This window comes from Dama dama, chromosome 27 (genome assembly GCF_033118175.1).
Source record: "Dama dama isolate Ldn47 chromosome 27, ASM3311817v1, whole genome shotgun sequence".
NCBI lineage: Eukaryota > Metazoa > Chordata > Mammalia > Artiodactyla > Cervidae > Dama > Dama dama.
Genome location: NC_083707.1, coordinates 14,359,222 through 14,647,579, shown reverse-complemented (window position 1 = coordinate 14,647,579; position 288,358 = coordinate 14,359,222). Strand labels below are relative to the sequence as shown.

The 288,358-nt window shown below is 37.3% G+C and overlaps 1 protein-coding gene across 2 annotated transcripts; it reads right to left on the bottom strand.

The window, feature by feature from the left end:
• Positions 1–64,366: 64,366 nt before the first annotated feature.
• Positions 64,367–207,245, bottom strand: SYT4 (synaptotagmin 4). 2 transcript variants are annotated; one of them, XM_061131332.1, is made up of 4 exons: positions 206,976–207,245; positions 203,323–204,137; positions 201,514–201,634; positions 64,367–64,488 (listed from the first exon to the last, which is right to left on the bottom strand). In XM_061131332.1, exons 1-4 carry the CDS (start codon positions 207,007–207,009, stop codon positions 64,403–64,405), a joined length of 1,056 nt encoding a protein of 351 aa, XP_060987315.1. In that variant the 5' UTR covers positions 207,010–207,245; the 3' UTR covers positions 64,367–64,402. The 2 variants fall into 2 exon arrangements, with proteins under 2 accessions (XP_060987315.1, XP_060987314.1); XM_061131331.1 differs by lacking the exon at positions 64,367–64,488 and adding an exon at positions 197,195–199,856.
• Between the last annotated feature and the right edge of the window lie 81,113 nt (positions 207,246–288,358).

Genomic DNA, 288,358 nt, shown 5'->3' with positions numbered 1-288,358 from the left:
ATGAACTGAAAAATATGATTTATAACCTTGACTTTGAAAAAACACTAGTTTTAATCTGTTTTCCACTAAACCTTTTTCTCTTATGCTATGGCCTACAACAGTTTAATAAAGTATGCCTTTATAAACAAAGATGAAACATTTATCACTTTCTCTCTACCTCATCCTACCTGATGCCTTTGTCTCTCTGCTATACTATGATTTCATCAATGTTACTACTATATTATTATATTTATTATTTTTTTAATCGCTATCTCTTACAGTGTGTAATCAGGCCACCAAAAAATGTAATGGTGACTAGGTGACTTGAAGCAATTGATCAAAAATGTAGTTCTATATGCCATCAATAATTGCAGTAGTGTGATTCTAGGTATGCGGAAAAACAATAAGAGGTATATCTCTTGAATTCTAATAGGTTAGAAGACAGACAATCCAGGGAATCTTCTATCATCAATCAATGGTCCTAATCTGGAAATTAACACCTGGAGTGGCATATCAATGAAATTTTGCCTTATCTGGGAGGAACCTCCCAGTTCTGTGCGACAAAAATTGGTCATGAAATATCTTCCAAATATTGGTCACATTTCCTACAATTGGGAGGGACTGAGAAATGGAGTATCTCCTGCCATATCAATAAACAAGGATATCACAGCTGTCAGTGATTCTGGCCCTCCAGATGTGACTTGTTGAGCCTGGAGTGTTCTCAGGAAAACCAATACTGATGATCTTGCACCTATCAGGCTGCCACTGCTCCCTACGGTGAGCAATGAACTAAGGATGTGAAGAAATCAAATCAGGTTGCTGACTCCGGTTAGCTGAGATGCATATGAAAGGAATTGTTTTAGTAAGCCCAAACTCTTGCATCTTCCAATATATAGAAATGAGCTAAATTCCTGAACTTGAGATATCTAGTTTTCCTTAATTAATAATAATCTTTTGATATTCAGACTACCTGCACTTTCTATATAACCTGACTCCTTTCCCCCACTTCTCAGAACAATGCTTTAAGAGTTACTTGAGATACTATCTCCAGAGTTTAAGTCCTAAAAATTCCTACCAAATAAAACGGAACTCTCAGTTTTTAGGCTGTGACTATTTTTGTTAAGTTGACCGAAGATTCTCTAACAAAATGAGTTCAAGGTCAAATAGTTCTATAAAAGTTTTCAATGTAACATCTTTGTTCAGACCACTGTCTCCTTTCACTCTGACTTCTTTTTATTATGTGGCAGCTTGGATGGAAAGGGAGTTTAAGGAAGAATGGATCCATCTATATGCATGGCTGAGTCCCTTTGTTGTCCATCCAAAAACTATCACAACATTGTTAATTGGCTATACTCAAATATAAAATGAAAATTTAAGAAAACAAAAACACAAGAGTATTCAGCACAGATTTAGTGATTTTTAATTATTAAATAATGAATGGACATAAGCCAGAATATTGGTAGTCAAAGCAACTTGAAAAATCAGAGTTACCCTGGACCCATAGAACTCAACAAAATAGATTATGTTAGCATATATCAACAATGAATGTCCCATTCAGGAGGAGGTTGGTTTATCATGAATGTTGAGAAAACAGCAAGTTTATTTCAATTATTTTCAGGAATGATCTAATTCATAATCTATTTTGAAGCTAAAAATGAGATATTGTAGAATTTTGTGCAAGACCAGTGCAGTCCTGATAGATATACCCCACATTCTTAGCTTGATATCATTAAATTTTCAGTTCTATTAACTCCCTTGGACTGATTCAATGCCCCAAAAGTAAGACAGCCATTATGAAGATGATATGCTGTTCATATCCAGCTTTTTTGATAAAGACTTCACACAGTAAATCGAATGAGGGATTTATAATAAGGCAGTTTAGTTACAAGAAAAAAAACTTATCATAGTCATAAATGATTTGAGTAATTCCAGTTACAGGAATAGTAATGTCATTATAAGCTAATAAATTGTCATTCTGATGATTTTGCCTTTCTCTCTGGATGGATTTCCTACACCTTCAGAAAGAGAGCACAAAATCTATGTAGTCTTTTCCTGAGAGTTATCTTTGTTACCATTTTTATCTTTCTGTTCAACTTACTTCTACTAACAAAATGATAGTATTCATTTTGTCTTAAGCAGAGTGTAAGCCAGTCATATCTACATTAGCTCACAGAACAATTATGAGAAATAGTGTCATCACCTCATTTTCACAGATGAGAAAATGTTAGCAATTTATGCTAATTCATTCATTCCAATGGCCAGTAAGTACTTTGGACATTCACTTATCCAAATATTGATAATCTTCTATGGATTAGGCATAATCTAGTTTCTTGGGAGACTTCAGTGACCAAAGCATGGTCTATGTTCTAACAAAGGGGGATGGATGTAGCTGTATAATAGATAAGAACATAATATATGCTATGAGAAAAATAGAAGAGAGTGAATATAATCAGGATTTCTTTTTGTGCTCACAATAAGCCTGATTGAGAAGAGACATCTGAATCCAAAGTAAAGCCTTGAAGAAGGTAATGAGTTTAAATCTCAGGAGGAGAGTGTTTCAAGAAAGGGCAAATCAAATACAAACAGGCCAAGATGGATTTGCTCCAGAAACAGCAAGGAGCTTCGTATGGTTGAAATTAGAAGAATCAGGGAGAATGGTAATAAACAGAAAGAAATGAAGTCAGAAGGGCAATAAGTGTTATTCTTAAGGCCATTATAGGCCTGTGTCAATATATTAGCTTTTACTTTGAGTAAAATAGGGAGTTACTGGAGGGTTTTCAACAGAGTGACATAATCTAGACTATTTTTAAAAGATCACTCTGTCTGCTGTGCTGAAGATAGACTGGAAAGTAGCGTAAGAGTGCAATCAGGGATAGCTCTTGGAAACCAGAGTAGTAATCTAGCTTGGTGATTCTGATGGCTAATATCAAATGGTTGTAGTAGAAGCAGTGAGAAATCAGTAGATTTTGGATATACTTAATGAATAAAGCCAACAGGATTTCCTGAGGCACATGTTGTCTTAAGAGGAGATTCAAAATTTTAGGCATGAGCACCTGAAAAATGGGATTGCCATAGAATTGGAAAAAGTCTATAGAAGGAAACAAACAAACAAACAAAAATGTGGAAAGAATCAGATATCAGTTTGGACTGGGGAATTTAGGATGTCTAATAGACATTCAAATGGAAAATTTGAGTAGAAAGTTAAATATACAAGTCTGGAATTCAGGAAAGAAGTTTGAGATGAAGGCAGTATCATGTAAATTTAGAGCAGTATCATATAATGACACTGAAGGCCATGACTCTGAAGGGAAGCACTAAAGCAGGGAATGTGGACAGAGACAATAAGAAGACTGAGTGCTGAGTCTTGGTGGCACTTAGATATCCAGGAGGAGAGGAAGAGCCAGGCCAAGAATCAGAGAAGTTGTTATAGAGATTAGAGAAAAACCACAAGAGTATAGCGTCCTGAGTGCCAAGTGAAAATCTGAGAGTAGTAGACATACCAAATACTGCTAGTAGATATAATGGATACAATTAAAATTGACTAGAGAATTAAAATGACCTTGACAAAAGCAATTTCAATGGAGTGATGGAATTGAAAACCTGATTAGAGTTGATTGAAGAAAGTAGCAAAGAGGGAAGCAGAAGTAGTGGCACAAACATTTTGAGTAGTTTACAGCAAAGGCTGAGAAAATAGGGCAGGAACTGGTGGAAGAAGTAGAATCAAAAAAGATTTTTCTTTATATTTATTTGATTTATGCAATAATAATACTTCATTTTATTATGCAAGAAATAACAGCATGCTTTTATGATGGGACATTCTCTGTAAAAGAGAAAATATGTTTGTGCAAGATCCTTAAGCATGATATGGAGATGTAATCTATATTACATATACATTACTTTCTATTCTACTGAACAGAAAGTACAGTACTGGTTTTATATAGGAGCATAAAAAGTTCATAAAAGTAATAAAGTTAGTATGGGTGCAGAATGGTAGGTAGCTTTGGAAGTATCTTCTGAATGGAAGTCTTTGGAAATTTAATCTCAGTTTTCATAGCTCAGAATCTGCCTGCAATGCAGGAGACCCCGGATTGATTCCTGGGTTGGGAAGATCTCCTGGAGACAAGATAGACTTCCTAATCCAGTATTCTTGGGCTTCCCTTGAGGCTCAGCTAGTAAAGAATCCTCTTGTAATGCAGGAAACCTGTGTTTGATCCCTGGGTTGGGAAGATCCCCTGGAGAAGGGAAAGGCTACCCACTCCAGTAGTCTGGCCTGGAGAATTCCACGGACTGTATAGTCCATGAAGTCACAAAGAGTCGGACATGACTGAGAGAATTTCACTTTCAGTTTTTCTAAGTAAGGTAGCAAAAAAAAAAAAAAAAAAAAAAAAAAAGGTAATTAGGGAGACTGTGAAGATAGTAGAAGTTGCTAGTTTTAGAGGAGTGAGTGAGTAATCTCTGTCCTAAATGAGCTTGCCAGACATCATTCAAAGCACATTTGAGATACATGGTAATAATATATTAAAGTGAGACTAGTCACCATGGTTGTTCAGCTGTCCCCAAGCAGCTTCAGAACAAAATTTTGGACTTAATCTGAGTGAGTGCTTAGCTTATTACCTCAAATATGAGAGGTCTAAGGAATCTGAAGTTATGTGATAATGGAATATAATTTAAGTAAGAGTAAAGAAGAGGATCCCAAAGTCATTCATGCACTCTTTTAATAAACAAGTATTTTGAACATTTGTTGTAAAACAAGCAATATGCCCGGTTCTGTGTGAAGCACAGTGATTAAGGCAAACATGGTTTCTGCCATCACAGAGCCTTTTTCTCCCACGTGGGGATATAGATAAAAAATGTTGTTTTTCAGTTGCCAAGTCATGTCCTACCCTTTGCAACCTTATGGACTGCAGCATGCTAGATTTCCCTGTCCCTTAACATCTCCCACAGATTTCCCAAGTTCATGTCCATTGAATTGGTAATGTCATCAAACAATCGCATCCTCTGTCACCCTCTACTCCTTCTGTCTTCAATCTTTCACAGCAACAGAGTCTTTCCAAAGAGTCAGCTGTTCACATCAGGTGGCCAAAATATTGGAGTTTCAGCTTTAGCATCAGAAAAAAAATAGCACAATTTTTAAGGCTGAATTTGATAAACATTATTAAGGGAACAAGACACACATTGATGTTGACAATTTATCTGTATGCTACACATGCTTGTGTTTGCATTTATGTGTTGGGCATTTAATTTATATAATGTGGTAAAAGAAGACCTTCCCGAGAAGGTGATGTGCAAGCAAACTGAGACCTAAAGGAGAAAGGGAACTTACTATGTGAAAACTGGAAGGGAGATATTTAAGGAAGACAATAGCAAATTGGCAAAAGTCGAAAGTCAAATAGGAGCTTCATCAGTCATATCTAAGGAAGATTGCTGTATCTGAAGCACAGAAAACAAAAGGGTGATATGGTATGAGTCAGGAAAGGAAATTTGATGACAGCATGAAAGCAGGGTTTGATTTCTGATTTGATTTTGTATGAATTTCCTTTCTATTCTACCATATTTGGCATTCCAGAATTGCTAAAGAATTAATTCTTCAATTTCAGTTTACAAAGCTTTGCCTTTCTTCAGGAATTATACTATAATACTTATTATATCTGGTAGTAATGCCCTCCCTTCTCCAAATCTCATATTTTCTCTTCATAACTACTCTGTAGACCTTTGCTTCATGATTTGTTCACTAAAATAGTTGAATATACTAATCTATGCTAATGTATGTGAAAGTGAAAAAGTAAAAGTGTTAGTCACTTAGTCATGTCTGATTCTGTGTGACGGTAGCCCATCAGCATCCTCTGTTCATAGAATTCAGGGAAGACTACTGAAGTGGGTAGCCATTCCCTTCCCTAGGGGATCTTCCCAACCCAGGGACTGAACCTGGGTCTCCTGCATTGCAGGCAGAGTCATTAATGTCTGAGCCACCAGGGAAGCCCATGCTAGTTTATAGAGGATTCCTAATGACTCTGGGCTTTACCTCTCCCCTGAGCATTTGTATTTGAACAGAAGAAAGCAAGCTTTAGTTCTAGCACTGTGAACTAGTTTAACAGCTCATGGTTTAGAAACACCAATGGGGTGGAATGGAGACCTCCTCTTGCCTGAGACTGAGGTAGACTCTTCCAGCCAAGAGCAATTATTTTTCATGGGGTGGTATCTTTTCCATGAGGGTCTCCAGCATGCACTATTGTCTGAAATTTAGTAAGCAACTCCCTTCCCAACAAAAGGATGGGGCACTCAGGCATGAACAGAAACTGATGTGTAAAGGTAAACATTTCTTAGCAAGCTATTGAGCAGAGGGGTGGGAATTTTGGTTTGGGGCTTTCCATCACTCCCTGTTACTACACAGGAGCAGGAGGACAAGGGTCCAGGAAAATTAGTCAACACAGACTAGGCAGTCCACATATATAATAAGAAATACCTTCCTTCCCTTGACACTTCAAAATCACTAGTGGTGCCTTTCCTTGGGAGAAATTACTAGGTGTCCTTTGGAATACAGGGAGGGCCCCAGGCCCTGTCAGTCTCCAGTCCTCTTAGCCATCATTGGTTTGGGAGCCCTGAATCAACTTTAGGACTGGGGGCAGTCCCACTTTTAGTGACTCTCTTGTTTGTATATTGGAGGGCCATTCATCTTTCCAGTGGCCCTCTTAGCCACACCTAAAAAAGATTATTTCTTGGCAACACAGTGACTCTGATGCAGGCTTCCTGGATCCTATCCTCACCATGGGTCTTCACAAGGGAAGGTAAACCTGAGGTGGTACAGATGTTAGGGATGCCACCAGTAACTGTTTTTTGCTATTATCTCTGAATCCTTTGTGCCTGTTCAATCTTATCTCTATTGTTAATAATCCAAAGGCCAAGTTTATGAGTTGATTTATGGAGGTCTGGATTCTCCATCTGCCCAGATGGGGCATCAGGGGTAAATGATCCAGAAATCTGCCCCTCCCCACTCAGAATTGGGAGAGGTAGAAGTTCCCAGTTGTGGACCTCAGGGAGACGGGCTCATAAGGGAATCATCAAAATCATCAGGCTTCTGTGAGGGATGAAGGCACTTAAAATGATGTGAGTCAGGCACTCCCATTGGAGTTCTTTAGACCTGGATTTTGGAATAGAGTTATGAACATTCAGATGTACAGGACTTCCCATCATTTACCTTTCCTTTTACAAAACAGGCCCAGCTGCAAGATGGTACTGTAATTCAAGACCCATTTTCTGGCCAGATCTGTTGGTTCCGTAGTTTGTTTTGGGACTGTGCGTGTGTATGTGCTACGTCACTTCAGTTGTGTCTGACTCTATATGATCCATGGATGGTAGCCCGCCAGGATCATCTGTCAATGGGATTCTCCAGGCAAGAATATTGGAGTGGGTTTCCATGCCCTCCTCCAGGGGATTAAACCCATGTCTCTTGCATTGGCAGGAAGTCCTTAACCACTAGCACCACCTGGTAAAACTGTATTGGGGCCATGTAGAATTGCAAAAGAAAATTAATTTCCTTTTTTTCCTTAAACCATCAGGTCTAAATTTTCCCCAATTAGTTTACATGCATCCTAGTGTGGAGTCCTTCATGATGATTGTAGTTACCTCCATTTGTTTAATTAGAAGGTCTTAACTAGATAGGGGTCTGATGGATCCTGGCCAAATGTTAGTTATTTGTCCTGGTATTTTTCACTGTCAACAATAAACACCCCAAATCTGCCTGGTCAGTGAGCCTGAGGAAGCTCCTTGGGTTAGTCAAGGGAAGGAACAAGAGCCAATGGGAGAAAAAAAAAAAAAACAACAACCAGAATCCTAGGGCCTAAATTCTTCAGAGAGGGTGGGGAGGAACATATGTCTTGAGCAAACTAAGTGGAATAGCTTTATCACTGACACAAAAGAGAAACAAATAGAGCCAAAAGGTAGAGCTGCAGCACCGCAAGGCCGTGATAGCAATACAAGCTAAAAACTCCCCTCAGGATATGGTCCTTGTGATATTGAGGAAGGCTATCTCCCTGGAGAAGGAAATGCCAACTCACTCCCTTCTTCTTGCCTTGGAAATCCCATGGACAGAAGAGCATGATGGGCTACAGTCCATGGGGTCACAAGAGTTGGACACGACTTAGTGACTAAACCACCACAACCACCTCTCCGCAGAAGTAAAAGAGGCAATATCCAAACTGCTGACAAAGCTGGGGTAGAGACTCGAAGATCAATAGATTGTCCAAGAAGTTAGGAGAAAAGGAGTATATAACAGGGGGGACAGGAAGAGAGATGCATAATCATGACAATTCCTGGACCAGAGATATATAAGCCCACTGAAAATGGTGCTCAAATACTTCCTCCATTCAAGGGGTCATCAAGTTCACTGGCCACCCCTACAAGGGAAGTACTGGCTCACAGCTTCCTCTCAGGAATGTCTGGGATCCTCACAAGATGTGACCTTTAACAGAGAGCATGACTCCTGGCAGGGTTTCACAGTCGACAAGGGGATTAAAAATATCGAGGATGACCGAGTGGGATTAGGACAGTTCACAGTTGTGATACTTCCTGAGGTTGGAAAGGACTGTGACTCTATTGAAGGAAGTGTTCATCTACAACATCCATTCAAGGATACAAGACATCATAAGTCCCAAGTGCACTCAGACAGGGCCAGGCTGAAAATCTAAAAAAGGATTCAAAGCTCCCCAGAGTGGGCCCCTAAAACAGTCCCCACACCCCAAAACCAGACAAGGATTAAGAACAAGTAAGTAGGGGGATTTGGGCTCAAGGAGCCACAGAGGGGAAACTCACCTGATCAAATTGGCAATTACTCACCCCAAGGGCTTAATTTGGATGTCCAGAGGTTGTCTTGGTGTATCTTCTTGAGTCCAAAGAGACCAAGAAATAGGAGAATGAAAAAGATTCACAGGAGAAAATACTTGGCCTCAAGGGCCTCCTTCAAAGCCAGACAATTGGTCTCTATCAGATCTTGCAAGGACTGTTAAGTTCATTTCAGTTCAGTCTCTCAGTCATTTGTGACTCTTTGCAGTCCCCTGGACTGAAGCATGCCAGGCTTCCCTGTCCATCACCAACACTCGGAGCTTGCTCAAACTCATGTCCACTGAGTCGGTGATGCCATACAACCATCTCATCCTCTGCTGTCCCCTTCTTCTCTTGCATGCAATATATTTCCAGCATCAGGATCTTTTCCACTTCTTTCCATCAGATGGTTCAAGTATTGAATCTTCAGCTTCTGCATCAGTCCCTTCAATGAAATTCCAGACTGATTTCCTTTAGGATTGACTAGTTTGATCTTTTTGCAGTTCAAGGGACTCTCAAAAGTCTTCTCCAACACCACAGTTGCATGAAACATTCACTTGGTGTATCCGATTTTCTTGAGGCGATCTCTAGTCTTTCCCATTCTATTGCTTTCTCTATTTCTTTACATTGATCACTGAAAAAGGCTTTCTTATGTTTCCTTGCTGTTCTTTGGAACCCTGCATTCAGATGGGTATATCCTTCCTTTTCTCCTTTGTCTTTGACTTCTCTTCTTTTCTAAGCTATTTGTAATCCCTCATCAGACAACGTTTCTACCTTGCTGTATTTCTTTCTTTTGTGTATGGATTTGATCACCACATTCTGTACAATGTTACAAACCTCCATCCATAGTTCTCCAGGCACTCAATGAGGTCTAGTACATTGAATCTATTAGCCACTTCCACTGTACAATCATAGTCAGCAAAACAGTCTGAAATGCAGTACTTTGATGCATTCTCAAGAATGACAGAATGATCTCTGTTCATTTCCAGGGCAAACCATTCAATATCACAGTAATCCAAGTCTATGCCCCAAACAGTAATACTGAAAAAGCTGATGTTGAACGGTTCTATGAAGACCTACAAGACCTTCTAGAACTAGCAGCCAAAAAAGATGTCCTCTTCATTATAGGGGATTGGAATGCAAAATGTAGAAAGTCAAGAAATACCTGGAGTAACAGGTAAATTTGGCCTTGGAGTACAGAATGACATGGGGCAAAGGCTAATAGAGTTTTGCCAAGAGAACACACTGGTTATAGCAAACATCCTCTTCCAACAACACAAGAGATGACTCTACACATGGACATCACCACATGGTCAATACAGAAATCAGATTGATTATATTCTTTGCAGTCAAAGATGGAGAAAGTATATACAGTCAGCAAAACAATACTGGGAGCTGACTGTGGCTCAGATCATGAACTCCTTATTGTCCAATTCAGACTTAAATTGAAGAAAGTAGGGAAAACAACTAAACCATTCAGGTATGACCTAAATCAAATCCCTTATGATTATACAGTGGAAGTGAGAAATAGATTTAGGGGACTAAATCTGCCAGAGTGCCTGGTGATCTATGGATGGAGGTTTGTGACACTGTACAGGAAGCAGTGATCAAGATCATCTCCAAGAAAAAGAAACACAAAAAGGCAAAATGGTTGTCTGAGGAGGCCTTACAAATAGCTGAGAAAAGAAGAGAAACAAAAAGCAAAGGAGAAAAGAAAAGATACAACCATGAATGCAAAGTTCCAAAGGATAGCAAGGAGAGATAAGAAAGCCTTCCTCAGTGATCAATGCAAAGAAATAGAGGAAAACAATAGAATAAGAAAGACTGGAGATCTCTTCAAGAAAATTAGAGATATCAAGGGAACATTTCATGCAAAGATGGGCACGATATGGGATGGAAATAGTATGGACCTAACAGAAGGAGAACATATTAAGAAGAGGTGGCAAAAATACACTGAAAAACTATGTAAAAAAGATCTTCATGACCCAGATAATCATGATGGTGTGATCACTCCCCTAGAGCCAGACATCCTGGAATGCAAGTCACGTGGGCCTTATGAAGCATCACTATGAACAAAGCTAATGGAGGTTATGGAATTCTAGTTGAGCTATTTCAAATCCTGAAAGATGATGCTAGGAAAGTGTTGCACTCAACATGAAAGCAAATTTGCAAAACTAAGCAATGGACAGAGGGCTGGAAAAGATCAGCTATCAATTCAATCCCAAAGAAAGACAATGCCAAATAATGTTAAAACTACCGCACAGTTGCACTCATCTCACATGCTAGCAAAGTAATGCTCAAAATTATCCAAGCCTGGCTTCAATAGTATGTGAACCGTGAGATTCCAGATGTTCAGGCTGGATTTAGAAAAGGCATAGGAACCAGAGATCAAATGGCCAGTATTTGTTGAATCTTTGAAAAGACAAGAGAGTTCCAGAAAAACATCTACTTCTGCTTTATTGACTGTTCCAAATCCTTTGACTGTGGGATCACAACAAACTGTGGAAAATTCTTAAAGACATTGGGATATCAAAACATGTATACTATCAAGGGTGAAACAGATCACCAGCCCAGGTTGGATGCATGAGACAAGTGTTCAGGGCTGGTGCGCTGGGAAAACCCAGAGGTATGGGGTGGGGAGGGAGGTGAGAGGGGGATTGGGATGGGGAATACATGTAAATTCATGGCTGATTCATGTCAATGTATGGCATAAACCACTACAATATTGTAAAGTAATGAGTCTCCAACTAATAAAAATAAATGGAAAAAAAAGAGAGAGAGAGAGAGAGAGATGGGGATACCAGACCACCTGACCTGCCTCCTGGGAAATCTGTATGCAGGGCAAGAAGCTGATTATGACCCTGATTATCAAGACCCTGATTATTGGAAAGAATAAAGGCAGGAGGAGAAGGGAATGACAGAGGATAAGATTGTTGGATTGCATCACTGACTCAATGGAAATGAGTTTGAATAAGCTCCGGGAGTTGGTGATGGATAGGGAGGCCTGGCGTGCTGCAGTCCATGGAGCCGCAAAGAGTCAGACATGACTGAGCGACTGAATTGCACTGTATAATCATAAGCGCTATGATTTAGGCCATTCCCAAGTGGGCTGATGGTTTTCCCTACTTTCTTCCACTTAAATCTGATTTTGCCAATAAGGAGCTCATGATCTGAGCCACAGTCAGCTCCTGGTCTTCTTTTTGCTGACCTTATATATCTTCTCCATCTTCAGCTGCAAAGAATATAATCAATCTGATTTAAGTATTGACAATCTGCTGATATTCATGTGTAGAGTCATCTCTTGTGTTGTTGAAAGAGGACGTTTGCTGTGACCAGTGCATTCTCTTGGTGAAACTCTGTTAGCCTTTGCTATGCTTCATTTTGTACTCCAGGGCCAAACTTGCATGTTATCCCAGGTATCTGTTGACTTCCTACTTTTGTGTTCCAGTCCCCTATGATGAAACCATGTGAAATCGCTCAGTCGTGTCTGACTCTTTGTGACCCCATGGCCTGTAACCTACTGGGATCCTCTGTCCATGGGATTTTACAGGCAAGAGTACTGGAGTCGGTTGTCATTTCCTTCTCCAGGGGATCTTCCCAACCCAGAGACTGAACCTGGGTCTCCCACATTGCAGGAAGATGCTTTACCATCTGAGCCATCAGGGAAGCCTCTATGATGAGAAGAACAACTTTTTTCAATGTTAGAAGGCCTTGTAGGTCATCATAGATATGTTCAACTTCAGCTTCTTTGGCATTATTGTTTGGGGCAGAGACTTGGATTACTGTGATATTGAATGGTCTGCTTGGAAATGAACAGAGATCCTTCTGTCACTTTTGAGATTGCACCTAAAGTACTTCATTTTATTATCTTTTGTTGACTATGAGGGCTATTTCATTTCTTCTATGGGATACTTGCCCCAAGTAGTAGATATAATGATCATCTGAATTAAATTTGTCCATTTTAGTTCACTGATTCCTAAAATGCCAGTGTTCACTCTTGCCATCTCCTGTTTGACCACTTGCAATTTACCTTAATACATGAACCTTACATCCCTGTGCAATATTGTTCCTTACAGCATCAGACTTTACTTCCATTACCAGTTGCTTCCAAAACTGGGCACTGTTTTCTCATTCCATGTGATCAGTTTGCTTAGTTTGCTGTGATTGTGGTTTTCATTCTTTCGGCCCTCTGATGGATAAAGATAAGAGGTTTGTGAATCTTCCTGATGGTAGGGACTGGCTGTGGGGGAATCTGTGTCTTGCTCTGATGGATGGGGCAATGCTCAGTAAATCTTTAATCCAATTTTCTGTTGGGACTGTGTTCCCTTCCTGTTATTTGTCCTTAGAAAAAACTATGGTAGGGGTAATGGCAATAAAGGTGACCTCCTTCAAAAGGACTTATGCTAGCATTCTGTGGCTCCCGGGGCTGTTGTATTCAGTGCCCCTGGCCCCACAACAAGCAACTGTCCATGAATGTCTCTGCTGGGGGCCCCTGAAGACTCACAGGCAGGTTGGTTCCTTCTCTTGTCAGGTCACTGCTCCTTTCTCCCAGGCCCTGGTGCACCACCACCTAAGGGACTACTAGTGGCTCAGATGGTAATGAATCTGCCTGCAAAACAGGAGACCAAGGTTGATCCCTGGGTTGGGAAGATCCCTGGAGAGAGGAATGAAAACCCCCTCCATTATTCTTTCCTGGAGAATTCCATTGAAAGAGGAGCCTGGCAGGCTACAGCCCATGGTGCTGTGAAGACTTGGACATGAGTGCGTGACTAACACTTTTTTCAGAGGACCACCTATATCTACATAGGTCTGGAGAAGTCTCAGCCACCAGAGCCATAGCGCTAAAGATGGATCAAGATTATGCATGCCCTTTGAGGCCTCACTTTGAACACCAGAAGATGTAGTAAGAGAAAAGGATGGTGAAGTGTGACAGGGTAGTCTTGTCCCATGCCCCAGGCAAGACCCTGGGTCAGGCTGCCAAGTGTGAGTTCTTGGCTTCTTGCAGGAAAGAAATCAAGAGTGAACTACAGTAAATTGAAGGAAAATTTGTTCAGGTAAATACAGAGAGTATAGGCCATCTCACTAGGTGAGAGACCCTGAAATATGGAGTGATTAGTTTTCATTGACTGTGTTATTTCCTAGACGACTGAGTTTGAGTATTATTCTAATATTTTGGGGAAAGACTACAGATTTCCAGGAATTGAGTCACTGCCCACATTTTGGCTTTTATGGCTCCTTGAAACTGTCATGGAGCCTGTGGGTGTGTAGTTTAGCCTGCCAATGTATGCCATGAATGTAATAATGAGACTTCTTGTATACTTCTTGTATACTTGGAAATCAAGTTTGCTCTGCTATGTCATTCTTTTAAAGATTGAATCCTGTCCCCTCCCTGTCTAATTTTGTAACTTAAAAAGGAACACAAAGTCTTCAGGGTTTGTAATTTTCTATCTAGTATCAAATCTTATTCAGAGCAAGCTATTTGAGATTATATCTAGTTTCTATCTGTATTCACTTGCCAAGTGAAGTGACCTGGTTTTCTATGCTCACATGTTTGCCTTCATTTGCCTTCTGTTCATAATAAGTATGAACTGTGTTCCCTACTGTGTTCCCCCTTTGCCTGGCAAAGTATTAAAGCCACTATTTCCTTCTCCTGTATAGCTCTGTCTCTGCATTTCTGTTTGGCACTGGTGTGCAGAGAGCCAAGATGAAGGTTTTAATAAACAATATGAAGGTTTTAAGAAACAATAATTTGGACTAAATATACAGTATACAAATGAGAACTGGATATTTATATTGTTGGTTATTTTACCAAAAGTTCAGCCTCTCTGTTGGTGAGAGGTGCTGAATCAAGTCTTGCAGCTATAGATTTGGGTGAAGTAGAAGAGGATAGCTTTGCTAAGTAAAAGGGTCCACAAGAGGCTAATGTCCTCAAAACTGTGTGTCCCAACCTGGGATGATTTGTGAGGAGTCTTATAGTCAAGGGAAGGGCTTGCTGATTAGTATCAGGGTACCTCCAGGGTCTCCGTTCCTTCAATCTAGAGCCCCTCATGTCAGGAGTGTCTCATGATGGGTGAACTGTGTGGCCTTCTCTCTGGAATGAAGACTGTTTCATTACATTGTTAACATCTCCCATTTGGTGGGAGTTTTAGTTCTGAAGAAGAACTCAAAGATATCGTTATATATGACCTTTGAAAGGGAACCAGGACCCTGTCTAAGCCTGCACAATGGTTTCTCACTGCTCCTCCCTTGTCTCTATATCTCTTCTCTGATTAGTAACTGTTTGAACTTACCCTTTGGAACTCAGAGGAGGTCATGAATGTTCAATGACGCTTATTTCCTACAAACAAGAGATTGGGGGCATAGAAAGTCTTTTGGGCTCAAGAGCCCCACAGGGTTCTGTGTGGTTTCAATATCAAATTAGAATTATATACAATAAGATTTAAAATTTTAAGCAAATATGATGAAATTTAAAAGACACAGTGAAACAAATTATCTTAGGTTATTTTCACAAAAGTGTTTGAGAAATGCAGACTTCTCTGAAAAACCTCCTCAGAGAATCTTGAATTCCATGAATAGTAGGATATTTGGTATTTAAACAGAGGAAGTTGTGATCCTATGTCACAGTGAATACAGCTTACTTCAGTACAGTTCAGTCTTTCAGTTGTGTCCGACTCTTTGCGACCCCATGAATCACAGCACGCCAGGCCTCCCTATCCATCACCAACTCCCTGAGCTTACTCAAACTCATGCCCATATAGTCGGTGATGCCATCCAGCCATCTCATCCTCTGTCGTCCCCTTCTCCTCCTGCTCCCAATCCCTCCCAGCATCAGGGTCTCTTCCAATGAGTCAACACTTCACATGAGGCAGCCAAAGTACTGGAGTTTCAGCTTCAGCACCAGTCCTTCCAATGAACACCTGGGATTTATCTCCTTTAGGATGGACTGTTAGGATCTCCTTGCAGTCCAAGGGACTTTCAAGAGTCTTCTCCAACACCACAGTTCAAAAGCATCTATTTTTCGGTGATCAGCTTTCTTCACAGTCCAACTCTCACATCCATATATGACCACTGGAAAAACCATAGCCTTGACCAGATGAAGCTTTGTTGACAAAGTAATGTCTCTGCTTTTTAATATGCTGTCTAGGTTGGTCATAACTTTCCTACCAAGGAGTAAGCGTCTTTTAATTTCATGGCTGCAGTCACCCTCCGCAGTGATTTTGGAGCCCAAAAAAATAAAGTCTGACATTGTTTCCACTGTCTCCCCATCTATTTCCCATGAGGTGATGGGACCAAATGCCGTGATCTTAGTTTTCTGAATATTCAGCTTTAAGCCAACTTTTTCACTCTCCTCTTTCACTTTCATCAAGAGGCTTTTTAGTTCCTCTTCACCTCTGCAATAAGGGTGGTGTCATCTGCATATTTGAGGTTATTGATATTTCTCCCGGCGATCTTGATTCCAGCTTGTGCTTCTTCCAGCCCAGCGTTTCTCATGATGTACTCTGCATATAAGTTAAATAAGCAGGGTGACAATATAGAGCCTTGACATACTCCTTTTCCTATTTGGAACCAGTCTGTTGTTCCATGTCCAGTTCTAACTGTTGCTTCCTGACCTGCATACAGGTTTCTCAAGAGGCAGGTCAGGTGGTCTGGTATTCCCATCTCTTTCAGAATTTTCCACAGTTTATTGTGACCCACACAGTCGAAGGCTTTGGTGTAGTCAATAAAGCAGAAATAGGTGTTTTTCTGGGACTCTCTTGCTTTTGCTGTGATCCAGCGGATATTGGCAATTTGATCTCTGGTTCCTCTGCCTTTTGTAAAACCAGCTTGAACATCTGGAAGTTCTCGGTTCACGTATTGCTGAAGCCTGGCTTGGAGAATTTTGGGAATTACTTTACTAGGGTGTGAGATGAGTGCAATTGTGTGGTAGTTTGAGCATTCTTTGGCATTGTTTAAGGGAGGTTCATTTAATTGCCTCTCAAAATTCCTTACACTCTGCTTCTTCCTTATAATAATAATTGACTTCAAAGATATTATAAATGTTTTTGCATTTGTCTTAATTCCTCTTGAACTGAAATTCATCGAAGTCTTGAACTGACATTTTAATTTTTTTTTTTTTTTTTTTTTTTTGAAAAGACAAAAAGATTGTTTTGCAAATAGCATTTAAATGTTTGGTGATTTTTTTTGCTTTATTTGTTGTATGTGTGTATGTGTGTGTGTGCATGTGTGTGTTTGCCAATTGGATTGTATACAATGGTTATCTCTAATGATTAATTCTTATTTTAAAATGTCATACATGTGATTTTGGTAATAAAGTGTTGAACGGTAGGCCTTGGGTCAAAATGTTTCTTATCATTTACATAATTATTTTACTATGGAAAAATCAAACTGTACTTAACACAACGTCTAATACTTAGAGATACTCCTTTTTAAAAATTAAATTAAAATGAATTTATCCATATTAGACACCTTTATAGGAAATTTAATTTATTAAAAAATTTTGGGAGTGATCTTTTCACATGGAAGAGTAGAAACAATACTTTCAATATCTTTTTCATAGGTATCTTCTGTGGATTTATGCATGCTAAACCTGTTACTGAGTCCAACTTCACTCTGCTCACCACATGATAGGTCAATAAATCCAAAGATGAGGCATTAAGACAAAGAATGTACCTTATTTCGGGAGCCAGCTGACTGAGAAGATGGCAGTCTAGCACCTCAGAATAACAATCATGTCAGGGTCTAGATGCCAGGTTCTTTTTCAGAGTCAGAGAGAAAGAAGCAAAGAGATACTAAAGTCAAAAGGCAGTACAGAGAGGGAGAGGCAGTGGGGAAGTCAAGTGAAAGTAAAGTCAAGTCTTCAGTCTTGCAAAACATCTCCAAGGCAAGTCCAGCCTTTGGAAGGAGCGAGCAGGGTCAGATTATCTCTCTATGAGCTGAACAAAGGAACTTTAGTTTACAGTCAGGTAGAGACCTGTGAGACAAGCTATTAAGTGTAATTGCAACAAAAGCAACAAAAATCAAATCAAAGAAACAGTTTCCAACATGGAGTCAGAATTGACTTCTCCCTGCCATAGACCCATTGGTTATTGACTTTGATAATGTTGTCAATTAATAAGGAGAACAATTACTTCTTTGGGAAGATCACTGGTAGCAGATAATACCCCTAAACTTATCAATGATAAAGGAAACCTGAAATTTCATAATTGATGTAGACTTGAAAGAAAAATAATTCTAAACTGAATATAGGGGAGAAAATAAAACCGAACAAATTCTCTAAGTATTTCGAACTATTCCAAACCTTCCATTAGTAGGAGGACAAACAAATTTGAACAGGGACTGAAAAATACCTATTTCCTATATAAATTGCTAAACAAATAGAGTTGATAAGTGTATTTTCCTCTAGTTCTGTGATTTTCTAAACGCACTGATATGGAAATGGGAATCAGAATTCTTGTTCATGGAGCCAAAGAACGAACTTTGCAAACGTGCAGACACTCATGGTCGCAAGCAAACAGGATTTATTTGCGAGAAAGGGAAAATACAAAGCTCTCAGCATAGGTGTTGAGATGGGTGAAGTGACCCAAAAGGTGGGGACGTACAGCAGTTTTTATCCTTACTAGTTTTGATTTGTACATTTTTCACTGGTTCTTACTTTTAGCATATGTCATTTCTAACCAATCAGCTTAAAGGTCACAATGTTTAACTTGACATCTTTATGGCTTGTTTTGATCCTGGGATTCTTAGTTTTCTTAAACATTAAGTCGCCATACCTGGTGGCTCAGACAGTAAAGCATCTGCCTACAACACAGGAGATCCTGGATTCGATCCCTGGGTCGGGAAGATCTTCTGAAGAAAATGGCAATCCACTCCAGTATTCTTGACTGGAAAATCCCATGGACTGAGGAGCCCGGTAGGCTACATACAGTCCATAGGGTTGCAAAGAGTTGGATGTGACTGAGCAACTTCACTCACAAGTCGCCATACCAGGACCTTTTCTCATAATCCCAGCCATTTTATAATGGACTAGATGTACAGGCTAAAGATTAATGATCACCAGTTGTTTTTTCCCACAGGCATATGGAGCAGAAATTAATTGCTATGCTTTCCTGGATCTGAGTGCTGATAATTTATCAGACCAAGGGCAGAGAGCCAGAAGTTTGGGACAAAGAGTATAGTTTCAGATTAATGGAGTGGGATGTTTATTGAAACAGGCCAAGGTCTCAGAGTTCATACACTAACTGCCTAATGATTTTTACCTTAATATGAATTTCTCTTGAGTGAGCCAGACTGACTTTTAATTAGGTGACTTGAGCGGGTGAAAAGGAAATTATTTGGGACTTTCACCTTCCTCTAGTAGAATACCAGTGGAAAGTCATTAACCAATATCCCCATTGGAGAAGTCAGGAAATTAAATGATAAAAAAATTGAATTGAAAGTAGTAAATTCTCTGTACTTTAAAACTTTTTCCTCTAAATCTATTTTATTTATAGCCAGAAAAATGTAAGAATTAACCTATCTGTTGGTACAAAATGTCCAGTTAGCTTAATCTCAGATGATGGATGTTCCTCATGGAGTCATCATCATATTCTCATTTCTTCCTCTTGAAGGAACCATTTATAATGTATTCACATATATTGACTTATTCAAGCCATTAGACACCAGAAGCTAGACAGTAAAGTTAGGTGTTTGAAATGCCAGACCTTATAAAGCTTAAACAATGATGAAAATAATACACAGTATAATGAATTTATGTTTTTTTAGATAATATATTGTAGAATTTTCCAACAAGATAAAGGATTCAGAACTTTTGCCTAGAGATTTCTTCCCTCTGTAACTTATAGGGTGATTATGCAAAGTTATCAACATTACAGGAACTTCCCTGGTGGTTTAGTGGTTAAGAATCCTTGTAATGCAAGGTATGCAGAGTTGATCCCTCATTGCTGAACTAAGATCCCACATGTCATGGAGCAACTAAACTCCTGTGCCACAACTACTGACCTTGCATGAGGTCCCGTGGGCCACAACTAAGACTGGACACAGCCAAATAAATAAATATTTTTTAAAAAAAGAAGAAAATTCCATAATCAAGATATTTAGAAAATTAATTTGTTAACAGAAGACCAAGAAAAGGTTTTAGCAAACTGCTTTATATGTTTACAAAGTGTTATTTTCTCTTCAAAAACAGCTCTTTGAGGAAACACTGCTTAACAACATACAGACTGCCTATACTTAAAGCCTACTAATTCATATCAATTAATAAAGATATCTTGTTGAATTTTGCAATATTTTAATGAGAGCATTTTATCCATTTTAGCAAACTCAGTTACATACTAATTTAAGCAAATATCCTGGTGTATTTGCAGCAAGGTATATAAGAGAGTTATGTGTAGGATAACAGCTTATATATACAGCAGGATTTTGAATTAAAATTGCATGATGAGTAAAATAAGTAAGAGGATCTTACTTAATGAGTCTGAGAACAGGAGGTATTTAGACTGAGAGAGTAAAACGTTAACTGATGAGGTATAATCAGAAGAGCTCACAGTCTAGGCAAGCAGCCAGCCATGAGGGGTTCAAACGCCATGTTTTCCTCTACCAAAAATAATTCTTCATGTGGTTTCAATGCCAATGTGTTTCTAGACAGAGAATGCTCTGGCAGAATCTACTTGGAATTTTTCAACTGATTATTTGAAGTGGCTCTTTGAGTAAAGCAGCTTTTAAAACATATTTTCTGATTTAACTGAGGAAGAAAACTTTCTCTCAAGTAAAATTTTCCTTCAGTGTATTATGATAAAAAGAAGATTGGGTGGGAAGAATTACACATGGCCACCTCATGCAAAGAGTTGACTCACTGTAAAAGACCCTGATGCTGGGAGGGATTGGGGGCAGAAGGAGAAGGGGGTGACAGAGGATGAGATGGCTGGATGGCATCACCGACTCGATGGGCATGAGTTTGAGTAAACTCTGGGAGCTGGTGATGGACAGGGAGGCCTGGCGTGCTACCATTCATGGGGTCACAGAGAGTCGAACACGACTGAGCAACTGAACTGAACTGTACTGAGAGGTTTGGCTCTGGCAATATTTTGATCCTTTGCATCTTAATTTCCTCATCTACAAGATGAAGATGGTGAACAAAATTATATCTATATCTACTGATATAGCTGGGCTTCCTTGATGGCACTGTGGTAAAGAATCTTCCTGCCAGTGCAGGAGACATAATTTCAATCCCTGGGTTAGGAAGATCCCCTGTAGAAGGAAATGACAATTCATTCCAGTAGTCTTGCCTGGCTAATCTCATGGATGGAAGAGTCTAACAGGCTACAGTTCATGGGGTAGCCTGGAAAAAAGTCAGAAAAAGAGTCAGACACAACTTAATGACTAAATAACAACAAATTGATGTACCTGACATCCTTTACAAAACTATCCATAACATTTTAAAATAATTCTGCAATAAAAAGTTTAAAGACTGTGAAGTAAGTGAATGACCAAATAAGTGCGCAATGTATCAATTATATTTTCCAGAACACACTTTTTCATATGAAGGTAGATACCCACTAGTGGGTCCTGAAATTAACTTAATGTATTCCATCATAATTTATCAGAAAAAAACATAACATAATGGATAATACAAGAGTGCATGGCAAGAAGTAAGGACAAATATTGTTTCTTGAAACTTTTTGTAGCCTACATACCATATAGGTATGTGTGCACTGTGTATAGAGTAAAATATATTTCACATTCCCCATAGGTATCAATAATATCAGTGAGTTACAAAAATAAATTATTAGCCAATGTAACTTCATACTATTCTACGAGGTTCTAGTAAGTAATTCCAGATATACAAGCTGGAATTCGAACAGGCAGAAGAACCAGAGATCAAAATGACAACAGTCACTGGATCATGCAGAAAGCAAGGGAATTCCAGAAAACCTCTCTTTCTGCTTCACAGACTACATTAAAGTTTTGACTGTGTGCCTCACAACAAACTGTGGAAAGTTCTTAAAGAGACGGGGGTACCACACTTCGCTAGTCTCCTGAGAAACTTGTATGTGGGTCAAGAAAAGACAGAACTGGATATGAAATAATGGAAAGGTTCAAAATGGGGAAAGGTGTATGACAGGGCTGTATGTTGTCACTCTGCTTATTTAACTTCTATGCAGAGTACATCATGAGAAAAGATGTGCTGGATGAATCACAAGCTCAAATCAAGATTACCAGAAGAAATATCAATAACCTCATATATGCAGATGATATCTCTCTAATGGCAGAAAATGAACAGGAACTAAAGAACCTCTTGATGAGGGTAAAAGAGGAGAGCAAAAAAGCTGGTTAAAAACTCATCACTAAAAGAGCTAAGATCATGGCATCCAGTCCAATCACTTCACGGCAAATAGAAAGGGAAAATGTGGAAGCAGTGACAGATTTTATTTTCCTGGGCTCCAAAATCAGTGCAGATGGTAACTGCAGTCATGAAATTAAAAGATACTTGCTCCTTGGAAGGAAAATTATGACAAACCTAGTGCATGAATGATCAGTCATGTCCAAATGTTTGTGACCCCATGGACTGTAGCCCACCAGACTCCTCTGCCCATTAGACTTTCCTGTCAAGAATACTAGAGTAGGTTGCCATTTCCTCTGCCAGGGGATCTTCCCTATCCAGGGATCAAACCTGTGTCTCTTGCATCTCCTGCATTAACAGGCAGATTGCTTATCACTGCACCACTTGGAAAGAAGTATATTAAAAAGCAAAGCCATCACTTTGCTGACAACAGTTCGTATAGTCAAAGCGATGGTTTTTCCAGTGGTCATGTATGGATGTGATAGTTGGACTCTAAAGAAGGCTGAACATCAAAGAATTTATTATTATTATCATTATTATTATTATTATTATTGAATTGTGGCATTAGAGAAGACTCTTGAGAGTTCCTTGGACTGCATGAGTATCAAATCAGTCATCTCCTAAAGGAAATCAATCCTGAATATTCATTGGAAGGACTGATGCTGATGCGGAAGCTCCAATAATTTGGCCACCTGAGGGCAAGAACCAACTCATTAGAAATGACCCTGATGCTGGGAAAGATTGAAAACAAAAGAAGAAAATGGCAGAGGATATTTTTAGATAGCATCACCAACTCAATGGGAATGAATCTGAGCAACGTCTGAGAGATAGTGGAGGATAGAGGAGTGTGGTGTGCTGCATTCCATGGGGTCACAAAGAATCAGACATGTCTTAGTGACTGAACAACAACAGCAGCAAGCAATTTATTTCTCAGTGGCTAATTTAATTACACAACATGAACCACAAATTATACTCTAAATGGAAAAAATACTTTTGGATATTTCTCTGGAATAAATTTGTCCAAATTTAGGTGTACTTCAATAAAAATTGCATTGAAGTGAAAATAAGAAGGCGCTTGACATAATAAGAATGTAAAGGAGCTAAAGGATCCTTCTTGGCTTGCTCTGGTTTAACATTTGGTATTGGTAGGAACAATCATTTACTGAAGGTCCTTTATAATTTCTGTGACTTCCTCATCTTTAAAATAAAGAAATAATCTCTGAAGTTTCTATTAGTTATGAAATTACATGATTACATGAGTTTTTATCCTCAGTTTCTCACAGCTAAAATTATCCATCACTTATGCTTTCTCTAATTCATATTATTTAAAAGCCTGTTAATTTGCATTATTCTGTTTTCTTGGTTACTCCTTTGAACTTTTTACATTATTTTCAAATCTATAATTTTAAAACATTTCTAGTGTTTCTGTCTTCATATAAATTTCCCTTATTAGCAGACAACGAAGTCTCCCAATCAGAGCAAAACACTTGTGGAAAAATTGGTACAAAATAGGGATCGGGATGGGGAATACATGTAAATCCATGGCTGATTCATGTCAATGTATGACAAAAACCACTACAATATTGTAAAGATATTAGCCTCCAACTAATAAAAATAAATGAAAAAAAAAAAATAGGTCGTCTCTTCCTTTATTTTGTGTGTATGTCTATGTTTGTGTGTATTTATGAAGACTCTGTCTTTGACCAACTGTAGTCATGTTTTTCTAAGTCCTCTTTTCAGCTAGGCCTTGACCTTGGACCCAGTCCTTGCTAGGTTTACAGCCCAGTTATAATAAGAATCCTGTTAAATCATTGTAGAGAAATTCTCCTACCCTTGACATCTGTCACCCTGACCTGCCTTCAGTAAGAATCCTTTAAATCTGTTTAGCAAGAATTCTCCTACCCTAGATGTCTCTTCTTAATCATTTTTTTTTAATCCACCAATGCTTCTTCCCATTTTCCCCTCTCTTGCCTGCAAAATTCCACTTTTTTCTTTCTTTCTTTTTTTTAAGTCTCTTAATTTTTAATTGAAGGATAATTGCTTTACAGTATTGTATTGGTTTCTACCAAACATCAACGTGAATCAACCATAGGTTTACCTATGTTCCTTCCCACTTGAACATCCCTCCCACTCAAATTCCATTTTTTCTTATATTTAGAATTAAGTCCAGCTCTATAATGAGATCTCTTTATCCCGAGTTCCTGAGTAAAATATGTTTTTACCATTTTACATTCTGGCTCTGGGTCCTTTTAACCGTGTACATGATTTAGAAAATGTTCGGAGCAGGAAGGCTCAGTCAGATTTAACAAATCTGTAAAAGGCATTAGATGAAAAATGCAAAGAAATAGAATCAAAAAACACCAAGAAATAGAATCTAACACAGTAAAAGAAAATCTGTTTACACATTGATAGTGTTTACCTCCTCTCTTTCCATTAACAAAGGAAAAAAGAAAATGAAAGTATTACTTTTTTTTTTCCTGAAAGTATTACTTAATTTGACAGTTTAGGGCAAATTGTTGAATTGCAAATCAACATTCCTTATAGACAGCTTTAGGAGTTAGAATATTTCAGATATGCAAACTGAAAACGATATGTTTATTAAGTGGATGTTGAGACTTTGGAAAATGTTTTTCATGAATTTTAAAATAGCGCTATCCTCTATCTCTTAGCCTTTAACCAGTTTATTTCCAAGTAGAACACAGCAAAGACCTGGCCTCATAATGAATGACTGACTTAGTCAATCAGACTACACTGAAAGGTAGTTGAGACTCACGAAAAATTAAAACAACATGAACAGACCCACTCCACCTCACTGAAAGCAAACAGATATGCACTTATGTGACAAAGAGTCTCAACATCCATTAGAGTTAAGTATTTAGGCTAAAATCTTGAAAATGCCTTTTGACATTTTACCTTTCATATGTTCCATCCAGTCACCATGAATTTTTGTTTTTACCTTCACAATATCATTCAAATATGTCTACATTCTTTCTCATATTACTCTTGTTCAGAATCTTACGTTTGTCTTAAAAATCTCTTACAATATATTCAAAACTGATTTCTTTGTAGCTATTTTCTTGCCCTTGCATTAGAACATCTGCAATGATACAATTATCATTTGAAAAAATATCATGCATAAGCCATCAACTATTACAATAAAAAATATAGTTATTAACACAATGTAATAACATACATGGTCTTTCATGTTGCACATCATACATTTTCAACTCTAATTTTTACCACTGTCCAAACAGCTACTCTGTCTTGTCAGACATACTATTTTCCATTTATGAGCATGCCTTTATACCATGGCATAGTATGGCCTTCACCTTCCCCTCCATTTTGATATCATGCCAACAAAGACTTTCCTTGGCCAATTTTTAGTCAGGCTCCTCTGAACCCCCTCTAAACTAGGCCTTGACTTTTAGGGTGCCACATTTTTCTGTGTATTGCCCAGTTTTAGCAAGAATTTTGCAAAGTCAGTTTAGAGAGAATTCCCCACAATTAAAATCTGACCACCCTTGATATCTGATCAAATTCATCATTCACCACCATCATCCTTCAGGTTACCTGCCTTCAACAAGAATGCTATTAAGTCTGTTTAACCAGAATCCTCCCTATCCTCTTAGCATTTTTTTCCATCCAACTTTGCTCCTTTACTGTACATTCCCAATTGCCCTTTCTGTATTTGAAACTGAACCCAATACTATACTGAACTCTCTCTCCTATTACACTAGTTCCTGAATATAATCTATTTTACTGCTTTAATTACTGTCCACCTCTCCTTCTCTTTAACAATGTTGATAATGATCCATGTTTCCACTTGACTCCAGAGTGCTAACCAGTACACCATGGAGTCAATGTTATAATTTTCAGTCAAAATATTTAAACTCTTCATCTACTAGGTGCCAGTATGTGGGGGGAAAAAAATAGGTCTCTCTCGTGGCTCAGATGGTAAAGAATCTGCCTGCGATGTGGGAAACCTGGGTTACATCCATGGGATGGGACGATTCCCTGGAGGAGAGCATGGCAACCCACTCCAGTACCCTTGCCTGGAGAAAACCTATGGACAGAGGAGCCGGGTGGGTTACATACAGTGTATGGAGTTGGACATAACTGAGTGACTATGCACATATGAAAATAATGTGTATGATTATGGGTTAAGCTAATTACTATAAATTTAGGAAAGAATTTTGAAGGCTGAGGAAAGATATATAATAAAACTTAAGCAAAGACACATAATTATTTTAAGAACTGATATATTACCTTTGATTCTAGACTTAATCACAGGACCAGTGTCAGAAGTGAATCAATCAAAGATTTACCCTATCACACTCATTTATATATTTTAAAAAGCTAGTATATATTTCGGAGAAGGCAATGGCACCCCACTCCAGTACTCTTGCCTGGAAAATCCCATGGATGGAGGATCCTGGTAGGCTGCAGTCCATGGGGTCGCCAAGAGTCGGACATGGCTGAGCGACTTCACTTTCACTTTTCACTTTTATGCACTGGAGAAGGAAATGGCAACCCACTCCAGTGTTCTTGCCTGGAGAATCCCAGGGATGGGGTCGCACAGAGTCGGGAAAGACTGAAGTGACTTAGCAGTATATATTTAGATGATAGAATGTGTGCTTTATTGAAAACCTGCTGATTATTGCATAATTGATAAAAGCCCTCCAATTCTCAAGCCCTCTGACATACCACTGAGACAGTACCAAAGAAGAGAGAGCCAGCTCAGCTTTTTCCCAGAACTTAAAAAATAATTAGAAAGACTGTTCAGTGAAAATTTATTTTGCATTTTCCCTGATAGCTCGGTTGTTAAAGAATCCACCTGCAATGCAGGAGACCCAGATCTGATTTCTGGATGGAGAAGAGCCCCTGGAGAAGGGATAGGCTACCCACTCCAGTATCTTGGGTTTCCCTTATGGCTCAGTTGGTAAATAATCCACCTGCAATGCGGGAGGTCTGGGTTTTACCCCTGGGTTGGGAAGATCCCCTGGAGAAGGAAAAGGCTACCCACTTCAATATTCTGGCCTGGAGAATTCCATAGACTGTATAGTCCATGGGGTCACAAAAAGTCAGACATGACAGCGACTTTCACTCACACATTTTGCATTTTACCAAGTGGATATCTGATAGAACATTGAGGAGCCATTTTCCTTTGCAAAGATAACATGATAAACAATTTTTTTAAATCTCCCCTAAATGCTCATTAAGCTAATAGTTAGAGATAAGCAATCTGCTAAATATCTATTAATTTTTACTGAAGTGTAGGTTTCATATATTTTATGATGTTCAACTTTACATTCTCAGACTTTTGAGAGTCTATTTATTTTGTTGAAGAGTCATTCTGTGAGAAACACAATAAACAGCTTCTCCTCTCTTTTCATAGATTTCAATTGTATTGGAGAAGGAAATGGCAACCCACTCCAGTATTCTTGACTGGAGAATCCCAGGGAAAAAGGAGCCTGGTGAGCTACAGTCCATGGGGTCGCAAAGAGTTGGACCCGACTGAGCGACTAACACATACACACACACACACAACTGTATTGACTTTGTAATATCAAATCATTGGTTTCAGTAATCTAACAAAATGAAGCTCTATGTCTCCTTTCTAAATTTAAGTTTTTAAAAAGAAAAAAGTGAAGTCACTCAGTTGTGTCTGACTCTTACTGGAGTGGGTTGCCATTTCCTTCTCCAGGAGATCTTCCCAACCCAGGGATTGAACCCGGGTCTCCCGCATTGTAGGCAGACACTTTACAATCTAAGCCACCAGGGAAGTCCAAAGTTTTTAAAAATGTAATTAATTATCTATTTGGCTACTTCAGCTCTTAGTTTTGGCATGTAGGACCTTTACTATGGCTCACAGACTTTGCAGTTGTGGTGTGTGGGCTTCTCCCTATCTGTTTTACATAGATTCCAGAGTAGTTCTGGCCCTTGGACTTAGTTCACCCCACAGCATGTGAAATCCTAGCTTCCAAACCAGGGATTGACCCTGCATTCTCTGCATTGGAAGGTAGATTCTTAACTATTGAAACATCAGGGAAGTCCCAGAAAATAAACATGTTTATGCAAATAAGTATACAATATTGAGAAATAAGCAAGAATCAATAGATCTCAAGTAAAAAGATTTACCCTAGCAAATACCCATGGAAATCACACTTTTGCTTAGTAAGAGAATATCCATGAACAATTTGACTTAAGAGTATGTGAAAGCCTCCACCCCAAAACTGCCTCCCAGAAATCCCTAATATCAAGTTTAAATATTTGTGTGTGTGTGTGTGTGTGTGTGTATATATATATGTATATTTGTGGTTTTGTTTTTAGTGTTTTTTGCTTCTTTGTTTCTTTCTTTTTTTTTTTTTTTTTTTTTTGGCTGTGTCTTCTCATATGATAGAAGAGTCTTAGTTCCATGAGCAGGGATCAAACCCGTGCACCCTGCAATGGAAGTGCAGAGTCTTAACAGATAAGGACTCAACAAACCAGTATGTTTTCCTAATACATTGTTCTCCTAATTTATGTTAAGGAAACTATATATTTACTTGGAAACCTGTCTTTCTTCAAGATTCATGTCAATCGTTTTATGGCCTGGGATGACTCACCTTGTGCCAATGTTATCTCAAAATGCATGTTGTGGATGAGGGGCCTGGTGCCACTCTGAGTTTTGAGACATTTCATTTCTCTAATTAACAACGTGCTGATAGGTATATAACATAATTCTAAAGGCTAACAGTGGGGGGCACTCTTTTTTCCCCCTTCTGATGACTATGTCAGAAGTTTTGTCTATCTCTTTTATACTTTAATAAAACCTTATCACACAAAAGCTCTGAGCGATCAAGCCTCGTCACTGGCCACAGATTGAATTCATTTCCTCCAGAGGCCAACAATCCCAGCATCTTTCATGGCTCAGCAACAACCTTTCAACACCTTCTACCAGGAACACAAGAGATGACTCTACACATGGACATCACCAAATGGTCAATATTGAAATCAGATTGATTACATTCTTTGCAGCTGAAGATGGGGAAGCACTATATAGTCAGCAAAAACAAGACTGGGAGCTGATTGTGGCTCTGATCATGAAGTCCTTATTGCAAAATTCAGAATTAAATTGAAGAAAGTAGGGAAATCCACTAAATCATTCAGATGTGACCTAAATCAAATCCTTTTTACAGTTATACAGTGGAAGTGACAAATAGATTAAAGGGATTAGCTCTGAGCACAGTGCCTGAAGAAGTATGGACACATGTTAATAGAATTGTGCAGGAGGCAGCAATCAAATCCATTCCCAAGGAGAACAAAATGCAAAGGCAAATGGTTGTCTGAGAAAGCCTTACAAGTAGCTGACAAAAGAAAAGTGAAAGGCAAAGGAAACAATGAAAGATATACCCACCTGAATGCAGAGTTTCAAAGAATAGCAAGAAACACTTCCTAAGTGATCAATGCAAAGAAATAGAGGAAAACAGTAGAATGGGAAAGACTAGATATCTCTTCAAGAAAATTAGAGACACCAAAGGAACATTTCATGCAAGATGGGCACAAAAAAGGACAGAAATGGTATGAACCTAACAGAAGCAGGAGATTTTAAGAGAAGCTGGCAAGGCTACACAAAAGAATTCTACAGAAAAAGATCTTAATGACCCAGAAAGCCACAGTGGTGTGATCACTCACCTAGAGCCAGACATGCTGGAGCATGAAGTAAGGTGGGCCTTAGGAAGTATGAACAAAGCCAGTGAGGTTGGTGGAATTTGAGATACGCTATTTCAAATCCTAAAATATGATGCTGGGAAAGTGTTGTAGTCAATATACCAACAAATTTGGAAGACTCAGCAGGGGCCACAGGACTGGAAAAAAAATCAGTTTTCACTCCAATTGCAAAGAAATGCAGCACCAAAGAGTATTCAAACTATTGCACAATTGCAGTCATCTCACATGCTAGCAAAACAATGCTCAAAATTCTCCAAGCCAGGCTTCATCAGTACATGAGCCAAGAACTTCCAGATGTTCAAACTGGATTTAGAAAAGACATAGGAACCAGAGATCAAGTTGCCAATATCTGTTGGATCATAGATAAAAACAAGAGAATTCCAGAAAAGTATCAATTTCTGCTTCATTGACTATGCTAAAACCTTTGACTGTGTGAATCACAGAAAAAATAGTGGAAAATTCTTCAAGAGATGGGAATACCAGAACAGCTTACCTGCCTCCTGAGAAATCTGTATGCAGGTCAAGAAGCAACATACAGAACCTGATATGGAATAACTGGCCAGTTCCAAATTGGGAAAGGAGTATGTCAAGGTTATATATTGTCACCCTGGTTATTTAACTCATATGCAGAGTGCATTATGTGAAATATCAGGTTGGATGAAGTACAAGCTGGAATCGAGATTTCAGGGAGAAATACCAATAACCTCAGATATGCAGATGATACCACTGTTATGGCAGAAAACAAGGAGAAACTAAAGAGCATCTTGATGAAGGTGAGAGAGAAGAGTGATAGGTGACTTAAAAGTCAATATTCAAATGACTCAGATTATGGTATACAGTCCCATCATTTCATGGCAAATAGATGGGGAAACAATGGAAACAGTGAAAGACTTTGTTTTGGAGGGGGCTCCAAAATCATTTCTGGTAACTGCAGATATTAAATTAAAAGATTCTTGCTCCTTGGAAGAAAAGCTATGACAAAACTAGACAGCATATTAAAAATCAGAGACATTACTTTGCCAACAAAGGTCCATATTGTCAAAGCAATGGTTTTTCCATTAGTCCACATACAGATGTGATGCACCATAAAAAGGTTGAGCACCAAAGAATTAAAGCTTTTGAAATGTTATGTAGGGGAAGAGTCCTGACAGTTTCTTGGACTGCAAGAAGATCAAACCTTCAATCCTAAAGGAAATCAGTCCTGAATATTCATTGGAAGGACTGATGCTGAAGCTGAAGCTCCAATACTTTGGCCACCTGATGTGAAGAGACAACTCATCAGAAAAGACCCTGATGTTGGGAAAGTTTGAAGGCAGGAGGTGAAGGAGATGAAAGCTGATGAAATGGTTGGATGGCATCACTAACTCAATGGGCATGAGTTTGAACAAGCTCCAGGACGTGGTAAGGACAGGGAAACCTGGTGTGCTGCCACTTATGGGATCTCAGAGAGTCATACATGACAGAGCAACTGAACAACAAAGTTACATTGTATGTATGCACAACTTCTTTATTCATCTCTGTCAATAGACATTTAGGTTGCTTCCATTTCTTGGCTATTGTAAACTGCCCTTCAATGAACATTGGGGTGTATGCATTCTTTCGGATGATGTTTTTCTCTGGATATATGCCCAAGAGTGTGATTTCATGGTCATATGGTAGCCCTATATTTAGATTTTTAGAGAACTTGCATAGTGTTCTCCATAGTGACTTAACCAATTTTCATTCCCACCAACAGTATAGGAGTGTTCCCTTCTCGCCACACCTTCTCCAGCATTACTTGCTTGCAGATTACTTTGAAGCTAGCCATTTTGACTTGTGTGAGGTGATATCTCATTGTAGTTTTTGATTTGTATTTCTCTAATAATTAGCAACAAAATTGCCAACAAAGCTCCGTCTAGTCAAGGCTATGGTTTTTCCAGTAGTCATCTATAGATGTTGAGAGTTGGCCTATAAAAAAAGCTGAGTGCCGAAGAGTTGATGCTTTTGAACTGTGGTGTTGGAGAAGACTCTTGAGAGTCCCTTGGACTGCAAGGAGATACAACCAGTCCATCCTAAAGGAAATCAGTCCTGACTGTTCATTGGAAGGAATTATATTGAAGGTGAAACTCCAATACTTTGGCCACCTGATGTGAAGAGCTGACTCATTGGAAAAGATCCTGATGCTGGGAAAGATTGAGGGCAGGAGGAGAAGGGGACAACAGAGGATGAGATGGTTAGATGGTATCACCAACTCAATGGACATGAGTTTTAGTAAGCTCTGGGAGTTGGTGATGGACAGGGAGGCCTGGCATGCTGCAGTCCATGAGTCACAAAGAGTCGGACATGAGTGAGTGACTGAACTGAACTGAATAATTAGCAACATGCCTCTTGGCCACCAGGATGCAGGGTTAGTATTAAAGTCTTATGTCCATTTTTTGATTGGGTTGTTTGTTCTGATGATATTAAGCCTCTTGAGCTGTTTGTAAATTTTGGAGACTAATCCCTTTTCTGTGGGTTTTCTTTTCATTATATTTTATTTCCATTGCTATGCAAAAGTTTCTGAAATTGATTAGATATCATGTATTTATTTTTGTTTCAGTTTCCATTATTTTGGGAGATGAATCGGAAGTGATACAAAAAAATAAACTCAAAATGAATTAAAAATCTAAATGTGGGATAGGCCACTATAAAACTCCTAGAGGAAAGTGTAGGCAGAACACTCTCTGAAATAAATTGCAGCAGTATCATTTTTGATTCACCTCCCAAAACAACGCAAAATAAAAAATGGGCAGAAGATGTAAATAGACGTCTCTACATCCTGGTGGCCAAGAGGCACGTTTTCTATCCTGTTACACTGATCTATGTGTCTGTGTGTTTGTTTTTGTTTTTGTTTTTGTTTTGCTGGTACCTCCCTGTTTTGATAACAGTAGCTTTGTAATATAGTCTGAAGTCAGGGATCCCGGTTACTCTGGCTCCATTTTTCTCTCTCAATATTGTTTTAGCTATTCACATTCTTTTCTGTCTCCATATAAATTTCAATAATTTTTTTGTTCTTTTTCTGTGAAAATGCCATTGGTAATTTGATAGGAATTTCATTGAATCTGTAGATTGCCTTGGGTAGAATAGTCCTTCTTGACAATATTGATTCTTCCAATGAATGAATATGGTTTATCTTTCCATCAGGGTGTGTCACCTTCAATTTCTTTCACCAGCATCTTATAGGTTTCAAGGTACAGGTCTTTTGTCTCCTTAAGTAGGTATATTCCTAGATATTTTGTTCTTTCTGATGCAATGTTAAATGAAATTATTTCTTGAATTTCTCCTTCTAAACTTTTATTTCTAGTATATAGAAATGGAATAGGTGTCAGCATGTTAACTTTGCAACCTCCAACTTTACCAAATTCATTGATGAGCTCTAGTGGTTTTCTGGTAGTAAATTTAGGTCCTCTATGTATAGTATTGTGACATCTGCAAACAGTGACAGTTTAAGTTTTTTCCCAATTTGGATTAATTGTATTTCTTTTTCTTCTCTGATAGCTAGTGTTTCAGAAACTATGTTGAATAAAATAGTTATTCAATAAACTATGTTGAATAACAATGGCAATAGTAGACATCTTTGTCTTATTCCTGATCTTAGAGGAAGTGCTTTTAGCTTTTCACTACTGAGTATGATGCTAGCTGTAGTCTTGTCATATATGGCCTTTATTATGCTCAGGTATGCTCCCTCTATATTCACTTTCTGGAGAAGTTTCTACTACAAATGAGTCCCAATTTTGTCAAAAGTTTCTTCTCCATCTATTTAGATGATCACGTGACTTTTACTCTACAGTTTTTTTTATGTGTCCTAACACACTGATTGATTTATAGATCTTGAAAAATCCTCATATCCCTGGGATAAATCCCATTTGACCATGGTATATAATGCTTTTAGTGTATTGTTGAATTCAGATTGATGGCATTTTATTGAGGAATCTACATCTATGTTCATCAGTGATGTTGACCTGTAATTTTCTTTCTTGTAGTTTCTTAGTTGTTTTTTTGTTGTTGTTGTTGTTTTTGTTTTTTGTTTTTTGTTTTTTATCAGAGTGATGGTGGCTTCGTAGATTGAGTTTGGGGGTTTTCTTTCCACTGAAATTTTTTGGAGGAGTTTCAGAAGGATAGATGTTAGCTCTTCTCTAAGTGTTTGATAAAACCCACCTGTGACAATATCAGGTCCTGGCCTTTTGTTCATTGGGAGTTTTCAAATCACTATTTCAATTCCAGTACTTGTGATCGTGCTTCCTATTTTTTCCTGGTTCGGTTGGTGAGATTGTACCTTTCTAAGAATTTGTCCTTTTGTCCTCAAGTTGCCCATTTTATATTGGTGTACAGTTGCTTGTAGCAGTCACTTACGACCCTTTGTATTTCTGTGATGTCTATTGTAACTTCTAGCTTTTCATTTCTGATTTTATCAATTTGCGTTCTCTTCTTTTTTTTTCCTGACGAGTTTCACTAAAGGTTTATCAATTATGTTTGTCTTTTCAAAGAACTTTTAGTTTCAATGATCTTCAGGGGGTTTTTTGTTTGTTTGTTTCCTCTGTTTCATTTATTTCTCCTCTTTTCTTTAGAATTTTCCTTCTACTAACTTTAGGTTTTGTTTGTTCTTCTTTCTCTAATTGTTCTAGGTGTAAGGTTAAGTTGTTTATTCAAGATTTTTCTTATTTCCTGAGGTAAGATTTTACGGCTCTGAACTTTCCTGTTACAACTACTCTTCTTTCATCACATAGGTTTCGAATCAATGTGCTTTCACTTTCAATTGTCTTTAGTTTTTGTTTTTGTTTTTAATTTCTTCTTTGAATTCTTCAGTGATTATTGGTTGTTTAGTAATATATTGCTTAGCATACATATGCATTTGTGGTTTTGTATATTTTTTCTTGTAGCTTATTTCCAATCTGACAGCATTGTGATTAGAAAAGATGCTTCATATGATTTCAATTTTCTTAAGTTCACAAAGGCTCACCTTGTGATCCAGCTTGTGGTCAGTCCTGGAGAATGTTTCAAATGCACTTGTGAAGAATATGTATTCTGCTGCTTTTGAACAGAATGCTCTATAAATATCAATTAAGACTATTTGAACTAATGTACCATTTAAGGCCAATGTTTCCTTATTGATTTTATGTCTGAATGATGTCTCCATTGATGGAAGTGAGGTGTTAAATCCCCCACTCTTTCTGTGTTACTATTGATTTCTCCCTTTATGGCTATTAGCAATTGCCTTATATATTGAGGTGCTCCTATGTGGATGCATATATATTTACAATCTTTATATCTTCCTATTGGTCATTATGCTATGTCCTTTTTTGTCTTATTTTGCAATCTCTTCTTGTTTTAATCTCTTCTGTCTGATATGAGTATTGCTACTCCAGCTTTCTTTTGATTTCCATTTGCATGGACTACCTTCTTTCATCCTCTCATATATTAATTTTGAACTCTATCTTTCATTGTATTTTATTATTTATTTTCTCATGATATTTTAGGACTGTTTAACATCCATCTACAAATTGAAAGATACCAACTACTTTTAATAATTAATTACTTTTGTGTATATTCTTGAAGACAATCTTCAGGACAATATTAAGTAGCTATGCTGATAGTGCTCATATTTGATTTTTTTTCCTTGACCTTAATAAGAATAACATTGACTTTTCACAGTAAGATATTGGTGTTAGCAGTGTAATATATTTACCTGTTTCATTATGCTAGGATGTACTCATTCAGTTCTGCTTTCTTATAACTTTTAATAAAGAATGAAAAGTCTTTGTACTATTTCAAAGACTTTTTCAGTATAACAGACTTTTTTATTCTAAGAACCATTATTATGGTGATGCTTAATAATTAATTTTTAAATTAAGTAATTATTATTTATTATGTCTCTGTAAATAAATCAAATTTTATTTCCTGGATTAAAATTATTTGGTTATAGTGTTCTATTTTTTTAATTTATTAAAATATACTAAACTATTTAAGTTTTTCAAATTATTGCCTATAAGTAATTGTATACTGCTGTCCTTTCTGGATTATCTTTATCAGAATTAGACATAAATCATGTGCTTTGATTATGAAATAGGAGATTTTTATTTATTTTGTATGCTCTGAAACAGCTTATACAGAATTGGAGCTATATGGTCTTTAAATAGCTGGTATAATATTTTGTGAAACAAGCTAGACCTGTTGCCTTTTTAACTAAAATAGTTCTTTGAAAACTTTCCTCTCCTTATTTTGTGTATATTTGTCTAGGGTCTCTAACTCTACTATGAACAATTTTAGGAAATTGTATCTTGAACTTAGAGACCTAGGTTTTCTTTTCCATATTATTCTGAAAGAGTTACACATGCTTAATTTTATGAAGTTTTAAATTTCTATTGTATTGAAAATTGTTTCTTCATTATAATTTTTTTTTTGTTTTCTGTCTCTGTTTTTATTTGCTTAAATTACCTACTAGCTTGTCTATTTCTGTTGATGTTGAATTCTTTCCTGTCTTACTGTTACTCTCTGCTTACTAATACCCATGAAAGACACTCATAAATTTTCCTAAATAAAGTATCTTTTAAATTTTACTGAACACCTCAAGGAATTTTTATAAGAAATCGAATTCAATTTTTGTATGTTGCAGCTATCTGCATGATGGAAATCTACAGATATGAAAATTAGTTCTTTAGTTAAAAGTTTATCTAAAATGATGAGTAAAATTCTTTTCAAGTCAACTTTGTGACCATTGTAAAAAAGGTCAGATATAAATAGTGATAGGACAAAGGAACTTACTTACAAAGCAGAAAAAGACTCACCTTAGAAAACAAAATAATGTTGGCTTGGGAGAAGGGATAGTTAGAGAGATTTGGGTGCTCATGTACACACTGCTTATTTAAAATTAATAACCAAAGAGGACTTAATATATAGGACATGGAACTCTGCTTAATGTTATGTGGCAGCCTGGATGGGAGGGGAGTATGAGAGAAAAGAGATGCATGTATATGCATGGCTGAGTCCTTTCACTGTTCGCCTGAAACTATCACAACATTCTTACTTGGCTATCAGTTCAGTTCAGTTCAGTCACTCAGTCATGTCCGACTCTGCAACCCCATGGACTGCAGCATGTCAGACTTCCCTGTCCATCACAAATTTCCAGAGTTTGCTCAAACTCATGTTCATCAAGTCGGTGATGCCATCCAACCATCTCATCCTCTGTCGTCCCCTTCTTGTGCCTTCAATCTTTCCCAGCATCAGGGTCTTTATCAATGATTCAGTTCTTCACATCAGTCCTTCCAATGAATATTCAGGACTGATTTCACTTAGGATGGACTGCTTGGATCTCCTTGCAGTCCAAAGGACTCTCAAGAGTCTTCTCCAATACCACAGTTCAAAAGCATCAATTCTTTGGTGCTCAGCTTTCTTTATAGCTTTCTTTATATTCTCACATCCATAGATGACTACTGGAAAAACCATGGCTTTGATTAGACGGACTTTTGTTGGCAAAGTAATGACTGCTTTTTTATATGCTGTCTAGGTTGGTCATAGCTTTTCTTCCAAGGAGAAAGCAACTTTTAAGTTCAAGGCTGCAATCAACCTCTGCAGTGATTTTGGAGCCCCCCAAAATAAAGTCTCTCACTGTTTCTGTCATTTCCCCATCTATTTGCCATGAAGTCATGGGACTGGATGCCATAATCTTAATTTTCTGACTGGCAAGTTTTAAGCCAACATTTTCACTCTCCTCTTTCACTTTCATCAAAAGGCTTTTTAGTTCTTTGCTTTCTGCCATAAGGGTGGTGTCATCTGCATATCTGAGGTTATTGATATTTCTCCCAGCAACCTTGATTCCAGCTTGTTTTTCATCCAGCTTGGCATTTCACATGATGTACATTGCATATACATTAAATAAACACGGTGACAATATACAGACTTGATGTACTCCTTTCCTGATTTGGAACCAGTCTGTTGTTCCATATACAGTTTTAACTTGCTTCTTGACCTGCATACAGATTTCTCAGGAGGCAGGTAAGATGGTCTGGTATTCCCATCTCTTTAAGAATTTTCTATAGCTTGTTGTTACCCACTCAGTCAAAAGCTCTGGCATAGACAATAAAGTCAAAAGGTGTAGTCAACACTTGACTATACCTCAATACAAAATTTAAAAAAAAAAATTCTAAAAAAGAAATAGGTATAAGAGATTTGTCATAGTCCATGTGGATAACTGCTTCTCCTTATGTCAGTTTGTCTTTTACTGTCTTTATGAATACATAAAAATGCAGAGTGCATACAAGTACAGAAGACTTTTAAAGATCAGAGTAGTTGAGCCATCCATTATAGTCTCACTAAATTTAATTAGGGATGAAAACAAAGAATATTTGTTAAATGCAACCTTGGTCTTTTTGATTTCTAAAACTTTTAGTGGATATTAACAAACAATATTTATTTTTACCCTATAGAAATGGGCACTATAAAGCTGCAGACAGCACCAGATAATACCTGATGGATTTTATACTAAACACACTTTTCCTTTATCAGTGGCCATAGCTTTAATATATTTTATGCAAATGTAGTGCTTGCTCAAAGTTTATAAAATATTCATTAAATGTATATAGTATATAATGATCAATTTCATTCTCCGTGTTCATGTAAAAGTAATGGTGATGGATTAAATGCAATCATTTTCTTTAAAAAGTAAATCTATTCACTTGAACTCTTGTTTTGCATGCACATATTTAACTTATATGCAGAGTACATCATGGGAAATGGTGCACTGGATGAAGCACAAGCTGAAATCGAAATTGCCATGAGAAATATCAATAACCTCAGACACACAGATGACACCACACTTATGCAGAAAGTGAAGAACTAAAGAACCTCTTGATGAAAGTGAAAGAGGAGAGTGAAAACGTTGGCTTAAAACTCAACATTCAGAAAACTAAGATCATGGCATCTGGTCAGATCACTTCATGGCAAACAGATGGGGAAACAGTGGAAACAGTGAAAGACTTTTATTTTCGGGCTCCAAAATCACTGCATATGGTGACTGCAACCTTGAAATTAAAAGGCATTTGCTCTTTGAAAGAAAAACTATGACCAACCTAGACAGCATATAAAAAAGCAGAGACATTAATTACTTTGCAAAAAAAAAAAAATCCATCTCTGGTCAAAGCTATGGTTTTTCCAGTAGTCATGTATGGATGTGAGAGTTGGACTATAAAGAAAGCTGAGGGCCGAGGAATTGATGTTTTTGAACTGTGGTGGTGGAGAAGATGCTTAAGAGTCCCTTGGACTGCAAGAAGATACAACCAGTCCATCTAAAGGAAATCAGTCCTGAATATTCATTGGAAGGACTGATGCTGAAGCTGAAATCCAATTCTATGCCTGCCTGATGCGAAAAACTGACTCATTTGAAAAGACCCTGATGTTGGGAAATATTGAAGGCATAAGAAGGGGACAAGAGAGGATGAGATGGTTGGATGGCATCACCGACTCAGTGGACACGAGTTTGGGCAAGCTCTGGGAGATGGTGATGGAAATGAAAGCCTGGTGTGCCGCAGTCTATGGGGTTGCAAAAAATTGGACATGGCTGAGTGACTGAATTAAACTGAACTGAACTGAACTGCTATATATAAACTTTGATCTCTCCATCGATACGCAGATGAGATCACCCTTATGGCACAAAGTGAAGAGGAACTAAAAAGCCTCCTGATGAAAGTGAAAGAAGAGAGTGAAAAAGCTGGCTTAAAGCTCAACGTTCAAAAAAATGATGTTCATGACATCTGACCCCATCACTTCATGGAAAAGAGATGGGAAAGCAGTTAATAGTGACAGACTTTTCTTTCTTGGGCTCCAAAATCACTGCGGATGGTGACTGAAGCCATGAGATTAACAGATGCCAGCCCCTTGGAAGCAAAGCTATGACCAACCTAGACAGCAGAGACATTATTTTGCCGACAAAGGTCTATCTTGTCATAGCTACATTTTTTTTTTCAGTTTACATTGCCACCAACAGTGTAAGAGTGTTCTCTTTTCTCCACACCGCTTCCAGCATTTGTTGTTTGTAGACTTTTTGATGAGGGCCATTCTGGCCAGTGTGAGGTGATATCTCATTTTAGTTTTGATTTGCATTTCTCTAATAATGAGTGATGCTGAGCATATTTTCATGTTTTTGTTAGCCATCTGTATGTCTTCTTTGGAGAAATGTCTATTTAGGTCTTTTTCCCACTTTTTGATTAGACTGTTTGTTTTTCTGTTATTGAGTTGTATGAGCTATTTGTATATTTTGGAAATTAATATTTTATCAGTTGTTTCAATTGCTCATTCTTAGGGTCGTCTTTTCACATTGCTTATGGTTTCCTTTGCTGTGCTAAAATTTTTTAATTTAATCAGGTCCCACTTGTTTACTTTAGGAGGTGGGTCGTAGAGGATCTTGCTTTGATTTATGTCATTGAGTGTTCTGCCTATATTTTCCTCTAAGAGTTTTATAGCTTCTGGTCTTACAGTTAGGTGTTTCATCCACTTTGAGTTTATCTTTGTGTATGGTGTTAGGAAGTGTTCTAATTTCATTGTTTTACATGTAGCTGTCCAGTTTTCCCAGCATCATTTATTGAACAGAGCAGATTATATATATATAATAATGCATGGATATATATATATATATATATATATATATATATATATATATATGCATGGCTGACTCTTTTTCTTGGGGATAGTCTTGCTCCCTGTCTCCTATACAATGTCATGAACCTCCATCCATAGTTCATCAGGAACTCTGTCTATCAGATCAAGTCCCTTAAATCTATTTCTCACTTCCACTGTATAACCATAAAGGATTTGATTTAGGTCATACCTGAATGGTCTAGTGGTTTTCTCCACTGTCTTCAACTTAAGCCTGAATTTGGCAATAAGGAGTTCATGATCTGAGCCACAGTCAGCTCCCAGTCCTGTTTTTGCTGACTGTATAGAGCTTCTCTATCTTTGGCTGCAAAGAATATTATCAATCTGATTTTGGTGTTGGCCATCTAGTGATGTCCATGTGTAGAGTCTTCTCTTGTGTTGTTGGAAAAGTGTGTTTACTATGACCAGTGCATTCTCTTGGCAAAACTCTATTATCCTTTGCCCTGCTTCATTCTGTACTCCAAGGCCAAATTTGCCTGTTACTCCAGGTATTTCTTGACTTCCTACTTTTGCATTCCAGTCCCCTATAATGAAACGGACATCTTTTTTGTGTGTGTTTTAGTTATAAAAGGTCTTGTAGGTCTTCATAGAATTATTCAACTTCCGTTTCTTAGGCATTACGGGTTGGGGCATAGACTTGGATTACCATGATACTGAATGGTTTGCCTTGGAAATGAACAGAGATCATTCTGATGTGTTTGAGATTGCATGCAAGTACTGCATTTCAGACTCTTTTGTTGACTATGATGGCTACTTCATTTCTTCTAAGGGATTCCTGCCCACAGTACTAGAAGTAATGGTCATCTGAGTTAAATTCACCCTTTCCAGTCCATCTTAGTTTGCTGATTCCTAGAATGTTGACATTCACTCTTGCCATCTCCTGTTTGACCACTTCCAATTTGCCTCAATTCATGGACCTAACATTACAGGTTCCTATACAATATTGCTCTTTACAGCATCAGACCTTGCTTCTATCACCAGTCACATCCAAAGCTGGGTGTTGTTTTTGCTTTGACTCTGTCGCTTCATTCTTTCTGGAGTTATTTCTCCACTGATATCCAGTAGTATATTGGGCATCTACTGACCTGAGGAGTTCATCTTTCAGAGTCCTGTCTTTATGCCTTTTCATACTGTTCATGGGGTTCTCAAGGCAAGAATACTGAAGCAGTTTGCCATTCCCTTCTCCAGTGGGCCACATTTTGTCAGGCCTCTCCACCATGACCTGTCCATCTTGGGTGGCCCCACACAGCTTGGCTTAGTTTCATTGAGTTAGACAAGGCTGTGGTCCTTGTGATTAGATTGGTTAGTTTTCTGTGATTGTAGTTTCAGTCTGTCTGCCCTCTGGTGCCCTCTCTCAGAGCCTACCATCTTACTGGGGTTTCTCTTACCTTGGATGTGGGGTATCTCCTCTCAAACACTCGCCTTAAATCTTACTATATTTCTATTTCTTTATTTTTAAATTTTAATGTATATTGGAGTACAATTGATTAACAATGTTGTGTTAGTTTTAGGTGTACAGCAAAGTGATTTGGTTATAGATATGCATGTATCTATTATTTTTCTTTTTTTTTTTTTATTTAGGTTTTTACAGAATATTGAGCAGCATTCCATATGCTATGCAGTAGCTCCTTGTTAGTTATCTATTTTAATATAGTGGAAGGCACATGTCAATCCAATCTCCCTCTCTATCCCTCACCCTATTTTTCCTCCCTGGGAAGCAAAAGTTTGTTCTCTAAGTCTGTGAGTCTGTTGCTGTTTTGTGAATATATGCATTTATATAATTTGGGGGGGTTCCTTAAATAAGGAACATCATATGATATTTGTCTTTTTCTATCTGAATTACTTCATTTAATATAATCTCCAAGTCCATGCATGTTGCTGCAAATGGCATCATTTCATATTTTTTAAGGGTTGAATAATATTCCATTGTATATATCTACCATGTCCTCTTTATCCATTCATGTGTTGATAGACATTTGGGTTGCTTCCATACCTTGGCTATTGTAAACATCACTGTAATGAAGATTGGAGTGCATGTATCCTTTCAAACCAGTTTTTCTTTGGATGCATGCCAGGAGTGGAATTGTTGGATCATAATGTAGCTTTTTTTTAGTTTCTTAAGAAGACTGTATACTGTTCCCCATAAGGGCTGGTCCAGTTTACATCCCTACCAGTAGTGTAGAAGGGATTTCTTCCACATCTTATCCAGAATTTATTGTTGGCAGATATTTTGATGATGGCAGTTCAGACTAGTGTGAGGTGATCATTCACTGCAGTTTTGATTTGCATTTCTCCAATAATTAGTGATATTGAACATCTTTTTAAGTGCCTCTTGTCCAGCCATATGTATTCTTTGGAGAAATGTCTGTTTAGGTCTTCCACACATTTTTTTATTGTGTTATTTATTTTTAATATTGAGAAACATGAACTGTTTGTAAATTTTGGACATTGATATCTTGTTAGTTGTGTTATTTTTTCTCCCATTCTATTGCATTGGGTTTTGTTTCTGTGTTTGTTTGTTTAGTTTTGTTTATGGTTTTCTTTGCTTTGCAAAAACTTTTTAATTTAATTAGACACTATTTGTTTAGTCTTGTTTTTATTTCCACTACTATAGGAGACAGCTTGGACAAGAGTTGCTTTGATTTATGTCAAAGAGTGGTCTGCCTGTTTTCTTCTTTGAGTTTTGCAGTATCTGGCTTCACTTTCAGGTCTTTAATCCATTATGAGTTGGTTTTTGTGCATGGTGTTAAAGAATATTCTTATTTAATTTTTCACATGTCCAGTTTTTCCATAACAATTTATTGAAGAGACTGTATTCCCGTTATTGCATAGTCTTACCTCATTTGTCATGGATTAATTGACCATAGGCACATGAGTTTATTTCTGAACTGTCTATCCTATTTTATTGATCCATATGTCTGTTTTTGTGCCAGTACCATATAGTTTTGATGACTGTAGCTTTGTAGTATAGTCTGAAGTAAGGGACTCTGATTCTTCTGGCTCCATTTTTCTGTTTCAAGATTGTTTAGATATTTGGGTTCTTTTGTGTTTCCATACAAACTGTAATTTTTTTTTTTTTTTAATTCTAGTTCTCTGAAAAGTGTCACAGGTGATTTGATAGGGACTGCATTGGATCTGTTGATCTGTTGTTTGCCTTGGGTAGCATCATCATTTTGACAATATTGATTCTTCCAGTACAAGAATATATTGTACCTTTCCATCTATTTCTGTCATGTTTTGTTTCTTTCTTCAGTGCCTTACAGTTTTCAGAGTAAATATTTCTTTTCTTCTTAGGTAGGTTTATTCCTAGGCATTTTATTCTTTTTGGTACAATGATAAATGGGATTGTATCTTTAATTTCTCTTTCTAATCTTTTGTTTTTAACATATAAAAATGCAATACAAGAGACTTTTGTGTATTAATTTTGTATCTTACAATGATACCAACTTCATTGATGATTTCTAGCAATTTTATGGTAGTCTCCTTAGGATTTTCTATGTAGAGCACCATGCCATCTGCACACAATCACAGTTTTTCTTCTTCTTTTCCAATTTAAATTATTTTTTTTTCCTTCAATTGCCATGGCTAGGACTTTGAAACCTATATTGGATAAAAGCAATGAGAGTGGATATATTTGTGTTGCTTTTGATATAGGAGGGATTTTTTTGTTTTTTGTTTTTTGGTTTTTTTTTTTCAGTTTTTCACCCTTGAGTATGATGCTATCTGTAAATTTGACATATATAGCCTGATTGGGTTTCCCTGGTAGCTCAGCTGGTAAAGAATCCACCTGCAGTGCAGGAGACCCCAGTTGGATTCCTGGGTCAGGAAGATCCCCTGGAGAAGGAATAGGCTGCCCACTCCATAATTCTAGGGCTTTCCTGGTGCCTCAGATGATAAAGAAACCACCTGCAATGCAGTACACCTTGCATTAGACTTCTGTTTGTTGGGTGTCCTAAGCCTTAGTTTAACTATCAGTACTTTTAATTGATCTGTTCATATTTTCTATTCCTTCTTGGTTCAGTCTTGGAAGGTTGTTCCTATTCAGAAATTCATTTTTCCGTCTATGTTTTCCATTTTGGGGGTGTATAGTTGTTGTAATAGTCTAATGATCCTTTGTATTTCTGCAATGTCTGTTGTAACTTCTTTTTCATTTATAATTTCATTGATTTTAGTCCTCTCCCTTTTTTCCCCCCTTGATATGTTTGGCTAAAGGTATCTCAATCTTGTTTAATTATTAAATGATTGAAATTTGACTTTACTTCTTCTAACATAGAGGCTTGCCTGGTGGCTTAGATGGTAAAGAATCCACCTGTAATGCAGAATAACCAGGTTAAACCCGTGGGTTGGAAAGAATAACTGGATAAATGAATGACTACCCATCCAGCGTTCTTGCCTGGAGAATTCCAAGAGCAGAGGAACCTGGAGAGCTACAGTCCATGCGGTCGCAAAGAGTCGCAACTAACACTTTTCTAAACTCCTTTAGGAGCTGCTAAAGCATCCAGTCACCATTACAGACACCCTGTTTCATTGTAGGGGGAAGTTCGGCACATCCAGGGCGTTTTTTTCTCACTTCCTTAGTCACTTACAGACAGAGTTAATCACACCCATGTCTACAAAGCCACTCCTCTTTATTAGCGCTTTTATGATGTTTATTACTGTGATTTATTTACATTGTAGTTCACCTCACTAAAAATTGATGACCCTACTTTACTCATCATTATCTCTTATAATTTAGCACACTATGTGGCAAGTGCTAGATGATTAAAATAGTTTTGTTAAATGAGGGAATAAATTGCACTGAGTGACTGTCTACTGTCACTATGGAGGAAATCAACATTTGAAACTGTATTATTTACCATGTATACCCTAATAAAAAGAAAAATCAGGCAGGAAAAAAAACTGTAATTTAGTTGATAACCTCTGAGTAAATTCACATTTGGCATGTTCGTACTCAGCATGAAATTTAATACCTTTATAAACAAGATAATAACACAATGGCTTGTGACAGAAAGTACACTGGAAACATCAAAACCAAAAGATAAACAAAAGAGCTAATTTTGTAAGTGGGAGGCAGAGTTCCATTTCCACAGTACAGACATCTATATCAGGTTGATTCCTTATAAGTATATTCAGTTAACCTCACCATAGGTGTTAATGCCTCTGGTTGTGGAAGGATTCAGTTTTTTCTTAAAAACTAATTAAGGTTGACATATTTGAAAAGAGGAATCTTACGTGTGACCTAGATAAGCTGCATTTATTTATTTATTCATTTAAGATGGATTCATTCATTAAATATGGATTTGCTCATTTACAGAATAATTTATTCAAACATGCTATGGTTTTTAAGAAAGTCAAAGGAATACACAATGTATTCTAAGAATTCAAAGTGATTATATCCTCATATGCAAGAAAGACACCTGCAGACCAATATCTGGAGTAAGCCAGGATGTGTCAGTAATTGAATATATGAATGAGCAGAGCGTGACAGGAACATGGGGAATGAGAGACTGATTCCAAACAGGAAAACAAGGTGAGATGCCAGGAAAGGACAGTAACTCAGTCTAAATTTAAAGTAGTAATTCAAATTCAAAACCAGATTATTAAAAAAAAAAAAAAAAAACCTCAGAGCATAGTCCAAAAGTTGGATTATAGTTGAATTGCAGAGAATTTTAAATCATTGCATACAGTATGGATTTCTTTTCTCATCTGTCTAACCACTGGCAAAGCACAGTGTCCAATCTGAAGTGGAACAGTGAAAAATATAAGCTTCTGATAAGAAGAGAATCATCTCTAACTGAAGCTAATTTACTTCTATTAAATTTTTGTGATTTTTCTCAAATTCTAGTGATATGAAACTAATTGAAATATTTATTATTTTGAGGTCACTAATTTAACACTTAGCATTCTCAACTCATTGAAAGAAGACCCTGATGCTGGGAAAGATTGAAGGCAGGAGGAGAAGGAATGACAGAGGATGAGATGATTAGATGGCATCACTGAATTAGTCAATGTGAGTTTGAGCAAACTCTGGAGGATGATGAAAGACAGGTAAGTCTGGCTTGCTGCAGTCCATGGGGTCACAAAAGAGGTGGACACAACTGAGTGACTGAACAATTCTCAACTCCTCTCTATAGCTTGTCAGTATTGAAGAGAAAAATTATGGTACCAAGGAAATTCTCCCACATGGTGAAGAACTCCATGTCAGGCTTCTCAGCCTGGGAATCTGCCAAAGGAACTAGGAATGCTCAGGGAATATGATTTTGAAAGTCAGTGGGATTTGATTACAGGACTTACACAGGGTTGAGGGAAACAGAAACTCTACTCTTGGAGGGCACAAAGAAAATCTTGTGTGCACCAGGACCGGGAATAAAGAAGTGACCTCACAGGAGACTGAACCAGACCTACCTGATAGTGTTAGAGGGCCTCCTGCAGAGCTGTGGGTCAGCAGGGACAGGGGCACTAGCAGCAGCAGACCTGGGAGTTGCCACTTGACATGAGCCCTCTTGGAAGTTGCCATTAACCCTACCATAGAGCCTGTAGAGTCAAGGACTAGGTCATTTTAAGCCAAGCAACTAACAGGGAGGGAGCACAGGCACACCCATCAACAGACAATCAGATTTAAGTTTTACTGAACACAGCCCTGCCCACCAGAGCAAGAGCCAGTTTTTCAAACCACCAGTCTGTCCCATCAGGAAGCTTACACAAGCTTCTTTGCCTCATCCACCAGAAGTCAGGCAGAAGAAGCACGGAGAACTACCATCTTGCAGCCACTTGAATGAAAACCACATCAAGGAAAGTTAACCAAAATGGAAAGGCAGAGGAGTATGTCCCAGATGAAGAGACAAGATAAAACCCCAGGGAAAAAACTAAATGAAAAGTAGATAGGCAGCCTTTGAGAAAAAGAATTCAGGATAATGATAATGAAGATGATCCAGGGTCTCAGGGGAAAAAAAAGTTGGAGAAGATGAAAGAAATGTTCACCAAACACCTAGAAGAACTAAAGAACAAAGAGATAAACAATATACTAGAAGGAATCAGTACCAGAATAACCTAGGCAGAATCATGGATAGCTATGTGACTTGGAGGACAGAATGGTGGAAATCAATACCCCAGAACAGCATATAGAAAGAACAGTGAAAAACAAAATAAAGACAGCCTAAGAGACTTCTAGGACAACATTAAATGCACCAACATTCACATTATAGGGGTGCCAGAAGGAGAGAGAAAGAACCAGATAAAATATTTGAAGAGATAATAGCTGAAAACTTCCCTAATATGGGAAGTAAAATGGCCAATCAAGTCCAGGAAGTGTGGAGAGTCCCAAGCAGGATAAACTCAAGGAGGAACACACTGAGACACATAGTAATTAATCGACAAAAAAGTAAAAACAAAGATAAAATATTAAAAGCAACAAGGAAAAAAAGACAAATAACAAAAAACGAACTCCCATAAGTTTGTTAGCTGAATTCTCAACAGAAATTCTACAAGTGAGAAGAGAATGGCATGGTATATTTAAAGTGATGAAAGGGCAGTATCTATAACCAAGAGTGCTCTTTACCAAGCAAGACTGTTCTTCAGATTTGAAGAAGAAATCAAAAGGTTTACAGAAAAGCAAAAGTTAAGAAAATTCAGCATCACCATACCATCTTTACAACAAATACCAAAGGAATTTCTCTAGGTAGGAAACACAAAAGAAAGAAAAGATCTACAAAAAACAAACCCTGAATATTTAAGAAAATGATAATAGGATATTAATATTGAAAATTACCTTTCTTGTAAATGGATAACTGCACCAGTGAAAAGACAGAGACTGGATGGGTGGATGAAAATTTGTCCAGGTATATGCACTTCTACTTACCACATCACTCTATTTCAAACCCACAAAATGCATGTAATTATTTTATATTGTAAGGTTAATCATGTTTCCATTATGGCATGAAATTTTAAGTATCTTTTAGTTAAGTATCTTTTAAGAGTCTTTTCCAACACCACAGTTCAAAAGTGTCAATTCTTCAGTGCTCAGCTTTCTTTAGAGTCCAACTCTCACATCCATACATGACTACTGGAAAAACCATAGCCTTGACTAGATGGACCTTTGTTGGCAAAGTAATGTCTCTGTTTTTTAATATGCTGTCTAGGTTGATCATAACTTTTCTTACAAGGAGCAAGCATATTTTAATTTAATGGCTGCAGTCACCATCTGCAGTGATTTTGGAGCCCCAAAAAGTAAAGTCTGTCACTGTTTCCCCATCTATTTGCCATGAAGTGATGGGACTGGATGCCATGATCTTAGTTTTTTGAATATTGAGCTTTAAGCCAGCTTTTTCACTCTCCTTTTTTACTTCATCAAGATGCTCTTCAGTTCCTCTTTGCTTTCTGCCATAAGGATGGTGTCCTTTGCATATCTGTGGTTATTGATATTTCTCCTGGCAATCTTAATTCCAGCTTGTGCTCATCCAGCCCAAAATTTCGCATGATGTACTCTGCATATAGCTTAAAGAAGCAGGGTGACAATATACAGCCTTGATGTACTCCTTTCCCAATTTGTAACCAGTCTGTTGTTCCATGTCCAGTTCTAACTGTTACTTCCTGACCTGGATACAAATTTCTCAGTAGGCAGGTAAGGTAAGGAGCTAAATGTTAGACACATTAAAGAGTAAGAAAAAGTCTTTTTTTGAGATTTGTAGGTATTGATGTATTTTGACTCAAAGTACACACTTTAAGCCTCTTAAAGCATGAAAAATATTAGTGAAGTATTACTGAGTTTGCAGAAGAAAAATGAGGATGCATAAGAGAACAGATTAATATATTCATCAAGCCTTCAGTTCCATGCAGTCTCAGATAGGAATGAGGTTGGCTAAGAACTGAAGCAGAAATATCAGTATAAATCTGTTATATGCTTAAAATAGAGAGTAAGAGTCTTCCAACCTAAAACCCATCTGGGCCATTTTTTTTTTTTTTTAACAGACAGGAGTACTGGGAAACTTAAATTTTCAAATAAGAAAAGGTCCTGTTGAAAATGACACATCTAAGTCATTCTTAGCCATGAACAAGTTTAACCAAAACTGTCTTATGATGATTCTACAACTAATAAAATAAAGTTTCATAGCTGCAGGAGTGTTGCGTATTTGTTCCAACAAAATTTGCAACTTAGTTAGGGACCTCCATAAGCGGTGCTGCTGTTTACTTGAATCCCTTCAGTGACAGGCAACAAACTCAGTCTTCAGCATGAGCCTAAGGTGCTGGTGATAGCTCAGTTAGAGACCTAGAACCAAAAGACATGATGCAATTCTTAGCACTGACATTTATTATAAGGATGAAGCACTAAGCTTTAAAGTTTTCATATATATATATATATATAAAGCGTGCACCATGGACTATAAAAATATAGCTGGATTTTGTATAATATAAAATATAAAACAAATATATGGTATATAGTTCTTTCATTATTTGTTTTTCATTTTGAAGGCAATAAAATACTGAGGTAAAATTGGTTTCCTTGTAATTTCTTCCCATTTTCTTTGGTTTTACTGCCTACAACAGCAGGGAACAAATAAATCATTTTGAAAAATAAATGTTCACATATTCTGGAGTAGTTATTTGTCTTTTGGAGGCAAGTACCTTAAGTTACTGCCAGTGTTCCTCTTGAGAAACACACTTTCTATTATACCTGTATGCGTATCTTATCCATTTTCGCACAGTTGCTTTTATAATGGTGGGCTAAAAATTAGCATAATACTTCCAGTATCACTGAATACTTCTTGGTACAATGAGTTGACTCAGAATCCCGATTCTATGATTTTATATCGGTATCTATAACTTAATTAACTGTGTACTCGTTAAAATAATTTTTATAAATGCATGTTCATTCAAATCCTTCTGTCACTAATTATTTTGTGTTGTTCTTGTTCAGTTGTTAAGTCAGGTCCTACTCTTTGTGACCCCATGGATTGTAGCACTCCAGGCTCCTCTTTCCTCCACTGTCTCCTGGAGTTTGCACAAATTCATGTCCATTGAGTGGATGATGCTATCTAACCATCACATCCTCTGCCATCCCTTCTCATTTGGCCTTCAATCTTTCCCAGCATCAGGGTCTTTTCCAATGAGTAGGCACATCACATCATGTAGCCAAAGTATTGAAACTTCAGCTTCAGCAACAATCCTTCCAATGAATATTCAGAATTTATTTACTTTAGCATTGACTGGTTTGATCTCCTTGCTGTCCAAGGGACTCTCAAGAATCTTCTCCAGCACCACAACTTGAAAGCATCAATTTTTTGTGCTCAACCTTCTGTATGAGCCAACTTTCACATCCATGTGTGACTACTGGAAAAACCATAGCTTCAGCTAGACTGAACTTTGTGGGTAAAGCAATGTCTCTGCTTTTTAATATGCTGTCTAGGTTTGTCATAGTTTTCATTCCAAGGAGCAAGTATCTTTTAATTTCATGGCTGTGTCCACTGTCCACAGCAATTTTGGAACCCCCCAAAATACAATCTATCACTGCTTCCATTTTTTCTCCTTTTATTGGTTATCAAGTGATGGGACCAGAAGCTACAACCTTAGTTTTTTGAATGTTCAGTTTCAAGCCAGTTTTTTTTGTTTTTATGTTTTTTTGTTTTGTTTTGTTTTTACTTTTTCCTTTCACCCTCAACAAGAGGCTTTTAGTTTCTCTCCATTGTCTGTGATTAGAGTGGTATCATCTGCATATCTGAGGTTGTTGATATTTCTCCTGGCAATCTTGATTACAGCTTGTGATTCATCCACCTGGCATTTTGCATGATGTATTCTAGATATAAGTTAAATAAGCAGGTGACAATATACAGCCTTGTCTTACCCCTTTCTCAACTTTGTACCATGTCAGTACCATGTCTGGTTCTAACCATTGCTTCTTGACCTGCATACAAGCTTCTTAGGACACTGATAAGGTGGTATGTTACTCCCACCTCTAAGAATTTTCCACAGTCTGTTGTATTCCACACAATCAAAGCTTTACCATAGTTACTGAAACAGAAGTAGTTGTTTTTCTGGAATTCCCTTGTGGATTTCTCCACAATCCAATGTATGTTGGCAATTTGATCTCTGGTTCCCCTGCCTCTTCAAAACCCGGCTTGTACATCTGTAAGTTCTTGATTCCTGCACTACTGAAGCCTAACTTCAGCAGGATTTTGATGATAACCTGACTAGCATGTGAGCTGAGCACAATTGTATGGTAGTTTGAATACTGTTTGACATTGTCCTTCTTTGCTATGGGAATGAAAACAGACCTTTTCCAATCCTGTAGCCAGTGATCACCTATTGAGTGAAACACTTTAAAAGCATCACATTTTAGGATTTTAAATAGCTCATCTAGAATTCTGTCACTTCAACCAGCTTTGATCATAGTAATTCTTCCTAAGACCCACTTTACATCACACTCCAGGATGTTTGGCTCTAGGTGAGTGACAAGACCATAATGATTTTTCTTACCACCTCTTCTCAATCTGCTCTTCCCCTTAGGAAGGTTTTTATCATTTATTTTGTGACAGTTACTTATTTCAGTAAATTGATGGTCAAAATCTTAAAGTTGGAGATTATTCCTTTGAAACCTTAAAGATACCTGGCCTAGTGCTGAGTCTGTATATGCATTCAAATTAAACTGTATTTGAAACTTCAACAGACTACATACTAGCTAATTCACAGCATCCTCCTATAATTATTTGAGTATTCTTTTTGCATAAATAAAAACAGTTGAATTACAGGAAAGAAAAGAAGAGGGGAGGGGACTGGCAAAATCACCAGTCTCCAATGCAGTTAACCTATGTTTAAATAAGCCTTCACTGTGACTATTCTATGTCCATATGTAATTCACTCAATGTATTTACATTGCATTATGTGAAGGCTTGGAAAAGGCTGGCCTTTCTTTAAGAAATGGATACACCTCAATCAATACTTGCCAATATGTTAGCAATTTATTGTTCCCTTTAGCAAATCCACTTTGCAAAGGGCCCCTTAATAGCATCCCAGTCTCCCAGTACATTTAATTGTTTCCAATAATTTGATTTAAAGGTCAAGGGAAATGAAGACAAGTGAAACTTAAAGCTAAAAGGCATGGAATCATTCCTAATTGAAGATCAATCAGAAAAACATTGCACATCTGGCAATGAGGATCTAAGTTAGAAGCAAGCTAAGGTTTAACTTGCAAAGGTTGTGAGCTCTGAAGGAGGCACTGATTACATTGAGTGGACCTGCCCAGGCCTCATCCATCTTCACCACTGAACAGGGCTGTTCCTCCAAAGCTATACTGAACTGTGTCTTAGGCATCTAATCTGCTCTTCTGTGTCCACAAAAAGCAGTTTCTTTTGTTTTATCCTCTGTGAATACATTATGTGACTTAAAGCCTTCCTTCTCATATTTTATCTTTCCTTTTATTTTCCTCTCAACATCTTAATGCTCCAAATTATGAGCATTGTCCATCTTTTAAAGCTATTTAGGAAGCTATTTAAATGCTCTGATAGCAAAAATTCTGACGTTTTTATTAGATCAGGGAGACAGTTGAATGTCTTTTTGTCACACCCCTTTTATTTGGAGATGGGGTTCCATAGAAGAAGGTGTGATTAGGTCAGCTATAAAATATCCAAGAAAAAACCCCAGCTGTTTGTTTGCATCTGCAGTGGTAAGAAAAGCAGTTAGGATTTCTTCTTCCATGGTACCTCCGATTGCTGTTACAGCTGACAGAAGTTATAGCTTTCTGAGATAAAAGAAAATGAAAGTGAAAATCACTCAGTCGTGACTGACTCTTTGCGACCCCATGGACCATACAGTCCATGGAATTCTCCAGGTCATAATACTGAAGTGGGTAGCCTTTCTCTTCTCCAGGGGATCTTCCCAACCCAGGGATCAAACCCAGGTCTCCCACATTGCAAGCGGATTCTTTACCAGCTGAGTTACAAGGGACGCCCAAGAATAATGAAGTGGGTAGCCTATTCCTTCTCCAGGGGATCTTCCCAACCCAGGAATTGAACCCGGGTCTTCTGCATGGCAGGTGGATTCTTTACCAACTGAGCTACCAGGGAAGCCAGCAGGTTGAATTGATTGTGGCCGAACTGATTCAATTCAGGTTGCACTGATTGTGATTTTGAGATTAATAACTTCCCTCACCTCAGGAAGTTCAACTGGACAGAATTTTGCAATTATGAATGCTTTAATCTAATCTGGAAATTGGGCCTATTAGAGCAAGAAGTCTTCACTCCAAACTGTTTGTATAAAAATACAGCTTGTCACGGCCAGCTAGTGACACACTGCTGTAAGGGAAGATTTAGTCCTAAAAATGTTTCCATTTTCAATTGAGCAATTGACTTTTGCAAAATGACCCAAATCTACATGGTGTCCTCTCAGCTTCTGAACTTTAAAAATGGAAAGAAATCAGTTCTATGTGCAAACACGCCTCATGGAGTTCTCCTTCACTGTCATTTTTCTTTCTAAATAGAACTATTAGCTCATTATATAATGAATGAAAATTATACTTGTGCACACTTTATAGTTTCTGATAAGCCCCAAAAAGCCAGAATAAAAATTAAAACTTAAACAGAAACTTAAATTTTGAAGAGAAACTGGGAATCAACAACAGTAGATATGGCCAAAGTAAACTGATAATCATTTTGAAGAATGTCCACTTCATACTTTATATCAGTATATGCTACAGGCAAAAGATCTTGTTTCTCAGTTGCTAAGCCATGTCCAACTCTTTGTAACCCCATGGATTGCAGCTTGCCAGGCTTCCCTGTCCCTCACTATCTGCCGGAGTTCACCCAAATTCATGGGTATTGAATCGGTGATGCCATCCAATCATCTCATCCTCTTCTCTTTTTGTCTTCAATGTTTCCCAGCATCAGGGTCCTTTCCAATCTTCTAAGTGAGAATCTCTTAGACTTTGCGGAAACAAAAAATGTTGGGTACATGAACATTGAAAGAAACTAAAGGAAAATCAGTCCAGACATAGAACTTGAAAATAGAGATAATATTATGCTCACTTGGATCTTAGCCAGATGCTGCATTTACTCTTTCATTTAATCTTCACTTAAGTGTACATGAGGTAAAGATTAATATTGCCATTTGTCAATGAGGAAGCTGAGGCCTTTAGACATTTAGTAACACACCCAGTATCACCATGACAGGAACAGGATTGAAAACCTCATCTCAATTCTTTCAGTTATGTCTTGGGACTCATTCATTTTTTCATAATGAGAAGTTCATTGACAGAGAAACCTGGCAAGCTGCAGTCCATGGGATTGCAGAGTCAGACATGACTGAGTGACTTTCATTCACATATTAAAAAAAGCAAATGAAGATTGAACATTTTCTGAAGTTCTCTGCTTTGTGCTATGGCATTATAGGGGTATATTTCTGTAGGAGGAGAAGGATATGACAACCCACTCCTGTATTCTTGCCTGGAAAATCCCGTGGACAGAGGAGCCTGTCAGAAATTCCAGATAATTGCTTTCAAGTTTTAGTTGGTCAAAGATGTCAGTGTTAAGATTGAGAAACAATGCAAAAGAAGAATGTCCACACAATCACCAAGTACATGGAGACTCGGGATGGTCAAATTATATTCCATTCTGTCATATTGCATTACTTTTTATCTTGTTGATAGAAACAAAATGATAATGAATTTAGAAAGGCTTATAGACCAGGATGAAGGGTGCCAATTCCATTTGGTCCCTCACAAATTCTCCATCCTTTGCCCCCCGTTCCAGCACATGGCATCGTTATTTAGTGTAGAAACTTGTGAGAGTTTTCCCGAGACCTAATATATAAAATTTGGCTTCCTTTTTCATAGATTATGTGACCATAGTTGTATGGGTTAATGACTAGACTTTCTATCCTGTTCCACTGATCTATATTTCTGTGCAATGAAGGCAAGAATATACAAGGGAGAAAAGACAGTCTCTTCAATAAGTGGTATTGGGAAAACTGGACAGCTACATGTGAACGCATGAAATTAGAACATACCCTAACACCATACACAAAAGGAAACTCAAAATGGATTAAAGACCTAAGTGTAAGTCTAGAAACTATAAAATTCTAAGAGGAAAACATAGGCAGAACACTCTTTGACATAAATCACAGCAACATCTTTTTTAATCCACCACCTAGAGTAATGAAAATTAAAAATACAATAATAATAAAAATAAATAGGAGCTCATTAAACATAAATGCTTTTTTACAGCAAGGGGAACCATAAATTAAAAAAAAGAGGCAATTCTCAGAATTAGAGAAAATATTAGTAAATGAAGCAACTGACAGAGATTAATCCCTAAATTATAAAAATAGTTCATGCAATTCAATATAAAACAACAACAACAAATGGGTAATAGACATTTCTCCATCCTCTGAATGTCTTATACAGATCACCAAAATTCACATGAGAATATACTCAACATCACTAATCATTAGAGAAATGCAAATCAAAACTATAATGAGGTATCATCTAAACTAGGCTCAAAGGCCATCATCAAAAAGTCCACAAGCAATAAAAGTTGGAAAGGTGTGGTGAAAAGGGAACACTTCTACATCATTGCTGGGGATATAAATTGGTACACTTACTGTGGAGAAGAGTATGGAAATTCTATATAAAACTAAAAATAAAGATACCATATGATCGAACAATCCCACTCCTGGCCATACATCTGGAGAAAACCATAATTTGAAAAGATACATGCACTCTAAATTTCATTGCAGCACTATTTACAGTAGTCAAGACATGGAAGCAACCCAAATGTCCATTAACAGAGGAATGGATAAAGAAGATGTGTATATACATATATACAGTGAAATACTACTTAGACATAAAAGGGACAAAGTAATCTCATTTTCGGCAACATGGATGGACATAGATATTGTCATACTGAGTGAAGTAAGTCAGACAGAGAAAGACAAATATCATGTGATGTTATTTATATATGAATATGTGAAATCTAAAAAATGGGGTACAAATAAGCTTATTTACAAAACAGAAGTAGTTTCAGATATAGAAAGCAAACTTATGGTTATCTAGGTATAAGAGGGAGGGATAAATTGGGAGGCTGGGATCGGCATATACACTCTATTGCATATAGAGTAGATAACCAATCCACTGCATAGCACAGGGAATTCTACTTAATACTCAGTAATGATCTATATGGGAAAAAAAAACAAAAAAGAGTGAATATTTGTATATGAATAACTAATTCACTTTGCTGTACCCCTGAAACTAATACAACATTAAATCAACTATAGTCCAATTAAAAAAAAAAAAAAACAGAAACACGTTCTCCAGTTCAAGATGACAGAGTAGAAGTTTGTGTGTTCATCTGCAAAAACACCAAAACCACAAGTGACTGTTGAATAACCATTGACAGGAGGATGCTGGAAATCAGCAAAAAAGATACCCTATGTCCAGCGACAAAGAAGCCACAGTAAGATGGTAGGAGGGGTACAGTCATGATAAAATCAAATCCCATACCAACTGGGTGAGTGACCCACAAACCGGAGAACAATAGTATGAAAGAAGATCTCCCACTGCTGTGACGGTTTGGAGCCCCATGTCATGCTTCCCCAGGGATTCAATAAAGGGACTGGGAATTCTCAGGGAATCTGACACTGAAGGCCAGCAGGATTTAATTATGGGACTTCCACAGGACTGGGGAAAGCAGAGACTCCACTCTTGGAAAACGCAAACAAAATCCTGTATACACCAAGATCCAGGGGAAAGGAGCAGTAACACCACAGAGGCCTGAAGCAGACATACCTGCTAGTGTTGGAGGGTCTCCTGTGGAGGCAAGTGTCAGCAGGGGCTCATCACAGGAACGGGGGCACTCACAGGAGCAGTCCTGGAAGATGCCCTTTGGTCTTGGAGGTCATCAATAACCCTACCAGAGAGTCCATGGTGCCCACGGCCTGGTTGTCTCAGTCCAAACAACTGAGGGGGGAAACAAACAAAATGGGGGAAGCACAACCCCAACAATCAGCAGGTAATTTGACTAAAGCTTTATTGAGCAAGGCCTTGCCCACCAGAGCAAGATCCACTTTTTGTACCTGTCCTTCCCATCAGGAAGCTTACACAAGCTTCTTAGCCTCATCCACCAGAAGATAGACAGGAGAAACAAGAAGAACCATGATCCCATAGCAGTTAAAACAAAAATCACATTGCAGAAAAGTAATCAGGATGAAAAAGCAGTGTTATGTTCCAGATGAAAGGACAAGATAAAATCCAAAAAAAAAAAAAAAAAGACCATATAAATGGAGATAGGCATCCTTCAAGAAAGAGAATTCAGAATAATGATAGTGAAGATGATCCAGGGTCTCAGAAACAGAATGGAGAAAATGCAAGAAATGTTTACCAAAGACATAAAAAAAAAAAAAAAAAAAACAGCTAAAGAATAAACAAACAAAGATTAACAGTTCCCTAGAAGGAATCAATAGCAGAATAATTGATGCAGAAGAACAAATAAGTGACCTGGAAGGCACAATGGTGGAAATCACTGCTATAGAACAGAATATAGACAAAAGAATGAAAAAAAAAAAAAAAATGAAGACAACCTAGGAGACCTCTGGAATAAGATTAAATGTACCAACATTTGCATTATAGGGGTCCCAAAAGAAGAGAGAGAAAAAAAAAGACCAGAGAAAATATTTGAAGAAATAATAGATTAAAGCTTCCTTAACATGGGAAAGGAAATAGTTAACCAAGTCCAGGAACCACAAACAGTCCCATGCAGAATAAACCCAAGGAGGAATGCAGCAAGACACATAGTAATCAAACTGACAAAGATTAAACACAAATATAAAAATATTAAAAAAAAAGGGAAAATAACAAATAACTACAAGGGAACTCCCATAAGATTATCAGCTGATTTCTCAATAGAAACCCTACAAGCCAAAAGGGAATGACATGATATATTTAAAGTGATGAAAGGGAAGAAACTACAATCAAGAATCCTCTACCCAGCAAGACTCTTATTCAGATTTGATGGAGAAATCAATAGCTTTCCAGACAAACAAAAGTTAAGAGAATCCATCACCACCAAACCAACCTTACAACAAATACTAAAGGAACTCCTCTAAGTACAAAACACAAAAGGAAAAGATCTATATTAAATAAATCCAAACAATTAAGAAAATAGTAATAGAATCATACATATTGATAATTACTTTAACTGTAAATGGATTAAATGCAACAATCAAAAGACATAGACTGGCAGTGCAGATGAAAATATGTGCATATATGCACTTTTACTTACCAAATCACTCAACTCCCTAAATTGTATGTAAGGTTTATCATATTCCCATTATGTCTTGCAATTGTAATTATCTTTTATTTATTTACTTATTTATTTTGTCTTTCTGTTGACTGTGAAAACTGATGTGCTGTGCTGTGCATCATGGCTCAGTCATGTCTGAGTCTTTGCCCCTGTAGCCCACCAGGCTCCTCTGTCCATGGGGATTCTCCAGGCTAGAGTACTGGAGAGGTTAGCCTTTCCCTTCCCCAGGGGATCTTCCCAACACAGAATCAAACCTAGGTCTCCGTCATAACAGATGGATTCTTTACCATCTGAGCCATCAAGGAAGCCCAGGAATACTGGGGCGTATTCTATCCCATCTCCAGGGTATCTTCCTGACTCAGGAATCAAGCCAGGGTCTCCTGCATTGCAGGTGGATTCTTTACCAGCTGAACTACCAGGGAAGCAACATATTTTGTAGTGATTATTCTGGTGTTGCAACACACTCTGGTATTCTTGCCTGCAAAATCCCATGGATGAAATCCCACGGCTACAGTCCATTGGGTTGTAAAGAGTCGGACGCAGTTGAGTGGCTGAGCACACACACACACAACTATTTTTCACTCACTACCATTGTATTATGATTGTCAACAGAAAATAATAGAATCTATATCACTGAACCTACTATTTAATAGAAAAAAAATTGCAATCACTTTTTTTTAATCCAGATGCAAATCAGAATTACCTTGGAATTCTTTGAAAAATATAAATGCCTCAGTATGACAATTTTTCTCCAGAGCTCCAGATGTGTTTCTAATGAGTTGCAGTGTTTAAAAACAACTAGACTACATGACGAGCTTTCACTTTTACCTAGTTTGTTTTGCCTTTTCTGTTTCATATTCAGTACTTTCATTTCATTTAGTTTATGTTTTCTAATTTCTCCATCTTGTCTTTTTTTGAAACGTTCTTTTTCAAGCCTTTATTAAGCATAGTAGAAAAGCTTTGGTATACATACACATATATAAATGTATTATATATATTTTAGAAAATTTATGGACTTTTTCCTAGCCAGAAAATTTGTGACATTTTAATTCCACTTATTTTACTTAGTATGAATAGAATGGTAGATTTCTAACAAAAATAAATAATTAAATACACAACAAGCAACAAAGTTTTGCTGTATAGTACACGGTACTATATCTTCTAATGACCTATAATGAAAAATAATCTATGTTTATATGTATAACTGAATCACCCTGCTGTACACCTGAAAAACTGTAAGTTAGCTATAATTCAACAAAATATGTATATATTAAAACAAAGAATAAATGAAACAAAAGTTTGGCTTACATTCAGATACAGTTCATAAAACGTGAAAAACATGTCTCATGAATTTCCTGTTTCACACCAGTTAATTACACTATTCAATGACCATATTCCAAACAACGTACTTCTGGCTTTATGGGCATTCTCAACAAGAATATATAAGATTGTTTGTAGCAAAGCAACATTTCTGGTCTAAGTATACGCATTAATAGTCCCATTGGTACCTTTAAAAGCATCCAAGGCGTGCTGCGAGGGTCGCAAAGAGTCAGAGACGACTGAGCGACTGAACTGAACTGAACTGAACTGAATTGAACTGAAGGTAAAAGAGACTGATTAAAAAAATAATAATAAAACTGTTCAGAGGGAGGAGTTCTGAAAAAAACTCTAAATCTTATTTAGACCAAGTTTACATCTTTATCTCCTGACAAAATGGGAACATTCCTGAATTTAGTTTTATTCCTGGACTTTGTGGTTCAAAACTCTCTAGAAAACTCTGTGGATCTCTTTGCATTTGTATTTACTGAGACTCATGACCTTTCCCAGACGTGGCCTCTTTGAGTTTTACATAGCCTGTGTCCTTCAGCATGCTGGTACTGATGTGGCCCACTGCTTTTCTGATTCCCCTCTCAAAATTCCAGGAGATCAAGCTTCCCTTGATCTTCATTTGTAACAAAGAGAAAATATATTTCATTAAGATACACAATTCCAGTGTTTAAAACTTAGTTGCATTACTTGGAGCCACTAATAATTTTTTGTCTCAAGAGTTGTAGTGAATTAAATCGATTTTTAAAAATGAATATGATCTTAACCATGTGAACAGAGTGGCAAAATATGTAAGAATACAAATTAAGTGGGTGTCAAGGAGGGCTTCAGCAATGGCTCAGTGGTAATGAATCTGCCTACAATGCAGGAAGCACAGGTTCGGTTTCTGGGCCAGGAAGATCCTCTGGGGAAGGAAATGGCAACCATTCCATTATTCTTACCTGGGAAATCCCACAGACACGGGAGTCTTGTGGGCTATAGTCCATGGGGTCACAAAAGAGTTGGACATGATTGAGCAGCTAAAACAGCAACAACAGGTGTCAAGGACCATAATTCATGCTGTTCTTTCGTTTAGAACACTGCCCCAAAATCTCACCCTTAAAAGCCCCATTCATGCCATCCATCCCGACAGAATTCCCTTGGCCCATGCTGACATACAACCATGTTATTCATCATCCGTGACACTCATTTCACAATTATTCATCCACTTTTCTGTAGTTTCTGATATGTTGTTAGCTGAAAAATCTATGTGAAATGTTTAATATACTTGTTCATCTGTTTCCTCTAAATATCCTGACTAGAATATTTGGTCCTTTAGCATATGAATCACGTCTAGCCCTCTTCTATAGTACAGATAGCTTTAATATTACTTGTTAGTTGATTATTTTGATGAGGATTCTTTGAATATATCTGCTTATTTTGTAGGTGTAAAAATCCCATTTCTGAAAGTACTGCATCTTTTTTAATATTCTCCTCTCCTTCATCTCACTTTCTTAGGGAAAAATTAAAATTGGGGCAAAAGCTCCACATTTAGGAGAAAAGTACAGATCTTAAATTCTTGAAACATCCGTTTAGTCTGTACCTGACTTGAACTGAAACATGACTGAAAGGTCTAAATTCTTTAGGGAAGGTTAGAAGAAATCTGTGGGAAAGAAGCATTGTCCTATGACTATTGACAATGACATACTGAAGGAACTCATTTCATTTGAAAATACAATCGTCATGACAATTGCCTGCAATATTTGCAATTACCATTTGAGGAAAAGTCCTTAGAATCTTAGGATCATAAAAATACACCTGTGAGCGGCAAATTCAAGCCCTAAAGAGAAGTTGAAGTTTAACAGAAATAATGCTAACTCTTCAACCTAAAACAAAATTAAGTATCTATTTAAAATTATTTTTCAGGAAATAAGACTGAAAACAAATCTCAAGAGTTTAGTTGACAAATTCTACAGTATGATTCCTCTAAAACTCAGCATTAGTTTACACTAACAAAAATACCATCTCTATCACACTTTCCTGTGTTTTATACCTATCAGGTCGCAGCTGGAGTACACTCTTAAGTTCTGAATGAAATATGTAAAAGGATTATTCATACATTAAGGTAAATCTGAACCAGGATGACCAGGATGATACGAAGACTAGAAATCAAGTTACATGGTTAAGAATTATAAGAAATGATAATTATCAATAAAAGAGAAAATTTTAAAAAAGAAGATAGAGTTTTTTTAACATTTGAAGCACTAATGTCTGGACAAAGCACTGTTTATGTTGTAAAAGCAGTTGTAATCAGTGTATATTAAGAGAAGATTCAGCCAAAGAGAGAGATAGCTGACAAATTGAACTATGTACACAATGGGACCAGATGACTTCAGGTGTAGGACCCCCACTTAGGGTGCTATTCAAGCAAATATTGAGGAAACAGCTAATAATCCTACAAGGGATTCTAATTCTGCCCATAAGGAGGACACTGAGTTTGTTTCTCCTCATCTTGAGATATAGATGCAACAATAAAAGGCTAAGAAAGTGGACTTCAGTTCCAAAATAAAACTTAAGGTTATCATTAAATTAGTCAATGCTTTTGAGGCATTCTAATTCTTTTTAATTTGTTTAAAGATGTTTGTGGATGTCTGCACACAATATAGAGCTAACATGCAGTATCAGAGCAAAAACAATATGCTCTTCCTATGGTGTGTTTGGCTTCATTACTCAGTAGCTATATCTCAGATTTTGGCTACAGAGATAATAGACCGAGATAATTGTCAAGGAGGCTTTTAAAATGTAATGGTGTGGGATTGATGCCTATGTTTCTTTCCTTTTTTACATGCTGTGCTAAGCACATGCCATTAAGGTCAGGGAGAGAAAATAAACTTTATTCTTTGAAACCACAAGCAACACTAATTATTGTATAGCTCCTGAGAATGATGAGAGAAACCTATCATTTCACACATTTGTTTTTATTTTAGATGTTTATTTAATAAGTGTCACCCAACTTCTATTTTCCTTCATGAAGATGTCCCAGATATGATAAGGATTCAGTAAGACAAAAGCTGTTTTCAGCCTTATTGTCTCTTTTGTATTAACAAAGCCTCATTAAGACAGATAGCACAGGCCAACTTCTTTCTATGATCAACCAAAGATAAATATTCTGTGCCTTACCAGCTGAAAAGGAAATTCTTTATTTTTATCAGAGACTATGGTTGCTTAGCTTGAAACAAAAATCAATGGCTCCATTTTTATTTATTTATTTTTTATTAAAGCTGAACAAAACTCCAATGGCTCTCCAGTTATTTCCCTCCTACATAAATCTGACTTAAACAGCAAATGGCTAACAAACTGTATACACATGGAAATATAAATTCTATATAAACTATCAGAGATTTTAATGAGACTGTAAAATTAAATTTTCTTATTATAATCTTTTCAGATAAGTCATAAAAAGCTTAAATCCCAAGCTTATACCCAAATATTTACCTAATATAATGTGTTTTATCATCTCATGCTATGCTTCTCCCCAGACCTCATCGCATTTCATACTTTATAGACTCCTCATATGCTACATTCCATACCCCTTAGTTCACAGTAATCACCTATGTTTTTAGTTTTTATATTTTTATACCAATCATTTGAGAATCATATATTGCATTGTCACAGCATTTAACTTTTGACATGGGCCATCCTATTTCTTTGAATAGATTGAAATACCTATAAGAATGGAAACCATGTTTTGCACTGAGAGGTGTTCTTTGAGTGAGCAAATGGCAATAAAAAACAATGAACACATTTACAAGAGTTTATATATTGTGGTAGGGAGAGTCTTGGCTTCCCTCCCCCCACCCTCCACCAGTTCTGTTGTTTTTATTGTAGAAATAAAGCACATTGAACTAAACACTGGAGAGCTACCGCTTCCTTGTTTTGTGTTACTTCTATCCTCCATTTGAAAAAACATCCAGTCAAGATCAATCTTCATCCAGTCTGTGAGACCAAAAGAACCATTTTAGAGTCAAGATCAGCAATTGCAGCCCTGTTTCCATGTCTGCCCTGTTGCTGGACATAGTACGTCACGTTCTCTCTCTTCTCCTATGCAGACTGCCAGTAGCCATCAACCTGTAGAATTCTTCCTTCTGCTTCCACCTACCAACTTATTGCTCTGCTGCCAGCAGGCTGGGGTTGTGCCTGAATCCTAACCGCTGCATTTGCCATTCATTCTACAGCTGCACTATTGGGAGGAGGGGAGTTTAGAAGGGCACTGACCCCGAAAATTCTCAATACTTCTCACTCATCATCAGGAAGGGGGAAGAAGGAAAGTTTTTTCTCTGGGTATTTTTGTTTGTTTGTTTGCTTGCTTGCTTGCTTTGGCTCCTGAAAAGGCTGGCAAAGAACAGTAATAGTGAAAGCAGTTAGAATATTTCTTTAAAAACAATTTTAAAAATGCAAAACATTATGGAATTTAAAACACCACATTTTTGTTAATGTAGAAAGAATTGTCACCAGAGTTAGGCAGCCACCCCAAAACAGCATGGAAAAGGGAAATTGGTATAAAGGAAATAAAATACCACACAAAAATCCAAAACAAAACTGAAAACATTTCAAATTAAACCTGGAAGACTAGGAGATTCCAACAGCGGATTTCTGTCCACTACTGAAACATTTCAAAATCCAAGCTTCAAAGGTGCCTAAATGTATCTTAAATGAAATTTTGTTTTGTTTTGCTTTTTAAGAAAAAAGAAAGATGGGCATCTAGGTTGCTTCCATATCCTGGCAATTATAAACAGTGCTGCGATGAACATTGGGGTGCACGTGTCTCTTTCAGATCTGGTTTCCTCGGTGTGTATTCCCAGGAGTGGGATTGCTGGGTCATATGGCAGTTCTATTTCCAGTTTTTTAAGGAATCTCCACACTGTTCTCCATAGTGGCTGTATTAGTTTGCATTCCCACCAACAGTGTAATAGGGTTCCATGGCTGATTCATGTCAATGTATGGCAAAAACCACTACAATATTGTAAAGTAATTAGCTTCCAACCAATAAAAATAAATGGAAAAAATAAAAAGAAAGAAAGAAAGCAGTACCTGGTTATAAATCCTGCAATATATTACATTAAAAAAATCTTACTACAACAAAAACAAATTTTAAAAGAAATTAAACAAACAAACAAACAAAAAGAGTAGCAGCAAAGGTTACCTGTCTGAGCGCCTACATTTTCTTAGGAGGGGATCGTGTCTCACCAGCCATATAGCCTATAAACCTCCTCAAAAAGAGTGAGTGAGCCAGGAGTGAGCATCAGATGGCCAAAGTATTGGAGCTTCAGCTTCAGCATCAGTCCTTCTAATGAATATTCAGGACTGATTTCCTTTAGGATTGACTGGTTTGATCTCCTTGTAGTCCAAGAGACTTTCAAGAGTATTCTTCAACACCACAGTTCAAAAGCATCAATTCTTTGGCCCTCAACTTTCGTTATGATGCATTTCTCATATCCATACATGACTACTGGAAAAACCATAGCTTTGATTAGATAGACCTTTGTCAGCAAAGTGATGTCTCTGCTTTTAAATATGCTAAGTTTGTCATAGCCTTTCTTCCAAGGAACAAGCATCTTTGAATTTTGTGACTTCAGTCACTATCCACAGGGATTTTGGAGCCCAAGAAAACCAAGTCTGTCACTCTTTTCATTTTTTTCCCCACTTGCCTTGAAGAGATAGGACTGGATGCCATGATTTTAGGTTTGTTGAATGTTGAGTTGTAAGCCAGCTTTTTTTTTTTTTTTTTCCATTTATTTTTATTAGTTGGAGGCTAATTACTTTACAATATTGTAGTGGTTTTTGCCATACATTGACATGAATCAGCCATGGATTTACATGTGTTCCCCATCCCGATCCCCCCTCCCACCTTTCTCCCCATCCCATCCCTCTGGGTCTTCCCAGTGCACCAGCCCCGAGCACTTGTCTCATGTATCCTACCTGGACTGGCAATCTGTTTTCAAAAGGCTATTTAGTTACTCTTTGCTTCCTACCATTTGAGGTTATTGATATTTCTTCTAGAAACCTTCATTCCAGTTTGTGGGCCATCCAGCATGGCATTTCACACAATGTGCCCTACCTATAAGTTAAATAGCAAGGTGACAATATACAGTCTTGACGTACTCCTTTCAGAATTTTGAATCAGTCTGTTGTTCCATGTCCAGTTCTAACTGCTGCATCTTGATCTGCCTACAGATTTCTCAGGAGACAGGTAAGGAGGTCTGATATTCCCATCTCTAAGAATTTTCCACAGCTTGTTCTGATCCACATACTCAAAAGCTTTAGCATAGTCAATGAAGCAGAAGTAGATATTTTTCAGGAAATCTCTTGATTTTTCTATGATTCAGCAGTTGTTGGCAATTTGACATCTGGTTACTCTGCCTTTTCTAAATCCAGCTTGTACATCTGAAAGTTCTTGGTTGGCATGCTGTTTAAGCCTAGCTTGAAGGATTTTGAGCATTACATTGGTAGCACGTGAAATGAGTGCAATTTTGCAATAGTTTGAACATTCATTGGTATTGTCCTTTGGTGTTGGAAAGGATACTGACCTTATGCAGCCCTGGAGTCATTGCTGTGTTTTTCAAATTTACTGGCAGATAGACTACAGCACTTTAACAGAATCATCTTTTAGGATTTGAAAGAGCTCAACTGGAATTCCATCACTGCCCTTGGCTTTGTTTGGAGTAATGCTTCCTAAGGCCCACTTGACTGCACACTCCAGGATGTCTTCCTCTAGGTGAGTGACCACAGCATCTGGGCGATCTGCGTCATTAAGACCTTTTTTGTATAGTTCTTCTGTGTATTCTTTCCACCTCTTCTTAACTTCTTCTGCTTCTGTTAGGTACTTGCCATTTCTGTCCTTTATGGTGCCCATATTTGCATCAATTGCTCCCTTGGTTTCTCTAATTTGCTTAAAGATATCACTAGCCTTTCCCATCTGAATTAAATTCACCCATTTTAATCCATTTTTGTTCACTGATTCCTAAAAAGTTCATGCTTGCAATCTCCTGTTTGGCCATCTCTTATTTGTCCAATTTATCTTGATTCATGGATTTAACATTCCAGGTTTCAATGTGATATTGTTCTTTACAGCATCAGAACTTACCTTCAACACCAGATACATCCAAAACTGTATGTTATTTCTGGTTTGGCTCAGCCTCTTTGTTCTTTCTGGAGCTATTTCTCCACTGTTTCCCAGTAGCATATTGGACACCTACCCACCTAGGGGACTTATCTTTCAGTGTCATTTTTTTTTTTTTTTCCTTTTCATACTGTCAATGGACTTATCAGGGCAAGAATGTTGAAGTGGTTTACCATTTTCTTCTCCTGTGCACCACGTTTTGTCAGAACTGTCCACCATGACCCATCGATCTTGGATAACCTTGCATGGCATGGCTCATATCCAGGGACATATAACAAGGGGGAAAAAATTCATGGTCTAAAGGTACTGAAATCATACAGAGTCTATCCTCTTATCACTGTGGAATTACATTAGAAATCAATATCAAAAGATATTTGAAAATAATCCACATATTTTCAAGTTTAATATGACATTTACCAAGATAGATCTTTGACTTAGCCATTGAACACCTCAAGAAGGCTAAAAGACTGAAAAACACAGAATTATTGTAGAGAAGAAAACATTTAAGTGAGAAATTAATATCAAAGATATTTTTTAAATCCCATGTATTTGGAAATTAAATGTCCACTTTTAAATGACAAATGTATCTAAGAAGCCATAATAAGGAAAGTAAGTTCTAATGAGATGGATGAAACTGGAGTCCATTATACAGAGTGAAGTAAGCCAGAAAGATAAAGACCAATACAGTATACTAATGCATATATATGGAATTTAAAAAGATGGTAACAACAACCCTATATGCAAAACAGAAAAAGAGACACAGATGTACAGAACAGACTTTGGGACTCTGTGGGAGAAGGTGAGGGTGGGATGTTCTGAGAGAATAACATTGAGAAAAGTATATTATCAACGGTGAAACAGATCACCAGCCCAGGTTGGATGCATGAGACAAGTGCTCGGTGCTGGTGCACTGGGAAGACCCAGAGGGATGGGATGGGGAGGGAGGTGGGAGGGGGGATTGGGATGGGGAACACATGTAAATCCATGGCTGATTCATGTCAACATATGGCAAAAACCAATACAATATTGTAAAGAAATTAGCCTCCAACTAATAAAAATAAATGAAAAAAAAAAAAAAAAAAAAAGAAAGAAAGAAAGTTAAAAAAAAAGAAAGAAAAAGAAAATATCTGTAACAAAGTAAAAATGAAAGAGAATTTGTCAGAATGTGTTGCATGCAGCTGAAGCTGCTCAATGCAACTAAATACAATGTGGAACCTTCAAAAAGGTATGAAAACAAATAATGGACACTAGCATACAATTCTGTGAAATTTGAACAAAATCTGTATTTTAGTTAATGATACTGTATCAAGTTATTTTCCTGTTTTGGGGCTGTTTTGCCTTTACAACATAGTGTTTGTCTACATTTTTATAGTTGGATTGGAAGTTTCAAGCCTCATTCAATTTTTTTTCTAATTAGTAAAATAATAAACATTTTAGCTTTCAGCAATAATACTAGATGCCAGAATAAATGGAAGAATATCAAAGTTTTGATTGAATATAAATTAGAAATCTAGCTGACTCATTGGAAAAGACCCTGATGCTGGGCAAGATTGAGGGCAGGAGGAGAAGGGGACAACAGAGGATAAGATGGTTGGATGGCATCACCGACTCAATGGACGTGGGTTTGGGTAGACTCCCGGAGTTGGTGATGGACAGGGAGGCCCGGGCGTGCTGCGGTTCATGGGGTCGCAGAGAGTCGAACACGACTGAGCGACTGAACCGAAATTAGAAATCTAGGATTCTATACATACTTAGTCAAACAAGTAGAACAAAAATGTTATATTTTTTAACCAAGCAAAACTTCATAAGCTTTCTAAAATATATGTTTTATTGTATTACTATATATATATATATATGTATGTATGTATTAAAAAACTTTTCAACTACACTTGATAAAGCCTTGAAAAAGAACAACAAAAAAAGAGATGAAACTGGAAAACAAAAAATAAATGAATTGAGAGAACTGAATATGAAGTAGAAAAAGTGAAACAAGCTAGATTAAAAAAAAATCATATAGTCCAGTTGTTTTTCAACTTAATTGCTCAGTAGAATCACATCTGGAACTCTGAGGAATAAAACATTACCTTGGGCTTTTGCATTTTTCAAAAATCTCCAAGATAATTCTAATGTGCATCTGGATTTTAAAAAGTGATTGCAAGTTTTCTTTTTTTTAATTTTAGTATTTTTAAGTTATGAAAGTATGATAAGACAATTGCAGGAGACTTGGAAAATATAGAGTAAGCTTACATATAGTTCCACTATATGTAAAATATATAATATGTGTAAAAATATATTACAATCATTTTTTTCGAGTAGATAATTATTTTAGTTGGAGTTTCAGTATAAAACTCACAAGAATTAATAGAATGACTATATAGAGAAGCAGAAGGATCCAGTAGACCTGAAAAGTACTATGAACCAATTCAGCATAAAAAGATTTATATGATTTTCACACAACAGTAGTATATAAATTCTATTCAAGTTCCCATAGACTATAAATTAGGAGAAATTGGAAAATATCCAGTGACATAATACAGGATGCAAACATGTCATGGTCTAAAAGTATTGAAATCATACAAAGTCTGTTCTCTTATCACTGTGCAATTATGTTAGAAATTAATATCTAAAGATATTTGAAAACACCCACATTTTTTCAAATGCAGGGGGCTATTGCAGAGAAGAATGCATTTAAATGAGAAATTGATATCTAAATGAGAAATTAATTTTAAAGATACTTTAAACAAATCCATCTCATAGAACTGATTCAAATGAATTCTTTATAACAGCTAAGTAATATTTCATGGTGTATATGTACCACAGCTTCTTTATCCATTCATCTGCTGATGGGCATCTAGAAAATAAATGGAAAAAAAAAAAAAACATATATTTGGAAGTAAATGTCCACTTTTAACTGATGGCTATATCTAAGAAGTCATAGCAAGGAAAATTAGAAAATATTTGTAATAGAATAAAAATGAAAAAATAATTTACCAGAATTTGTTGTATGCAGCTAAAGCTGCTCAATGCAATCAAACAAAATGTAGAGACTTGAGTAAGGTAAGAAAAATTTTAAAATGGACACTAGCAAAAAATTTTGGGAAATTTGAACAAAATCTGTACTTTAGTTGATAATACTGTATCATTTGTCAATTTCCTGTTTGTTTGGTTTTTTACAACGCATTTCTCTGTATTCTCAAAGTTGAATTAGAAGTTTCAAGCCTCATTCAGTTTTTTTTTAAATGACTAAAAATAAATTTTCTAGACTTTTAGCAGTAATACTAGATGACAAAATATATGAAAATAAATCTAAGATTTTACTAAATAGAAATAGAAACCTAGCATTATATTCATACTACGTCAAACAAGTGGAATCAAAATGTCATAATTTTTTGAACTAAGCAAAAATTCATAAACTTTCTAAAATAGACATATATGTATTATGTATACAAAAGCTTTTATACTGTGCTTGAGAAACAGTAGCAAAAACAAGAGACAGATAATTGGAAAACATAAACTAAATGAAATGGGAGTGCTGAATATGAAGTAGAAAACCTGAAATAAACTAGATCATCATAGAGTCCAGTTGTTTTTAAACATGGCTGTTCATTAGAAAGATATCTGGAGTTTTGGAGAAAAATAGCAACACCTGGGCATTTGTATTTTTCAAAAAATTCCAAGAAAATTCTACTATGTTTCTATATTTTACAAGTTTTTCTATTAAATAGTAATTTTAGTGATGCTAAATTATATTATTTTCTGTTGACCAATCATGTTATAGTGGTATTAAGTGAATAATAGCTACATAATTACAATAGTATTGATTCAAGCCAGGCTTCAGGATTACATGAACCAAGAACTTCCAGATGTACAAGCTGGACTTAGAAAAGGCAGAGGAAACAGATCAAATTGCCAACGTCTATTGGATCATAGAAAAAGCAAGGGAAATTAAAAAAAAAAAAAGAACTCCTTTCGCTTCATTGACTACACCAAAGCCTTTGACTGTGTGCATCACAGCAAACTGTGGAAAATTCTTAAAGAGATGGGAATATCACACCCCTTTAGCTGTCTCCTGAGAAACCTTTTTGCAAAACAAGAAGCAACAGTTAGAAACAGACATGGAAAAATGGATTGGTTCAAAATTAGGAAAGAAGTGCATCAAGGCTGTATATTGTCACCCTGCTTATTTAACTTATATGCAGAGTACAACATGAGAATTTCCAGGCTGGATGACTCCCAGCTGAAATCAAGATTGTCAGGAGAAATATCAATAACCTTAGATATGCAGATCACACCACCCTAATGGCAGAAAGTGAAAAGGAACTAAAGAACTTCTTGATGAAGGTGAAAGAGGACAGTGAAAAAGCTGGCTTAAAACTCAACATTTTAAAAACAAAGATCAAGGCATCTGGTCTCATCACTTCATGGCAAGAAAACGGGGGAAAAAAGGAAACAGTGACAGATTTTATTTTGTTGAGCTCCAAAATCACTGTGGAAGGTGACGGCAGCCACAAAATTCAAAGATACTTGCTCCTTGGAAGAAAAGCTATGACAAACCTAGATAGTGTATTGAAAAACAGAGACATCATTTTCCTGACAAATGTCCATATAGTCAAAGCTATGGTTTTTCCAGTAGTCATGCACGGATGTGAGAGTTGAACCATGAAGAAAGCTGAGTGCTGAAGAATTGATGTTTTTGAATTGTGGTGCTAGAGAAGACTTGAGAGTCCCTTGGACTCAAACTAGTCAATCCTAACGGACATCTTCCCTGAATATTCTTTGAAAGGACGATGCTGAAGCTCCAATATTTTGGCCGCTGGATGGGAAGAGCCAGCCTTTTCGAAAAGACCCTGATGCTGGGAAAAATTGAGGACAAGAGGAGAAGAGGGGGGCAGAGGATGAGATTTGTGGCTTAACAATAACAATTACAATAGTAACAGATGTTTGTCAATTTCACAATCAATAGCCAGACCAAAAAAAAAAAAAAAAAGATTATTACAACTGCAAGTCATAATGGAAACAAGATTAACCTAACAATATGAAATAATTGCATGCAATTTAGGGGGTTAAGTAGAGTGGTAACTAGAAGTGTACACATGCACATGTTACCACTATCTATGTCCTTTTGTTGATGCACTTAATCCATTTTCAGTTAAGGTGATTATTGATATGTATGATCTTATTATCATTTTCTGAATTGTTTTGGATTTATTTTGTGTAGGTCTTTTCCTTCTCTTGTGTTTCTTGCCTAGAGAAGTACCTTAGTATTTGTTGTAAAGCTGATTTAGTGGTGCTAAATTCTCTTTTGTTTGGAAAGCTATTGGTTTCTCCATCAAATCTGAATGAGAGTTTTTCTGGGTAGAGTATTCTTGGTTGTAGGTCCTTCCCTTTCATCACTTTAAATATATCCTGCCATTCCCTTCAGTTTGTAGAATTTCTGTTGAGGAATCGGTTAATAATATTATGGTAGTTCACTTGTATGTTATTTGTTGTTTTCCATTGTGTTTCCAGTTCAATTACTATGTCTCAGTTTGTTTCCTCCTCGGATTTATACTGCCCAAGACTCTCTGCAGTTCCTGGACTTGGTTGACTATTTCCTTTCCAACATTAGGGAAGTTTTCAGCTATTGTTTCTTCAAATAGTTTCTCTGGTGCTTTCTTCTCTTTCTGGAACCCCTATAATGCTAACATTGGTGCATTCCATGTGGTTCCTAAGGTCTCTTAGGCTGTCTTTTTTTTTTTCATTCTTTTTTCTATTTTCTGTCTGCAGCAGTGATTTCCACCATTCTGTCCTCCAGGTCATGTATCCATTTTTCTGCCTTAATTATTCTGCTATTGACTCCCTCCAGTGTTCTGTTCTCTGTTTGTTCTTTAGTTCTTCCAAGTGTGTGGTAAACATTTCTTGCACCTTCTCAATCTTTACCTCCATTTTTTTCCCCCCATGTTCCTGGATCATCTTTACTATCATTATTATCTGAATTATTGTTTTCTGGAAGGTTGCATATCTCCACTTTATTTGGTTGTTTTGGGGAGTGTTATCTTATCCCTTCATCTGGGACAAAACAATCTGCTTTTTCATCCTAATTAACTTTCTACAATGTGATTTTTGGTTCAACTACAGTGGGATTGTGCTTCTTCTTGCTTCATCTGTCTGCTCTCTGGTAGATGAGACTAAGAGGCTTGTATAACCTCCCTTTTGTAAGGGGCTGGTGGTGTGAAAAACTGGGTCTTGGAAACCTATATGCAGGTTAGGAAGCAACAGTTAGAGCTGGACATGGAACAATAGACTGGTTCCAAATAGGAAAAGGAGTATGTCAAGACTGTATATTGTCATGCTGCTTATTTAACCTATATGTAGAGTACATCATGAGAAACGCTGGGCTGGAAGAAGCACAAACTGGAATCAAGATTGCTGGGAGAAATATCAATAACCTCAGATATGCAGACGGCACCACTCTTATGGCAGGAAGTGAAGAGGAACTAAAAAGCCTCTTGATTAAAAATGAAGCAGGAGAGTGAAAAAGTTGGCTTAAAGCTCAACATTCAGATAAACTAAGATCATGGCATCTGGTCCCATCACTTCATGGCAAATAGATGGGGAAACAGTGGAAACAGTGTCAGACTTTATTTGGGGGGGGGGGGGCTCCAAAAATCACTGCAGATGGTAATTGTAGCCATGAAATTAAAAGATGCTTACTCCTTGGAAGGAAAGTTGTGACAAACCTAGACAACATATTAAAAAGCAGAGACATTGCTTTGCCAACCAAGCTCCATCTAGTCAAGGCTGTGGTTTTTCCACTGGTCATGTATGGATGTGAGAGTTGGACTGTGAAAATGGCTGATCACTGAAAAATTGATGCTTTTGAACTGTGGTATTGGAGAAGACTCTTGAGAGTCCCTTGGACTGCAAGGAGATCCAACCAGTCCATCCTAAAAGAGATCAGTCCTGGGTGTTCATTGGAAGGACTGATGTTGAAGCTGAAACTCCAATACTTTGGCCACCTCATGTGAAGAGTTGACTCATTGGAAAAGATCCTGATGCTGGAAGGGATTGGGGGCAGGAGGAGAAGGGGATGATGGAGGATGAGATGGCAGGATGGCCTCACTGACTACATGGACATAAGTTTGAGTAAACTCCGGGAGTTGGTGATGGACAGGGAGGCCTGGCAGGCTGTGATTCATGGGGTCACAAAGAGTCAGACATAAATGAGCGACTGAACTGACTGACTGCCTGCCCTGGTGGGCAGTGTGCATTAAAACTTTAATCCAACTTTCCACTGATGGGTGGGGTTGGGCTCCCTCCCTGTTTGTTGTTTGGCCTGAGGTAACCCAAAGTTGGGGCCTTCAGGCACTATGGTGCTAAGGGGACTTCTCCCCCGTCCCAAGTGGCTCAGATGGTAAGGAATCTGCCTGCAACGTGGGAGGCCCAGGTTTGATCCCTGGTCAGGAAGATTGCCTGGAGGAGGGCATGGCAGCCCACTCCAGTGTTCTTGCCTGGAGAATCCCCATGGACAGAGGAGCCTTGCGGGGTACAGTCCATGGGGTCGCCAAAAGTTGGACACGACTGAGGGCCTAAGCACAGGGGGATTTACCCCAAGAAACTCCTCCCAGGGCTTCGGCTGCCAGCGCCCCATTTCTGAGGTGAGCCACTGCCAAAACACTTCCACAGAAGAGCCGCTAACGCCAGCATGTGGGTCTGGTCCAGTCTCCTCTGGGGTTACATCTCCTTTCCCATGGGTGTTCATGTGCACAAGATTTTGTGTGTGCCCACCAAGATTGGGGTCTCTGTTTCCTCCAGTCCATTGCTAGTCCTGTAATCAAGTCATACTAGTCTTCAATGTCAGATTCCCTGAGAATTCCCAGTCCATTTTTCAAATCCCCAGTAAGAGGAACTTGATATCAGGCTCAGAACCTTCACAACAGTGGGAGGACATCTGATATTATTGCTCTCAGTCTATGTGTCATCCACCAGTGAATATGAATATGATTTTATCATTATTGCATACCTACTATCATCTCACTGACTCATTTCAAAGACTACTTCTTTGCCTTTGGGTGTGGGGTATCCTTTTTGGGTGGATTTCAGCGTCCTCCTGTCAACAGTTCATTGTAATTTTGGTGCTCTCACAGGAGGAGATGAGCACACCTTCTCTAGTCCACCATCTTGAACCAGAAACCTCTATAGGTTTTTCTATTAAATGCTAGTTTTAGTGATATAGAATTCTATTCTTTTCTATTGACCAATTATGATATAATGGTATTAAAATGAATAATACTTATATAAGCACATACATTCAATACAATAGCATTGTACATACATACATACAATAGTAAAAGATGTTTGCCAGTTTTCACAATTAATAGAAAATATAAGATAATTAAAATTCCAAACCATAATGGAAACATGATTAACCTAATAATATAAAGTAATTGTATACAGTTTAGGGGGTTATTTAGAGTGATGTGTGCATATATGGGCATGTTTTCATCCACCCAACCAGTCTATGTCTTTTGTTTGGTTCATTTAATCAATTACAAATAAAGTATTTATCAATATGTATGATCCTATTACCGTTTTCTTAATGGTTTTTGATTCATTTTTGTAAGTTATTCCTTCTTGTGTTTCCTGCCTAGAGAATTGCTTTTAGCATTTGTTGTAAAGTTGGTTTTGTGGTACTGAATTCCCTTAACTTTTGCTTCTCTTCAAAGCTTTTGATTTTTCTGTCAAATCTGAATGAGAGTTTTGCTGGTTAGAGTATTCTTGATTTATGTTCTTCCCTTTCATCACTTTAAATATAATGTGCCATTCCCTTTTGGCTTGTAGAATTTCTGTTGAAAAATCAGTTGATAACCTTATGCCAGTTCCCTTGTATGATGTCTTTTTCCCCTGGTTGCTTTTAATATTTTATCTTTGTCTTATTTTTTGTCAGTTTGATTACTAAGTGCATTGGTGTGTTCCTCCTTTCATCTATCTTCCCTGTGACTCTCTGAATTTTGTAGACTTGGTTGACTATTTCTTTCCCCGTGCTATAGAAGCTTTCAGCTATTATCTCTTAGAATATTTTCTTGAGTCCTTTCTCTCTTCTCTTTTTGGGTCTCCTATATTGTGAATCTTGGTGCATTTACTGTTGTCCCAGAGGTCTCTTATGCTGTCTTCATTTTTTTTTTTTTCTATATTCTATTTTGCAGCAGTGATTTTCATCATCCTGTCTTCCAAGTCACTTATTCATTCTGTTCTTCTGCCTCAGTTATTCTGCTACTGATTCATTTCAATTAAGTGTTCATCTCTGTTTGTTTGTTCTTTAGTTATTCTGTGTCTTTCATAGACATTTATTATATGATCACCATGCTTTTCCCAAGATCCTGGATCATCTTCTCTATCATTATTCTCATTTTTTTTTTTTCTGGAAGGTTGCCTATCTCTAGTTAATTTAGTTGTTTTTCTGTCGTTGTTGTTGTTGTTTTCTTGTAGTTTCATCTGGAAGATAGATCTCTGCTTTTTCATTTTGATTCACTATCTTTGGTTGTGACTTTTGCTCTGGAGGCTAAGAGATTATAGTAGGTTTAATTATTTACAACAACTCCATGTATTAAGTACTCTATTAGGCCCACTTCACAATGAGGTTATTGAGATCAAGGAATGTTTAGCAACTTGCCTGCTGTTTCACAGATATTAAAATCCATGGTCCTCATCCACTATACAATATTGCTTCTTTCATCTAGCCAATATTTCCCATTTTATACATATTTATTGTGCATATAACAGTTTATTTGTATTCGTCTCCTGATAGCCAAAAAGATAAACAAAAACAGAACCTGAGGAAGAGTAAAGGCCACCTTAGAGTGAACTTAAAACTTATAATCAATTATTAAATCATTATAATACAAATGGTCTTGTTTCATCAACGACTAATTATAGTGTCAAACATGCTGCCAGGAACCAAGGTTTGCATGCACGAGGTCTTCCCAGCTTGATTGCCAGAAATTAGTCTATTCAAATTGTTCCCAAGTTTCTGTAGGTTCAAGAACAAGCTTCTGATGTCTGCATGTTTTTCTGCTTCCTATTGTCATTATGAACCTCTTAAAATTACTTGAAACTTGACACAACTATCCTTCAGTTATCACTTCTCTGCCATCAATTCCTTAATCCATTTCATAGGCCTAGAATTACTAGAGCATTCTATTAATCTGACAACACTTGGTAAAATCTTGCTAAGGAAAGAAGTCACAGTATAAAGAAGTATTCATGTTAATTAAAATGACAGTAGTATTTGGACTTTGCCAGGCTGGAATATTTCTATCCAGTAGTCTATTTCATGCAAACCTAGCTTACACCTACCTGAAAGAATCAGGATCCATCATGCACTGTAACCCGGGCCCAATTTACATAATGTCTCAGAAAGAAGACAATGTTTCTTCTTTACCCTTGTGCAAGGCGCACCTTCCACTTTCAAATGTCCTTTAATAGAATCAGTTCCTTCTGCTGCTGATAAACAGTTAAAAAAAAAAAAAAAACACTTCTATGGATTACTGCATCAGTGTAGAATCTTCATTAAGACATAATGAACTATTCTCTTGTATCCAGTATATTATAATTTAGTCAGCTGTGTAATATATAATATCATTTTTCAATTCAACTATTTTTTCTGACTCTTCTCCCAGGACTTTCTGCAAGCTGAAGGGAATGGGTTGGATGAACAGAGACGTCAACCCTTTCCTGATCAAGCAAATAAAAAATTTATTGCTCAAGCACAGACAAGAAAGAGATGGAAAACTCAAAAAAGATAATTAAAGAATATTTAATAAAGACTATTTATAATGTTGAGCAGTACTAAGGGAGGACAAGAAGAAATGGTAAATCTAATAATAGCAAGGTAGCAGTTTTAAGTGGAGATTGCTATTATGGACCAAGTGAGAACCATAGATAGGAGATGCTCACCCAGCAGAGGATAGAAACTCAGCCATGGCTGCAGAATCACCCATCAACAAGGGAGAGAACTGAAGGAATAAAGATACCAAGTTATGCTTTTCTCCCTCCTTCTTATCTCTTCCTAGTACACTACCTGACTGAACCAACCAGAAGTAAAGTGATAAAGGATCTAGTCGACAAGGTGTAAGGAGCCCAGATAACTATGGTTGTTATTATTGTGTTTCTTATTATCATGTTCTTTATCAGATTTCACAAAGGGACCTTAGATCTAACACCATGTTCTTGGAAAAGTACAAAAAGAGAGAGTCTAATTGAAGTGGATGTGGTAGTTAAAACAGAAAATTTCAGCTAAGACACTGGTTGAAATTGGGCATGGATTTGAGTTCAAATCATCCTGGAAATCTCATGAGTCTTAAACTATAGTAAGAAAATTAGGTGTCTTGAGAAAAAGATTTTACTTGAATTAAGTAAATAATATGCATTTGTCTGAAGCGATGAACAATTAAAATATTCAGAAAAAACTAATTAAAAGCGGGACATTTTTACTCAATATTCAAACAGCAATGTGATATTTTTGTGAAAATTGATAGATTAATGGGCTAAAACAGTATGCAAAGCAAGAGAAGCATCATATTATTTAATATCTAACACATTATTTAGGAAATAATCAACTTATCACTTAATCTTATAACATTCTAAAAGATTTTGAAATAAATTAAGATTTCAAAGTAAACAATAATAAAATACAGAGAAAAATGCAAGTGACCATTTAACATGCTTATTCTTAATAATTCACTTTAACTCAGGGTACTTGTGAAATAGGGCTGAGTTTCAAAAATTGCTTCTTGCTATTTCAATTTTGTTTTTGGCTCATAGCATTAGAAATAAGCAACCTGTATGAGCTATGACCAAAGAGGGGAAAGGTATAAAATATACTAAGACATCCAAAACATTAGATTCCTTTTATCTGAGCCTTTCAAGAAAACTAAATCATTTGTAGTTGAGTTTTCAGAAACATTTCAGCCATCAAATTTTCCTCCAAATGAAGTGACCAAATATAGACCTTGACAAAGTCAAGTTCCTTTGGATATATGACCTACTGCCATCATTTGACTGAAAAAAAAAATTTTTTTTCTTACTTTTTCCAGTGAAGCTTTCTTAAACTCCTTAAAACTTCAGTTTGGAATGAATATTACATATTCATTTGAAACGAATTTCTTATTGATATAAAACAAACAAAAAAACTGAACCACTATGTTCAAGGTTCTGAATCAGTTACCAATGTTATGAAAACAAATAATAGCTAAACATCTAAAAATTCTTTCCACAAATGATCTTAAGATCCTGGGAGAGTTTTTAATCTCTGAGACCTTTTCCAGATAATCACTGACATCTACTTGGGTATCTGGAGTAATAGAGTGAACATAGCTTCCAAACAATCCTTTTTTTCAGTTCAGCTTTAGAAACAGTCCCATGGCACCTTAAATAGATAACAAAAACCTACTGAGTTCTCACAGCTATACACTTATAAGCCCCCTTTCCACAGCAAAGCCCCCTAAAACTTCTCTTTTGTAAAGTTTTCTAACCTTACTAAAATGATCTCTTAGTGTTTATCAATATTTTACATCTATCAGGCAACAATACCTCAACACTGTGCCCACACTATACTTTCAATGCACCAGTAAAGGTAATTTTCATCATGATATAGGAAATTTTATTTAATCTACAAATGTTTGGGCATGATCTTGGCCTACCTTCTCAACTCATAAAACTTAATTATAATAGTTTATAATAGTAATCATAAGCTATTACTTTTCAATTCTGTGTATATGTTGTCTTTACCTATTAGGCAAGTTCTCAATTTGATCTACATGGTCTTCTATGTTCTGGCATTTTATATACTTACTCTTCACATAGAGCTAAATTAGTATTATATATATATATATATATTTAAATATATCTTTTTTGACTTTTCAAAAGCATAAAATCTATATCTCATCAGAAAAATATGGTGAAACAAACAAATTATGACTAGTCAACAAAATACACAGGAAAATTAGAGGTACTGAAGACTTGAAATTCATTTTTTAGTAATATTTAATCTCAAAACTTTCTTTCTCTTTTGTACTATGGAGTCTTTCTTTTAAATTTTCTTATGTTGAAATTTTACCCATCATTTCAATGGTGAATGTGTCTATAGGAGAAAATGTTCCAATTATACTAAACATTTTTCAAATGATTTCATGACCATATCATTATCTGATTCCATCAAAAATTTGTTTCATGAATGTACTAATCTTGTGGCTACAAAGCTTACTATCAGATTCCATTTGGTAATAGGAATTATTACTTCCTTGTGAACAACCAATTAGTTTCTTCTACAATGTCTGTAGAATGAATAAAAATTCCTTAGCCTACTCTGGGATCTCCCATAACCTGAATACAATTTTTCAGTATATCTCTTCATAACTTAGCTTACACACCTGTAGAGAAGAAGAGGAAGGGAGAAGGAACAAGAGTAAAACATGAAAACTAAAAATACTACTCTATGATAATATCCAAACCCACCATGCACATTCTCACTCTTGTATTTTATTTTATTTTATTTTATTTTATTTTTAATCTGACTAGTCATCCTCATTCTTCATCATTTAAAACCATTACCTTTCTTCAGAGTTTGGATCAAAATGTTTCTTCTTCATGAAAATTCTCAAAAACATCAAATTGATCAAATGATATTTATGCCTGGGAATATAAAGGAGGAAAGATGTAACCTTAATTCTGGTATAACTTGGTGTTCATTTTCATGTGTATTTGTCTTATTTTAGATGGAAAATTTTCTGAGGGGCAAAATAGCTCGTACTGTTTTTTAAACCTTATAAAGCACAGAATATAGTTGCTTAATACACACATGAAGGTGAAAGTGAAAGTCACTCAGTCATGTCTGACTCCATTGAAGCTGAAACTCCAATTCTTTGGCCACCTAATGAGAACTGACTCATTTGAAAAGACCCTGATGCTGGGGTAAGATCGAAGGTGGGAGGAAAAGGGGACAATAGAGGATGAGATGGTTGAATGACATCAGCAATTCAATGGACATGAGTTTGAACAAACTCTGGGAGTTGGTAATGGACAGGGAGGCCTGGTGTGCTGCAGTCCATGGTGTTGCAAAGAGTCGAACACAAGTGAGCAACTGAACTGAACTGAACTATAAAGTCCATGGAAATCCCCAGGCCAGAATACTAGGGTGGGTAGCCTATTCCTTCTCCAGGGGATCTCCCCAAGCCTGGAATTGAAGCCTGGTCTCCTGCATTGCAGGTGGATTCCTTACCAACTGAGCGATGAGGGAAGCCACCACATACATAAACCATAACAATAAATAAAATTCCCCAAATCTGTATTAAAAATAGGGGTCAGCAAAGTCTTCTGACAAAGGCCAGAGAGTAAATATCTACAACTTTGAAGAACCAGATGGTCTCTGTAAAAATCTGCTGTGGAATATGAAAGCAACAATATATAATTCATAAGTTAATGGGCATAATTATAATACAGTAAGACTTTCCAGATAATCATGATGGTGTTATCACTCAACTAGAGTCAGACATCCTGGAATGTGAGGTCAAGTAGGCCTTAGGAAGCATCACTATGAACAAAGGTAGTGGAGGTGATGGAATTCCAGTTGAACTATTTCAAATCCTAAAAGATGATGCTATGAAAGTGCTGCACTCAATATGCCAGCATATTTGGAAAACTCAGCAGTGGCCACAGGACTGAAAAAGTTCAGTTTATATTCCAATACTTATGAAAGACAATGCCAAAGAATGTTCAAACTATCGCACAATTGCACTCATTTCACACACTAGTAAAGTAATTCTCAAAATTCTCCAAGCCAGGCTTAAACAATACATGAACTGTGAACTTCCAGATGTACAAACTGGTTTTAGAAAAGGCAGAGGAACCAGAGATCAAATTACCAACAACTGCTGGATCATCAAAAAAGCAAGAGAGTTCCAGAAAAACATCTATTTCTGCTTTATTGACTAGGCCAAAGCCTTTGACTCTGTGGATCACAATAAACTGTGGAAAATTCTGAAAGAGATGGGAATACCAGACCACCGGACCTGCCTCTTGAGAAACCTATGTGCAGGTCAGGAAGCAACAGTTAGAACTGGACATGGAACAGACTGGTTCCAAATAGGGAAAGGAGTACGTCAAGGCTATATATTGTCATCCTGCTTATTTAACTTATATGCAGAGTACATCATGAGAAATGCTGGGCTGGATGAAGCACAAACTGGAATAAAGATTGCCAGGAGAAGTATCAGTAACCTCAGATATGCAGATAACACCACTCTTACAGCAGAAAGTAAAGAAGAACTAAAGAGCCTCTTGATGAAAGTGAAAAAGGAGAGTGAAAAAGTTAGCTTAAAGCTCAACATTCAGAAAACTAAGATCATGGCATCTGGTTCCATCACTTCGCAATAAATAGATGGGGAAACAGTTTAAACAGTGGCTGACTTTATTTTTTTGGGCTCCAAAGTCACTGCAGATGGTGACTGCAGCCATGAAATTAAAAGACACTTGCTCCTTGGAAGGAAAGTTATGACCAATCTAGATAGCATATTAAAAAGCAGAGACATTACTTGGTCAACAAAGGTTCATCTAGTCAAAGCTATGGTTTTTCCAGTGGTCATGTATGGATGTGAGAGTTGTACTATAAAGTGGTGTTGGAGAAGACTCTTGAGAGTCCCTTGGACAGCAAGGAGATCCAACCAGTCCATCCTAGAGGAGATCAGTCCTGGGTGTTCATTCGAAGGACTGATGTTGAAGCTGAAACTCCAATACTTTGGCCACCTGGTGTGAAGAGCTGACTCATTTGAAAAGATCCTGAAGCTGGGAAGGATTGAGGGCAGTCGGAGAAGGGGACAATGGAGGATGGGATGGTTGGATGGCATCACTGACACAATGGACATGGGTTTGGGTGGACTCCAGGAATTGGTAATGGACAGGGAGCCCTGGCGTGCTGCGTTTCATGGGGTCACAAAGAGTCAGAAATGACTGAGCAACTAAACTGACTGACTGAACTGACTGAGCATGGAAGAATTGATGCTTTTGAACTGTGGTGTTGGAGAAGACTCTTGAGAGTCCCTTGGACTGCAAGGAGATCCAACCAGTCCATCCTAAATGAAATCAGTCCTGGGTGTTCATTGGAAGGTGTGATGTTGAAGCTGAAACTTCAATACTTTGGCCACCTGATGCAAAGAGCTGACTCACTGGAAAAGACCCTGATGCTTGGAAAGATTGAAGGGAGGAGGAGAAAGGGACGACAGAGGATGAGATAATCAGATGGCATCACTGACTCAATGGACATGAGTTTGGGTAAACTCCAGGAGTTGGTGATGGACAGGGAGGCCTGGCGTGCTGCTATCCATGGGGTCACAACAAGTCAGACATGACTGAGCGGCTTAGACTGAACTGAACTGAAAAGAGGCAACTGACCCAATCTGGCCCTCCAGTTGTAGTTTGCTGATCTATTTTCCACAAGATTCTTCTTGATTTAAGTGGAATTTCCCTGAAGCAGAGACTGAGACAAGAATCTGGACTCATGAATAAAACCTAAAATTGAGGAATAAAGTAGGATAGGGAAAAAGAATGTGACCTCAGGAAAGTCTAGCCTTACCTCATCTTGTGTGGAGAAGAGTGCCTCTGGAGCAGAATCCTGCAAAGTTTTTTTTTTTTTTTTCCTCTTAGGCAGAGGAATAGGTTTTTGTACAAGTTATCTACCAGCATTTGTGTGATCTTGTCCCTGGCCACCCTGGCCTTCAGCTCCACCTTGCTCAGTCCAGCCCCACCACTGTGGTTTGATGAGGCAACTGTGTTCCTGAGAGGTTGCACTTACACTTGCTGGTCCCTCTGTGGGAGCCAATCTTCCCCAAACACCAGATAATTAAATGTTCACATCATCCAGTGCTCAAAGCTCATACTACTCAAAGTACACCTAAATACTCTCCCTTGTTGACCATAGCCTACTTTATTTCTCTTCATAGTACATTTCTTTACTTGATTTAGTACATATTTATTTACTGTTTCATTCCCACTAAAATGTAAACACCACAAGAGCAGAAAGTTTGACTGTACTTTGTTGCTGCATCCTGAATGTAGAAGATGCTTAGGCTTATCCTAATTGCTCAAAGAACATTTGTAAAAACTAAATAAACTTAAAACTGTGTGTAGAGTTTTATCCAGAAAAAAATAATCTTGAGCATTTATCCTCAGAAAATGACTTTTTAAAACAGTACATGTGTAAATACATATATTGATATTGGCATTGTATATCATGACTTGTGTATGCTCAGTCATGTCTGACTCTTTGTCACCCCATGGTTTGTAGCCTGTCAGGCTTTTCTGTCCACGGACTTTTCCAGGCAAGAATACTAGAGTGGGTTGCTGTTTCCTTCTCCGGGGGATCTTCCTGACCCAGGGATCGAACCTGAGTCTGTTACACCTGCTGCATTGTCAGGTGAATTCGTTATCACTTGTGCCACCATTGTATATCATATATCCTATTTTATACTTTAAGTTTACTCATTGGTACCTCCAATGATGAAATAATCACTAACTAAACAAATTATTTATTGAAACTGAAAGCTGACTCTCCAAGATGTACTTTAGAGTAGAAAGTTCAGTTCAGCCTCTCTGTTGTGTCCGACTCTTTGCAGCCCCACGGACAGCAGCACACCAGGCCTCCCTGTCCATCACCAACTCCCAGAGCTTACTAAAACTTATGTCCATCGAGTCGGTGATGCCATCCGACCATCTCATCCTCTGTCATCCCCTTCTCCTCCCGCCTTCAATCTTTCCCAGCATCAGGGTCTTTTCCAACAAGTCAGTTCTTTGCATCAGGTGGCCAGAGTATTGGGGTTTCAGGTTCAGCATCAGTCTTTCCAATCAATATTCACAACTGATTTCCTTTAGGATGGACTGGCTGGAACTCCTTGCAGTCCAAGGGATTCTCAAGAGTTTTCTCCAACATCACAGTTCAAAAGCATCAATTCTTCAGCACTCAGCTTTCTTGATAGTCCAACTCTCACATCCATATATGACTATTGGAAAAACCATACCTTTGACGAGAGGGACCTTTGTCAGCAAAGTAATCTCTCTGCTTTTTTAATGTGTTGTCTCGGTTTGTCATAGTTTTTCTTCCAAGGAGCAAACGCCGTTTAATTTCATGGCTGCAGCCACCATCTGCAGTGATTTTGGAGCCCCAGAAAATAGTCCATCACTGTTTCCTTATCTATTTTCCATGAAGAGATGGGACCAGACACCATGATCTTGGTTTTCTGAATGTTGAGCTTTAAGCCAACTTTTTCATTTTACTCTTTCATTTTCATCAAATGGCTCTTTAGTTCTTCTTCACTTTCTTCCATAAGGGTGGTGTCATCTGCATATCTGAGGTTATTGATATTTCTCCTGGCAATCTTGATTCCAGCTTGTGCTTCTTCCAGCCCAGCATTTCTCATGATGTATTCTGCATATAAGTTAAATAAGCAGGGTGACAATATACAGCCTTGACGTACTCCTTTCCTGAGGAGTAGAAAAGACACTTGAAAATGGAGCATGTCTAATACTTCCATATAATTTTCACACATACATATAGGTACACACACACACGAAGAGAGGAATATCTGAAAATTTGTTTAGCAAAATAGTTATTACATCTGTGTGATTCATTTTGCATTAGTTTTGCTTTTTCTATATTTGTTTTTCTTTTTGATTTGATCTTATTCATGACTATATATATGTATAATATATATGCCATAAACTAAAAATATAAATTCATTTTGTTTATTTAACTTGTACTCTTTACACGAAGCCTATTGCACTTTAAATCAGTTTCAAGCAATTTAACAATTGACTGCTTTTCCATTGTCACATATGCCTTTTTGATGTTTTGTGTAAAATAAAGCAAAGCTATATAATGTCATCTAATTTGCATAAAATTGGACTTTCTCTGGGATTAAATAGTGAAAACTTGGATATTCATTAGAGCAATGAATAAAACCAACCATGAAAATTTATTAACTATCACCTTTTTATTGAAGAAGACTCATCATTCACCTTAGCCTTTACAAAGTGCCTGACAAAAGAACATAGTGATGTGATGGCTTTATAGAAATATTTTTAAAATCATATATGTGATAAGCAGCTTCAATAGATATTAGCATTATTTTTAGCTTTTTATCTCTCCCAGACAAAGATCATATTACAAAGCATAATTTAGACTCACTAAATTTTAATACAAATTTTCAGGAGAAGTTTTTAAAATTATTGGTCTATTTTTATCAACTTTAACAAGGGACAGAACAAAGGTAATAGAAATGCTGTAGCATAAATAGCTAAATGTGAGAATGAGTTAAAAGCAGATGTCTATATGAGCTCATTTATATAGTAAATCCAAAAACAAACAAACAAATTTGTTGAACTTTAACAGCTTTTTGGTCACCATAGTAAACTTTCCGAATCTTACTTAGCAGTGACAGATAATCATAGTATTTCACAGTAAATGTGAACTTATAGTTGAAGATCAGAATGAAAGTTACTACAAGCAACGGTGGTTAAATTGGCAAATTACTGTCCACTATAAATAGAGTAACTTTGGAAAATTGTTGAGCCATAAAATTTTCATCACTAAGACAACTGATACTAAAAAAGGATGCTGTGCTAACTAGCAAAAGGAGGCTGAGTAGAGCTTAATCCTGTTTGCTGGTTCATAACAAATCATGTAGTGCTTAACTTATCCTACATCAAAATACAACTCCACAAATGTCAGACAGTATCTTTAACCATAGATTAATATTCTTCCAAACTTCTGTCATTACTTTTGTTCTCATTCTTGTTTCAGCTATAATAATCACATCCTCTTATTATTATGTCATATTTAAGGCCCCTTTAAAGAAAATGCTGTGTATTAGGCTTTAGTACATCTAAGTCAATTATATTTATAACTTATGTATGTTGTTGGCAAATTTATTTTTTCTTCTTACATAATTGAGCAGATTCCATTAAAAATGCTAAGCAGTTCAGCCCTTTTCTTTGGTAGCATGTTTATGAATTCTGTGATTAGTTCTACTTGGGGAGTCTTTAAATTGTGTTCTGAAGAAAACGTATTCAATCCAGCCATAGACCACTTTTCCTCTTTTGGCAGCATCTCAATGTCACACACACACCATAACATGTGAATGCTATAAATTATTCATAAATTCACCCAAGAAAATTTCACTATATAGATATAGATTTATACATATATATATGTATCAAATCTGTGATTTGCAATAATCTATATATGCATATATATATATATATATATATATATATGAAGTACAACAATATACTGTACAAAAACAGAGGAAGGAATATGCAAGGGTTTTTAAGAGACAGAAAAAGAAGTCAACTTGGATGGATTGGGCAGGATAAGAAATCACCAAGAGGGAGAGCTAAGGTAGAAATTTATGGCTAAAGAATGGAGGCTACTAACATCAGATGAAGAAACTTTTATTCTTTTCAGTGGTTTGTTAAGATAAATTGATGACTGATTTTGTTGATAATACACTTAATTATTTACACAAATTTACTCTGGTGTAGATATTCCTAAAGATTGTCTGTGGTGAAGCTGAAGTCCTGTAGATCAGTTTGAAGAGTATTTTATGCTATTCTTTTATGAAATAATGAAAGTCAAGGAGACAAATGTTAGAGTAGACCAAGCCTCAGGTTTTGAGTCAGCCAGAAGAGGACTCAAAAACAACCACAGGGGAGTCATTTGCCTTCTCAAAGTCTTCATTTCTTCATCTGTAAAATAGGAAAACCAATAGCTGCTTTATTACATTGTCATGGTTATTAAATAGGCTTTCCTGGTAGCTCAGCTGGTAAAGAATCTGCCTGCAATGCAGGAGACCCCGGTTCAATTCCTGGGTCAGGAAAATCTGCTGAAGAAGTGTTAGGCTACCCACTCCAGTATTTTTGAGCTTCCCTGGTGGCTCAGCTGGTAAAGAATCTACCTGCAATGTGGAAGATCTGGGTTCAATCCCTGGGTTGAGAAAATCCTCTGGAAAAGGGAACAACTATCCACTCCAGTCTTCTAGTATTCTGACCTGGAGAATTCAATGGACTGTGACTCCATGCAAAGAGTCAGCTACGACTGGGAAACTTTCACCTCAATTGTTAAATAAGATTGCTAACATGAAGTTGTAAGCACACATTGTTCTTTAGTTAGAAAATACAACTGTTTGAACACACCAATGAAATCATAACTAAATCTAGACAGAGAGGCCAAGAAAAATATTGAGAACATTTAAAGACAAGAACATAAGAAAATTCAACTTCAAAGGCAATCAATCTTTCAACAATTGGATTTCTCTTATAGGTTTAGTGGCCTATAATATCTTTGGGAGTCCTTGAGATACAGCTAAACCTTCTCATTTCAATTTCTGTGAGAAGGATTCTAAGGAAGGAAAGACTGACCATCTCCTTTACATAGGCCTCAAGTTGTTCTACATGATTTTTTCTCTTCAAATTTATTTACCACAGTTTAATTTCCCTAGGATAAAAATATTTGAGACTTGAAAGTACACACACACACACACACACACACACACACACACACACACAATTTTCCTAAAAGATGATGCTGTTAAAGCACTGTAGTTAACATGTCAGCAAATTTGGAAAGCTCACCAGTGGCCACAGAACTGGAAAAGGCCAGATTTCATTCCAATCCCCAGAAACGGAAATGCCAATGAATGTTCAAACTACCATACAACTATGCTCATTAAACATGCTAATAAGGTTATGTTCAAAATCCTTCAAAATAAGCTTCAACAACATGTGAACTGAGAACATAGAGATATACAAGCTGGATTTAGATAAGGCAGAGGAACCAGATATCAAATTGCCAGCATTCATTGGCTCAGAGGGAAAGTAAGAGAATTTCATAAAAATATCTAGTTCTGCTTCATTGACTACTCTAAAGCTTTTGACTATGTGGATCACAACAAAGTGTAAACAGTGACACGGTTTACTTTCTTTGTCTCCAAAATCACTGCGGACTGTGACTGCAGCCATGAGATTAAAAGACATTCGCTCCTTGGAAGAAAAAGTATAACAAACCTAAACAGCATATTGAAAAGCAAAGACATCACTTTTCTGACAATGGGTATCATTATGAATATAAATTTTTTGGAACATTTTGAATACCAAATAAATATCATTTATTTTTTTCCCTTTAGTAAGCAAGAAAGCAATTATTCACTTATTATATGCTCTCCTTTGCTTATTTTTGATCCAAGCTTCAGAAAGCATTAAAAAAAAACCTCGCTTTATGTGTCATAGTACTGCGTTGGAGAAGACTCTTCAGAGTCCCTTGGACTGCAAGGAGATCCAACCAGTCCATCCTAAAAGAGATCAGTCCTGGGTGTTCATTGGAAGGACTGATGCTGAAGCTGAAACGCTAATACTTTGGCCACCTGATGGGAAGAGCTGACTCATTTGAAAAGACCCTGAAGCTGGGAAAGATTGAGGGCAGTCGGAGAAGGGGATGACGGAGGATGAGATGGTTGGATGGCATCACCGACTCAATGGACATGAGTTTGAGTAGATTCCGGGAGTTGATGATGGACAGGGAGGCTTGGCGTGCTGCGGTTCATGGGATCGCAAAGAGTCGGATGCGAATGAGTGACTGAACTGACTGACTGACTTACACTTCTTTTTGAAATCACATTTTGTTATATATGCTACTTATTGCCTCAATCATGTGTAAAAAGTATTCACAAGACCTCGGTGACATACATATTGGGTTGGTCAAAAAGATCAGTTGACCTTTTTGGCTAACCAGACAAATTTATTGCTCAAATGACTGGAGTCAGGTGAGACTTGGCTGGTCTTGGATTGTTCTGCTTACACTGGGAGCTTGCTGATTGATGTCTGGGACAAATGAAGTGATATGATGATAACCTGTCTCTTAAGGGAAAAAAAAAAAAAAAGAACAAGGGAACAAAGGAGGCCTGATTAATGACATTTGCTCACAACTGTAATATAAATATTCCCACCATGGCCAATTTCAAGCTAACAATAGCACAAAATTGGCTCACAAAAATTTTAGATACTAAAAAACAAATCTTGTAAACCTTTGCAAATTAATTCTAGAGCACTATCACGACATAACTCATGTCCTATTTTTTCTTTACTTTTCAACCATTCAGAAACAAAGAGGAATTTTTTCTTGAAATATTTAAGAAAAATACCTCCACCAGAAAATTACTAGCATTCATCAATAAATATAGCAAACTTGTAGAATGTAAAATCCTTTTTATTTACACAGAATTTCCTTGAATTCCTATATGCCAAAAATGAAAAATCAGAAAGAGGAATTAAGGAAATAATCCCATTCACCACTGTAATAAAAAGAAGAAAATAACTAGGAGTAAATTTATCTAAAGAGACAAGAGATCTGTATGCAGAAAACTATAAGACTGATGAAAGATATCAAAGATAACACAAATAGATGGAGAGATATACCATGTTCTTGGATTGGAAGAATAAGTATTGTGAAAATTATTATACTACAAAAAATATATACAGATTCAATTCAATCCCTATCAAACTATCAATGGTATTTATCACAGGACTAAAAGAAAAAATTCACAATTGATATGGAAGCATAAATAACCTGAATAACCAAAGCAAACAGGAGCTGGACTAATCAACCTTCCAGACTTCAGACTATACTACAGAGCTACAGTCATCATGACAGTATGGCTCTGGAACCAAATATATATCAATGGATAGAAAGCACAGAGATAAACACACATACCTATAAGCACCTTATCTTTGACAAAGGAGGAAAGAATATACAGCAGAGAAAATATATCCTCTTCAATAAATGGTGATGGGAAAACTGGGTAGCTCAGTTCAGTCACTCAGTCGTGTCTGACTCTCTGTAACCCCATGAACCGCAGCATGCCAGGCCTCCCAGTCCAACACCGACTCCCGGAGTTTACACAAACTCATGTCCATCAAGTCGGTGATGCCATCCAGCCATCTCATCCTCTGTTGTCCCCTTCTCCTCCTGCCCCCAATCCCTCCCAGCATCAGGGCCTTTTCCAATGAGTCAACTCTTCACATGAGGTGGCCAAAGTATTAGAGTTTCAGCTTCAGCATCTGTCCTTACAATGAACACCCAGAACTGATCTCCTTTAGGATGGACTTGTTGGATCTCCTTGCAGTCCAAGGGACTCTCAAGAGTCTTCTCCAACACCACAGTTCAAAAGCATCAATTCTTTGGTACTCAGTTTCTTCACAGTCCAACTCTCACATCCATACATGACCAGTGGAAAAACCATAGCCTCGACTAGATGGACCATTGTTGGCAAAGTAATGCCACTGCTTTTTAATATGCTGTCTAGGTTGGTCATAACTTTCCTTCCAAGGAGTAAGCGTCTTTTAATTTCATGGCTGCAATCGCCATCTGCAGTGATTATGGAGCCCAAAAACACTGTTTCCACTGTTTCCCCATCTATTTGTCATGAAGTGAAGGGACCAACTGCCATGATCATAGTTTTCTGAAGGCTGAGCTTTAAGCCAACATTTTCACTCTCCTCTTTCACTTTCATCAAGAGGCTTTTTAGTTCCTCTTCACTTTCTGCCATTGGGGTGGTGCCATCTGCATATCTGAGGTTATTGATATTTCTCCTGGCAATCTTGATTCCAGCTTGTGCTTCTTCCAGCCCAGAGTTTCTCATGATGCATACAAGTTAAATAAGCAGGGTGACAATATACAGCCTTGACGTACTCCTTTTCCTATTTGGAACCAGTCTGTTGCTCCATGTCCAGTTCTACCTGTTGCTTCCTAACCTGCCTACAGGTTTCTCAAGAGGCACATCAGGTGGTCTGGTATTCCCATCCCTTTCAGAACTTTCCACAAACTGTGGAAATCCACACAGTCAAAGGCTTTGGCATAGTCAATAAAGCAGAAATAGATGTTTTTCTGGAACTCTCGTTTTTTGAATGATCTGGCAGATGTTGGCAATTTGATCTCTGGTTCCTCTGCCCTTTCTAAGACCAGCTTGAACATCTGGAAGTTCACGGTTCACGTATTGCTGAAGCATGGCTTGGAGAATTTTGAGCATTATTTTACTAGTGTGTGAGATGAGTGCAATTATGCAGTAGTTTGAGCATCTTTGGGATTGCCTTTCTTTGGGATAGGAATGAAAACTGACCTTTTCCAGTCCTATCGCCACTGCTGAGCTTTCCAAATATGCTGGCATATTTAGTGCAGCATTTTCACAGCATCATCTTTCAGGATTTGAAATAGCTCAGCTGGAATTCCATCACCTCCACTAGCTTTGTTCGTAGTGATGCTTTCTAAGGCCCACTTGACTTCACATTCCAGGATGTCTGGCTCTAGATGAGTGATCACACCATCATGATTATCTGGGTGGTGAAGACCTTTTTTGTACAGTTCTTCTGTGTATTCTTGCCACCTCTTCTTAATATCATCTGCTTCTGTTAGGACCATACCATTTCTGTCTTTTATCGAACCCATCTTTGCATGAAATGTGCCCTTGGTATCTCTGGTTTTCTTGAAGAGATCTCTGGTCTTTCCCATTCTATTGTTTTCCTCTATTTCTTTGCATTGATCGCTGAGGGAGGCTTTCTTATCTCTCCTTGCTATTCTTTAGAACTCTGTATTCAAAAGGGAATATCTTTCCTTTTCTCATTTGCTTTTCACGTCTCTTTTTTTCACAGCTATTTGTAAGGCCTCCTCAGACAGCCATTTTGCTTTTCTGCATTTGTTTTCCATGGGGATAGTCTTAATCCCTGTCTCCTGTACAATGTCATGAACTTCTGTCCATAGTTCATCAGGCACTCTATCAGATCTAGTCCCTTAAATCTATTTCTCACTTTAACTGTAAAATCATAAAGGATTTGATTTGGGTCATACCTGAATGGTCTAGTGGCTTTCCCTACTTTCTTTAATTTAAGTCTGAATTTGGCAATAATGAGTTCATGATCTGAGCCACAGTCAGCTCCTGGTCTTGTTTTTGCTGACTGTATAGAGCTTCTCCATCTTTGGCTGCAAAGAATATAATCAATCTGATTTCAGTGTTGACCATCTGATGATGTCCGTGTGTAGGGTCTTCTCTTGTGTTGTTGGAAGAGGGTGTTTGCAATGTCAGGAGGGGTGGCTGTGAGAAGATACCCCTCATCCCAGGTAAGGACCAGTGGCTCTGCTGTGCTGGAGCAGCTGTAAAGAGATATCCCACATCCAAGGGAAACCCAAGTAAGACGGTAGGTCCTGCAAGAAGGCATCTGAGGGTAGACACACTGCAACCATAATCACAGAAAACTAGCCAATCTGATCACAGGACCACAGCCTTGATTAACAGTGAAACTAAGCCATGCTGTATGGGGCCACCTAAGACAGACGGGTCATGGTGGAGAGGTCTGACAGAATGTGGTCCACTGGAGAAGGGAATGGCAAATCACTTCAGTATTCTTGCCTTGAGAACCCCATGAACAGTATGAGAAGGCAAAATGATAGGATACTGAAAGAGGAACGCCCAAGGTCAGTAGGTGCCCAATATGCTACTGGAGATCAGTGGAGAAATAACTCCAGAAAGAAAGAAGGGATGGAGCCAAAGCAAAAACAATATCCAGCTGTGGATTTGACTGGTGATAGAAGTAAGGTTCGATGCTGTAAAGAGCAATATTGCATAAGAACCTGGAATGTTAGGTCCATGAATCAAGGCAAATTGGAAGTGGTCAAGCAGGAGATGGCAAGAGTGAACGTCGACATTCTAGGAATCAGCAAACTAAAATGAACTGGAATGGGTGAATTTAACTCAGGTGACCATTATATCTACTACTGTGGGCAGGAATCCCTTAAAAGAAATGGAGTAGCCATTATGGTCAACAAAAGAATCTGAAATGCAGTACTTGGATGCAATCTCAAAACCGACAGAATTATCTTTGTTTGTTTCCAAGGCAAATCATTCAATATCATGGTAATCCAAGCCTATGCCCTAACCACTAATGCTGAAGAAGCTGCAGTTGAACGGTTCTATGAAGACCTACAAGACCTTTTAGAACTAACACCCAAAATAATGTCCTTTCCGTTATAGGGGACTGGAATGCAAAAGTAGGAAGTCAAGAAACACCTGGAGTGACAGGCAAATTTGGCCTTGTAGTATGGAATGAAGCAGGGCAAAGGCTGATAGAGTTTTGCCAAGAGAACACATTGGTCATAGCAAACTGGGCAGAGCTACATGTAAAATAATGAAACTAGAACACTTCCTATAACCATACACAAAAATAAGCTCAAATGGGTTAAAGACTTAAATGTCTGTGTAGAAACTATAAAGCTCTTTGAAGAAAACATAGGCAGTTATGTCTTCGATATAAATCACAGCAAGATCCTCTTTGATCCACCTCCTAGAGTAATGTAAATAAACAAATGGGATCTATTTAAATTTAAAAGATTTTGCAAAGCAAAGGAAATAATAAACAAGATAAAAGACAACCCTCAGAATGGGAGAAAATTGGAAATATAACAGCTGACAAAGGGATTAAACTCCAGAGTTTATAATCAGTTCATACAGCTCATTACCATAAAAACATTTTAAACAGCCCAATAACAAAATGGACAGACTATACAAACAGACATTTTTTCAAAGAAGACATACAGATGACCAATAAACACATGAAAAGGTGCTTAATATCACTAATTATTAGAGAAATGAAAATCAAAACAACAATGAGATATCACCTCACACCAGTCAGAATGGTCATCATCAAAAAATCTACAAACAATAAATGCCAAAGAGGATGTGGGGGAAAAAAATAGCTCTTCTACACTGTGGGGGGAATGGAAATTGATGCAGTCATTATGGAGAACAATATAGAGACTCCTTAATAAACTATAAATAGATCTACCATATGACCTAGCAACTCCACCACTGGACATATAACCTGTAAACCCACAATTCAAAAATCACATGTACCCCAATGTTCATTGCAACACTATTTGCAATACTTAGGACATGGAAGCAACCTAGATGTCCACTGAGAGATGAATGGGTATGGATGATGTGGTACATATATATGCAATGAAATATTACTCAGCCATAAAAGGAACAAATTTGAGTCTGTTGTACTGAGATGGATGAAACTAGAGCCTGTTATACAGAGTGAAGTAAGTCAGAAGGAGAAACACAAATATCATATATTAATGCATATATATGGAACTTAGAAAAGCAATATTTATGAAATATTTGCAGGGAAGGAATGGAGATGCAGCAATAAAAAGTGGACTTGTGGACACAGTGGGGAAGGGAGAAAGTGAAAGCGTTAGTTGCTCAGTTGTGTCTGACTCTTTGCGTCCCCATGGACTGTAGCGCTTCAGGCCCCTCTGTATTTGGAATTTTCCAGGCAAGAATACTGGAGTGGGTTGCCGTTTTCTTCTCCAGGGGATCTTCCCAACCCAGGGATCAAACCCTGGTCTCCTTCATTGCTGGCATTCTTTACTGTGTGAGCCACTTGGCCAGTCCCAGGGGAGGAAGAGAAAATAATAAATGGAGAAAGTAGCATAAACACATATACACTGCCATGTATAAAATGAATAGCTGGTGAGAAGTTCCTGTTTAACACAATGAGCCCACACTGGCACTCTGTGATGACCTAGATGGGTAGGATGGGAGGAGGGGAGAGAGGATCAAGAAGGGAGGTATATAATTATGGCTGGCTCGTGTTATTGTATGGCAGAAACCAACACAACGTCGTATTTTTTTTTTTTTTTTAATAAAAAAGAAAACCCCTGCTTTTCTTTACAACATGGGTTACATTTTATCAAATTGTCTTAGTTTTTTTTTAACTGGATTAAACTAGTTTTGGATGTGTGATGAGGGCATTTGTCCAACTAAATAGAGTATCAGTTCAGTTCCATTCAGTCACTCAGTCGTGTCTGACTCTCTGTGACCCCATGGACTGCAGCACGCCAGGCTTCCCTGTCCATCACCAACTCCCAAAGCTTGCTCAAACTCATGTCAATTGAGTCAGTGATGTGATCCAACCACATCATCCTCTGTCATCTCCTTCTCCTCCTGCCTTCAATCTTTCCCAGCATCAAGGTCTTTTCAAATGAGTCAGTTCCTCACATCAGGTGGATAAAGTATTGGAGTTTCAGCTTCAGCATCAGTCCTTCCAATGAACACCCAGGACTGATCTCCTTTAGGATGGACTGGTTGGATCTCCTTGCAGTCCAAGGGACTCTCAAGAGTCTTCTCCAACACCACAGTTCAAAAGAAACAATTCTTCGGGGCTCAGCTTTCTTTATAGTCCAACTCTCATATCCATACATGTCTACTGAAAGGTGAATCAAATGCTCTGACAATGGGACAGTGGGGGAAAAAAAAAAAAAAAAAAACAGTGCTCTATGGTTTCCCAGGAATTCATCCAAAGAACACTGCAATTGTTCTTATGGAAAAGAAAACTGTGTGTCAAAAATCAACAATCACTATGCTTATAATACATGCCACCTCCAGATGAGACCTCAATGAATTAAATATGCACTCTTTTAATAAATAGTAATAGATTAATAATTCAGCTCTGTTTCTATCAAAGCTATGGAGTTTTTGTTTTTTTTTTTTTCATTCATTTTTATTAGTTGGAGGCTAATTACTTTACAATATTGTAGTGGGTTTTGTCATACATGACATGAATCAGCCATGGAGTTACATGTATTCCCCATCCCAACCCCCCTCCCACTTCCCTCTTACCCGATCCCTCTGGGTCTTCCCAGTGCACCAGGCCCAAGCACTTGTCTCATGCATCCAACCTGGGCTGGTAATCTGTTTCACTATAGATAATATACATGTTTTGATGCTGTTCTCTCGAAACATCCCACCCTCGCCTTCTCCCACAGAGTCCAAAATTCTGTTCTGTACATCTATGTCTCTTTTTCTGTTTTGCATATAGGGTTATCATTACCATCTTTCTAAATTCCATATATAAGTGTTAGCATGCTGTAATGTTCTTTATCTTTCTGGCTTACTTCACTCTGTATAATGGGCTCCAGTTTCATCCATCTCATTAGAACTGATTCAAATGAATTCTTTTTAATGGCTGAGTAATATTCCATTGTGTATATGTACCACAGCTTCCTTATCCATTCATCTGCTGATGGGCATCTAGGTTGCTTCCATGTCCTGGCTATTATAAACAGTGCTGTGATGAACATTGGGGTGCATGTGTCTCTTTCAGATCTGGTTTCCTCAGTGTGTATGCCCAGAAGTGGGATTGCTGGTTCATATGGCAGTTCTATTTCCAGTTTTTTAAGAAATCTCCACACTGTTTTCCATAGCGGCTGTACTAGTTTGCATTCCCACCAACAGTGTAAGAGGGTTCCCTTTTCTCCACACCCTCTCCAGCATTTATTGCTTGTAGACTTTTGGATAGCAGCCATCCTGACTGGTGTGTAATGGTACCTCATTGTGGTTTTGATTTGCATTTCTCTGATAATGAGTGATGTTGAGCATCTTTTCATGTGTTTGTTAGCCATCTGTATGTCTTCTTTGGAGAAATGTCTGTTTAGTCCTTTGGCCCATTTTTTGATTGGGTCATTTATTTTTCTGGAATTGAGCTGCAGGAGTTGCTTGTATATTTTTGAGATTAATCCTTTGTCTGTTTCTTCATTTGCTATTACTTTCTCCCAATCTGAGGGCTTTCTTTTCACCTTGCTTATAGTTTCCTTTGTAGTGCAAAAGCTTTTAAGTTTCATTAGGTCCCATTTGTTTAGTTTTGCTTTTATTTCCAATATTCTAGGAGGTGGGTCATAGAGGATCCTGCTGTGATTTATGTCGGAGAGTGTTTTGCCTATGTTCTCCTCTAGGAGTTTTATAGTTTCTGGTCTTACATTTAGATCTTTAATCCATTTTGAGTTTATTTTTGTGTATGGTGTTAGAAAATGTTCTAGTTTCATTCTTTTACAAGTGATTGACCAGTTTTCCCAGCACCACTTGTTAAAGAGGTTGTCTTTTTTCCATTGTATATCCTTGCCTCCTTTGTCAAAGATAAGGTGTCCATAGGTTCGTGGATTTATCTCTGGGCTTTCTATTCTGTTCCATTGATCTATATTTCTGCCTTTGTGCCAGTACCATACTGCCTTGATGTTTTATTTCATTAATTGACTTCATTACTAATTAAAAGTTATTATTACTCTTTATTTTGTTACTGATTTTTATTTATTCTCAATTATGCATTTTATATTTGCAATAATTCTAATAACATAATCCATAGAATATAACTGATATATAGCAATTTCTTTAATTACATTTTATTTCATTATTCTATTTATCAAAAAGTTTTACTGAGTAATTGGTTCCACATAGCTATCTGCTTATTAAGAGTTCTATTTTCTTTCAGCGTCATCTCAGTCTTACATTTCTGATAAAGACTTCTCTGAGTAATCCAACTTTTTTTTTTTCATTTTAGATTTTGAGAATATTTCTATGATGGGCCCTCAAAATTATATATATAATTTATTTCAAAGGTTAAATCTGTTCATTTTTCTTTACAATTTTAATTCTATTAATACATTGAAGATAGTTCTGATTTCTGCTTCTCACTCTGGCAGAAACTCATGTCCAATTGATGCCCTCAATGAGAATAATTAGAAGAGCTGGATAAAATATTCTGAAAAACAATTTGAAAGTGCTTGAAAGCTAGCATGCCTCCAAGATCTGAAAGGCTAAGCTCTTTGACAAAAGGAAGTACAGATAGATAAGCCTGACATTTGGTGCTGTATTTTTCCTTGCAGCATTTTCAAATCAAAAGCAATGCCTAGTGTCTGAACAGGATTTTGGTCAGTCTGACAGAATAAAACAGATAGCTGATTGAATTCAGAGTCTGCCAGTTGGAGGAGCTAACTTAAACACCTAACATTTCATTGTGGAACTCTAAGGACCTGCATCCTTACATTAAGTGCAAAGAAGTATTCATCAAAAGAGCATATTCAATCTTTAATCCAATCCCTGTTTTAAAATAAAGTTAATTGTCCCTAATTCATATATGTCTAATACACAAATATCTACCAAGCAACAGTAATGAGTGTTGCACTGGCATAGATAGACATATAGACCAATGAAAGTGAATTGAGAATCTGGGAGTAAATATTTATGGTCAATTCTTTTTTTTTTTTTTTGAGAAGGGTGCCAAAACAATTCAAAGGGGAAAAAGAACAGTATTTAGCAATTTTTTCAACAAATATTTCTAAAATAGCTTGATACCTATGTGCAAAATAGCAAAGTTGAAACTCTACCACACACCATACACAAAAATAAACTCAAATAAATTTTAGAAGTCACATAACTGATGAGACTTGCATATGAAGAACTCTAATACTCAGTAAAAAATATAGCTTGGTTTATAAAGGGCAATAGATTTGAAAATATGTTTGTGCAAAGAATATACACAAATGACTAACAAGCACATGAAAGAAATGATCACCATCATTAGTCATCACAGAAATTCAACTAAAAACCACAATGAGATACAATTCCACACTCACTAGGTTAGCTATAATAAAAAATAATGTGTTGGAAAGAACCTGGAAAAAGTAAAATCTTTATAAACGGCTGGTGAGAATGAAAGTTTTGAAGATGAGAAAGGTTTAGTTTCAGGAAAGCCAAAGTGCTGTAGAGACTCCATTCTTGAAGGATATACACAAAATTTCATATTCCAGGACCCAGAGCAGAAGCAACAATTTGAAAGGAGCTTAGGTTTCAGATCCACTTGACAATTTTAGAAAGCCTCCAAGGAAGATGATAGGCAGCTAAAACTCACCCTGGGGCCATACAAAACAGTAAAGAAAATTTGGGGGTGCTCATTTTGGCATGAAGATGCAAGCCCTTCCAAGTGCTATTTGGAGTTCTTCCTCTAGCTTATTACTACTAGGACGCATTCCCTTCTACCAGCTTGCCAGCGCCAGTACTGGAATGGCATCAGGCCAAGCAATTAGCCAGGCAGGGACACAGCCTCACCCAGCAGCTGGCTGGCTGTCTTCAGACCCAATGAGCCCATAGCTGCCTAGGACAAAGTCCTGTCTATCAGAGAGCTCAGGATTCATCTATGGCAACCAGTAGGATAGCACTAGCCTCTAGGCCCTGGCCCTGTCGACCAGCAGCCAGATACCAGGACCCAGACAATTGCAGCTGCACAGCCTACCAACCACAAGCAGGGTGGCATCAGTTCCAAGATGCCTTGGATCCTTGCCTACCCTACTTACCAGCAAGCTAAAACTGGTTCTGGGACACCATGGGGCCCTTACCAGGCACCCTGGGATGTAGTCACACCCACTAGTGGGCCAACACCAACTTCAAGAAACCCTGGACCCCATGGACAGCAATGTAAGGAATGGGGCCCACTCATGAGGAAGGCAAACTAGATCCTAGACCCCTTTTACCATACATGCTGGAACCTGGCTGCTCATGAGGGGGCCAGCAATTGACCTGGGCTTTTGCATCCAAATGCCTTGTGACCCAAACCCACTCACCAGCAGCTGGTAGCCTCCATGGAAATTAAAGCCTTGACATCAACCAGAATGGGGACCAACATTCTTACCCATCCACACATAATAGTCGAAAGGACTCATGCAGTGCACATAGTGGCATCCCTAAAGCTCATAGCTCTGGCGACCAGAGGGGAGCGTTCTGCTGGGATACATAGGACATTTCTTTCAAAAGACCTCTTCTCCAAGGTCAGGAAATGTGAAAAAACTTACCAAGTACATAGAAAAAAGCAAATTAGAGGAAATGAGGCAATAGAGAAATATGTTGCAAATGAAGAAAAAAGAAAAAAGTTCCAGAAGATTTTATCTTTCAAAATGATAAGAGATGGCATTCCCATCTCTTTAAGATTTTCCACAGTTTGTTGTGATCCACACAGTCAAGGATTTGGTGTAGTCAGTAAAGCAGTAGATAATTATCCGGAACTCTATTGCTTTTTCGATGATCCAGCAGATGTTAGCAGTTTGATCTCTGGTTCTTCTGTCTTTTCTAAATCCAGCTTGAACATCTGGAATTTCATGATTCATGTACTGTTGAAGCCTAGCTTGAAGAATTATGAACATTGCTTTGCTAGCCTGTGAGATGAGTGCAATTATGCGATAGTTTGAACATTCTTTGGCATTGCCTTTCTTTGGGATTGGAATGAAAACTGATCTTTTCCAGTCCTGTGGCCACTGCTGAGTTTTCCAAATTTGCTGGCATATTGAGTGCAGCACTTTCACAAAATCATCTTTTAAGATTTGAAATAGCTCAACTGGAATTCCATCACCTCCACTAGCTCTGTTCATAGTGATGCTTCCAAAGGCCTACTTCATATTCCAGGATGTCTGTCTCTAGGTGAGTGATCACACCATCGTCGTTATCTGGGCTATGAAGGTATTTTTGAATAGTTCTGTGTATTCTTGCCACTTCTTCTTAATTTCTTCTGCTTCTGTTAAGTCCATACCATCTCTGTCCTTATTATGCCCATCTTTGCATGAAATGTTCACCTGGTATCTCTAATATCTTGAAGAAATTTCTAGTTTTCCCAGTCAATTATTTTCCTCTGTTTCTTTGCATTAGTCACTGAGAGAGGCTTTCTTATCTCTCTTATCCCCCATCAGTGTGGATGGGGACTTCAGCTACAAAATTTAAAGACGCTTGGAAGAAAAGCTATGAAAAACCTAGACAGCATATTAAAAAGCAGAGATATTACTTTGACTATAAAAGCCCATATAGTGAGTTCAGTTCAGGTCAGTGACTCAGTTGTGTACAACTCTCTGTGAACCCATGGACTGTAGCATGCCAGGCTTCACTGTCCATCACTAACTCCCACAGCTTGCTCAAACTCATGTCCATTGAGTCAGTGATGGACAACCATCAACCATCCAACCATCCAGCCATCTCATCCTCTGTCATCCCCTTCTCCTCCTGCCTTCAATCCTTCCCACCATCAGGGTTTTTTTGCAGTGAGTCAGTTCTTCCCATCAGGTGGCCAAAGTATTGGAGCTTCAGCTTCAACATCAGTCCTTCCAATGAATATTCAGGGTTGACTTTCTTTAGGATTGACTGATTTGATTTCCTTGCAGTCCAAAGACTTTCAAGAGTCTTCTCCAACACCACAGTTCAAAATCATCAGTTCTTTGGTGCGCAGCTTTCTTTATACTCCAACTCTTACATCCATACATGACTGGAAAAACCATAGCATTGACTAGATGGACTTTGTTGACAATGTAATGTCTCTGCTTTTTAATATGCTGTCTAGGTTGGTCATAGCTTTTCTTCCAAGGAGTAAGCATCTTTTAATTTCACAGCTGCAGTCAACATCTGCAATGACTTTGGAGCCCAAAAAAATAAAGTCTGTCTGTCTTCATCATTTCCCCATCTATTTGTCATAAAATGATGGGACAGATTCCATGATCTTCATTTTTTGAATGTTGAATTTTAAGCCAACCTTTCACTCTCTTTCACTTTCATCAAGAGGCTCTTTAGTTCTTCACTTTCTGACATCAGGGCGGTGTCATCTGAATATCTGAGCTTATTGATAATTCTCCTGGCAATGTTGATTCCAGTTTGCACTTCACCCATCCCAGCATTTTGCATGATGTACTATGCATATAACTAAATAACCAGGGTAACAATATACAGCCTTGAGATACTCTGTCCCCAACTTGGAACCAATCTGTTGTTTCATGTCCAGTTCTAACTGTTGCTTCTTGGTCTACATATGGATTTCTTAGGAGGCAGGTCAGGTGGTCCTGTATTCCCATCTCTAGAAGAATTTCCCACAGCTTATTGTGATCCACACAGTCAAAGGCTTTAATGTAGTCAATAAAGCAGAAGATATTTTTCTGGGACTTTCTTGCTTTTTCTAAGATCCAATGGATGTTGGCACTTTGCTCTGTGGCTCCTCTGCCTTTTGTAATTCCAGCTTGAATATCTGGAAGTTATCAGTTCACAAACTGTTGAAGCCTGGCTTGGATAATTTTGAGCATAAGTTTACAAGCAAGTGATATGAGTGCAATTGTGCTGTAGTTTGAACAATCTTTTGCATTGTCTTTCTTTGGAATTGGAATAAAAGCTGTCCTTTTCCAATCCTGTGGCCACTGCTGAGTTTTCCAAATTTGCTGGCATATTGAGTGCTGCACTTTACCAGTATCATCTTTTAGGATTTGAAATAGTTCAACTGGAATTCTATCACCTCCACTAGCTTTGTTCATAATGATGCTTCCTAAGGCTCTTTACTTCACACTCCATGATATCTGGCTCTAGGTGAATGATCACACCATCATGGTTATCTGGGTCATTGAGATCTTTTTTGTATAGTTCTTCTGTGTATTCTTCCCACCTCTTAATTTCTTCTGCTTCTATTAGGTCCATACCATTTCTATCCTTTATTGTGCCCATCTTTGCATGAAATGGTCCCTTAGTTTCTCTAATTTTCTTGAAGAGATCTCTAGTTTTTCTGATTCTATTGTTTTCCTCTACTTCTTTGCATTGGTCACTGAGGAAGGCTTTTGTATCTCTCCTTGCTATTCAGTGGAACTCTGCATTCAGATAGGTATATCTTTCCTTTTCTCCTTTGCATTTAGCTTCTCTTCTTTTCTCAACTCTTTGCAAGGCCTCCAGACAACCATTTTGCCATATAGTCGAATCCATAGTTTTTCCAATAGTCATAAATGGACCTGAGAGCTAGAAAATAAAAAAGGCTGAGTGCCAAAGAAATGATGCCTGCAGATTGTGGTGCTTGATAAGACTCTTGTGAGTCCCTTGGACAGCAAGGAGATCAAACCAGTCAATCTTAAAGAAATCAATCTTGAATATTCATTGGAAGTACTGATGCTAAAGTTGAAACTATAGTACTTTAGCCACCTGATGTGAAGAGCTGATTCATTTAAAAAGACCCTGATTCTGGGAAAGATTGAAGGCAGGAGGATAAGAGGACGCCAGAGAATGAGATGGTTGGATGGCGTCACTGACTCAGTGGACATGAGTTTGAGCAAACTCCAGCAGTTGGTGATGGAGAGAGAAGGTTTTGTGCTGCAGTCTATGAGGTCGCCAAGAGTCAGTCACAACTGAGCGACTGAACTAAACTGAACTGAATCTTTGTGAAGTCTTCAGATTTTCCATTAGAATCCTTTAATTTTTTACCCAGTTCAGAAACTTGTTTTTATCCCAAAGTCTTTTCTACAAATCTCCTTGAAGAGAAAGTGTTTTTCCCCAACTTGGTTAGTGCTGTGACAACACTTTAATATAGCAAATAAAATTATGACTGATATTTTACCAGTATACATAAGAATTTTAGGAACACCATATAATTTCTAGGATATCTGTATTAGTAACATTTACCATACAATATAACTTTTTTGACAATTTGAAATTTATCAATCATTTGACAATATCTTCCTGGAGGAGGAAATGGCAACCCACTCCAGTATCGTTGCCTGAAGAATCCCGTGGACAGAGGATCCTGGTGGGCTACAGTCCACAAGATTGAAAAGAGTCAGATACGACTGAAGCAATTTAGCACGCTTGTTTCAGGGGCCCTCTGAAGCATCCCAAAGTTAACGTCCTTAAAATGATTTAAGGGAAGTTTTGCCAACAAATATCAAAAAAGTTTAGAACACTCAGTAAGGTAGGATTATAGGTCACTTTGAAACACTAACTAATTACTTAGCCAAAGTAACGATAAAGGATTCCAAAACAGGTCATTTAAGATGTAAAGAAACTTAAATCTGTTATCGAAGGCAGTTCAACATCTGAAGAAGACATGCCCTCTTAAGAGAGAGCAAAGTCAAATTCAAATGTTTGTACCAGCTAAAATTTAAATTTATTTAAAAGTAAAAAATTAAATTTCAAACTTGGTCCTGACTAAGCACAAAACTCTTTTATCGGGTTCTACTTTCCAAAAAGCTTCTTATCACTTTGTGTGCCCATTACTTTGTTTTCCCATCCTGAAATAGCCACCTATAAGTCAGACTTACTCCCTCTCCCCTTCATAAAATATAATCCCATTCCGCATACCTTCCTTACTGAAAACACACATCCTACTTTCCTTAAGCAACCAAGAACTGACCTTTATATTAGTATTCTATAGATTGATGAGCATAAATACCAGTGATAATTTCTTTTTAAAAAATTAAAAAAAAAAAAAAAAAAACATTTGAACATCTCAGGATGGCACCAAACATGTTTCATTAGTAACCCAAAATCTCTTTAGTTTCTCTGTAAGAGAGGTTAGTTTTCAGTAATCAGTGTCTCAGAATCTTATTTTATTTTAAAGTGATCTAGCTATTCAATAAATTTTATCACTTAGTTTAGCACAACCCTAGAAATTCAGGTTACCAAAATCTGGACAGAGTATTTTAGACATTCCTAAAGTATGATTATTCCTAATAGAGCTTATCTAAAATCTCTTATCTCATTTCCATTCTTCTTTCCTTAGAGGTTTCTTTATTCATGTTACTTTCCTTGCTGACACACATGTAATAGATATAATGATATGTAACTTATATTTAACCTAGGCACAATGAAAATATTATGCTTAATGTTAAGGATTCAGACATTTCTACATTCAGTTCAGTTCAGTCACTCAGTCGTGTCCAGCTTTTTGAGATTCTATGGACTGCAACACGTCAGGCCTCCCTGTCCATCACCAACTCCCAGAGTTTACTCAAACTCATGTCCATTGAGTCGGTGATACCATCCAACCATCTCATCCTCTGTTGTCCCCATTTCCTCCTACCTTCAATCCTTCCCAGCATCGGGGTCTTTTCAAATGAGTCAGTTCTTCTCATTAGGTGGCCAGAGTATTGGAGTTTCAGCTTCAGCATCAGTTCTTCCAAAGAATATTTCCTTTAGGATGGACTAGCTGGATCTCCTTGAAGTTCAAAGGACTCTCAAGAGTCTTCTCCAACACCATAGTTCAAAAGCATCAATTTTTCAGCACTCAGCTTTCTTTATAGCCCAGCTCTCACATCCATACATGACTACTAGAAAAACCATAGTTTTGACTAGATGGACCTTTGTTGGAAAAGTAATGTCTCTGCTGGTTTCTCACAACTTTCCTACCAAGGAGTAGGAGCATCTTTTAATTTCATGGCTGCAGTCACCAACTACAGTGATTATGGAGCCCGAAAAAGTAAAGTCAGACACTGTTTACACTGTTTCCCCATTTATTTGCCAGGAAGTGATGGGATCAGATGCCATGATCTTAGTTTTCTGAATGTTGAGCTTTAAGCCATCTTTTTCACTCTCCTCTTTCACTTTCAGCAAGAGGCTCTTTCATTCTTCGCTTTCTGCCATAAGGGTGGTGTCATCTGCATCTCTGAGGTTATTGATATTTCTCCTGGAAATCTTTATTCCAGCTTGTGCTTCATCCAGCCCAGGATTTCTCATGACTCATATAAGTTAAATAAGCAGGGTGACAATATACAGCCTTGACATACTCTTTTCCCTATTTGGAACCAATCTGTTTTTCCATGTCCAGTTCTAACTGTTGCTTCCTGACCTGCCTACAGGTTTCTCAAGTGGCAGGTCAGGTGGTCTGGTATTCCCATCTCTTTCAGAATTTTCCACAGTTTGTTGTGACCCACACAGTCAAAGGCTTTGACATAGTCAATAAATCAGAAACAGATATTTTTCTGAAACTCTCTTGCTTTTTTGATGATCCAACAGATGTTGGCAATTTGATCTCTGGTTCCTCTGCTTTTTATGAAACCAGGTTGAACATCTGGAAGTTCACGGTTCATATACTGTTGAAGCCTGACTTGGAGAATTTTGAATATTACTTTACTTTATTTTAAATCTTAAAAGATGATGCTGTATTCAATATGTCTATATTAAATCAGCCAATAAAGGTTAATATCATATGTTTATTTCCCAAGGTGAACTTGAAATTCACTTAGGTTAATTTCATTTATTTAGAATTAGTTGATTCATTTGTGCTTATTTTTCTTTAGGCCAGTTAGATTAGAGCTCATCTGAAAAATAATCTCGGGCTTCCCACATAGCTCAGTTGGTAAAGAATCCACCTGCAATGCAGGAGATCCTGGTTCGATTTCTGGGTTTGGAAGATCTCCTGGAGTAGGGAAAGGCTACCTTATCCAGTGTTCTGTCCTAGTTAATTCCATGGAGTGAGTCCATGGACTGGCCGTACGGTCAGTATGGACTGATTATACAGTCCATGGGGTCGCAAAGAGTTGGACACGACTGAGCTACTTTTACTTCACTAAAAACTAATCTCAGGAATCACCAATATTACCCCCAAACAAAGACACATACTGAGACATACATATATCCAAATAGACACAACAAGAGATCTCATACCTTTGTTTTCCAGATTTAGTTATGAATCATATGTAACAGTATAAAACTCACTAATTGTAAATAACAAAGTTGTAATAAGCAAATTTTAAACAGCCTTCTTCCTTTTCTTTGTTTCTATTTTATTTATTTTTTATTTCTGTTTATTTATTTATATTTGTTTATTTTATTTCTATTTCAGGAATTAGAGACAATCTAGATAAGATAAGTGATCCAGAGAGCTCTGGTCTCAAGGCAAGGGAGGAATTATTTCCTCACGGCAAGAATTCTTAAAGAGATAATTTTTTCTTCAAGTTTTTTTTATGGAGTATAAAGAGTATTGTGATCACACTACCAAAAATCATCTTTATTTTTTCTGTGGTGATAGTTTTATAGCCAAAATTTTGACCAAGATAATGCTCAAATTGGCCCTGATTAAAAGGCAGGTTGATCTGAGTAGAGATTGTCACTCTGGGCAAGTGGGGTCTTAGCTTGATCAGCCCCAGGCTGTTGACTACAGGAGAAAATTCTTGGAGAAAAGGGAACTTCGGTCCATTTTCCCATCCTTTGTCAATAAAGATCTAATATTTTTTAGGCCTTTTTTCTTTGTCATTGCATCATAGTTATAGGTTGACCAGTAATTTAAAAAAAAAAAAAAAAAAAATTGTTTTTCAAGAGGTTCCCAGGTAGGGTGTGGAAATTTATGAGAAGGGCTTCCCATTTTAGCTCCTACAGTTTATACCAGATGTCTACAAGCTTAAACCAAACCAACCAAACCGGAACCTCACTACCCAGAAGTCGCATTCCAAATAAAACAAACGGCTAAGAGATGCCCAGAATTCAAAAGCTAAGTTGCAAGAGTGCCCAAAAAAGGCAACAAATTGTTGCCCAGAAATCAAAAGCCAAATGACATAAAAGCCAAACATGACTTCCCAGTCCCTCTAGACTTGGGACCTGGCAGAGTCAGTGCTAGCAGCCTGTATTGTATGCTTTCAAGCAATTTCTTATTGGTTTCCTGCAAAGAAGTTATTCTATTGTTTTCTCTTTTAGAACCTTCTGGATACCCCAGTAAGTATTCCAGTCAGTCTATTTGATCTTATGGGTGGCTTTTTCTAACTGTGTTCACAAAAATATCAATTTTGGATTATCAAAAGAACCCCAATTTGGTCATTTTCCTTGAGATCTCCTTTAGTATAAATCCCCCAATTAACTAGGTGCTTGTATGTATGAGCTCCATATATATTGCACATGAATTTGGTTGGAGTGGTTTTATGACACTCCTTGTTTCTGTATTTGAGATTCTATCTCTTGTTTTAAATTGAATTTGTCAGGGATAAAAACCACTAGTGAAACTGTGTAGTGGGCCTGTGTGCTGCATGTAAACTTAACTCCTCCATGAGTCACCCCAGAGTTCCTTCAGCTCCTCTTATGAGTCTTGGATTCTGTTTCCAGCAATCTAAGACCACCAGGGATTCTCAGCTTGCTAAACAGCCAATTCTTATTGCAACCCCTGGATGAGCAATTGTTTTAATCAATGAATGGGCTTCCCTTTGGGACTACTGCATAGTATGAGGACTAGGCCTCCATCACTCCCATAAATTTTTCAGTCACCTGAGAAAAATGTAACAGGCTGGGAGGAGTCTTACCCCTTTTCTTTGGAGCAAAATTATCATGTATTCTCTTCACTCTTATCCTAACATATTCTACAAAGGCAGTCAACTTGAGCAAAAGTGTCAGATGAGCTTCTTACCTAACCACTCAGCCAAGACCACTCGGTCCCCTACAATGGATCAACTTCAGTCTCTTTCAGCCAAGCCCTGGGTATTCCTTGACTTTCGAGGCCCCCTACCCTAGTATCTTTCCACTGGGTGGGTAATCCCCTGGTTTCTTTCAACCAGTCCGTCTACCCAGTATCTTTTGACTGGGTGGGAATTTCTCAGTATCTTTCAACCAAGCCCCACTCAGTGTCTAGACCTGAATGAATATGCCCCAGTTATTTCACCCACCTGTTCCCCCATCCCCTAGTATCTTTCCAACTGGGAGGATGAAGGTAACCTGCTCCACCACCAAATAAAATTCAGAATCCAAAACAATATGAGAGATTCAAGAATCAGGAGAGACTTACCCAAAGTTGTCTGCATTCTCCAAGGAGGTGGATGGGCACAAGCAGGTGAAGGAGCAAAGTTCATTCTGGGTCCCTTCATGGTCGCCTTAACTGTTAACTAAAAAATACACAACTTGACAGTTGGGAGTTAATTATTATTTGGGACAAAATGAGGACTGCTGCTGGGGAGACTGCACCTCAGATAGTTCTGAGAGATTGCTCCAAAGAGGCATTGAGGGAAGGTCAATGTATAATATTTTGGTGAAGGAGGAGTTCAATGCATTTAAGTACTCATTTTACAAAAGGTTTTCTGCTAGTCATGAGGAGCTGATGTCATCATGAAGGGATTGAGTGCTTTTCTAGATATGAAGTGGTGCAGGGATTGGGATCATGAAATCAGTTCTGAAAACAATTAACATGTTTAAAGACATGTTTCACCAGATTCCCTGGAGCACAGAGTGCCTCACTCCACCCTGAATTCCGTCAGGGGCTGTTGAAAGTCAGCAGCCGCAGCAGGGTTCAATATCTGCAGAGGCAGATGGCAAATGCCTTTGTTGTTCAGTCACTGCTAATGTCCTTGGCAAGGGCCAATTTGTAGTTGTCACAGCATCTTGGTTGGGAAGTGCTGTTTGGCAATGACTGTTGTGATGAATTCTCTCCACTTTGCCTTCTGAGCACCTGTTGCTCTGCTCCTCTCTGCGGTTCTGAATCTCCAGCTAAGCGTGCAGAATTTTCCTCCTTCTTGGTTTCTTTCCTGAGGCACAGGTCCCAGTCTCAAATACTTTTCTCTTTACTTTCTTATGCCTTTTGTGCTATCTCATTCTGTGGAGATTAACTTGCCTTTTTGGAAGTACGAGGTCTTCTAACAACTTTTAGAATGTGTTCTGTAGGAGTAGCCTCATGTAGATGTATTTGAAGGGAGGAAGGTGATCTCTCCATCTTGTTATTCTGTCATCTTGAAAGTCGCTCAGAATTGTTTTCTTAATTTACCTTTATATTGGTTCTTTGTTAATGCATATGAATGCAATGGATTTCTGCATATTAACTTTGGATCCTGCAAAGTTATTGAGTTTGCTTATTAGTTGTAACAGTCTTATAGGAATTCCCATGTACATATGTTGTGTCTGTTCTCTTGCTGTTCTTAAGATTCTCTATTTTAAATTTTGCCATTTTATTATTATTTACCTTGGTGTTTAACCCTTTGAGTTCATCTTCTTTATTATTCTATGTGCCTACTAGACCTGGATATCTGTTTTCTTTCCCAGGTTAGGGATGTTTTCAGATATTATTCTTTTTTCTATGAATCTTTTTTTTAAACTTTAAAATTTTCTTTTATACAGGAGTATAGTTGATTATAGAGATCAAACTGCCAACATCTGCTGGATCACCAAGAAAGAAAGAGAGTTCCAGGAAAAAAAAAAAAATCTATTTCTGCTTTGTTGACTGTGTAGATCACAATAAACTGTAGAAAATTCTGAAAGACATGGGAATATCAGACCACCTGACCTGTCTCTTGAGAAATCTGTATGCACATCAGGAAGCAACAGTTAGATCTGAACATGGACAAACAGACTGGTTCCAAATAGGAAAAGGAGTACGTCAAGGCTGTATATTGTCACCATGTTTATTTAACTTGTATGCGGAGTACATCATGCAAAATGCTGGGCTGGATGAAGCACAAGCTGGAATCGAGATTGCTGGGAGAAATATCAATAGCTTCAGATATGCAGATGACACCACCCTGATGGCAGAAAGCAAAGAACTACAGAGCCTCTTGATGAAAGTGAAAGAGGGGAGTGGAAAAGTTGTCTTAAAGCTCAACATTCAGAAAACTAAGATCATGGCATCCAGTCCCATCACTTCCTGGCAAATAGATGGGGAAACAGTGGAAACAGTGACAGACTTTATTTTGGGGGGCTCCAAAATCACTGCAGATGGTGACTGCAGCCATGAAATTAAAAGATGCTTACTCTTTGGAAGAAAAGTTATGACCAACCTAGACAGCATATTAAAAAGCAGAGACATTACTTTGCCAACAAAGGTCCGTTTAGTCAAGGCTATGGTTTTTCCAGCGGTCATGTATGGATGGATGTGAGAGTTGGACTGTGAAGAAACTGAGTACCAAAGAATTGATGCTTTTGAACTGTGGTGTTGGAGAAGACTCTTGAGAGTCCCTTGGACTGCAAGGAGATCCAACCAGTCCATCCTGAAGGAGATAAGTCCTGGGTGTTCACTGGAAGGACTGATGCTGAAGCTGAAAGTCCAAAACTTTGGCCACCTGATGCAAAGAACTGACTCATTTGAAAAGACCCTGCTGCTGGGAAGGATTGAAGGCAGGAAGAGAAGGGGACGGTAGAGGATGAGTTGCTTGGATGGCATCACCAACTCAATGGATATGAATTTGAGTAAACTCTGGGAGTTGATGATGAACAGGGAGAAGACCTGGCATGCTGTGGTCTATGGGGTTGTGAACTGAACTGATAGTTGATTTACAATGTTTTTAATGTTAGTTTCAATTGTAGTTTCAAGTGTACAGAGAAGTGACTTAGCTATACATATATCTATTATTTTTCAGATTCTTTTCCCACATAGGTTTTTACAGAGCATTGAGTAGAATTCCCTGTGCTATGCAGTAGGCTCTTATTAACTATCCATTTTATACACAATAGTGTGTACATGTCAGGACCAATCTACCTATCTATCCCTTCCCCCCACCTATTCCCATTAGCACCATAAGTGTTTTCTAAGTGTATAATTCTGCTTCTGTTTTGTAAATAACTTCCTTTGTATCATTTTTATATGCCATATATACATGCTATCATATAATATTTGTCTTTACGTTCCTTTACTTAATATAATCTCTAGGTTCATATTGCTGCAAATGGCATTATTTTAATCTTTTTAGTGACTGACTAATATTAAATTACACATATATACATATATATATATGCACATATATGCTTCCCTGATAGCTCAGTTGGTAAAGAATCTGCCTGCAATGCAGGAGACCTAGGCAGTTTGATTCCTGGGTCGGGAATATCTGCTGTAGCAGGGATAGGCTACCCACTCCAGTATTCTTGGGCTTCCCTTGTGGCTCAGCTGGTAAAGAACTCTCCTACAATGCAGGAGACCTGGGCTCAATCCCTGGGTTGGGAAGATGCCCTGGAGAAGGAAAGACTACTCCACCTTGTCATATCTTCTTTATCTATTCTTATATCAATGGACATTTAAGATGTTTCTATGTCTTGGCTATTGTAAATAGCACTGAAATAAACATTGGAAATCATATATCTTTATGAGGTATGGTTTTCTCCAGATATATGTCCTGGAGTGAGGTTGTAGGATCATATGGTAAATATTTTTCTCTATTTTTACTTAATAAAGGAACCACCATACTCTTCTCTATAGTGTGTCCATTTACATTTCAACCAACAATGTATGAGATTTCCCTTTCCTGCTTACCCTTTCCATCAATTATCATTTGCAGATTTTTTTTTGATGATACCAATACTGATGATGTGAAGTGAAACCTCATTTTAGTTTTGGTTTCCATTTATCTAACAATTAGCAATATAGAGCATCTTTTATGTATATCTTGGTGATCTGGATGTCTCTTGGAGAACTGTTGACTTAAATCTCCTGTTCAGTTTTTTTTTGTTTTGTTTTGTTTTTTAATTGGGTTGTTTGTTTGGTTTAGTACTGAGCTTCATGAGCTATTTTTAATTTTGGAAATTAACCCCTAGATGGTTGCTTAAAGGTTAAGTTGTTTATTTGATATTTTTTTCTGATTTGCTGAGGTACATCTATATAAATTTCCCACTTGGAAATGTTTTTTGTTTGTTTGTTTTGCATTGTTGCATGACAGAAGCCAACACAACTTTATAAAACACTTATCCTCCAATTAAAAAAAGAAAAATAAATCTTGGTTTAAAAAGAACTGCTTTTTTTCTGCATCCCATGGGTTTTGGATTATCATGCTTTTGTTTCCACTTTTGTCTAGGTATATTTTTAGTTTCTTTTTTGTTTCTTTGGGGATCCATTGATTGTTTAGTAGGATATTGGTTAGTCTCTACATGAAATGCTCTATAATTAGCAATAAAATCCATCTGATATAATTGTCATTTAAGACCTGTGTATCCTTATTATTTTCTGCCTGGATGATCTGTCCATTAATGAAAGTGGAATGTTAAAGTTCTGAACTATTGTTGTATTACGGTTGATTTCTAATTTTATGGTTGTTATTATTTGCCTTACTTATTGAGGTGTTCTAATGTTAGTGTTAGCTGCTCAGTCATGTTCAACTCTTTGTGACCTCATAGACTGCAGGGTATTAGGTTCCTCTGTTATGGAATTCTCCAGGCAAGAATACTGGAGTTGATTGCTATTCCCTTCTCCAGGGGATCTTCCCAATTCAGGGATCAAACCTGGGTCTTCCACACAGCAGGCAGATTCTTAACCATCTGAGCCACCAAGTATTCTTGATAGCCACAAAGCTACCAAACACTATGTATATGTATACATACAAATACATATGTATATGCACTATTGTTGTTGTTCAGTCACTTAGTCATGTCCAGCTCTTTGTGACCCCACGGACTGCAGAAGGACAGGCCTCTCTGTCCTTCACCATCTCCAGAAGTTTGCCCAAGTTCATGTCCATGGCATCGGTGATGCCATCCAGCTATCTCATTCTCTGTCACCCTCTTCTCCTCCTGCCTTCAATCTTTCACAGCATCAGGGTCTTTTCCAATGAGTCAGGTTTTCACAGCAGGTGGCCAATGTGTTGGAGCTTGAGCTTCAGCTTCAGCATCAGTCCTTCCAATGGTTGATATTCAGGGTTGATTTCCTTTAAGATTGACTGATTTGATCTCCTTTCTGTCCAAGTGACTCTTGGATATATAATCTTCTTGGATTGATCCCTTGATCATTCATAGTGTTATTTTCTATCTCATGTAACAGTCTTTATTTTGAAGTTTATTCTGTCTGAAATGAGTATTGCTACTCCAAATTTCTTTTGGTTTTCATTTACATGTAATATGTTTCCATTCTGTCTCTTACAGTCAGTATGTATCCTTAGATCTGAAGTGGGTGTCTTGTAGACAGTATAAACATGGTCTTGTTTTCATGTCCATTCAGCCGGTATATGTCTTTTGGTTGGAACATTTAATCCATTTAAATTTAATGTACTTACTTACTGATGTGTATGTTCTTATGCCTTTTTAAATACATTTTTATTGTATTATAATTTATTTACATCATTTTAGCTTCTGCTATACAGCAAAATGAAACAGTTACACATATAGCAACTCTCTTCTAGATTCTATTCCCATATAAGTCATGACAGTGTATGGAATACTGAGCTATATACTAGGTTCTTGTTAGTTCTCTTTTTTTAAAGTTAGCTATTTTTTAAACTGGTTTGGGTTTGTTTTCATAGGTCCTTTTTCTTTTCTTCCTATTTTGATTTTCTTCTCTTTTGATTTGATGACTATCCTTAGGGTTGTATTTGGATCTTCTTTACTTTTTTGCATGTTTATTTATTGTAAATTTTTGATTTGCACTTACCAAGAGGTATTGGTATAGCAGTTTATATTCAAAGAAATTGTTTTAGCTCTTAGTCTCTTAATTAAATGAATAGCTTGCATTTGAACATTCCTCTTCTCATGATCGCTAGCTTTGATACTATATTAATTTTGGATGATTTCCTACTTTTACTTTATATTTGCCTTTATCAGTGAGCTTTTCCATTCATAATTTTCTTGCTTTTAATTGTACTCTTTTCTTTTCCACTTAGAGAATTTCCTTTCAGCTTCATTGTAAAGCCAATATGGCAGCACTAAATTTCTTTAGCTTCACTTTTCTTGGCTATTTCTTGTCTATAAAGATTTTTTTTTTATTTCTGCATTAAGTCCGATAAAAGATTGTCATTGAATATAGCATTCTTGGTTATAGATTTTTCCTTTTCATGACTTTAAATATACAGCAAAGCTCTTTACTCTCCTGTAGAGTTTTTGCTGAAAAATCATCTGATAACTTTATGAGAATCCATAAAGTTATGTTATTTGCTACTTTTCCTGTGTTACTTTTAGTATTATCTCTTTGTCTTTAATTTTTTTTTTTTTTCAAATTTGATTACTATATTTTTCAATGTGTTTCTACTTGGGTTCAGCCTGTATGGGATTCTCTGCATTTCCAAGATTTGGGTGACTGTTTCTTTTCCCATGTTAGGGAAATTCTCAGTTATTGTCTCTTCAAATAATTTTTAGGTCTCTTCTCTCTCTGTTCTCCTTCTGGGACCATATAATTAGAATGTTAGTGCACTTAATGTTGTTTCAGAGGTCTCATAAACTGTTCTCCTTTCTTTTTACTACTTGTTTTCTCTTCTGTGACAATGGTTTCCACCACTCTATCTTAAGCTCACTTATCTGTTTTTCTGCCCCATTTATTCTGTTGTTGATTCCTCCTACTGTATTTTTAATTTCATTTTTCATACTGTTCAACTCCATTCTTTAAATCTTGTAGCTATTTGTTAAATATTTCATTTCTTCTTAGTCTGGTGTCCTCATTATTCTGAAATATTGAATCATCTTTACTATCACTACTATTAATTCTTTTTCAGGTAGATTGCTTATCTAACCTTCAATTAGGTTCTTCAATGATTTTAGTCTCGTTCCTCTACTTAGATCACAGAATCACAGAAAACTAATAAACTGATCACATGGATCACAGCCCCGCCTAACTCAATGAAACTATGAGCCATGCAGTGAAGGGCCACCCAAGATGGACTGGTCATGATGGAGGGTTCTGGCAAAATGTGGTCCACTGGAGAAGGCAATGGCAAACCACTTCAGTATTCTAGCCTTGAGAACCTCATGGACAGTATGAAAAGGCAAAAAGATACGAAATTGAAGATGAACTATCCAGGTCGGTAGGTGCCCAGTATGCTACTGGAGAAGAGTGAATAAATAACTCCAGAAACAATAAAGATATGGAGCCAAAGTGAAAACAACACACAGTTGTGGATGTGTCTCGTGATGGAAGTAAAGTTCAATGATATAAAGAACAGTATTGCAAAGGAACCTGGAATGTTAGGTCCATGACTCAAGGCAGATTAGAAATGGTCAAACAGGAGATGGAAAAGTGAACATCAACATTTTAGGAAACAGTGAATTAAAATGGACAGGAAAGGGCAAATTTAATTAAGATGACCAATATATCTACTACTGTGGACAAGAATCTCTGAGAAGAAATGGAGTAGCACTCATAGTCTACAGTAGTCTGAAATGCAGCATTTGGGTGCAACCTCAAAAATGACAGAATAATCTCTGTTCATTTCCAAGGCAAACCACTTACTATCACAGTAATTCAAGTCTATGCCCCAACCACTAATGCTGAAGAAGCTGAAGTTGAACAGTTCTATGAAGACCTACAAGGCCTTCTAGAGCTAATACCCAAAAACGATGTTCTTTCCATCATAGGGGACTGGAATGCAAAAGTAGAAAGTAAAGAGATACATGGAATAACAAGCAAGTTTGGCCTTGGAGTATGAAATGAAGCAGGGCAAAGGCTAACGGTTTTGCCAAGAGAATACACTGGTCACAGCAATCACCCTCTTCCAACAAAACAAGAGACAACTGTGAACATGAACATCACCAGATGGTCAATACCAAATTCAGATTGATTATATTTTCTGCATCCAAAGATGGAGAAGATCTATACAATCAGCAAAAACAAGACCAGGAGCTGACTGTGGCTCAGGTCATGAACTCCTTATTGCCCAAATTCAGACATAAGTTGAAGACAGTAGAGAAAACCACTAGAACATTCAGGTATGACCTAAATCGAATCCCTTATGATTGATTATACAGCAGAAGTGACAAATAGATTCAAGGGATTAGATCTGATAGACAGAGTGCCTGAAGAATGATGGAAAGGGGTTCGTGATGTTGTACAGGAGGCAGGGGTCAAGACCATCCCCAAGAAAAAGAAATTCAAAAAGGCAAAATGGTTGTCTGAGGAGGCCTTAAAAATAGCTGAGAAAAGAAGACAAGATAAAGGCAAAGGAGAAAAGGAAAGATATACCTATCTGAATACAAAGTTTGAAAGAATAGCAAGGAGAGATAAAAAGGTCTTCCTAAGTGATCATTGCAAAGAAATAAAGGAAACAACAAAGTAAGAAAAACTACAGATCTCTTCAGGAAAATTAGAGATACCAAGGGAACACTTCATGAAAATATGGGCATAATAAGGACAGAAAGATATGGACCTAAAAGAAGCAGAAGATATTAAAAAGAGGTGGCAAGAATACCCAGAAGAACTATGTAAAAAAGATCTTACTGACCCAGATAACTATGATGGCGTGGTCACTCACTGAGAACCAGTCATTCTGGAGTCTGAAGTCAAATGGGCCTTAGGAAGCACCACTATGAACAAAGCTAGTGGAGGTGATGAAATTCCTGTTCAGCTATTTCACATCTAAAAGATGATGCTGTGAAGGTGCTGCACTCAATATGCCAGCAAATTTAGGTAACTCAGCAGTGGCCACAGGACTGAAAAGATCAGTTTTCATTCCAATTCCAAAGAATGACAATGCCAAAAATATATTCAAACTACCTCACAACTGCACTCATCTCACATGCTAGCAAAGTAATATTCAAAATTCTCCAAACCAGTCTTCAACAGTACTTGAATCATGAACATCTGGAGGTTCAAGCTGGATTTAGAAAAGGCAGAGGAACCAGAGATCAAATTGCCAACATTTGCTGGATAAAAAAAAAAGGCAAGAGTTCCAGAAAAACATCTGCTTCTGCTTTATTGACTATGCCAAAGCCTTTGACTGTGCAGATCACAACAAACTACAGAAGATTCTTGAAGAGATGGAAATACCAGACCACCTTACTTGCCTCCTGAGAAATCTGTAGGTAGCTAAAAAACAACAGTTAGAACCAGACATGGAACAATGGACTGGTTCCAAATTGGGAAAGGAGGATATCAAAGCTATACATTGTCACCCTGCTTATTTAACTTATACGTAGAGTACATCATGGGAAATACCAGGCTGGATGAAGCATGGGATGGAAACAAGATTGCTGGGAGAAGCATCAGTAATCTCAGATATGCAGATGACACCACGCTTATGGCAGAAAGCGAAGAAGAACTAAAGAGCCTCTTGATGAAAGTAAAAGAGGAGCATCAATAGGTTGGCTTAAAACTCAACATTCAAAAACTAAGATCATGGCATCCAGTCCCATTACTTCAAGGCAAATTCATGGGGAAACAATGGAATCAGTGACAGACTTTATTTTCTTTAATTAATTTGTTTTAACTGGAGCCTAACTTTATTTTTTGGGCTCCAAAACCACTGCAGATAGTTACTCAAGCTATAAAATTAAAAGATGCTTACTCCTTGGAAGAAAAGTTCTGACCAACCTAGACAGCGTATAAAAAAGCAGAGACATTACTTTGCTGACAAAGGTCCGTCTATTCAAAGCTATGGTTTTTCCAGTAGTCATGTATAGATGTGAGAGTTGGGCTTAACTAAAGCTGTGCGCCGAAGAATTGATGCTTCTGAACTGTGGTGTTTGAGAAGACTCTTGAAAGTCCCTTGGACTGCAAGGAGATCCAACCAGTCAATTCTCAAGAAATGGACAGGGAAGCCTGGTGTGCTGCAGTCCACGGAGTCGCAAAGAGTTGCTCATGCCTGAATGACTGAACTGAACTGAACTTCACCTGGAACATATTCCTCTACTGTCACATTTTGACTAACTCTTGTGTTTGTGATCCCGTGGACTGAAAGATTGTGTTTTTCCTTGCTTCTGATATCTGCCCCCTAGTGGATGAGGCTGGTCTAATAGGCTTATGCGGGCTTCCTCCTGGGTGGGGCTAGTGCCTGCCCAGTGGTGTGTGGAGTTGTCTTGTCCCTCTTGTGGGAAGTGCCATGCTCAGGAAGACTTTAAGCAGTCTACTGGTTGATGGTGGAGCTCTTTCCCCAGCATGTTGGTTGTTTCGTCTCAGGTATCCCAGCACGGCTGTTGAGTGGAGCTAGGTCTTCACGTAAAATGGTGGTCTCTACTGTTGATTCCTTTCAGTGTTTGTTGTTGTTGTTTTAATTTCAGCTATTGCATTTTTGCATCTCTAATTCTTTATATTTTCTATTTTTGTTGTTGTTGTTGAAACTCTGTGTCCATACTTTTTTTCCACAAGTTCATTGGGATTCTTTACAATCATTACCTTGCATTCTTAATCACATAGTTATTTTCCTCTCCACTTATGTTTTTAATTTTGAGTTTTGTCTTAGTAATTTATTTGGTACATATTTCTCCATATCATCATTTTGTAAATGCTCTCTATTTATTTCAATGTGTAGGTAGTTTGGTTACGTTCCTCAATCTTAGAGAAGCAATCTTATGTAGAAGACTTTTTTTTTTTTTCCCAGCAGCACATTCTTCTCTATTTACCCTGGATATGTGCTCTAAGTATGCCTTATATGTGTGAAGTGTGAGCCCTCCTATTGTTGCATGGTGTCTGCCATTATTGTACTGCTAAGTTGAGCTGACACCTTGCCCCTTGGGCTACCAGGTTGTACATTTTACAGTGGATAGTGGCAGAATTGTGCCTAGAGCCTTGTCCCAGTGTAGCCGACTGGAGGTTCTGTTGCTGGTACCAACTTGCTGGTGGGTGGACACTAGTAGGTTATAGGAAGAATCCCAAAAGTATGATTCTCAGCAGTAGAACCCTTGTAGTTAGACAATCTCAAAAAAAAAAAAAAAAAAAAATCACTGTTACCACTGTCTATATCCTCCGGTAGGCTCTCCTAGATCAGTAAGTGGGTCTGACCCAGGACTCTTTTGAAATTATTGCCTCTGTGTTGGGTCTCAGAATCTGTGAGATTTGTTTATGTGCCCTTTAAGAAGAGAACCTTTTTCCTCCAGCCCTACGGCTCTCTCATATGCAAGCCCCAGTGATCCTCAAAGCCAAATATTCTGTATGTTCATCTTCCTGGTACAGTGTTCCTGGACTTAAGAGCCTAATGTGGGTCTCAGATCCCTCTCTCCTTAACAATCTCTGCAGTTGTGATTATCCATCCATTTCTCAGGTCATCTACCTGTGGGTATGTAGAGTATTGACTATAGCATCTCTGAATCTCCCACTAGTCTTTTGTGGTTCTTTCTTTATATCTTTAGAAAGATTTTTTTCTGTCTTCAGGTCCTTCTCATAGATAGCTACTATGCAAATAGTTGTCATTTTATTGTGCTTGTAGGAGGAAGTGAGCTCATGTCATCCTACCCTGCCATCTTGGCCACACACCTTAAATATTTTGATTAAAAAATCTAATCAATTTAAAAATATTTAAAGTTTTTCCATTTTTATATGTTAAAATGAATATTTTTATTAAATAGCAATAATCAAGTACTGCAAATGATCCAAAATATATTGAATGTGACAGAATTAGCAATTTCTGAGCACACTCACCGATCAACCTACAAATAAATTTGAAATGTTTAAAAAGTTGCATTTGAATTTAGTTGATAAAGACATTCTACCTATAAAGAAGTTTGGTAAATTAACATTTTCATCAATCTCCACTTCATATTTGACTTTTTATTAATCATAATATTTAAGTATTATGTTTGTTTGTTTTCAGTAATTCAGTTCTAGATTTAAGGACATATATCTTTCCAGTAGAGTTGACTGTATATTTATTTATTCAAAGATTGGGTAAAACAAGCTTTACTTTATTCTATGTACTATTGTGTACATACCATTTAGATAAAGTTGACAAGGTTAGAAAATTGATATGGCTTTTAAAAAATAATGTCTTGGAAGACTTGAAAATCAGCAAATTTACTTTTGCAAAATGTTGAAGCTCTTTCTAATCTGTAATAGAAATCAACTGGAATGTTAAAAAGTTAAATTAACCAAAACATTAGACAAACATATCAGTGCAACAGAATAGAGAGCACAGAAATGGACCCACACAAAAAGTTTGGTTTACTTTTGACAAATGTAAGAAAATAAATGGACACAAGACAGTCTTTTCAATAAATGGTGCTGAAACAACTTAACATTCACATACATTTAAATACACATCTAAGTTCAAAAAATATGATGAACAATTTATTCCCATCATAAATTTTAATTCAAATGAAGTTAAAATAGATCTTAATATAAACACAATACTATAAAATATTTAGCAAATGACACATGAGAAAATCTAGATGACTTTGGTTTTGACAATGACCTTTTAGATACAACAACAAAGTCATGGTCTATGAAAAAAATAATTGATCAATTGAACTTCATTAAAATTAAAAACTTCTGTTCTGCCAAAACACTGTGAAGTAAATGGGAGACAAGCTACAAAGTAAAAAAAAATTCTTACAAAAGACATTTGAAAAAGAACTGCTACCATATGTATATACACAAACAATTTAAACTCAATAATAAGAAAATAAACAACTTTGTTTAAAAAAAAAAAAAAGAAAGAAAGAAAGACATCTGAACAGACATCCTACCAAAGAAGATATAAAAGTTGTTTGAGCATTGAAAAGATGACTAATATCACATGTCATTAAGAAAGTGCAAGTTAAAAAAGCATACCACTACATATTTATTAGAATAGCCAAGACCCTGACAACATCAAGTTCTAGAAAAGATGTGAATCAATAACAGCTCTCATTTATTGTTAATGGGAATGTAAAACAGAATAGCCATTTTGGAAAACAGTTTACCAGTCTCTTATAAAACCAAATATATTCTTACCAAAAAATATAGAAATCATGCTCCTTGGTATTTCCCAAGTGAGCTAAAAATTTGTGTTCAAGCAAAAGCCTGCAATGAATGTTTATAGCAGTTTTATTTATAATTGCCAAAACTTCAAAAACCAAGACATCTTTTAGTTGATGAATGGATAAAAACTGTTATACGTCCAGTCAACGGAAAGCCATTCACTACTAAAAAGAAAAGAGCTATCAAGTCTAGAAAAGAAATGCAGGAATCCTAAATGCATAATACTAAGTGAAATAAGCTAATCTGAAATATATATATATAATTTCAATTATATAAACTTTTGGAAAACATTAAAATATGGAGACAGTTAAGAGGTCAGTGAGTGGACAGGAGTTTGTGCTTCGTGGAGCACAAATACATTTTAGCACTAAGGAACTACTCTGTATGAAACTATAATGATGGATACATATCATTATGCATTTATCAAAATCCAAAATTGAAGCATAATGGATTTGGGTAACTATGAACGTGGGTAAAAATATTATCCCAATATGTTTATTGATGGCAACAAGTGTACCACAAGGGTAAAGGATGTTGATAGTGGGGAATACTCTGCATGTGAGTGTATGAGGAGGGAGGAGTCAAAGCAAAAACAATGCCCAGTTCTGGATGTGACTGGTGATAGAAGCATGCTGTAAAGAGCAATATTGCATAGGAACCTGGATTGTTATGTCCATGAATCAAGGCAAATTGGAAGTGGTCAAACAGAAGGTGGCAAGAGTGAACGTCAACATTTTAGGAATCAGTGGACTGGAATAGGAGAATTTAACTCAGATGACCATTATTTCTACTACTGGAGGAAAGAATCCTTCGAAGAAATGGAGTAGCCTTCATAGTCATCAAAAGAGTCCAAAATACAGTCCTTGGATGCAATTTCAAAAACAACAGAATGATCTCTGTTCTTTTCCAAGAAAAAACATTCAACATCACAGTAACCCAAGTCTATGCACTGACTGAAGAAGCTGAAGTTGAATGGTTCTATGAAGACCAACAAGACCTTCTAGAACTAAGACCCCAAAAAGATGTCCTTTTCATTATAGGGGACTGGAATGCAAAAGTAGGAAGTCAAGAGACACCTGGAGTAACAGGCAAATTTGGCCTTGGAGTACAGAATGAAGCAGGGCAAAGGCTAATAGGGTTTTGCCAAAAGAATGCATTGGTAAAGCCAAATACCCTCTTCCAATAACACAAGAGACGACTCTACACATGGACATCATTAGATGGTCAATAGCAAAATCAGATTGATTATATTCTTTACAATCAAAGATGGAGAGGCTCTGAGCTGACTGTGGCTCAGATCATGAACCACTTATTGCCAAATGCAGACTTAAATTGAAGAAAGAAAGGAAAACCACTAGACCATTCAGGTATGACCTAAATCAAATCCCTTATGATTATACATTGGAAGGGAGAAATAGATTTAAGGTATTAGATCTGATAGACAGAGTGCCTGATAAACTATGGAGCGAGGTTCATGACATTGTACAGGAGACATGGATCAATATCATCCCCAAGAAAAAGAAATGCAAGAAAGCAAAATGGCTATCTGAGAAGGCCTTACAAATAGCTGTGAAAAGAAGAGAAGTGAAAAGTAAAGGAGAAAAGGAAAGATATACCCATTTGAATGCAGAGTTCCAAAGAATAGCAAGGAGAAATGAACCTTCCTCAGTGATCAGTGCAAAGAAATAAAGGGAAAAAATAGAATGGGAAAGACTAGACATCTTTTCAAGAAAATTAGAGATACCAAGGGAACATTTCATGCAAAGATGGGCTCAATAAAGGACAAAAATGGTATGGACCTAACAGAAGCAGAAGATATTAAGAAGAGATGGCAAGAATACACAGAGGAACTATACAAAAAAGATCTTCATGACCCAAATAACCACAATGGTGTGATCACTCACATAGATCCAGCCATCCTGGAATGTGAAGTCAAGTGGCACTTAGGAAGCATCCCTAAGAACAAAGCTAATGGAGGTGATGGAATTCCAGCGGAGCTATTTCAAATCCTAGAAGATTATGCTGATAAAGTGCTGAGCTCAACATGCCAGCAAATTTGGAAAACTCAGCAGAGGCCACAGAACTGGAAAAGATCAGTTTTCATCCCAATCCCAAAGGAAGGCAATGTGAAAGAATGCTCAGACCACTGAAAGGTTGTTGCTGAACAATAAGACGCGGGATTCTTGGCCTCCAGAGGAGACGAATTCAATCCGGGGCCAGAGATGAGGCTGGATTGCTCAGAGCTTTTGTGTAATAAAGTTTTATTAAAGTATAAAGGAGATAGAGAAAGCTTCTGACATAGGCATCAGAAGGGGGCAAAAGAGTACCCCTTTGCTAGTATTAGCAATGGAGTTATATTCTCTCCAATGAATCCAAAGAATGTCTGGAGGTTGTAAAGACCTCACCAGACCTACTCCCATAATTTACATTTTAAGATAATAGAGTTGGCCAGAAGGTTTAATCCAAAGATTGTCCTCAGGCAGGATACATTATTGTTATATAGTCACTCACAATCTGTTAATGAAAAGAAAGAAATGTCATAAAACTTAGAATGGCACCAGATAATTCATCCCTGGCCATAAAATGATTGACTTGAATCTTGTAGAAGGGCAGATTACCAACAAATAGTTTCATTTACATAGATTAGGGGAACAATACCTGAGTAAGTAGGTTGGGCCATTTGGCAGAACCAACTTGAAGATAGAGTCATAGCTTAAGACAACATTTCCATAAGAAAAAGAAATGTATTGGTTAACTCAAGGTTTGAGAGTAGTTAGCTTCAGGTGAAACCAGGTGTCATGGCAACACAGCATTTTAAGAGAAACCTCCTTTTAAATTTGTATAGAGAAGAAAAAATATCACTGGTTTGTTTCCTCCTGCCATTTAAGAGAGATAAAAATGTCTGGCACTTGCAGCCTCTTTCCTCCGTTTGGAGACCCCTGGTCTTCCTGCCTGTTACCCTCTCACTACTGCACAATTGCTCTCATCTCACACGCTAGTAAAGTAATGCTCAAAATTCTCCAAGCCAGGCTTCAACAGTATGTGAACCATGAACTTCCAGATGTTCAAGCTGATTTTACAAAAGGCAGCAGAACAAGAGATCAAATTGCAAGCAAGAGAGATCCAGAAAAACACGTTATTTCTGCTTTATTGGCTGTACCAAAGCCTTTGACGGTGTGAATCACAACAAACTGTGGAAAATTCTGAAGGAGATGGGAATACCAGACCACCTGACCTGCCACTTGAGAAATCTGTATGTAGATCAGGAAGCAACAGTTAGAACTGAACATGGAACAAGAGACTGGTTCCAAATAGGGAAAGGAGTATGTCAAGGCTATATATTGTCACCCTGCTTATTTAACTTATATGCAGAGTACATCATGAGAAATGCTGGGCTGGAGGAAGCACAAGCTGGAATCGAGATTGCAGGGAGAAATATCGATAACCTCAGAGATGCAGATGACACCACCCTTATGGCAGAAAGCGAAGAAGAATTAAACAGCCTCCTGATGAAAGTGAAAGAGGAGAGTGAAAAAGTTGGCTTAAAGCTCAACATTCAGAAAACTAATATTATGGCATCTGGTCCCATCACTTCATGGCAAATAGATGGGGAAACAGTGGAAACTGTGACTGACTTTATTTTTGGGCACTCCAAAATCACTTTCAGATGGTGACTGCAGTCATGAAATTAAATGACGCTTGCTCCTTGGAAGAAAAGTTATGACCAACCTAGACAGCATATTAAAAAGCAGAGACATTACTTTGCCAACAAAGGTCCATCTAGTCAAGGCTATGGTTTTTCTAGCGGTCATGTATGGATGTGAGAGTTGAACTATAATAAAGCTGAGCACCAAAGAATTGATGCTTTTAAACTGTGGTGTTGGAGAAGACTCTTGAGAGTCCCTTGGACTGCAAGGAGATCCAACCAGTTCATCCTAAAGGAAGTCAGTCCTGAACATTCATTGGAAGGACTGATGCTGAAGTGAAACTCCAATACTTTGGCCACCTGATGCAAAGAACTGACTCATTTGAAAGACCCTGATGCTGGGAAAGATTTAAGGTGGGAGGAGAAGGGGACAACAGAGGATGAGATGATTGGATGGCATCACTGATTCAATAGATGTGAGTTTGAGTAAACCCCAGGAGTTGATGATGGACAAGGAGGCCTGGCATGTTGCAGTCCCTGGAGGAAGAAATAGCCATCCACTTCAGTATTATTGCCTAGAAAATTCCATGAACAGAGAAGCCTGGTGGGCTGCAGTCCATGGAGTTTCAAAGAGCTATACACGACTTAGCAACTGACCATGCATACAGGTGCATACAACAAACAAAGTACCTATGAGAAAATAAATTTTACAGCTAAATCTAGAAATGACTTGTATTACTTCTACTTACAATCTATTGGACACATGAGTTATATGTCCCAGACTAAATACTAGAAGGGGAAAATAAAATTTTTCTGTATGCTCGGGAAGTCAATGATACTGTTTGGTTCAAAAATAGCATTTTGTCTGCCATGACCACCTGTCTTTATCACTTTTCTTAATAAAATATTTTATTTATTTTTATCATAATTACCTACCTGGTTTTATACAAAAATTTGTTTCTATTTCTTAATTTCCATTCATCTATATCACACTAATGTTTATATTTATAACAATGTTTAAAGTCTTAAAATGCTTTTACCTGTATTATCTCAATTATCTCACAGCTACACTATTACTATTTTGCTGGCAATTCAAAGATATCATGAGCCATTCACAAATCCATAGAGCTACCAGGATTTTTTTTTTCTTCTTTAACATTTTTGGTGGGGGATTGCCTACTGCACAAATTCACCTCATTTTTTGTTAACCTTCTCTAAGAAACCTTTTATTAATTTGGGATTCAGTGAGATTTCTTCAGTTGACTTGGATAACAGTTATTTTTTCAGTGGTTTTGTTGATTCTTTCTTTTAAATATTCCTATTTTCCCACTCTGAAGCATATGACATGCTATAGCTTAGTATTCTGTTAAGGTCATTTTCTCTTAAGTGTAGATACAGTTCCTTCTTAGAAGATTTGCTTTCTTTGTGGTCTTATGAATATGTGGAACTGCTCACAATTCATTTCTCCCCCTAAATATCCTTCATTATTTGCGTGACTCACTTATTTCAGGTATTTTATTTTTTCTTCTTTCAGACCACATATACTCTTTCTCTTCCTCAGTCTATTTCCTACTTGCCCACTTTCTGAGCTGGAGCTCTCTAAAATTTTAATATCACATGATACATATGTATACTGGAATTTTCCTTTCATCGCATTTAATCTTCAAAATCTTTCAAATTTCTTCACACCCAATTTAGTTTCTACTATAGTGTTAAAAAATATCCACAAACTTAAAGCTGAGTTATGTTTTATTCAGCTGGAACTTTTCAGGACTTCAAACCTGGGAAGCAGCATCTCAAGTCATCTTGAGATAACTGCTCCTGGGCTTGAAGTTCTAAAATTTGTCACCAAATAAAACATACCTTTGCAATTTTTTTTTAAACTGACAGTTATGGGGACCATGATAAAGGGACCCAGAGTAGACATCTCTTCCACTTGAACTTTACAAGGATATGGAGCTGTGGTACCAGCAGATGCCCTAATATTCATCTGCCTCCTTGGGGAGTGAGTCCAGATAAATTTAAGTGAGTCTCCCTTGGTTCTAGTATCTCCTGTTATTGGTTGATAATCCTACATTTTATTCAGTGGGGAAAGAGTTTATCCTTGAAACTTGGTTTCAAGAAGAGGTACATGGGTTACTCAGTTTAGACACTGAGAGGGTTATCTTTAGTCAAAGGACTGGGAAGAGTTTACTTAGGTTAGGTGCTGAGAGGGTTGTCTTGAGTGTAAAAGGCACTGGGAAGATATTGCTTGAGTAAGCAATCCTCAGGGTACAAGGCACTGGGAAGACTAGTCTGCATACTGAGTGGCTGCTTGTCCTCGGTTTAGAGACTGGGAAGACTTTGCTCAGTGAGGTGGGACTGAGTTATTATGGGGGAAGACTGGCCTGTTGCTTTTCCTTAAATTGGCAACCTTAATAGTAGCCAGTGATTATATCCAAATTATTTCCAATGATTGGCTACCTTGTGAGAATAAAACTGAAATCTTATGAGAGCTTCTGAGCTCCAAAGTAGTGACTCTCTGTTAATGACTGGCAATGGCTTTCTCAGACAACTGAAAAACAGGAGTGGTGGAAAGTGAAAGCGTTAGTCTCTCAGATGTGTCTGACTCTTTGCAACCCCATGGACTGTAGCCTGACAGGGTCTCTGGTCCATAGAATCCTCCAGGCAAGAATACTGGAGTGGGTTACCATTTCCTTCTCCAGAGGATCTTCCTGACCCAGGGATCAAACTTGGGTATCCTGCATTGCAGGCTGATTCTTTATTGCCTGAGCCACCAAGGAAGTGGTGGAGTCAAGACCTCAGGCCTAGAAGTTGTCCCCATAGGGAAACCCACTCATGCAATTAACAAATTGCTCAATCAGGGACACTCTCCAAAATTTACCATTCTGTGATATAAGCACTTGTGGAAGCATTTTACCCCACTAAGATTACCCAAGACATGTGACAGGGTGCTGCATGTAACAGCTCTGAGGCAACACCACAGAAGTTAAGTTTCCAATTCAGGACTGTTTTCCTTTAGGACTGACTGGTTGAATCTCCTTGCAGTCCAAAGGACTCTCAAAAGTCTTCTCCAACACCACAGTTCAAAAGCATTGATTCCTCAGCATTCAGCTTTGTTTATGGTCAAAATCTCACATCCATGCCTGACTACTGGAAAAATCAAAGATTTGACAAAACAGAACTTTGCTGGCAAAGTAATGTCTCTGCTTTTTAATATGCTGTCTAGGTTGGTCATAGTTTATCATCCAAGGAGTAAGTGTCTTTTAATGTCATGGCTGCAGTAACCATCTGTATTGATTTTGGAGCCCAAGAAAATAGTCTCTCACTGTTTCCATTGTTGCCCCCCATAAAGTGATGGGACCAGATGCCATGATCTTAGTTTTTTTAATGCTGAGTTTTAAGCCAACTTTTTCACTCTCCTCTTTCACATTCATCAAGAAGCTCTTTAGTTCTTTGCTTTCTGCCATAAGGGTGGTGTCATCTGCATATCTCAGGTTATTGATATTTCTCCCTGCAATCTTTATTCCAGCTTGTGCTTCATCCAGACTGGCATTGTGCATGATATACTCTGCATACAAGTTAAATAAGCAAGGTGACAATATACAGCCTTGATGTATGCCTTTCCCATTTGGAACCAGTCCATTTTTCCATGTCTGGTTATAACTGATTCTTCTTGACTTGCATACATATTTCTCAGGAGGCAGGTAAGGTGGTCTGGTTTTCCAATCACATGAAGAATTTTCCACAGTTTGTTATGATGCACACAGTCAAAGCATTCAGCATAGTCAATAAAGCAGAAGTATATATTTTTCTGAAACTCTTTCTTGTTCTATGATCCAACAGATGTTGACATTTTGATCTCTGATTCCTCTGCCTTTTCTAAATCCAGCTTGAACATTTGGATGGTCATGGTTCACATACTGTTGCAGTCTTGCTTGTAGAATTTTGGGCATTACATTGCTAGTGCGTGAGATGAGTGCAATAATGCAGTAGTTTGAACATTCTTTGGCATTGCCTTTCTTTGTAATTGGAATGAATACTGACCTTTTTCAGTCATCTGGCTATTGCTGAGTTTTCCAAATTTGCTGGCAGATTGAGTGCAGCACAGTCACAGGATCATCTTTTAGGATTTGAAATAGCTGAACTGGAATTCCATCACCTCCACTAGCTTTGTTCATGGTTGATGCTTCTTAAGGTCCACTTAACTTTGGACTCCAGGATGTCTGGCTCTAAGTGAGTAATCACACGATCATGGTTATCTGGGTCATTAAGATCTTTTTTGTATATCTCTTCTGTGTATTCTTGCCACCTCTTCTTAATTTCTCCTTCTGCTACCGTTTCTGTCCTTTATTGTGTCCATTTTTGCATGAATTGTTCCTTTGGTATCTCTAATTTTCTTCAAGAGATCTCTGGTCTTTTCCATTCTGTTGTTTTCCTCTATTTATTTTCATTGATCACTGAGGAAGGCTTTCTTATCTTTCTTTGCTCTTCTTTGGAACCCTGCATTCAAATGGCTATATCTTTTCTTTTCTCCTTTGCCTTTGGCATCTCTTCTTTTCTCAGTGATTTGTAAGGCTTCCTCAGACAGCCATTTTGCCTTTTTCCTTCTTGGGATGATATTGATCACTGCCTTCTGGACAATGTCATGAACCTCTGTCCATAGTTCTTCAGGCATTCTGTCTATCAGATCTAATCCCTTGAATCTATTTGTCACTTTCACTGTATAATCATGAGGGATTTTATTTAGGTCATACTTGTATGGTCTAGTGGTTTCCCCTACTTTCTTCAGTTTAAGTCTGAATTTGGCAAGAAGGAGTTCATGATCTGAGCCACAGTCAGCTCCTGGTTTGTTTTTTTTTTTTTTCCTGACTGTATAGAGTTTCTCCATCTCTGGCTGCAAAGAATTTAATCAATTTGATTTCAGTACTGAACAACTGGTGATTTCCATTTGTAGAATCGTTTCTTGTATTTTTGAAACAGGGTGTTTGCTATGTCCAGTGCATTCTGTTGGTGAAACTCTGTTAGCCTTTGCCCTGCTTCATTTTGTACTCTGAGGCCAAACTTGCCTGTTATTCCAGGTTTCTCTTGACTTTCTACTTTTGCATTCCAGTCCCCTATGATGAAAGGGACATCTTTTTTGGTGATAGTTTTAGAAGGCCTTGTAGGTCCTCATAGAACCATTCAACTTCAGCTTCTTCAGCATTAGTGGTTGGGGCATAGACTTGGATTACTGTAAATTGAGTGGTTTGCCTTGGAAACAAACTGAGATCATTGGTACTAATCAGATGTGCTAAATTGTTTCTTACAATCTTTGTTGATTAAAATTTTTCCTCCTGCCTCAATAAAACTTGTATTTCAAATGATAACTATTGAATAATAGATCCCTCAATGAAATAGTTTTACTGATTGAAGGAAGATTTTTATCATTGTGGTTACTCACAATTTCCTTTTAGTCTCCATTGATGATTTTTTTTGTGGTTGTGTTGTGTTGCATTTTTTAGTCTGTGTCTCTAAAATTTGTACATTAGAAATTATATCTCATATTGAAAGAGCAGCCACTGGATTTGAAACACGATGACGGCATACAATATAAAACTGTAGCATTGCAAACAATCACAGTTAACTAGTGCTTTCCATATAATTTCATCCAGGCACCCAACTGGGTTTGAAGTCTTCAGGGAAGGATTCTGTCTGTCCCTTTTTCTAGTTTCCAATCATGTCATTACAAGAAATGTGAAATTTGATTTGATGAGCTTATTGATACTTCTTTTGAAGCATAAAACTGAATATCCTAACATGGACTTATCCCTGATATTCATCATAAGCTATTTAAACTCATTTGGCATGACTAGGTTTAATTGTGAGGCAAATACATCAGTTGATGCACACACAAAAAAAATAGTTGACAAGGTATATATACTCAGCATTGTGGAAACTACCACAAAAAGAAAAAGCATTTTCCAACTTTTAGGATGTCTCTGAGAGTAGAAAACAAATTAAGAACCAAGGACAACTTATTTGCTAAAATTATTGGAAAAGATTCTTACATGCAGTAGTTCTGAAGAAGAAAAAATAAAGGGTGTATTAGCAGTTGAAATGCCCTGTGAGAAGTGGTTCTTAAAATTGATAAAAGATTCAATTAGAGAGGAGAACAGAAAGTTTAGAGAAAGACGTGGAAAGAGTAAAGTAATTAAGTTGAGAGCTAGTTTCTTTTTTAAATTGTGAGTGAGTATAAGAGGTAAATGAAGTTTTCTGGCTAATCCAAAGAGATTTATAAAGAAAGATGGGAAAGAGATCAGCTATTACAGTGGTCCTTTAGTCAGTGAAGAGAGGGTTCATTAAGTTCCCAAACAGCTAAAATCCATACATGGTATTCACATCTATATCCAGTCTTAGTATAAATACTTGAAATATTATGATAAATTTGAAACAAAATGTATTAGGATGAGGTAAAAAGACTTAGTTTTTATTATGATTCTATTACAACCTAGCTGTGTAATGTTAGAAAACCTTGCTAATTTATCAGTTCTTGCTAATTCATCAGTTCTAGCAACTATAGAATGAGAAACTAGAAAGGGAAGTCTTTAATACATGTTCGACTTATAGAAAGCAAATAAGTAATAAGTGCCTCATCACTGCACTACTGGTTTCTGCATTTTCTTACTTACCAAATTGATAATTGTTTAAATCTGCCATTTGGAACTCAGTGAGAATCTAGAAGGCTGAAGTCTTTTTCCTACAAAAAAAGAAATGAGGGACACAGAAAGCCTGGTGTTCTTGGGAGGGCTCCATAGAGTCCTACTTGGTCTTATGACTGCTACCAGATTTGCTCACAGGAACTTTTACATCTTCTATCTCGGTCTGCATTTCTCTCTCTCCCTCTCTCTCTCTCTCTCTCTCTCGCTCACTCTCTCTCTCTCTCATTCAGATAGAATTCCCTTCATATGATGTCAGCAAATGTTTTGGTGTATTTTTTTTTAATTCATTCATCCAAAAATGAATGGCTCCTATGCACCAGAGACAGTCTAACAAAGTAGGGAATAAGTCACATGTGGTTTCTTCTACCATAGAGTACACAGGCTTTTAGATATGGGAAAGCAAGGCAAAATTAGATACACAGACTATATATAACCATAGCACGCATGCAAAATTAGGAAAGTACACCAAAGTGACTGACAAAAGTCTATAATTGACAGTATGTCGAAGGGGTCTATTTAGAAACAGTGGCCAAGGAAAGTCTGTCTAAGTAGTTAAAATTTGAGCTGAGACTTAAATATTGAGAGTGGTCATCTGTGTAAACTATCAGAGAAAGGGAATTCCAGACAGATGGTCTACATTTGCAAAGTCAGGAAAGATCTTGGCATGCTGTAGAAAATGAAAGCTTGTTGTGGAAGAACATAGTAAGTAAGTAGAATGATCTAGGCAAGGTTGACAAGTAGGCAACATAAAGACCAAGCAGGGTTTTTATAGTCCATGTAGGTTAGATGAAACTCTTATAGATTAAAATGTTAGAAACACAATTCAAACTAATTAAAATGATAAAAGGGGCTATATTAACTCAACTTTCTAAAAATTCCAAAGACCTCTCCCTTTCACTGTTTCTCAGGCCAGCTTTAATGATTTTTTTCTTCTCAACCACCTTAACCATTCATATGTACTGGAAAAGACAATTATCAGCAAATGTTATCCTACTCCTTCTTTGCATTCTCAGCAGAGAAATTAACCTCTTTCTATTCTCTACAATAAATATTATTATTAGTGAAACTTTGGTTATATATTTATTCATAAACATTTATTGTGGCCATAAATGTGACATGTGCTGGTTGAGCACTCATGGCTCAAATGATGCTGGGCATAAAGTCAGTCAGGCCCCAATCATATGAATTGAGACAGAGGAATGGATAAGTTCTCAACAAAGTAGAAAAAACACAGAAACTTCTGCATGTGTTTACATAATAAGTAAGATGGAAGATACTATGGGAATCCTCTTGATGAAAGTGAAAGAGGAGAGTGAAAAAGTTGGCTTAAAGCTCAACATTCAGAAAACTAAGATCATGGCATCTGGTCCCATCATATCATGGCAGATAGATGGGGAAACAGTGGAAACAGTGGCTGACTTTATTTTTCTGGGCTCCAAAATCACTGAACATGGTGATTGCAGCCATGAAATTAAAAGATGCTTACTCCTTGGAAGGAAAGTCATGACCAACCTAGACAGCATATTAAAAAGCAGAGACATTACTTTGCCAACAAAGGTCCGTCTAGTCAAGGCTATGGTTTTTCCAGTGGTCATGTGTGGATGTGAGAGTTGGACTATAAAGAAAGCTGAGCACCGAAGAATTGATGCTTTTGAACTGTGGTGTTGGAAAAGACTCTTGTGAGTCCCTTGGACTGCAAGGAGACCCAACCAGTCCATCCTAAAGGAGATCAGTCCTGGGTGCTCATTGGAAGGACTGATATTGAAGCTGAAACTCCAATACTTTGGCCACCTGATGCAAAGAGCTGACTTGTTTGAAAAGACCCTGATGCTGGGAAAGATTGAGGACAGGAGAAGGGGACGACGGAGGATGAGATGGTTGGATGGCATCACCAACTTGATGGACATGGGTTTGGATGGACTCTGGGAGTTGGTGATGGACTTGGAGGCCTGGCGTGCTGTGGTTCATGGGGTCGCAAACAGTTGGACACGACTGAGTGAATGGACTGAACTGAACTGAATTTACCATAAAGCATATTTCCACTGCTGCAATCTTGAAGAAGGCAGTAAAAGTCCTTAATTCCACAAGGACATTATCAGGATATCCAACATGGTTAGAAGTGTATTTTGAGATAATTCTTTGGCTGTTTGTTTCATAGAATAAAGTTTTACATGGGACATAAAGGCTGTGCATAGGCAAGATAAGCTTTTTTGTTTATTTCTTTAACATTCTAAAGCATAGGGCCTGCCCTTGGGGCAAGACCATTATAATGAGGAAAGTGTCAATATTGTGGGATGGTAATTAAGCATCCAAGAAAGGAACAAGGTTTAGGAGGCTTGAATCCAATATTCAAGGAAAATCCTCACACTTCTTCTGCCTCTGACTCATCAGGAAACTTGGATTAATGCCTTAACCCCTCTAATCTCTTGTATTCTCAATCTCACAGGGATGAGATTATAATTAGATGTGCAAAAATTTAAGAGAAATCCCAATCAAGTAAAGTCAAGAGACCAGAAGGGGTAGCTCTTACTCTGGATGAAAACAGTCCCAAAGGGAAGAAGGAAGTCTCCTCTTATTTCCTGGAAAGAAATCAGCCAATGAAAAACCATGGATTCTTTGTTTGCTAGAATCTTCCCAACTTCCTCTTTACCTCTGTAAAAGAGTCATCCTTCCCTTTCCATGTGAGAATTCCACATGACACCTTGTGCGAAAGGTCTCATCATTGTTGCAGACCCCAAATTGCAATTCTCTGCTGATCCTGAGTAAACTCATCTTGGCTGGAGAAGTAGCTAGCAGTCTATTTATTTTAGGTCCACATTTTGTTGGTCTGTTCAGAGATCAGAGAAGATGTCTGAAGGTTCCAGTGCTGGTCAGCTGTGGAAAGAGACCAAAACAGCCAAGATGGCATGCTCAGGCTCTCTTGCCCCACGTCTCATAAATAATGACTATGTAACTGCTAAGATCACTTACAACACTGTGCATGCACATTACGAGGTACCTGCTTGGTCACGGGATATTTTGTCCTGTACGTATATATCGGCTCCACCTAAAAAGCGGCAGTGTTGCTTTTGAATCATGGGTGTGTCCTTTGGGTCAGCCATGAGAGAAGAATATAGTGTATCTTCTGCTAAGGCTACTGCGTCACCTAGGAGACAATACTGATGTGGCTGCTGCATCATCCAGGAGGGAGGCTGTGTTATGATTGTTGTGCCAGCCAGGAAAGAATAAATGTGTCTGCAATTCCTACAGCTACTTGAGTCTCCTTCCAGCCTCTTAGCTCATAACTTGCCTATCCTGTGTTCAGTGGACAGTGTGAATAGCCATACAATTGGCATCATGAGCAGGATCAGCAACACAACTGGTGTAATCAGCAGGATAAGAAGCAATACATCAGCAAATAGGTATGGTATCCACAAGTGAGCCCATTGTCACTCACTGCTTTTCTTGCCCATCCTAGAGTTTGAAGGTATATCTTTGTCTTGAATCTGAGTTCATGCTCTCTTTGCATTTGAAGATTTCCACTTTATTAAAGATCTAGTTTACGGTTTCATCTTTACTTTTAAGACCTGTTCTGTATGTGAGTAATCATTTGGCATATGGGTCTAATTTTGAGATCGGACTGTTTAAACCAAGGGTGACTGAGAAGCCATGTAACCATTCCTAAGGGAACAGGGGCTGCTTCAATAACTGTGGCTCTTCAGCCATTGGTCCACTCCCCTCTTCTCTATGCATTTATCTGTTGATGGACATTTAGGTTACTTCCTTATTTTACCTATTGTAAATAGTGCTGCTATGAACATTGAGGTTCATGTAGCTTTATGAATTAATGTCCTTATTTTCTTCAGATATATACCCAGGAATGGAAATGTTGGATAATATGATAGTACAATTTTTAGCTTCTTGAGAAACCTCCATACTGTTTTTTCCACAGTGGTTGCACCCATTTAAATTCTTACCAACAATGCTTGAGGGTTCCATTTTCTCCACATTCTCACCAACAATTGCTTTTTGTATATTTTTGGATGGTGGTCATTTTGACAGGTGTGAGGTAATATCACATTGTGGTTTTGATTTGCATTAATTGGTGATTAAGTGATGTTAAGCATATCTTCATGTGTTAGCTGGCCATCTGCATTTCCTCTTTGGAAAAATGTCTATTCAGTTTTTCTGCCTATTTTAAAAATTAGATTTTTGTTTTGTTCTGTTTTTATCTTAAGTTGAGCTGGTTTTATGTTTAGAAACTTCAGTCTTTCTTCGTGCATATTTCTAAATAAAATGGACCCATCTGATTAAAGACAATTTAGAATATCAATGGCCATGTTGGGGAAATTCAAAATCCCCCAACTTAGTTTCCTTAAGAAGAAATTGAACTACAACAGCTAAAGAATCTCCAGGACTGCGTGGAATGCTTATTTTGATTGGTATTTTGAGGATTACAAGCTTTATCAAGAACCTAAAATTGTCTCTCCACTAAATAAAATTTTAAGACTAATTGAGGCAAACAAATGATTAAAGGAAGATAAAACAGGTCCTGAAGCCTCAGGCGCCTCCTTCTTGGCTTATATGTCTTAAGCTCCACTTCTGACACAGTATTGCTTTCTCTCCCAACTTCTAATGACCAGACCCATGCTCTATCACTGTGTTCCTACATTTCATCTTTATGCTCAATTCTCTTAGAGTATTTATTTTATTAAACTTTCCCTTTTCAATGAAACTCTCCCATCCTTTTCTTCTGGAGTTGCCAGAATCTGTCTTAGACTTGAGAATTCTAAGAACTTAAAGGCTAAAACCTTAATTTCTTATATTCTCTGAACTGAAATGTGAGCTTGGTCAAAGATTTTCCCAAAGTATCTAAAGGTCCTTATATATATGCTGAGAAATTTAATGTAAGTTACTGAAACTTAGTGACCTGGTTTCTCTGATTTATATCAACTAAATCATTCTTTTGTCAGTGAAGGCCAGGCCCAGTATTGGATGAAAACCACTAACAGAAAATCATAAAAGGCCTCTAGAATTACAACCAGGAGAAAAGCCTGCTATCTTATTGCATAACCAGGCTCAAAAAATTGAGAGGTGATTCCTTTGAGCAATTCCTGGGCTTTTTTGGAAAAGTCTGCTAATTGGAACAAAATTCAGTCTTCTACACAAAAATCTGATGAATCTGTTCATGACAATTCCAGTTGACTACACATCGTTTTTCTGAGAAAATTCTCATGTTACTTTAGATGTTTACTGCACCTGTATAGCTTTTAATTCTATATTTATTAATAGGTTTAACTGGGACCTTTACCTTACAGTAAAATAGTACCAGGATGTAATGGGAAACTGTTTACTCAAGATCTAGTTAATCTGCCAAACCAACTCTCTTGTACTTTAGATGAATCATCTAAAAAGAAGACTATCAAAATTCTTAATCTTCAACTGTAGAAAATGAAGATGCCTAAATAAAATAAAAACCCTCCTAATTTCTATTATTGCAAATATCTAGGAAATTATAAAATAAATTGTTACAAATGTTATAACTACAGGCATCATCAGCCCTCTAAGCAGCTTTTCCAACATCTTCCCAAATCTCAATGATGCAGCTCAGAGGAATACAAGGGTTCTTCCCAATTCTCCCTCTTAATTGGCTTAGAGAAATGTCTCTCCAGATTGAGGATGAATTTCTTCCAATCATAACTGACAATAGTGCCATACTCTCAATGCTCAACCCCACTAGTATAAAATAACCCCTGCCTCAAAGTACTAAAACATTTCAAATAGTGGAGATCTCTAATTAACTTCAATAAATTTCTTATTTCTGAACCTATTTCCTTTTGTTAGGTCCTTTGAGAGGTACACACTCTTTTCTCCTTAGTTTATCCACCCTATCCATTTCTTTCTCTCCAAACGGGAACAAATTATAGAATTTAATATTAGTCATCAAAGTAACCAACTAGGTGAATTAAATGACTCTTGACACCTTTTGTTTGCTTCATCCGTGACTGTACTAGAGCTGATTCTGAAGACACTCATCATTTGTCCTTGTTAAATCAGCTGCTTCCTTTCTTATGGGCAAAATCTTCAACTGTTGGCAAAATTCATGGCACACCTCCCATAAAGACTTTTAAATAATTCCTCAAAACCTCTTTCAGGAGTCAATTAATGCCCTATAAGTTTATGGGCATAACACCCATTGTAGAGAATTACAGTGCTTAAGGTCCCATTATCTCTTGTATTAATATCTGTAACAACTCCCCACCACCATTTTACCAGAGAACGATGTTGATCAAAAGGGGGTAAATGTAAAAATAAATTAATAAATCAACAAAAATCTCAATTAAATAGTGTTGGAAGGTCTTTTGTGCCCTGCTATTATAGTAAAGTTCAACAAATAGAAGAAAGACTCCTCTTCTTCCCTGGAAAGGACTCAGCCAATGCGAAGCCTTGAACTGTGTTTACTACAGTTTTCCCAACTTCCCTTTCCCTTTTTAAAAAGATTCTACCTTCCCTTGCAATCAATACAAGGGGTTTCACATGGCTCACCATGGTTGCAAACCCTGAAATGCAATTTCTTGCTGATCCTGAGCAAACCTGTTTTTGCTAGAGAAATATATGGCAGTCTATTTATTTCAAGTCAAAAGATGTAATACAACTTTATTGTGCTCAACACAGTAATGGACACAAGGTAAACAGTTAAGAAATGTTACCCATCATTATTAATTGCTAAATGATGTATTTGTATCTAAAAATCCCTAAAATCTTTTTTTCAAGGCCAAAAGTCATGAATTCCATGTTATTTTTTTCTATGGCTCAGTAACATTTGGTGTAAAGTGTAGATAATAACATTTATTAATATAAAGTATTAATTTAAAAAAAGAATTACTGTGAATCTAAAGAATGCATTGGAGAATATTGAAAAATGAAATATAGAGTTATTATCACAAAATTATTTATGAAATTGATCATGCCTTCTGTTTCCTTTTAGAGTCCCTTTGTTACCCATGATCCTTAGCTTAATATAATATGCTTATCACCATATAAATATTTAAGTTGTTCTCTTTGGAATGAGATACTATGTGTATGTGATATAAAGGAAAAGGTAGGAAGATTTAGACCCTTACAGTCTCTGATAATTTTTATTCCACTCTACCACATACTAGCTTTGAGATTTTGAACAAATTGCTCAACTATCTTAGTCATTAGTGTATTCATCTGTAATCAAAGTGGGAAAGATTTATCTTTGTAAGTGGCCCAGTGATGAAGAATCTGCCTGCAATACAGAAGACACAGCAGACATGGGTTTTATCTCTGGGTTGGGAATATTCCATGGAGGAGGGCAGTGCAGCCCACTCCAGTATTATTGCCCCAACACAAAGGGGCCAAGCACAGCAAAAGAGTGATATGGGGATTATGCTGTTAAAGTCCTGAATACAGAGTGAAGATTCAATAAATAACAATTATTAATACTAAGCATCGGAGCCTCTCAGGTGGTAAAGTATCAGTGGTAAAGTATCTGCCTGCCAATGTAGGAGATGCAAGATCTGCAGGTTCAGTCCCAGGGTTGGGAAGATCCCCTGGAGTAGGAAATGGCAACCCATTCCAGTAACTTGTCTGGAAAATTCCATGGTCAGAGGAGCTTTGTGGGCTACAGTATGTGAAGTCGCAAAGAGTCGGACACGATTGAGCAGATGCACACACACACACACACACACACATTATTACTAAGCATTAAAGCATACAAAAACACACATTAATGCTAAGCATTAAAGAATTATAAGTACATGAGAAACAGTCATTTATTTCAAGAATATTTCAATCTAGATACGAAGTGAAAAAAAATTCACTTCTGTCTTCTACATCACTGAGAGGAACTTCTGATATTAGACCACTGAAGAACTGCTGACATCAAGCATCACTGAAGAAAATGAAAACCGTCATGATTAGAGTTACTTATTAGTACTTATTGGTACCTGTGAAAATATCCTCTTCTTAGTTAATATTATCGTTGAAGAGTTCAAAGTAACTTTTTGGTGGAAAATTAACTGATATAATGCAAGATAGAATTGAATTCCAAATTATATAATTAAAGTTAGATAATTAAAAGGCAGTTGAACTGCAAATCCTAATATGAATCAAAGCATATTTCTACTGATCTGTGAAGAAAACATTTATGAAAGATACAATTTTGATCCTAAAGGGCGTCTGTGACGTATATTTATATCACTTCTCATTGCAAGAATTTTGGAGTGGGCCAAGATAATAAAATCAGAAAGAGCTTTTCCAATTGACAAGTTCTGTGAGTCTTGAGTCACTTGTGTTCTCTCTCTCTGAGGCCCACTTCTTCTACCCTACCACCCATGTTTTATTCAATAGTACCTTTATAATCCAAATCAAATCTCCAAAATTTTCTCACGCTCTCACTTCATAACACACTTTGCTTCTCTGGTATAAATGGGACCTGTGATTAAAATGAATTAATTGGAATATCAGAAACATATACTCACTTTTTCTAAACAATGGAAAGAACTGACTGAATATGTGGAAGCCCTATCTTTAAATTATTTACAATACAGGGAAAATATCCAACTGAAAACCAAGGAAATGATACTTGTTCAAACTCTATGGGTCAGGGTTCATTAAATGCTGGGAGAGAGATGTCTATTTGCTTCTAAGTAAACCATTGTGTGACTTATTGTAGTTCTTATAGATTAAAACCTATGCATTCCAATAACTTAAATATGAGGACAGAACAACACAAAGCCTTCATTTTTTTTTAGTTACAAGCATGTAATTACCCCTGGATCCACTTTGACTCCTGTTCACGTTCCACCTGTGCAGATTAATTGCATTCCAAAAGCTGGAGAATGAAAATATATATTATTCTAAAGGGAGTACCATAATCCACTGCACATATTTCCTGAGTATCTGTAATATACTCAAAACAAAAAGGAGGTAAATTACAGAACAACACATACAAAGGTATGATATATGACCAGAGATTCAAGATGAATAAAAAAATAAGTTAACCAAGTAATATATGATCATAAGTATATTACTTATCTACATGCTTTAGATCACAAATGAAAAATGGATTCAAGTCACTGGAAAATAACAAGAGCTAAAAAAGCCAGTTTTGGATTCACAGGAATAGTGAATCCTGATCTGACATTAGAGGAATGTATTGAATTTAGAGGGAAAGAAATGGAGACTACTGGAAGGATACAGACACACAAAATAAAAATCTTACATCACAGTTACATGGTAGGTGTTATTAAGTAATAATATGAGAATTAATATATTATTACAGACATACCACAAAGTCATCTACCTGAAGCCTCTTTCTCACATTATAAATATTTCCTTGTTTTAACTCATAACTATAATGAGAGGAGAAAACACTAGCCACCCATTTTTATTTTGCACATAATCTGTCTTTCCAATAAACTAATGTGAGTTTGTTCATCTTAGCACTGCTTAGATTCTGTCAGCTCCATGCTCAAACTCAAATGTTTCCATCATCTACACAATGATGTCCAGAGCACTTGACCTTGCATTCCAACTCTTCAGTGCTCTAACTCTAATCTACCTTTCCCAGAATATTTCTCACTTGTCTCTATAATTGTCTTGGCATTCAATCTAATCTAATGTTCCTTTTACTTTTCTTCCTATTTTACTTATTTTTTTTTTTAACTGGGTTTAATGCCTTTGCTGAATGCCTCTGCTATATCTCAGTTTTCAAATTTTCTCCAGTAACATAAAACTTATTTTAGTTTCATCTTTTCTGATGTATTCTTTGAATAATTCCAAATGGAAATAATGGCTTATATTCTTCAATGTGCCTAAATTTATTTATTGTATTCTTCTAGTCTTTAAAATATGTACACAACATTTTAGCTAATTCTGTACATCGTAGCTTCCCATCTGGTACAGGTAAGAACTGATACATTATAAATATCCCAGAACTAAACATTTAGTTTATCTCTCAGCAAATGGATAGGAACTGAACTAAATCAAATCAAGTATATTACAGAGTGGGGCCAAGATGGCAGAGTTGGGTAGACTCTGAACTTCTGTCTTCCCAAGGACATTCCAAACTTTCAGAAAAAAACTATCAATGAGAATAACCTGAAAACTATCAGAAAAGACTTTTCACAACTAAATATAAAAAGAAGGAACCACAACAAGATAAGAGATAAGAGCAGATTCATACCCTCAAGTTGGTGACTAACAAACAGGAGTAATCTTATAATACTCCCCCCCCCAAGAAGTAAAGGATCTGAACTCTGTGTTGGGCTCCCCAGCCTGGGGTCCTGCATCAGTAAGGTAAGGCCTTAGAACAACTGTCTTTAAAACTCAACTGTTCTTATGTTTGAGGGAGCTAGAGGGCTAAAGCAAAAAAAGAGACTGCATTCTTAGAAGGCTCACACAAAACCTCACAACCTCCAAGTCCTAGCACAGAGGCAGTAATTTGAAAGGAGCCAGGATAAACCCCTTTGCTAATTTTGGAGAATTTCCTGGATAGGCAGGAAGCAACTAGAACTCTCGCTAAAGATGGAGATGCTGGCAACAGCTATTTTGGAAAACTCATTCTACAGTGATAACACCAGAACCATTAGGTAACTCTCTCTCTAGCTTATTTTCCCAGGGGACACAGCTGCTTCCTACCCCTCTGTCAGGCCTTCAGCAACCCCGAGACTCCCAGGCTAAGTAGACAGCCAGTGCTACATACCAGCGCATCAACATCAGAACCCAGCCCCTGGGTCACACACACCGCTATATGGAGGAGAAGACCTGCTGCTGCTGCTGACAGGCCCATTATTAGACTGGCACCATTGCCAGGTCTTCCTCAGCTAGGTAGAAAGCCATGTGGGGATGCAACCATCCTTCAGAGAGCTGGCATCTTCTCAGACTGTACAGGCAACAATGCAAGATGCCTATACTTCCCTCCAGCATAGACACGTTGTGATACAGTGTACTGGGAGCAGCTCCACCTACCAGCAAGCCCACAGTAGTCAGTTCTACCAGGAAAGAAGAGCTCATGTAGCCCACATGGGAGGACCACAGTGCTGTTGATCAGAGGGGAGTGTGCTGTTGGGCCCTACAGAATAGCTCCTGTATACACCCTTTTCTCTAAGATTGGGAAATGTAGCTGACCTAATTACTACAGAAAATTAAACATAGAAAATTACACAAAACGAAGAGACAGAATGATATGTCAAAACAAAAGAATAAGCTACAACCTCATAAAAAGAACTAAACAAAGTAGGCCCAAGCAATCAAGCTGCACTTTCCAGGTGGCTCAGTTCATCGCAGCACTGTTTATAATAGCCAGGGCATGGAAGCAACCTAGATGCCCATCAGCAGATGAATGGATAAGGAAGCTGTGGTACATATACACCATGGAATATTACTCAGCCATTAAAAAGAATTCATTTGAATCAGTTCTAATGAGGTGGATGAAACTGGAGCCCATTATACAGAGTGAAGTAAGCCAGAAAGATAAACACCAATACAGTATACTAATGCATATATATGGAATTTTAAAAGATGGTAATGATAACCCTATATGCAAAACAGAAAAAGAGACACAGATGTACAGAACAGAATTTTGGACTCTGTGGGAGAAGGTGAGGGTGGGATGTTCTGAGAGAATAGCATTGAAACAAGTATACTATCAAGGGTGAAACAGATCACCAACCCAGGTTGGATGCATGAGACAAATGCTCAGGGCTGGTGCACTGGGAAGACCCAGAGGGATGGGATGGGGAGGGAGGTTGGAGGGGGGATCGGGATGGGGAACACATGTAAATCCATGGCTGATTCATGTCAATGTATGGCAAAAACTACTACAGTATTGTAAAGTAATTAGCCTCCAACTAATAAAAATAAATGATAAAATAAAATAATGAAAAGTAAAAAAAAAAGAATCTATCTGCAACACCAGAGATCCAGGAGACATGGGCTCAATCTCTGGGTTAGGAAGATACCCTGGAGGAGGGCATGACAACCCACTTCAGTATTCTTGCCTGGAGAATCCCATGGACAGAGAAGCCTGCCAAGCTATAGTCTACAAAGTTGCAAAGAGTCAGACACAATTGAAGTGACTGAGCACACACACACACACACACACACACACACACACACAAGCAATCTATCTGATACAAATTCAAGGTAATGATCATGAAGATGCTCACAGAATTCATAAGAATGAATGGAATAGAGTGAAAACTTCAACATTGTTAGAAATACAAAGAGGAACCTGAAGAATCCAACTGACATAAAAGTACACTAGAAAGAATCCACAGTAGATTAGATGATCCAGAGGAATAGATCAGTGTATTGGAAGATAGACTAGTGAAACTCCCTCAAACTGAATGGGGATTTTTAATGAGGCTATTTTAAGAGAAATCTTGGGTAACATCAAACACACTAATATTCACATGATAGAGATCCCAGAAGGAGAAAAAGGTAGAGAAATTATCTGAGGCAGTAATAGTGGAAAATTTCCCTAACCTGAGAAAGAAAACAGACATTCACATCCAGGAACCACAGACAATCCCAAACAAGATGAACTAAAAAAAATTCTGAACCAAAATGTCTTATAATGAAAATGGCAAAAATTAAGGAAAACAGAATCTTAAAAGCAGCAAGAGAGGGCTTTCAAGATGGCATAGGAATAAGACAGGGAGAACTTACCCTCTACAAATACATCAAAAACTCATCTGCATGCAGAACAGTACCTACAGAACACATTCTGAACACTGGCAGAGGACTGCAGACTTCCAAAAAGGCAAGCCAATCTCCTCAGAATGAAATAGGGCAAAAGATAAAAATAAAAAGGGAGGCAAAAGATTTCAGAATGGTGACCTGATCTCTGGGGAGGATGTCATGAAGGAGGAAAAGTTTCCACACACTAGGAAACCATCCCCCTCACCTCACAAGCAGGGTTATGGGGGAGCTTCAGAACCTAAGAGGAAACTGCAGTGATGAGTTCAGAGACAGGTGATCTGAAGGCAAAGCTGAGAAAATTCACCAGAGAGATTGTTGTGGAATAGTACTTCCCAGCTGAGAAGCAGCTCATGTGCCTGCAGTGAGTGGGGGCTGGGGGCAGTGAGTAGGCTCAGGCTTCAGGACTCAAACCTCAAAGAGAGGACTGGACTGACTGCCATGAAGATACTGAGGGGTCTAGTGCAACACAGTTGAGGGAGTCATGGGAAAAGCATGGGCCCACCAGAGAGGCAAAAGGTCATTCCCAGGGGTTCTCTCTGATTCCACATGCTCACAGAACACAGGACCCCACCTTGGTGAATGTTGAAGGGAATGTTGAAGCTGCAGTCTGTAGCTCCAGGGATAGAGAAGCCAGGGTAAGTGCCAGAGGTGGAAGGCAGGGGGCCACTATAGTCTCAGCCCTAGGGTTTGCAGCTACTGCCAAGCTATGAACTGGGGTGGGTCAATGCCCACATCTTCCTGAAAGCCTGAGCAGCTTGGCTCCGCAAGGATCCCACAACGCACGGTCAACTCCCCTGGGGAAGTGCATGACCCACTCAGACTATGGTGACCTCTTGCAGGTCCCAACCATAGTGGGCACTCCCCAGACACAACTGTGTCTGCCATAATCCCCATTCTCCCAAATCCAACTGAGCAAGCGAACCCTAAGAAGTGCTATTCTTATCCCCTTGTGTCTGGGCAGAGAACAGACACCAAAGAGTGACCTACAAGCTGAGTCAGGCCCAAAACCAAAAGCAGCTGCAGATGCAGTGGATTAAATCTACACAATTAGCCTGAGACTGTGGACTTTATGGGCAACTGTAGAGTTTGAGAGCAAGTATAAGCTAGTGTAAAGCAAGATCTGAGTCTGAGTTGATCCCATGCTACCCAAAACAGGTCCAGAGATCTTCCAAGAGATATTGGAGGACTTTCTGAGTAGACAAATCCACTGGAGCAGGAAAACAGAGGAATTACATGGACATTCTTCTCAGTACTGCTCTCTATATATCTACCCCCACATTTTTCTTTTTCATATTTTTCTAATGTTCTTTATTATTCCTTTACTTTTTACTTTTATAACCTACTTTTTTCCCTTTTAAACACATTATTTTTAAATAAATTCATTTTATTTTTCCCTAATTTTACAGTACTGCTTAAACTGCATTTTCCCCATGTTTTTTATTTTAAATTCTTGTGAGTCTAATAATATTCATTTTCACTTAGAAGTTTGACTATTGCTTTGATTGCTCTCTTTTTGACTCTTGTTTTCATCCTTTTTTCGCTATTCTTTTCTCATTGTAAATATGCAAATATTTTTGAGCATTCTTAGCTGTTGACTGCTAAGTGTTGAGTTTCACCATGCGTTTGGGAGTTTTATCTTCTTTGCTGTGTGACTTGTGGAGACTTGGTGTTACAGTAAGGGGTTGGGCCTAAACCTCCAAAATGGGAGACCTGAGTCCAGGACTTTGAACCACCAGAGAACTCCCCGACCCCATGGAACATTAATATGTGAAAGTATTCTCAAAGGCCTCCATCTCAACACTAACACCAAGATACAATAAATGTTTAACAAGAAACTAGGAGAATTAAAGAAGAGACTATCAACAATGAACAACACAATAATTAAGATTAAAAATACATTAGAGGGTCATATGCAAAACAGAAAAAGAGACACAGATGTACAGAACAGACTTTTGGACTCCGTGGGAGAAGGCGAGGGTGGGATGTTTAGAGAGAACAGCATCGAAACATGTATACTATCAAGGGTGAAACAGATCACCAGCCCAGGGTGGGTGCATGAGACAAGTGCTCAGGCCTGGTGCACTGGGAAGACCCAGAGGGATCGGGTGGAGAGGGAGGTGGGAGGGGGGGATCAGGATGGGGAATACATGTAAATCCATGGCTGATTCATGTCAATGTATGGCAAAAACTACTACAATATTGTAAAGTAATTAGCCTCCAACTAATAAAAATAAATGGAAAAAATACATTAGAGGAAATAATAGCAGAATAATTGAAGCAGAACAATGGATAAGCAAGCTGGAAGAAAGAATGGTAGAAATAACTGAAACAGAACAGAATAAAGAACAAAGAATTAAAAAAAATGAGGATAGTCTCAGAGACTTCTGGCACAACATTAAATGTGTTAACATTCAAAACATAGGGATTCCAGAAGAACAAGAAAAAAGACAAGCTATGAGGGTATATTTTAGGAGATTATAAAATGCAGAAACATCACTTTGCCCACAAAGGTCAGTATAGTCAAAGCTACGATTTTTCCAGTAGTCATGTATGGATGTGAGAGTTGGAACATAAAGGAGTCTGATCCCTAAAGAATTGATGCTTTTGAACTGTGGTGCTGGAGAAGACTCTTGAGAGTCCCTTGGGCTGCAAGGAGATCAAACCAATCAATCCTAAAGAAAGTCAACCCTGAATATTCATTGGAAGGACTGATGCTGAAGCTGAAGCTCCAATACTTTGGCCACCTGATGTGAAAAGCAAACTCATTGGAAAAGACCCTAATCTGGGAAAGATTAAAGGCAGGAAGAGAAGGGTGTGACAGAGGATGACATTGTCAGATGGCATCACCAACTCAATAGACATGAGTTTGTGCCAACTCCAAAAGGTAGAGAAGGACAGGGAAACCTGGCATGCTGCAGTCTGTGGGGTTGCAAAGAGTCAGACATGCTGAGTGACTGAAAAACAGCAAAAATAATTGAAAAATTCCCTAAAGTGGGAAATGAAATAGCCACCCAAGCCCAAGAAGGCCAGAGACTCCCATATAGGGTAAACCCAGTGAAAAACATGCCAAGACAAATATTAATCAAATGAACAAATATTAAACACAAATAAGAACAGTAGCAAATGAAAAGGAGCAAATAACGTACAAGGGGATCCCCATAAGGCTAACAGCTAATCTTTCAACAGAAACCCTGGAGGAGAGAAAAGAATGGCAGAATACACTTAAAATGAAAAAAAAAAAAAAAAAGCCACAAACAAGATTACTCTCTCAGAAAGGATCACATTCTGATTGGAAGGAGAAATCAAAAGCTTTATACATAAGCAAAAGATAAGAGAATTCCCCACCACTCAACCAGCTCTATAACAAATACTAAAGGAATTTCTCTAGAGAGGAAACACTGGAGAAAGAAAAGGCCTTATAAAACAACCCCAAAACAATAAAATAAATTGTGATAAGATTATACATATCAATAATTACTTTAAATGTTAAGTGTAATATATGTTCTAACAAAAGGCCACAGATTGACTGAGTGGATAAAATAACAAGGCCCCAGTATATAGAGACCCATCTCAGACCTAGGAACAGATACAAACTCAAAGTGAGGGGTTGGAAAAATATATTCCATGCAAATAGAAATCACAAGAAAGTGGAAGTAGCAATACTCATATCACATAAAATAAAATTTAATATAAAGACCATTACAAGAGACAATGGACACTATAATGATCAAGGGATAAATCCAAGAAGAAGATATAGTCATTATAAATATATATGCACCCAACATAAGAGCACCTCAATACATAAGACAAAATCAAAAGTAGCACAATAGTGGGGGACTTTAACACACCACTCACACTGATGGACAGATCATTCAGATAGAAAATTAATAAGGAAACATAAGCTTTAAATGATATCTTGGGCCAGGTAGACCTAACAAGACATTTCATTCAAAAATAATTTTTTTTTTCTCAAGTGTACATGGAACATTCTCCAGGATAGATCACAGCTTGTGTCATAAATTAAATCTTGCCAAGTTTTTAAAAAATTGAAATCATTTCAAGCATCTTTTCTGACCATAACACTATAAGATTAGATATCAAGTATGGGGGAAGAAAAAAAAAACATAAAAACAAACACATGAGCCTTAACAATACACTTCTGAATAGCAAACAGATCACTGAAGAAATTAAAAAAAAAAAAAATCAAAATACACCTAGAAACAAATGACAATGAAAACAAGACAATTCAAAATCTATGAGATGCAATAAAAGTGATGCTAAGAAGGAAGTTTATTGCAACACAAGTCTACCTCAAACGTAAAAGAAATAACAAATACACAACCTAATCTTACACCTAAAGCTACGAGAAAAAGAGAAAAAAAAAAAAAAACTCAACTTTAGTAGAATAAAAGAAATCATAAAGATCTAAGCAGAATAACAATAATAATAAAAAATTTAAAAATATAAAGGAGGCAATAGCAAAGATCAGTAAATATAAAAGCTGGTTCTTTTTTTTTTTCATTTATTTTTATTAGTTGCAGGCTAATCACTTTACAATACCACAGTGGGTCTTGTCATACATTGACATGAATCAGCCATGGATTTACATGTATTCCCCATCCCGATCCCCTCTCCCACCTCCCTCTCTACCCAATCCCTCTGGGTCTTCCCAGTGCACCAGGCCCGAGCACTTGTCTCATGCATCCAACCTGGGCTGGTGATCTGTTTCACTATAGATAATATACATGTTTAAGAATGAAACTAGAACACTTTCTAACACCATACACAAAAATAAACTCAAAATAGATTAAAGATCTAAATGTAAGACCAGAAACTATAAAACTCCTAGAGGAGAACATAGGCAAAACACTCTCCGACATAAAAGCTGGTTCTTTGAGAAGATAAACAAACTTGAGAAACTGTTAACCAGACTCAAGAAAAAAAGGAGAAGACTCAAATCAATAAAATTATAAATGAAAAAGGAGAAGTTACAATAGACAACACAGAAATGCAAAGGATCATAAGAGACTACTATGAGAAACTATATGCCAATAAAATGGACAACTTGGAAGAAATGGACAAATTCTTAGAAAAGTATAACTTTCCAAAACTGAATCAGGAAGAAGTAGAAAATGTGAACAGACCAATCACAAGCACGGAAATCAAAACTATAACTAAAAATCTTCCAATAAACAAAATTCCAGGGCCAGATGACTTCACAGGCAAATTCTACGAAAAGTTTAGAGAAGCGCTAACATCTATCCTGCTCAAATTCCTCCAGAAAACTGCAGAGGAAGGAAAACTCACACTCATTCTATGAGGGCACCATCACACTGATACCAAAACCAGGCAAATATGCTACCACAAAAAGAAAATTACAGGCCAATATCACTGTTGACAAGAGATACAAAAATCCTCAACAAAACTCCAGCAAATGGAATCCAACAGCACACTTAAAAGTTCATACATCATGATCAAATGGGCTTTATCCCAGGGATGCAAAGATTCTTCAATATAGACAAATCAATCAATGTGATATACCATATTAACAAACTGAAAGATAAAAATCATATGATCATCTCAATAGATGCAGAGAAAGCTTTTGACAAAATTCAGGATTCAATTTTGATTAAATGTCTCCAGAAAGTGGGCTTCCCTTGAGGCTCAGCTGGTAAAGAATCCACCTGCAATGCGGGAGACCTGGGTTTGATCCCTGGGTTGGGAAGATCCCCTGGAGAAGGGAAAGGGTATCCACTCCAGCATGCTGGCCTGTAGAACTCCATGAACTACAGTCCAAGGGATTGCACAGAGTCGGACACAACTGAGCAAATTTCACTTCACTTCACTCCAGAAAGTAAGCATAGAATGAAATTCTTCAACATAATAAAGTCCATATATGACAAAAACACAGCAAACAATGGTGAAAACCTGCAAGCATTTTCTCTGTAATCAGGAAAAAGACAAGAATGCCCATTCTCACCACTATTATATATCAACATAGTTTTGGAGTCCTAGATACAACAATCAGAGAAGATAAAGAAATAAAAGGAATCCAGATTGGAAAAGAAGAAGTTAACTCTCAGTGTTTGCAGAGGACATGATACTATACATAGAAAACCCTAAGGATGCCACCAGAAAATTACTAGAGCTTGTCAATGAATATAGTAATGTCACAGGATACAAAATTAATGCCCAGAAATTCCTAACATTTCTATGCACTAACAATGAAAAATCAGAAAGAAAAATTAAGGAAACAATTCCATTCACCATGACAACCAAAGGAATAAAATATTGTGGAATAAATTTACCTAAAAAGAAAAAAGATCTGTATGCAGAAGACTATAAAGAACTAATGAGAGTAATCAAAGATGACACAAACAGATGGAAAGATATACCATGTTCTTGTAATGAAATAATCAATATTGCAAAAAGAACTATACTATCCAAGTTCAGTTGTTCAGCCATGTCTGACTGTTTGGGACCCCATGGACTGCAGCACGCCAGGCTTCCCTATCCATTACCAACTCATGGAGCTTGCTCAAACTCATGTCCTTTGAGTCGGTGATACCATCCAGCCACCTCATCTTCTGTCATCCCCTTCTCCTCCTGCCTTCAATCTTTCCCAGTATCAGGGTCTTTTTCCATGAGTCAGTTTTTCACATCAGGTGGCCAAAGTATTACAGCTTCAGCTTCAGTTCTTCCAATGAATATTCAGGACTGATTTACTTTAGGGTTGACTGGTTTAATCTCCTTGCTGTCCAAGGGACTCTCAAGAGTCTTCTCCAACACCACAGTTCAAAAGAATCAATTCTTTGGGCTCAGCTTTCTTTATGTGTCAACTCTCACACCCATACATGGTTACTAGAAAAAACATAGCTTTGACTAGATGGACCTTTATTGGCAAACAAATGTCTCTGCTTCTTAATATGTTGCCTAGGTTTAACATACTCACCAGAGCAATCTATAAATTCAGTGCAATCCCTAGCAAACTACCAATGGCATTTTTCACAGAACTAGAACAAATAATTTCAAAGTTTGCACGGAAACACAAAAGACCACTAATATCCAAAGCAATCTTGAGAAAGAATGGAACCGGAGGAAGCAATCTTCCTGACTTCAGACTGTACTACAAAGTGACAGTCATCAAGACAGTATGGTACTGGCACAAAAACAGAAATATAGGCCAATGGAACAAGATAGGAAGCCTGTGGATAAACCCACGCATCTATGGGCAACTTATCTTTGACAAAGAAGGCAAGAATATGCAGTGGAGAAATGACAGTCTCTTCAATTCCCAGTGTTGCTGGAAATACTGAATAACTACATGGAAAAGGCTGAAGTTAGAACACTTCCTCACACCATACACAAAAACAAACTAAAAATGGATTAAAGAATTTAATGTAAGACCAAAAACTATAAAACTCTAAGAAGAAAACATATTGAGAACAATCTTTGACATAAATCATAGCAAGATCCTCTTTGATTCACCTCCTAGAGTAATGGACTAAAAACAAAAATAAACAAATAGACTTAATTAAACTGAAAAGCTTTTGCACAGTGAAGGAAACTATGAGCAAGGTGAAAAGACAACCCTCAGAATAAGAGAAAATAATAGCAAATGAATGAACTGACAAAGATTAATCTCCAAAATATACAGTCAGCTCATGCAGCTTAATACCAGAAAAACAAACAATCCAATCAAAAAGTGGGCTGAAGACCTAAACAGACATTTCTCTAAAGAAGACATACAGATGGTTTATAAATACATGAAAAAATGCTCAGCATGGCTCATTATTAGAGAAATAAAAATCAGATCTACAATGAGATATCACTTCATGCCAGTCAGAATGGCCAGTATCAACAAATCTACAAACAATAAATGCTGAAGAAGGTGTGGAGAAACGGGAACCCTCTTGCACTGTTGGTGTGACTATAAATTGGTACAGTCACTATGGAGAGCAGTATGCAGGTTCCTTAAAAAAACTGAAAACAGAGCTACCATATGACCCAACAATCCCACTACTGAGCATATATCCTGAGGAAATCAGAGCTGAAAAAGACATGTACCCCAAAGTTCTTCTTGGCACTCTTTACAATAGCTAGGACATGAAGGCAATCTAGAGCTTCATCAATAGATGAATGGATAAAAAAGATGTGATATGTATATACAATGGAATATTACTCAGCTATAAAAAGGAACGCACTTCAGTCCATTTTAATGAGGAATAAATCTAGAGCCTATTACACAGAGTGAAGTAAGTCAGAAAGAGAAAAACAAATATCATATATTAACACATATATATGGAAGCTAGAATTATGGTATTGATGAACCTATTTGCAGGACAATAAAGGAGAAGCAAACATAAGGAATAGACTTCTAGATACAGTGGGGAAAGGAGTGGGTGGGATGAACTGAGAGAGTAGCATTGCAACATGCACATACATTACCATATGTAAAATAGCTAGCCAGTGGGAATTTGCTGTATGGTGCAGGGAGCTCAAATCTGGTGCTCTGCGACAACCCAGAGGGGTTGAATGTAGTGGGAGTTAGGAGGGTGGTTCAAGGGGTAGAGGACATATGTTTGATTCATGATGATGTATGGCAGAAACCAACACAATATTGCTGTTATCCTCCAATTAAAAATAAATTAAAATTTTAAAGCAGCAAGAGAAAAGCAACTTTACATACTAAGGAATTCTCATAACACCATCAGCTGATGTTTCAGCAGAAAGTTTTCTGGCCAGAAGAAAGTGGTATAATACATTCAAAATACTGAAAGGAAAAAAAAAAAAAAAAAACCCACAATCAAGGGTATTCTTCCTGGTAAAGTTATCATTTAGGACTGAAGAATAGATAAAGAGTTTACCAACCAGCAAAAGCTGAATAGTTCACCACCACTAAAATGTTAGTCTCTCAGTTGTGCCCGACTCTTCGCAAACCCAAGGTCTGAAGCCCACCATGCTCCTCGGTTCATGGGATTTTCCAGGAAAGAGTACTGGAGTGCTTTGTTTGCCATCTGCTTCTCCAGGGGATGTTCCCAATCTGGGGTCTCGAACCGGGACCAAACCAGGGATTGAACTGGGGTCTCCTGCACTGCAGGCAGATTCTGACCACCACTAAACCAGCTTTAAAAGAAATGTTTTAGACACTCTCATAAGCAGAAAAGAAAAAGCCACAATTAGAAATTTGGAAAATTTGGCAAATGTAAAGGGAAAAATATCACTGGTAAGGGTAAACATCCAGTAAAGATAGTAATTCAATCTGTTATAAAGCATTTAAGAAAGGTAAAAGATAAAAGTAAAATCCTCTGTATCCAAAATAAGTGGTTAAGTGATATAAAAAAACAAAAATACTTCAAACTTGTAATCAAAAACATTCAAAGTCAGTAGGGGGAGTTTAAATGTATGGTGGTTAGACTTTGTTGGAACTTAAGAGTTCATCAAGCTAAAACTATATATATCATCATGGTAAACCACAAAGCAAAAACCTATTATAGATCCACACAAAAAAAGAAAAAGGAATCTAAACATAGAACTAAAATAGAGCAAAGGAGAAGAAAGGAACAAAAAAGAACTACAAAGAAAAAATAAGGAACAAAATATAAGTAAGTAAGTACATACCTATCACTAATATTAATGGACACCACCCTTATGACAGAAAATGAAGAGGAACTAAAAAGCCTCATGATGAAAGTGAAAGAGGAGAGTGAAAAAGTTGGCTTAAAACTCAACATTCAGAAAACTAAGATCATGGCATCTGGTCCTATCACCTCATGAGAAACAGATGGGGAGACAGTAGAAACAGTGTCAGACTTTATTTTGGGGGGCTCCAAAATCACTGCAGATGGTGATTGCAGCCATGAAATTATAAGACGCTTACTCCTTGGAGGGAAAGTTATGACCAACCTAGGCAACATATTAAAAAGCAGAGACATTACTTTGCCAACAAAGGTCTGTCTGGTCAAGGCTATGGTTTTTTCCAGTGGTCATGTATGGATGTGAGAGTTGGACTGTGAGGAAAGCTGAGCACTGAAAAATTGATGCTTTTGAATTGTGGTGTTGGAGAAGACTCTTGAGAGTCCCTTGGACTGCAAGGAGATCCAACCAGTCCATCCTGAAGGAGATCAGTCCTGGGTGTTCATTGCAAGGACTGATGCTGAAGCTGAAACTCCAATACTTTGGCCACCTCATGCGAAGCGTTGACTCATTGGAAAAGACCCTGATGCTGGGAGGGATTGGGGGCAGGAGAAGGGGATGACAGAGGATGAGATGGCTGGATGGCATCACCGACTCGATGGGCATGAGTTTGAGTAAACTCCAGGAGTTTGTGATGGACGGGGAGGCCTGGTGTGCTGCGATTCATGGGGCCGCAAAGAGTCGGACACGATTGAGCGACTGAACTGAACTGAACTAACGGACAAATGCTCCAATTGAGACACATAGAGTAGCTGAACAGATTATTTTTAAAAAAACATACATATGCATCCTATAAAAGACTCATTTCACATCTAAGGAAACAGTTTCAAAGTGTGGAGCTGATACAAAGAGATCCCATGCAAATAGAAACAAAAAGAAGGCTGAGGTAGCAGTACTTAACAAACAGACTTTAAAGCAGAAACTGCAGCAAGAGACAAAGATCATTCCACAGTGATAAACAGATTTTTTAACAAGATGTAACAAATTTAAGTATAATGCAACCAATGTAGGAGCACCTAAATTCAAAAAGCAAATGCTAAAAAAAAAAAAAAAAATGTTGATAGGGAGATGTTGACAGTAACCGAATAGCAGAGGGGACTATAAACCCCCACTACTTCAATGGACATATCATCCACACAGGAAATCAATAAGGAAACAGTGGTCTTAACTGACATATTATCATAGACAAATTAATACATATGTATAGAATATTCAATCTAACAGCAGCAAAGAACACATTCTATTCAAGAGACCATGGAACATTCCCAGAATAGATCATGAACATGGCTGTTCAGAAAACTAGTCTCAATTAGTTTAAGATTGAAATAATATCAAGCGTCTTTTCTGACCACAATAGTATGAGACTAGCAATCAACTAAAAGAAAAAAAAATGTGAAAAACACAAGCATACAGAGTCTAAAGAACATGTTAATAATGGATCACATAAAAAATCAAAGAGATGATCAAAAACTGCCTGGAGAAAGTTGAAAACAGAAAGAAAACAATCAAAAAGCTAAAGAAATAGGAAAAAAATAAGAGAGAGAGAAAGAGACAGAGATAGCCCAAATAAAGTTAGTAATGAAATAGGAGAATCTACAATTAGTACTACAGTAACACAGAAGGTCAAAAGAAGCTTTTATGAGCAATTTTATGCCATTAAGTTCTTCCCAGGTAGTGCTAATATTAAAAACCCACCTGTCAATACAGGAGACACAAGAGACACAGGTTTAATTCCTGAGTAGGGAAGATATCCTGAAGGAGGGATGGAAGCCTACTCCAGCATTCTTGCCTGGAGAATCCCCATGGACAGAGAAACCTGGCAAGCTACAATCCATAGCATCACAAAGAGTCAACATAAAGTCAGAGATGTTTTCATTGAGGTCTCAATAAAAACTAGATCCAATGTCTATATGGTAGACATATCACAGTTGTAGTTTCATTTTGACATTATGGATATTGATGAGCCCCCTAGGATCAGGATCTCGGTCTTGGAAAAATTTCTTATTCAAATGATCTGAAATTCTGAGGCTGCTGAATGAGACACAAATCAACCTCTGTGAATATTTCTTGGGTTTGGCTGTTCTCAGATGGAAAAGGTGGTAGGAATGCTCAGCTTGCAGTAGCCTACATCCCCTTTAGATCCATTCCCAGATGGAAACAGGACTAAATTATATTGAATGGTCTAAACAGACTCTAAATGTACAAGTTTGTGATTTAATTTAGAAGATTCTAGACATCCTATGTTAGTATCTGAGAGGGGCCATAGTAAAAGAAACCATAAAATACAGGATACGAGTAAGTGTGTTGATGTTGAGCCAAGAAAAATAAAACATAATAAAGATATGGTAAGGATATAGTCTATGAATTTTAGAAGTTTTTATCTGAAATATGAAAAGGAAAAAATATAGGCAAAGGAGATAAGACAGATAGGGAGACTGGTTACAGTACTGATGGTCCCAGGTGATTCTCATGTATGGGTAAGTGTGCGTGTGCTTATGTGTGTGTAAGTCGCTCGGTGGTGTCTGACTCTCTGTGATCCTATACACTGTAAAAAATCAGGCTCCTCTGTCCATGGGATTTTCCAGGCCATAATACTGGAGTGAGTGGCCTTCTCCAGGGGATCTTCCTGACCCAGGGATTGAACCCGGATCTCCCACATTGCAGGCAGATTCTTTACCATCCGAGCTACCAGGAAAGCCCCATTCACATGTATAGGCCTACATAAAAGCATAAACCAAAGCAGGGCAAATGGCCCTAGTTATGTGCCATCTATTCCTGATCTTGGTTTTAAGCACACATGCTCTATGAGAAAAATGGAAGGGTAACTAACAGCTGTGAAAGTTCTCCAGTGGCAGCTAGTATCTGACAGGCCTGATGATTGCAGTATAGCAGAAGGCAGACTCAAATCTTGAGCTAAAACCTTAATTTCTTCCAATTAATAAGCATCTAAGATTTTTCATGATTTTCTCATGAAGACTGGCACGGTAGGTATTTATCACACTATTTTATAGAGGAAGAAAGCAAATTTCAGAATAACTTGCTCAATAACTGAGAAAGACGAAGTTCCAAATATGAGCTGTCAGCTGGCAAAATCTACACATTTTCCAGCTATGCCAAGCTGACTCTAAGTCATTAAGAATCTTACCTAAGTGATTAGAGGTGATTTTCTGAAGTTGATGAGAACTGGGGGTAATGGAATGAAAAACTTTTATAACAGGAAAGATGCTTATATGTAATAATGGTGTCACCAATACAGCAAGATTACCCGCTCAAAGATAATAATAACAGAGAACAAAAGTTTTGGAAAGCTATAATTCTGATGATGAAATGTGACAGTATTAATAATATGAAATTTTTGCTTTAAAATACCTAGAAACAGCATCTTTTCAATAAACATAACCAGAAATATGTTCACAGACACTTCAAAAAATGCAACATGAATTTCTTCCCCCACAGTAATTAAATGATGGCTAATTCATTGTTTTTCAAAGTTCTTTAGTATTCTTAGAGTATTATGCATATTTTTAATTTTATGGAATAAATTTCAATAAATATGCATAATTTGAATAGCATGCCATCTGATCTGAAAATAAAAATAAAACTACCTGACGTCTGTTGCCAGTTGTACTTTCAACTCATTATTCCCAGGTTTTCTTTTCAGTGCTATCTTGCACTTTTCAGTTGTCCTAAATTCATGCCTTTTTTTAATTAGAATTTCTCTCCCCATTCTCTCTTGTCCCATCTTACATTATATCAGTTTTATAACATGCAACACATTCTACCCTGCATCTTAAGTCTTTTATGCATGACTTTTTTCCTTTTTTTTGGGGGGGGGAGGACCAGAAACATATTTTATCTCTATCTTATCAGTTAAATTTTATAATATTTTTCTGCCTAATAATTTGTTTTATTTGAAATAAATTTTCATTTCTTTTTCAGCATACCACTTGCCTCCAAAGCATTTTACCAGTACACAAGTTATATTTGCTACTTTTGAAACATCCTGGCTCTCTTTATGACCAGATTATTTTTATTTATATATCTCAGCAATTTCAAAATCACAGAGCACTTCTTTAGTTTCTCAGAGATAGGCATTTTGATGACTCATGATGTCACCATGCTAGTTATGGCAAATATTTAATTTGCGGCCAGTGCTTTAATGATGGGAGAACCATGGAGGTCATCTGACCCACTCTCCCAGGGTTACAGCCAACAGGAAACTACCTAGCACAAAGCTGGGGCTATTTACCCTGGGATTTAGGGATGCATAGATTCAGATAGGTGTCTTACAAGGGTCCTGCCAGTGTTCTTTCTACATAATACCATAGAATCATACAGGAGACCATTCACCCTAAGAGAGATAAATCTATCATATTAAGTTAATCCAAGAGTAATGTGTCAGGTATATGGAAGATTGTTAGTACTACAGAGTAGAATTTATTCAGTTTACTTTCCACGGCAGTAGCTTTGAGCTTATCCCTAAATTATGTCACATGTAATCCATTGCCAAAGCCAAATAGCACAGTGAAAAGTGGAAGGATTCTGAAAATAATTGTCTCTATTTGGCAGCATGAGAGGGAAAATCTCTAGGACTCAAATAATTTGATGCAAATTTAATTGATAAGGAAACCTCCCAAATTCTATGAAAGAGAGGTTTTCAGGATGACCTCCAGGGTCTGGAAAATAGCACAATGTTCAAAGTGGAAATGCTAGTGGCCTGGACCAGTGTAACAGCTTCAGACAGAAAGAAAATTTATTGGTTGCAATGTAAGTACTGTTTGCAGTGTTAGGGAAGTTGCAGCAGGAAGTTCATTGTAACTTTACTGAAGCATTACTGGAGTCCAGAGCATCATCACAAAAAGCAAAGTTGACTATTGAGTGGGAGAAATTGCCAGTGTTGAAAACAGTGCACTCGTGTGCATGTGAGTAACGTTCTTTGGGACCTCTTGGTTGGAAACAGAGATATGGGAGAACTAAAAATACTGGAACCAGAAGCACTTGAGGGCAATGACTACCAATTATGACCTAGAGTAATATCAGTTGTCATCCTTAAAATGTGTGGCCAGAAAAATAATAGCTCATTAGAGATGAGGTGAAGCAAAATGAGATTTTACAAAACTAGCCAATGAAACATGATACTTTCTTTCTTAGTTTTTCTGCATGATTTTCTAGAGTTCTTCAATCCTCACTTCCACAAAGTGTCAAAAATTCTCATCTGATCTTCAACTGGCCAGGAAATCTGAATTCAGATTCTTAAAAATGAATCCTTTTCTAAACCTCTGACTCTACCTTAAACTAAACTATCCACAAGGCCAAGTTCTTTCTTTGTGATAGTTTTTTCTTGTGAAATGCATATGGCAATATATGTTTTTTTTTTTTTTCAGACAGTCTGAACATGGAGTACTAGAAAACTACTTGTGCATTGCCTTTGTGCTAAAACTACCTCTGTAAAGTGGTATATAATGTTCTGATTTGTTTGTAGGTTGCACTGCTGACAGTTATTTGCCAGACACCTCATCAGTCCTATTATCTCTTAAGTGAGGATGTTACATTAACTAGATTTACATGATAGCTGCAAAGTCTTAAAGTTTTATCACTCATATGTTGTTTAAAGCACGAGATTATGTTAAATAACCTTGCAGGTTTGTGCTATTCTTGGGAGTTTCAGGACTGCAAGATACCACAATAGGAAGTGGCCATTCTTCACAGTAGAGGGCAGCTGTCTGCCTTTAGCCACTATTAAGCTCCTAGGCCTAAACTTTCTTTGTTGATCTGTAAATCTATAAGGAATGTGCCATATTCTTGATAACATTTTTATTTCTTCAAAATTATTTCAAATCACACAACAAAGAAAGGAATATTCTTCTGTTTCCTGCATAGCATTTCATTGTTATCCCACTTTGCTTCTAGGGTACCCAGGACAGAGTTCACCTTTTCACTTTCATTGCAAAGGGGAAATTGTCAGTTTAGAGTAGACGACAGTTGTGTTCCAAAGATCAGGCACAATTTCTGAGATTGTGTTATGCTTAAGATTCAGGAAAGAAGGTTCTGCATACAGTTTTTTATTTGTTTGTTTCTTTCTTTCTTTTTCTCTTTTCCCTAGCTGGTGCTTTTTTTTCCCTTTCCAGTTGGGGATTCCTGGATTTTGAAAAAATAGATAAAAGTGAAAGTCAGTCCAAAAATTTTGGGCTACTTTTACACATCCCTTTACCAATCAATCTTCCTGATGGTGTAAAGGACTTAGGCTCTGTAAATGCCCAACTATTACATTGTTAAATATATTACAAAAGACATTCCATAAGGAGGTTGGTAACAAGGTAGCCTATTGAGGAAACAATGAGATGACTGGCTTCTGTCATCTACTATGGGAGAACATATATACATGTTCTAGATGTATATAATACATCTAGATGTATTAATCTAGATGTCTAGATGATATAATAAAATCCTATACTCTAGGTCTATTTTCCTTCACTCCATAAAACCCAGAACTTCCATACAATTTAAGGAATTTTGATTAAAAGAGGCAGAATTAATAAATATTAAGCACAATTTCAGAAAGTTTGCTTTTAACATTAGAGGACCTGATTTCTGCTATTTAACAGATGTTGATTAAATACTCAGAATGTGTGACATTGTGCAAGGACCTGGGAATGGACATTTGTGTGTGAGAGATGGAAAGACATTTAAATGACTACAAGATTTTGGGAGTAAATAACTAGATGAGTGGAGTGTACTTTTAGTAGGAGGTGGAAGACTTTGGTAGGAGGTTTTCAGCTGACAAGGAGCTGATTCATTGTGACTACTGTTTTGAGTGTGCTAAATTAAACATACAAGATGTTAAACATACAAGTGGAATTTCTTTACAACACATTCAGAAAGAAATGCCAAGTGAAAAAGACCTTCATTCTTTAGAAAATGAGATTATTCTTCACATCTCAAAAGAATATACCTTAAAATATATTTTCTATAGCATGCTACTGAGGAATGAATATTATATTTTAAAATAAAAGATTTAGGCTCCACTCTTTGGACAAGTTATGTAATGTTTCAGTGTCCTCATCCATAAAATGGACTCAAAGATCTTAAATAATTCACTTGGGCTTTTTGAAGATTTGATGAGTTTAAAGTATATCAAACTACTTTATTAACTAAATCAGTGCTGCTAAAAACGATGCTGATAGTAAGAACTCCCCGCTGAAGTTTCATTTTGATTTTGGTTTGTTGTTGTTTGTTCTTAAAACATAGTATGGTCCTATCAGAAGTCTACTGAGACAGAAATTTCAAGAGTAGGGCTTGTTAATCTATCTTTCTAAAAACCCAAGTTCCCCAGCTTTCTACTTTGAGTTGTTCTATCTTAAGACTCTTTGCTCCAACTCTATCAAATAAGTATTGTATATTTTAAAAATTATATTCCCTTATATAAACAACTCCATGGATTCAAGACAGTATCAAATAGAATTTGACACACAAAACTATTTAGTTTAAAAGTTTCCAATTGGTAGTTCTATTGGTGTAGCATAGACTTGATAAAGAGTTAGGCTGCCCACAACTACACCCTCCATTTGTTTTAGAGATCTTGGTTGATTTTGATAACTAACCATTTGGACCACTTTTTTTTCCCTTTTCCTGAACTTTAAATATCCACTCTTTTGTTGGTTGAATATTTATTAATTGAACATTGTTGGTTTATAGTACAACATTAGTTTCAGATGTATAAAATGGCAATTCTGTATTTTTACAGATTGTGTTCCATTACAAGTTACTACATGATATAGGCTATAATTCTCTGGGCTATATAACATATTCTCATTGCTTATCTATTTTATACATAGTAGACTATCTCCATTAATACCCCAGAACTAGTCCAACCACATTTGTTATGCATAGGCTAAGACTTGTGTAAAACAGTGAAGTAACACAACTCTATAACAATTCCGCTTATTTAACTTTTATGCACAGCATGTCATGTGAAATGCTGGTCTGGAGGGATCACAAGCTGGAATCAAGCTTGACAGGAGAAATATGAACAAATTCAAATATGCAGATAATACCACTCTGATGGCAGAAAATTAAGAGAAACTAAAGAACTCCTTGATGAGGGTGAAAGAGGAGAGTGAAAAAGATAGCTTGAAACTCAACACTAAAAAAAAAAAAAACAAGATCATGGCATCTGGTCCCATCAATTCAAGGCAAATAGAAGAGAAAAGGTGGAAGCAGTGACATATTTGGCTTTCTTAGGCTCAAAAACACTGTGGACAATGACTGTAGCCATGAACGTAAAAGAGCTTTTGAGAGAGTCATTTCCTTGGAAGGTTGATAGGAAGTCTAGGGGTCCCCATGGAAAGAGAGGTCTGGAATTCTCAAGGAGGAAGAAAGGACAAACTTTTTCTTTTTCCCTTCTACATTCCTCGGATTATATAACAATAATGTATCCCGCTTGAGGACAGTCTCTGGAAAAAACCTTCTGGCTAATTCTGTTATCTCAAAATGTAAATTATGGGAGTAGGTCTGGTGAGGTCTTTACAACCTCCAGACATTCTTTTGATTCACTTTAATAAATAATTTGAGAGTATATAATTACATTGCTAAGACTAGCAAGGGGGTACTCTTTCTGCCTCCTTCTGATATCTACGTCAAAAGCTTTCTCTCTCCCTTTTATACTTTAATAAACTCTATTGCATAAAAGCTCTGAGTGATCAAGCCTCCTTTCTGGCCCTGGATTGAATTCTTCTCTTCCAGAGGCCAAGAATCCCAGCGTCTTTTCGTGGGTTCAGCAACAACCTTTCACTTTCTCCTTGAAAGGAGAACTATGACAAACCTAGACAGCATATTAAAAAGTAGAGACATCACTTGGCTGACAATTATGGGTATAGTCAAAGCTGTGGTTTTTCCATTAGTCATACATACATATAAGATTTGGACTATAAAGAAGGCTGAGCGCCAAAGAATTTATGCTTTTGAATTGTGCTGGAGAGGATTCTTGAGAGTCCCTCAGACAGCAAGGAGATCAAACCAGTCATTTCTAAAGGAAATCAACCCTGAACATACATTGGAAGGACTTTTGCTGAAGATGAAGCTCCAACACTTTGGCCACCTGATGCAAAGAACTGACTCATTGGAAAAGACCTTGAGGCTGGGAAAGACTGAAGGCAAATGGAGAAAGGGGCAACAGAGGGCAAGATGGCTAGAGAGCATCACTGAGTCAGTGGACATTAATCTGAGCAAACTTTGGGAGATAATGGAGGACAGAGGAGCCTGACAGGCTACAGGCAATGGGGTCACAAAGAGTCAGATACAACTTAACAACTGAACAACAACAATAGAAACTCTAACACCAAACCTACAGGATAATTTTGGAAAAATATTAAGCTTATCTTTAGAATTTACTATCCTCTTGAACATCCTTCCTTTTTAACTACATTTACACTCACATAGGAGCCAGAATTGTGCAAGTTTCAAGGTTGGATTTACACTCATTCACCTCAGTTTATAGTATATTAATATAGTATGCCTCTTAAATACCTTAAATAATGTTAAGTAATATGTCAGCCTATTCCAAAGTGGACATTTCAAAGAGGTAATATTGAAGCTTAAAGAATGAATAGTACAAGCATAAACATTTATAGCTGAATGTCTATTTAAGGAAAGGCACTATTTCTCTGGAACTTGTTATGCCAATGTGTTTAGAAAATCTCTCTTCTACCTGTTGGGAAAATAGATGTCAACCAGTCTACAAGAAGCTACTGAGGGAACATAATAGTAGCAGAGGTCCCAAGTTAGTCTCTCAGTAAGTCAACTGATTTTTCTACTTCTCATCTGTTATGCATGAGGGTGATGAATTAAGCACCTGGAAAAAAGTACTGGGGAAAAAAAAAAAAAAAAAAAGATCCATATTGACCAAATTATGTCTGATTTTAACATTGGTGTTTGAAATTTCTCTCTCTTTATTTTTTTTTAACTGCCTTTTCTGAGATATGTGGATAAATGAAAATGACCAGAGTTGTTAAATGACTGAATGATATCACAATAGAAGTAATATATCTTGGGTTGTACAAAATTATATAATCTTAAAAATATTAGAAAAAATTAATTACGCATGATAAGAGTTAAGTTAGGTTGGAACCTTGATCTGCTGCCAGTCCTACCTCATGCAGCACGGTTTGCACACTGCCAGTCTATAATTTTTTCAGTACACATATTTCTATGATAATTAATGTGATAAAATTATTAACATGTTTTTTCCATATTTTATAGCAAATCCACTATCACTTTCAAGCAAAAATCTGGTCCACATTTCTTGGAATGACTAGTTTTTCTTATTTCAGTAATGAAAAGGCCAACTAACATGATGTTTGAATTTTCTTTTTTGTGTCACTAAAAGTTCTATTATTTATACTAATAATAGTGAAGTGCTTTTTACTATTTTTTCCCACAAAATATATCTTCAGAAAGAATTATAATGTTTACAACTATCTCTCTCTAAACAAACATGACTGTCCCTATGGCTGGCTATTGGGAGTAATTAAACAAATTGTGTTGTCCACATAGTTCAAAAGGCGGAATGCATAGAATGAGTAATTCCCTTTGATGCGAATGCGGCATCTGAATGCAGAGTTCCAAAGAACAGCAAGGAGAGATAGGAAAGGCTTCTTATGTGAACAGTGATGGGAAAAATAAAAAAAAAATAAAAAAAAAAAAAAATAGAATGGAGAAGACTAAGGATCTCTTGAAGAAAATTAGAAATACCAAGGGAGCACTTCATTCAAAGATGGCCACAATAAAAGGCAGAAGTGGTAAGGAACTAACAGTAGCAGAAGAGATTAAGAAAAGGTGGAAAGAAAACACAGAAGAACTGTACCAAAAAAAAAAGTCTTAATGACCCGAATAACCACAGTGGTATAATCACTCACCTAGAGCCAGACATCCTGGAAAGCAAAGTCAAGTGGGCCCTAGGAAGCATCACTATGGACAAAGGTAGTGGAGGTGATGGAGTTCCAGGCGAACTGTTTCAAATCCTAAAAGATGATGCTGTGAGCGTGCTGCACTCAATATCCTCATGTGGATTTACACTGTGGCTTGTACAACTGGCTCTCACTGGGCAGGCCCAAGTCCTCCAGGGCAGTCTCAGGGCAAACCCCTGGGGGATGGCTCACAGGCAGAGGCAAATTGTGGAGATAAAGACACAGTTGAAACCCAGGGGCAGGGTGGCTAATGAGCAGGACCTAAAACCTTCCCACCGGCTGTGCAAGCTGCACAGTAAATCCACATGATCTACTTGCAGACTCTGTGTCTATAGAATATATGAAAGGATACTGAAAGCTCCCACAACAGAAAATGCACCAATTCTGACAGCTATGGTCACTGGAAACAAGAACACACAGGAGCAGGACCAGGTTAGAGTCTGAGCTGCCCCTACAGCAGGTCCAGAGACCAGCACAATATTGGAGGACAACCTCGGGAGGCAAGGTGGACTGTGACTCCCAGCAAGGGAGAGTATGCTGATAGCAGAGACTCAAAAAAAATATTTCTTATTCTTATATTATGACTTGTTCTATAGATGCTTCTGGATTTTTTTTTTCTTTATTTCCCTCCCTTCCCTGCCCCCCTTTTTTCTTCTTCTGTTGTTGTAGGTGTCAGTTTTATTAGTAGTATTAAATTTATTTAAACTTTAAAAAATTTGTTTTTAATCATACTCTTTATTTGCTATTTGCTTCTGCATGTAAGCTGGTCTTTTGTGGTCTGTGGGGTTTTCTTGCTTTTTTCTTTTCTTTTTTCAATTTTAATTAAAAAGTATTTCAAATTTATTATAATTTTTTCTACATTTACTCTTTTGTTTGCTTTTCCTACTGTTTTATTCCTGTTGCAATTAGTCTTTAATATTTATAAATCTTCTTTATCCACCTCTATTTACTATGCATTTCTATTCTTTCTTTTTCTAATAATATTTGTTAGTTTCTTTGTTTTTGTTGCTTTATTCCCCAGTTGGCACCTTGCTTTAGTTTTGATTTCCAGTTTGTGCTTTAGTTAGTTTTGTCTTAACTGGTAGATATCATTTTTTGTTTCCTTTGTTTCTCAGTTCAATCTATTGTACTTTTCTTTGGGAGGGGGAGGCTGTTTTGGTTTTGTTTATGGATGTATATATATTTGTGTATATTCCATTATTTTGTTTATTAATTGCCTGACTTTGTAATTGCAATTTGTCTGGGATGCATCTTTTCTCATTTTTCTGTATTTGTTTTAATCCCATTTAATGCCATAACAAACCACTGGTGGAATCTCCATTCCCCAGCCAGAGATCAAAAGCCTAGACTACCGGAGAACTCCTAATCCTGGGAACTCCCACAGAGGCAATCACTGTATACAAGATCCAGCATGACCAAACTGCCAGTAGCATCCTGTGTAGGATTTCTAACCCAAATAACAAACCAAAATACAAACAGAGTTACCAGCAGACAAGATTACCACCTACCACCGCACTAAGTCCTGCCTATCTGCAGAAAAAAAAATTAATAATAATAATAAGTTAAAATAAAACAACTCATCTCCCACCAGGACACAAACACAAGCCACACCCTGTATGAAGCTTACACAAACCACTGGACCAACCAAAAGGAAGAAAGAGTTCAACCCTGAAGCCTGGGAAAAGGAGACCTCAAACACAGTAAGTTAAAAAATAATAATAATAATGAAAAGGCAGAGAAATACTGTGCAAATGAAGGAACAACCTAGAAACACACAAGTCCAAATAAATGAAGAGGGAATAGGCAAACTATCCAAAAAAGAATTCAGAAAAATGATAGTAAAAATTATCAAAAACCTCTAAAATAGAGTGGAGAAAATACAGGAATTAACTAATAAAGACCTAGAAGAAATAAAGAATAAACAAACAGAGACAAACAACACAATTGCTGAAATTTAAAGTATTCCAGAAGGAATCAATGGAAGAATATATGAAAGAGAAGAATGGATAAGTAAGCTGGAAGATAGAATAGTATAAATAACTGCTGAAGAGCAGAATAAAGTAAAAAGAATGAAAATAACTGAGGACAGTCTCAGAGACCTCTGGGACAATATCAGATGCACCAACATTCAAATATAGAGGTCCAAGAAGAAGAAGAGAAAAAGAAAATGAATGAGAAAAAATTTGGAAGAGAGATAATAGTTGAAATTTTCCCCAACAAGGGAAAGGAAATAGTCAATCAAGCCCAAGAAGCAGAGTCCCATATAGGATAAACCCAAGGAAAAACATGCCAAGACATATACTAATCAAATAAAAAACTAAAAACAATAAGGGAAAAGCAACAGTAACATACACGGGAAACCCTATACATTTAACAGCTGATCTTTCAGCAGAAACTCTGCAGGCCCAAAGGGAATGACAGGATATATTTAAAGTACTGAAAGGGAAAAATCTACAAGCAAGATTACTCCACCCAGTAAGGATATCATTCAAAATTGATGGACAAATCAAAAAATTTACAGACAAGCAAAAGTTATGAGAATTCACTACCACCAAACCAACTTTACAACAAATGCTAAAGGGACTTATATAGTCAGGAAATACAAGAGAAGATAAAGATCTACAGAAACAAACCCCAAACAGTTAAGAAAAGGGCAATAGGAACATATATATCAATAATTAGTTCCTATAAATGGATTAAATACTCCAAACAAAAGATACAGACTGACTGAATAGATACAAAAACTAAACACGTATGCATGCTGTCTACAAGAAACCCACTTCAGAATTAAAGACACATATAGACAGAAAGTGAGAGGATGAAAAAATGTATTCCGTGAAAATGGAAATCAAAAGAAAGCTGGGGTATCAATCCTCATATCAGACAAAATAGATCTTAAAAAATATTACAAGAGATAAGAAAGAACACTGCATAATGATAAAGGGATCAATCCAAGAGGAAGATATAACAACTGTAGGCATCTATCCATCCAACATAGGAGCACGTCAATACATAAGACAAACACTAGCAGACATAAAAGGAGAAACTGACAGTAACACAGTAATAATAGACTTTAACACCCCACTTACACCAATGAACAGATAATGAAAATAGAAAATTAATAAGTAAACACAAGACTTAAATGACATATTAGAGCAGATGGATCTCATTGATATATACAGGACTTTCTATCCAAATGCAGAAGAATACACTTTCTTCTCAAGTGCACATGGAACCTTCTTCTGAATAGACCACACTTTGGATCACAAATCAAATCTTGGTAAATTGTGGAAAATTGAAATCATATAAGCATCTTTTCTAACTACAATGCTATGAGACTAGATATCAATTACAAGAAAAAAATAAAACTGTAAAACAAATACACACATGGAGATTAAACAATATGTTTCTAAATAAAGAACAGGTGACTGAAGAAATCAAAAATGAAATAAAAAGATTACCAGAGAGAGATGGCAATGAAAACAAAACAACTCAAAACCAATGTGATGTAACAAAATCAGTTCCAAGAGGGAAGTTTATAGCAATCCAATCCTACCTCAAGATACAAGTTCAGTTCAGCTCAGTCATGCACAACACTTTGTGACCCCATGAACTTCAGCACATCAGGCTTCCCTGTCCATCACCAACTCCTGGAGATTGCTGAAACACATGTCCATTGAATCAGTGATGCCATCCAACCATCTTATCCTCTGTCGCACACTTATCCTCCTGTCTTCAATCTTTCCCAGCATCAGGGTTTTTTCAAATGAGTCAGTTCTTCACAAAAGGTGGTCAAAGTATTGGAGTTTCAGCTTCAACATTAGTCCTTTCAATGAATATTCAGGAATGATTTCCTTTAGGATTGACTGTATCTCCTTGTAGTCCAAGGGACTCCCAAGAGTTTTCTCTAACACCACAGTTCAAAAGCATCAGTTCTTTGGCTCTCAGCTTTCTTTATAGTCCAAATCTCACATCCATACATGACTACTGGAAAAACCGTAGCTTTGACTAGATGGACACTTGTTGGCAAAGTAATGTCTCTGCTTTTTAATATGCTGTCTAGGTTGGTCATAGCTTTTCTTCCAAGGAGCAAGCATCTTTTCATTTCATGGCTGCAGTCACCATCTGCAGTAATTTTGGAGTCCAAAAAAATAAAGCCTCTCACTGTTTCCATTGTTTCCCTATCTATTTGCCATGAAGTGGCGGGACCAGATTCCACAATCTTAGTTTTCTGAATGTTGAGTTTTAAGTCAACTTTTTCACTCTCCTCTTTCACTTTCATCAAGAGGCTCTTTAGTTCTTCTTTGCTTTCTGCCATAACGGTGGTGTCATCTGCATATTAAGGTTATTGCTATTTCTCCTGGCAATCTTGATTCCAGTTTGTACTTCATCCAGTCTGGCATTTTGCATGATGCATTCTGCATATAAGTTAAATAAGCATGGTGACAATATACAGCCTTGACGTACTCCTTTCCCATTTTGGAACCAGTCTGTTGTTCCAAGAAGCAAGAACAACATCGAATAGACAACCTAGCTTTAAACCTAAAACAGCTGGAAAAAGGACTACAAAACCCCCTCAAAGTTAGAAGAAGGAAAGAAATCATGAAGACCAGAGCAGAAAAAAAAAAAATGAAAAAGAATCAAAGAAGCAATAGTAAAGATTAATAAAACTAAAAGCTGGTTCTTAGAAAAGATAAACAAAATTAACAAACCTTTAGCCAGACTCATCAAGAAAAAAAGAGAGAAGAATCAAATTAAGAAAACTAGAAATGAAAAAGGAGAGGTTACAACAGACAACGCAGATATACAAAGGATTATAAAAGGCTGTTATGAGCAACTATATAGCAATAAAATAGGCAACCTGGAAGAAATGGTCAGATTCTTAGAAAAGTTCAACCTTCTAAGACTGAATTAGAAAGAAATAGAAATTATTAACCACCCTATTACAAGCACTGAAATAGAAACTGTGATCAAAAATCTCCCAGAAAGCAAAAGTATCAGGGCCAGTTGGCTTCACAGGGGAATTCTGTCAAACATTTAGAGAAGAGCTAATGCGTCTCTGTCTAAAACTCTTTCAAAAAATTTCAGAGCAAGGAACATTTCCAAACTCATTCTATGAGATCACCATCACCCTGATGCCAAAACCAGGCAAAGACAACACACACACACACACACACACACACACACACACACACACACACACACAAAAGAAAGTTGCAGGTCAATATCACGATGAACATAGATGCAAAATCTTCAACAAAATTCTTGCAAACAGGATTCAACAACACATTTAAAATCACATACACCATAATCAAGTTGGATTTATTCCAGAGATACAAGTATTCCTCAATATACACAAATCAGTCAATGTGATACATCACATTAACAAATTGAAAGATAAAAACAATATGATAATCTCAATAGATGCATGAAAAGCCTTTGAATCAGCACCCACTTATTATAAAAACTCCCTAGAAAGTGGGCATAGAAGGAACCTACCTCAACATAATAAAAGCGATATATGACAAGCCCTCAGCAAACATTATTCTCAATGGTGAAAAATGGAAACCATTCCTTCTAAGAACAGGAACAAGACAAGGGTGTCCACTCTCACCACTAACAGCATAGTTTTGGAAGTTCTAGTTACAGCAATTAAATAAGAAAAATAAATAAAAGGAATCCAGATTGGAAAAGAAGTATAAACTCTCATTGTTAGCACATGACATGATACTATAGGTAGAAAACCCTACAGATACCATCTGAAAATTACTGGAGCTAATCAGTGAATTTAGCAAAGTTGCATGATACAAAATCAATACAAAGAAATCACTTGTACTCCTATATACTAACAATGAAAAATCAGAAAGACAAATTAAGCAATAAATCCCATTCACCACTACAACAACAATAGTAAAATATCTAGGAATAAACCTACCTAATGAGACAAAAAAAAAAAAAAGAAGAACTGTATACAGAAAAGTATAAGACACTGATGAAAGAAATCAAAGACTACGATAAACAGATGGAGAGATATTCCATGTTCCTGGGTTGGAAGAATCAATATTACCAAAATTACTATACCACCAAATGTCTTCCCTGGTGGCTCAGATGGTAAAGAATCTGCCTGCAATACAGGAGACCTCGGTTCAATTCCTGGGTGGGTAAGAATCCCTGGAGAAGAGAATAGCAACCCACTCTAATATTCTTGCCTGGAGAATTCCATGGACAAAGGAGCCTGGTGGGCTACAGTCCATTGAGTCACAAAGAATCTCACACAACTCAGTGACTAACACACACACACACACACCCCAAATGCAATTTACAGATTCAATGCTATCCCTATCAAATTACCAGTGACATTTTTCACAGAACTAGAACAAAAAATGTCACAATTCATATGGAAACTTGTACAAAAGACCATGAAAAACCAAAACAATCTTAAAAAAGAAGAATGGAGCTGGAGGAATAAACCTTCCTGACTTCAGACTATCCTACAGAGCCACAGTCATCAAGACAGTATGGTAGTGGCACAAAAACAGAAATATAGACCAATAAAACAAGATAGAAAGTCCAGAGATAGATCCACACACCTATGTGTACCTTCAATAAATGGGGCCTCGTCAATAAATGGTGCTGGGAAAACTGGATAGCTACATGTAAAAGAATGAAATAAGAACATTTCCTAACACCGTACACAAAGATAAACTCAAAATAGATTAAAGATCTGCATGTAAGACCAGAAACTATAAAATTCTTTGAGGAAAACATAGGCAGAACACTCAATGACAGAAATCAAAGCAAGATCTCCTATGACCCACCTCCTACAGTAACAGAAGTAAAAACAAAAATAAACAAATGGGACCTAATTAAATTTGAGAGTCCCTTGAACTGGAAGAAGATAAAACCTTGGACAGCAAGGAGATCAAAAGCAAGGAAATCAAATGGATATCAAAGGAGTACTAAAGAAAATCAACTCTGAATACTCATTGGAAGGATTGATGCCAAAACTGAAGCTCCAATAGTTTGACCACCCAATGTAAAAAGTCGACTCATTGGAAAAGATCCTGATGCTAGGAAAGATAGAAGTCAGGAGGAGAAGAGGGCAACAGAGGACAATATGTTTGGATGGCATCACTGACTCAGTGGACATGAGTTTGAGCTAGCTCTGGAAGATGATGAAGGACAGGGAAGCCTGGCACCCTGCAGTCCATGAGGTCTCCAAGAATCAGACATGACTATGTGACTGAACAGCAATAACAACAGCAAGCCTTCAAAATCATGAGACAAAAAATAATAATAATAGTAACAGTTGTTTAAGACATTCAAGTTGTGGTATTTATTACAGCAGTCTTAGCAAAGTAATATTCTATAACATCTATCTTTTTAAAAATATTTCTGAGTGCAAATCTATGTTTTGTCACAAAATAACTTTTAAATTGCATTGTTTGCTTTCATCATGATTATTTAAAAGAAATTATATGCTCTAAATGATATTCATCTTTACAAATATCCCAGAATTTGTAGAATTCTTTCTATGGCTTATGAAACTGATTAAGTTTAAAATTTTACTTTTGCTCCTAACAGCATGCTTGATGCTTAATTCAATGCAAAGCACCCAGGATTTTGCATGCATTTATTAATATGCATGAATGAAGACTGAGCTGCATAACATAGCAATAAAGTTCAGCTCAGTTCATTCTCTCAGTCATGGCCACAAGATGGTGTGATCACTCACCTAGAGTCAGATATCCTGGAATGCAAATTCAAGTAGGCTTAGGAAGCATCATTATGAACAAAGTTAGTGGTGGTGATGGAATTCCAGTTGAGCTGTTTTAAATCCTAAAAGATGATGCTGTGAAAGTGCTGCACTCAATATGCCAGCAAACTTGGAAAATGCAGCAGTGGCCACAGGACTGGAAAAGGTCAGTTTTCATTCCAATCCCAAAGAAAGGCAATGCTGAAGAATGTTCAAACTACTGCACAATTGCACTCGTCTCACACACTAGCAAACTAATGCTCAAAATCCTCCAAGTGAGGTTTCAACATTATGTGAACTAAGAACTTTCAGATGTTCAAGCTGGTTTTAGAAAAGGCAGAGGAACCAGAGATCAAATTGCCAACAGCCATTGGATCATTGAAAAAGCGAGACAGTTCCAGAAAACCATCTACTTCTGCTTTATGACTATGCCAAAGCCTTTGACTGTGTGGATCACAACAACCTGTGGAAAATTCTTCAAGAGTTGGGAATTCCAGACCACCTTACCTGCCTCCTGAGAAATCCGTATGCAGTCAAGAAGCAACACTTAGAACGGGACATGGAGCAATGGACAGGTTCCAAATTGGGAAAGGAGTACATCAAGGCTGTATATTGTCACCCTGCTTATTTAGCTTATATGCAGAGTACATCATGTGAGATATAGGACTAAGTGAAGCACAAGTTGGAATCAAGACTGCCAGGAGAAATAATAACCTCAGATACACAGACGACACCACTCTTTTTGCAAAAGGAATAAAGTAAGTTAACCCCCCCAAAAAATGTGGTTTCAATTACTCCTAAAGAAAACATTTTTTTAATATTATTTTTTTAAAATAAAGCATTTTTTTATACAGCTGACATTGTCTACTTGTCCCTGTGTTCCGTGTAATCTCTTCATCATTCATAGCACATTTCCCATCATGAATCATTTGGAATTTCCCTAATTCAAAAAGCTTTTCTTGCTGTTTTCTCTGTGTTTTGGCTCTGCCCTGTCTTAAACATAAATTCTGTCTGAAGAGCTGTCTTTCTCTAGTCCTGTTATTTCTTTTTCCATTCCTAATTGCTTCCGCTGGTAATATACAAAAGTTCACCTCTAATGAACTGCCAAATTCACAAACAACGAAAAAAAAAGTGATATTTTTCTTACCATCTTCATGAATTTGTTGTAAGGAAATACTAAAATAAATATAACAACATACTGTAAAATATAACTTGATTTCTAGAAGCAGTTAAAATACTAATATTTATTTTTAAAGTCTTAAAAGACACATTTTCTGAAAAACCATCACCATACAAAATTATTCTGTCTTCCCACTACCCTTCCATGCAAACTGTACATTTTCTTTTTAATGGAGGAATTATTATCCATGCTTTTTTAAGAGGAAGAAATTGAGACAAATATTTAATAACAAACAATCCTCACATGGCTAATAACAGATGAAGTAAAAATTCAAAACAGGGTGACTAAATAAAAACTGACCCTGGAAATAAAGATTAACTGTACTCAAAATAATCAAGATGACATTGATCAGACCATGGATGGCCAATCTGCAGATGAATGTCAGCACTGACTGTGTTAGGCAGGTAGCCCCCTCATTTTGTCTGTAGAACTCTCACTCTCTGACTGTCAAGGGTTGGGGTATGAGTCAGCCTTTGGACAGGCATTTGCCCTCCCCCAACGCTGTTGCTGACATCCAGAATAAAGCAAACTTTCCTTTTCAAAAAATAAAAATAATGTAGTAATAAAAAATAATAAAATAAAACTCATATTTCATTTTTTTAATCCAGTAAGACAGAAAAGTGAAAGTTGCTTAGTCGTGTCTGACTCTTTGTGACCCATGGACTGTAGCTTGCCATGAAGTTCCATGAAATTCTCCAGGCCAGAATACTGGAGTGGGTAGCCAATCCCTTCTCCAGGGGATCCTCCCAACCCAGGGATCAAACCCAGATCTCCCACGTTGCAGGTGAGTTCTTTACTATGTGAGCAACCAGGGAAGCTCAATAAAACAGAGGGACAAAGAAAATATCATTTTATGTAAGAAGAAGTTGACTTAAATAAAGCAATGTAATCAATTCACATTTTAGCAACCCAAAATCAAAAACCATGAAATTTTACTTAGCAGAGACTAAATGGAAACATTTCCTTTAAGCTAGGGAAAATAGTCCCCAGTACATAGATTAGTCAAGTTCTTCAGTTTTCTGTTAAGCCATGATTTGGCTTCATAGTCCACTTTAGTATGATTTTTCACATAAAACCTTTGGATTGGTATTCAAGATGACATCAAATTGTCATTTCCGCGTCAAACTCCTAAACCTGAATGTTCAGAGATGTAAGCTGTAGTTCTTAAAAACTTTTACTGGAAAATTTACACATATTCAGTTCCAAGTTCTACCACTATTAAATAAAAATTATTCTGACGCTTGTTAAACATAGCAAGAAAGACTTTATTAAAACTTTTGCAAAAGGGGAGAGACAGAGAACTCAACTCAGAATATGGCAATGATAACTGGGGATTTATAATCAATCAGATGAGTGAGGGGGCCAGTGGATCAAATATGTTCAAGGGGAACTTCATTAGAAACCAAGGGTAGAGAGATTCTTGGTTAACTGTCTTAATGGATTTTTACTAAAGGCAGGCCAAGAAGTTAGATGTCAGGGGTGGGTTGGGGGACAAGAAGTTTAATCACATATCAAGAGTGAGGGAAGATTCTTGATAAATCAATTTAGCCTTGGCAGGCTAAAGTTGAGGCCTAGAAAAAGAGGGTTCATAGGAGCCTGACTAAAGTTTGGTAAAAGAAGAAGCTTTTGTTACTATTTACTTGTTTTATGATCTGTATTGGGGGGAAAAAAAAGAACTTGAGGGGTTAATTCAACCATACTTCCTAGTATTTTCAGTATTTGCCATATATCTGACATTATCATAAGACTGAGTGAAAGAAGAAAAATGTATGATTCTGTGCCAGTTTAAAAAAGGTCAGTGTGATGCTATACACACAGTAGGGACTTTGTATTTAAGAGGTACCTCTTGAGCAACCTATATGCAGGTCAGGAAGCAATAGTTAGAACTGGACATGGAACAACAGACTGGTTCCAAATAGGAAAAGGAGTACGTCAAGGCTGTATATTGTCACCCTGCTTATTTAACTTATATGCAGAGTACATCATGAGAAACGCTGGGCTGGAAGAAGCACAAGCTGGAATCCAGATTGCCCGGAGAAATATCAATAACCTCAGATATGCAGATGACACCACCCTTATGGCAGAAAGTGAAGAGGAACTAAAAAGCCTCTTGATGAAAGTGAAAGAGGAGAGTGAAAAAGTTGGCTTAAAGCTCAACGTTCAGTAAACTAAGATCATGGCATTTGGTCCCAGCACTTCATGGGAAATAGATGGGGAAACAGTGGAAACAGTGTCAGACTTTATTTTGGGGGGCTCCAAAATCACTGCAGATGGTGATTGCAGCCATGAAATTAAAAGACGTTTACTCCTTGGAAGAAAAGTTATGACCAACCTAGATAGCATATTAAAAAGCAGAGACACTACTTTGCCAACAAAGTTTTGTCTAGTCAAGGCTATGGTTTTTCCAGTGGTCATGTATGGATGTGAGAGTTGGACTGTGAAGAAAGCTGAGTGCCAAAAAATTGATGCTTTTGAACTGTGGTGTTGGGGATGACTCTTGAGAGTCCCTTGGACTGCAAGGAGATCCAACCAGTCCATGCTAAAGGAGATCAGTCCTGGGTGTTCATTGGAAGGACTGATGCTGAAGCTGAAACTCCAGTAATTCGGCCACCTCACGCGAAGAGTTGACTCATTGGAAAAGACCCTGATGCTGGGAGGGATTGGGGGCAGGAGGAGAAGGGGACGGCAGAGGATGTGATGGCTGGATGGCATCACTGACTCAATGGACATGAGTTTGAGTAAACTCTGGGAGTTGGTGATGGACAGGGAGGCCTAGCATGCTGCAATTCATGGGGTCACAAAGAGTCGGACACGACTGAGCAACTGAACTGAACTAAACTGAAATTCCATCCGATTTCAACTGTGTGCTTTTAAATGAGATCAAGATCTGAAATTTATCTTTATCATCAATTGAACTAGAGGAATATTACTCACATTTTGGATTATTCTGCACATTAAGTGAGATGCTATAAGTTAGGAGACACATTATATTATTAAATTTTCAATTTCAATCTAATAATTGTTTGAGTTACCTTCTACCATGAACAGATATTAGGGATACAGCAATGCCTATTACCGAAAGATTCCACTTGAAAAGGGAATATAAACTTTAGACAAGTAATTCCAAGGTGCTACATTTTAGTTCTAGAGGTAATAGAACAGTAGTATCACTCACGTTGTCAGTATTATCTGCAATCTAGGTCAGGGGAGCAATTTGGGGTTGATAACTAAACTTATTTCACAAAAGTCATTAGCTTTCATGGATATTCTGTTGAATTATAAGTGACCTATGAATGTAGCAGAGACTGAAGCAATACTTTCAGTGTTCTTTGGCCTTTGCCTGAGCCATGCTAACATTTGAGGCCTGGGGATCCACTTGCTTGCTCTGATTTCTGAGTTGCTGTCGAAAGGACTTTGCACAGGCCACCTAAGTAGGTACTTAGGTAATTCCATGCTCTTAAAGTGTTTTGCTTAGATGAACCTTAGCACTTCAGTGGGTCGTATTTCATGTGTGCTGTAAGATCTCAGTATTAGAATTTCAAATCATTCACAGTAAATTTTCAAGCCATATCCATGTCTTAGTTGCTTTTATTTTTATCCTTTTAACTTTTTAATTTATATTGCAGTACAGTTGATTAACAATGTTGTATTAGTTTCAGGTGTACTAAGCAAAGTGATTCAGTTTTACATATTCATGTATCTATTCTTTTTCAGTTTATTTTCCTATTTAGGTTGTTACAGAATATAGAGCAGAGTTCCCTTTGCTATGTAATAGATTGCTTTTAGTTATCCATTTTAAATATAGCAGTGTTTGATATGATATACATATACACATTGATATAATATACATATCAATCCCAAGCTCCATAACTATTCCCTCTCCCTACTCCTCCCCCCAGTAAACATAGTTTGTTCTCTAATTCTGTGAGTCTGTTTTTGTTTTGTAAATAAAGTTCATTTGTGTCATTTGTGTTTAGATTTTACATGTAAATGATATCATACAATATTTCTCTTTATCAACACACAGAAATCTGTTGCATCTCTATACATCAACAACAAAAGATCAGAAAGAGAAATTCAAACAATTACATTTGCTATTGCATCAAACAGAATAAAATACCTAGGAATAAACCTACCTAAAGAGACAAAACACCTGTACTCCAAAAACTATAAGATACTAATGAAAGAAATTGAAGATGACACAAACAAATAGAATGATATGCCATGTTCTTGAATAGGAAGAATCAGTATTGTCAAAATGACTATACTGTTCAAGGCAATCTACAGAACAAATGCAATTACTATCAAATTGCTAATGGCATTTTTCACAGAACTAAAACAAAACAAATCTTAAAATTTTCTTGAAGACCCAAAGGAACCTGAATAGGCAAAGCAATCCTGAGAAAGAAAAACAGAGCTGGAGCAATCAGGCTCCCTGACTAAAGACTACACTATAAAGCTATAATCACCAAAACAATATGCTACTTGCACAAAAACAGACATATAAACCAATGGAACAGGACAGAAAACCTGGAGGGGGGGAAGGGGGACTATGCCACTCATATACAACAAAGCAGGTAGAACAATACAATGGTGGAAAGAGAGTCTCTTCAAAGTGCAGTGCTTGGAAAACAGGACAGCTACATGCAAAAATTAAATTAGAACATTTTTAACACCGAATTCAAAAATAAACTTGAAATGGATTAAACACCTAATATTATTATATTAGGTAATTATCTAATTAGGTAATTACCTAATTACCAGATATTATAAAATTCCCAGAGTAAAGCATAGACAGAATACTCTCTGACATATATCGCAGCATGATCTGTTTCATCTCCCAGAGTAATGGAAATTTAAAAAAATAAATGAGATCTACTTACTCTCAAAAGTTTTTGCACATCAAAGGAAACCATAAACAAAAGGAAAGTCAGCCCACAGAGTGGGAGAAAATATTCTCAAAGAATGAAAAACAAAGTATCACTGATGAACATAGATGCAAAAATCCTTAACAAAATTCTAGCAAACAGAATCCAACAACATATTAAAAAAAATCATACACCATGACCAAGTGGGCTTTATCCCAGGAATGCAAGGATTTTTTAATATCCACAAATCAATCAATGTAATACACCACATTAACAAATTGAAAGGTAAAAACCATATGATTATCTCAATAGATGCAGAGAAAGCCTTTGACAAAATTCAACACTCATTTATGATTAAAATTCTCCAAAAAGCAGGAATAGAAGGAACATACCTCAACATAATAAAAGCTATATATGACAAACCCACAGCAAGCATCACCCTCAATGGTGAAAAATTGAAAGCATTTCCCCTGAAATCAGGAACAAGACAAGGATGCCCACTCTCACCACTACTATTCAACATAGTGTTGGAAGTTCTGGCCACAGCAATCAGAGCAGAAAAAGAAGTAAAAGGAATCCAGATAGGAAAAGAAGAAGTGAAACTCTCGCTGTTTGCAGATGACATGATCCTCTACATAGAAAACCCTAAAGACTCTACCAGAAAATTACTAGAGCTAATCAATGAATATAGTAAAGTTGCAGGATATAAAATTAACACACAGAAATCCCTTGCATTCCTATATACTAACAATGAAAAAACAGAAAGAGAAATTAAGGAAACAATACCATTCACCATTGCAACAAAAAGAATAAAATACTTAGGAGTATTCTACCTAAAGAAACAAAAGACCTATACATAGAAAACTATAAAACACTGATGAAAGAAATCAAAGAGGACACAAACAGATGGAGAAACATACGGTGTTCATGGATTGGAAGAATTAATATTGTCAAAATGGCTATTCTACCCAAAGCAATCTATAGATTCAATGCAATCCCTATCAAGCTACCAACGGTATTTTTCACAGAACTAGACCAAAGAATTTCACAATTTGTATGGAAATACAAAAAAACCTCGAATAGCCAAAGTAATCTTGAGAAAGAAGAATGGAACTGGAGGAATCAACCTGCCTGACTTCAGACTCTACTACAAAGCCACAGTCATCAAGACAGTATGGTACTGGCACAAAGACAGAAATATAGATCAATGGAACAGAATAGAAAGCCCAGAGATAAATCCACGAACCTATGGACACCTTATCTTTGACAAAGGAGGCAAGGATATACAATGGAAAAAAGACAACCTCTTTAACAAGTGGTGCTGGGAAAACTGGTCAACCACTTGTAAAAGAATGAAACTAGGACACTTTCTAACACCATACACAAAAATAAACTCAAAATAGATTAAAGATCTAAATGTAAGACCAGAAACTATAAAACTCCTAGAGGAGAACATAGGCAAAACACTCTCCGACATAAATCACAGCAAGATCCTCTATGACCCACCTCCCAGAATATCGGAAATAAAAGCAAAACTAAACAAATGGGACCTAATGAAACTTAAAAGCTTTTGCACTACAAAGGAAACTATAAGTAAGGTGAAAAGACAGCCCTCAGATTGGGAGAAAATAATAGCAACTGAAGAAACAGACAAAGGATTAATCTCAAAAATATACAAGCAACTCCTGCAGCTCAATTCCAGAAAAATAAATGACCCAATCAAAAAATGGGCCAAAGAACTAAACAGACATTTCTCCAAAGAAGACATATAGATGGCTAACAAACACATGAAAAGATGTTCAACATCACTCATTATTAGAGAAATGCAAATCAAAACCACAATGAGGTACCATTACACGCCAGTCAGGATGGCTGCCACCCAAAAGTCTACAAGCAATAAATGCTGGAGAGGGTGTGGAGAAAAGGGAACCCTCTTACACTGTTGGTGGGAATGCAAACTAGTACAGCCGCTATGGAAAACAGTGTGGAGCTTTCTTAAAAAACTGGAAATAGAACTGCCATATGACCCAGCAATCGCACTTCTGGGCATACACACTGAGGAAACCAGATCTGAAAGAGACACGTGCACCCCAATGTTCATCGCAGCACTGTTTATAATAGCCAGGACATGGAAGCAACCTAGATGCCCATCAGCAGATGAATGGATAAGGAAGCTGTGGTACATATACACCATGGAATATTACTCAGCCGTTAAAAAGAATTCATTTGAACCAGTCCTAATGAGATGGATGAAACTGGAGCCCCTTATACAGAATGAAGTAAGCCAGAAAGATAAAGAACATTACAGCATACTAACACATATATATGGAATTTAGAAAGGTGATAACGATAACCCTATATGCAGAACAGAAAAAGAGACACAGAAATACAGAACAGACTTTTGAACTCTGTGGGAGAATGTGAGGGTGGGATATTTCAAAAGAACAGCATGTATACTATCTATGGTGAAACAGATCACCAGCCCAGGTGGGATGCATGAGACAAGTGCTCGGGCCTGGTGCACTGGGAAGACCCAGAGGAATCGGGTGGAGAGGGAGGTGGGAGGGGGGATCGGGATGGGGAATACGTGTAAATCTATGGCTGATTCATATCAATGTATGACAAAACCCACTGAAATGTTGTGAAGTAATTAGCCTCCAACTAATAATAATAATAATAAAAGAAAAGAAAAACAAAGGATTATTTTCCAAAATTTACAAACAGCTCATGCAACTTAATATCACCACAACAAACAACCTAATCAAAAAATGAGTGGAAGACCTAAATATACATTTCTATTAGTTGCTTTTAAATTACGTTCCTTGACCTCAGATAATGTCTTATAAAGGAATGTAGAGTCACTTTAGCACTAGCTTAATACTAGAAGTTGGGAGTGTAAATCCAATGCTAAGAAACAAATGATAAAACACAATTCACCACAAAATTAATTTGAAAATGTTTAAGATGTCTACTATATGCATATAGCTTCTAATGTATTACGGATTACAATGGATCTCTTTACCTTCCATTTCACTTTCTTCTATTTCAATTACCCTTTGTCAAGCACAGTTCAAAAATATTAAATGAAAAATTTCAGAAATAAGCAACTTCTGTTTTAAATTGGGCATTTATAGTTTTCAAAAAATTTCAGGATAATTCTGATATGTATCTGGGTTTTAAAAAGTGATTGCAGGTTTTTCTATTAAATGCTAGTTTTGGTGATATAGAGTTCTATTATTTTTCTGTTGAACAATCATGATACAATGGTATTATGAGAGTAATAGTTACATAATCACAATAGTAAAAGATGTTTCTCAGGCTGGGTGGATGAAAACATGTGCATGTATGCACTTCCACTTACCACATCACTCTGCTTGACCACCCCCCGCAATTATATGTAATCATTTTATGTTGTTAAGTTAATCATGTTCTCATTATAGCTTTCAATTGTAATTCTCTCTCTCTCTTTTTTTTTTTTTTTTTTTTGAGTCTGGCTACTGATTGCTAGCTTGTTTTTGTTCATCTGATAAACAGAAAAATGTGAATGCATGTACATATTTGTATATATTAAAAACTGGAAGAATTAACCCAAAGTTTAAAATTCATTATGTATGGGAGAGGAGGGAATTATGGCATGTACGAATAGATAGGCTTTTGTTAATTGCTTTATTTTATAAATATATCTTTATAAAATATAATATTTTATGTAACTATAAGCAAAGTTAAACTCAAAAATCAAGTTCCTAAAAATAGAAGAAAAATTTTAAATCTGTTTAAATTAATGAGTAAGCAGTATGACTAGACAGAAAACACCACAAAGACTTTAAAAGCAGTTCTCCAACTACATATTCCTGAGGAAATGCACATTATGGAAAAAAAAATGATCTCAAAACATGTCAAATACTAATTTTCAGAAACCTATTGCTGGTAATAACAATAATATTGCTATTTCTTTTTCTTAAAGTTATTAATGAGTTCTATCTTACACATTTTTAACAGTTTTATTGAATTATAATTGAGAAATATAGTAAACTGTACAATTTTTATATAAGTATATACTTATGGAAACATTACTACAATGAAGAAAATGAACACATTCATCATCCCTCAAATTTCTCCCTATTCTCTTTTAATGTCTTTCACTCTTACAAGTCCAGATTACCTCTTAAAATCCCAAGCAAACACTGATCTGCCTTTTATCACTACAGATAAGTTTGTCTTTTCAGACATTTCCTATTAGTTAAATCATACATTATACACTCTACATTGCTGAGGACTCCATGGGGGAAATAACTAGCTTCTTAAGATTCATATATGGTATTGCATGTATCAATTGTTCATTCATTTTTATTGTGCAGTAACATTCTATTGTGTGGATACAACACTATTTATTCATTTGCCTGTTGCTGAACAATTGAATCCAATTTGGGGTTATTACAAAAAAAGCTTCTACAAAAATTAATATGTGAGTCTCTGTGCAAACACATTATTTCTTCTTTCTTAGGTAAATACCTGGAAGTGGAATGACTGGGTCATTTGGCAGTTGTGTATTTAACTTTTTAAGAAACTGATGACCCAGAAGGATGGAATGGGGAGGGAGTTGGGAGGGAGGTTCAGGATGGAGAATACATATACACTCATGGTGGATTCAAGTCAATGTATGGCCAAACCAATACAATACTGTAAAGTAAAATAAATAAATTAATTAATTAATTAAAAAATTAAAAAGACAAAAAAATAAAGGAAACTGACTACTTAAAAAACTGCTTCTCAAAGAAGATATACATTTTATATTTCAATGAGCAGTGTAGGAACCAACTAATTCTTTCAAATTCTCACCAACGGTGGTGGCTTCAAGATGGCAGAGGAATAGGATAGGGAGACCACCTTCTCCCCGACAAACACATCAAAAATCATCTGAATGTGGAACAATTCCCACAGAACAATTTTTGAAGGCTGGTAGAGGAACCCAAATGTCCAGAAAGGTAAATCAAACTCCCTGGAATAAGGTAGGGCAAAAGATATAGACAAAAAGGGAGAAAAAATATTTCAAAATGTGGAGCCCTGTCCTGGGGAGGGATCCCTGAAGTAGAAGCTTCTATATAATAGGAAATCCCTTCACAGATAGGGTCGGGGGAAGCTTAGGAACATCAGAAGAAGTACAATGAGACAAAATGGGGGAAATTCACCAGAGACATTGTGAATAATGGCAATTTTCAGCCAAGAAGCAACTCACATGCTCACGTCAGCCCACAGTGAGTGGGGGTTCAGTGAGGAGACTTGAGCTGCGGGTGTCAGTCCTCAGGGAAAGGATGAGGATTAAATACTGTGAAGATACTCTGAGAGGGCTAATGTGACACTGTACAGACAGAACAGGGAAAATCCTGGAACAACCAGAGAAACAAAGGATCGCTCCCATGAGGAAGGATCTAATGCCACACTCTACCTTCTGGTGAGCTCACAGAACAAAGGACCATGCACTAGTGAATAATGAAATGGGGCAAGCTGGCTATGGTCTATAGCCCAAGAGGCAGAGAAGTAGGCATGCAGCTGGTGGAGGTGGAAGGCAAGGATGCAGCTACCATCAAGCCATAAGGGGCTGTGTGTTACTACCCACATCTTCCTAGGATTCTGAGTGACTCAAATCTGAAAAGTGTGTCACAGCCCAAGACTGTTCCACTAGGGAAGTGCATAAACTGCCTAAGACTGGCAAACCCCACATGGGAGCTTGGAGCCCAAGTGGCCTGTCTCTGCCAAGGGCCTCACAAATGGGAACCCACTCCCTTGGGAGGTGTATGGCCCGGTTTGGGCTGTGGCGACCACCCTGTATGGCCCAGACACGGAGAATGCTTCCCACACGTGCCAGTGACATTTGTAGTATCCCTCCCTCTCCACAGCATAATTGAGCAAATGAGCCCTAAGAAGCAGCCACTTTCACCCCCTCATGTCTTGAAGGTGATCAAACACTGGAGAGAGACTTAAAAGCAGAAAGTGAAAGTGTTAGTTGCTCAGTTGTGCCCAACTCTTTGTGACCTCACAGACTGTAGCCCACCAGGCTCCTCTGTCCATGGCATTCTCCAGGCATGAATACTGGAGTTGGTTGCCATGCCCTTACCCAGGGCACCTTCCAAACCCAGGGATCGAACCCAGGTCTCCCACTTTGCTGGCAGATTCTTTACTATCTGAGCCACCAGTACAAGCAGAGTTGGGTCAAAAATCAAAGTGTAAGCTTGAGCAAAGAAAAGAAGGGAGAACCATCCCAAAAATGACAGGTGCAGTAGATCAAAATCCTGTAATTAATATGACACTGTGTGCTTTAGGGGATACTGTAGGTTTTGAGAGCAAGCACAAGCTGAAACAAGGAAAGATATAAGTGTGAACCGACCCCACACTGCCCACAACGTGTCCAGAGATCTTCTGAGATATATTGGAGGACCTTCTAAGTAGGCAAATTGACTGAAACAGGAAAGTGGAGGAACCATATGGACAGTCCTTTTACTACCACCCTGTAAATAGCTCCTGCTGAAAGGTTGCTGCTGAACCACGAAAAGATGCCAGGATTCTTGGCCTCCGGAGGAGAAGAATTCAATCCAGGGCCAGAGATGAGGCTTGATTGCTCAGAGCTTCTGTGCAATAGAGTTTTATTAAAGTATAAAAGGGATAGAGAAAGCTTCTGACAGACATCAGAAGGGGGCAGAAAGAGTACCCCCTTGTTAGTGTTAGCAATGGAGTTATATACTCTCCAATTAGTTATTAGAATGAATCAAAAGAATGTCTGGAGCTTGTAAAGACCTCACTAGACCTACTCGCATAATTTACATTTTAAAATAACAGGATTAACCAGGAGGTTTTTTTCCAGAGACAGTCTTCAAACAGGATACATTATTGTTATATAATCCTAAGGAATGTGGAGGGGGCAAGTTTGTCCTTTTTTCTTCCTTGAGAATTCCAGACCCCTCTCTCCTTGGGGACCCCTGGACTTCTTATCAACCTGTCTAGGAAATGACTCTCTCACCACCCCCTATTTTAATTTTTATTATTTTTAATTTTATTTTTTAACTTACCCTCCCCTCCTTTTTTTCATATTGCCCTAATATGGCCCATTATTACTCCTTTCATTTTTATGTTTTATCACTACCTTTTCCCTTTTTTTAAAAGACACCTTATTTTTTAAATAAATTCCGTATTTTAATTTTTGTGTTCAACATTTTGTTTTGACATTGTACTTTTAAGAGATTAATTTTTATTCTAGGTTTTTAATTTTTCCTTTCTGATATTTTGTTATTAATTTTGTATCTTTGAGAGTCTAATTTTAGTACCCATATTCAGTTAGGGATTTGACAATTGACTTGATTACTTTCTTCTCTTTCAATTCTCCCTTTTCTCCTCTTTCTCCTTTCTTCCTCTTCTGTTGTCTATATAATTCTGTGAATATCTTTGGGTTTTCCTGGGTGGTGAGAATTGTTTCACTAATAATCTAATGCCTTTGTCTTATGTGATGTGTGGCCTGAGAAATCTTAATGCTATTGTAAGAGGTGAGGATTGAACTCCAGAGGCAGGAGAATCAACCCCAGGACTCTGGGCCGTCAGTGAACTCCAAACTCCATGGAACATTAATAGAGGGGAGCCTGCACAAAGGCCTCCATTTTTACACTTAGACCAAGCTCATGCAAGAGCCAGCAAGCCCCAGTGCAATATCCCTCACACCAGCCCTTCAGCAAAACAGGAACACAACTCTGAACATTAGCAGACAGGCAGCCCAAAGCCATACCAAACCCACAGACACCCCCAAGACATACTATTGGACACAGCACTGCCCTTCAGAGAGATGAGATCCAGCTCCACCCACCAGGCCACAGGAACACATCCCCCCAACCAAGAAATCTTCACAAGGCCCTGGTCAAACCCCACCCATGGAGACTCCATGCATTCTCCACAACTAAGAGGAACTACAACCCAGCCTGCAGAAGGGAGACCCAAGGACAAAAAAATAAACAAAATGAAAAGATAGAGAAATATGCAGCAGGTGAAGCCCACCAGACCAGACAAACAAGGAGGAATAAGGAGTCTACCTGGAAAATAACTCAGAATAATGACAGTAGGAAGTGTGAAAGTGTTAGTCACTCAGTTGTAGGCAACTCTTTGTGATGCCAACGATAGTGAAGATGCTCCAAAATCTTTCAAACAAAATGAAGTCATGGATAAATAAACTAGAATCATGAATAGAGATGTACAAGAAAAACTTGACAAGGATTTGGAAGAATTAAAGAATAAATGGTCAATAATGAACAGTATAATAACTGAGAATAAAAAATGTTCTAGAGGAAACCAACAGTGGAGTAACTGAGGCAGAAGAATGGATAAATGAGCTAAAAGATAGAATGCAGGAAGTAACTGAAGCAGAGAAGAATAAAGGAAAAAGGATAAAAAGAAATGAGGACAGTCTCAGAGACCTCTGGGACAACATAAAACACCCCAACATTCAAATTATAGGAGTCCCAGAAGAAGACAAAAGGAAAGGGCAAGAAAAGGTATTTGAGGAGATAACCAAAAACTTCCCTAAAATGGGAAAGGAAATAGCCACCAAAGTCCAGGAAGCCCAGAGTCTAATACAGGATAAATCCCAAGTAACTCACCAAGACACATATTAATCAAACTAACAAAAATTAAATACAAAGAACAAATGATAAAAGCAGCAGAGGAAAAGCAACATATGCAAGGGGATGCCCATAAGGCTAACACCTGATGTTTCAACAGAAACATTTCAGCCAAAAGGAAATGCCAGGAATATTTATAAAATGATGAAAAGGAAAAACCTATAACCAAAAATACTCTATCCACCTAGGACCATTTTCAGATTTGAGGAGAAATCGAAAGTGTTACTGACAAGCAAAAGTTAAGAGAATTCACCTGAACCAAATCAGCTCTTGAACAAATGCTAAAGAAATTTCTCTACACAGGAAACACAGCAAAGGCCTATAAAAACAAACTCAGAACAAGAAAGTAAATGGTAATGGGATCATACTTACCAAAAATTACCTCAAATATAAATAGGCTAAATGCTCCAATGAAACACATTTGTTGTTTAGTCACTCAGCCGTGTCCAACTATTTGGGACCACATGAACTGCAGCATTCAGAACACTAAGATCATAGCATCCGGTCCCATCACTTCATGGCAAATAGATGGGGAAACAGTGGAAACAGTGGCTGACTTTATTTTTCTTGACTCCAAAATCACTGCAGATGGTAATTGCAGCCATGAAATTAAAAGACAGTTACTCCTTGGAAGGAAAGTTATGATCAACCTAAATAACATGTTAAAAAGCAGAGACATCACTTTGTCAACAAAGGTCTGTCTAGTCAAGACTATGGTTTCTCCAGTGGTCATGGATGGATGTGAGAGTTGGACTATACAGAAAGCTGAGTGCCGAAGAATTGATGCTCTTGAACTGTGGTGTTGGAGAAGACTCTTGAGAGTCCCTTGGACTGCAAGGAAATCCAACCAGTCCATCCTAAAAGAGATCATTCCTGGGTGTTCATTGGAAGGACTGATGTTGAAGCTGAAAATTCAATACTTTGGCCACCTGATGCGAAGAGCTGACTCATTTGAAAAGACCCCGATGCTGGGAAAGATTGAGGGCAGGAGGAGAAGGGGACGACAGAGGATGGATGAGATTGGATGGCATCACTGACTCAATGGACATGGGTTTGGGTAGACTCTGGGAGTTGGTGATGAACAGGGATGTTTGGCGTGCTGCGGTTCATGGGATTGTAAAAAGTCAGACACGGCTGAGCAACTGAACTGAACTGAACTGAACTGCAGCATGCCAGGCTTCTCTGTCCATTATCTCCCAAAGTTTGCTCAAACTCATATGCATTGAATCAGTGATGCCATCCAGCCATCTCATCCTCTGTCATCTCCTTCTCCTACTTCCTTCAATCTTTCCAAACATCAAGGTCTTTTCCAATGGGTCAGCTCTTTGTTTCAGGTGGCTAAAGTTTCTATAACTTCAGGTCTAGCATCAGTCTTTCCAATGAATATTCATGCTTGATTTCCTTTAGGATTGACTGGTTTAATACGTTTGCTGGCCAAGGACTTTCAAGAGTATTCTCCAATATTACAGTCCAAAAGCATCAATTCTTTGGTATTAAGTCTTCTTTATGGCCCAGCTCTCACATCCATACATGACTACAGGGAAAACCATAGCTTTGACTAGACAGACTTTTGTCTTCAAGTAACATCTCTACTTTTTTTTAAAATACACTGTCTAGGTTTGTCATATCTTTTCTTCCAAAGAGCAAGTGTCTTTTAATTTCATGGCTACAGTCATCATCTACAGTGATTTTGGAGCTGAAAGAAATAGTCTGCTGCTGTTTCCAGTTTTTCATCCATCTATTTGCCATGAAGTTGTGGGACTGGATGTCATGACCTTAGTTTTTTGAATGTTGAGTTTCTGGTCAGCTTTTTCATTCTCTTCTTTCACCTTTACCAAGAGGTTCTTCAGTTCCTGTCTGCTTTCTGCCATTAAGGTGGTATCATCTGCATGTCTGAAATTATTGATATTTCTCTTGGCAATCTTGATTCCAGATTGAGCTTCATCTAGCCCTGCATTTCACATGATAAGTTAAATAAGCAGGGAGACAATATACAGTTCTGACGTACTCCTTTCTGAATTTTAAACCAGTTCATTCTTCCATGTCTGGTTGTATCTGTTGGTTCTTGACCTGCATACAGTTTCCTAAGGAGGCAAGGAAGGTGGCCTAGGATTACCATCTCTTTCAGAATTTTCCACAGTTTGCTTTGATCTGCACAGTCAAAGGCTTTAGTGTAGTCAGTGAAACAGAAGTTGTTTTTTCTGGAATTCCCTTGCTTTTTCTATGACCCAACAGGTGTTGACATCTTTATCTCTGGATCCTCTGTCTTTTCTAAATCCAACTTTTACATCTGGAATTTCTCAGTTCATGTACTGTTGAAGCCTAGCTTGAACAATTTTGAGCATTTCTGTGCTAGCATGTGAAGAGAGGGTAATTGTGCAAGAGTTTGAATATTCTTTGACATTGCTTTCCTTCGGGATTGGATTGATAATTGATATTTTCCAATCCTGTGGACTTTGCTGAGTTTTCCAAATTTCGTGGCATATTGAGTGCAGCACTTTAATAGCATCATTTTTTAGGATTTGAAGTATCTCAGCTGGAATTCCGTCATCTCCACTAGGTTTGTTTATAGCAATGCTTCTTATGGCCCGCTTGACTTCACGCTTCCTGATGAGTTCTCTAGGTGAGTGATCACACCATCACAGTTATCTGGGTCATTAAGACCTTTCTTTGTACAGTTTTTCTATATATTCTTCCAACTTCTTCTTACTATCTTCTGCTTCTGTTAGATTCATACTGTTTCTGTCCTTTATTGTGCCTATCTTTGCATGAAATGTTCCACTGGTATCTATAATTTTCTTGAAGAGATCACTAGTCTTTCCCACTCTATTGTCTCTCTCTCTCTCTCTCTTTTTCACTGTTCACTTAAGAAGGCTTTCTCATCTCTCCTTGCTATTCTTTGCAACTCTGCATTCAGACAGATGTATTTTTCCTTTTCTCCTTTGTCTTTCTCGTCTCTTCTTTTCTCTGCTATTTGTAAGGCTTCCTCAGACAACCATTTTGCATTTGTGCATTTATTTTTTAGGGAGATGGTTTTTATCACCCCTTCCTGTAAAAAGTTATGAACCTCTGTCCATAGTTCTTCAGGCATTTGTCTATCAGATCTAATCCCTTGAGTCTATTTGTTACTTCCACTGAGTAATCATAAGGGATTTGATTTAGATCATACCTGAATGAGCTAGTGGTTTTCCCTACTTTCTAAATTTAAGTCTGAATTTTTCAGCAAAGAGCTCATGATCTGAGACACAGTCAACTCCATGTGTTGTTTTTGCTGACTGCATAGAGCATCTTCATTCTTGTCTGCAAAGAATATAATCAAACTAATTTCAGTATTGACCATCTAGTGATATCCACGTGTAGAGTCATCTCTTGTGTTATTGGAAGAAATTGTCTGCTATGACCAGTTTGTTCTCTTGGTAAACTCTGTTAGCCTTTGCCCTGCTTCATTTTTCACTCCAAGGCCAAACTTGCCTGTTACTCCAGGTATCTCTTGACTTCCTACTTTTGCCTTCCAATCCCCTATGGTGCAATGGACATCTTTTTATTTTTATTTTTTTTTCTTTTTTGTTGTTAGTTCTAGAAGGCCTTATAGTGCTTCATAGAACCATTCAACTTCAACTTTTTCAGCCTTAGTGGTAGGGGCGTAGACTAGGATTACTGTCACATTGAGTGGTTTGTCTTGGAAACGTACCAAGATCATTCTGTTATTTTTGAGATTGCACCCAAGTACTGCATTTTATACTGTTTTGTTGATTGCAAGGCCTACTCCATTTCTTCTAAGGGATTCTTTCCCACAGTTGTAGATATAATGGTCATCTGAATTAAATTCATCCTTTCCCATCCATTTTAGTTCACTGATTCCTAAACTGCTGATGGTCACTCTTACCAGCTCCTATTTGACCACTTCTAATTTACCTTGATTCATGAACCTAATATTCCAGGTTCCTATGCAATATTGTTCTTTACAGCACTCAGTTTGACTTTTACCACCAGACACATCCACAGCTGGACATCATTTTCACTTTGGCTTGGCCTCTTCATTCCTTCTGGAGCTATCTCTCTTGTCTTCTCCAGTGTCATATTGGACACCTACAGACCTGGGGGTTCATCTTTCAATTTTATATCATTTTGCCTTTTCATGCTGTTCACGGAGTTCTTAAGGCAAGAATGCTGAAGTGGTTTTCCATTCCTTCTCTCATGGACAGAATTTTATCAGAACTCTGCACCATGATCTGTCCACCTTGGGTGGCTCTACATGGCATGGTTTATTGTTACATCATTACGCAAAGCTGTGATCCATGTGATCATTTTGATTAGTTTCTGTGATTGTGCTTTTCATTCTGTCTGCCCTCTGGTGGATGAGACTAAGAGGCTTATCTTCTTTCGGTGGGTTCCAACATTCTCCTGTCAATGTTTGTGCAGCAGGTAATTGCAATTTTGGGGTTCTTGCAGGAGAAGATAAATACACATCTTTCTACTTTGTCAGACATATATTGGTTGAATGGATACAAAATAGGACTGCTATAATTCTATGAACAAGAGATCCACTTCAGACATAGGACACACATACAGAGGGACTGGAAAAAGATGTTCCATGCAAACAGAGACCAAAGAAAGCAGGAGTAGCAATACTCATATCAGATAAAATAGACTTCAAAATAAAGACCATTATAAAAGACAAAGGAGACTACATAATGATCAAGGGATCAATCCAAGAAGAAGACATACAATTATAAATATATATGCATCCAATATAGGAGCACCTCAATACATAAGACAAATGCTAACAACTAATAAAGGGAAATCAATAGTAACACAATAATATTGAGGGATTTTAATACCCTACCTACACCAATAGACAGATCATGCAGACAGAAAATTAACAAGGAAATACAAGCTTAAAACAGTACATTGGACCAGTTGGACCTAACTGATATCTACAGGGTCTTTCACACAAAAACAATAGAATTTTTTTTTCAAATGAACATGGAACATTCTCCAGGATAGATCCCATCTTGGGCCAAGAATCAAGCCTTGGTAAATTTTTGAAAATTTATATCATTTCAACCCCCTTTTCTGATCACAATGCTATTAGATTATATATAAACTACAAGGGGGAAAAAAAGCTATAAAAAACACAAATACATGAAGCCTAAAAAGCATACTTCTGAATAATGAACAGACCACTGAAAAAATCAAAAAAGAACTAAAAATATACCTAGAAAAAGTGATAATGAAAATATGACAATTCAAAACCTATATTATGCAGTAAAAGCAGTGTTAAGAGGGAAATTAACAGCAAAACAAGACTACTGCAAGATACAAGAGAAACATCAAATAAACAACCTAACCTTATACCTAAAGCAATTAGAAAGAAGAAAAACAATAAAAAGCCCCTCAAAGTTAGCAAAAGTAAAAAAAAAAACAAATACAAAAACATAAAGGTCAGAGCAAAAATATAAAAATAAATGAAGTAGACTATAGCAAAAGTCATAGAAAAAAGCAAAAGAATTTCAGACAAACATGTACTTCTGCTTTATTGACTACACCAAAACCTTTGACTGTGTAGATCACAACGAACTCTAGAAAACTCTGAAAGAGATGGGAATACCAGAACACCTTACCTGCCTTCAGAGATATCTGCATGCAGGCCAAGAAGCAACAGTTGGAACCAGATATAGAAAAACATACTGGTTCCAAACTGGGAAATGAGTGCTCGCTTCGGCAGCACATATACCAAACTGGGAAATGAGTACATCAAGGTGTATATTATCACCCTGCTTATTAAATTTCTATGCAGAATACATCATGTGAAATGCCAGGCTGAATGAAGCACAAGCTAGAATCAAGATTGCTGGGAGAAATATCAATAACCTCAGATATGCAGATGACACCATCCTTATGGCAGAAATCGAAGAGCAACTAAAGAGCCACTTGATAAAAACTGAAAAAGAAAAGTGAAAAGACTGGCTTAAAACAACATTCAAATAACTAAGATCATAGCATCCAGGGCCCCAGCACTTCATGGCAAAACATGTGGGGAAATAAGGGAAACAGTGACAGACATTAATTTCTTGGGCTCCAAAATCACTGTGGATGGTGACTGAAGTCATGAAATTAAAAGACACTTGCTCCTTGGAAGAAAAGTTAAGACAAACCTAGACAGCATATTAAAAAGCAGAGACATTGCTTTGCCAACAATGGTCCATCTAGTCAAAGTTATAGTTTTTCCAGTAGTCATGTATGGATGTGAGAGTGAGCGTTGAAGAACTGATGCTTTTGAACTGTGGTGATGGAGAAGACTCTTGAGAGTCCCTTGGGCTGCAAGGAGATCAAACCAGTCCATCCTAAAGGAGATCAGTCCTGAACATTCATTGGAAGGACTGATGCTGAAGCTGAAGCTCGAATACTTTGGCCACCTGTTGCGAAGTACTGACTCATTGGAAAAGACCCTGATGCTGGAAAATTTGAAGGCAGGAGGAGAAGGGGATGACAGAGGATGAGATGGTTGTATGGCATCACTGACTCAGTGGACATGAGTTTGAGCATGCTCTGGGAGTTGGTGACAGACAGGAAAGCCTGGTATGCTGCAGTTCACAGGGTCACAAAGTGTTAGACACAACTGTGTGACTGAACTGAACTGATAGCAAAGATCAATAAAAATAAAAGCTGTTTCTCTGGATAGATAAAACTGACAAACCATTAGCTAGACTCATCAAGAAATAAAAGGAAGAGACTCAAATCAGCAATGAAAAATTAGCAATGAAAAAGGAGAAGATACAATGGACAACACAGAAATACAAAGAATCACAAGACTACTATGAGCAACTGTATGCCAATAACATTGACAACTTGGAATTAATGGACAAATCCTTAGAAAAGTGTAACCTTCCAAAAGTGAACCATGAAAAAAAGAGAAAATATGAACAGACAAATCACAAGCACAAAAATCTTTAAGTATGGTAAAATATCTTCCAACAAACAGAAGCACAGGGCCAGATGGTTTCACAGGCAAATTCTACCTAAAGTTTAGAAAAGAGCTAACACCTACCTATCCTGTTCAGACTCTTTCAGAAAGTAGCAGAGGAAGGAAAGCTCCCCAACTTGTTCTGTGAGGCCACCATCGCCCTGTACCATTTGTTCTTTATTTCAAAGTTGTTTCATTTATTCTAGATACTTGTATATTTGTATCAATTTTAGAATCAGATTATCAACTTCTATTAAAAACCTGCTAAAATCTCAAAAAAATTCTCACCAACACTCGGCATGTTCAAACTCTTTGATTTTAGACACTCTAATAAGGTGTGTTTGATATCACACTGTGGTTTTAATCAGCATTTCTCTAATGACTAATTCCATGGAAAATCTCCTCAGTGGCCCTGGCTGCTTTTGCTAAGTAGGCCTAAAATATATTTGAGCACTTAGATGTAATTACCAACTAAGTCTTTTGACATATATGGGCACATTCAATACAATTAATGTGCTTTAGAACAAAAATATAATGGCAGCAGGTTTTGGTTGCATTACATTTACAAAGCTGTTTATCCAAGTATGATAATATAGAACACCTCCATATAGATTAGTTCTGTTTAAAAAAAAAAAAAAAAAATGGCTGATCCTACTTGTGATTAATCCCATAGCTCCATTTACTTTAGCTGGTGTCTAAAGGGAACGTTGTATATATCCTCAGGTTTTTTCCTACCTTTCTTTGGAAGAGATAAAGACTTCTATTTCAGTACCATTTTACTAAATAAATCCATCCAATGCAAAGACATGGGAAAAATTAAAAAGAAAATAAAAAATAGTAATATAAAATGTGTGCTAAGTCACTTCAGTCATGTCCCACTCTGTGCGACCATATGAACTATAGCCACACAGGCGCCTCTGTCCATGGGATTTTCCAGGCAAGAATACTGGAGTGGGTTGCTGTGCCCTCCTCCAGGGGATCTTCCAGACCCAGGGATCAAATCCAAGTCTCTTGTGTCTCCTGCATTAGCACGTGGGTTCTTTACCACCTGGGAAGTGGTAAAGAGCACCACTTGGGAAGCCCCAAAACAAAACAGGTAATGAAAGAGACTAAAGCGAGAAATAAAATCATAAAAGACAGTAAAAGAAGGATTAAATTTAAAAATTGTGATAGAAAATGATAAAAGGAACAAAATACATAAAGAAATAGTTAAAGAATGTGGGCATGAACAATTTTAAGAATATAACAGAGCCAATTTATGAGGATTCCTGGAGGAGATTGGCCTGCCATAGATAGAAGAATGAGGAACATGATGAAATCTTTTCACATACCATTCATGTGAACTTGAGTCAACTGCCAAAGCTCCTTTAGCTTCAGGTTTTACTCCTGTAGATGGATAATGGTATCTGTCCTGAATGAGTTTTATGAAGATTAACCAAAATACAGCAAGATATGTGGAGATCTTGGTGCCAAATCATTATGTTCCTTAATCTGTGCCAGATGATCTGTTAGTGAAACTTGAGAACTTAGAAAGAAGAGAATCCACTGACAGAAAAGTTTGAGTTGAAATGCGTTGGGCAAAAGCAGCCATTTATTCATGTTTTATAAACATGATCTTACAAACATCATACAGAGCTGGCACAAAAGAATAGACACCATCTCATACACCATGCTTCCTTCCAAACCACTTCTATTAAGTTACAACATCAGAACAAATCAGTTACTAAGTTACACAGTTCTTCAAACATGGACATCTCCCCACTAGAGTGGTTAGATTGGCTAATAAGACAAACAATTAATTTATATGTTTAATACAGTGCAGAATTTGTAACAGAATTCAAGATCACACTGATATTGTAATACCATATAAAACAGGATTTTCAGAAGATAATGCGATCACTGTGCCTCTGCCTACTTCAGTCCTGTTCTAGTTTTTCTTCTTTTTTTTACTTAACAATAATTGCAAATAGTTTTACTCGACTTTTCACAATGAAAAACACTTTAATTAAAAAAAAAAAACTAAAAACTATTTACAAATTCGTTACTGTCATCTTGTAATTATCTGCTGTTGGCTTTATTGTCCCTCCTCCAATCACCATACTTCTCTTGGTACCATCATTAACTTCTGGCAACTGTGAAGGATACTTAGGGTTTACTTTTTTTAATGTTTCAGGGCTTCAAAATATATTCTATTTCTTGGCTCATGATATCAAATATACAAACATAAAAAGGCCATATGATTTACCCAAACCATATACTGACTACAATTTATTTCACAGAAATGTTGAGTGGACCAAGATGCTATGACGTGACTTTGTGATGGCATGAAAACAATGATTGGAGAATAATCTCATTTAATTCCAGAATCATCTTAAAGCTCAAAAGAGAGGTTGATTTCACTTTTTGTATACAGAGTGTAAAACATTTCCTACTTTCAGCATAATCATAAAAAGTATGTATAGGTTGTTTGGAAAATGTATTGTCATAGATTTTACAAGCACTGTGATGTCAAACACATTCTCAAAAACTGCTGGAGCGCTGACGCAAAACCTGACTCAAAATGTAGAGTTTTCAGTAGACTTCATTTCTAACTTGCATATTTAAAATTCAACTGTACCTGAGTTTCACTCTTGCTTTCTAAACACTCAAATACAGTGATATTACCTCAAGTAAATTCTCTCCAAGTAATCACAGAGCCCTGGCACTGGAAAGCAGTACAAGATACAAGTTTATAAACTGGTCCACAGACAAGAGCTCAAGACAAATTAGCCTAGAAAAGATAGTGAAACATAGTCTACTGTGTTAATTTGGCAGCATAAATATGTTATGTGTGAACATATGTAAAGTATATTAGGCTTGCCATATGACTGTTTTCTATAATTTGTTGGTTAAAGTAAAATTTTCTATCTAGCAATGACTGAAACTTTATGACTTTTTGTCTTCATTTCTTTTCAAATAATGACTTAGTCCTCTCTGGGAGAGAACAAGCAAATGAAGCCTTGGTCACCCATGACCTCTCTATGTTCAAGGGATACACTTGAATGTACACTTATAAACTATACATATTTCCTCTAGGAAAATTGCATTTCTAACTGGATTTCTAGCTGAAGTTTATTTCTTTACTCATTAGCCAACTCAACAACTTCACAAAAATATATAGGGCTTTTTTAGGCCACATTGAGTCTTGTCACAAGCAGAGAATAATGCAAGGCCATGGGTCTTGTGTGAGACTATATTTTACATTTGACTCACATGTAATCACAGAGGGAGGAAATCATATTTTGGCTACAGTGTCCTCAACTCAGCCCTTTAATAAAATGATTTCTCATCTCATTTTGTTTACTGCTTTTTTTTTTTTTCCCCAACAAACCTGTTACCTCTCTTATGATAAAGTTGTATCAAATTATTACAAACCAAAGAACAATAATCATATACTTTTATAATCAGGAAAACTATTTGTAAATGACATATCAATAATTAATAAAGCAATCTAGAACATTTGTTTAATATCTTTGGGTTTAAAGAAAAATTTATTTCTCCACTTGATGAACAATGGGTGAATTTTCATAAGAGAAAGCATGCTTTTAATTTCTAAATCCTAATAATCACATTGATTTTTAGTGACGTGTTTCAATGAGCTCATCACCACATCCATAATTTGAGACTACAGAGCAGTATTCCTAAAATGCTCAAGTAACCTGCAGGGGAAATTGAATATCTTATGAAAATTTATCCAGATTTTCTAACAAAGAGGAAATGATCATGATACACATTTACAGTTACTTTCTGTTAATTCAATCCATTTCTAACAACAGCAACAAAAAGTTTGCACTCACGTGTCAGGGAAAAAAAGGAAAATTTCTCCTTGCCTAGTAAAAATGGTTAAGTTCCAATTCATTACAGCTCGGGTGCTAACCATCACAGAGCGCGTGCCACTTGGCGATTTGCCTCCTGGGATAGTCACAGATCTCTTTCCAGTGCTCTCCACTGGCCCCTTCTGCTGCTGCTCCCAGGACCAACCGCCCAATCACCTCATTTCGGGATCCCCTTTCAGAATCCAAAACCAGAAATTCAACACTTATGTCTTCTAGACCCTCACAAGGAATGTCAAAGACAAAGAGTTCATTGAACACTGCATTGGGGGTGCATTTCTTCACATGCGTCTTCTTTTTAGAGATTCTCTTTTTGGCATGGTACAGGTTCACTTTGACATAGGGATCTGCAATGATACACAACAGACAATGTACTGGCAGAACGAGGCAGGAACTCTGATCTCAAGATAACGGCGCCCTTAGATATTACCGCATACCGACAAAATGTGATTATAACGAAAATGAGTCAGAATGAAGTGAAAATATGGATAAAGCCTGGATTCTCTTTTGTCAACAAGTTGAAAATAAGTAAGAATGTAAAACATGAGAGATAACAGAGAATAGGAAAGAACTGTAATGGCAGGATGAAGCGATGACATAAAGGGGGAGGAAAGAGAATGTTCTAACAACACATCCTGAATACTAATAACTCATTCCCGAGAACGGAATAGAAGGAAAGAACATTACACAGCGTCTAACCTTACTGAGCTGTCTGACTTTGGGTAAGTCTCTCTACCTCTCTGCTTTCTCTTTTGAATGGGGCAATGGGAATTTAGAGTTCACAATGGCAATGCCTTTTTCAGTTTTAATTTTTCTGTGGTCCTTTAATCACCCGCTGTGTTCGTTTCCTGTTACCCTGTATTTATATTCCTTGTGTCACATGTATCCTGTGGGTTTGAAGATAATGCTACTTTGTCACGTATTTACTTACATTATTTTGCCGTACTCTGGTTGCAAGAGTTCATTTTCGCTTCCTAACCTATATCTTTAAGATCATGTTTTCAGCTTCCATTACTTAATTATAAAATTATAACTAATAATAGCTCTAGGTGATATTGAATGAAATGTGTATATTTCATTATATATATATAAATGAATGACTATATATATGAATGAATTTATATATATATGAATGGAATCTATATACATATATACACATATAGGTATATATCTAGTCTTCACAACCCCCTTCAAGGTAAGTACCATTATGTCCAGTTTGTATAGAGTTTAAGAAACATAACCAAGATTACTATGCTAAGAAACAGAAGGGTTAGGGTTTGAACTCAGATCATTTTAACCCATAGGTCACATGTTCTTTCTCATATAGCAAAGTATTTGTGTGTGTCTTTGTGTGAAAGTTAGTCACAAAACTAAAAGCTAATTCTTAAAACAGACAGTAGATACATAATGAATTGAAAGAAAGATAATAAAAATAATAGACATGTAAGTGTAGACAGGTTCATTTAAAATACTAAAATTAAGAACTTTTCCTATAGCTTATTGTTTTCTTCTGCATTTATCACTGCTTTATGCTTCAACTTTATTCTATTTATTTATTTATTGTCACAAGACTATTTATTGTCACATATTTACTTACATTATTTTGCTGTATTCTGGTTGCAAGAGTTCATTTTAGCTTCCTAACCTATATCTTTAAGATCATGTTTTCAGCTTCCATTACTTAATTATAAAATTATAACTAATAATAGCTCTAGGTGATATTGAATGAAATGTATATATTTCATTATATATATATGAATCTATCACAGACATCTATCACATACTAACTTAGTCTTGTATTTTAGAACTACTTAGTTTTCTTCTTTTTGTTAATGGCATTGGCTCACACTTATTCCATAAAATGAGAAACAGAGGAACAGTCACATCATTTGTAATTGTGAATAAAGGGTAAATAAAAATCATAGGCCAGTGTTAGTTGTTAACTGTTTTCCCCAATATATAGCTCATTTTTCATTGAGCCTATGATTTTCAAAGCATTCTTACCTGAAAGTCCAGACACATCAGATTTAGGCAGGTGCCGAGCTTTTAAAACAACCACAGTAAGAGTATTTGTGGTGGACTGATAGCAGAGAGAGATCAATAACTCACCCCGTCCTGAAGATTTCTAAACAAAAAGAGGTAAGATATAAAAATATTTTTAGTATTCTTTAGTTTTCAAATATATACTTTTATCAACATTTAAAGTGGTATAATTTACATTTCCTTATTGTACTTTAATGTACAATACTAAATTTACTAAATACATTTACTAAATGTACATTTCCTTGTTCTACTTTAATGTGCTAAAGAATCAGAGTAACTAAAAGTATGTATGCAGGGCCATCACCGCCTATGAACAACTATCTGCCATCTTGTGGACTTTTTAGGTACTGCAGAATGTTAAAATTCATGAGTTAGCCACACTCATCACTAGAAACGTTTTTAACAGGGATATTTAGAATATAGCTTACAGAGAGGTATTTTTAGTTTTTGCTTTTTCATTAACTCTCCACTTTAATTAAGCTATTAATGGTAATTAACATTATCTAATTATTTTGATAGATCTGTATATGGGAAACTAATTCATGTTCAGTTTGATTTATTTCAAATCCTTTAGAACAGACATTATTAAAATTTGAATTCAGAAAACCTGAAATTTAGTTTGACACCCACCATTCTCTTGACCCAGAGGGCTGCTGGAGTTATAACTCGTTTCCACAACCCTACCCCAAATCCTCCTTTAATTCAAGGAATGAGCTAAATATTGGAGAGAATTGCTTTGTCTTTGAATAGTATCATAGAATTTATTTTTTACATAAGGCTTAGATCTGTTTTTACTTTAACATTAGATAAGATGACCAAAAAATCAGAGTACAAGTTCTAACTGAAATAAACAAAAAGTAACTTGGGGTTTGATTATAACTAAGAACGATGGCTGACTAGAACTCTTAAAACTGCAATACATGTTTATAAAAAAAAGCTACTATGGGGTAACTGTGTGAATGAGCACTCCAAGAAAAGGAGTAGGAAACAAATCTTTATTCCCACTGTGCTACTAAGCAGCCTGGTGTATCAAACTACTTAACAATTTTAGATATTGACTTTCATTAATTTGAACAGACAAAGGTGAGGATGTAGTCAAAACAAACTTTAAGGTATTCTATAAAATTATGCCTTACAGACACCAAGTATTCTGAAACACCACAGCTGGAATCAAGTCAGTTCCATATTTAAGGGGAAAATACAATTAAATTTGATTAATTGATGTCTTATCATTTTCTAATAATTCTAGAACTACAAAAGTAGTGTAACTACAAAGGCAGAGTAACTCCTGTTATACAACACAAAGGTGAATATAATTCAATATAATGATGTACCTCTTCCTCAAGAAGCAATTCTATGAAAAGTCAATACAACTTCAAATACTCAGGATGAATTGACTTAATTTTTGATTTCAGTTATGCTAATATTGATACATATTTTTTACTTGTTATGAGTAAGAAATATTTGTCCATATTTTAGTGGCAGTCTTAGTCAAAATACTTGTGATAGAAATTCATAAAAGTTATAAAAACAGTATTTAAATAAATCCATAAATTGTCCCTATTTATTTTATACCATTGGTATATTTTAAGCATTTCAGTAGTGGATTAAATTTTCTTTCATCTATCTGTCTCCCTGCTCCCATTTGATTATGATCAATAATAGTTAAACATGGCAAATACGATAGGTACAAGACATTGTTTTAATAAAAATCCCCTTGATCCAGAAAAGATTATTTATAAATATGTTTAAAGACTAAAAATTAATTACCCTAACATTTCTCTTGGTAATCTCTCTGTTCATTAACATTTCTCCACCAGTTAATTCAATTCCTGCCAGAGGAATCAGGACTTCTCCAATGACATCATCTCTTGAAAACCTGTCAAAACTCAAGACTGTGAAGTGCAAGGCCAGCTCCTGGATCTGGGTGTAGGGTATTCCATAGAATGTGAAGGTCTCATCGAAAGCTGGGTCCAAGGTCTTTCTCAGAACTCTTGTTTTTACTTTATGCTTCTTCTCTGGAAGAATCATCATCTTGATGTATGGGTCAGAGGTCATTGACTGGTCATCCATGGCCGGCAAACCACGGGCTTCCTTAATATTTACCACAAACGCTTTCCTCTCAAAGTTGTACTCTAAGGAGAAGAAGAGGGTTCCCAGCTTCTCCTGTTTCTCATCAGAAGTAAGAGTAGTGCTGGACTTTAAGCTATCGGGGGAAACTACCTCTTGTCCCCCTTCTGAAGAGAGTTTTGGGGTCACGCTCTCCAGGTCAGAAGGACTGCCAGCTTTGAGATTTGTTTTGGGAAAATTGCCATTTAGATCTCTCTTCTCAAGATCAAGATGCAATGAATTCTTTGGCACAGCTGATTTATTCTTTACTTCATTTTTCTCATCGGCTCCAAACTTCTTCTTGCTGTTCAGGCTTTCAGGGTAAATGTCAACTCCCTTTAGCACATGCACAAACTTATATGGAGGAGTCTTGCTAGGCTTGGATGACTTTCTCTGACAGCATATCCATGCAAACAGAGAGACGGTGAAGACCAGGCCAAATGCACTGAAGATCCCCACCACTGTGGGGATTTCATCTGAAAAATCAAATGACCAATAGCATGCATTAAAGGAGCAGAGTTGGAAACACCCTATTTGAAAAGCCTCCTAAAGCTGACAATTGCTGTATGTTGCACAGATTGAATTGCCTTCCAACTGTTCTGGGTGAATTATGTACCAATTTCATATAACTTTCAGGAAAAAACACAGATGTGACACATAGAGAATAAATAGAAAATCCTTCCTTGTAGTAATTTTCATAAATAAAATGAGAGGATGAAACTTGGTTGAGGCTAAGGGTGGGGGAATACTAAATGATTGTGACCTACCTTTGTTTTCTCACAACATGAGACAAATAGGGTGAAATACATGAATCAGTACTAATTTCATAATATTTTCATCCATATTTTGAGGCTTTCCAGAAGCATCAATTCTTACTATGTAACTCTAAGTCACATTCTTCAAATGCTGAGAGAAATGATGGAACATTATCTGCAATTATCACAAACATGAATAATTTCTACCCAAATTACAATGAAAGAAATGTACACATATTAGGGGAAAAAGAACAAAAAGGTGAACAACAGAATATTAATATTATACAGCTTGTAAGACTACAAACTCATATACCTACCCCAAGTTCTTCAAATAAATACTGAATTATCCAAAGTACAAATTAATTATCTAGATAGGATAAAACTCAAAGAATGGTTATAAATGAATCATCATTCCTTAAAATGTAATGAAAAGAGTGAGCAGAGATAATTTAGAGTTCAATTTTATCCATAACTGATTTTTTTCCTAGCACATTTTCACATGGCAAATGGTGATCAAATTGAAGTTGGCATTCATTCCTTGAATGAGGACACATTAATCGCTGACATTATGTAACACTGATTATTCATGAAGCCTGTCATGTTCCATATGTAAGTATATTCTCCAACAAATGATTCATATCACTGTGTAAGTAAAGCAGTATTACTATATATGGATGCAGTGAATTGAGTCAATGTTTAATAATGACCAAAATTAATATAACTAATGTAATAATATCTGCTTTTGGCTCCATTTCATTCTATTTTTTAATCCCAAGTAGTGAATAATAAAGTTAAAAGTCCCAGTCAGGAAAAGGTTAAGGCTTGCTTAACTAATCCCTGAAAGAATAGTCTTTTGTTTTTCTGCTCCTCAGTCCCTCAAACTTCTATCTGTTTCATAATCACAAAACCAAACTCAAATAATATAAAATTAGGAAATGACAACAGCAAAGATACCAAAGGAGATAAAACAGGAAACACATCAATGAAAAATATTCTGCAGTTTAATTATATCAATAAACTGAATTGTGTAGAGATGAAAAGTATACTTTGAATTCATGAGATAGAAAAAGCAGTGGATGCTACAGAAAGAAAATGAGGTGAGAGCTAAAGATCATTAGCTAAACTTACTATCAGCTTTTCAGTTTTTCCTTCTATTTAAGTTTTTGTGGGAAGAAAAAACAAACATACAAACAAAACACTCCTGGACTTTCTAATCATCCAAGTCCAGGGAGCAAAAGCAAAGTCAGGAACTATTCTTTATTCTTTAGTCAATGAAGAAAGAAAAAAATTTTTAAAAGGAATAGTATTTTTTTTCTAAATAGACTTATGGCCCATACCAGAACATATTTTTAACTAGCACAGCATCTGAAAATTCCTCAGTATTCAAATATTTCTGATTTTCAATCAGAAACTGGGAATACATATCATATTACAACAATATAAACTCAATCAGTCAAATGGACAGCTGTGAAAGAAATTCCTTCCTGAATATAATATGATATATTGTCTCATTTAATATTAATGTCAAATGGCAAAATATTTAATATAATATACAAAGGTTCATCTGCTCCCTATGTATTCTCTAATAATAAGATCCTAAAGTTTTGAGAGCAAAGATCTTTCATTTCACTCAGTTTCATAGCAGACTTCTATAAATTTCCTGATATTTCTGAATGTATATAAAGCAAAACTCCAATCTCTTGCCTTTGGAATATAATGGAACCTAAAATAGCACTTTTCTATTTGAAGAATTACCTCTGATATTTTCTCTTTTTCTTTTTTCACTTAAACAGAGGAGGAGAGTAAGAATGTTAAGCATATATATAGGAAGAGGGAAACTGAACCGGAAAATGTAAGTCTTAAGTATAGTTTCCAGCAGTTTTTAGCTAACTGACCTGCAAATTTTCCCTTATCTCTCTGGCCTCTGGTTACCTGTGAAAAAGAATGGGCTCAGCTAATTAATTTTGAATACTCTATTTAACCGTCGAATCGTAGGATTCTGTCTTTCACTAGTAGCATATTTCAAGAATACAAGAAAAAAACATAGCAGAGAAATTAATAACTTATGGTACATTCTACAATAAAACATACATTCTAAATGCCTGATAGTCAAGTTATTTTATATTGAGATCAAACCCTTATGTAATCACAGAACCATTTGGCTTCCCCTAATTAGTTAAATACCGGTTTTCATGCAAATAAAAATCACCTACAGAATTAATGAAACCAACAAGCAAACAGATCTCTTTTCTTTACTTAGCACGTGCTGCAATTTACAGGGATACCTGGATGACTAGGAACTTCTTGAATGTAACACCGCGCTAGCATAAAGCAATTTTAAGGACAAAAATAGTCAAGAGAGAAACCACTGAGGTAAGTCACTATTGCCGTTTGACAATTCTCATGTTCCTTTCAGTTCACCTGGGGAATTTATAATCAACATCCCACGGAAACACACACACAGACACACACACACACACACACAGACACACACACACACACACACACACCAGAGTATTTAGGGAACAATCACAGTTCTAAGTTGAATAACTTGCTTACCAAATTCTTCCCGGCTGGTAGAGATCGGAGCCATTTTTTGTTGCGTATTCTGTCCGAGGTGCTGAACGGAAACCCTCTGGCTTGGTTCACTTGCCTCGATCTGAAGGGACAGGGGCTTTTCCTAGCGCTGGAAACAACAGTGCGAAGCCCAGGGGACCTAAGCCGGGAGTGGGGAAGAGGCAGCGAGGGAGGTCCGCTCGCCCTCACACGGTGATTTTCCAGCCCTGTTCCTGTTTTGGCTCGTTAGAGAAGCTTGTCTCCGAGACTCTAGACGTGGCTGAAACACGAATTGACGCAATCCTGACGCTACAGGGTTGAAATCAGCCCCTCCCTCCTCTCTCCAAGCCACTCCTCTCCCCCTTCATTCTTTCTTCCTCCCTTCTCTCCTGGGATTTCAGCACACATTCATCAATTAACTGTTGGACTACTGGAGATTAGTTTGCTGTTCTGTGGGGGCTCAGAGACACATAGAGATGAGTCCTGAAACTCATCAATGTCAATTCCTAATGTAAAAATCCCCTGATCATCTAGATCAGTGAAAAACTATGTCTGTGTTATCACAATAATATAATTTACAGAAGCGATTTGAGGGAAGAGTAAGAAAAAAATTTCTACATCAATGATCCCTTGTAAAATGAAAATCTATACTTTCTTGCTATTTAAATTTTTCTTTGATATAATACACCTATATTAGGAAATTTACTGCACATTGATTCATTTGAAATAAAATTTCCTGTCATTATCACTTGTTTTCTAATAAATTATTAGTCTAAACATTTTTGTTGATTCTGTTGCTCAATCTTTCTCTCAGCTCTTTTCCTTTAATATTTGAATTTTGACCAGCTAAATTACTTTTGCATGTATCGAGATTGTTTTGGAAATGACATTTCTGTTTAAAAATCCCTGACTTCGAACAGGATTATTCAAAGGATTATTCAAAATAGTTACAAGAATAACATCACAATCTAAAATGACATCAATAGTTATTGGTTATTTTCAAAGGAAAACATACTGCTTTTCTAACTACTGATATCCCCAGGGTTGAGGAACTGGGAAAATATGTTGTTAGATTCTGATTAATTTTAATCTGAAGAGTGTGCCTTTTTAAAGCAAATGTTAACAATTTTCCAAAGAAGAGAACTCAGGCTGTAACTTCAACTGTCAATTACTGCTCCATAGGGAATTCCTCTGCTCTGAACTCAGTGAGAAAATAGCATCCAGTGTGTTCTGGGATCGGGGAGGCGTGAGTATCGGGTGAGTCTCCGAAACCTACTGTAAAATGACAGGTTCCTGAGTACTGGCAAGCAGCTGGCTCTGGACGTCAGGACTGTGTCTGGGGAGAAATTGGCTCAGTCCTTTTGCATCATGGAAAATTTTATAAACCTAAGTCCCTCTTTTTTCCTTTTCTATTCACTCCCACATACTTGGCATTTTAACATTCTCCTAACGGATTCTTTTTTCTTTACTTTATATCATCTTCTTATGAAAACATACAAGCTAATTTACTCTATTCAATTTTTCCATTATCAAAATCTGTGTTTTCAGGCCTCGTTGTTCCATTTCAGATTACTTGCTTCCTTGATTTTGCATGCAGCTGGTGAGACTGTCCCTATGAATAAATATCCATTAGATAGATGAAAGAGTGAGTGGCATTTATTTGTGATACATTTATGGTATGAGGTTTATTAAAATATGTTTTCTACCTAAGTTATTAATAGCAAATGATTATACTCACTTGTAAACACAAGTACTTTATGTATGTGTTTGATGTGTTTGACACAAAATAATATCTCTGTAATTTTACCTTCAGGTGGTAAAATGCTATCATCTAAAACCTGTCTAGCTTTTTCAAACTCTCCTTAAACGACCCTAGAACTCTCTTTAAAGAGAACCCCACCCTACCCTGGGTTGTCTCATTTCTGAGGACACATTGTGATAAAATTACGTCTTGCCCAGAGCTAATGCTATTGTGAATGGAGTAACTCTCATTGTTTGCTTTAAAAAGCAAACTGAAAATCAATGTTATTAACTAAATGTCAGACGTTTTCTTCATTTTCATTTGATAAGCAGCATATTAACCATTAAATAATCTCTTGAAACAAACTTCCAGCAGCATCAGATGAGGAGTGGGAAGCTGACCCAATTTAGAGGAAACCCTGTAAGTTTCCTGTGATTAAGATCCACACCCTACCACTATATTACATTGTTCTCTTTAGATCCAGCAAACAACTAATCAATTCTCTGACATAAACAATACCATTCTTGCAGCATTGATTTGAGAGGAGGGGTTGTTGCTAGGTAACCAGCTAATTGCTACCCAAAACACACAGTCTCAAGTAAGTTCCTGCCCTGAGTAAGGCAAACCCATCTGTACAAGTGGCATTGTTTACCTCAGAGTGATTCTTTGACTGATGAAGTGCTTAAGTGTTTACCCTATTTTATTTCTGATTACGAATATGTACATGAATATGTATATATGGGGCTTCCCAGGTGGTTCTAGTGGCAAAGAATCTGCCTGCCAATGCAGGAGACTTAAGAGACATGGGTTTGGTCCCTGGGTCAGGAAGATCCCCTGGAGAAGGAAATAGCAACCCACTCCAGTGTTCTTGCCTGGAAAATCTCATGGACAGAGGAGCCTGGCATAGGGTCACACAGAATCGGACATGACTAAAGCGATTTAGCATGCATGTATATATACTTTGATAAGCAGTGAATAAAACATTTGAATTCAATTTGGGTTTAAGAAATCTAGTTGATTTTAAAGATAATTAAATTATTATAAGATTTTTAGTTCACTATATTTACTTTTTTAATTTTAGTTTCATTTATAAACTTTGAGTGGTTTACTAGTTATATAATTAAGTCTATATTTTTTCAATTCCTTTCCTTAAAAATATTATTGGTAGATGTGTTTAGAAATCCCTGCTAAGCAAGAGAAAATTTCAAAAGGTTGTGAAAATGTTTCAGTGATTATCAGCATTCAGTAATTTTTCATAGTATACAGATTAATAATACAAAGGCATTTTACTGGTCTGCAGGTGGAGTAAAATGAAGTAATTGATAATGGATAATTGTTTTAATGTTTCATATCATTCTCTTAAGAATGCTAGCTCTAATGTTAACAGGATAGGTTTGTATTCCAAGCATACCCAAGATAAAATCCTACAAGACAAATGCTTTCCCAATTAGTATTGCAGAAATTCCTTTACATAAATCATTTCTATATTTATTTTTCTTCAAACTCTTCAGCACTTACTATGTGCCAACTTAAACTGGTCTCTGATAGCTCATGATTGAAAAACTCTACCTTAAACCAAAAATAAAAGTTTATAAACTTTCTTCTTTTCTTTCTTTCAATGCATCCTTCTTAAAGATGTGATACCTCTTAGGTTTTACCTAAGTAGGGAATTTATGCTAGTAAAGAGGATAGAAAACAGCATTGCCCTCATGATGCTTACAGACTATAGAAGAAATAGACAGCCCTTCATTTAGAACTGGGAAGAAACTTTTAAGATCATAATTCAATCTTATTTATTTTGCTTGATATTTTCTACAAAGCTTGGTCAGCATTATTCCACAGCCATCACTCTTTATCCCTTTCATGCCATCTTTATCTATCCTCTTCTTTATAACTGCAGATTCAATATGATATACTCAGATTTGCATTCTTCCTTTTCCTAGAGCTGTCCACAACTTCTCTCTTATTTAAGAGTTTCATTTTTAACTATGAAGTTTCTGACAACAGCGCTTATGCATTCATATTAATTTAAAATTTTATACCACTATCTCTAATTAAATCCTTTAAGTCAGATTGACATACCCTTGGTTACATGCCAACTCCCAAAAGAGATAAACCAAAAGGGAAGTCACTCAGTCATGTCCGACTCTTTGAGATCCCGTGGACTGTAGCCTACCAGGCTCCTCCAGCCATGAGATTCTCCAGGCAAGAAAACTGGAGTGGGTTGCCATTGATGCTCCCTCTAAATACTCCACAAGTTTTACATTTCTTCATGATCTTCCTAGCACCAATGTTTTCATGCCCCTTGGCTTCATTTTTGTCAGCAAAGTAATGTCTTTGCTTTTTAATATGCTGTCTAGATTGGTCATAGCTTTTCTTCCAAGGAACAAGCATCTTTCAATTTCATGGCTGCAGTCGGCATCTGCAGTGATTTTGGAGCCAAAGAAAATAAGGTTTGTCACTGTTTTCATTTTTTTTGCAGTCTATTTGCCATGAAGTGATGGGACCGAATGCCATGATCTTGTTTTTTGTTTTTTTAATTTATTTTTGATTGAAGTATAATTGCTTTGCAGAATTTTGTTGTTTTCTGTCAAACCTCAACATAAATAAGCCATATATATATATATATATATATATATGCATATATATATATATATATTATATATCCCCTCCCTTGAGAACCTCCCTCCCATCTCCCTTCCCATCCCACACCTCTAGGTTGATACAGAGATCCTGTTTGAGGTTTCTGAGCCATACAGCAAATTCCTATTGGCTATCTATTTTACATATGGTAATGTAAATTTCTATGTTACTCTCTCCATACATATCACCCTCTCCTCCTCTTTCCCCAAATCCATAAGTCTATTCTCTGTGTCTGTTTTTTCATTGCTTCCCAGTAAATAAATTCTTCAGTGCCATTTTTCTAGATTCAGTATACATGCGTTAGTATACAATATTTATCTTTCTCTTTCTGACTTACTTCAGTCTGTATGATAGGCTCTAGGTTCATCCACCTCATTAGAACTGACTCAAATGTGTTTCTTTTTATGACTGAGTAATATTCCATTGCGTATATGTACCAGTACTTCTTTATCCATTCAACTGTTGATGGACATCTAGGTTTCTTCCATGTTCTAGCTATTGTGAATAGTGCTGCAATGAACAATGGGATACATATGTCTTTTTCAATTTTGGTTTCCTCAAAGTATATGCTTAGGAGTAGGATTGCTGAGTCACATGATGGTTTTATTCCTAGTTTTTTTAAGGAATCTCCATACTGTCTTCCATAGCAGCTGTATCAATTTTTGTCCTCACCAACAGTGCAAAAGTGTTCCCTTTTCTCCACACCCTCTCCAGCACTTATTGTTTGTAGACTTTTTGATGATGGCCATTCTGACTGGTGTGAGGTGAGAACTCATTGTAGTTTTGATTTGCATTTCTCTAATAATGAGTGATGTTGAGCATCCTTTCATGTGTTTGTTAGCCATCTGTATGTCTTCTTTGGAGAAATGTCTGTTTAGGTCTTTTTCCCACTTTTTGATTGGGTTGTTTGCTTTTCTGGTATTGATTTGTATGAACTGTGTGTATATGTAGGAAACTGATCCTTTGTCAGTTGTCTCATTTGCTATTATTTTCTCCCATTCTGAGAGTTGTATTCCCACCTTGCTTATAGTTTCCTTTGCTGTGCAAAACCTTTTAAGCTTAATCAGGTCCCACTTGTTTACTTTTGTTTTTATTTCCATTACTCTAGGAGGTGGGTCATAGAGGATCTTGCTTTGATTTATGTCATTGAGTGTTCTACCTATGTTTTCCTCTAAGAGTTTTACAGTTTCTGGTCTTACATGTAGGTCTTAAATCCATTTTGAGTTTACCTTTGTGTGGTGTTAGGAAGTGTTCTCATTTCATTCTTTTACATATAGCTGTCCAGTTTTCCCAGCACTGTTTGTTGATGAGGCTGTCTTTGCTCCATCCTATATTCTTGCCTCTTTTGTCAAAAATAAGGTACCCATAGGTGCATGGGTTTATTTCTGGGCTTTCTATCTTGTTCAATTGGTCTATATTTCTGTTTTTGTGTAGTACTATACTGTCTTGATGACCTTAGCTTTGCAGTATAATCTGACGTCAGGAAGGTTGATTCCTCCAGCTTCATTCTTCCTTCTCAAGACTGCTTTGGCTATCCAGAGTCTTTTGCATTTCCATATGAATTCTGAATTTTTTTGTTCTAGTTCTGTGGAAAATTTCATTGGTAATTTGACAGGGATCACATTGAATCTGTAGATTGTGTTTGGTAGTATAGTCATTTTCACAGTATTGATTCTTCCTACCCAGTAACATGAAATATCTCTCCAACTGTTTATGTCATCTTTTATTTCTTTCATCAGTGTCTTATAATTTTCTATGTACAGTTCTATTCTCTTCTTAGGAAAATTTATTCCTAGATATTTCATTATTGTTGTTGTATTGGATTGATTCCTTAATTTCCCTTTAAGATTTTTCATTTTTAGTATACAGAAATGCAAGTGATTTCTGTGTATTGATTTTGTATTCTGCAACTTTGTTAAATTCACTAATTAGCTCTAGTAATGTTCTTATACTATATTTATGGTTTTCTATGTACAATATCATGTCATCTGCAAACAGTGAGAGTTTTACTTCTTTTCCAATCTAGATTCCTTTTATTTCTTTTTCTTCTCTGATTGCTGTAACTAGGATTTCCAAAATTATGTTGAATAATAGTGGAGAAAGTGGACCCTCTTGTCTTGCTGCTGATCTTAGGGGGAATGTTTTCATTTTTTTCACCATTGAGAATAATGTTTACTGTAAGCTCATCATATATGGGCTTTACTATTTTGAGGTAGATTTCTTCCATGCCCATATTTTGAAGAGTTTTAATCATAAATGAGTGCTGAACTTTGTTAAAGGCTTTTTCTGCATCTATTGAGTTTCTCATATGGTTTTTATCTTTCAATTTGATAATATGGTGTATCACATTGATTGATTTGTGCATATTGAAGAATCCTTGCATCCCTGGAATAAACCCAACTTGATGTTGTATGAGCTTTTTAAAGTGTCTTTGAATACTGTTTGCTAAAATTTTGTTGAGGATTTTTGCATCTATGTTCATCAGTTATATTGGCCTGTAGTTTTCTTTTTTTGTTGCTGTGTTTGTCTAGTTTTGGTATCAGGGTGATGGTGGCCTCATAGAATGTGTATAGATGTGTTCCTTCCTCTGCAGTTTTTTAAAAGAATTTTCAAAGGATAGGCATAAGCTCTTCTCTAAATGTTTGATAGAATTCTCCTGTGAAACCATCTGGGCCTGGACTTCTGATTTTTTTTTAGGGGGGGGGAGATTTTTTATCACAGCTTCAATTTCAGTCCTTATAATTGAGTTGTTCATTATTTCTAGGTCTTCCTGGTTCAGTCTTGGAAGATTGAACTATTCTAAGAATCTGTCCACTTCTTCTGGGTTATCAATTTTATTGCCATGAAGTTGTTCATAACAGTCTTTTATAATCCTTTGTATTTCTGCATTGTCTGTTATAACCTCTCCTTTTTCATTTCTAATTTTGTAGATTTGATTCTTCTCTCTTATTTTCTTAATGAGTCTGGCTAAAATTTTGTCAATTTTTTTTATCTTCTCAAAGAACCTGCTTTATGTTTTATTAATCTTTACTATTTTTTCTTTCTTTTTCATTTATTTCTGCTCTGGTCTTCATGATTTCTTTCCTTTTGCTAATTTTTGAACTTTTTGTTCTTCATTTTCCAGTTGTTTTAAGTGTATAGTTATATTGTCTATTCATTGTTTTTCTTGTTTCTTGAGGTAGAATTGTATTGTTATAAACTTCCCTCTTAGAACTTCTTTTGCTACACCCCATAGGTTTTGAGTTGCTGTGTTTTCATTGTCATTTGTTTCCAGATTTTTTTTTATTTCCCTGTTGATTTCTTCAGTAACCTGTTGGTTATTTAGAAACATATTGTTTAATCTCCATGTGTTTGTATTTTTTTACAGTTTTTTTTCCTTGTAATTGATATTGAGTCTTATAGCTTTGTCGTCAGAAAAGATGCTTAATAGAAATTTCAATTTTCTTCAACTTAGTGAAGTTTGATTTGTGATGCAAGATGTAGTCTATCCTGGAGAATGTTCCATGGGCACTAGAGAAGAAGGTGTATTCTGCATTTGGATGGAATGTCCTGAAGATATCAATGAGATCCATCTCGTCTAATGTATCATTTAAGACTTGTATTTCCTTATTAATTTTCTGCTTTGATGATCTGTCCATTGGTGTGAGTGGGGTGTTAAAGTCTCCTACTATTATTGTGTTACTGTTAATTTCTCCTTTTATGTCTGTTAGTGTTTGTCTTATGAGGTTGGATGCTCTGTTGGGTGCATAGATAATTACAATTGTTATGTCTTCCTCTTGGATTGATCCCTTGATCATAATGTAGTGTCCTTCCTTGTCTCTTGTAATATTCTTTATTTTAAGGTCTATTTTGTCTGATATGAGAATTGCTACTCCTGGATTCATTGGTTTCCCATTTGTATGGAATATATTTTTCCATCTTCTCACTTTCAGTCTACATGCATCTTTAGGTCTGAAGTGGGTTCCTTGTAGACAGCATATATATCAGTCTTGTTTTTATATCCATTCAGCCAGTCTGTGTCTTTTGGTTGGAGCATTTAATCTGTTTATATTTAAAGTAATTATTGATATATATTGCCATTTTCTTAATTGTTTAGGGATTTTGTAGACCTTTTTCCTTCTCTTGTATGTCCTGACTATATAAGTCCCTTTAACATTTGTTGTAAAGCTTGTTTGGTGGTACTGATTCTCTTAACTTTTCTTGTCTAAAAAGCTTTTGATTTCTCCATCAATTTTGAATGAGATCCTTGCCAGGTAGAGTAATCTTGGTTGTAGATTTTTTCCCTTTTAGTACTTTAAATATATCCTGCCATTCCCTTCTGGCCTGTAGAGTTTCTGCTGAAAGATCAGTTATTAAACATATGGGGTTTCCCTTGTATATTACTTATTGCTTTTCCCTTGCTGCTTTTAATATTCTTTCTTTGAGTTTAATCCTTGTCATTTTTGATTAACCTGTGTATTGGCATGTTTCTCCTTGGGTTTATACTGTACAGGACCCTTTGCACCTCTTGAACTTGATTGACTGTTTCTTTTTCCATGTTGAGGAAATTTTCAACTATAATCTCTTCAAAATTTTTCTCATACCCTTTCTTTTTCTTTTCTTCTGAGACCCCTATACTTCAAAAGTTGCTGCGTTTGATACTGTCCCAGAGGTCTCTGAGACTATCCCCAGTTCTTTTCATTCTTTTTACTTTATTCTGCTCTTCAGAAGTTATTTCCACCATGTTATCTTCCAGCTCACTGATACGTTCTTCTGCTTCAGATATTTTGCTATTGATTCATTCTAGACTATTTCTAATTTCAACAATTGTGTTGTTTGTCTCTGTATCTTATTCTTTATTTCTTCTATTTGTAATTGATTCTTCCATTTTGTTTGCAAGGTTTTTGATCTTTACTATCATTATTCTGAACTCTTTTTCAGGTAATTTGCCTATTTCCTCTTCATTTATGTGGACTTATGTGTTTCTATATTGTTCCTTCATCTGTGTAGTATTTCTCTGCCTTTTCATTTTTTTTTTTAACTTATTGTGCTTGAGGCCTCCTTTTCCCAGGCTTCAAGGTTGAATTCTTTATTCCTTTTGTTTTCTGCCCTCCTAAGTTTGGTCCAGTGGTTTGTGTAAGCTTTGTATAGGGTGAGATTTTGCTGAGTTTTGTTTTATTTTGTTTTGATTTTCCTCTGATGGGCAAGGCTGAGTGAGGTGGTAATCCTGTCTGTTGATGATTAGGTTTGTATTTTTGTTTTGGTTGCTGTTTGGATGCAGCATCCTTCACAGGGTGCTACTGGTGGTTCGGTGATGCTGAGTCTTATATTCAAGTGGTTTCCTTTTGGGGAGCTCTCACTGTTTGATACTTCCTAGGGTTAGTTCTCTGGTAGTCTAGGGTCTTGGAGTCAGTGCTCTCTCTCCAAAGGCTCAGGGCTTGACCTCTGGTCGGAAATGAAGATTCCACAGGTGGTTTGTTATGGCATTAACTGAGATTAAACACATACCCAAAAACGAGATACCAAAGATGAACTCCAGACAAATAGCAGTTATAAAACTAGGCAAATAATAATTGAAATAATGGAATATATCCATATACATATACATCCATAAGCAAAATCAAAAGAGTCCAACAAAAATAAAATACAGTGGATTGATCTGGTGAGCAAAGGAAACCAAAAATAACATCTACCAGTTAAGAACAAGACTAACTAAAGCACAAACTGGAAAACAAAACTAAAGTAAGGTACCAGATGGGGAAAAAAGCAATGAAAACAAGACTCACAAATATGTTGAGAGGAAAGGACAGAAAGAAAAGAAAGAAAGAATAGAAATGCAAAGTTAAACAGAGGTATTTAAAGAAGATTTATATACATTAACGATTAACTGCAATGGAAAAGAACAGTAGGAAAAGCAAATAAATGAATAAATGTAGAAAAATAATAATAGGTTTAAAAAATTAAAATTGAAAATTAAAAAAAGAAAATTAAAAATTAGAAAAAAAAAAAAAAAAAGGAAAACTCCACAGAACTGCAAAAGCCCAATGTAGGACTCAGGTTTATAACAATATAAATTGTGATTTTTAAAAAAAAGAGAGAGAGAAACTCAAAAGCTTAATTAGATTTCATAGTGCCAATAAAAGCGACAACTACAGTGGGGTGGGGGAAAGAAAAATTCTTTTAAATTAAAAAATACAAAAGAAACTACAGAACAAGTTAAAATATAAGAAAAATAATGTTTATCTTGAATCACTGCTGTCAGGGTCCTTTCCCTCGCTGGGAGTCACAGTCCACCTCACCTCCCTAGGATGCCCTCCAACACCGTGCTGGTCTCTGGACCTGCTATGGGGGCAGTTCATATTCTAATCTGGTCCTACTCCTGTGTGTTCTTGCCTCCAATGTCCAAAGCTATCAGAACTATTGTGTTTTCTTTTGTGGGAGCTTTCAATGTCCTTTTATATATTTTGCAGACACAGAATCTGCCTAGCTGACTGTATGGATTTAATCTGCAGCTTTTATAAATGGTGGGAAAGTTTTGGGTCTTCTTCCTTACCCATAGTGCCCCTAGGCTTCAATTGTGGTTTTATTTCCACCTCTGCATGTGGCCCATCCGCTGGGGTTTCTCCTGAGGCTGCCTGGTAGGACTTGGGTCTGTCCCAGTGAGGGCCAGGTGTGGAGGTGGTGCAGCTGCTTGGGTCGCAGGGGTTCTGGTAGCACCAGGTACTCAGGGGAGTTGGCGGCTAGGGCAGCAGGAAATACAGTGCTTAGGCAATGGCACCCCACTCCAGTACTCTTGCCTAGAAAATCCCATGGGCAGAGGAGCCTGGTGGGCTGCAGTCCATGGGATCGCGAAGAGTTGGACATGACTCAGTGACTTCACGTTCACTTTTCACTTTCATGCGTTGGAGAAGGAAATGGCAGCCCACTCCAGTGTTCTTGCCTGGAGAATCCCAGAGAGGGCAGAGCCTGGTGGGCTGCTGTCTATGGGGTCGCACAGAGTTGGATACGACTGAAGCGACTTAGCAGCAACAGCAGAAGGGTATGACAACCAGTATTGCCCAAACACTCCAGTATTCTTGCCTGGAGAACCCCTGACAGAGAAACTGGCAGGCCATGGTTCACAGGGTGGCAGAGTTGTATATGACTGAAGTGACCCCGCGTGCATAGATAGAAGACTTTCCTTTTGCCTTGGCAGCTCTGCCCCAGTGAGGATTGAGCATAAAAATGGCACAGCTGCTTAGGTTGCAGGGACTCTGGTGGTGCCAAGAGTGCAGGGACATGGACTGCCTCTGCCACAGGAGTTATGTCCCTACCAGAGTCTTTTCTCGAGCCCCTGGGAGCTGGCGATCAGAAGGCCTCTTTGGCTGGTCTTTTCCATAGCTCCTCTGGTTCAGGCGCTTAGAGCGCTCCCTTGCCGGGAGTCCTTCTCTGTTGTTTGGCATGTCAGTCACATAGACGGGCCCGCCTGGCTGGGCTCCTACCTATAGATTGTCACATCGGTCACTTAGAGGGTCATCCTGGGTGGGGTCCTACTCTGTAGTTCAGAGTGTCGGGTACTTGATGGGCCAGCCTATCTATTGTTCAGCTGCCTATGCTGGCACGTGGAGAGAGAGAGGTCATGGCAATGACTCCACCCCCTATGCATGACTCAGCAGTATCACCTTGCTTCCATGGCTGCCTAGCTTTCCTCCACAGGCATTTCCCACCAGTTTCCTCCCTCAGAGCCCCTCTGTCCATTTCTCCACTGTCAACAGCCCCCCCCCTCCCCCCCCCCCCCCCCCCCCGCCTCTTGCCCTGGAATTGTTCCGCAATCCCAAACTCCAGCTCCCAGCCACTGTGCTTTCTAGGGGACCTGTGTCCCTGTCTGGGGTACATATGGCTGCAGCAAGGACTGTTTGATTCTCATTCCATTTAGGTTGCCACAGATCAGCTGTTTCACTCTCAGCCTTAAATGTTTCTCCTCTGACTCAAACAATTGCCCTGATGTGAGGATCAGACCCCTGCATCAGTTTCTCCACCCAGTGAAGGCAGGTTCAGCTCTAGTAACACTCTGGTTCCCACCCCACCCCCACCCCGAGTTCTTTCATCCTACCAGGTTTTGCATGGCTCTGTATATTCTTTTCCACTGGTCAAGTACTCCTGTCTGCTTTCAACTGGTGATTCTGCATGCACTTCTGTGTCTGAAGGTATATCCCTCATGTATCCATGGAGAGAGATGTATTCCACATCCACCTATCCCTCCACCATCTTGTTCTCCCGATCTTAGTTTTTTGAATGTTGAGCTTTAAGCCAGTTTTTTTTTTTTTTTTTTTTAACTCTCCTCTTTCGCTTTCATCAAGAGGCTCTTCAGTTCCTCTTCATTTTCTGCCTTAAAGGTGGTGTAATCTGCATATCTGAGGTTATTGATATTTCTCCCAGCAATCTTGATTCCAGCTTGTGCTTCATTCAGCCCAGTATTTCGCATGATGTACTCTGCATGTGAGCTAAATAAGCGGAGTGACAGTATACAGAAAAAATCGGTAGGTATTTACTTGTCTACTTATCTACTTCACATAAGTAGATCTTTAAGTCCAAGAAAAAGGTATTTGGAAGATAATACAGGATATTTTAAATGATAAGTTTATAACTATACTAGGGAGATATGAAGCTTCAACATGTCTACATGCTCATTAGTACAGCTTCAAAAATCTAAAAAGCCAAAGTTGGTAAGAAATAATGTGAGAAACAGACAAATCCACATACAGAGGAAAATTTTTTCAAAACTTCTTCATAACTGAAAGAAACAGATAAAAATCAGCACAATATAGATGCACAATATCTAAACAAATTAATAAATTTGAGCTAGTTCAAAATACGTAATGATTTTTAAAAGATGGAACATTTAGCAAAATTGATCATGTTCAGTTCAGTTCAGTCGCTCAATTGTGTCTGACTTTTTGCAACCCCATGAACCGCAGCACACCAGGCCTCCCTGTCCTTCACCAACCCCCGGAATCCACCCAAACCCATGTCCATTGAGTCGGTGATGCCATCCAACCATCTCATCCTCTGTCGTCCCCTTCTCCTCCTGCCCCCAATCCCTCCCAGCATCAGGGTCTTTTCCAATGAGTTAACCCTTCATATGAGGTGGCCAAAGTATTGGAGTTTCAGTTTCAGCATCAGTCCTTCCAATGAACACTCAGGACTGATCTCCTTTAGGATGTACTGGTTGGATCTCCTTGCAGTCCAAGGGACTCTCAAGAGTCTTCTCCAACACCACAGTTCAAAAGCATCAATTCTTTGGCATTCAGCTTTCTTCACAGTCCAACTCTCACATCCTTACATGACCAGTGGAAAAACCATAGCCTTGACCAGATGGACCTTTGTTGACAAAGTAATGTCTCTACTTTTTAGTATGCTTTGTAGGTTGGTCATAGCTTTGCTTCCAAGGAGTAAGCGTCTTTTAATTTCATGGCTGCAATCACCATCTGCAGTGATTTTGGAGCCCAGAAAAATAAAGTCAGCCACTGTTTCAACTGTTTCCCCATCTATTTGCCATGAAGTAATGGGACCAGATGCCATGATCTTAGTTCTCTGAATGTTGAGCTTTAAGCCAACTTTTTCACTCTCCTCTTTCACTTTCATCAAGAGGCTCTTTAGTTCTTCACTTTCTACCATATGAGGTAGCCATTAAACAAGTTTCAAAACACCTCAGAGGACTGAAATAATTCAGTTTGTTCTTAAACCACAGAGACATTAAGCCATAAACAGTACAGTAAACTATCTAGAAAGCCTCCTATTATTTGAAAACTAAGCAAACCACATGTAAATAACCCATGAGTCAAGGAAGAAATCTCAGTAGAAATTAGAAAAAAAAGTGAATTGAATGATAATGACAACGTGTCATAATAAAGTTTGTGGAATGCAACTTAAAATATGCTAAGAGAGTATGTGTTCGTAAATGCATGGGCTAAAGTAGAAAATCTTCTGGAAAACAATAATTTAACTATTTATTGTGAAAAATAGAAAAGAGAAAAATTCTACATAAGAAATGTTGAGAAGGAAAATGATAGAAAATTAATATCATTAAAAACAAAAACAGTACGTAAAGAGAACTAACAAACAAAAAATAATTTAAGATTAATCTTATTGATAATTCCTGGCAACACTGACAGGAAAGAAAGGAGGGAAACATAAATATTACAAATGAAACAACAGAGCAAAAAAGACAAGCCATGGATCAGGACTTAGAGAATATGATTGCAATATATATTTCTGATATAGGATTACATCTGGAAATTTGTAAAGAAAAATCATTTTTTTCTTTTTTTTTTTCCATTTATTTTTATTAGTTGGAGGTTAATTACTTTATAATATTGTAGTGGTTTTTGTCATGCATTGACCTGAATCAGCCATGGATTTACATGTGTTCCCCATCCCGTTCCCCCCTCCCACCTCCCTCTCCACCCTATCCCTCTGGGTCTTCCCAGTGCACCAGGCCCAAGCACTTGTCTCATGCATCCAACCTGGGCTGATGATCTGTTTCACCCTAGAAGGAAAAATCAAATTTTAAAAGACAAACATTTCAATGAAAAATGGACATCAGCCCTCTTGTAGGTATGTCCCTAAGAAAGATACATCTTAATGGCTAATGATCAATGGAAAGAGTCTTGCAGAAGCAGCAGTCATCAGGAAAAAAGAAAAAAAATACAAAGAAATTCCCTGGCAATCCACTGGTTAAGACTCCATGCTTCCACTGCAGGGGTCACCGGTTTGATTAGTGGCCACAGGACTAAGATTTCCACATGCCACATGTTAAAAAATTAAAATCTCCCACAAGAAATAGGAGAAAATTTCTTGAGAGACCTTTGGATTGCAAGATCAAACCAATCAATCCTAAAGGAAATCAACCCTGAATATTTACTAGAAGGACTGTTACTGAACTTGAAGGTCCAGTGCTTTGCCCACTTGATGTGAAGAGCCGACTTATTGGAAAAGACCTTGATGCTAGGAAGGATTGAAGGCAAAAAGAGAATAGAGTGGCAGAGGATGAGATGGTAAGATAACATCACCGTCTCAATGGGCATGAATTTGAGCAAATTCTGAGAGACAGTAGAAGACAGACACCTGATATACTGCAGTACAGAGGTCCCAAAGGGTCAGACACAACTTAGCAACTGAAAAACAAGAAGAAGAGACAATACTACATACCCACCAAAAGGCCTAAAACTGTAGGGGAAGTTGATACAAAGTATTGATAAGGATGTGAGGCAAGAAATTTATTCAATTTCTTGGCTTTTATATTGTTACAAATATATTAAAAAACTGTTTGACAATATTTATTAAAACAGAACATAGAAATGTGCTATGGCCCTGCTATCCCATCCCTTGTTAAGTTCTAAAACAAAATTATTACACAGAAATCCCAGAATATTCATAGCAACATTGTTTTCAGTAGCCAAAAATTGGAAACGACTCTCTTTTCCTGTAATACTGAATTGAATACTTTATAAATTAGAATAAATGAGCTTATTCGATAGCTCAGCAGGTAAAGTATCTGCATGCAATAGAAGAGACACGGGAGACATGGGTTCAATCCCTGGATTGGAAAGAATTCTTGGAGAAGGAAATGACAACTGATTCCAGTATTTTTGTCTGGGAAATCCCATTGAGAGAGGGCCTAGTGGGCTACAGCTCAATAAGGTTTCTAACAGTTGGACATGACTGAGTGACTAAGCAGATAAACGCATTTGTTGTTGCTCATTTCCTCAGTCATGTCCAACTTATTGTGACCCCATGGACTACATAGCACGACAGGCTTCTTTGTCCTTCACCATCTCCCAGAGTTTGCTCAAACTCATATCCACTGAATCAGTGATGCCATCCAACCATCTCATTCTCTGCCAACCCCTTCTTCTACTGCCTTCAATCTTTCCCAGCATCAAGGTACTTTCTAATGAGTCAGCTCCTCTCATCAGGTGGCCAAAATATTGGAGTTTCAGCTTCAGCGTCAGTCCTTCCAACCGACATTCAGGACTGGTTTCTTTTAGGACTGACTGGTTTGATCTCACTGCAGTCCAAGGGACTCTCAAGAGTCTTCTCCAACAATACAATTCAAAAGCATCAATCCTTCAACACTGAGCTTTCTTTATAGTTCAACTCTCCATATATGACTACTGGAAAAACCATAGCTTTGACAAGACAGCCCTTTGCTGGCAAAGTAATGTCTCTGCTTTTTAATATGTTGTCTAGGTTGGTCATAGTTTTCCTTTGAAGGAGAAAATGTCTTAATTTCATGGCTGCACTCACCATCTGAAGTGATTTTGGAGCACAAGAAAACAAAGTTTCTCACTGTTTCCATTGTTTCCCCATTTATTTGCCAAGAAGTGATGGGACTGGATGTCACAATCTTAGTCTTTTGAATGTTGAGTTTTAAACCAGCTTTTTCACTCTCCTCTTTCACTTTCATCAAGAGCCTCTTTAGTTCCTCTTCACTTTCTGCCATAAGGATAGTGTCATCTGCATAGCTGAGGTTATTGATATTTCTCCCAGCAATCTTGATTCCAGCTTGTGCTTCATCTAGCCTGGCATTTTGCATGATGTATTCTGCATATAAGTTAAATAAGTTGGGTGACAATATACAGCCTTGATGTACTCCTTTCCCAATTTGAAACCAGTCCATCTCCATGTGCAGTTCTAACTGTTGTTCCTTGATCTGAATACAGGTTTCTCAGGAGACAGGAATGGTGGCCCATCTCTTTAAGAATTTTTCAGTTTGGTGTGATCCACACAGTATCCCACTGAATATATGATTTTCTTTATCTATTCATCTATTGATGAACATTTAGGTTGTTTCCCTATTTTGGCTCTTATGAATAGTTCTTCTATGAAAATGAGGGTTCATGTATCTTTTTGGGGGGGGAGTTTATTTTATTTTTGTTGTTGCTGTTGTTGTTGTTTGTCCATTTGTTTTTATTAGTTGAAGGCTAATTACTTTGCAATATTGTAGTGGTTTTTGCCTTAGTCTAGTCTGGATATATGCCCGGCAGTGAAGTTGCTGAATCATATCCTATTGTCTTTTCAGTTTTCTGAGAAAACTTCATACTCATTTCCATAGTGACTGTACCCAACTTTATTCCCAAAAACAGTGTAAGAGTGTTCCCTTTTCTCCACTTCCTCTCTAGCATTTGCTATTTGTTGACTTTTTAATGATGGCCATTCTGACCTGTGTGAGGTAGTACTTCATCATAATTTTGATTTACTTTTCTCTAATAATTAGTTACGTTGAGCATGTTTTCCTGTGCCTATTTGTCATTTATATTTTTTTCTTTTGAGAAATTATTTGTTCTGGTGCTGTTTTTTCAATTGGATTGTTTGTTGTTATTGAGCTCTATGAATTGTTTGTATATTTTGGAAATTAAGCCCTTGTCAGTCACATCATTTACAAATATTTTCTTTCATTCTGTATGTTGTCTTTTATTTTATTTGGGGTGTCCTTTGATGGGTAAAAGCTTGTAAGTTTGTAGGTTTCATTCTTTATTTTTGTTTATATATGTATAATATATATATATGTTTTATTTATATATATATATATACACAAACACACACATATACTATATACATATTGCCATGGAGACTGACCTAAGAAAATGTTGGTACAGATTTTGTGTCAGAGAATGTTTTGCCTATGATCTCTTCTAGAAGTTTTACGGTATCATGCCTTATGCTTAAGTCTTGGTATGCTTTATGTAAAATAAATAAATAAATAAATAAAAGTTTACCTAAAATTCTGTGTGTTTGTGCACTTAACATTGCTGCATATTTTACATGGGCAATTATATTTTTAAGGATATATACACAAATAAATCAGGGTAGATATTAAAGTAGATACATATAAGGAAGGAAACTAACTGGCAATTGGACTTAAAGGAGAAAAGTAAATTAAATTAGAGATAGACTGTGTATAACTTATTATGCACTTATGATTTAAATTGTTTTCCAAAAATTGAGTTTTGTTTTAAAATTTAACTTTTCAACTCTCCAGTCAGTTTAATTCTATCTAAGAATGAAAGATCTGCAATGTCAGTTTGGATTTACAGTAACACACCAATTCTGCTCTATTTATTTATCCAGGTGCAGATATTACAAAAATGGGTGATTAGTATGGCAATTGACAGTACTAGAAATTGACTCTGAAGAAAGATTACAAAGAGAAAATATATGTGAAAATATAAGCTTTTTGAACTTCTACATAAAATTAATATGAATTTTGAATGTTTTTCCCATTGTATTACCAAACAAATTAATAAATAAAAGTCATAGATTTCACCTGGGAATTCTAGGAATTTTATAGCAACTTTGAAGCTTTATTGTATATATATATATATATATATATATATAATGCATTTAGGGTAAATTTCCAGAGCTGGAACCATTACCTAGCATCTGATTGGAAAGGTAGGATTGCGGAAATTTAGCACTTAAAGAACTTTAAGATTCCTTCCTATTTTCCTATGCTAAGAAACAATTCACTACCCCAGGAGAAATAGCTGTAATCTCCATGTTACTGAACCCATTCTAGTTGAAAGACCATTTCCACCCTCAAAAGTCAGGTATAGCAATATAAGTGTTCAAAATAAAAAATTAATGATGAAATATGTCTTTACATCCTCATTATTGTCTTATTGCAATTTTTTTTAACCTTACAGCCTGGGTCCCCAACCTATGGAATCTAATCAGGTGAAACTGTTCTTATAATGTAATAATGATAGAAATAAAATGCACAAAACATGTAATGAGTTTGAATCTCTGGCTCAGATCATGAGCTCCTTACTGCAAAATTCAGACTTAAATTGAAGTGGGTAAAACCACAAGACCTTTCAGGTATGGCCTAAATCAAATTCCTTATGATTATACAGTACAGATGATGAATAGATTCAAGGGATTAGATCTCAGAAAGAGTGCCTAAAGAACTATGGATGGAGGTTCATAACACTGTATAGGAGTCAGTGACCAAAACCACCCCAAAACAACAACAAAAAATGCAAGAAGGCAAGCAGTTTTCTGAGGAGACCTTACAAATAGCTGAGTAAACAAGACAAGCAAAAGGTAAAGGAGAAAAGGTAGGATACACCCAACTGAATGCAGCATTCCAGACAATAGCAAGGAGAGATAAGAAAGCCTTGTGAAGAACAATGCAAAGAAATAGAGGGAAACAACAGAATGATAAAGACTAGAGAGATCTTTAAGAAATCGAAGATATCAAGGGAATACTTCATGAAAAAATAGGCACAATAAAGGACAGAAATGGCAAGGACCTAACAGAAGCAGAATAAATTAAAAACGGGTGGCAAGAACACACAGAAGAACTTCACACAAAATAAAGGTCTTTTTTTTTTTTTTTTTTTATTAGTTGGAGGCTAATTACTTCACAACATTTCAGTGGGTTTTGTCATACATTGATATGAATCAGCCATAGATTTACACGTATTCCAAAATAAAGGTCTTAATGACACAAACAAAGGTCTTAATGACCCAGATAATCACAATGGTGTGATCACTCACCTAAAGCAAGACATTCTGGAGTGTGAAGTCAAGTGAGCCTTAGGAAGCATTACTATGAACAAAGACAGTGGGGATGATGGAATTGCAGCTGAGCTATTTCAAATCCTAAAATATGATTATGCTATTGTGGCTCAGCTGGTAAAGAATCGGCCTGCAATGCAAGAGATCTGGGTACAATCCCTGGGTTGAGAAGATCCCCTGGAGAAGGGAAAGCCTACCCACTCCAGTATTCTGGCCATGTTAAAAAGGTAATGCTCAAAATGCTTCAAGATAGGCTTCAACAGTACATGAACTGAGAAATTCCAGATATACAAGCTGAATTTAGAAAAGGCAGAGGGATCATAGATCAAATTACTGATATTTGTTTAAGCATAGAAAAAGCAAGAGAATTGTTTAAAAAAAAAAAAAGAAAAACTATTTCTGCTCCATTGACTACATAAGGGCCTTTAACTGTGTGGATGACAACAAACTGTGGAAAATTCTGAAAGAAATTTATTTAACTTATATGCAGAGTATATCATGCAAAATGCTAGAATGGATGAATCACAAGCTGGAATCAAGATTGCCAGGACAAATATCAACAACCTCAGAAATGCAGGTAATACAACCATAATTGCAGAAAGCAAAGAGGAGTAAAATCCTCTTGATGAAGGTGAAAGAGGAAAGTTTAAATGCTGACTTAAAATTCAACACTCAAAAAACTAGGATTATGGCATCTGGTTTCATCACTTCAGGGCTTCCCTCATATCTCAGTTGGTAAAGAATCTACTTGCAATGCAGGAGACCTGAGTTCAATTCCTGGGTTGGGAAGATCCTTTGGAGAAGGAAATGGCAAGCCACTCCAGTACACTTTCCTGGAGCCTGGCATCACTTCATGGCAAACAGACAGGGGAAAATTGGAAACAGGGGCAGACTATTTTCTTGGACTCCAAAATCACTGTGGATGGTAACTGCAGCCATGACATTAAAAGATGCTTGCTCGTTGGAAGAAAAGCTATGACAAACCTTGTTAGGTGTTAAAAAGCAGAGACATCACATTGCTTACAAATTTCCATCTTGTCAAAGCTATGGTTTTTCCAGTAGTCATCTCTGGATGTGAGAGTTGGACCACAAAGAAGGTTGAGCACAAAAGAACTGGTGCTTTCAAACTGTGCTGCTGGAGAAGATTCTCAACAATCCCTTGAACAGCAAGGGAGATCAAAGCAGTCAGTCCTAAAGGAAATCAACCCTGGATATTCATTGGAAGGACTGATGCTGAAACTGAAGCTCTGCTACTTTGGCCACCTGATGTGAAGAATCAACTCACTGGAAAATGTCTTTGTGCTGGAAAAGATTGATAGCAAAAGGAGAAGGGGGTGACAAGAGGATGAGATGTTTGGATGGCATCATTGACTCAATGAACATGAATTTGAGAAAACTCCAGGACATAGTGAAGGAGAAAGAAGTCTGGTGTGCTGCTGTCCACAGTGTGGTAAAGAGTTGGACCCAACTTAAGATGAATGACAACAACAACAAAAGTGTACAGAGGCCCTTTGTACACCATAATTCTGTAACATGTAAAGCATTTTATTTATGATCTATTTCTGTTCTTTTAATTTTTTATTTCATTATGCAATATGCCCTTTTATAACAAAAATGTGTTGGAAATTGATATATTAAAAATCTTATGCTGTCATTTTCTCAGTTACTTCAAAACTCTGAACAAGTAATCCAAAATATTTATTTCTGATGATTTTTATTAGGTGGGGAAACAGTGGAAATAGTGTCAGACTTTATTTTTGGGGGCTCCAAAATCACTGCAGATGGTGACTGCAGCCATGAAATTAAAAGACACTTACCCTTTGGAAGGAAAGTTATAACCAACCTAGATAGCATATTAAAAAGCAGAGACATTACTTTGTCAACAAAGGTCCATCTGATCAAGGCTATAGTTTTTCCAGTGGTCATGTATGAATGTGAGAGTTGGACTGTGAAGAAAGCTGAATGCCAAAGAATTGATGCTTTTGAACTGTGGTGTTGGAGAAGACTCTTGAGAGTCCCTTGGACTGCAAGGAGATCCAACCAGTACATCCTAAAGGAGATCAGTCCTGAGTGTTCATTGGAAGGACTGATGCTGAAGCTGAAACTCCAATATTTTGGCCACCTGATGCGAAGAGCTGACTCATTGGAAAAGACCCTGATGCTGGGAGGGATTGGGGGCAGGAGGAGAAGGGGACGACAGAGGATGAAATGGCTGGATGGCATCACTGACTCGAAGGACATGAGTTTGAGTAAACTCCGGGAGTTGGTGATGGACAGGGAGGCCTGGCATGCTGCAATTCATGGGGTCGCAAAGAGGCAGACACGACTGAGCAACAGAACTGGACTGAAATGACAGCGTCATTTCATGTACAGTAATGAACATTTCCTAAACACAAAACCCAAGCATTATGATTATAACTCTTTAGCAGGAAGAATTTGTGAAGACCACTGAGGACAGTGGGCACAATGTTTATCTCTAAATAAAGAAGAATAAGGATAAAATGCAATGCTCTAAGTGAGCTACAATATAAAATTGATATAATTCCACTAGTTAAGTCTTAGTATTTAGTATTTGCCTGAGAATATCAATAGATCTAAATGAGGATATTAAGACACAGCATGAAGAGTAGGAGGTATTTTCCCCTTTGCTACTTACCTACTTTTATAAATATACCTCTGGAGTGAACGCCACAGTTGATGTAATTGGTAAGCCCATAAGGCCACTGAAAGAACCTGGTAATTCTGAATAAATTGGGCTACGTTTATACTGCCTACATTTTTGTTAATTCTTTGACCTTGTTGTGACCATAAACTTTGTTAGTTTCCTCTCTAACTTGGCACAGAGAAATTTGATAGCAAACCCAAATGATGGAGAAGAAAGGAGAATGAATCCATTGTGATATTTAAATCTATTGTGATGTTTTTTAAACTCGTTGAAGACAAAAGCTCTATGAAGCTATCTGAGGCTCTAAGAAATGCTTATCTATTCTTTATGCATTTCCTACACTATAATTTCCAAAGGCATTCTAATCAGTTTGGTAATCCTAGGGCACAATGTTTTTCAAAGTAGTTAGCAATTTGGCAATAATAAGTAATACTTCATTTCTATTTTTATAAAGAATAGTGTCCTTCCTCTTATAATACAAATCTTTTCATTATTTATTGTCTCCTCAAGATCAGTCGAACACACAGCTCAAAATTTAGAGGTAGCTCTTTATATATGTTGCATCATCTGATGGCTTTGTTTGAGAATATATAAAGTATCTACATCAGTCAGTGGATCTGCAGACACAATGACTGGGAATGTGTGAATCATCAGATGGAACCTCTGGCTTCTATGAGCTTCTTATTTCCCCTTTGCATTAATGCATCTTCCTCTCACATAGCTGTGGATTTTAATAAGATAATAGAATCATATGATTTTTAGAGCTGGAAGAAACTGCAGAAATCTTTACCCCCTTCTTTGGAAAAATTGGTGAGGGTACAAACACCCAAGCTGCTTAAGAGTTTGGGTACAAAGTCACATGTTATGATAACGTCCATTCTGAACCACAGTCTTTTTAATCCAACATATTTTCTATTCAAAATACCTTTTATAATTCTTGTATTTGATGAATTCAGTACAGTTCATCTATCTCTTTTACTGAACAGTAAACATTCAAAGAAATGGAGACAATTTTAAGTGATGTTTACAGTTCTAATAAAATATTGAGAAAAATATTTTTATTTTTAAGACATTTGAATACTTTTTAAGGTATTTTTTAAGACCTTTGCTAGCTAGTATGTCAGAAAATTAGATATATTCTATAATTGTCTAATATTATGAAGGGAAATATAAAACCTATTTCCTACATGATGAAAGTCAGCTGAGAGAATCCAATCTTCTGCCTAATGTTCCACTAAAAACTGGCCCTATTATCATCAAAAATTAAAATGCTCCTTCTAGTTACAGACATTGTTCTCATTGATTCTTTGTGTGCATTGATATTCATGAGATCAATATGTAATTTAGTATCAGTATGTTTAATCATAATCAGCCAGAGTCCTCTGTTTAGCTGAATCTATAAAATGTGCTATAAGGATTCTAAAGTACTCAGGAATCACTGCCTCTGTGCATACAGAATCCTGTGTTAACTTATAATAGCAACCAAAAGCAGACAAACACCATCTGGTGGCAAAAATGGTTTTAAATCCATCCCCCTTTCATGCTTGGCTCATTGATAGTGTTTCTCTAGATAAGAAAATTGACTTTCTTTCTGTACCCTAACAACTAAAAATGTTGTCCCTTTAAACTCTACAGTATCAATAACCATTGTTCTTCGGGCTTAAATAAAACTATCAAAACTATGGAGCAGTCAACTAAGTTTCCTTGTCATATCAGACCTCAATGAAACTTTTCAGTAATATCTCCTTAGTCTATATGCATGTCATGAATAATAAGGAATGATGCTAAAATGGTTGAATCTCAAGGTCTGACACTCAGAATGAAAATCAATGTTCAACATAAAACTATAGAAAATTTCAAATATTAACTAATATTTTATTTGGATAAGAATAGGTGCACATGTGCACACTTATCTGAACCTGTGTGTGTGTGTGTGCTGATATAAGGCTTAGAAAGATAGTCTTCTTCAACAAAATACAATTTTTTAAAGTGTGTGAAAGGGTAGAAGAAACAACCATGTCCACTCTTAAAGGGATCCATTGTTATATCACCTTTGTATACTTTTTATTCCTTAACATATCTGTTTGAACCCTATATTGAAATATGTCACCGGAGATGTCTCCACTTGCCTCCTTGTTCTTCTTGTGTTTTAACCCAACTTGTGAACTCCTTAATGCACATGGAAGAATTAAGCTACATGTTTATGAAGACCCACTCCTTTCAATACTCAGGGTGGCTATGCTGGCCCTAAGGCAGACCAATGTTCTGGGCAGTCACCACCAGCGTTATGTAGCCTCATCCACCTCTCATTAGAACATGGTTTCATAATTCACCTTAAGTTCTCCACTTCAACAGACATACTGGATAAGATCAGGCTTGCTATTTCTTCTCACTGAACAGCATACATCCAAGAGGGGACTATGTCATGAAAATACTGAAAATACCTTTTTCAGTAGCCAATGCTGAAGTGTTTAACACTCTCGTGGGCAGGGAGCCTAAGAAACTTCTAAAAGAACTTTTGAGCCAGTGAAAAGAACACAACACCCAGGCCAAATTGCAAATAGGGTAAAAGATGAGGGCTTGAGAGAGACCCCAGACTGAGACCTGACTATCCCTAATTTGGATATCTCAGTTTTCACATTGTAGGGAAAGTGAAAATTAGCCCAGATGGCATGGTCAGGCTCTCTCACCCCATGGCCTCTCACTCTTGCCCCATGTTTTGTAAATAATGATTATGTAACCGCTGAAATCACTTATACCCCTGCACATGCACATCATGAGGTTTATGGGACCTCTTATAGCACTTATAGCTGGGACCTCTTATAGCACTGCACATGTGTGTGACAAGATACTCACTTGGTCACGGGTTACTTTGTGTGGTATGCCTGTGTGAGCTTCATGTGAAAGCCCTGGCTGCTACAGCACTGGGGCTACATTGGAGCTGCATCCTGGTTATGTTACATGAGGTTGTGTTATGGCGATGCTGTGGCTACATTATGTTTATGTTAGGGCTGCTGCTATGGCTCCTGTATCAGCCAGGAGAGAATAAATGTCTGCAGTTCCTCCAGCTCATCAATTCTTCTTCCAGCCTCTTAGCTTGTGCCTTGTCTACCCCGGGGTTCAGCCAACAGTACAAACAGTGGGAACAGCAAGAAAATTGGCATCACAAACAGGATCAGCAAGACACACATGTACTGGCTACTTCTATACACTTGAAGTTGGTATGTCCTTAGGTAGAGTTAAAGCGGGAGCATTGAATCAAACAACAGCAATCACCTTCATGGTCTATTTAGGCAGGGAAGAGTGTGGAAGCAGGAAGTTCCACGTTGCATTATAGTTCTGGACAATTTTTCTATTTAGGATGAGGCCTACTTTCAAGGCAAGAAGAGTATGACAGAGGCCTAAAAGCCTCATTTAAGTTTTTGGGCATCAGTATAAAATACTAGTCTGAAGGAGGTCTAGGACAGCAGGAAGAATACCTATAAGTTTCCAGAAGGTGGGAGGAAAGGCCCAAACCCATGTCTCTGGATTAGTAGACTGTCCATGCAATTCTCCAGGCAAGAATACTGAAGTGGATTGCATTCCCTTCTTCAGAGGATCTTCCCAACCCAGGGATCAAACCCTGGTCTCCTGCATTGCAGGCAGAGTCTTTACCATTTGAGCTACAGGGAAGCACTTTGCATATTAGATACCTTCTTATTTTTTGTATAGTAGATTTCCAAAAAAGATTTCATTTGAAGTAATAGTTCAATCATTGAAAAAGCTCCTAAAAATACTTGATTATTCTGCAAGGTTGATGGGAATGCAGCATATCAGAAGCCAGACCTAGGTCTTGTTTAGGTGAGCAGCATGGTTCACCTCCAAAGATGAATTATAGTATGGGGGTACACTTTGTCATTGGCTCCTGAAAAATGTATTTTCATGACAGAATCTCATCTTAAATGTGCTGTGTTCAATGAGATGGAATAGCAAGCTTGCTTTTGTAACAGGCTTAGGAACTTGCATAGCCTCTTCAGAGGTGGCTATCTAGAAAAGAGAAGAGCAAGGGGACAAGTACGGGCTTCTGAGAAGGTACACAGAATACTCATAGAGGCAGTACAGAATGAGGAGGTGGTTGAGTACATGGGCTGATGCATGTTGTGCCTTTAGGAACTAAGGTTGAAGAGCAGACTTCTATATGTGACCTGTAGTTGCAGAGGATTTGATTAGACTCTGATTTTATAAGAATATGTATGTGGGTTCTTCATCCAATCACCTGACCTAATCCAATTTCCATGAAGAAGGCAAAAACATCATAGATCACTTTACTATTTTCTTTATCTATCATTCATGATACAGATAATTGTAGCCATAGCAGTTCATGAAGTATTTATTTGCTCATAAGGTCCTTAAGGAAAGTCAAGACCAATGATATAATTACAGTGGGGCAAACTTTCACACACCCTGTCCATGTGTGTGATATAGCATGTCACTGTATTTCCCTCTTGTTTCACCTTACTGCTAAGTATTGGAACTCTATCTGACATATAAAATATGCTTAATAAAATGGACAATGTTGTTAAATGCAATATCATGAAGAAATTTCTTCCATCTTCAGACATTTTATATTAACTCATTAAACTTAGTGACTGAATAACAACAACAACAACTCCAGGGGATCTTCCCAACTCAGGGATCGAAACCATGTCTCTTACATCTCATGTATTGGCAGGCAGATTCTTTACCATTGTGCCTCCCACGGAGCCCATTAATGTGTAGCATCTATAAAACTGGTGTGTGTATGTGATATTGTGATATAATTAGAAATATATATTTAATCTTAGTCTATGGTTCTTGGCAAAAAGGTTTATAAAACCTTTGGAATTTCCTAATTGATAGGGATGGTAAGAGCATCTTGTGTTATACAAGTCTCAACTTTGCCTCCGGTGTCTGAAAAAGAGTGCCTAAAATTTTTAGAATGAATGATAAATGTCTTGGTAAGTTAATCAGATTTGGCTGAAAAATGCATTGGCTGAAGAACTACTAGATAACTTCAGGAAGAGGGCTGGTCACCAGAAAGTCCAACCATATGATTAGAGGGTTGGAACTTTCAACCCTATTTCCAGACCTTTAGGGAGGACAGTGAGTTTCATTATCAATGACCAATGATTAAATTGACTATGACTATATAATGGTAACCTTGTAAAAAACAAAAACAAAAGAACTCTAAACAGGATTTGCAGAGCTTCCAGAGTGGTGATCATATCTAGGTGTTGGGAAAGTGACTCACCTGGAGAGGACAGGGAGGCCTGCATTCCTTTCACCATACCTTGTCCTATGCGTCTATTACTCGGGGCAGTAAGTCACAGAATTGCACTGAATTGTAGATCACCCAGTTAGTATTCAGAGTTGGAGAAGTGATTAGTGTGAATAAAAAAATCCCCCATACATTTGGTGTCAGAGTGTTGTGAAAAGAAATGGAACAATCTACTTACCCATGTCTGTAATCAGGTGGCCATTGCAATGCTAACCATGGCAAGGTTAACATTAAAGCCTTGTCTGCTTATTGGAGAACCCCATTTAGATCTGTGTCAGCAAACACACTGATATCACTTATTGAACATGGTCACTGGGCCTATTCCCTTATAGCTAAGTCAGTAAATCTGTCTGCAATGCAAGAGACCTGAGTTCAATTCCTGGATGAGGAAGATCTCCTGGGAAAGGAAGAACACTCCAGTATTCTTGCCTGGATAATCCCATGGACAGAGGAGACTGGCAGGCTACAGTTTGTGGGGTTGCAAGAGTTGGTCACAACTTAACAACTAAACCACCACTGGGTCTATCTATTAGAGATTCTAACAAAGAATAAACTCATCAGTCTTCAGATTTTCATAACCTTGGTGGAGAAGATGGATATAAATTAATCTGGGTGGTAACTTGGAATAGTAGAAAGAGTGCTTGGCTAGTAGAGCAAAAATAGACTACCTATTCACCAAACTTATGAGCAGTTTTCTCTTCCTGGGGACACAACTAGATGACATTCCCCAGTCTTTTTAGGAAATTAAACTGAGTTCTACGAATTTAACGTGAGTGGAAATGATGCATGCCACTTCTGGGTCTGGACTGTATAAATCTTCCACATTCTTTTCTCTTATACTTGCTTGATGTAGATAGGGATGATGTCTTTAAAAGTTACTGATAAAGTCGTGTCCTTAATTCACACTTGGAGAAAATTGCCCAATTAGGAGGACCTACTTTGGACTCTAAGTGAAAAACTTTTATCATATGCAAACTACTATGAATTTTGGTATTCATTGTAACAAATATTAATTAATATAGCTAGAATTTTGAAGACTTGAATTCTAGTATGAACTGTATCTAAGGTTTAAACTCATATGAAGTAGTTAGTCTTGCCATATCTCAGCATCCTCATTTGTAGAATGGTACTAATTATGCTTTGCCAACCATCATAAGAGATCACTAGATAGTCCTAATAAGATAATGGACCTGAGAAAACACTGACAAGCATGACATATGTTATGTGTACAAGTCATTATAAAATAATTTGGGGATGCCCAGACCTCTTAAGTGATCAGTAATTTAATTTGATACCTCCACTCTTAACTAAATATCTTGCTTCTTAAACATACAAATGATTTCCTGCACAGTTTCTGAAATTCTTACTAGTACAGATAAAACTATGTTCAGATGGTCTGAAGAGAGAGCAAGCACATGGTCCCATTTAATCCTACCTCTCACTCTGTAATGTGGAGATATTCTCCTGTGTATGACTAGTCAAAGGGAAAACACTAAGTTGAAAACCAGTCAATCATAATCTTATCTATAACTCCATCCACTCAGGTCTAAATTAGATTAATTGAACTGGAAAAAGCACCAAAATGCAATGTGAGCACTCAGCAAGATGATCCTGTATGGCCTGACTCTGAAAATCCAGACCATTGCTTTCAAATTCATTAATCTACTTTTCTAACAATCATTTCCATATATAGAGTTGCATATGTAAAGTTTAAAGTATGTATTTTTATCCTGAATGGCAATAGTATTGTTTTAAATTTTATATGAGATGTATAAAACATTTTTTTGAGATGTATAAAATGTTTCATGTCACAGAGAATCATCAGCTTACTATTAAAACTCATATGATGAGCAAGACAAAATGAATTATTTCTGAATCATCATTGTAGAGGTTCCAAAATTTCATCTTGCTCATTCCAGTCCCATCAACCTCTTTTGCCAATGCCGTTAGAGTGCCCCAAACTCACATTTCTAAAATGCTTCAGTGTATTTTAAATATATACATTTTATATGTGTTTAACTTTATAAAAAGGACATCAGGTTATATGTAATATTTTCAGAATAATCATTTCCATTTAATGTTTTGTGGCTACAGTTCATCCCTATGAAGTTACACCATTGTAGTTGATTTGTTTGATGATTATTTATTGTGGTAGGCAGAAAAATGGCAACCAAAGACATCCCAATCCTAATACCCAGAGCTTGAGAATATGTGAACTTCTGTTTGTTTTTTTGTTTGCTTAAATAGTGGTCCTGATTTGTCATTTGTTTTATATATAATTATGTGTACATGTTAACACCAAACTCCTAATTTATTCCTCCTCTGATTTTCTCTTTGGTAACCATAAATTTGTTTTCTATGTGTGTGAATCTATCTCTGTTTTGTAAATAAATTCATTTTTATCTATTTTCTCTTATCTGTCACATATAAGTGATATCATATGACATTTGTCATTCTCTGGCTTATTTCACTTAGTATGACAATCACTAGGTTCATCTATGTTGCTGCAAAAGCCATTATTTCATTCTTTTTTTTTTTTTTTCTCATATTTTCTGTCAAACCTCAACAGGAGTCAACCACAGGTGTACATATATACAATCCCTTTTGAATCTCCCTCCCGTCTCCCTTCCCATCCCACTCCTCTAGGTTGATACAGAGACCCTGTTTGAGATTCCTGAGACATACAGCTAATCCCCATTGGCTATTTTACATATGGTAATGTAAGTTGCCATGTTACTCTTTCCAAACAGCTCACCCTCTCCTCCCCTTTCCCCATGTCTGTAAGGCGGTTCTCTATGTCTGTTTCTTCATTGCTGCCCTGTAAATAAATTCTTCATTACTATTTTTCTAGATTCTGTATATGTGTGTTAGAATATGGTCCATGAATCAAGGCAAATTGGACATGGCCAAACAGAACAAGGCAAGAGTGAATGTTGACATTTTAGGAATCAATGAACTCAGATGGACTGGAATGGGTGAATTTAACTCAGATTCACTACTATCTACTACTGTGGGCAAGAATCCCTTAGCAAAAATGGAGTAGCCATCTAGTCAACAAAAGAGTCCAAAATGCAGTACTTGGATGCAATCTCAAAAACGACAGAATGATCCATTAGTTTCCAAAGCAAACCACTCAAGTATCATGGTAATCCAAGTCTATGCCCTGACCAGTAATGCTGAAGAAGCTGAAGGTGAATGGTTCAATGAAGACCTACAAGACTTTTTAGAACTAACACCCAAAAAAATATGTCCTTTCCATTATAGGTGACTGGAATTCAAAAATAAGAAGTCAAGAAGTACCTGGAGTAACAGGCAAATTTGGCCTTGGAATACATAAGGAAGCAGAGCAAAGGCTAAAGAGTTTTACCAAGAGAACGCACTGGTCATAGCGAACATCCTCTTCCAATAACACAAGAGAAGACTGTACACATGGACATCAACAGATGGTCAACACCGAAATCAGATTCATGATATTCTTTGCAGCCAAAGATGAAGAAGCTCTATACAGTCATCAGAAAACAAAAACAAAAAAAGACCAGGAGCTGACTGTGGCTCAGATCATGAATTCCTTACTGGCAAAATAGACTTAAATTTAAGAAAATAGGGAAAACCACTAGACCATTCAGGTATGACCTAAATTATATACCTTATGATTATACAGTGGAAGTGAGAAGTAGATTTAAGGGACCAGATCTGATAGACAGAGTGCCTGATGAACTATTGATGGAGGCTCATGACATTGTATAGAAGACGGGGATCAAGACCATCCCCAAGAAAAAGAAAGGCAAAAAAGCAAATTGGCTATCTGAGGAGGCCTTACAAATAGCTGTGAAAAGAAGAGAAGTGAAATGCAAAGGAGAAAAGGAAAGATATTCCCATTTGAGTGCAGAGTTCCAAAGAATAGCGAGGAGAGGTAAGAAAGCCTTCCTCAGTGACCAGTGCAAAGAAATAGAGGAAAACAATAGAATGGGAAAGACTAGACATCCCTTCAAGAAAATTAGAGATACCAAGGGAACATTTCTTGCAAAGATGGACTCAATAAAGGACAGAAGCAGTATGGACCTAAGAGAAGCAGAAGATGTTAAGAAGATGTGTCAAGAATACTCAGAAGAACTGTACAAAAAAGATCGTCACAACCCAGATAATCACAATGGTGTGATAAGTCACCTAGAACCAGACATCCTGGAATGTGAAGTCGAGTGAGCCTTAGGAAGCATCACTATGAACAAAGCTAACTCAACGGACATGAATTTGAGTAAACTCCCGGAGTTGGTGGTGGATAGGGAGGCCTGGCATGTTGCAGTATATGGGGTCGCAAAGCGTCGGACACGACTGAGCAACTGAAATGAACTGATAGATTTTTTTTTTTTTCATTTACCTCCACTAGTTGGAGGCCAATCACTCCACAATACTGTAGTGGAACTGATAGGTTTTGAATTGTGTTTTCATTGTCATTTGATTTCCCTTTGATTTCTTCACTAACCTGTTGATTATTTTAAAATGTACTGTTTAATCTCCTTCTTTTTGTGTTTTTTATCGTTTTTTTTTTTTTCCTAGTTAATGATATCTAGTCTCACAGTATTGTGTTCTGTGAAGATGTTTGATAAAATTTAATAAATCAATAAATGTTTATCTTTGTTTATAAAGACATAACATCAAATTATTGTAGGTCAGAGTAAGAGAAGCGCAGTTTTCTGAAAACAAAGATTCAAGCTCGTATGTTTTCCAAAGTCACAAAGTTATAACACAAACAATTTTTCTGAAAACAAAGATTCACCACCTCCCAGAACTTGCTCAAACTCATGTCCATCAAGTCGGAGATGCCATTCAACTATCCCATCTTCTGTCATCCCGTTTTCCTCCTGCCTTCAATCTTTCCCAGCATCAGGGTCTTTTCCAATGAGTCATTTCTTCATATCAGGTGGCCAAAGTATTGGAGCTTCAGCATCAGTCATTTCAATGAATATTCAGGAATGATTTCCCTTAGGATTGACTGGTTTGATTTCCCTGGGACTCTCTTAAGAGCCTCCAAGAGACTCTTAAGAATCCTCTCCAACACTACAGTTCGAAAACATCAATTCTTTGGCATTCAGCTTTCTTTATGTTCCAACTCTCACATCCATACATTTCTACTGGAAAAGCCATAGTTTTGACTAGATGGATCTTTGTCAGAAAAGTAATGTCTCTGCTTTTTAATACTCTCTAGGTTGATCATGGAGCTTTTCTTCCAAGTAGCAATCGTCTTAATTTCATGGCTGCACTCAGCATCCACAGTGATTTTGGAGCCCAAGAATATAAAGTCTGTCATGGTTTCCATTGCTTCCCCATCTATTTGCCATGAACTGATGGGACCAGATGCCATGATCTTCATTTTTTGAATGCTATGTCTTAAGCCAGCTTTTTAACTCTCCTCTTTCACTTTCACCAAGAGGCTCTTTAGTTCCTCTTCACTTTTGGCCATAAGGGTGGCATCATCTGCATAGCTGAAGTTACTGATATTTCTCCCAGCAATCTCAGTACAGCACAAATGTTTTCATCCTTACTCTCCTAATACAGCATAAATGATCCCATCCTTATTTAGCTGATATCACTCTTTGGTGGATGGTTCAAAATACTGAGGCTGCATCTAAGGTATTGTTGCAGAATAGGAGTTAAATAATAATGATAAGAAGAAGAAGAAGAACACGCATTTTCCTCATTTTATTTGGTTTTGGTTTTCATACTATCTAGCTTCAATATCTGAAAATTCATTTAGCTGTCTCTTAGCTAAGAAAAGCTGTGGCAGAGTAATAATATATGTGCTCACCAGAAAACCTAAAGCAGTGCATATGGCCCCACTTCTTGACTTAGAAGCAGAGAAGTAGTTGTCTGAAATAGCTGTGGGCTGAAAGGCTCTGCTTTCTGGAATTCAAATAAGGAGAGTATAACTGATTTGAATATCCAATGCTCATATCAACTAATTTTTTGACAAAAAGCTTTCAGCTGCAGGAGTGTACAGAATTTACTCTCTTGCAACAACATATATTTGCTAAAGTTGCATACTATCTGGACTGATGTATGTGCTACACATGGCCTAGAAAGCTGTAGCTATATGTGTATGGGTGTAAAAGATGTTGAAATTGGAAGAAGAGGCAATGGTACCCCCAGATGTTTTCTAACAGCTCTAATTTGACTTCTATAAATAAACCCTAAGGTTACACCTTTGTGGTGTACTTTTACTCATTTCTCTTCCAGTTGTACCTGTATGAGGATTTGGGAGAATTCTAGCATCTTTTAATTAAATTACAATTAGATATTTACCTTACCATTTTGTATAAGCAATAAACATTGATTGAGTGTAAATTCATTCCAATGTATTCCTCTGCCTTCAAGCTCAAACATAAAAAACCAAATTACTTCGAGGCAGAGTTCAATTCACAAAAAATGAACATAAGGAATACTGCTGTAAAGGCAAATGGAAATGCGATGACCTCATGATATCCTCAAGGCCCTGTCAGAGGAAAAGGCATTTAACCTACAGTCAAGGAATACATAGAAATTTGAGGTAGAGTCTCCACATATCAGTGGTTGAATAACCTGTTTGGGTTTTACTTTTAAACTAGTGACCATTTATATTACAATTCACTGGAGAGTGTTCTTTTGATGATCTCATCTCTTTTTTTTTTTTTTTTTTTTTTTTATTCAACAGTATTTTTTTTTTTTCCCAGTGGGTTTTGTCATACATTGATATGAATCAGCCTTGGATTTACACGTATTCCCCATCCCGATCCCCGCTCCCACCTCCCTCTCCACCCGATTCCCCCGAGTCCTCCCAGTGCACCAGGCTGGAGCACTTGTCTCATGCATCCCACCTGGGCTGGTGATCTGTTTCACCATAGATAGTATACATGCTGCTCTTTTGAAATATCCCACCCTCACATTCTCCCACAGAGTTCAAAAGTCTGTTCTGTATTTCTGTGTGTCTTTTTCTGTTTTGCATATAGGGTTATCGTTACCATCTTTCTAAATTCCATATATATGTGATAGTATGCTGTAATGTTCTTTATCTTTCTGGCTTACTTCACTCTCTATATAAGCAAGATATCATTCCACCTTACAAATCAGGCAATCAATAATCAGTAGTACGAACAGAAGTTAAGTCAGACAGAGAAGGAGAAATATGGTATGACAGCACTTGTATGTAGAATCTAAAAAGAAATTATACAAATGAACTTACAAAAGAGAAACAGACTCACAGACTTCTAGAATGAGATTATGGATGCCAGGGCGATGGATCCCGGGAAGGGATAGTTAACAAGTTTGGGATGGACACCTACACTGCTATATTTAAAATAGATAACCAACTAGGCCCTACTGTATAGCACATGGAACTCTGCTCAGTGTTATGTGGCAGCCAAGATGGCCAGGGAGTTTGGGAGAGAATGGATACATGCATATGTATGGCTGAGTCCATTTGCTATTCAACTGAATCTATTTATTATGTTAATCAGTTATGTTGTTGTTTAGTCACTCAGTTCAGTTCAGTCGCTCAGTCCTGTCTGTATCTTTGCAACCCCATGGACTACAGCACACCAGGCCTCCCTGTCCTTCAGTACCTCCAGAGTTCACTCAAGTTTATGGTGAATGAATGGGTGATGCCACCCAACCACCTCATCCTCTGTTGTCCCATTCTCCTCCTGCCTTCAATCTTTCCAGCTTCAGGGTCTTTTCCAATAAGTCTGATCTCCACATCAGGGGGCAAAGCTTTGGATCTTCAGCTTCAGAATCAGTCCTTCCAATGAGTACTCATGATTGATTTCCTTAAGGATTGACTTGTTTAATCTCCTTGCAGTTCAAGGGACTCTCAAGAGTCTTCTCCGACACCACAGCTCAAAAGTATCAATTCACTGGTGCTCAGCCTTCTTTTGGAGAAGGAAATGACAATCCACTCTAGTAATATTGCCTGAAGAATTCCATGGACAGAGGAGCCTGGCAGGCTACAGTTCATGGGGTTGCAAAGAGTCAGGCATGACTGAGCAACTATCACTCACTCACTCAGCCTTCTTTATGGTTCAACTCTCACACCCATATGTGACTAATTGAAAAACCATAACTTTGACTATACTGACATTTCTCAGCAAAGTGATGTCTCTGCTTTCTAATATGTTGTCTAGGTGTGTCATACCTTTTCTTCCAAGGAACAAGTGTCTTTTAATTTCATGGTTGCAGTCACCATCTACAGTGATTTTGGGGTCACTGTTTCCATTTTCCCCTTTCTATTTGCAGTGAAGTGATGGGACCAGATGCCATAATCTTAGTTTTTGAATGTTGAGTTTTAAGCCAGCTTTTTCACTCTTCTCTTTCACATTCATCAAGAGGTTCTTTAGTTCCTTTTCATTTTCTGCCATAAGGGTAGTGTCATCTTCATATCTGAAGTTATTGGTATTTCTCTCAGCAATCCTTACTCAAGCTTGTGCTTCACCCAGCCTGCCATTTCTCATGATGTACTCTGCATAAAAATTAAATAAGCAGGGTGACAATATACAGCCTAGACTTACTCCTTTCCCAATTTGGAACCAGTCCGTTGATGCATGACCAGTTCTAACTGTTGTTTCTTGACCTGCATATAGATTTCTTAGGAAACATGTAAGGTGGTCTAACATTCCCATTTCTTTAAGAATTTTCCACAGTTCTTTTGTGACCCACACAAAGTCTTTAGTGTAGTTAATAAAGCACAAATAGATGTTTGTTTTTTTTCTGGAATTCCCTTGCGTTTTCTATGATCCAGTAGATGTTGGCAATTTATTTCTGCTTCCTCATTTTTTTCTTAAATCCAGCTTGTATATCTGGAAATTTTTGGTTCACATGCTGTTGAGGTCTAGCTTGAAGAATTTTGAGAATTACCTTGCTAGCCATTGTGAAGTGGGTGCCATTGTATGGTAGTTTGAACACTCTTTGGGATTGGAATGCAAATTGAGTTTTCCAGTCTTGTGGCCACTGTTGAGTTTTCCAAATTTGCTAGCACACTGGGTGCTTCACTTTCACAGCATCATCTTTTAGTATTTAAAATAGCTCAGCTGGAATTCCATCACCTCCACTTGCTTTGATCATAGCAATGCTTCCTAAGGCACACTTGACTTCACGCTCCAGGATGTTTGGCACTAGGAATGGTCACACCATTGTGGTTATCCAGGTAATTAAGAATTTTTGTGTAGTTCTCCCACCTCTTCTTAGTATTTTCTGCTTCCATAGGTCCAAATCATTTTTGTCCTTTATTGTACCTATCTTTGCATGAAATATTCCTTTGGTATTTTCATAAGAGATTTCTAGTCTTTCCCATTCTGTTATCTTCCTCTATTTGCATTGTTCACTTAAGAAGGCTTTCTCATCTCTCCTTGCTATCCTTTCCAGCTCTGCATTCAGGTGGGAATATCTTTCCTTTTATTCTTTGTCTTTTGCGTCTCTTCTTTTCTCAGCTGTTTGTAAGGCCTTCCGAGACAACCATTTTGCCTTTTTGAATTTCTTATTTTGATCACTGTCTCTTGTACAATGTTGTGAACATTTGTCCATAGTTCTTCAAGCATTCTATCTGATCTAATCCCTTGAATCTAATTGTCACTTCCATTGTATATTCATAAGGGGTTTGATTTAGGTTGTACCCGAATGGCCTAGTGGTTTTTCTTACCTTTATCAATTTAAATCTGAATTTTGCAATAAGGAGTTTATGATCTGAGCCACAGTCAGCTCCTGGTCTTGTTTTTTGCTGACTGTATCTTCATCCATCTTCTCCATCTTCAGCTACAAAGAATATAATCAATTTGATTTTGATATTGACTACCTGGTGATGTCCATGTATAGAGTAGTCTCTTATTTTGTTGGAAGAGGGTGTTTGCTATGACCAGTTTTTTCTCTTGGCAAAACTCTATTAGCCTTTGCCCTGCTTAATTTTGTACTCCAGGGCCAAATTTGCCTGGTACTCCGGATATCTCTTGACTTCCTACTTTTGCATTCCAGTCCCTTATGATTAAAAGGACATCTTTTTTTGGTGTTAGTTATAGAAGGTCTTGTAGGGCTTCACAGAACTGTTCAACTTCAGCTTCTTCAGCAATAATATTGGGCCATACTGTGATATTGAATGCTTTGCTTTGGAAATGAACTGAGATCATTCTGTCATGTTTGAGACTGTACTCAAATACTGTATTTCAGGCTCTTGTTGGCTATGAGGGTTACTCCATTTCTTCTAAAGGATTTTTGTCCACAGTAGTAGATGATCATCTGAATTAAATTCTCCCTTTCACATCCATTTTAGTTCACTGATTCCTAAAATGTAGTAGTTCACTCTTGCGATCTCCTGTTTGACCACTTGCAATTTATCTTGATTCATGGACCTAACATTGCAGGTTCCTACACAGTACTGTTCTTTTCAGCATCAGACTTTACTTTCACCACCAGACATATCCAGAGCTGGGCATCATTTCCACTTTAGCTCAGCCTCTTCATTCCTTCTGGAGCTATTTCTCCATTCTTTTGTAGTAGCGTATTGGACACTTACCAACATGGGTGGGGGGGGGGGGTTCATCTTTTAGTGTCATATATTTTTGACCTTTTCATATTGTTCATGGGGTTCTTAGGGCAAGAATGCTGAAGTGGTTTGCTATTCCCTTCTCTAGTTGACTGTGTTTTATCAGAACTCCCCACTGTGACCCATCCATCAACTATACCTCAATACAAAATAAGAAAGTTTAAAAAATAAGTAATACACTATTGAAGAACAAGATGAGATGAGATGGTCCCAAGTATGGGAACAATGACATTCCCAATCAGTTACCTCCTGTCTTTGGAGTAGAGAATGGCAACTCACTCCAATAATCTTGCCTGGGAAATTTCATGGACAGTGGAACCTGGTGGGCTATAGTCCATGGGGTCACAAAGAGTTGGACATAACTGAGTGACTGAGCATGAATGATTGTCTTTCACATTAATCAACTAGATTTCTGTTATCCTAGTTATTGTGATTTGCTGGAGAGGGAGAATTATTTGAGGCCAAAGGATGCAGGGCAATGTGAAACTCTTATCTTAGAGTTTGATTTAAATATAAGTTTTTCAAATACTTAAGAAATTAATAGTAACTAATTTTTTAAACAAAAAATATATATATTCACATCTTTTGCTGACAGAGCTTATTAAACCTTATTAAGGAGCAAACAATGTAATTATAATATTTATCTATGACTACAAAAAGAAAACAATAGCAGCTTTTGTCCCTAATTATAGATTATGATGCTTTCTTTTTTCAAAAACCAAGATCAGATTTTTGCTTTTAACATGCCTTGATTTTTAATGCTTATATTAAGAATGCATCGAGATATAAGCTACTGTGTCAGGATGGAAGCACAATCAGTATTTAGAGAAACAAATGAGCAAAACAGCATGATTATTCCAATTAGTAGAAAAAACTTTACTAACACACTTATTTTATATGCTATATTACAACTTTGCATTGAATAGATTTAAATACACAGTAAAAAAATACATGAACCTCTTAAGATATAGGCTAATTAAGTGGCTATTGTTTGAGAAATGGTCTTTACATATGAGTAAAATGAAGCTACCCAGGAAATGCCACTATGAAAGTAGTCATCTATCATGATTCAAACAAAATTAGTCTAGCAAGAAGATCATATAATTATTCTCTTTTTGAATGAAGCTAGCTTTTAAAAGGCCTTACATAAAATTGCAACAAGGTTTTAAGCAGCAATTTTCTTAGTGATATTATTTATCATTTGGAGCAGTTTCTCAATGAGGTTCTGTAGAAATATTCTTATTTCCTTTTTAAATCAAAAGTGAGTTGCTTGTCTAAATGTACTTCTAATCAGTTATTAGGTCAGTAAGGCAAGCTTTAAGATCATAAGTCCAGCTCATAAATGTATTTTGATATGTAAAATTTGTAATAATTTTATTAATTTTAGATCCTAGGAACACAATAAAAGCTTTCAAACTTAAATGATAATGCATTAGTGAATAGAATTTCAAACACCAAAATTTTCTGCTGAGATTTAAAACTAAATTTATAAATTAAACTTAGGTGTAGCCCCTCCATTTTATGATTAATGAAGCTCACTGAGTTGTTTATATTTGGAACTACCTGTCAGAATGCTGACATCATAAATATGCCTTTTCAGACAAAAAGAGTATTTCCTTAAAACTTAGCGATGCTTTCTAGAATACTTAAAGAATAAACAAATAGAGATGAACAATGTGATAACCAAAATAAAAAATACATTAGAAAGTATAAATCACAGAATAAATAAGATAGAAGAACAAATAAGTGACATGGTTGACAGAGTGGTGAAAAGTCACTGCCCCTGAACAGAAAAAAAAAAAAAAGAAAAAGAAAAGAAAAAAAGAATGAAAAGAAATGAAAAAAGTTTGAGAGACATCTGGGACAATACTAAGTGCACCAGCATGCATTCACATTATAGGGGTCCCAGAGGGGAGAGAAAGAGAAAGAGAAAGAGACTGACAAAATATTTGAAAAGATTATAGCTGGAAACTTTACTAACATGAGAAAAGAAACAGTCATGCTAATTACTTCACAATATTGTAGTGGTTTTTGTCATACATTGACATGAATCAGCCATGGATTTACATGTATTCTCCATTAGCCTCCAACTAATAAAAATAAATGGGAAAAAAAAAAAAAAAAGAAACAGTCATGCAAGTCCAGGAAGTGCAGAGAGCCCCATACAGGTAAATCTAAGGAAAAATAAGCTGAGACACAAACTAATCAAACTGACAGAAATTAAAGACAATTAAAATACTAAAATCAACAAAGGAAAAGCAACAAATAACATACAAGGGAATCCTTTTAATGGAATCAGCTGATTTTTCAGCTAAACTCTGCAGGCTAGAAGGGAGTGGCACAACACATTTAAAGGGATGAAAGAGGAAAACCTACAGCCAGGAATACTACGCCCAGCAAGGATCTCATTCAGATTTGAGAGAGAAATTAAAAAAACTCACAGATAAGCAAAAAGTGAGAGATATCAGCACCACTAAACCAGATTTAAAACAAATCTTAAAGGAACTTCTCTAGGCAGGAAAGAAAAGGCCATAACTAGAAACAAACAAAAAATATGAATGGGAAAGCTCACTGGTAAGGCAAACACAAAGTAAAGATAGGAAATCATCCACATACAAATATGATATCAAAACCATCTATTATGGTAAGAATACAAATGCAGGATATTGGAAATACATTGGAATTTAAAAGATCAGCAATTTAACTTCACTTGTCTATATGTAACCATTCACTTCTCCAGAGGATCTTCCTGACCGAGGGATCAAACCTGGATCTTCTGAATTGCAGGGAGGTTCTTTAGCATCTGAGAAGCCAGGGAAATCATATATATATAAAACACTATTCCAAAACCTCTTGGGAACCACAAACCAAAAATCTAGAGTATATGCAAACAGACACACAGAAAAAGCAATAGAAAAACAACACTAAAGATAGTCATCAAATTATAAAAGAAGTGAACAAAACGGGAAGGGAAGAAAAGTGAAAACAAATCCCAAAACAATTAATAAAATGGCAATAGGAACATTCAAATCAATAACTTTAAAACTAAATGGTTAAATGCTCTTTTTCTTCAAAAAACAAAGACTGACTGAATGAATACAAAAATAAGACTGTTATACATAATGTCTACAAGAGACCTAATTTAGATTTAAGGACAAACTGAAAGTGCAGGGATGGAAAAATGAAAATCAAAATATAGCTGGAGTAGTAATACTCATATCAGACAAAAGAGACTTTTAAAAAAATTAATTTATTTACTTTAATTGGACAATAATTACTTGACAGTATTGTGACAGCCTTTGTCATACATCAACATGAATTGGCCAAAGGTATACATGCGTTCCCCCATCCTGAACTCACCTCCCACCTCCCTCCCCACCCTATTCTTCTGGGTTGTCCCAGAGCACCAGTTTTGGATGCCCTGCTTCATGCATTGAACTTGCACTGGTCATCTGTTTTACAAATGGTAATGTACATGGTTCAATGGTGTTCTCTCAAATTATCCCACCCTCACCTTCTCCCATTGAGTCCAAAAGTCTGTTTTTTACATCTGTGTCTCCTTTGCTGCCCTGGCTGTAGGATCACTGTTACCATCTTTCTAACTTCCATTTATATGAATTAATATACAGTATTTGTCTTTTTCTTTCTGACTTACTTCACTCTGTCTAATAGGTTCCAGGTCCATCCACCTCAATAAAATGGACTCAAATGTATTACTTTTTACAGATGAGTAATATTTCATTGTGTCTATGTACCACAACTTCCTTATCCATTCAATTGTCAATGGACGTCTAGGTTGCTTCCATGTCCTAGCTATTATAAATAGTGCTGCAATGAACAGCAGGATACATGTGAGAATTTAAAATAAAGTTCATTACAAAAGACAAAGAAGAAAATTATGCAATGATCAAGAGATCAATCCAAAAAGAACATATAGCAATTATAAATATATATGCACCCAACATAGGAGTACCTCAACATATGAAGCAAGTGCCAACAGCAAAATAAGGAGAAATTTATAATAGTGGGGAAATTTAACACCCAACCTTCATCAATGAACAGATCATCTAGACAGAATATTAATAAGGGAACACAGGCCTTAAATGATACATTTGTGAACTTAAATTATATTTATATGACATTCCATTCAAAAGCAATAGAATATACCATCTTCTCAAGGGCAAATGGAACTTATTCCAAGATGTAACATCTCGCGCCATAAATCAGATCTTGGTAAAATTAAGAAAATAGGAATAATATTAAGCATCTTTTCCAACCACAACACTATGAGATTAGAAATCAATTACAGGAAAAAATGTAAAAATAAATAAATAAGCATGAATGCTACAACTATTTTACTAAACAACCAGTAGATCACTGTAGAAATCAAAGAGGAAATTAAAAAATTACCTAAAGACAAATAAAAACAAAAATGCAACAATTCAAAACCTAGGGGATGCAGAAAAAGCAGTTCTAAAGGGAAAATTTATAGCAATACAATATTATCTTGGGAAATAAGAAAAAGCTCAAATAAACAGCCTAACATTACACCTAAAGAAACCAGATGAAGAAAAATGGACAAAACCCAAAATTAATAAAATAAAATAGATCATAAAGATTAGAGCAGAAATAAATACAATAGAGATGAAGAAAACAATAGAAAAAAATCAATGAAACTAAAAGTTGATTCTTTGAAAATGTAAACAAAGTTGATAAGTCTTTAGTTTCATCAGGGGGAAAAAAAAGAGAGGGATCAAATCAATAGAATTAAATATAAAAGGCGAAGTTACAAAAGATGTCACACAAATGCAAAGGAGCATAAGAGATTACTACAAACAACTATATACAAATAAAACAACTTAGAAGAAATGGACAAATTCCTAGAAAAGTACAATTTTCCAAGATTGAACCAGTAAGAAGTAGAAAATATGAACAAATCAATCACAAATACTGAAATTGAAACAGTGATTTAAAAATTCCCGACAAACAAAAGTTCAGGACCAGAAGACCTTACAGGTGAATTCTATCAGCATTTAAAAACAGTTAATGCCTATCCTTCTGAACAGTGTCCAAGAAATTTCAGAGGAAGGAAGACTCCCTTGCTCACTGTAGGAGGCCATCATTACCCTGACACAAAACCAAGCAAAGATACAACAGTAAAATACATCTGTGTGTGTGTGTGTGTGTGTGTGTGTGTGTGTGTGTGTGTGTGTGTGTGTGTATGATAAGCATAGACACAAAAATCCCCAGCAAAACACTAGCATTGCAATTTCAACAATACATTAAAAGGATCTTACACCATGATCAAGTGGGACTTATCCCAGAGATGCAAGTATTCTTTAGTAATGTTAGTCGCTCAGTCATGTCCAACTGTTTGTGTCCCCACGGACTATAGCCTGCTAGGCTCCTCTGTCCATGGAATTCTCCAGGCAAATATACTGGAGTGGATAACTATTGCCTTCTCCAGGGGATCTTCCCAACCCGGGGATCAAATCCAGATCTCCTGCACTGCAGGTGAATTCTTTATCATTTGAGCCACCAGAGAAGCTCAGTTCTTTAATATCTGCAAATTAATTAGTGTCACAGGCAATATTAACAAAGTGAAGAATAAAAATCATAACCCTCTCAATAGGTGCAAAAAAAAAGTTTTTGACACAATTCACCAGTATCTCTCCAGAAACTGAGCATATAGGGAACCCACTTCAACATAATAAAGGACATATATGACAAAGCTACAGGGAATATCCTTCTCAAATGTGAAAACCTGAAAGCATCCCCTCTAAATTCAGGAACAAGGGAAATTTTTTTTTTTTTCATTTTTATTCAACATAGTTTGGAAGTCCTATTTATAGGAATCAGAGCAGAAAAAACAAATAAATAAAAGGAATACAAATTGGAAAAGAAGCAAAACTATCACTGTTTTCAGATGACATGATATTATATATAGAAAATCCTAAAGATGCTACCAGAAAACTGCTAGAGCTCATCAAAGAATTTGTTAAAGTTGCAGGATATAAAATTTACATAAAGAAATCTCTTGGATTTCTATACACTAACAACAAAAGATAAGAAAAAGAAATCAAGGAAACAATCCTATTTCCAATTCCAACAACAAAAAACATAAAAGACTTGTACTCAGAAAATTATGAGATGCTAATGATAGAAATTGAAGATGCCATAAACAGATGAAATTATATGCCATTTTCTTGGATTGGAAGAATCAATGTTGTCAAAATGACTATACTATCCAAGGTAATCTGCAGATTCAATGCAATTTCTACCAAATTACCAATGGCATTTTTCATAGAATTAGATAGAACAAAAAACAAATATAATTTGTATGGAAACACAAAAGACCCTGTATAGCCAAAGCAATCCTGAGAAAGAAAACTGTATCTGGAGAAATCAGGCTTCCTGAGTTCAGACACAAAGCTACAGTCATAAAACAGTATGGTACTGGGCAGAAACAGAAATATAGGTCAACAGAATAGGATAGAAAGCCCAGAAATAAACCCACACACCTATGGCCAATTAACCTATGGCAAAAGAGGCAAGAATAAACAATGGGTAAAAGACAATCTCTCCAATAAGTGGTGCTGGAAAAACTGCAGAGCTACAAGTAAAAGAATGAAATTAGAACATCCTTTAACACCATGCACAAAAATAAATTGAAATGGATCACAGCTTTAAATGTAATGTTGGACACTATTAAAACAATTAGATTAAAACATAGGCAGAATACTTTTTGACATAAATCTCTGCACTATCTTTTTGGATCCATGTCCTAGAATAATGAAAATAAAAACAAATATAAACAAAGAACTACCTTATTATCCAGCAATTCCACTCCTGAGTGTACATGCAGAGAAAGTTATAGTTCAAAAGATGCATGCGCCTTAATGTTCATTGCAGCATACAATACAATAGCCAAGACATGGGAGCAACCTGAATGTCTGTCCATTGACAGATAAATGGATAAATAAGGTGTGGTACATATATAAATTGAAAACCTCTTAGCCATTAAAAAATAATGAAATAATGCTTTCTGTAGCAACATAGATGGACCTAGATATTATAGTAAGTAAATCATATAGAAAAAAGAAAATATTATATGATATCACTTATCTGTGGAATCTAATTTTTTAAAAAATGATATAAATGAACTTATGTACAAAAAGAAATAGATTCACAGATTTTGGAAACAAATTTAAGGTTACCAAAGGGGAAAGTTGGGGGGAAGGGATAAATTCACAGCATAGGATTAACATACATACACTACTATATATAAAATAGATAACCAACAAGAACAAGTATAGCACAGGAAGTCTACTTAATATTCTGTAATAATCTATATGGAAAAAGAATTCAAAAGAAAAGGAGCATATGGGTAAGCATAACTGAATTACTATACTCTAAAACTGAAACTAACATTTTAAATCAACTGCCCTCCAATTTTTTTTCTTTTTTTTACAAAATTATCAATGCTCTGATAAAATTTGTCTTGACAAACATACTTTTCAGTGCTTATTTTAGAAGTGCATAAGTATCAGGAGCTGACCAGGGGACAAGAGAGGTTTAGAACCATAGAATACTGACCATAATGCTTCTTACCTAGTGAGAAAAATTAAAGTTGTTTTTAGATTCCACATTAAAATCAAGTGTTGTTGCTATCGTTCAGTCATCCAGCTGTGTCGGATTCTGTGACCCTGTGGACTGCAGCACTCTAGGCCTCCCTGTTCCTCGCCATCTCCTGGTGTTTGCCCAAGTTCATGTTCATTGCATTGTTGATGCCATCCAGCCATCTCATCCTCTGACGTGCTTTTCTCCTTCTGCCCTTGATCTTTCCCAGCATCAAGGACTTTTCCAATGAGTCATCTGTTCACATCAGATCACCAAAATAATGGAGCTTCAGCATCAGCATCAGTCCTTTTAGTGAATATTCAGGGTTGATCTCCCTTAAGATTGACAAGTTTGATCTCCTTGCTGCCCAAGGGATTTTCAGGAACCTTTTCCAGCACCACGGTTTGAAGGCATCGATTCTTTGGTGTTCTGCTTTCTTTACAGCCTAGCTCTCAAGTACACATGTTTATTAGAAAAGAGAGGTATTCTGATACAATTTCCAAATTAGCTCACAGCAAGCAAAAATAAACACTATACAGAAATAATGACTAAAGCAACAATTCCTAATCTTTGTTTCAGGTCTTCTTTCAAACTCTTAAAAATTGTGTACAAAGTGTGTGTGTGTGTGTGTGTGTGTGTGTGTGTGTGTGTGTGTGTGTGTATCCAGAGAGAGTTCAGAGCTCCAGTTAAGTTTTCAAAGAGAAATACTATCACTCTCACCACAATATACCTCTGAATTAGGTATAGAACATTAGCCAAAAAGTAGATACTTGCTTTTGATATAATGGGGAGAGCATGGGTGAAATCAGGCAGAATTCATCCCCCACCCCAGCTCCACAGTTTTTTATTGTGCTAAAATAATGAGCTATTCACTTCTTCTCAGGGTCTCCAGTGCAGAACCTGCTAGCACCTATGGTGTCTTTGTGAGTGTTGTAAAAAGGAGCATTTTTTTTCTCCAGAAGCCCATGGCAAGAACAGAATGGAATTCATCTCAATGGGACTCATTTTCTGTAGGATAAAACCTATATGGCCATTATTAGTAAAAGGAGAATAATTTATTCAAAACACTTTTATTAAGTGTTGGGCTCAATCTTAAGTATTGAGGAGGCAGATGTCAACAAATTAGGCAAAAGGACTTGCTGTCTTGGAACATATATTCTGGGTAGTGGTAGTAGGTTGGGGGACAGGGTAGTCAATTGTTTACCTTCCTGGTTAGGCAAGAAGATATTTAATAGAAGTGTCACTCATTTTTACAAGAGAAGAGAAGTGGATGAGAAAACTTGTTCATTTTTCTTTGAAACTATTATTTTCTTAAGACTATAAAATTCTAGCTCTATCTTATGAAACAGAGCATGAGATGAAAAGAGAGGATGAGATGGTTGGTTGATATCATTGACTTAATGGACATGAGTTTGAGCAAGCTCCAGGAGTTGGTGATGGACAGGGAAGCCTGGTTTGCTGCAGTCCATGGGGTCCCAAAGAGTCAGAGATGACTGAGTGCCTAAACTGAACTGATCTTATGAAACAAGTTTGCCTGCTAGCAGATTTACAAAAGAATCCACCTGCCAATGAAGGGGTTGCTGAAGATGCAGTTTCGATCCCTGAGTCAGGAAGATACCCTGGAGGAGAAAATGGCAAACCATTCCAGTATTCTTGCCTCAGAAAGCCCATGCACAGAGGAGCCTGGAGGGCTACAGTCCATGGAGTGGCAAGAGTTGGACATGACTGAGTGACTCAGCACACATACAGATTTATAGGCAGAGGTAAATACTTATTTTTCACAACAAAAAAGAGGGTGAGTTAGCCATTTCTTCTATTTCTCCTGGAAGCTCTGCAGGAAACAAAGAGATTCACATTCACATTAAGTCACAAACTTTGCCGTATCGCTGAGACACAGTTGGAAAGGAAGAAGAAAAGAAACAGATCTCTCCCATTACATTATTAGCTTCTATCTTGGAGCTCTACCTGTAATTTGATCCTTTTCTGGGAAGGAAAGAAAAATAATTGCACCATTCTGGTTCATTTAAGGAGGAGATATTTTGTTCACAAAATGAGACTTCGTAAGTATCTCTGTTTACTGTCCAAATCCCAGAATAACAATAAAATATGGTTATAGCATGGGCCATTCTGATGACACTCTGATTTCCCAGCAGAGCTAACTGTATTTTTCCTCCATAATGACTCTCTACCTCTTCCACCATTTTTAGCTCAGAAATTTTTATTTTTTGCTAATGTAATTTATTATTACTTTAGAACGTATTTTAGGGCATATTATTATTTTGGAATGTATTTTATACTCTTTTTATTGAATTATTACCAATGTTGTATTAGTTTTAGGTATACAGCACAGCGAGTTGTATATATATACATGGGCTTCCCTGGTGGCTCAGACAGTGAAGAGTCTGCCTGCAATGCAGGAGACTAGGGCTTGATCATTTGGTCAGGAAGATCCCCTGGAGAAGGAAATGGCAACCCATTCCAGTATTCTTGCCTGGAAAATCCCATGAACAGAGAAGCCAGGCAGTCTACAGTCCATGGGGTTGCAAAGAGTTGGACACGGCTGAGTGACTTCACTATTAGCCTCTCTCTCTCTCTCTCTGATATATTCCTTATGAAATTCTTTTCCCTTACAGGTCATAATAAAATACTGAGTATAGTCCCCTATGATATAGAGTAGGTCATTGTTGGTTATCTACTTTATATATAGTAGTGTGTATATGTTAATCACAAGCACCTAATTTATCCTCCTCTCTCTCAACTTTGGTAACCATAATTCTGCTTCCCATTGCTGTAGGTCTATTTCAGTTCTGTAAATAAGTTCTGCAAATAAGTACAAAAAATTGTATCTTTTTTTTTAGATTCTACAAGTAAGTGCAATCATATGATATTTGTCTTTCTCTGGATTACTTCACTTAGTAGGATAAGCTTTATGCTCATCCATGTTGTTGCAAATAGTATTACTTCATTCTCATACCTGAGTATTTCATACGTATACCACTGCTTCTTTATCCATTCACCTGTCAAAGGACATGTAGGTTGTTTCCATGTCTTCTTGGCTATGGTAAATAGAGATGTAATGAGGATTGGATTGCCTGTATCTTTTCAAATTATAATTTTCTCTAGATATATATCCAAGAGTTGGATTCCTGGGCCATATGGTAACTCCATTTTTAATTTTTTATTTGTTTGTTTGTTTTTAACAAGGATATCAAACCAGTCAATCCTAAAAGAAAGCAACCCTAAATATTCATTGAAAGGACTGATGACGAAGTTGAAGCTCAAATATTGTGGGTACCTGATGTGAAGAGCTGACTCATTGGAAAAAACCCTGATACTAGGAAAGATTGGTGTCAGGAGGAGATGTTTGGATGGCATCATGGACTCAATGGACATGAGTTTGAGCAAACTTCAGGAGATAGTGAAGGACAGGAAAGCCTGGCATTCTGCAGTTTATTTTTGTACATTTTATTTTTGTACATGGTGTTAGAGATTTTTCTAATTTCATTCTTTTACATATATCTGTCCAGTTTTTCCCTCATCATTTTTTAAACAGACTATCTTTTATCCACTGTATATTTTGCCTCTTTTGTTGTAGATTAATTGGCCATAGGTGCATGGGTTTATTTCTTGGCTTTTTATATTGTTCTATTAATTGGTATATCTATTTTTTGTCAGTACCACACTGTTTTCCTTATCATAGCTTTGTAGTATAGTTTGATATCAGGAAGCCTAATTCTTCCAGCTCCATTTTTCTCTTTCAAGGTTGCTTTCTTTTGGGTGGGCGGGGGGGGGGGGCTTTTTTTAAATGTCTTTAAAATCTCCTAGAATCTGGCTGTCCCAAACTTTCCTTCAGGTGGTTATTCAATTAAATAAAAAACTTATTGGTAATCTATTATGTACAAGACATTCTGAGAGATAGATTGATAAATAACATTACTTCTGTTCTAGCAATGCTTATAACCTTCTCTTAGTCTAGATATTTAGATTTTTTTTTCTAAAATTATAATTGTCTTTTGTCTACAAGAAATGAAATAGAATCAGATTTTAAACTTGTGAAAGCATATGATGACATTGTTTAATTTCTCAAAAACATTTCACTGGTTATATTTTATAAATCAGACAAGTATAGTAATTTATATTTAGACAACCTCCATTTTTGATATGACATATCTATTAATGGGCCATCTAAATTTCCCTTGGAAATCAGTTTGTCAACCAAATGTGTGAAGTCATATACAAAATTAGAACTTCAGTTTAATGTTAGTTTATTTGAAACCTATAAATACTTAACTTTCTAATTAAACATGTGCTCATTTACTCAACTGTAGATAAATGATAGAGACACAGATAGATAAAAGATAGATAAACAGAAAGAGAGAGAAAGATGAAGTTTCCCTGGTGGCTCAGATGGTAAAGAATCTGCCTGCAATGCAGGAGACCTAGGTTTGATCCCTGGTTTGGGATCCCTTGGAGAATGCAAAGGCAACCCACTCCAATATATTCACCTGGAGAATTTCATGGACAGCAGAGCTTGGTGAGGTACAGTCCATGGGTTCTCAAAGAACTGAAAATGACTGAGCAGAGAGAGACATTTTATTGTCTGCTAGGAAGCATACTAGGAACTATAGATACAAAGGTGTCAAGTCTGTATGGATTTTTGTAGTACCTGTATTGAGAGCCTTTTTTCCTGAAATTACATTTAAAATATAAAATAATACACTAGTAGAAAGATAATGTCTGAGGGGGCCCTGGGGGGCAAGTTTGAGTGGGGAGCAGTTTGCAAAGCCAATCTTAACTGCATTTCAAGATTTTGCAACTTTGGTTTAATTCTACCATCTTCAACATGCAACAAGTTTAACTTTAATGTGAAGATTAAAGGAGACTGACCAGGAGCTAAGAAGCGGGTGGAGACCTGGCCTGGGAACACAGGAATCAGGCCTGAACCACTAAAGTGGGTGTGCTGAGTCCAGAATCCCAGACTGCCAGAGAGCTCCTAACCCCAGGGGTATTAATTACTGACAGCTTCCAGAACAGCCTACACCTATACACAGACTTGGTATCACCCAGTTGCCAATGCATTCACAGCATGACACCTCACCCAAACTCAAGCAAGACAAAAATGCAGAAAGAATCATCAACAGACAGGAATCACACAGACACTCCAAAATATACCAATTCACATAGCCTAGCCCTTCCCATTAGGGGAGAACACACACATACACACACACACACACACACACACACACACACACACACAAAACTTAACATTCTCCCACTAGAACACAGGAACAAGTCACCCCTAACCAGATCAAAGCAAACCATTGAACCAACCTTTCCCATTGAAGACAAAAACCAGAAAGAAGAATGAATATGACCCTAACATCTAGGAAAAGGAGACCTCAAGTGGAGCAAATTGGGGGGTGGGGGGGTGATGAAACTACAAGAAACGCAGCACAAATGAAGGAACAAGGTAGAAACACAAGAACAGATGAACAAAGAGGAAATAGCAAAGACTACCTAAAAAAGAATTCAGAATAGTGATAGTAAAGATGTTCCAAAGCCTGGAAAATAGAATGGAAAAAACGCAGGAAGCATTTAAAACAATTAATACAATTAACAAAGATGTAGAAGAAATAAATAATAAATAAACAGATATGAATAACAAAAATTACTGGAAGTAAAAATACTGTAGAAGGAACCAAGAGTAGAATAACTGAGGCAGAAAAACAGATAATTGAGCTTGATGATAAAATGGTGGAAATAACTGCTAACGAGCAGAATAAAGGATAAAAAATGAAAAGAACTGAGGATAGCCTCAGAGACCTCAGGGACAATGTTAAATGCACCAACATTCAAGTTATAGGGCTCCCAGAGGAAGAAGAGAAAAAGAAAGGCAGTGAGAAAAATTTTAAAGAGATTATAATCAAAACCAACCCAACATGGGAAAGGAAATAGTCAATCAAGTCCAAGAAGCACAGAAGGTACCATACAGGATAAACCCAAGGAAAACAAATCAAGACACATACTAATAAAGTTGCTGCTGCTAAGTCACTTCAATCATGTCCAACTCTGTGCGACCCCATAGATGGCAGCCCACCAGGTTCCCCCGTCCCTGGGATTCTCCAGGAAAGAACACTGGAGTGGGTTGCCATTTCCTTCTCCAATGCATGAAAGTGAAAAGTGAAAGTGAAGTCGCTCAGTCGTGTCCGACTCTTTGCGACCCCATGGACTGCAGCCCACCAGGCTTCTCCGTCCATGGGATTTTCCAGGCAAGAGTACTGGAGTGTGGTGCCATTGCCTTCTCCAACTAATAAAGCTAACAGAGATTAAACACAGAGAAAGAATAATAAAAGGAGCAAGGGAAATATGATTAACAGCTGATCTTTCAGCAGAAACTCTGCAGGCCAGAAGGGGATGGCAGAATATATTTAAAGTACTGAAAAAAAAGACTCAGGTTGGCTTAATGGATACAAAACCAAGACCCATACATATGCTTTCTACAAGAGACTCACTTCAGACCTAGAGACACATACAGACTGAAAATAAAAGGATGGGAAAAGATATTCCAGGCAAGTGGCAATCTGGAGTAGAGAGCCAAGTGGCAATTCTCATTTCAGACAAAATAGACCTTAAAATAAAGACTATTACAAGAGATAAAGAAGGACACTACATAGTGATCAAGAGATCAATCCAAGAAGAAGACATAATAATTGTAAATATTTATGCACCCAACATAGAAGCACCTCAATACATAGGACAAACACTAACAGAGATAAAGGGGAAGTGACAGTAACACAAAATAGTAAGGGACTTTAACATCCCACTTACACAAATGGACAGACCATCAAAACACAAAAATAATAAGGAAACACAAACTTCAAATGAAACATTAGCTCAAATGAACCTAACTGATATCTTCAGGACTTTCCATCCAAATGCAAAAGAATATAATTTCTTCTCAAGTGCACATGGAACATTCTCCAGGAGAGGCCACATGTTGGTGGTCTCAGTAAATCAAACCTCAGTAAATTTAAGAAAATTGAAATCATAACAAGCATCTTCTCTGACCACAATGCTGAGACTAGATATCAATTACAGGAAAAAAACTTCAAGGAACACAAACACATGAAATTAAGCCATATATTTTGAAGTAATGAAGAGGTTACTGAGAAAATAAGAAAGGAAATCAAGATTCCTCAAAGCAAACGACAATGAAAACACGACAACCCAAAATCTATGGGATGCAGCAAAAGCAGTTCTAAGAGGGAAATTTAGAGCAATGAAATCCTACCTCAGAAAACATGAAAAACATTGAATAGACAACCTAAATCTACACCTAAAGCAACTGGAAAGGGAAGAACAAAAAAATCCCAAAGTTAGTAGAAGGAAAGAAATCATAAACATCAGAGCAGAAATAAATGAAAAATAAATGGAGGAAACAATAGTAAAGATGAACAAAACTAAAAGTTGGTTTTTGAGAAGACAAACAAAACTGACAAACCATTAGCCAGACTCATCAAGAAAAATAGGGAGAAAAATCCAATTAACAAAATAAGGATTGAAAAAGGAGAGGTTACAATGGACAATACAGAAATACAAAGGATCAGAGGAGATTATTATGAACAATTATATGCTAATAAAATGGACAACTTAGAAGAAATGGACAGATTCTGAGAAAAGTTCAACCTCCCAAGACAACCCAAAGGATATAGAAATTATGAACAAGCTGATTACAAACACTGAAATTGAAGCTGTGATTAAGAATCTCCCCAAAACAAAAGCCCAGGGCCAGAAGGTTTAACAGGTTAATTCTATCAAATATTTAGAGAATAGAGAATAGCTAATGCCTATCCTTCTGAAACTCTTCTAAAAAACTGCAGAGGAAGGAAAACTTCCAAGCTCATTCTACGAGGCCATCAACACTCTGATACCACAACCAGACAAAGATATCACAAAACAAGGCAATTTCAGGCTAATATCACTGACGAAAATAGATGCAAAAATCCTCAACAAAATTCCAGCATACAGAATTCAACAACACATTTAAAAGATCATACACTATGATCAAGTTGGATTTATCCCAGGAATGCAAGGATTCTTCAGTGTATGCAAATTAATCAATATGATACACCATATTAATAAATTGAAAGATAATAACCATATGATAATTTCAATAGATGCAGAAAAAGCTTTTGACAAAATTCAACACCCTATTTGATAAAAACTCTTCAAAAAGGGCATAGAAGAAACCTACATAAACATAAAGAAGTCCATATACAACAAACCCACAGCAAATATTATTCACAATGGTGGGAAAGCAAAAGCATTCCCTCTAAGATCAGGAATAAGACAATGGTGCCCAATCTCACCACTATTATTCAACACAGTTTGGAAGTCCTAGCTATAGCAACAGAGAAGTTGTTGCTGCTGCTGCTGCTAAGTCGCTTCAGTCGTGTCCGACTCTGTGCGACCCCGTAGACAGCAGCCCACCAGGCTCCCCCTTCCCTGGGATTCTCCAGGCAAGAACATTGGAGTCGGTTGCCATTTCCTTCTCCAATGCATGAAAGGAAAAGTGAAAGTGAAGTCACTCAGTCGTGTCCGACTCTTAGCGACTCTATGGACTGCAGCCTACCAGGCTCCTCCGTCCATGGGATTTTCCAGGCGAGAGTACTGCAGTAGGTTGCCATTGCCTTCTCCGGCAACAGAGAAGAGAAGGAAATAAAAGGAATCAAGACAGAAAAGGAAGAAGTAAAACTCTCACTATTTGTAGATGACATGGTACTGTACAAAGAAAAAACCCTAAAGACACTATCAGAAAATTACTAGAACTATTCAGTGAATTTAGTCAAGTCACAGGATACAAAATCAATACACAGAAATCACTTGCATTTCTTATATACTAACAATGAAAACTCAGAAAAAGAAGTTAAGGAATCAATCCCATTTACCATTGCAGCAAAATGAATAAAATACCTACAAATAAACCTATCTAAGGAGACAAAAGAGCTGTATACAGAAAACTATAAGACATTGATGAAAGAAAGAAAAGATGACATAAACAAATGGAAGGATATTCCATGCTCCTGGGTTGGAAGACTCAATATTTTGAAAATGACTGTACTACCAAATGCAATCTACAGATTCAATGCAATCCCTATCAAATTACCAATGGCATTTTTCACAGAACTAGAACAAAAAATTTCACAATCCGTATGGAAACACAAAGACCCTGAATAACCAAAGCAATCTTGGGAAAGAAGAATTGAACTGGAGGAATAAACTTACCTGATTTCAGACTATATTACAAAGTTACAGACATCAAGACAGTGTGGTGCTGTCACAGAAAAGAGGTATAAACCAATGGAACAAGATAGAAAGCCCAGAGATAATAAACCCATGCACCTATGAGTACCTTATCTTTGACAAAGGAGGCAAGAATATACAATGGGAAAAAGATAGTCTCTTCAATAAGTGGTGCTGGAAGAAGTGGACAACTACACATAAAATAAGGAAATTAGAAAATTTCCTAACACCATACACAAAGATAAACTCTAAATGGGTTAAAGACCTAAATGTAATACCAGAAACTATAAAGCTCTTAGAGGAAAACATAGGCATAACAGTGTATAGTATCATATCAAGCAAGTGTATGATATCATATCGAGCAAGTGTATGATATCATAGAAAGATACTTTATGACCCACCTCCTAGAATCAATAAAAACAAAAATAAGCAAATGGGACTTAATTAAGCTTAAAAGCTTTTGCACAGCAAAGGAAACTATAAACAAGGTGAAAAGACAGCCCTCAGAGGGGGAGAAAATAATAGCAAATGAAACAACTGACAAAGGGTTAATTTCCAAAATATAGAAGCAGTTCATACAAATCAATGCCAGAAAAACAAATAACCCAATCCAAAAGGCTGTATATTGTCACCTTGCTTATTTATATTATATGCAGAGTACATCATATGAAATGCCAAACTGGATGAAGCACAAACTGGAATCAAGACTGCCGCGAGAAATATCAATAACCATAGATATGCACATGACACCACGTTTATGGCAGAAAGTGAAGAGAAACTAAAGAGACTCTTGATGAAGATGAAAGAGGAGTGTGAAAAGGCTGGCTTAGAACTCAACATTCAAAAACTGAGACCATGACATCCAGTCCCATCACTTCATGGCAAAGAGATGAGGAAACAATGGATAGACTGTTTCTGTGACAGTGACAGACTTTATTTTCTTGGGCTTCAAAATCACTGCAGATGGTGACTCCAGCCATGAAATTAAAAGACGCTTCATTATACTCATATGTAAAGACCACTTCCTGGACAGAAGTTACCTAATTAGCCTATATTTTAAGTGATACATGGATTTTTTTTTACCATGTATTTAAATCTCTTCAATGAAAAGTTTTAATATAGCATATAAAATGAGAATAAGTGTTTTAGCAAAGTTTTTTCTACTAATTGGAATAATCATGCTTTTTTGCTCATTTGTTTATCTAAATACTGATTATGCTTCCACCCCGACACAGCTACTTATATCTCAATACATTCTTAATTTAAGCATTAAAAATTAAAGCATTTTAAAAACAAAAAAATCTGATTTTAGGTTTTTGTTTGTTTGTTTGTTTGTCTGTTTTAAAGAAAAACACCATAATCCATAATTAAGGACAAAAGATGCTCTGGCTCTTTTATTGTAGTCATGGATAAATATTATAACTACATTGTTTGCTCCTAAATAAAGTTTAATAAGCTCTGTCAGCAAAAGATGTGAATATATTTTTCCTATAAAACAAAAATTAGTTGCCATTAATTTCTTAAGTATTTTATGTACTTCATATATTTAAAGCATACTCTGAGAAAAGAGCTTCACATTGCCTTGCATCCTTTGATCCCAAAGAATTCTCCCTTTCCAACAAACCATAATAGCTAAAATAACAGAAATTTATGACCAACTAAACAGCATAATTGGTGAGGGACAGGGAGGACTGGCATGCAGCAATTCAGGGGGTTGCAAAGAGTCAGATACGACTGAGCAACTGAACTGAACTGAGACAGCATATTAAAAAGCAGAAACATTACTTTACCAACAAAGGTCCATCTAATCAAAGTATGGTTTTTCCAAAAGTCATGTATGGATGTGAGAGTTGGACCTTGTGAGAGCACTAAAGAACTGATGCTTTTGAGCTGTGGTGTTGGAGAAGATTCTGAAGAGTCCCTTGGACTTCAGGGAGGTCAAACCAGTCAATCCTAAAGGAAATCAATCCTGAATATTCATTGGAAGGACTGATGCTGAAGCTGAAGCTCCAATATTTTGGCCACCTGATATACAGAGCTGACTCATTGGAAAAGACCCTGATGCTGGGAAAGACTGAAGGCAGGAGGAGAAAGGGATGACAGAGGATGAGATAGTTGAATGGCACCACTGACTTGATGGAGATGAGTTTGAGCAAGCTCTGGGAGTTGGTGATGGACAAGGAAGCTTGGCATGCTGCAGTCCATGGGGTTGCAAAGAGTCAGACACAACTGAGCAACTGAACTGAACTGAAGTGAATCAAAAAGTGGGCAAAACCAGGTGGGATGCACGAGACAAGTGCTCCGGCCTGGTGCACTGGGAAGACCCAGAGGAATCGGGTGGAGAGGGAGGTGGGAGGGGGGATCGGGATTGGGAATACATGTAAATCCATGGCTGATTCATATCAATGTATGACAAAACCCACTGGAGAAAAAAAAAATAAAAATAAAAATAAAAAAAAAAAAGTGGGCAAAAGACCTAAACAGACATTTCTCCAAGGAAGACATATGGATGGCTAATAAAGATAGGCTTGATTTCACTCATTATTAGAGAAAGGCAAATCAAAACTACAGTGAGTCATCATCTCACACCAGTCAGAATGGCCATCATCAAAAAATCCACAAACAACAAGTGCTGGAGAGGGTTTGGAGAAAGGGGATCCTCTTGCACTGCTGGTGGGAATGTGAACTGATACAGCCACTGTAGAAGACAGTATGGAGATTCTTTAAAAACTCAAAATAAAACCACCATACAACTAGCAATACCACCTTTATACATATACCCTGAAGAAACCAAAACTGAAAAAAACACATGTACCCCAATGTGCACTGCAGCACTATTTACCATAGCTAGGACATAGAAGTAATGTAAATGTCCATCAACAGACATGGATGAAAAAGTTGTGGTACAGTGGAATACTCTGGAATACTGTGCTGTGCTGTGCCAAGTTCTCAGCCGTGTCTGACTCTTTGAGACCACATGGACTGGCTCCTCTGTCCATGGGGATTCTGCAGACAAGAATACTAGAGTGGGTTGCCATGCCTTCCTCCAGGGGATCTTCCCAACCAGGAATTGAACCCAGATATCCCACATTGCAGGTGGATTATTTCCCATATGAGCTACCAAGGAAGCCAAAGAATATTGGAGTGGGTAGGCTATCTCCTCTCCAGGGAAACTCCCAACCCAGGAATCAAACCAGCTTCTCGTGAATTTCAGGTAGATTCTTTACCAGTTGAGCTCCCTGGAAAGCTCTACACAATGGAATATTACTCAGTCATGAAAAATAACACTATTTGAGTCACTTCTCATGAGGTGGATGAACCTAAAGCCTATTATACAGAGTGAAGTAATTCAGAAAGAGAAAAAACAAATATCATATATTAACGCATGTATATGGAATCTAGGAAGATGATATTGATGAACCTATTCACATAGCAGCAATGGAGATGCAGACATAGAGAACAGACTTAAGGACAAGGGGTGGGGAGAGGAAAGAGAGAGTGAGATGAATGGAGAGAGTAGCATGGAAGTATATACACTAATATATGTAAATAGATAGACAATGGAAATTTCCTCTATGACCCAGGAAATTCAAATTGGTCTCTTAATAACCTAGGGGGGTGGGAAACTGTGGGAGGTGGAAGGGAGATTCAAGACAGAGGGAACATATGTATGCCTATGGTTAATTCATTATGATTTATGACAGAAATCAAAGCAATATTGTAAAGCAATCATCAAAGATAAATATATATATGCATGTATATATATATATATATATATATATATATATATATATAGAGAGAGAGAGAGAGAGAGAGAGAAATAGTTTAGAATAAACATGTAGTCAGGTTTCTTTTAAAATCCTCTCAGAAATGACCTGATTTACTCTTTAAATTCCTACTCCAAGCATAAGCATCTATACGCCTTTTGCTTTACACAGATTCAGTCACTTGCTAGTCTCTGCCCATGAACAAGAGTGAATGAAGAGGCTCAGTCAAAGCAGAAATAACTCCTAATTGTGGATATGTCTGATGGTGAAAGTGAAGTTCCCTGCTGTAAAGAATAGCATTGCATAGGAACCTGTGATGATAGGTCCATGATTCAAGGTAAACTGGGTATGGTCAAACAGATGTAGACAAGAGTTAATATCAACATATTAGAAATCTGTGAACAAAAATGGATGGGAATGGAAGAATTTAATTCAGATGACCATTTCATCTACTAAGGTGGGAAAGAATCCCTTAGAAGAAATGGAGTTGCCCTCATAGTCAACAAAAGAGTCCAAAATTCAGTAATTGGGTGTAGTCTCAGAACCAACAGAATTATCTTTGTTCATTTCCAAAGCAACCATTCAACATTACAGAAATCTTAGTCTATGCCCAAATTCAAATGTGTAGAAGATGAAGTTGAAAAGTCATATGAAGACCTACAACACCTCATAGAACTAACACAAAAAGAGATATTCTTTTCATCATAGGGGATTGGAATGTAAAATAGGAAGTCAAGAGATACCTAGTATAACGGGCAAGTTTGGCTTTGGAGTACAAAATGAAACAGGCCAAAGGCGAATAGAGTTTTGCCAAGAGAACTTGCTGGTCATAGCAAAAACCTTCTTCCAGCAATGCAAGAGATGACTCTACACATGAACATCACCAGCTGGGAAATACCAAAATTATATTTATTATATTTTTTGTAACTGAAGATGGAAATGCTCTACACAGTCCAGAAGCTCACTGAGGCTTAAATCATCAGCTCCTTCTTGCAAAATTCAAATTGAAGAAAGCAGGGAAAACCACTAGACCATTCAGGTATGACCTAAATCAAATCCCTTATGCTTATACAGTGGAAGTGACAAATAGATTCAAGGGATTAGATCTGATAGACAGAATGCCTGAAAAACTATGTATGGGGGTTTGTAATGTTGTAAAGGAGGTGGTTTACCAAAACCATTCCCCCAAAAAAGAAATGCAAGAAGGCAAAATGAATTGTCTGAGTAGACCTTACAAATAGTTGAGACAAGAATAGAAACTAAAAGCAAAAGAGAAAGGGATAGTTACACCCAACTGAATGCAGAGTTCCAGGGAATACCAAGGAGAAATAAGACAGCCTTCTTAAGTGAAAAATGCAAAGAAACAGTGGAAAAGAATAAAATGGAAAAGACTAGAGATTGCTTCAGGAAAATTAGAGAAATCGAGGGAACATTCCATTCAAAGATAGGCACAATCAAGGACAGAAATGGTAAGGCCTAACAGAAGCAGAAGAGATTAAGAAGAGTTGGCAAGAGTACACAGAAGAACTGTTTTAAAACGGTCTTAATGACCCAGATAACCAGCATGGTGTGGTCACTCACCTACAGGTAGACCTCCTGAAGTGTGAGGTCAAGTGGGCCTTAGGAAGCATTGCTATGAACAAAGCTAATGGAGGTGATGGAATTCCAGCTGAGCTATTTCAAATACTAAAAGATGATGCTGTTAAAGTGATTCAAGCAATACGCCAGCACATTTGGAAAGCTCAGCAGTGGCCACAGGACTGGAAAAGGTCAGTTTTCCTTTCAATCCTAAAGAAGGGCAATGCCAAAGAACGTTCAAACTACCATACAATTGTGCTCATTTCACATACTAGCAAGCTAAGGCTCAAAATCCTTCATATTATTTAACTTATATGCAGAGTACATCATGTGAAATCCTGGACTGGATGAATCACAAGCTAGAGTGAATCACAGTCTTGATTGCTGGGAGAAATATCAACAACTTCAGGTATACAGGTGATACCACCCTAATGGCAGAAAGCAAACAGATAGGGGAAAATGGAAACAGTTGACAGATTTTATTTTGGGGGGCTCCCAAATCACTGTGGACCCTGACTGCTGCAATGAAATTAACAGACACTACTCTTTGGAAGAAAAAGTATGACAAACCTAGAGAGCATATGAAAAATATGAGGAATATGAAAATATGTGAAAAATATGAAAAATATGAAATATAGGAAATATTTGGAAAATATGAAAAATATGTGAAATATATGAAGAATATGAAAATATATGAAAAATATATGAAATATTTGGAAAATATGAAAAAATATATGAAATATATGAAAATATATAAAATATATGAAGAATATGACAATATATGAAAATATGAAAAATATGAAATATATGAAAATATATGACATATTTGGAAAATATGAAAAATACATGCAATATATGAAATATATGAAAATATATGAAATATATGAAGAATATGAAAATATAGGAAATATATGAAAAATATGAAATATATGAAAATATATGAAATGGGAGGAGGAGCCAAGATGGCGGAGGAGTAGGACAGGGAGACCACGTTCTCTCCTACAAATTCATCAAAAGAATATCTGAACGCAGAGCAAACTTCACAGAACAACTTCTGATCGCTAGCTGAGGTCATCAGGCACCCAGAAAAGCAGCCCATTGTCTTCAAAAGGAGGTAGGACAAAATATAAAAGATAAAAAGTGAGACAAAAGAGCTAAGGACGGAGATCCGTCCCGGGAAGCGGGTCTTTAGAGGACGTTTCCAGACACCAAGAAACCCTCGCACTGTCGGGCCTGGGGGAAGTGTTTGAATCTAGGAGGGCAACCTGACTGGGAGGGAAACAATAAATAAAACCCACAGATTATGTGCCTAAAAGCAACTCTCAGCAGAAAAGTGCCCCCAGACACCCGCATCCGCCACCAGCAAGTGGGGGCGGCACGGAGAGGAGTGGGCAGCATTGCTTGGGGTAGGGTCCGGGCCTGAGTGCCCTGAGGACAATCGGAGGGAGCTTTTGTGAGTTGCCAACTTGAACTGTGGGAGAGCAGGGAAGAGAGAGAAAATTGACCAGCGCGAACATGCTGCCGGCCGTTCGCAGAACGGGGGGACCGAGAGAGTCCGGAGAGGGGCTCACAGACTGCGGACCGGCCCGGACCCGCCGGAGGCGGGAGCAGGTCGTGGCGAGACACAGGGCTCAGGCACCCGACCGACGCAGGCGGGGACTGGGGCTGGGGACGTGGAGGGCAGAAGGCGCACGCACCCGACTGGCGCCGGCGGAAACCGAGATTGGGACCGCGGAAGGTAGTGGGCGCGCCGCACCTGGGCAGAGTGCGCCTGTCAAGTTCCTGGCTGCCTGGACCGCTCTGACGGGGAAGGCACAAGAGCGGACGCAGCCTTTTGTTCCGCGCTTTTGTGGAACACCCGAGGGCTGGAGCTGCGCACAGCGCGCTCCATATAGAGCAGCCGGGATCCTGAGCAGCGCAGACCAAGAAAGCAGCGCCAGCCTCTCCCGGCAGCGCCAGCCCATCCCCGCAGCATCAGCCCCTCCCCGCAGAGCGACTGAACTAGCTACCTGAATAAGAGTCCACCTCCGCCCGCCTGTGTCAGGGCAGAAATGAGGCTCTGAAGAAACCGGCAAACAGAAGCCAAATAAACAAAGGAAATGCTTCAGAAGGGACTGGTGCAACAGATTAAAATCCCTGTAGAAAACACCGATTACACCGGAAGAGGCCTGTAGATATTGAGAAGTGTAAGCTGGAACGAGGAGCTCTCTGAAACTGAATGAACCCACACTGACCACAACAGCTCCAGAGAAATTCCTAGATATATTTTTACTTTTTTTTTTTAATAAGAAAAAAAAAATTTTTTTTTAATTTTTTCTTTTTTATTTTTTCTCTTTTATTTTCCTTTAAAATTCCCTATTACTCCCCCATCACTCCTTAACTTTCATTTTCATAGATTTTTATGATTTTTTTTAATTAGGGAAAAATCTTTTTTTTTTTCTCCTTTTTCTCTTCTATTTTCTATTTTTCTTTTTCTCTTATTTCTTTTAAAGTCCTCTAGTACTCCTCTACTACTCCTTAATTTTCATTTTCAATACACTATAACCTTACCAAAAAAAAAAAGAGAAGCCCTATTTTTTAAACTGAACTTCATATATATTTTAAAAAAAATTTTTGTGAGTGTTTTGGTTTTTGTTTTTAATGTAGTATTTTTAAGAGTCTAATCTCTAGATTTTTAATTTTTGTTTTTCAATATATGATATAAATTGTGAACATTTAAGAATCCAATATTCAGTTCCCATTTTTATTCAGGAGTGTGTTGATTATTCTCTCCCAATCTTGACTCTCTGTTTTCTACCTCAGAACACCTCTATTTCCTCCTTTCCCCTTTTCTTCCCAATCCAATTCTGTGAATCTTGGTGGGTGTCTGGGCTACGGAGAACATTCTGGGAACAGACAACTGCGTAGATCTGTCTCTCTCCTCTTGAGTCCCCCTTTTTCTCCTCCTGCTCAACACTATCTCCCTCCTCCCTCTCCTCTTCTTCATGTAACTCTGTGAACCTCTCTGGGTGTCCCTAATGGGGGAGAATCTTTTCGCCATTAACCTAGAAGTTTTATTATCAGTGCTGTGTAGTTGGAGAAGTCCTGAGACTACAGGAAGAATAAAACTGAAATCCAGAGGCAGGAGACTTAAGCCCAAAACCTGAGAACATCAGAAAACTCCTGACTACATGGAACTTTAAGTAATAAGTGACCGTCCAAAAGCCTCCATACCTACACTGAAACCAACCACCACCCAAGAGCCAATAAGTTTTAGAGCAAGACATACCAAGCAAATTCTCCAGCAACGCAGGAACATAGCCCTGAACATCAACATACAGGCTGCCCAAGGTGACACCTAACACATAGACCCATCTCAAAACTCATTACTGAGCACTCCATTGCTCTCCAGAGAGAAGAAATCAAGTTCCACGCACCAGAACACTGACGCAAACTTTCCTAACCAGGAAACATTGACAAGCCAATCGTCTAACCTCACCCACTGGGAAAAACCTTCACAATAAAAAGGAACCACAGACCTCCAGAATACAAAAAGCCCAGTCCAGACACAGCAATCTAAACAAGATGAAAAGGCAGAGAAATACCCAACAGGTAAAGGAACATGAAAAATGCCCACCAAGTCAAGCAAACGAGGAGGAGATAGGGAATCTACCTGAAAAAGAATTTAGAATAATGATAATAAAAATGATCCAAAATCTTGAAAACAAAATGGAGTTACAGATAAATAGCCTGGAGACAAAGATTGAAAAGATGCAAGAAATGTTTAATAAAGACCTAGAAGAAATAAAAAAGAGTCAATTAAAAATGAATAATGCAATGAATGAGATCAAAAACACTCTGGAGGGAACCAAGAGTAGAATAACGGAGACAGAAGATAGGATAAGTGAGGTAGAAGATAAAATGGTGGAAATAAATGAAACAGAGAGGAAAAAAGAAAAAAGGATCAAAAGAAATGAGGACAACCTCAGGGACCTCTGGGACAATGTGAAATGCCCCAACATTCGAATCATAGGAATCCCAGAAGAAGAAGACAAAAAGAAAGGCCATGAGAAAATACTCGAGGAGATAATAGCTGAAAACTTCCCTAAAATGGGGAAGGAAATAGCCACCCAAGTCCAAGAAACCCAGAGAGTCCCAAACAGGATAAACCCAAGGCGAAACACCCCAAGACACATATTAATCAAATTAACAAAGATCAAACACAAAGAACAAATAGTAAAAGCAGCAAGGGAGAAACAACAAATAACACACAAAGGGATTCCCATAAGGATAACAGCTGATCTATCAATAGAAACCCTCCAGGCCAGAAGGGAATGGCAAGACATACTGAAAGTAATGAAAGAGAATAACCTACAACCTAGATTACTGTACCCAGCAAGGATCTCATTCAGATATGAAGGAGAATTCAAAAGCTTTACAGACAAGCAAAAGCTGAGAGAATTCAGCACCACCAAACCAGCTCTTCAACAAATGCTAAAGGATCTTCTCTAGATAGGAAATGCAGAAAGGTTGTATAAACGTGAACCCAAAACAACAAAGTAAATGGCAAAGGGACCACACCTATCAATAATTACCTTAAATGTAAATGGGTTGAATGCCCCAACCAAAAGACAAAGATCGGCTGAATGGATACAAAAACAAGACCCCTATATATGCTGTCTACAAGAGACCCACCTCAAAGCAAGAGACACATACAGACTAAAAGTGAAGGGCTGGAAAAAAATATTTCATGCAAACGGAGACCAAAAGAAAGCAGGAGTCGCAATACTCATATCAGATAAAATAGACTTTCAAATAAAGGATGTGAAAAGAGACAAAGAAGGACACTACATAATGATCAAAGGATTAATGCAAGAAGAAGATATAACAATTATAAATATATATGCACCCAACATAGGAGCACCGCAATATGTATGGCAAATGCTAACGAGTATGAAAGAGGAAATTAATAGTAACACAATAATAGTGGGAGACTTTAATACCCCACTCACAACTATGGATAGATCAACTAAACAGAAAATTAACAAGGAAACACAAACCTTAAATGACACAATGGACCAGCTAGACCTAATTGATATCTATAGGACATTTCACCCCAAAACAATCAACTTCACCTTTTTCTCAAGTGCACACGGAACCTTCTCCAGAATAGATCACATCCTGGGCCATAAATCTGGTCTTGGAAAATTCAAAAAAATTGAAATCATTCCAGTCATCTTTTCTGACCACAGTGCAGTAAGATTAGATCTCAATTACAGGAAAAAAATTGTTAAAAATTCAAACATATGGAGGCTAAATAACACGCTTCTGAATAACCAACAAATCATAGAAGAAATCAAAAAAGAAATCAAAGTATGTATAGAAACGAATGAAAATGAAAACACAACAACCCAAAACCTATGGGATACTGTAAAAAGCAGTGCTAAGGGGAAGGTTCATAGCATTACAGGCTCACATCAAGAAACAAGAAAAAAGCCAAATAAATAACCTAACTCTACACCTAAAGCAATTAGAGAAGGAAGAAATGAAGAACCCCAGGGTTAGCAGAAGGAAAGAAATCTTAAAAATTAGGGCAGAAATAAATGCAAAAGAAACTAAAGAGACCATAGCAAAAATCAACAAAGCTAAAAGCTGGTTTTTTGAAAAAATAAACAAAATTGACAAACCATTAGCAAGACTCATTAAGACGCAAAGAGAGAAGAACCAAATTAACAAAATTAGAAATGAAAATGGAGAGATCACAACAGACAACACTGAAATACAAAGGATCATAAGAGACTACTACCAGCAGCTCTATGCCAATAAAATGGACAACTTGGATGAAATGGACAAATTCTTAGAAAAGTATAACCTTCCAAAACTGAACCAGGAAGAAATAGAAGATCTTAACAGACCCATCACAAGCAAGGAAATCGAAACTGTAATCAAAAATCTTCCAGCAAACAAAAGCCCAGGACCAGATGGCTTCACAGCTGAATTCTACCAAAAATTTAGAGAAGAGCTAACACCTATCTTACTCAAACTCTTCCAGAAAATTGCAGAGGAAGGTAAACTTCCAAACTCATTCTATGAGGCCACCATCACCCTAATTCCAAAACCAGACAAGGATGCCACAAAAAAAAGAAAACTACAGGCCAATATCACTGATGAACATAGATGCAAAAATCCTTAACAAAATTCTAGCTAACAGAATCCAACAACATATTAAAAAAATCATACACCACGACCAAGTGGGCTTTATCCCAGGAATGCAAGGATTCTTTAATATCCGCAAATCAATCAATGTAATACACCACATTAACAAATTGAAAGATAAAAACCATATGATTATCTCAATAGATGCAGAGAAAGCCTTTGACAAAATTCAACACTCATTTATGATTAAAACTCTCCAAAAAGCAGGAATAGAAGGAACATACCTCAACATAATAAAAGCTATATATGACAAACCCACAGCAAGCATCACCCTCAATGGTGAAAAATTGAAAGCATTTCCCCTGAAATCAGGAACAAGACAAGGGTGCCCACTCTCACCACTACTATTCAACATAGTGTTGGAAGTTTTGGCCACAGCAATCAGAGCAGAAAAAGTAAAAGGAATCCAGATAGGAAAAGAAGAAGCGAAACTCTCGCTGTTTGCAGATGACATGATCCTCTACATAGAAAACCCTAAAGACTCTTCCAGAAAATTACTAGAGCTAATCAATGAATATAGTAAAGTTGCAGGATATAAAATTAACACACAGAAATCCCTTGCATTCCTATATACTAACAATGAAAAAACAGAAAGAGAAATTAAGGAAACAATACCATTCACCATTGCAACAAAAAGAATAAAATACTTAGGAATATATCTACCTAAAGAAACAAAATACCTATACATAGAAAACTATAAAACACTGATGAAAGAAATCAAAGAGGACACAAACAGATGGAGAAACATACCACGCTCATGGATTGGAAGAATCAATATTGTCAAAATGGCTATTCTACCCAAAGCAATCTATAGATTCAATGCAATCCCTATCAAGCTACCAACGGTATTTTTCACAGAACTAGAACAAATAATTTCACAATTTGTATGGAAATACAAAAAAACTCCAATAGCCAAAGTAATCTTGAGAAAGAAGAATGGAACTGGAGGAATCAACCTGCCTGACTTCAGACTCTACTACAAAGCCACAGTCATCAAGAGAGTATGGTACTGGCACAAAGACAGAAATATGGATCAATGGAACAGAATAGAAAGCCCAGAGATAAATCCACGAACCTATGGACACCTTATCTTTGACAAACGAGGCAAGGATATACAATGGAAAAAAGACAACCTCTTTTACAAGTGGTGCTGGGAAAGCTGGTCAACCACTTGTAAAAGAATGAAACTAGAACACTTTCTAACACCATACACAAAAATAAACTCACAGTGGATTAAAGATCTAAATGTAAGACCAGAAACTATAAAACTCCTAGAGGAGAACATAGGCAAAACACTCTCCGACATAAACCACAGCAAGATCCTCTATGACCCACCTCCCAGAATATTGGAAATAAAAGCAAAACTAAACAAATGGGACCTAATGAAACTTAAAAGCTTTTGCACTACAAAGGAAACTATAAGTAAGGTGAAAAGACAGCCTGCAGATTGGGAGAAAATAATAGCAAATGAAGAAACAGACAAAGGATTAATCTCAAAAATATACAAGCAACTCCTGCAGCTCAATTCCAGAAAAATAAATGACCCAATCAAAAAAATGGGCCAAAGAACTAAACAGACATTTCTCCAAAGAAGACATACAGATGGCTAACAAACACATGAAAAGATGCTCAACATCACTCATTATCAGAGAAATGCAAATCAAAACCACAATGAGGTACCATTACACGCCAGTCAGGATGGCTGCTATCCAAAAGTCTACGAGCAATAAATGCTGGAGAGGGTGTGGAGAAAAGGGAACCCTCTTACACTGTTGGTGGGAATGCAAACTAGTACAGCCGCTATGGAAAACAGTGTGGAGATTTCTTAAAAAACTGGAAATAGAACTGCCATATGACCCAGCAATCGCACTTCTGGGCATACACACTGAGGAAACCAGATCTGAAAGAGACACGTGCACCCCAATGTTCATCGCAGCACTGTTTATAATAGCCAGGACATGGAAGCAACCTAGATGCCCATCAGCAGATGAATGGATAAGGAAGCTGTGGTACATATACACCATGGAATATTACTCAGCTGTTAAAAAGAATTCTTTTGAACCAGTTCTAATGAGATGGATGAAACTGGCGCCCATTATACAGAGTGAAGTAAGCCAGAAAGATAAAGAACATTACAGCATACTAACACATATATATGGAATTTAGAAAGATGGTAACGACAACCCTATATGCAAAACAGAAAAAGAGACACAGAAGTACAGAACAGACTTTTGAACTCTGTGGGAGAAGATGAGGGTGGGATGTTGCGAAAGAACAGCATGTATATTATCTATGGTGAAACAGGTCACCAGCCCAGGTGGGATGCATGAGACAAGTGCTCGAGCCTGGTGCACTGGGAAGACCCAGAGGAGTCGGGTAGAGAGGGGGGTGGGAGGGGGATCGGGATGGGGAATACGTGTAAATCTATTGCTGGTTCGTGTCAATGTATGACAAAAGCCACTGAAAAAATAAATAAATTAATTAATAAAAAAAGAAAATATATGAAATGTATAAATATATGAAAATATATAAAATGTATGAAAAATGAAATATATGAAAACTATGAAATATATGGAAATATATGAAATATATGAAGAATATGAAAACTATATGAAATATATGAAAACTATATGAAATATATGAAAATATATGAAGAATATTAAAATATATGAAAAATATGAAATATATGAAATATACAGAAAATATGACAACTATGAAATATATGAAATATATGGAAAATATGAAATATATGAAATATGGGGAAATATATGAAGAATATGAAAATATATGAAAAATATGAAAATATATGAAATATATGAAGAATATGAAAATATATGAAAAATATGTAATATATGCAATATATGAATTATACGAAATATATGAAAATATATGAAATATTTGGAAAATATCAAACATATATTAAATATATGGAATATACAAAAAATATGAAGATGTGAAAAATATGAAAAGTTATGAAAAATATGAAATAAATGAAAATATGAACTAAATGAAAATATGAAATAAATGAAAAATATGAAATATATGAAGAATATGAAAAATATGTGAAAAATATGAAGAATATGAAAAATATGAAAAGTATGAAATATATGAAAAATATCAAAAATATATGAAATATATGAAGAATATGAAAATATATGAAAAATATGAAATATATGATAAATATGAAATATATGAAGAATATGACAATATATGAAAAATATGAAACATATGAAAAATTTGAAGAATATGAGAATATGTGAAAAATATGAAAAATATGAAAGTATATGAAATATATAAAAATATAAAATATATGAAGAACATGAAAATATATGAAAAATATGAAAATATATAATAAATGAAAAAAATAAAATGTATGAAATATATGAAAAATATGAAAATATATGAAGAATATGCAAAATATGAAAAATAGGAAATATATGAGAACATGAAAATATATGAAAAATATGAAAAATATGAAAAATATAAAATGTATGAAATATATGAAAAATATGAAAATATATGAAGAATATGCAAAATAGGAAAAATAGGAAATATATGAAAAATATGACATGTATGAAAATATATGAAACATATGAAGTATATGAAATATATGAAGAATATGAAAGTAAATGAAAATATGAAAAATATTAAAAAATATGAAGTATATGAAAATATATGAAGAATATGAAATATATGAAATGTATGAAAATATATGGAACATATGAAATACATGAAAAATATGAAATATATGATAAATATGAAATATATGAAATATGAAAAATTTGAAGAATATGAGAATATGTGAAATATATGAAAAATATTAAATATATGAAACATGAAATATATGAAATATATGAAGAATATGAAAATATGAAAAATATGAAATATATGAAGAATATGGAAAATATGAAAAATATGAAATACATGAAATATATGAAGAATATGAAAATTTGTGAAAAATATAAAATATATGAAAATATATGAAATATATGAAGAGTATGAAAATATATGAAAAATATGAAATATATGAAATATTTGGAAAATATGATAATATATGAAATATATGAAAAGTATGAAATATATGAAATATATGAGATATATGAAAATATATGAAATATTTGGAAAATATGAAAAATATATGAAATATATGAAAATATATGAGATATATGAAAATATATGAAATATATAAAATATATGGGAAAATATGAAATATATGAAAATATGAAAATATATGAAATATGAAATATATGAAGAATATGAAAATATGTGAAGAATATGAAGAATATGAAAATATGTGAAGAATATGAAATATATGAAAATATAGGAAATATATGAAATATTTGGAAAATAGGACATAATCCTCTCCCAACTTTGAACCAGTTCATTGTTCCACATCTGGTTCTAAATGTTGCTTCTTCACATGCACACAGGTTTCTTAGAAGGCTGATAAGGTGATTTGGTTTTTCCTATCTCTTTGAGCATTTTCCAGAGTTTGTTGTGATGCACATAGTCAAATGCTTTAGCATAGTCAATGAAATAGAAGTAATGTTTTCCTGGAATTCTCTTACTTTTGCTACGATTGAATGGATGTTGGCAATTTGATCTCTGGTTCCTCTGCCTTTTCTAAATCCAGCATGTGTATCCAGCAGTGTACACCCAGTTGAAGCCTAGCTTGAAGGATTTGCCTTGAAGTATTGTGACCAGATGCCATAATCTTACTTTTTTGAATGTTGAGATTTAAGTCAGCTTTTTCACTCTCCTCTTTCACCCTCACCAAGAGGCTCTTTAGTTCATCTTTGCTTTCTGCAAAGCAGACACATCACTTTGCCAACAAATTTCCATCTAGTCAAAACTATGCTTTTTCCAGTAGTCATTTATGGATGTGAGAATTTCACCATAAAAAAAGTTGAATACTGAAGAATCGAAGCTTTTGAACTGTGGGGCTGGAGAAGCTCTTGAGAGTCCCTTGGACAGCAAGGAGATCAAACCAGCAAACGAAATCAATCATGAATATTCATTGTAAAGATTGATGCTGAAGCAGAATCTCTAATACTTTGACCACCTGATGCGAAAAGCTGACTCACTGGAAATGACCCTAATGCTGGGAAGGATGAAGTCAGAAGGAAGGGGACAACAGAGGAAAAGATTGTTTGATGGCATAACTGATTCAATGGACATGAATTTGAGCAACCTCTGGGAGATGGTGAAGGACAGGGAAGCCTGGCAATGCGCAGTCTATGGAGTCATAAAGAGTCAGACACAACTTAGCAACTAAACTGAGTCTCTGCCCTTGGCTATGGTCACACCTTGTTCTTTAGTGTTTTATTTTTTTCCATACCACTAGCCTTTCCATCTTCATCATCTGTAATTCCATATATAAACATCCATCAAAATCCTGCTGTAAACTCACTGTCTTATAATATTTTACAAAGAATCTTAATTGTAAGAATATCTATCTGATGTAATTGTGAATGATACTTTGTCTGGGTCTCTTATGATAATATCCACTTCAACTACATTGCAATTTTGTTTACATTTGTAATTATCTGTTAGATTGTATAGTCTCTCAAAATACAATTTTCATCTGATCCACTCAGAACTCCTTTATTTGGAAAGTGCTCAATAAATATTTCTTGTTGGAGTCAATGATACAAAGTGCACTTTTGATTGCCTAAAAATTGCCTGAGGAGACTTAAAGATTTCTGGGGCCCACACAAGAGATCCAAGTTTAGTAGTTCTAGGATCACCATTTTGATGGTGTAGGTCTACAAGCCAAAGATTACCCATTACTACTCCTGACACACACCCAGGGAGACACAATATTTGAGGATGGGTTTAGAGTCATAACATTTTTCTTAAAGAAAGGGGTATAGACTGTAGGCTAAAACTAGCTCCATCTGAGCAAGAAATTATTTGAGGAATAATAGCAGTGGTATAAACCAGCCCTTGTAGTGGAAGAAATAAAACACTGTATACCATGGTGTTCTCTGGGAAGTACATAGGAGGTACTTTCTCTCTACACATGTAGGTCAGGCAAAATTAGATTTTTTCAGCTGAACTTGTAGTACAATTGATATAAGACAGACTTACAGGAGAAAAAAAAACATGTGTTTCATGTGACATGAGACCTCGTAAAGAAATGAATATTTTACAACATGGAAAAACCTATATTTATTTTATATTAGGGTGAACAAAGAGATGAAATTGTGGAAAATGACATAACTGTGTATGGAATCTAAAAGAGGAGAACTATTTTAACAAGATGTGCTTTCACAGAATTCTCTCCATTGTGACTCCTCATAGAAGAATATTACTTTTACATTTCACATAGTTTTAATCTAATGTTTTCAGGAAGAAAAGGGAATATCCTTAGAATACTCTTTGTGCATCTCCTGTTTTTCAGTTATCTTTAGCTCAAAACAATTCTGATGTCAAAATGATGTATTTTGGTAACATATTCTGCCAACTTTCAAACACTTTTATTACATTAGCAATTCATCACAGTTACCATATATTCTCCTTGTCATTCTGAACCTGTTCAAAGGAAATTAATAAAAAATAATAATTACCAAGAATACTAGATAACAGCAAGTGAGAAATTATCATAGGTCTTATAACAGAAATGAATTTAAAATGATAAAAGTTAGGAAAATGAATCATATATACCAAAATACATCAAATTATTGAAGAGACATATATAAGTTCTCACGTAACTTCTCAGAAAGTTTATCTTCATGAAAAACGGGCCAAAATTGTTGGTGTAATTTATGATTAATGGAACAAAGAGTGCTGATATCAAAGTAATAAAAAACAATTTAAGAGTCAAACAGATTTCCCAAGCCCGTGATGGTCATATGTCTAATTATCGGTTGGAATTAGAAAGAAAAGCAAGAAGTTCCCACAAAGATATTACTGCCATCAAAACATGATGAAGAGAAAATGACCTAGGATACCAATACACTTTTGATGAGTGCTATGTGTTCATGCATTCCAGCAGACTTTTAGCATTTACATTGACAGTCTTTATTAATAAGTCAGATGCTATTTATTCTGCCAAGTGGAGACACTGTGATATTCCTCATGGTCAGAACATAATTCATATGCATTACAAGGTTCATTGCCTTTGCATGTTAAATAGCTTGTTATAATTGAAACATTATAAATTTTAGGCAAATTTTACTTGCTGCTTCTTGCTATCTTTGTTTATTCATATCCTTTAAGCAGGATTAGAATAGAAATTCCTTTTTCAAATAAGGTAGTTCTGAATAATAGTTGCTTAGAAATTAATGCTCTTGCATTCTTGGTTTTATACTTGCCAGAAGGAAACAGAAACTTTGTCTTAATGGAGTAAACGTTATAGTATATAGCTGTAATTTTCTATGATCTGGCCACTTTGTATAAGGTAACACAAATTTCAAGCAAAAGCATGCTGACCCTGGGTTCTTACTGGCCTTGACATGTGGGCAGGACTGATTTCCCATTCCCACATAGATTATGAAAGGAAATCCTAGGATAGATCTGTTAGAGAGTGTAAGCTTTGGTTAAAGATAAAAGAAGAATGGCAGAATTTGCCATTCTAAAGACAGTATGATATGGAGCACAGGTTATTTGTGCAGCAAAAAAACCTTTGGAATTGTTTTCAGAATTTACTTGTGTAGTACTAGGAAAACCAAGAGAAAGATGGCAGAGTAGAATCAAGCATGCTCATCTTTTCCAGCAAGAACTACAAAATTGCAACTTGCTGCTGAACAACCATGGATAGGAGAATGTTGGACCCCATCAATAAAAGATACACCACATCCAAGGGCAAAGGAGAAGCCCCAGCAAGATGGTAGGAGGGGCAAAATTGCCTTTAGAATCAAACCCTATACCTGCCAGAGATGACCAGAGAACTCAGACAAAACCTTGTGTGCACCAGGACCCAGAGACTGCACAAAGGCTGAGCCAGATCTGCCCTTGAGTGTGTGAGTAGCTCCCGTGGAAGCGCGGGTCAGCAGTGGCCTGCCACAGGGGCAGGGGCTCTGCGTGCAGCAGACCTGGCTCACACAGCATGTGGCATTGAGCCCTCTTGGGGGAGATCACCATTAACACCAAAGTAGAATCATTGAGCAGATGACCCATAAACTGCAGAACAACTATACCAAATAAACTGCACTGTTAAGAAAGTTCTAGGAACCACAGCATATTTCACAACCTGAGGATCTGGCAAAAGGACTGAGAAACTCCGAGGAATTTGACTCTGGAGGCCAGTGGGATTTGATTACAGAATTCACACAGGACTGGGGAAACAGACTCTTGGAGGGCACAAACAAAACCTTGTGTGCACTAGGACCCAGGAGAAAGGAGCAGTGACCCCACAAGAGATTGATCCAGGCTTGCCTGTGAGGGTCCAGGAGCCTCTGGCAGAGGCATGGGTCAACAGTGGCCTGCTGCAGGGGTCCGGAGCATTGAATACAACAGTGCATGCACAAGATATTTTGAAGGAGGTTGTCATTATCTTCATTATCCCTAGCACAGTTTAGTCTCATGTCAAACAACAGGGAGGGAACACAGCCCTACCCATCAACAGAAAATTGAATTATAGATTTACTGAGCATGGCCCTGCCTATCAGATCAAGAACCAGTTTCCTCCAAAGTCAGTCTCTCCCATGAGGAAGCTTCTTTATTCATCATACCTCTTATCCTTATCCATCAGCCTGGAGACAGAATGAAAATAACAACCCCAGAAAACTAATCAAACTGATCACATGGACCACAGTCTTGTCTAACTCAATGAAATTATGAGCCACAACATGTAGGGACATCCAAGATGGATGGGTCATAGTGGAAAGTTCTGACAAAATGTAGTCCACTGGAGAAGGGAATGGCAAACCGCTTCATTTTACTTGCCTTGAGAATCTCATGAACAGTATGAAAAAGAAAAAAGATATAACACTGAAAGGTGAACTTCCCAGGTCAAAAGATGCCCAATATCCTACTGGAGAAGAGTGGAGAAATAACTCAAAAAAGAATAAAGAGACAGAGCCAAAGGGAAAACAATGCCCAGCTGAGGAAGGGGCTGGTGATGGAACTAAAGTCTGATGCTGTAAAAAACAACATTGCATAGGAAGCTGGAATGCTAGGTCCATGAATCAGGGTAAATTGGAAGTGGTCAAAGAGGAGATGGCAAGAGTGAACATCGACATTTTAGGAATCAGTGAACTAAAATGGACTAGAATGGGTGAATTTAATTCAGATGACCATTATATCTACTACTGTGGGCAAGAATCCCTTAGAAGAAATGGAATGGCCTTTAAATCAACAAAGGAGTCTGAATGCAGTACTTGGGTACAGTCTCAAAAACGACAGAATGATCTCTATTCATTTCCAAGACAAGCTGTTCAATATCATAGTAATCCAAGTCTATGCCACAACCATTAATGCCAGAGAAGCTGAAGTTGAATGGTTCTATGAAGACCTTCAAGATCTTCTAGAATTAACACTAAAAAAAAAAAGATGTACTTTTCATCATAGGGGACTAGAACGCAAAAGTAGGATATCAAGAGATACCTGGAGTAACAGGCAAGTTTTTGCCTTGGAGTACAAAATGAAGCAGGGCAAAGGCTAACAGAGTTTCACCAAGAGAATACACTGGTCATAGCAAGCACCCACTTCCAACAACACAAGAGAAGACTCTATACATAGACATTGCCAGATGGTCAATATTGAAATCAGATTGATTATATTCTTAAAGCCAAAGATGCAGAAGGTCTATAGTATCAGCAAAAACAAGACTGGGAGCTGACTGTGGCTCAGACTACGAATGCCTTATGGCAAAAGTCAGACTTAAACTGAAGAAAGCAGGGAAAACCGCTAGGCCATTAAGGTATGACCTAAATCCCTTAGGATTATACAGTGGAAGTGACAGATAGATTCAAGGGATTAGATCTGATAGACAGAGTGCCTGAAGAACTATATACAGAAGTTCATGACATTGTACAGGAGGTGGTGATCAAGACCATTGCCAAGAAAAAGAAATGCAAAAAGGCAAAATGGTTGTCTGAGAGGCCTTAAAGACACCTGAAAAAAGAAGAGAAGCCAAAGGCAAAGGAGAAAAGGAAAGATATACCCACAAGAATGCACAGTGCCAAAGAATAGCAAGGAGAAATAAGAAAGACTTCCTCATTGATCAATGCAAAGAAATAGAGAACAGAACAACAGAAAGGGAAAGACTAGAGATCTCGTCAAGAAAATTAGAGATACCGAGGTAACATTTCATGCAAACATGGGCACAATAAAAAGCAGAAATGGTATGGATTTAACAGAAGCAGAAGGTATTAAGAAGAGATGGGACTAATACACAGAACTATACAAAAAAGAGCTTAATGATCCAGATGAGCAGGTCGAGAGTGCCCCCTGGCGGCCATTCAACGTCAAAGGCTGGTCAATCAAGCTCACATGAACTATGAAGTTTCCTGGGGGTCATTTTGACTCTGTAATATCCTACAAAGCCTTTCTTGTGCATCGAACCATGAGACAGGGTGCTCAGGGCCGGTGCACTGGGATGACCCTGAGGGATGGGATGGGGAGAGAGGTGGGAGGGGGTTTCAGGATGGGGGACACATGTACACCCACGGCTGATTCATGTCAATATATGGCAAAAACCCACTACAATATTGTAATTAGCCTCCAGTTAAAATAAATAAATAAATTTTTTAAAGTCCTTCTTAAAATTCTTTATCACCCAATCTAAAACTGTTGGCTTAGAGGAACTTCCCCCCATGTTGACAAATATAATCTATCTGGCAGGGTTTTGAGTAAATCTCTTAGATGTCAACTCAAGAAGCCAGTCGACAGAAGAATAACCGGTAACCAATAATTTCTTCCTTCCTGTGTATCCCGCCCTGAGTCAGTGGCGCAAAGACAAACAAGGGTGGGTCCTTCTCAAAAGAGACCATTCAGATGCCTGCTTGGCCACGTCCCCAGGGGAACTTAGGTGCCTCTTTGCATTGGTGATGTGAAGTCGATCAGTCGTGTCTGACTCTTTGCAACGCCGTGGACTGTAGCCCACCAGGATCCTCCATCCATGGGATTCTCCAGGCAAGAATACTGGAGTGGGTTGCCATTTCCTTCTCCAGAGGATCTTCCCGACCTAGGAATCGAACCCAGGTCTCCCGCACTGCAGGCAGACGCTTTAACCTCTGAGCCACCAGGGAAGCCCTGGTGGAATTTGCATTGGTGGAACAGTATAAATCCCTGATCCGGATCTGTCTCGCAGGGAGAGACTGGGTCCCCCAGAGACCAATACCACCTTGAGTCATATGAGGTCACCCCAAGCTAGAGCCCACTCGGACTCCATAGCCACGAAGACCGTGAAGCCACACAGTTGAGCCTGAAGTGCAAGCGAATCAGGCCACACACTCATTCACATTCATTTTTCGTCTGCCTTGCCACTCTCCTGAGGGAGACTTAAGATGCCTCTTAGCATTGGCAGGTCGGTATAAACCACCAACCCAGACCAGCCTCCAGGGGTGGGATCAAATCCCCCAGAGCCGGGCACTGCCTTTCGGCCTTATGAGGCCGTCAGGGAACCGCAGGTTTTGGGCCCTCTCAGCCTCTGTATTATGAGGAGCTCACTTTCACTTCCTCTAATCGGCAGTCATGCATACACAATCACTCCGAGGTTATCACAATACCTCCCTTTTCCAGAGTCCCCAGATCTCCTTATTTGATGCTCCTTTCTGGGAGCTCCGAGAAAGTGATCAGTCTCCTCTTCTACCCATGGGGTAGGACCTCCTGACTGGGGAAGGGCCCTGGGGCCTTACCTTATCCTGTGGCCATTCCTGTTGAGTTGGTCCGTCCCTCTAAGGAGTCCGGTGGGGACTTGGCCATCTGGAGAGTTGGAACGCCAGTCCAAAAGAGAACCCGGAACCCGTCAGGTGGCGCGCCTCCTCATTCGTCTCCAGGCTCCTCTGCTCTGACCGGGCCAGTCCACCAGTCCAGCAGTTCAAGGGGCCAGTGTGGTTGGAATCTCACTGGGGCCTCCAGAAATGTTGCAGAAACAGGTACTAGAGAAACGAAGCACCACACATGGAGAGTTGGAGAACTCAGGTTTATTATGCTGGCGGCCCCAGAGGAGTTAACGCTCCAAGCTCTGAACCCCTAACAAAGGGGTTACAGAGCTTTTATACATGGACAGGCATGATTAAGAGGGTTTGCAGGGGCTAGGGCGATTGCAAAGAGTAGGACAAGGGTGAGCAAGTCCCCACTTTCTGAAACCTACATGATCTAGACTTTGCAAGGAGCGAGCTGAGTTACAGAGGCAGAAAGAGAAGAAGGTTATGTAAAAATTTTAACTTTTCCTCTTCACTATCACTGTTTGTAGATGGCATGATTCTATACATGTGTGTGTACTATGTCACTTCAGTCATGTCTGACTCTTTATGACCCTATGGACTGTATCCCGCCAGTCTCCTCTGCCCTTGGGGTTCTCCAAGCAAGAATACTGGAGTGGGGTGCTGAACCCTTCTCCAAGGGTTCCTGACCTAGGGACTGAATCCACCTCTCTTACATCTTCCGCACTGGCAGGCAGGTTCTTTATCACTTGCACTACCTGGGAAGCCTAGTACTACATACATCAGTTCAGTTGCTCAGTCATGTCCAACTCTTTGCGACCCCATGGATTCCAGCAAGCCAGACTTTCCTGTGCATTGCCAACTCCCGGAGTTTGCTCAAACTCTTGTCCAACGAGCCGGTGATGCCATCCAACCATCTCATCCTCGGTCATCCCCTTCTCCTGCCTTCAGTCTTTCCCAGCATCAAGGTCTTTTCCAGTGAGTCAATTCTTCACATCAGGTGATCAAAGTATTGGAGTTTCAGCTTCAGCATCAGTCCTGAACCCCTTCAGCAGGACCCACCCCCCTCCCCGGTGCAATCTGATTCTCATTTCATCCCAGTGCTGCCCACGGGGGTAGTCTCTAAGCTACTCTGTGCCCGCTGCACAGAGAGGGTGCTTGTTCACACACTTCTCCCAAGAACACAGTGTTCTGGTGGGCTGGCTCCTCCAAGGATATGGGGCTCACCTGGGCAGGTACCCCGCAGGACTCAGCACCCGTGTGCAGTGCCCTCGTTGCAGAGCACCCCCAGTCCACATGTTGGTCGGGTCTGACCCTGAGCCCCTCAGAGCAGGACCTGAACTAACAAATAGCTAACCCTGAACAGGTCAGTGATCCTGGGCTTCGCTATGCAGCCTCCCTCCACCGAGTCTTCCAATGACTTCCACTGCACCTGGACCCTGGGGCACTGTCTCCACACACCACCCCTCCTCTCCCTGACACCTGGGTTCCTCTCATTAGGAGAAATTACCTGCCACTCGTGGGCCAGATAAAATGATTAGAAAACAAGCCAGAGCTCCAGCCCCCTGTCCATCCTGACCCTCAGGACCCACACCTGTTCCTTGCACCTGGAGGGCACAAAAAGGCCCATTTTCTGCAACTGTGAGCCCCTGAAGGGGAGGTGGGCTGACCTGACCCAGCTGGCTGGCCCTTCCAGTGTGCCTGGGTTGAGGGCTCTGTAAGAGGATATAAGAGCACCTGCAGCTGGACTCCACGCCATACTCAGTTGGCTGTGTGGAGCTGGGCTGGTGAGAGGGCCTTGAGGGTTGCTGTTTGTGATCAGATCTTTTCTAGACCAGGTAAGGAAGCGGTGTGTCACCCATACCTGCTGTTGGACGTCTCCTCAGGCAGGGGTGGGGGTGAGGAGGCCAGAGAAAAGGCAGTGGAAGCCAAGACTGGAGGGGTAACTCAGGGAGGGAAACGGAAATGCTTCCAGAAGAGCCCCCTGGGTCAAGACCATCCCGCCTGGCCTGCAGGAGCCAACTTTGCAAGCTTGCTATCACTGGAGTGGCTCCAAGCCCTTTCCTCCAGCCTGTGAGGTCTTTGCTCATATTCAGGGGGTTTTGCCTGGGAAGGGAGTAGATGAGGCTCAGGAGCAGCTAGCTTGGGGTTCAGCCAAGGTTTACCTAGAGACGTCTCTGTGTGGTCCCCCAACTTCACACTGAGGGTGCTCCTTGCGGGGGGAGGTGGAGGAGAGGTTTGGGTAAGGTGGTGGAGACGGTGGAAGGGCTGCTGGCTGCATGTAAGTCTCCGCCCCTGACCGTCTTCAGAATTGATCATCAGTGGAGCAAGTAACTTAACTGGGTTTTCACCTGTGTAACTGGTGGATTCTTAAGTAGCAATGTGAACAGTGACATTAAATGTTCTCAGTCAGGACCAGGTGTATAGGTGTCAGAACTTGGGGAGGTGTGGGCAACTGGTACCCTAGGGATGGGCTTCAGACTTGACTGCTTAACATTCCAGGGTCCAGCCACTGCTTTAGCATTTCTGAGGGCCCAGTGCTCATTCCAAGGATTCTGTAATCTGGCCTCCATCTGCTTTTAGTGAAACCCACACTTCTAGGATCCTACAGAGCAGGGTCTGCGTGGCTGCTCTGTGACT

Excerpts from the sequence above, each read along its gene's own strand:
- SYT4 (XM_061131331.1), bottom strand. The coding sequence starts at position 207,009 with ATGGCTCCGATCTCTACCAGCCGGGAAGAATTTG. Across the intron at positions 204,138-206,975 it reads TACCAGCCGGGAAGAATTTG|ATGAAATCCCCACAGTGGTG; the intron begins GTAAGCAAGTTA and ends TTGATTTTTCAG. Across the intron at positions 201,635-203,322 it reads TTACCAAGAGAAATGTTAGG|AAATCTTCAGGACGGGGTGA; the intron begins GTAATTAATTTT and ends CTTTTTGTTTAG.